General features: G+C 41.4%; 1 protein-coding gene and 3 long non-coding RNA genes across 17 annotated transcripts; 1 reads left to right on the top strand and 3 right to left on the bottom strand.

The window, feature by feature from the left end:
- Positions 1-75,333: 75,333 nt before the first annotated feature.
- Positions 75,334-78,803, bottom strand: LOC147357832 (uncharacterized). Its single transcript, XR_015142110.1, has 2 exons — positions 78,562-78,803; positions 75,334-76,239 (listed from the first exon to the last, which is right to left on the bottom strand). It is a non-coding gene; the product is annotated as an uncharacterized LOC147357832 (long non-coding RNA).
- A 115-nt stretch (positions 78,804-78,918) lies between these two features.
- Positions 78,919-287,672, top strand: SYT9 (synaptotagmin 9). 13 transcript variants are annotated; one of them, XM_086340297.1, is made up of 8 exons: positions 78,919-79,278; positions 144,534-144,885; positions 155,028-155,574; positions 231,817-231,937; positions 233,541-233,712; positions 235,784-235,913; positions 271,390-271,413; positions 272,549-276,891. In XM_086340297.1, the coding sequence occupies exons 1-7, from the start codon at positions 79,134-79,136 to the stop codon at positions 271,402-271,404; spliced, it is 1,482 nt and encodes a 493-aa protein (XP_086196423.1). In that variant the 5' UTR covers positions 78,919-79,133; the 3' UTR covers positions 271,405-271,413; positions 272,549-276,891. The 13 variants fall into 13 exon arrangements, 11 of the variants coding, with proteins under 11 accessions (XP_086196423.1, XP_086196425.1, XP_086196424.1 ...); XR_015142107.1 differs by lacking the exons at positions 271,390-271,413; positions 272,549-276,891 and adding an exon at positions 285,462-287,672 and having other exon boundaries at positions 235,789-235,913; XM_086340299.1 differs by lacking the exons at positions 271,390-271,413; positions 272,549-276,891 and adding an exon at positions 285,462-287,672.
- LOC147357831 (uncharacterized) lies at positions 255,127-270,410 on the bottom strand. Of its 2 annotated transcripts, none has more exons than XR_015142111.1 (2): positions 268,128-270,410; positions 255,127-265,777 (listed from the first exon to the last, which is right to left on the bottom strand). It is a non-coding gene; the product is annotated as an uncharacterized LOC147357831 (long non-coding RNA). The 2 variants fall into 2 exon arrangements; XR_015142112.1 differs by having other exon boundaries at positions 255,127-265,186.
- Positions 270,542-272,555, bottom strand: LOC147357830 (uncharacterized). Its single transcript, XR_015142109.1, has 2 exons — positions 271,680-272,555; positions 270,542-271,059 (listed from the first exon to the last, which is right to left on the bottom strand). It is a non-coding gene; the product is annotated as an uncharacterized LOC147357830 (long non-coding RNA).
- Positions 287,673-288,358: the final 686 nt, after the last annotated feature.

Below are 288,358 nucleotides of genomic sequence, written 5' to 3'. Positions count from 1 at the left end.
GTTTCTGCTCTGCAAAAGACAGTGTCAAGAGAATGTGAAGACAGACCACCGGTTGGGAGTAAGGATTTGCAAAAAACACGTGATAAAGGACTGTTACCCAAGTTACAAAGAACTCTTGAAATTCGATAAGAAAGCAAGCAATCTGATTAAAAATATGCCAAAGACTTTAATAGATGCCTCATCAAAAAAGAAATATGTTGGCAAATAGGCATGTGAAAAGATGCTCCACATCATGTCGTCAGGGAAGTACAATTTAAAACAATGCACTCTCACTACACGCCTATTAGAATAGCTGAAATCTGGAACACTGATAATACCAAAGAAGATGTGAGCAATAGGAACTTTTATTTGTTGCTGGTGAGAATGCAAAATGATGCACTCACTTTGGTGTGTGTGTGCGTGTGTGTGTATTTTGATTGCACTGTGTGGTTTGTGGGATCTATGTTCCCTGACCAGGGATCAAAACCAAGGCCCTGGCAGTGACAGAGTGCCAAGTCCTAACCACTGGACCACCAGGAAATTCCCACGCACTGACATTGGAGGACAGTTTGGTGATTTCTTATAAAACTTAAACATACTCTTATTAAATGAGTAAATGATATACAATTGCACTCCTTGGTATTTCCCCAAAGAAGTTGAAAGGTATGCCTGCACAAAAACCTACACAGCGGATGTTTGTAACAGTTTTATTTGCAACTGCCGAAACTTGGAAGCAACTTTTAATAAGATGTCCTTCAGGAGGTGAATGGATAAATGAACTATGACACATCTAGATGATAAAATATTATTCAGTGCTGAAAAGAAATGAGCTATCAAACCATAAGAGGCCGTGGAGGAACCTTAAATGTGTACTACTAATTGAAAGAAACCTGTCTAAAAAGGCTACATACTGTATGACTCCAACTATATAATGTTCGAGAGAAGCAAAACTATGAAGACAGTAAAAAAGATCAGTGGTTGGCAAGGGTTGAAGGGAATGAAAAGGTAGAGCATAGTGTATTTTTACAGGAGTGAAAATTACATACATACATTTGTATGACCCCGTAAAGACTGATCCATGTTATTATACATTTGGCCCAACCTGTAGGATATAAACAGCAAGAATGGATTATAAGGTAAAGTATGGACTTCGGATGATTATGATGTGTCAGTGTAGGTTCATCAGTTGTAACAGATGTACCACTTTGTTGGAAGATATTGATAATGGGTGGTAAGATGGGCTACGCATGTGTGGGGGCATTGGAGTAGATGAAATATCCACCCAGTCCCCAGTTTTCTCTGAACATTACATGGCCTTCTGGAGAACTAGAGTTTTGTTTTGTTTTACTGTTTAGCCCTTTTTCCTTAACTGTACTGATATCCACCTGTACCCAGCCTTTCTTGTAATTTCTCAATAATCTCAAAACCTTGTATGGCTCCATTTCTCATGCCCTGTAGTTAGCAAACTGTATTTTATACTGCACAGTTGTCTCTCGTTAGATCACCCATGTTTCCATGTTGGCCCTTGTTCTTTCAGTGTATGCCTCTGTGTAAAACCAGCTCGATAAATAGTATTCACCAGAGGCAGGGAATTTTCTGCTGTCGTGATTTGGGAATTGTTTTCTTTCTTCCTTAAAAGAGAAAAGCAACTTAACAAGATAATTGATCTTTGGTGAAAAAACATATCCCGTAAGTGTTCTCTAAGGTTTTTTACCCAGTCTCTTCAGTCCTCTAATCTTTCAGTTTCAGTTCAGTCGCTCAGTCATGTCCGACTCTTTGTGTCCCCATAGACTGCAGCATGCCAGGCTTCCCTGTCGATCACCAACTCCCGGAGTTTACTCAGACTCATGTCCATTGAGTCGGTGATGCCATCCAACCATCTCATCCTCTGTCGTCCACTTCTCCTCCTGCCCCCAATCCCTCCTAGCATCAGTCTTTTCCAATCAGTCAGTTTTTCACATCAGATGGCCAAAGTATTGGAGTTTCAGCTTCAGCATCAGTCCTTCCAGTGAATATTCAGGACTGATTTCCTTGAGGATAGACTGGTTGGATCTCCTTATAGTCCAAGGGACTCTCATGAGTCTTCTCCAACACCACAGTTCAAAAGCATCAATTCTTCAGTGCTCAGCTTTCTTTATAGCCCAACTCTCACATCCATACATGACCACTGGAAAAACCATAGCCTTGACTAGACAAACCTTTGCTGGCAAAGTAATGTCTCTGCTTTTTAATATGCTGTCTAGGCTAGTCATAACTTTTCTTCCAAGGAGGAAGCGTCTTTTAATTTCATGGCTGCAGTCATCATCTGCAGTGATTTTAGAGCCCCCCCAAAAATAAAGTCTGCCACTGTTTCTACTGTTTCCCCATCTATTTGCTATGAAGTGATGGGACCAGATGCCATGATCTTCATTTTCTGAATGTTGAGCTTTAAGGCAACTTTTTCACTCTCCTCTTTCACTTTCATCAAGAGGCTCTTTACTTCTTCACTTTCTGCCATAAGGGTGGTGTCATCTGCATATCTGAGGTTATTGATATTTCTCCCAGCAATCTGGATTCCAGCTTGTGCTTCCTCCAGCCCAGCGTTTCTCATGATGTACTCTGCATATAAGTTAAATAAGCAAGGTGACAATATACAGCCTTGACATACTCCTTTTCCTATTTGGAACAAGTCTGTTGTTCCATGTCCAGTTCTAACTGTTGCTTCCTGACCTGCATACAAATTTCTCAAGAGACCCAGAACCCGCTGGAGTGGGTTGCCATTTCCTTTTCCAGAGTATCTTCCTGACCTAGGAATTTAACCCAGATTTCCAGCACTGCAGGCAGGTTCTTTACCAACTGAGCTAGGCAGGAACACCCTCTAATCTTTAAGTTACGAAAGTAAAGATTTTCTCTTCTTCTCACCTTTGAATGTTAGGTCTCCTTTAATCCTGGGTGCATGTACTTCAAATTCTTTGAATCTGTAAGCTGAAAAATTAAGTACTGAATTGGTGACTCTCTACCTTTCTTTATGTTAACGATGAAAGAAATGTTAAATCTGTCAGACTCTAGGACACAAACTTTTTTATCAATTCAAGAAAATCATATTAGGTTAGTGTCTTACTTTCATAATTGTGATTTATTTAATTTTTCCTCACATCTTGTTTGGCACACAGTTGTACACAGATTAGATTAAATGTGTGATAGATCTCAGGTTTTATTTTTAGCTGGCTGTGTATGGTTAATGTCCATTCTAGTGGTGACATCCATTCTCATTGGTTAGTATCCATTCCATTACAGTTGTAAAATATTTTTAATGTCTCCCTAATGTGGTATCTTTATACTATTCAGTAGGCCATTGTAAGTCCCTGATGAAATTTGCATTTATCTCTGGCTAATTTAGAAATATTAGAACATTACAATTAGTTTCTAATAAAGATATGTGTTTTCAATTTATAAAACTATTCATAGCCTGTGGTGTGCCTAAGTTTTGGTTACAAAATGTTTTTTCATTTTTGAAAAAATGATAATGTTTGGGCTTTCTTAACATTCTTACTTGGCTTTCTAGAAAGATGACAACACTATATAGGTCCTCAAAATTTTAAAAAGGAGGGAAAAAACAGTTGATGAAATTCAAAAGTCTGGGAACACTAAACCTTTGCCATTGTTTTCTAAGTTAATATCTAGACCTGCTAGCTGTTCTTTATGCCATTTCTCTAGGATTGAGATTTGAGGTTTAAATTTATCTTTTGAGTTATTGACTTTTTTTTGCTTTCTTCTTTGCTATTTCCAGTAATTTTTATAATTCATTTTTTAGCTTTCATTGAAATGGTTCAGTTCTTATATACTTTCCTAGTTGATGTTGCCTACTTCATATTTCTCTGGTCACAAAGGCCAAGGGAGTATGTCAGCAGTAATGAACAGGATCTAAGAATAAATTAGATTTGGGGGCTCTGGTCTGTAACAACTACTACATATTTCCCACACTGTAAATTCTCCTTTTATTGTTTCTAGAAGTCTACATGTTGGAGAAGGAAATGTCAACCCACTCCAGTATTCTTGCCTGGAGAATCCCAGGGATGACGGAGCCTGGTGGGCTGCCATCTATGGGGTTGCACAGAGTCGGACACAACTGAAGCGACTTAGCAGCAGCACATGAGCATTTCACATATGTGCATTAAGTCTCTTAGGTCTGCTGATTGCATGTATCTGTGTAGCTTCCATTGTTAATGAAAGTGCTTTGTCATCATCAGTGGCACCAAAGCTCACTGTTGTGGATATGATGTCTGGCTAGTGATGTTACATTCTCTTACTCCATTAGATAAGGGCAGTAAATACTGGAAAGAATGAAGCAATGTTTTATTATTTTAGATAGTAACTGTGTATTTAGAACATTTTTAATAATTGGTAAAAACTTTAATTTTAATATGGAGAATATGCCAGTTTCAAGACAAAAGAATTCAGTAATATTTTAATATATTAATAATAATAATAAGTGGAGAGACTGAACAGGGTTGACTGCCAATTCTGCCATAGAATGTAAGAGATCATTGAAACAGAGTAGAACTCTAAAAACCATATAATCAATCAGTATCATGAAAACCTGAAAAAAGAGCCCTTATTAGATGACAGATTGATAGCTGGATTATAATTTAAGAAACCAGTAATTTAAATCCAACACAAACTAAATATATATCTCTCATGAAAATCAATTTTGGAAGAATAAGTGGGTAAACATTTAATAATGTCAGATCATAGAATAGCCAGATAAAAAGTATTTAGGTATTTGTATGTACAGATTCTTTTAAGGATATGTCATAAAAAAAACCAGTCTCAAGATATCACATTTTAGGGGAACCTTAACTTTGACTGACTTTTCTGTATCTGGCCCCACTTTTCCTCTTCCCTGTGATTCTTATATGTCTTCTCTCATATAGGATTCTCAGATTCCAGAGAATTGATATAAAACACACCAAACATATATAGCTAGAAACGTAAAATAAACATAACATTTAAAATCAGCTGCACTGACTCAATGGGCATGAGTTTGAGTAAACTCCAGGAGTTAGTGATGGACAGGGAGGCCTGATGTGCTTCAGTCCATGGGGTCTCAAAGAGTTGGACACGACTGAGCAACTGAAATGAACTGAACTGAACTGATACCATATTTTTATTTGTAAGAAAAAGATACACATATGTTTATGTGTGTAAATATGGTTTTGCTTTTCGTATGCTTAGGGAAAAAAGGGAGATACATAGATATCACAAACATATTTATCACTGGAAAGTAGGATTACTCTAGGATAGTGGTTTTTGTTTTTGTCTTAGAACTCCTTCAGACTCTTAAAAGTCACTGAGGACCCCAAGGAACTTTGTTTATGTGAGTTGTATCTTATCTGTTAAAGAGGAAAAATGATACTACTATGTAGCATCTTTGTAAAGAATATATGTAAGGTGCTTAGAATAAAAGTAAGCATACCTAAGGCAATTAGTAAATGATAGATATTAATTATAATAAGCACTTATTATCAGTTCAGTTCAGTCGCTCAGTCATGTCTGACTCTGCACCCCCATGAACTACAGCACTTCAGGCCTCCTTGTCCAAAAACAACTGCCGGAGCCTACCCAAACTCATGTCCATCAAGTCAGTGATGCCATCTCATTCACTTATAATGGTGATGGCTAAATTCAAAGCCAGGATAAAAAGTTCTGAATTTAAATCCAATGTTCTTTAAACTGAAGCTACAATATAGCTTAGAGGCTGTAGACAGGAATTCAAGGGCTTCATATCCCCTTTCGGAAAACTATTGAGTTTTGAGGCAGATGTAGCCGCATTTCTGGGTGGCAGAAATGCTCAAGCCAGTCTCAGATACTGATAGGTCTTAGGGCACTGATGCTTTCAAACAAAACAGAGGAGAAAGGTTGCCCAGACCTCTGAAGAAAAAGGAGGTCTGGAAAAGCATGAGTAGTGAAATGAGGCCCAGGCAATCAATTAATCAACTCAGGGCCCTGGTCTGTGGAGGTCACACAAGAGTTTACATGCAGGGTAGGATTGGGGATAGCCTAAAGAAGTTATTAGGGCTGGGAGCCTAAGAAGTGAAGGTTGATATGATGATGCTGAAAAGTGAAGTCAGAGTACAAACATGTACTGGGGCCATGACAGAGGCAGCAGTGCTCTCCCAAAATTTCACCTGTTCCCCTACATTTTCAACACTCTTGTGGTTAAGTGGGGTCAATAAGACTGGTTTGGACAGTGGACACAATAAAAAAGGATAAAGAATTTAATATATACATTGTGAAATGACAGTTAAGGGGCTGGAAGGATATTTATTTGATAAAAGTTCCAAAGAATCTAATGGAGGAAATGAAAGATAGATATCAGAGGAGATAAAAAATGTAAAACTTCAGAATCAAATAAATATAAGTCTTGAAACTGAAGTAAACTGAAGTACTGTGGCTCAGATCATGAACTCCTTATTGCCAAATTCAGACTTAAATTGAAGAAAGTAGGGAAAACCACTAGACCATTCAGGTATGACCTAAATCATGACCCTTATGATTATACGGACTTCCATGGTGGCTCAGACGGTAAAGCGTCTGTCTACAATGTGAGAATCCTGGTTTCAATCCCTGGTTTGGGAAGATTCCCTGGAGAAGGAAATGGCAACCCACTCCAGTACTCTTGCCTTGAAGATCCCATGGACGGAGGAGCTTGGTGCAGGCTACTATCCGTGGGGTCGCAAAGAGCCAGGCACGACTGAGTGATTTCACTTTCACTTTCACTATGATTATTCAGCGGAAGTGAGAAATAGATTTAAGGGACTAGATCTGATAGAACACCTGATGAACTATGGACGGAGGTTCGTGACATTGTACAGGAGACAGGGATCAACACCATCTCCATGGAAAATAAATCCAAAAAAGCAAAAGGCTGTCTGGGGAGGCCTTATGAACAGCTGTGAAGAGAAGCGAAAAGCAAAGGAGAAAAGGAAAGAGATAAGCATCTGAATGCAGAGTTCCAAAGAATAGCAAGAAGAGATAAGAAAGCCTTCCTCAGCGATCAATGCAAAGAAATAGAGGAAAACAACAGAATGGGAAAGACCAGAGATCTCTTCAAGAAAATTAGAGATACCAAGGGAACATTTCATGCAAAGATGGGCTCGATAAAGGACAGAAATGGTATGGACCTAACTTGAAGCAGAAGATATTAAGAAGAGGTGGCAAGAATACACAGAAGAACTGTACAAAAAAGATCTTCACGACCCAGATAATCACGATGGTGTGATCACTCACCTAGAGCCAGACATCCTGGAATGTGAAGTCAAGTGGGCCTTGGAAAGCATCACTACGAACAAAGCTAGTGGAGGTGATGGAATTCCAGTTGAACTATTTCAAATCCTGAAAGACGATGCTGTGAAAGTGCTGTACTCAATATGCCAGCACATTTGGAAAACTCAGCAGTGGCCACAGGACTGGAAAAGGTCAGTTTTCATTCCAATCCCAAAGAAAGGCAATGCCAAAGAATGCTCAATCTACCACACAATTGCACTCATCTCACACGCTAGTAAAGTAATGCTCAAAATTCTCGAAGCCAGGCTTCAGCAATATGTGAACCATGAACTTCCAGATGTTCGAGCTGGTTTTAGAAAAGGCAGAGGAACGTTGCCAATCAAATTGCCAACATCCGCTGGATCATGGAAAAAGCAAGAGAGTTCCAGAAAAACATCTATTTCTGCTTTATTGACTATGCCAAAGCCTTTGACTGTGTGGATCACAATAAACTGTGGGAAATTCTGAAAGAGATGGGAATACCAGACCACCTGACCTGCCTCTTGAGAAACGTATATGCAGGTCAGGAAGCAATAGTTAGAACTGGACATGGAACAACAGACTGGTTCCAAATAGGAAAAGGAGTACATCAAGGCTGTATATTGTCACCTTGCTTATTTAACTTATATGCAGAGTACATCATGAGAAACGCTGGGCTGGATGAAGCACAAGCTGGAATCAAGATTGCTGGGAGAAATATCAATAACCTCAGATATGCAGATGACACCACCCTTAAGGCAGAAAGTGAAGAAGTAAAGAGCCTCTTGATGAAAGTGAAAGAGGAGAGTGAAAAAGTTGCCTTAAAGCTCAACATTCAGAAAATGAAGATCATGGCATCTGGTCCTATTACTTCATGGGAAATAGATGGGGAAACAGTGGACACAGTGTCAGACTTTATTTTTGGGAGCTCCAAAATCACAGCAGATGGTGATTGCAGTCATGAAATTAAAAGACGCTTACTCCTTGGAAGGAAAGTTATGACCAACCTAGATAGCATATTCAAAAGCAGAAACATTACTTTGCCAACAAAGGTCCGTCTAGTCAAGGCTATGGTTTTTCCAGTGGTCACGTATGGATGTGAGAGTTGGACTGTGAAGAAAGCTGAGCACCGAAGAATTGATGCTTTTGAACTGTGGTGTTGGAGAAGACTTGAGAGTCCCTTGGACTGCAAGGAGATCCAACCAGTCCATTCTGAAGGAGATCAGCCCTGGGATTTCTTTGGAAGGAATGATGCTCAAGCTGAAACTCCAGTACTTTGGCCATCTCATGCGAAGAGTTGACTCATTGGAAAAGACTCTGATGCTGGGAGGGGTTGGGGGCAGGAGGAGAAGGGGACGACAGAGGATGAGATGGGTGGATGGTATCACCTACTCGATGGACTTGGGTTTGGGTGAACTCTGGGAGTTGGTGATGGACAGGGAGGCCTGGCGTGCTGTGATTTATGGGGTCACAAAGAGTTGTACACGACTGAGCCACTGAACTGAACTGACACTCCCAGAACCAAACAGGATTCAGATTATGTGCCACATATAGACATTTCACAGTGAATCTGCAGAAAATCAAAGATAAAAGAAAATCTTTAATAGTGTTAGAAAAAAATAGAGAGATTACACATAGCACAGCAATTATCTTGATATCAGGCAGCATAAGATTGTGTGGTACTGGCATAGGATAAATATATACATCAATAGAATAGAATTGAAAGTCCAGAAATAAAACCATACATATATAGTTAATTGATGATCAACTAGGGTAGCACGACTATTCAGTAGGGAAGAAAACAGTCTTTTCAAAACATAATGCTTGGACAACCAGATTGCCACACACAAAGGAATGAATTGGGACCCCTACCTATATCATGTACAAGAAAGTACAAGACCTGCATTTAAGAACCAAACTATAAAAACTCTTAGAATAGAATGTAACAATAATCTCTGACCTTGGATTAGGCAATGTTTTCTTAGATGTGACACCTAAAGCACAAGCAACCAAAGACAAAATAAATAGACTGGATTTCATCACAATAAAGAACTTATGTGTTTCCAGAGGCACAGTGAGAAAGTGAGAAGACAAACCAAAGAGTAGGAGAATATATTTGCAAATTGTGTCTAATAAAGGTCTGGTATCTCGGTCATATGCAGATGAATGAGAATAATACAGACAGTAGATTTCTCAGCATCACTGAATGCAAATAGCCATCATCTTAATTAAGAATATGTTAGAGGAATTCCCTTTGAAAACAGGAACAGAAGAAATTTTCTATGTTCTCATAAAGAAGAAAATTCGTTCCAAATTAATCTATTGATTCAGTGAACTTTCAATTGAAATTAATATAGAGCACTTTTATAGAACTTACAAGGCTAATTAAGGGTCAAAAATAAAAAAGCCATTTTGCAGACGAAGACGAGGGGAAAGATATAACGTATCATTGTGAAGTTACTTTATTCCAAATGATGTCTATGCAGAAAGAGGAATAAACACTATTATTTATAATTAGTTTATTTTCTAATTTATTAATCATATGAATCTAGAATTCATTTAATATTTATAACATCCCACTGAATATTTACACAGCATGTGTATAAACCGATAAATCAAACATAGGCATTAAACAGATTAAATTTCCCAAAACATTTAAATGTTGATTGCAAACTTAATCAAATACTTCTAAACCTTTAATTAGAATCTCTCTGAATATATGAGTCTCTCAGATGCTCTAAAATTTCAAAAAGCTCTCAAAATGTACATGCAGTAGAATTATTATGAAACTGATTAGATTATCACCAGAAAACCTGAGTATAAAGTGTTGAAACCAGGATTTTGAAATTATTTCTTCGTTATCTTCATTATTATACACATTTCTTACTATAGTTGCCTTCAAGTTGAAGTTCATTAATATTACTTTCATACCTTCCTAAATTTTCATTAATTTTTCATACCCCCAAAGAAAAGAGGTGCCCAATGAGAACAATCAGGATTATAGGATCTGGATACTTGCTCAAACACATTTGTCCTTTATAGTAAAGCTTTGCTTGTTATGTCAGGACATATTTCCATTCTCCATCATGTTGATACTAATTTTTGACACTTGGTATCTTTGTCAGAATGATGTATTCTTTAAGTTTCAGGTGACCAGCATTTGTCCATTGTCCCATTATCATGATATGTAATGTAGATCTGGTGTAAGATTTTCTATGATACTTACAATTAGAGGCATCTAAGGCATGATGGCATTTGATGTTGTCCAAGGGGTCAGAATAGAAAGTCCACAAATAGACCCAATACAGAAACTTAATTTTTTTCAGAGTGGCAATGATCATAGGGAAAGTGATGGGTGACTGAATATATGAAGCTGGGATACTTGGTTACCCATATTAAAAAATGAGAGGTTTTTTCCCTCACAATATCCATAAAATAAGTAAATTCTTGGTGCATTAATATGTAAATGTTAAAAACTTTAAAATTTGAGAAGAAAATACAGCAGAATATGACACTGGGATAGGAACGAATTTAACACATGACACAAATACACCTTTAATAAATATTGACATATTTTACTGTGTTCAAGTTAAAAATTCTCCACAGCATAGGCAAATTTAAATTTTATTGAATGAGCTGGACTTAATAGAAAAATAGAAATCAACCCTTTTATATCACCACTTGAAATCTGCATTTCAACTTGTTCTTTCACATCCCTTGATGAAATTTCAGTGAGTACCCCTAGTGTTTGGTCACTATCAGAAAATAAAATGAATCTCTACTTATTCTTGGTATTTAAAATGCCAGTTCTCTATACTATAAAACTCTGAACTCCAATTAAATGTGATTTTTTTTTCCCATTTCCAACTTGAGCTTTGCTTTAGACATAGTACCCTGATTAGCAGTAATCAGGAAAGGAAGGATTTCCTCTTTGCCCTCTCCTTTCTCCTTTCTTGATCCTTAGGTAATATTTATGACTTCTCCAGGGTGGAGTGAGAAATATAAAATTTATAAAATTATGAAGTGTTAGCAAAGACCATAAAAGGCTTATATTGCTTTACAATAGAAAGGCAGAATGTATGTAAAGGAAGAGGTCAGTATCTGACATACACATATTCAATGCAATTCCAGTAAAAATTCCAATAAAATCTTTTTCAGCATTACAAAACAATTACATACTAAAAAATTTCTGAAAAAGTAATGAGAGCAGCTTGCTTTAGCAGATATTAAAATGTGTTTTAAAGTTAAGGCAATTATCACTTCAGGCTATACTACAAAGCTACAGTCATCAAGACAGTATGGTACTGGCACAAAGACAGAAATATAGATCAATGGAACAAAATAGAAAGCCCAGAGATAAATCCATGCACCTATGGACACGGGAGGCAAGAATATACAATGGAAAAAAGACAATCTCTTTAACAAGTGGTGCTGGGAAAACTGGTCAACCACTTGTAAAAGAATGAAACGAACACTTTCTAACACCATACACAAAAATAAACTCAAGTGGCTTAAAGATCTAAACGTAAGACAAAAACTGTAAAACTCCTAGAGGAGAACATAGGCAAAACACTCTCTGACATAAATCTCAGCAAGATGCTGTATGACCCATCTCCCAGAGTAATGGAAATAAAAGCAAAAATAAACAAATGGGACCCAGTTAAACTTAAAAGCTTTTGCACAACGAAGGAAACTATAAGCAAAGTGAAAAGACAGCCTTCAGAATGGGAGAAAATAATAGCAAATGAAGCAACTGACAAAGAATCTCAAAAATATACAAGCAACTCCTGCAGCTCAATTCCAGAAAATAAACGACCCAATCAAAAAATGGGCCAAAGAACTAAACAGACATTTCTCCAAAGAAGACATACAGGTGGCTAACAAACACATAAAAACATGCTCAACATCACTCATAATCAGAGAAATGCAAATCAAAACCACAATGAGGTACCATCTCATGCTGGTCAGAATGGCTGCGATCCAAAAATCTACGAACAATGTGGAGAAAAGGGAACCCTCTTACCCTGTTGGTGGGAATGCAAACAAGTACAGCCACTATGGAGAACAGTGTGGAGATTCCTTAAAAAACTGGAAATAGAACTGCCTTATGATCCAGCAATCCCACTGCTGGGCATCCACACTGAGGAAACCAGAATTGAAAGAGACACGTGTATCCCAATATTCATTGCAGCACTGTTTACAATAGCCAGGACATGGAAGCAACCTAGATGTCCATTAGCAGACAAATGGATAAGAAAGCTGTGGTGCATATACACAATGGAATATTACTCAGCCATTAAAAAGAATACATTTGAATCAGTTCTAATGAGGTAGATGAAACTGGAGCCTATTATACAGAATGAAGTAAGCCAGAAAGAAAAACACCAATACAGTATACTAACGCATATATATGGAATTTAGAAAGATGGTAACGATAACTCTGTATGTGAGACAGCAAAAGAGACACAGATGTATAGAACAGTCTTTTGTATTCTGTAGGAGAAGCGAGGGTGGGATGATTTGGGAGAATGGCATTGAAACATGTATATTATCATATGTGAAATGAATTGCCAGTCCAGGTTTGATGCATGAGACAGGGTGCTCAGGGCTGGTGCACTGGGATGACCCAGAGGGATGGTATGGGGAGGGAGAGGGGAGGGGGGTTCAGGATGGGGAACACATGTAAGCCCATGGTTGATTCATGTAAATGTATGGCAAAAACCACTACAATATTGTAAAGTAATTAGCCTCCAATTAAATAAATTAAACAAACAAAATATATAAATAAGTCCTTGTATATGGTTTTAATGTTATGAATCATTGTATGCCAACTAATATAAAGCACTCGTATCTTCTTTACATTTTGTGAAAAAAAAAAAGGCAATTAAAAATACACACTACTGGTACAAAAACAGAGCAATGGAAAGAATGCAATTCTAATGTTAGAACTAAATGTATATGGGGAGTTTGTGTTTGATAAAGTAACTTTTTTAATTAGTAGGGAGAACAAAGATTAGTAAGTGAAATGACAAAAATTAGCTAGCTATTAAAAAATCTGTATTCTTCCCTCACTTACTACAACAAAATGAATTCTTGCTGAAACCATAAATACTAAACCATTGGTGAATACTTTTATAATCTTGGGTCAGGAAAGACCTTTCTAAGCTTGTCTCAGCATTGGAAAACAAAATAGGATTGGTAAACTTGACTACTTAAAAAAAGAGACTTCTGTGTAAAAATAAACACCATAAAAGGCTGAAAGATAGAAAGCAAATTGAAAATTATTTGCAAAATGTTAAGACAGAATCAATATCTTAGATAGAGAGCTCTTAAAAATCAATAACAAAAATATTTAATGTTTTAATGGAAAAATGGGCAAAATACTCTTTAAGTACCAGAAAAACACAAAAAATGTATGAAAAATGTTCAGCTTTTTAATGAATCAAGGAAATGTTCATAAAAGGTGAATAGTCTTCTCCCCTCATCAAACTGGCAAAGATTAAAATTATTGACAAATTCAGATTTGCAATTGTGAGGGGCACTAAGTCTTCTTCTGCATTATTGTGGAGAGTGTAAAATGGTCATATCATCTTAGGAAAGGAGTGCAGCAATGTATATTGAAATGTAAAGCAATTTTTCTGGTAACATACTTCTGGGAATTTATCCTAAGGAGGTTAATGCACATGAATACTTTATTGACAATATTAAACATATGAGACAATGTCCATTAGTAATGGACTGGTCAAGTAAATTATGACATAGGAATTTCATATATCTCCTAAAAGTGGACTCTATTGAGTGGAAAGATCTTTTAGAATGAAAAATGAAGGTCTCAATGAAACAAATAGGCCACCTTACTGAGTGGAATAAGATATTTGTAAACAACATACCTGATAAAAGGTTAATAACCAAAATATACAATTAACTCACAATTCAACATCAAAAAAACCTGACTCACTTAAAAATGAAGGTTTCCAGCGAATTTCCTGATGGTCCAGTGCTTAGTACTCAGCATTTTCACTGCTGTGGCCCAAGGTTCAATCCCTGGTTGGCAAACTAAGATCCCACAAGCCCAGCAGTGTGGGGCAAGAAAAAAAAGGTTCCCCCCCCAAAATGAAGGTTTCAGAACACATGCTATGTAAAATTATAATAGATTTGTGTGCTTACTTATTAATAGAGAAGCTTGAAAGAATGTTCACCTTCTTCCTAGAAAAAATAATTTAAGATGATGCATGTTTCATGTTTTAAAAAATCCAGTGCTACATACATGTAAAAAGTAAGAGGTGAAGGTGCTTTTCTTCTCTCACAAACTCCATAACACCCGTCCCCAGGATAAGCAGACTTAAATGTAGTCCTAACTTTAAAATCTTAAAATCTGTATCTATCCTTATGCTAGTAGGGATGGATATAGAGATATACTGGTATTTAGAAATATATATTTTCTACTTTTAAAAACATCTGATAGAAATATTGTTTGCATACACAATGTGCACATAATCACAATTGTATATCTCAATTTTCACAAACTGCATACACCTGGATAACCAGTTCCAAGATAAAACGATAGCAACAACAAAACCCCAGGATATTACCAGCATCCCAGAAGACCCCCGGGGGCCCCTTTTCCAGTCACTACTATGAATTGTACTGATTTCTAACAGAAATGATTAGTTGAATACTCTGTATTTTTAAAATTTTGATGTATAGTTTATTTTCAGTGTTGTGTTAATTTTTGCTCTACAGCAAAGTGATTCAGTTATATATATATTCATTTTCATATTATTTTCCATTATGGTTTTTCACAGGATATTGTATAGAGTTCCCTGTACAGTAGGACCTTTTTGTTTATCCATTCTGTACATAATAGTTTGCATCTACTAATACTAATCTCCAAATCCATCCCTAGCCCACACCCTCCCTTGGCAACCACAAGTCTGTTCTCTATGTCTGTGAGTCTGTTTCCGTTTCATAGATAAGTTCAATTGTGTCATATTTTAGATTCTGTTACTTGTCTTTTTCTGCCTTACTTCACTTAGTATGACCATCTGTGGGTCCATCCATGTTGCTGTAAATGACATTATTTCATTCTTTTTTATGACTGAGTAGTATTCCATTATATTTATGTACTGTGTCTTCTTTATTTATTTTTTAATTGAAGGATAATTGCTTTATAGAATTTTGTTGTTTTCTGTCAGACATCAACATGAATCAGCCATAGATGTACATATGTCCCCTCCCTCTTGAGCCTCCCTCCCATCTCCCTCCCCATCCCACCCCTCTAGGTTGATACAGAGCCCTTGTTTGAGTTCCCTGAGACATATAGCAAATTCCTATTGGCTATCTATTTTACATATGTAAGTTTCCATGTTACTCTCTCCATACATCTCAGCCTTTCCTCCCCTCTCCGCATGTCCATAAGTCAGTTCTCTATGTCTGTTTCTCCATTGCTGCCTTGCAAATAAATTCATTGGTATCATCTTTCTAGATTCCATATATATACATTAGTATGTATATGGAAAGATATTTATCTTTCTCTTTTTGACTTCACTCTGTATAATAGGCTCTAAGTTCATTTACCTTATTAGAACTGACTCAAATGTGTTCCTTTTATGGCTGAGTAATATTCCATTGTGTATATGTACCACAACTTCTTTATCCATTCATCTGTCAATGGACATCTAGGTTGTTTCCATGTTCTAGCTATTGTAAATAGCGCTGCAGTGAACATTGGGGTACATGTGTCTTTTTCAATTTTGGTTTCCTCAGGCTATATGCCTCAGAGTGGGATCGGTGGGTCATATGGTGGTTTTATTCTTAGTTTTTTAAGGAATCTCCATACCATCTTCCATAGTGGCTGTATCAGTTTACATTCCCACCAACAGTGCATGAGGTTTCCCTTTACTCCACACCCTCTCCAGCATTTATTGTTTGTAGACTTTTTGATGATAGCCATTCTGACTGGTGTGAGGTGATATCTCATAGTTTTGATTTGCATTTCTCTAAGGATGAGCAATGTTGAACATCTTCTCGTGTGTTTGTTAGCCATCTGTACGAATTCTTTGGAGAAATATCTTTTTAGGTCTTTTTCCCACTTTTTGATTGGGTTGCTTGTTTTTCTGATATTGAGTTGTATGAGCTGCTTGTATATTTTTGAAATTAATCATTTGTCTGTTGTTTCATTTGCTATTATTTTCTCCCATTCTGAGGGTTGATATGTACCTTATCTTCTTTATACATTGATTTGTCAGTGGACATTTTGTTTTTTTTTCCATGGCTTGGCTATTGTGAACAGTGTTGCAATGAATTTTTAGGTGCATGTATCTTTCCAAATTATAGTTTTCTCTGGATGTATGTCCAGGAGTGAGATTCAGAATCATATGGTAGCTCTATTTTTAGTTTTTTGAGGAACCTCCATAGTGTTTTCCATAGTGACTACCCCAGCTTTTATTCCTACCAACAGTGTTGAGGGCTTCCTTTTCTCCACACCCTCTCCAGCATTTGGTATTTGTAGACTTTTTAATGATGGCCATTCTGACCAGTGTGAAATGGTACTTCATTGTAGTTTTGATTTACATTTCTCTAGTAGTGAGCAATGTTGAGCATCTTTTTCATGTGTCTTTTGACTGTCTACATGTCTTTGGAGAAATGTCTACTTAGGTCTTCTGCCCATTTTTCAATTGGGTTGTTTGGGGTTTGTATGATCTGTTTGTATGTTTTGGAGTTTAAGCTCTGTTGGTTCAATCATTTGCAAATATTGTCTCCTAGTCCATAGGTTGCCTTTTCATTTTGTTTATGGTTTCCTTTGTTGCACAAAAATGTACAAGTTTGATTAGGTTCCACTTATTTATTTTTGCTTGTGTTTCTATTGCCTTAGGTGACTGACCTAAGAAAACATTGGTACAATTTATGTTAGAGAATGTTTTTGCCTGTGTTCTCTTCTAGGCATTTTATGGTATCGTGCTTTATATTTAAGTCTTTAAGCCATTTTTTAGTTTATTTCTGTATATGGAGTGAGGAGGAGAAGGCAATGGCACCCCACTCCAGTACTCTTGCCTGGAAAATCCCGTGGACGGAGGAGCCTGGTAGGCTGCAGTCCATGGGGTCGCTAAGAGTTGGACACGACTGAGCGACGTTACTTTCACTTTTCACTTTCATGCATTGGAGAAGGAAATGGCAGCCCACTCCAGTGCTCTTGCCTGGAGAATCCCAGGGATGGGGGAGCCTAGTGGGCTGCCGTCTATGGGGTTGCACAGAGTTGGACACAACTGAAGCAACTTAGCAGCAGCAGCATGGAGTGAGGATGTGTTCTAACTTCGTTACATGTGATGATACAACTTTCCCATCACCACTTGCTGAAGAGACTTTTTTCCACTGTATATTCTTACCTCTGTCAAAGATTAATTGACCATAGGTGTGTGGGTTTATTTCTGGGTTCTCTGTCTGTTCCATTGATCACTATCTCTGTTTTTGTGTCAATACCAGAGTATTTTGATTACTGTAGCTCTATGGTACTGTCTGAAGTATGTCTCCCACTTTGTTCTTTTTCCCCAAGATTGCTTTGGCAATTTGGTGGTTTCACATAAATTTTAGGATTATTTGTTCTAGTTCTGTGAAAAATGTCATGGATAATTAGATAGGGATTTCATTACATCTGTAGATTGCTTTGGATAGTATGGCTATTTTAACAATATTAATTCTTCCAATCCAAGAGCAAGAGATATCTTTCTATTTCTTTGAATCATCTTTAGTTTTCTTTATTAATATTCTACAGTTCTCAGCATATAAGGTCTTTGACCTTCTTGGTCAGGTTTATTCTTAAGTGTTTTTTTAATGTGATTTTAAAAGGTATTTTTTTGTATTCCCTTTCTGATATTTCGTTGTTAGTGTAAAGAAATGCAACTGATTACTGTACATAAATCTTGTATCCTGCTATCTTGCTGAATTCATCTATCAGTTCTAGAAGTTTTTGTGTGAAGTCTTTAGGTTTTTGTATAGATGGTGTCGTGCCATCTGCATATGACAATTTTACCTCTTCCCTTCCAATTTGGATAACTCTTATTTCTTTTTCTTCTTTGATTGCTGTGGCTAAGACTTCCAGTACTATGTTGAAGAGAAGTGTTGAGAGTTGGCATCCTTGTCTTGTTCCAGATTTTAGTTGAAGGGATTTCAGTTTTTTACCATTGAGTATTACATTGGCTGTGGATTTGTCATAAATAACATTTAGTATGTCGTAATTCATCCCTCTGTACCCACTTGGCAAGAATTTTTATCTTGATTGGATGTTGAATTTTATCAGGTTCTTTTTTTGCATCTATTATGATGGTCATGTAGTTTTTGTCTTTTATTTTGTTGATGTGTATTGTATTGATTGCTTTGTGTGTGTTGAACCATCCTTGTGACCCTGGAATGAATCCAACTTGATTGTGGTACATCATCTTTTTGATATGTTGTTGGATTTGATTTACTATTATTTTGTTGAAAATTTTTGCATATATATTCATCAAAGATATTGGCCTTTAATTTTCTTTTCTGGTAGTGTCTTTGTCTGGTTTTGGTATCAGGGGGATGGGGACTTCATAGGATGACTTTGGGAGTGTTCCCTCCCATTCAGTCTTTTGGAAGAGTTTGAGAAAGTAGTATAAGTTCTTGTGCGTTTGGTAGCATTTATGTGTGAAGCCATCTGGTCCTGAACTCTTGTTTGTAAGGAGCTTTTTTTATAATCCATTCTATTTCACTTCTAGGGATCCACCTCTTCAAATTACCTGTTTCTTCTTTTTCATTAAAAATGCATCTTTCTTTATTTTTGGCAGTGCTGGGGCTTAGTTGCAGCCAGTGTGGGCTGCTCTCTAGTTACGGTGTGCAGGCTTCTCTTGTGAGCACAGTCTCTAGAGCGCAGGGACTTCAGTGGTTGCAGCATATGGGTTTCAGTAGTTGCGATTCATGGGCTCTAGAGCACAGGTTCAATAGTTGTGGTGCACAGGCTTCATTGCTCAGTGGCATGTGAGATATTCCCAGACCAGGGATTGAACCTGTGTCTCCTGCATTGGCAGGCAGATTCTTGACCTCTGAGCCACCGGGGAAGCCCAGGTATTTCTTCTTGATTCAGTTTTGGTGGACTGTATGTTTCTGAACCCAGTAGTCATGTACAGATGTGAGAGCTGTAAAGAAGACTGAGTGCCAAAGAATTGATGCTTTTGAATTGTGGTGCTGGAGAATACCCAGGGATTGAACATGTATCTCCTGCATTGCGGGTGGATTCTTGACTGCTGAGCCACGAGGGAAGGCCCCAAATACATACCAGTATGTATTCCTGCTAGTAGCAAATAAGAATGCTTAATTCTCCACACCATTATTAAGTAAGATGTATTTTTAAGGCCTGTCTGGTTTTCATTTTTTATTTCGCTTGCATTTTTTTGGTAATTTGCTAGGTTGACTTTTTAAAATATGTATTAGTCATATATAGTCTTTTATGGTTTTTCTGTTTAATCCATTTTTTCCACTGAATTGGTTTTTATCTTTCTAAATGATACATAAGAGTTCTGTTGGCATTACAGATTGTACTGCATTGAAGATTTTATGATGCAAATATTTTTCCTTTTTTGTATTAAGGGAGCAGTGTAGTATACTTGTTAAGCAAATAGGTTTTGGAATCAGAATTTGTTTTAAATCAAAGATTTATTACTTAGTGACACTTGGATAATCTTAGTGAAATCATTTACTACCCTCCCAGCATCTCAGTTTTCACAGCTGGAAAGTATTGGAAATTATTTTCCTCATAATGGGATGATTATAAGAATTAAGTGTTGCATGTAAAAATGTAAACACCTAGCCATTATCTGTCATTCAAAAATGCTACTTATTGTTATTATCACTATTTGTCCTATAATTTTGTATGTGATTTCTTAAACAGTTGAGTTTTAGTTTTTAAGTGAAATCAGTTAACCTTCTTCGTGACTTCTAGGTTTTATGTCATCCTTTCTCTAAGATAACAAGATAACAGCTGTTTGGTTTCTTCCAGTATTTACATAATTGAATGTTCTTCTTTTAGATTATCAAGCCATGTGGAAATTATTTTTTGTATGTTATAGAGATTTACCTTCATCTACTCCCAAATGGAAAACCAAATATCCAAACACCAACTTTCTAATAATCAGTCATTTTTCTCATCTATTTTAGTATGAAAATATTTGTACTTGGATGTGTTTCTGGGCTTTCTTTTCTGTTCTGATTGACCTATTGTTTCATTTCTACACTGGTACCATATTGTTTAACATTATTAGTTTTATGGCAATTTTTATGCCTTCTGCTCAAACCAACTTTTATTTTTCTTCTTTAAGACAGATTCTCAATGGTTACTACAGATTTATGCTTTCAAATAAAATGTAGAATCAGCTAGCCAAAACAACCTCCTGTGGCATGACCCCACTCCTCTTCATTGGTTTTTTTGTTTTTAATCTTATTGATCATTTAATCTCTCCATTGATGTTTCAATTCAAAAAAAGATATCCTCATTAATTTGCCTAGGAATGTAGATGTTCAGATTTCAAGTTTTCCTTTTTGAAGTTTTTATCCATATGTCTCATGTTACTTCCTTTCTGCTAATTATCTGGAATGAGGGAACAGGGCTGACATCTCTAGCTGTATGGTTATGTACGCCACAACTCTAGAAGGCATCCTTCAAGTAGAGGCAGTGCAGATTGGTGACTGAAAAAGTAATGCACAGCCTAAAAGTTGAGAGTTATATTTTATTCAGGGACCTTACCAAGGACTGTATCCTGAGAAACATCTCGGATAGCTCCAGGGAATAGTTCCAAATTGGTAAGGGAGGAGTCAGGATATATAGGAGTTGTTGTTGGAGAAAACAAAACATTTAGTCAAACATCAAAGGATACTGATAATCACAAAAAACACAGACATCTCAAGTTAATGATTTTAGTACTTTTCAGTGTATGGGAAAATGTAAGAGTCTGGGGTCTTTGAAATTATCCCTTTGATATGATTGATGTCTTAAATGTCAGGCAACATTAGTTGTTTCCTGAAATTGCAGAGAATATTCTCTGTCCTCCAAAGCTCGCAGAACTGATACACAGCAGGCCTAGGGGTCAATTATATGGATTCTTCTATTTCCTCAAGGAAACATGCAGTCATTCTCCTTGAGTTTTCTCTTTGGTCACCTGGATACTTCTAATTATGCCACTATAGACTGAGCTAGAGACCATTTGTGTCACAGTTTGTAATCCCTGTCTGGTCCTTCAGTTTTGTCAGGGGTCAGAAAGCAAGGATTGGAACAACTAGTATACTGAGACAACCGTAATTGAGAAAGATTGTGTCACAGCACAGTGACAGACTTGACCTGCACACACACCTACTGTTTGCTGCCCAGCTTCCATTGCCATTAGATGTGAGCATGTGAGAAGTTCTCAGCAAAGGAAAGTGAACTGTAGTCACGGTTGTCTCTGTCAAGATGAAGTAGTAATACTACTACACTGTAGTATAATGAAATATTTATATAGCCTTTGTCCTGGATTCCTGGCACGGGTTCTTAAAACCCTTGAAATCTCTTGAGTGAGAAGAGTGTCTTTTGTATGCCAATGAGATGATTCCTTGCCAGAGGGGTTGAGTGAGCTAGATAGCTTCAGGATGGAGACTGGTGGCCTCTATTTTTCAGATGTCACAAAATACAGCACATTAATCCTAATACCTAAATGTAACACCAAATTCTGAACTGGATCCTTTTGCTGTTGAGACAGTTGGGAGAACTCAAATGGGATCTGAGTCTTTTGTTTCCTGATTTTGATGTTCATATTATGATTATTAAGACAATGTCCATGCTTGTAGGAAACATACTAAAGTATTCAGGGAGGAATGGGGTATCAAGTCAGCAGTTCACTCTCAAAGTATTCATCCTGTACCTTTTTATAAATTTGAGATTGTTTCAAGATAGAAGATATATACCCAGAAAGAATAAAATAGTTTGTGGGATTTTCTGTCACCTTAAAATCAACTACAAAGCTTCATTTTTAGTCCCAAATATGTTTTCCTGCAGTGTGTCACCTCCACAGCTGTGAGCAACGTCCTTTCTTAAATGGCTCACCAGGACAGTGGTCAACTCAGCACGCCCTCCTCCTCTTCACTACTGTTCACTGGACCGTTTCTCGACTTAGGATATGCTTATTTTTAGAACCTGTATTTTAACCATCTAAAGAGAGGTATGTAAAAATTAATGAAGAGAAACCTCCAAATAAAATTGAGGCCAGGAGAGGGAGCTCTCATGACCTGCAACCACAGCAGAGCCCAATAGGAAAAAGAAAGACTTGCACTTCTTGCCTGTCCACAGCTCAGCCAAGAGACTGTCATAACTCAGCCAATGGAAAGCCACTATACTTTGAACTCTCAATTCCTCCAGTGGCTCTGTTTACTTTAGGCCTCCCAGCTTCCTTTTCCCTCATAAAGAAGTTCTCCTCTTCTTGTTGAGTGGGGTTTGGTGCAGCTCACTGTGGTTACAGACCTCAAGTTACAATTCTTTCCTGATCCTGAGTAAACCCATTTTTGCTGGAGAAATAACTGACAGTCTGTTTGTTTAAGGTCAACAGATGTAAATGCCTCAGGCACATTTCAGCACATCCTGTGTTCTTGTGGATAGAAACCTGATGGCAGGTTGTCAGGCCCTTAGTAGATACGATATTATAATTTGTGTTTTTTATCCCATTGCAGTATATTGGTCCTCATGAAAATTACTATTTATTATGTAAATAAATGATGTTACATTATGCATTTTATCACAAATATTCAGCTTTAAAAATTTACATATATAAAAATATTATCTTATTTTGATAATGAAAACATTTGAAAATTGCTAATATCATTAAAGTTTATAAATATATTTAGCCTGAAGTGAAAAATAAATATTGCAGTGTATTGATATAAGCATAGTATACTCTGTGTAGGAAAACAAATTATCTGTCAAGGAAAACACAGTGTTTTTATTGCCATCTGCCTGGATAAAGTCAAGTAACTGAAGGAAAAATGAAATAGCCAAAGATATTCCCTCATATATATTTGGGGAAATAATATGATTGCTCAGCTATATGGATTCTTCCTTTGGAGTGGAGAGAGTTATTAGCTTAAGTATGCTCCTTATAACTCAGTTTGAACTGAATGTAATTATTATTAGCACCATATGGTTGTTTAATGTAGTATCTAAAAGTGATGTATACATCACTAGACCATAAAATAGGAAACTCGTTTGGCTACCTTTTTTGTCACCATGATGGTCTAGTGCGTGTCAGCATGCGGATACTGTGACATTTCAGTTGACACTAAAGTACTGCTGTATGTTTGCCTGCCTGTACCGTAATGGCCCCATATATGCCATATCAGCCAAAGCATGTCCATGTGTGTGCACGATTCCAGTCCATAACGCACTGTGACAGTCCCATATTATCAGTCTGCATGCACCATGACGACCAAGTATTTATATGACAGCACAGCATATGTTAGCTTGTATGTACATTAAGACCATTTTACGCTGTGAAGGACGTGTGTGCCTCCCAGCCTCACACCATGTGACACTCTTGTATTTGCTTTTACAGCCTAGAGTATGTCTGGATGTATGTATCATGACAGCCAACATAAACCATGATAGTTCAGGATATCAGCCAGCATGCACTGTGACACCCTTCTGCCTTGAAAGCTCAGTTTATACCATGACAGCCTTGCAAGAAACTGCAGCCATTTTACATGAGGAGGGGGCAGACATTTTATGTCAGTCTATATGTATCATGACTGCTCAGGTAATGTCATAACATCTTTAGCAGAGTGGTATGCAGCTTGACAGCCAGAAAATGTCAGCCTGCTTTTATTCTAAGAGTCCATATACACTGTGACTGTACATGGTTTATCAGCTTGAATGCTCCACTGCAGACACTGCATACTATAACAGCCCAGCACAAGACATTCTGCATGGACAATGACAGATACAGACTGTGACCATCAAGTGTATTGAAGTCTGTGGACCAGGACAGTCAGTACATACTGTGACAACTTATGATAATGTCAAGCCTTTCATTCTAGCAATGAAGTGTGGTGTGGTGTGGTGTCCACGTGAATGTACTTGTATGCGTGTGCTTGATTTACCTAAACTGGTTCTAGCTGAATTTCTTTCTAGTGCATTGGCTTATGTTTTAGATTACTTGCTTCCTGCTCCCATTTCCTTCAAGTGGTTATGTTTCATTTTTCTGTAACATCTCTCTTACAGAAAAGAGAATACAGCATCTGCCTTCCTCAGCCTATTGAACAGCTATCTATTAAATTCTTCTTTTGAACTACTGCTGCTAAGTCACTTCAGTCATATCTGACTCTGTGCAACCCCAGAGACGGCAGCCCACCAGGCCCCCCATCCCTGGGATTCTCCAGGCAAGAACACTGGAGTGGGTTGCCATTTCCTCCTCCAATGCATGAAAGTGAAAAGTGAAAGTGAAGTTGCTCAGTCGTGTCCGACTCTTAGCGACCCCATGGACTGCAGCCTACCAGGCTCCTCCGTCCACAGGATTTTCCAGGCAAGAGTAGTGGAGTGGGGTGCCATTGCCTTCTCCCTCTTTTGAACTAAGGCACAGTATTAACAAGTAAATAAGGCACAGTATAAATAAGTAAATAAATAAGGTCATTTTGGGGTCTGAAAAATTTTACCTGCTAACTTCTTTTCCTCTCCTTTGGTTTTGTACAACTCCAATCATCATCATCAACACACACATACACCCACACATGCAACTGCACATACATCACATCTTTAGAAACCCTCAAGGCTTCCTAGTGCTGAGGGAGTGATTTAGCATCACTGCCATAACCTCCTGTGTTCCTTCAACTCTTCTTTACATCCCACTTTGTATTACATTTTTCTTCATCCTGTGAACAACACTGCACTTTCCTACCTCTGACCTTAGTTTGACCTATGCTGTCTTGGTATAAAGTCATACATTTCCAAAAAATCTCTTTAAAAGTTTGAGATCCTTCACTCTTTCTGCCCAGTTTTCCCCTTTCATTGACTCAAATATCTGACTATCTGACAGTCAGAGGAATAGTATTTCACTAAAAGAATAGAGCTCATATTAAGCATTTGTTTCTAATTAAAAGGGAATTTAGAGCTATATTAGTCTACCACAATTACTTCTAATAGGTGGCACCCCCTCTCCATCTTCAGGTTCAAAAAGGAAGATTTCTCTATTGAATATACCTCTTAATCAGGCAGTATTCTGAGAGGTATGCATGATTTACTAAGATGATTTCATCAACTTGTAATAGAAAGAAAGCAAGTAGGTCATACCTATGCCAAGTCATTGAAATCAGTTTTTGGAACCTCCCTACCCTTTGGAAGAAATCATCATTATTCACAGGTATTGTGTATAACCATATTTTATTTAGGTAATATAATAAAAATCTACCTGTTGTAATCAAGGTTTATGATTTATTGAAGTTCAAACTCTAATAGTAATTTTTAATGTTCTATTCAGCATATTAATAAATTTGAATTTCAACTCTACCACTTAACAGCGCTTTGACTGTGGGCCAGATGGTATATCTAAACCTCACATTCTTCCTTTGTAACATAAAAAACATTGATAATACCTATCTCAGATTATTGTGAGAATTAAATAAGATTATTCACTCAGCAAATATTGAATACCTGCTACATGTCAGTAACTGCTCTTAGTGCTGGAGATATGTTGGTGAACAACAACAGCAAAAAAGCTCCCTGCCCTAAAGAAACTTGCATTTCTAGTGAACAGTAATGATTGCAGTACATTAGAAGTGCTGTGGAGACACAGAGAAGGTTGAGAGAGACTGTGAGTTGTAAGGTGGAGAAAGTAATGTTTCAGCAGAGTCTGGGAAATGCACTGGGCTAAACCAGACAAACACCTGCAGGGAGAATGAGCCAGGTATGGGAACCAGCCTTTACAATGCTCTTAAGGTCAAGGAACCCGAAGCATATTCCAGGAATGGCAAGGAAACTGGTGTGGCTGGAAAGGAGTGGATAGGAGGGAAGGTAGGAGATGAAATTAGAGAGCTAGCCAAGGCCTAGATCATGTGGGTGATGTTAGCCCTTGTAAGGCTCTTCACTTTAATTTGAATGAGATGAAAGACCATTGGAGATTTTTGTGTGGAGGGTGACATGATCTCATCTAAATTTTAATAGGTATACATTGGCTATTAAGTTGAGAATGAACAATGGGGGAACAAAGGTAGAAGCAGTGAGAACAGTTAGAAAACTCATCCATATGAGAGAGGATTATAAAAGTGAATGTGGAGAGAAGTGGTCAAAGTCCAGATACATCTTTAACACAGAGCTCAAAGGACTTCTTGGTGAAAGATGTGAAATATGAGAGGGAAAAGGAGGATAAATGATGACTGAGAAGTTTTTGGCTTAAGTAATGAGAAAGAGGCCATTAGCTGGAATGGCTAGAAAGAGTACAGTGAAGCAGAATGTGTCTGGGCAAAGGCAGAAGCTCAGTTTTAGACACAATAAATTTGAGGTGCTTATTCAACAGTCAAGTGTAGATGTTGAGAAAGCAATTGGATATATGAGTCTGGAGTTCAAGGGAGAGACATAAATTTAGGAGTTGTCCTTTTATAGATGATATTTAAAGCCATGAGACAAGTCACCAAGAGAGAGAGTGTAAATAGAGAAAAGCAGTCTGGTCTGAGCCCTGAACTACTCCAGCATTATGAAGTTAAGACTGGAGGAAGAATCAACATAGGATGTTAAGCAGTAGTCAGTAGTGCTGGAGAGAAACCAGGAGACCAAAGTAGCATTGGAAGCCAAGTGTCCAATACTGCTGAGGTCAGTCAAGTAACATGAGGATGTAGAGTTAAATTCGGATCAAATGGATTTAAAATATGGAATTAAACTTTGTATTACTGCATTTAGCAACAATGAAGTCATTATTGATCTTGGAAAGAGTTGTAGTGGAGTGGTAGAGGCAGAGTCTGAGTTTGAGGAAGAATAGAAAGAGAAGAACTGTATGTAGCATGTATAGGTGCTTTTTCTGTAAGGGGAGCAGATGGCCTTAGATAAGCATAGGAAATACTCATCTATGTGAGAGAAAGAAGAGAATGAATAAAGGTGCAGATTCTAGTAGATGGAGAGGTGTTTGTAACATGCTTGTCCCAGTGACTAGCACAGAGTGATTGTTACGTTTATCACTTCATTCAATCACGCCGCTTTGCTTCTAGCTTCAGCAGTGTTCCCCGGCTATACGGTACAGCACTATGTCTTTGAAAGGAGGAAAGTGAAGTATTCAGTCTCTGTGGATTAAAATGTTAAGCTAATTAATTCACTGATTTTTTTCATTCAGTAAACATCTGTTGATTATCTTTTAGGTGCTCCAAATTATGTCTTAGATTTAATTAAATAAATCCAATAAATATTTGATAAGAAATCACAATAGGCAAAATACTGTAGTGGGTACAGACCCAAGATGCTTCCTAGTAAAAAAAAAAAAGGAGTAAATTTATACATAAATTCTTAAACAAGTGTGTATTGTATGGTATAAACATATAAAAACAAAATAGTCAAATGCTTATAGCAGAAATAAGTCTGTTATATATTATTTTGTGAATTTAAGGCATAGGATAATCATCACTTATAAGTATGCATTTTACTTTCTAATAATTCACTGAGAATAATTCTACCCAATTTGGGAACAGAAACTGTTAAAGAAAACTAGGAGCCAGAAGAAAGTTTAACACCAGTTATTTTCTAGTCGTTATCTTATTGCACTTGTCTATAGCACATTTCCTGTTTTATTCAATTTTTGAAGCTCTCACACTTGGTTTCTGTAATTACACCATATTTTGGTTCTTCTGTATCACCGACCTCTATTTTGAAGGAAGAAGGGTCTTCTTTCTCTGCCCTCTCATATTATTTTTTGTATCCCAAGAATATGGCCTTTCTTGAACTGCTTTCTTTGCAAGATGTTCCTGGGCAGTCATACCTATGCAATTACAGTTTCAAGTTTTATGTATATTCAGGCAAATAACAGCTGTGTTTTTCACTTTGTAAATATCCTGTGCTCTATAGCTGTGCATCCCAACCAGCCACTTGAAATCCTCCTCAAGATATTTCTTAGGCATCTTAAACTCAATACATTCACCTCCTAGAAACCAAGGAATTACCTGAATTCCTCCTCTCTCTCTACCACATCTGCAGAGACATCAGTTCTTGTACTTCTCTCTTTAATATTCATTATCCCAGCTAATTCTTTAGTTCAGTAATTATTATTTTTACTTAGGTTATTGTTAATAGTTTCCTATTTTGTTTACCTATTTGCAATTCTTTTTTCATTTTATCAGAATTGTATTTCTAAGATACTGATATGAAAAGATTACATTTTTCTCAAAGTTCTGCAACTATATATTCTAAGGATATAGTATAATTTTAATACAAACATACATGGATTATGAAGAGCTTAATCATAGTATAATATTAGTGACAATGGAAATGACATAAATTTTCAACAGTAAGAGAATGGGTAAGTTGGCTATAATGTATCCATTAAACAGAATATCCAGCCACCAACAGTAATAACTTTCCAGGAAACTAGAGCAGACTGAATCTAAGGGTTGCATATTAGAGCTAGTGTAAACTATGTCCTCATTTTTTCTACAATTTTGACTTAATACTACAAGAAAATCACTTCATGCTCATGGAGGTCACCTGCAACTTCATTAGATCTCAGAAACTCTGAAAATATTATCCCAGGTATACTCTAGTCACTTTCATAAAGGCAGTCACCGAACTTTTGTACCTGTTGCTCTTGCCTTGTTCATCACCTAGTTTTATCTCCTGGACCCATACCCTATATTTAATATTCAACTTTGGTCTCATTGGATTTTAGCAGATTTAGGAGAGATCCTTCTGGCTCTCTTCACAGTTTATGTTCCCATGTGGACTTTATGAATGCCTTTGTAGTGCCTTCTGCCCCTATTTTTCTGAGTAAAGATTTCCTTGCTCCAACCCCTAGGTCTATGTAATAGAATACATCTTTAGAATTTATACATGAGATTTTGAATTCCCAGTCTTCCATCGCTCAAGGCAGTGGATGAAAGATGATCACTGTGCTACCCCTGCAAAGAAATACAGCATAATTATATGAAAAAGTGAAGTTAGACAGGAAACTACTATCTATCACTGAACAATTGACAGCTGTGGAGTTTAAATTAATGGTAAAGTATTCACAGGAACTGCAAGAAAAGGTGTCCCTAATCCTTCCTCAGTCTCCTTCCAAAGATAGATTTGAGGTGGATGAGGTGGAGGGAGAGGAAGGGATGTCCATAAGAAATGCATGAGAGACCTGTAGTATGTAGGGAGCCCTGAAAGAGAATATTTTCTTGCTGGCTGCTTATCTAAGCAGAATAAGAATAAGAATGAATAAGTGGGTGGGCTGCATCTCCAGTAAAAGGGATGCCTAGGATTCTGAAACTCAAAGTGTAATATGGTTGACATCTTATAACCTATATATCCTATTGAATCCTATATATACCAATTACCTTATATTCAGAACATACTAAATACTGATAAAAATAAACATTTCTTTCTGGCAAGGTAAAGCAGATGAAACCTTATATTGCTGCATTTATCTTTCTGATTTAGCATCTATAAAGAAACCTCTCTCTTGTGTATCTCATTGTGTGTGTGTTTGTGTATGTGTGTGTGTATATATATATCTCTCACATCTTCTTAATCCATTCATATGTTAATGGGCACTTGGGTTGCTTCTGTGTCTTGGCTATTATAAATAGTGCTGCTTTGAATGCTGGGGTACATGAATCTTTTTGAATTCGAGTTTTCATTTTATCCAGATATATTCAGAGGAGGAGAATTGCTGGATCAGGTGGCAGGTCTGTTTTTAGGGGGTTTTTTTTAGGACCTGCCATTGTTGTTGTTGTTGTTGTTCAGTTGCTCAGTCTCATCAGTCTCATCAGAGCGACTTTGCGACTCCATGGGCTGCAGCACAACAGGTTTCCCTGTCCTTCACCATCTCCTGGAGTTTGCTCAAACTCATGTCCCTTGAGTCATCATGCCATCCAACCTCTGTTGTCCCCTTCTCCTCCTGCCTTCAACCTTTCCAAGCATCAGGGTATTTTCCAGTGAGTCACCTCTTCGCGTCAGATGGCCATTGTTTTGGAGCTTCAGCTTCAGCATCAGTTCCTCCAATGAATATTCAGGACTGATTTCCTTTAGCATTGACTGGTTTGACCTCCCTGCTGTCCAAGGGACTCTCAAGAGTCTTCTCCAGCAACACAGTTCAAAAGCATCAATTCTTCGGCACTCAGCCTTCTTTATGGTCCAACTCTCACATCTATTCATGACAACTGGAAAAATCATAGGTTTGACTATATGGACCTTTGTCAGTAAAGTGATGTCTCTGCTTTTTAATATGCTGTCTAGGTTTGTCATAGCTTTTCTTCCAAGAGTAAGCATCTTTTAATTTCATGGCTGCAATCACCATCTGCATTGATTTTAGAGCCCAAGAAAATAAAGTCTCACTGTTTCCCCATCTATTTGCCATGAAAGTGATGGGACCAGATGTCATGGTCTTAATTTTTTGAATGTTGAATTTTAAGCCAGCTTTTTCACTCTTCTCTTTTACTTTCATCAAGATGCATTTTAGTTCCTCTTTGCTTTCTGCCATTAGTGTGGTGTCATCTGCATGTCTGAGATTATTGATATTTCTCCCAGCAGTCTTGATTCCACCTTGAGCTTCATCCAGTCCATCATTTTGCATGATGTATTCTGCATAGAAGTTAAATAAGCAGGGTGACAATATACAGCCTTGTCGTACTCCTTTCCAAGTCGTACTCCTTTCCAATTTTGAACCAGTCTGTTGTTCCATGTCCAGTTCTAATTGTTACTTCTTCACCTGCATACCGGTTTCACAGGAAGCAAGTAAGGTGGTCTGGTATTCCCATCTCTTTAAGAATTTTCAGCCATTTTTTGTGATCCACACAGTCAAAGGCTTTAGTGTAGTCAGTGAAGCAGATGTTTTTTTGGAATTCTTTTGCTTTTTCTGTGGTCTAGCAAATGTTGGTAATTTGATCTCTGGTTCCTCTGCCTTTTCTAAATCCAGAAATTTGTATATCTGATAGTTCTCAGTTCATATACTGTTGAAGCCTAGTTTGAAGGATTTTAAGCATCACCTTGCTAGCATGTAAAATGAGTGCAATTGTGCAGTACTTTGAACATTCTTTGGCATTGCTCTTCTTTGGGGTTGGAATGAAAACTGACCTTTTCCAGTCCTGTGGCCACTGCTGAGGTTTCCAAATTAGCTGGCATATTGAGTGCAACACTTACACAGCATCATCTTTTAGGGTTTGAAATAGCTCAACTGGAGTTCCATCCACTCCACTAGCTTTGTCAGTAGTGATGTTTCCAAGACCCACTTGACTTCACACTCCAGGATGTCTGGCTCTAGGTGAGTGATCACACCATTGTGGTTATCCAGATCATTAAGATCTTTTTTGTACAGTTCTTCTGTGTATTCTTGCCACCTTTTCTTAATATCTACTCCTTCTGTTAGGTCCATACCATTTCTGGCCTTTATTGTGCCCATCTTTGCATGAAACATTCCCTTGGTATCTCTAACTTTTCTTGAAGAAATCACTAGCCTTTCCTTTTTTGGTGTTTTCCTCTATTTCTTTGCTTTGTTCACTTAGGAAGGCTTTCTTATCTCTCCTTGCTATTCTTTGGAACTCTGCATTCAAATAGGTATATCTCTCCTTTTCTCTTTGCCTTTTGCTTCTCTTCTTTTCTCAGCTATTTGTAAGGCCTCCTCAGACAACCATCTTGCCTTTTTGCATTTATTTTTCTTGGGGGCGGTTTTGATCACTGCCTTCTGTCAGTCAGTTCAGTTCAGTCGCTCAGTCGTGTCCGACTCTTTGCAACCCCATGGATCGAAGCACACCAGGCCTCCCTGTCTATCACTAACTCCCAGAGTTCATTCAGACTCATGTCCATCGAGTCAGCGATGCCATCCAGCCATCTCATCCTCTGTTGTCTCTTTCTCCTCCTGCCCCAATCCCTCCCAGCATCAGAGTCTTTTCCAGTGAGTCAACTCTTCGCGTGAGGTGGCCAAAGTACTGGAGTTTCAGCTTCAGCATCATTCCTTCCAAAGAAATCCCAGGACTGATCTCCTTCAGAATGGACTGGTTGGATCTCCTTGCAGTCCAAGGGACTCTAAAGAGTCTTCTCCAACACCACAGTTCAAAAGCATCAATTCTTTGGTGTTCAGCTTTCTTCACAGTCCAACTCTCACATCCATACATGACCACTGGAAAAATCATAGCCTTTCTTTTGACTAGATGGACCTTTGTTGGCAAAGTAATGTCTCTGCTTTTCAATATGCTATCTGCTGCTACTGCTAAGTCACTTCAGTTGTGTCCGACTCTGCGCGACCCAATAGATGGCAGCCCACCAGGCTCCCCCATCCCTGGGATTATCCAGGCAAGAACACTGGAGTGAGTTGCCATTTCCTTCTCCAATGCATGAAAGTGAAAAGTGAAAGTGAAGTCGCTCAGTCATGTCCGACTCTTAGCGACCCCATGGACTGCAGCCTACCAGGCTTCTCCATCCATGGGATTTTCCAGGCAAGAGTACTGGAGTGGGGTGCCATTGCCTTCTCCGATATGCTATCTAGGTTGGTCATAACTTTTCTTCTAAGGAGGAAGTGTCTTTTAATTTCATGGCTGTAATCACCATCTTCAGTGATTTTGGAGCCCAAAAATATAAAGTCTGACACTGTTTCCACTGTTTCCCCATCTATTTGCCATGAAGTGATGGGACCAGATGCCATGGTCTTCGTTTTCTGAATGTTGAGCTTTAAGGCAACTTTTTGACTCTCCACTTTCAATTTCATCAAGAGGCTTTTGAGTTCCTCTTCACTTTCTGCCAAAAGGGTGGTATCATCTGCATATCTGAGGTTATTGGTATTTCTCCTGGCAATCTTGATTCCAGCTTGTGCTTCTTCCAGCCCAGCGTTTCTCATGATGTACTCTGCATATAAGTTAAATAAGAAGGGTAACAATATACAGCCTTGACGTACTCCTTTTCCTATTTGGAACCAGTCTGTTGTTCCATGTCCAGTTCTAACTGTTGCTTCCTGACCTGCATATGGCTTTCTCAAGAGGCAGGTCAGGTGGTCTGGTAGGTATTTCCATCTCTTTCAGAATTTTCCACAGTTTATTGTGATCCACACAGTCAAAGGCTTTGGCATAGTCAATAAAGCAGAAATAGATGTTTTTCTGGAACTCTCTTGCTTTTTCGATGATCCAGTGGATGTTGGCAATTTGATCTCTGGTTCCTCTGCCTTTTTAAAACCAGCTTGAGCATCTGGAAGTTCATGGTTCACGTATTGCTGAAGCCTGGCTTCGAGAATTTTGAGCATTACTTTACTAGTGTGTAAGATGAGTGCAATTGTGCAGTAGTTTGAGCATTCTTTGGCATTGCCTTTCTTTGGGATTGGAATGAAAACTGACCTTTTCCAGTCCTGTGGCCACTGCTGAAGTTTCCAAATTTGCTGGCATATTGAGTGCAGCACTTTCACAGCATCGTCTTTCAGGATTTGAAATAGCTCCACCGGAATTCCATCACCTCCACTAGTTTTGTTCGTAGTGATGCTTTCTAAGGCCCACTTGACTTCACATTCCAGGATGTCTGGCCCTAGGTGAGTGATCACACCATCGTGATTATCTGGGTTGTGAAGATCTTTTTTGTATAGTTCTTCCGTGTATTCCTGCCACCTCTTCTTAATATCTACTGCTTCTGTTAGGTCCATACTATTTCTGTCCTTTATCGAGCCCATCTTTGCATGAAATATTCCCTTGGTATCTCTGATTTTCTTGAAACAATCTCTAGTCTTTCCCATTCAGTTGTTTTCCTCTAATTCTTTGCGTTGATCGCTGAGGAAGGCTTTCTTATCTCTTCTTGCTGTTCTTTGGAACTCTGATTCAGATGCTTATGTCTTTCCTTTGCTCCTTTGCTTTTCGCTTCTCTTCTTTTTACAGCTATTTGTAAGGCCTCCCAAGACAGCCATTTTGCTTTTTTGCAGTTCTTTTCCACAGGGATGGTCTTGATCCCTGTCTCCTGTACAATGTCATGAACCTCCGTCCATAGTTCATCAGGCACTCTATCTATCAGATCTAGGCCCTTAAATCTATTTCTGACTTCCACTGTATAATCATAAAGGATTTGATTTAGGTCATACCTGAATGGTCTAGTGGTTTTCCCTACTTTCTTCAATTTAAGTATGAATTTGGCAATAAGGAGTTCATGATCTGAGCCACAGTCAGCTCCCGGTGTTGTTTTTGTTGACTGTGTAGAGCTTCTCCATCTTTGGCTGCAAAGAATATAATCAATCTGATTTTGGTGTTGACCATCTGGTGATGTCCATGTGTAGAGTCTTCTCTTGTGTTGTCAGAAGAGGATGTTTGCTATGACCAGTGCATTTTCTTGGCAAAAGGCTATTAGTCTTTGCCCTTCTTCATTCCGTATTCCATGGCCAAATTTGCCTGTTACTCCAGGCGTTTCTTGATTTCCTCATTTTGCATTCCAGTCCCCTATAATGAAAAGGACATATTTTTTGGGTGTTAGTTCTAAAAGGTCTTGTAGGTCTTCATAGAACCATTCCACTTCAGGTTCTTCAGCGTTACTGGTTGGGGCATAGACTTGGATTACTGTGATATTGAATGGTTTGCCTTGGAAACAAACAGAGATCATTCTGTTGTTTTTTGAGATTGCATCCAAGTACTGCATTTCGGATTCTTTTGTTGACCATGATGGCTACTCCATTTCTTCTAAGGGATTCCTGCCCGCAGTAGTAGATATAATGGTCATCTGAGTTAAATTCACCCATTCCAGTTCATTTTAGTTCACTGATTCCTAGAATGTCGACGTTCACTCTTGCCATCTCCTGTTTGACCACTTCCAATTTGCCTAGATTCATGGTCCTGACTTTCCAGGTTCCTATGCAATATTGCTCGTTACAGCATTGGACCTTGCTTCTATCACCAGTCACATCCACAACTGAGTATTGTTTTTGCTTTGGCTCTATCCCTTCATTGTTTCTGGAGTTATTTCTCCACTGATCTCCAGTAGCATATTGGGCACCTACTGACCTGGGGAGTTCCTCTTTCAGTATCCTATTATTTTGCCTTTTCATACTGTTCATGGGGTTCTCAAGGCAAGAATACTGAAGTGGTTTGCTGTTCCCTTCTCCAGTGGACCATTCCCTTCTCTACTGCCTTCTGTAGAATGTTGTAGAGTGTCTTCAGACACTCTATCAGATCTAATCCCTTGGATCTTTTTGTCACTTCCACTGTATAATCGTAAGGAATTTAGTTTAGGTCATATCCGAATGGCTTAGTGGTTTTTCCTACTTTCTTCAATTTAAGTCTGAATTTTGCAGTAAGGAGTTCAGGATCTGAGCCACAGTCAACTCCCGGTCTTGTTTTTGCTGACTGTATAGAGCTTCTCCATCTTTGGCTGCAAAGAATTAATTAATCTGATTTCCATGAGTAGAGTCTTCTCTTGTGTTGTTGGAAGAGGGTGTTTGCTATGACTAGTGCCAATTCTCTTGGCAAATCTCTCTTAGCCTTTGCCCTGTTTCAAACTTGCCTGTAACTCCAGGTATCTTTTGACCACCATACTATTCTCCATCATGACTGTACCAATTTACATTCCCACCAAGAGTGTACAGGGGTTCTTTTTCACCACTGTATCCCCAGAGACTAGCTTAACGTGTTTCTTGAATGAATGACTATCTCTTTGGACAGGGCTTGTGTCCTGTTCCTAGAATGTTATTACATGTGTGAAGGTTCTGTCTACACAGAGACAGGTACATTCTTCCCTGATGGTAGCTTTTCCCAGGTAATGTTATTAAGTGTAGCCATCTGATTCTCCATGCTGCCAGGGTAATTACCTTTTCTGTCACCTCTTCAGTCTTCTATGATAGAGCTTATTTTCACCAAGTTACTAGTGATCTCCTAGTGGCCAAATCAAACAATTTTATCCGATCTTTCTACCCGACATTACTCTGATCCTCCTTCTGGAAATTCTCTCATGCTTTAACTACATCTCTGAATTTCATATTCAAAAATATATGCCCCAATCCTGATCTCTCTCTCTCTTAAATTGAATTCCAAATGTCCAACTAACTGTCCAAGAAGGATGTCAAATGCAGTGTATCCAAAATTTGATATGTAGTCATACCCTCTGACAGCTCCTTATGCTGTATTTGTCATCTTGGTTAATTAGTTAGATTAAATAGTGTTTGTTCCCCTTTTCTCGATTGATTTCAAAGTTCCATAACCTATTTCAAGTTTTCGACTGGCTTCCTTAATTTAAATAAACGTTTTCAGTGTTTGTTTTTTCCTAGTGGTATTAATAATAAAATATTAATTATGTTTCTGCCTCTCAGTGATATAATAATAATAACCATGATGATGATGATAGTGATACTTATTAAGCACCTACTGTATGCTGAATACTCTTCTTAGCCATTTATGTGTACTAATTCATTTATTCCTCGCAATAGCCATATGATGCAGATGCTATTATCAATCCTATTATACTGAGGAAGAAATCAAGGCAAGAGATTAAATTATTTGTTCTTGATTATAATAGCTAAATAGCAATGTAAGTAGAGTTAAGCTTGAGAATCTGCACTCTTAAATTTATTCTTACACTGTTATTCATTTTTGCTTACATTATGTCCTTTCTATTTCAAGAATTCTTAACAATTCCCACATATTTCAGGATGATAGTACCAACTGTTATTTAGATTGAATTATCACTAGTCTCATTGCTACTGTTTCTCGTATGCTAAATTTTCACCATCTTGAGATCCTTATGCTAATGCAATTTTCATTTGGCTCGAGCACTTTTATGAGTATCTCTTTTTTAGAAAGGAAATATGGATACAATACTTTCTAAGTGCTTGCATGTCTAAAAATCCCTTGCCATCACAAATGAACAAAATTTGGTTTGATGTGGTCATACAGAATTACTATCTCTTCTCCTTAAAAATTCACAGTAATCCTCCATTAATACTGTATGCTGCTGCTAAGTCGCTTCAGTCGTGTCCGACTCTCTGCGAATCCATAGACAGCAGCCCACCAGGCTCTGCCGTCCCTGGGATTCTCCAGGCAAGAACACTGGAGTGGGTTGCCATTTCCTTCTCCATTGTGTCAAAGTGAAAAGTGAAAGTGAAGTTGCTCAGTGTCCGACTCTTAGCGACCCCATGGACTGTAGCCTACCAGGCTCCTCCGTCCATGGGATTTTCTAGGCAAGAGTACTGGAGTGGCTTGCCATTGCCTTCTCCGATTAATACTGTATATCCAGTATTATTTGAAGATATTGGTTCCAATCTGATTGCTTTTCTTTTCAGGTAATTACTCTTTCTGTATGGAAGCTTTTAGAACTTTATCACTCGATTCCAAAATGTCACCAGGGTATGTTAAAATATACATAGGTATTTTTTCAGTAATTTTGGCCAGTGTTTGGTTTTTCAGCTGGGAGAAATTTTCTTCCAGTTCAACTTTTATTGCCATTTCTTCTTCATCTGCCCTTTTCTCTCCTTTCAGTCCTCTCATTGTTCAGATTGGAGCACTGGGTTTCTCCTCCATGAGTGTACCCAAAATTTCTCTTTGTCTTTTTGCTTTGCATTATGTAAGGATTATTTCAGTAACTAAACTAATTTAATTTAGTGTCTGGTAGCATACACTCTTCTGTTCATTGCCTCTATTAAAATTTTCACTTTGGCAAATATGATTTTTTTTATTGAAAAACACTTTGTTATTGTCAAATTGCTCTTTACTGTGACAGCCAGCTGTGTTTTTTCAGTGCAGTATCCCATTAACAGAGTATAGAATTTAGAATTATTTAAAGTTTTCTCCTATTTTCTTACATGAACTCTTTTTAACAATTTTGACCTATTTTCCCTCATTATTCAGTTTAATACTCTATTTTGAGGTACTGATCTGTTTTATTTGCCCCATGATTTGCCTCCTAAAGAGTTACATTTTTTTTTTTCTTTCCACTGGGGTGATTTCCTTCAAATCCTATGTAATTCTGGCAAAAGAAGCAGCAGTTGGGTTTATTTCCTAAAAGATCATAGATGAGAGAGGTAGACAGGCCTTCCCATGGAAGGTAGATGGATATGTAGGTCTTCAGCTTAGGTGGGTAAAGAGGCAAATGACTAAGATCCCTCAGATCAGTGACTGGGAATCTCATCCAATGGGCGTATTAATTCCTGTCTTAAGAAAACAGAGTAAATTTTAAGAACTAATTAGCTTTGTTCATTAATTCATGAATTGAGCAGCATCCCACCAAGCAACTAGGATGGATCTCTTAAAGGTTAAACAAAATGGAAGGTTTTTATAGGAAGAAGAGGAAGAGCTATTAATAGCCTCCTCCCCCCTCAAAAAAAAAAAAAGGCTTCCCTGGTGGCTCAGCTGGTAAAGAATCCGGCTGCAATGGGGGAGACCTGGGTTCAATCCCTGGATTGGGAAGATCCCCTGGAGAAGGGAAAGGCTACCCACTCCAGTATTCTGGCTTGGAGAATTTCATAGACTGTATATAGTCCATGGTGTCACAAAGAGTCGGACACTACTGAGTAACTTTTGCTTTCACTTTCCCCCCAAAAAAGGATTATTTTTTAGTCCAGGACATCTTTTTTTTTTTTGGAGGAGTGTGGAGCAAGGGAATGGCAAAGGTTTTATCGTGCAGATTGCTGCTTCTCCCTCTAAGGGGATGGATGGGGTTTAGGGACAGATTACCTCATCGGTGCTGACCAGAAAATTACAGATTGGTTGATTAACATTGCATTTCTGGTGAAGGCTGAAACTGCAGTTAGGTTAGGTACTTAAATCTAGATTTGGTGTCTTGGGCTTTAGCACAAGGGACGCTGTTTGGGACTGTGATTTTTCTCTTTTAACACTTGTGTTAGTGAACGCAAATTTATGTGCCTGATACATAGTGAGGCCAAACAAACTAAAAAGTCAGAATTTGGAGCAGAGAAAGTTTTATTGCAGGGCCATTCAAGAAGACGCGTGGCTCAGGCCCTCTTAAAAACTTGAACTCCTGAAAGGTTTCAGCAAAGCATTTTTCCCATGCAGGGGTTTGTGATTAGCTCATGCACAGTTCTTTATTGGTTGACTCTGAGGTAACAGGTGGTTACTCTTACATTTTCAGTCCTTAAGCTCCAGAAAGTCCAGGGGCTAGTGCTCATGATTATCAAACATTTAATTTCTTACATTTGGTGGTGGTGGTGGTTGTTAGCATCTGAAAAATTCAGGAAATATGCATGATATACTATTATCTGGGTACTTCAGAGGGGGGTCTAGTGCAAGGATATGGGAGAGAGATCTGTCCCAGTAGGTCCCATAGGGTCCTGCTCCTTTACACTTGTTGTTGTTGTTCAGTCACTAAGTCACATCCGACTCTTCGCGGGTCCATGAACACAGTGTGCCGCACTTCCCTGTCCTTCAGTGTCTCCCAGAGTTTGCTCAAATTCATGTCTTTTGAGTCAATGATGCTGTCTAACCATCTCACCCTTTGCTGCCCCCTTCTCTTTTTGCCTTTAATCTTTCCCAGCATCATGGTCTTTTCCAGTGAGTCAGCTCTTCACACCAGGTGGCCAAAGGATTGGAGCTTGAGCTTGAGCTTCAGCATCAGTCCTTCCAATGAACATTCAGGGTTGATTTCCTTTAGGTTTGATTGGCTTGATCTCCTTGCTGTCCAAGGGACTCTCAAGAGTCTTTTCTAGCACCACAATTGGAGAGCATCAGTTCTTCAGCACTCAGCCTTCTTTATGGTCCAGCTCTCACTTTCGTATGTGACTACTGAAAAAACCACAGCTTTGACTATACAAATCTTTGTTAGCAAAGTCATTGCTACTTTTTAATATGCTGTTTAGGTTTCTCATAGCTTTCCTTCCAAGGAGCAAGCATCTTTTAATTTGGAAGGTTGTAAAAGAGGGAGGAACCAGAAATTTTACTTGTAAGCAGGACCCTTTGATCTAGGCAGGCAGTTATGGATGGGTTTGGCTCACAGGTTGCCCATTTCCAGGAAAGCAGGGTGGCTACACTCAGGCATCATGAGCTGGAGAAAACCAAGAAAGCTGCCACCTGGCTGGCTTCTATGTTCATAGTAGAGCTAATGGCATTCAGTGAGCATTTTGTTGCCTTTAATCCATCCTCCTTTGAACATCTTTTTATGAACCTAAAGTCGCAGATATGTTGGTTTGATCGCTTTCTCTTTTCCAATGGTAATAATTTGGCTGTGTTTTCCCTTTAACATTTGTTGCATTGTATTGGTAGCAAATTGAATTTAGATTCCTGTCTTCTCAGAATTGTAAATATCCTTTAAAATTTATTTTTTCTAGCTTTAATTTTGAAGCCATGGAGGTATATTTCTTTATCTCCAGGAATTGACCATAGTTTCTGTTCATCTTCATCCCTCCAATCATATGTACCACAAAATGCTCAGGTGTAACCTACCAACTGGCCCTTGCCCTTGTAGTTACTTTCCTTGTATAACGTGGTCAGATGAGAAATGCTATGAAAATATAACTCGCTTCTGAAAAAGTCTCCATATGTGAGAAAAGATGTTTCAAGTGCATCAGTAGAAGCAAGATATGGTGGAATAAGAAACATGATAGATTCTGGAATTACAAGGATGTGTACAGTGGAGTATGGAGCTAGAGAGCTGGGAAAAGGCCAGATCATGAGGTTTTTTAAAAGTCATGACAAAGAGTCTGACCATTTTCCAGAGGCTGTTGGAAGTTAAAAGCTTTTAAAGAAGGGAGCAGTAAGATTAGATGTGTGTTTTAAGCAACTCATTCTGGCAGCAGTGTGGAGGATGAATTGGATGAGGGGAGAATGGAGTGAAGAAACCCATTAAGAAGCTATTAAATAGGTTTAGGTGAGAATTTATGAGGCTTCTACTAGGGCCAGTAGCAATGTGGAGAATAGTGGAGAGTTTCAAAAGCTACTTAGCAAGTAGAATAGACAGACTTGGTGTTTGATTAGACGTGGAGTGAGAGGAGAAGCAGGAGCCTCGAATGGCTTTGTGATGGGCCTGTCTCCTGATACCATACTTGAAGCCAGGAATATAAGAGGAGAATTGGGTTTATCCAAAAGGAGGATATAGTGTTTGTAACTTGTCTAAGATATTTGAATGCAAATGTCCAAATATGTCCAGCATGTACACCCACATATCACACATACATAGCAAAACTGCTCACTAAGGATATATGAGCCAGATTTAAAGATATGGACAGATATCAACAGCATATGGTGGATGTGTAAAGAAAGAATAATACTGGCAAATATAATTTGGAGGTTATTACTCCAGTCTAGATACTGTTCTGGTGCTTTAGGGATAACAGAAGAGAGGAATCTAGAATCTCAGAGATAAGATTAGGTAAACAGAACATGAAGAGAATATGAGGTCAAAAATGTGGGGGAAGGAGAAAAGGGAATTTCGAAGTGTAATATAAAGGCATATGCTAGAGATGTCCAACAAACAGATGTCCAACATGTGGACAAAAATGTGTCTTGGACTTTGATAGTTAGAAGTTGCTTAACTTCTAATAAAAGGGAAGGACAGACACAGGGTATGAAAGCATTCTAGTCTCTTTCCTTAGAGTTTCATTTGACTTTGATTGCTGCTAAGCTGCTAAGTCGCTTCAGTCGTGTCCAACTCTGTGAGACCCCATAGACGGCAGCCCACCAGGCTTCCCCGTCCCTGGGATTCTCCAGGCAAGAACACTGCAGTGGGTTGCCATTTCCTTCTCCAGTGCATGAAAGTGAAAAAATAAAGTGAAGTCGCTCAGTCGTGTCCGACTCCTAGCGACCCCATGGACTGCAGCCCACCAGGCCCCTCCGTCCATGGGATTTTCCAGGCAAGAGTACCGGAGTCACCTTTTTAACAGGTTTTGGAGGAAAGTACCTAAGATTAGAAGGAGGTCTCTGAACAGAAAATGTGTAGTTGTGATTGCTTACTTTTGGAAGTGAAGAGAGCCAAATTCCTGGAGAGGAGGGAGGGGATGAAGCAAATCCTGCCCTCACAGAGCAGGTTGAGGCAGATGAACTAAGTTGCCTCAGTGTTGTGAGAAGTCCACCAGACCTGAGCATCAGAAGGGCTGGGCAGGGCTGGGGGACTTGAATAGGCTTGCGTATGGGGACTTAGAGGGAGGAAGGTGGATACACTAGGTGCTGAGACCTATCATCTAGATCCTTCTTCCAGCAGCGAGACACTTATTCTAGTCACCAGGAAGGTTGACTGCTAGTTGCTCATGGCTGAGTCCCTCTGCAGAAATTGTCCTTGTTGAAGGGTATGCTCCCTCCCCAGGGGCAGCCTGCATTCAGTGGCCAGTTGATGCAAAGATATCAGAACCCAGGCCCCTTGTCTCTATTTAGCACACCTCTGAAGGGCCAGCCCAACTTCAGAGCTCCAGTGAAGTTGGTTAGAACCTCAGGGCAACCACATACCACTTGAACTTTTTTCTTAGCAGAATCTAGTTTTTCCTATTTGCTTACAGGTATTGTTCATAAGAACAGTCTTTAATAAACCTGCCTGCATCAAATCTTGGTTGCAGAGTCTTATTTCTGGACAACTCAACCTAAGAGGGTGAGTAAATATGTTTTAATCAACTGTAGGTCTCCCAGATATGGATCTAACTAGCAGGAACAGAGTTTTGATTTCATCATTAGAGGACTGATCAAAACACTCAACAATGAGAAGTTAATACAATGTAATTCTACAGCATTTGTTCTCAACTAGGAGTAGAGGTGAGAAATAAGGAGGCCATACTCTATAGCTGTGCCCATCTGTGACCTTGATACCTTTCTTCTCCAGATTTCTGATACCCAATGCCTCCTTGAGAAACACAGTTTTGATACTATGGAACTGTCTGCACACTGGGATGTACTTATTCCTGGTGGGTCACTGAAGATGGAAAACCTATTGGTGAGACAAGGTTGTCATTAGAGGGGAGGGGAAGGGTAGAGGAGAGCTATTTCAGTTTTGCTTTGTTAAGGGAAGTATTTTAGTTTATTTCCATTCAGTTGAGAGAGAGAAGTTGTGAATACAAAGACCACTTTGTCTGAAAAGACCCTCTACCAACCAAGACATATAAAATTTTCTCCAGTAGTCTCATATCCACAATCATAACACTGAACTCTCTTTCTGCATCTTAAGAATTAGAGTTCCCATTTTCAACCCCCTAAGATTGGAGGTTGGTGGTATTTGACAGAGACTTCCAATGTTGTTCTTTTTCTAATAGCAAAGAGAAAATAGTCTTAAGTATTGCCATACTTCGGGCTTCCCAGGTGGCACTAGTGGTAAAGAACCCATCTGCCAATGCAGAGATGCGGGTTTGATTCCTGGGTTGGGAAGATCCTTTGGAGTAGGGCATGGAAACTCCAGTATTCTTGCCTGGAGAATCCCTGGACAGAGGAGCCTGGTGGAGTACGGTCCGTAGGGTCACAGAGTCGGACACGACTGAAGTGACTTAGCGTGTGTTGCCATATTTTATGGCTTTTTTAAATTGAAGCACAGCTAACATATATCACTATATTAGTTTTAGGTGCACATCATAATTACTCAGTATTTGTATACACTGCAAAATGATCACCACAATATCTAGTTAACATCTGTCACCATACATAGTTAAAAATTTTTTTTCTTATGTTGAGGACTTTTAAGATCTGTTCTCTTAGCAATTTTCAAATATGCAATACAGTATTATTAATTATGCTATAAAATACATCCTTCTGACTTATTTATTTTACCACTGGAAGTTCATACGTTTTGACCCCCTTCACCCATTTTATCTACCCAGTGTTTTTCTGACCCATTTCTAAATGACCTGGTCATCCTAGTCCTTAACTGCTGGGGTCATCATGAGCCTGGCAGTTTCATCCTCTTTGGGAGATCTGTTTATGACTCTGTACTTCTTGTTTACAGCTTTCCTGATGGTCCGAGTACTTTTGCAGTGGCAATCCTTTCCCTTGACTCAAAACCCAAAGGTTAATAACTCCCTTCATATCTAACAGCTGATTTATGCTGTAATTATGATGAAACAGAACTGGAAGTCCAGGTAAATGTTTTTTACCAAGGAAGGAAGCCTGTGTTCAGGAGTGGGCATGTGATAAGGCTTCACTGCAATTAGAAATCACTCCTGGATGTTGACACCTCCCTCTGAGTTTCAGTGGGAGAATAAACTGAATGAGAGTAAAGGGACAGGACATGTAAGAGAAGGAAAAAAAATTTTTTAAGATGTCTGACAATTCACAGGTGAAAGTTGAATTTTTTTTTAACTGCTTTGGGGGAATGAAAGCAAATTTCCCTGGTAAGAAATCATTTCCTTGCAGGATCGACTTGGGGGCTATTAGCCAGATATGACCTGAGTGCAGCATTCCCCATGGGTCATAAAGGTGACTATATGTAGGAACTGATCATTAGAAAAATGATTAAAGCTATTATTAACCCATTACTCAATTACTTATTAATTACTCTAAAATGTGGCTAGAAATGAGGCAATTAGGAGTTCACAGTTTTAATTGGTATTTGAAATCACAGAGGGTGAATTGATGAGCACCAGCTGCTGTGACATTTTGCCTGGTGATGAGCTACTGAAGAAGCGGCTATAAAGCAGTACTCTGTAATCTCTCTTTTCACAGTATGGCCGCACTCAGGGAGGGCAGATGTTTCCCCCTGGGAGAAAAAAGGGGCACTCACACTTCCATTTGACTAGAGAGCCATGAAGTCAGGATCATGCCAAAGCATGCAGCCCTGGGAAGAAAGTAGGAGGAAAGATATGTGGTGGTCTTTCCCATAGTAGATGCTGGATGGAAAGCTGCATCCAGGAAACTTGGGATGACTGTTCAAAATTAAACTTCTGGCAAAAGTGGGGTCTTAGCAAGCTAGTATCAATGCCAGTGATACAGCCTTCAGAGTCCTCTTGCTTGTTTAGAGTAGGTGGGCTAACCACTCAAGACATCCTCTGTTCCTCATTCAGGCTTTCAGAAGCATTTTGGTATTTTTTGATCATTTGTCAGCTCTGTGATAAGAAGTTAAAGTGCTTGAGGAATGGCTCCTTCCTATGAATTTCTCAGAGTTTTGTTTCTCCAGAGATATCTTTATGACATTAAATATGTCTTAATATTGTTATGCATATCTATGGGATATATGCCCTAAGGATCTTTTTCCTTAAAGATAATGCTTTTTTCTGAGAAATTTTAAAGATATGAAAAACACAAAGAAGTTATGACAAATACCAGTTCTCTACAACCCAGAATTATTGATGGTTAATTGACTATAGACATAGATTATCTCTATATAGTTCAAAAGTTTTATTTACTATAGAGTGTTTCATAGCATGAATATAAACGTAAGTTTTATTTGTCAGTTTCCTTTATAATAGACATTTATGTTGTGAGGTTTATAGTATCACAAGCAATGAACTAATCACTTTTATCATACATGTTTTGTGATTACATATATGACTGCTGGATCAGAAAGTTTGTTACTGTTGTTTAGTCACCAAGTCATGTCTGACTCTTTTGTGACCACCATGGACTGCAGACTGCAAGGCAACTTCTGTCTGTGGGATTTCCCAGGCAAGAATACTAGGGTGGGTTGCCATTTCCTTCTCCAAGGGATCTTCCTGACCCAGGGATCAAACCTGAGTCTCCTGCATTGGCAGGTGGATTTTTTACCACAGAGCCACACCAGGGAGTAGTTTTAATTTTGCTAATTGCTACCAGTTACTTTTCAAATTGTAATGCCAGTTTATATTCTTACCAGTGATGTATGAGAATTCTGTGGTCCCCAAATTTTTGCAAAAACTAATATTGTCAAAATTTTTTAGTGTTTGCATATTTGATAAGAGAAAATGGCATTGTGTTGTGCTTTATTTTGCATTTTCCTGAGTACAGATGAGGCTGAACATCTTTTTGCCTTTTCATTGCCCATTCTGATTTCTTCTTCTGTGTTATAACCTGTGATGATTTTTCTGTGTTTATCTTCTTGATTTGTGGGAGTTCTTTATATATTCTGCATAGGAATCCTTTGATGGTTGCAGAATATAGGGTTTGACTGAATCTGCCTCTGTTTGAATTCTGATTTATCACTAACCCAGTAAATTACTTATTTACTCTATGCTCCAGTTTTATTATCTGTAAGCTAGAGATGATGATAGTTTCTTATTCATGGTGTTATCATGAAGATTTGTTGAATTAATAGCTATAAAAGGGATTTAGAATAGTGCTTGATAATTTGTCAGAATGTGGAGGAGTAGAAACAATGAGAAAAATACAAAGAACTCACAGTCTTCCCAGTTTTTTTTTTGTTTTTTTTTTTTTACAGCTGCGGAAACAAGACAACCATTAGTGGCTCAATAAATTATCCTAGTGCACACTTTATGGCATTCTTACTGGGTTGCTTAACTTGTCAGGTACCCCTTCTTCGCCTGTGTTTATTTTGTATACCATTCAAGTTTCTAGACCACCTGACCTGCCTCCTGAGAAATCTGTATGCAGGTCAGGGAACAACAGTTAGAACTGGACATGAAACAACAGACTGGTTCCAAATAGGAAAAGGAGTACGTCAAGGCTGTATATTGTCACCCTACTTATTTAACTTATATGCAGAGTACATCATGAGAAATGCTGGGCTGGAAGAAGCACAAGCTGGAATCAAGATTGCCAGGAGAAATATCAATAACCTCAGATAGCAGATGACACCACCCTTATGGCAAAAAGTGAAGAAGAACTAAAGAGCCTCTTGATGAAAGTGAAAGAGGAGAGTGAGAAAGTTGGCTTAAAGCTCAACATTCAGAAAACAAAGATCATGGCATCTGGTCCCATCACTTCATGGGAAATAGATGGAGAAACAGTGGACACAGTGGCTGATTTTATTTTTCTGGGCTCCAAAATCACTGAAGATGGTGATTGCAGCCATGAAATTAAAAGATGCTTACTCCTTGGAAGGAAAGTTATGCCCAACCTAGATAGCATATTAAAAAGCAGAGACATTACTTCGTCAACAAAGGTCCGTCTAGCCAAGGCTGTGGTTTTTCCTGTGGTCATGTATGGATGTGAGATTTGGACTGTGAAGAAGGCTGAGTGCAGAAAAATTGATGCTTTTGAACTGTGGTGTTGGAGAAGACTCTTGAGAGTCCCTTGGACTGCGAGGAGATCCAGTCAGTCCATCCCAAAGGAGATCAGTTCTGGGCGTTCATTAGAAGGACTGATGTTGAAGCTGAAACTCCAGTACTTTGGCCACCTCATGCGAAGAGTTGATTCATCGGAAAAGACTTTGATGCTGGGCGGGATTGGGGGCAAGAGGAGAAGGGGACGAGAGAGGATGAGATGGCTGGATGGCATCACTGACTCGATGGACGTGAGTCTGGGTGGACTCCAGGAGTTGGTGATGGACAGGGAGGCCTGGCGTGCTGTGGTTCTTGGGGTCGCAAAGAGTCGGACATGACTGAACGACTGAACTGAACTGAACAAGTTTCTGTACATTTTTGCAAGTTTAGCATCAGTTCAGTTCAGTCGCTCAGTCATGTCCGACTCTTTGCGACCCCATGAATCGCAGCACGCCAGGCCTCCCTGTCCATCACCAACTCCTGGAGTCCACCCAGACTCACGTCCATCGAGTCAGTGATGCCATCCAGCCATCTCATCCTCTCTCGTCCCCTTCTCCTCTTGCCCCCAATCCTGCCCAGCATCAAAGTCTTTTCCGATGAATCAACTCTTCGCATGAGGTGGCCAAAGTACTGGAGTTTCAGCTTCAACATCAGTCCTTCTAATGAACGCCCAGAACTGATCTCCTTTGGGATGGACTGACTGGATCTCCTCGCAGTCCAAGGGACTCTCAAGAGTCTTCTCCAACACCACAGTTCAAAAGCATCAATTTTTCTGCACTCAGCCTTCTTCACAGTCCAAATCTCACATCCATACATGACCACAGGAAAAACCATAGCCTTGACTAGACGAACCTTAAGAAAATTTGTGAGATGATCTCTCCTTTGGTTCCCAGTGCTTCTTGAACAAACCATAAACATAACCCTTAGCTCAAAACATTGTTCTATTCTCTACACTCTACACTCTACACTCAACCCTGGTAGGGACATAAGGGTAAAGACTGCCTCGTTCCTCTCAATATCCCCAGTGGCTAGGATCGTTCTGCCACTTAGAAGGGATTCAGTAAATGTTGACTGATTTCCTGACAAAAGCTGTTTCCAACTGGAGGAAAAATATGCTTTAAAATTTTTCCCAGCTAATCACTAATTAAAAAGGCAGCAGCATTAGTGAAGGTTAATTTTGGAATCATTTATTAAAATATTTTCATAAATTTTAAAATTTCATTTGGGAAATATAGTGCACATAGATTATGTGTTGAGCACTTATGCACTAGTGCATTGTTGATACACACACACACACACACACACGCATGCACAATATTGTAGAAATAACAGCAAAATCTTGAGGGAAAATGGTTTACTGCAGCTCTTCCTAGAACTCATCTTAGAGCTTATTTAAAAAAAAAAACAATTCATTCCTTTAGGGACCTCAGCACAGATCTCTGCTAAACTGAGCTCCTGGGCTGATAACACATCAGAGAGAAAGGAAGGTGTCATTTGGCAATTTGGCTGCTGCTGATGACACAGTCATCTTTCAGAAAAAAAAAAAGTTAGCTCCAGGGGAGGGCTGCCTTTGAGAGCAAAAGGATAGGAAGTGAAGAGAACTGGTTACTAAGTTTTCTTTGCAGGAAAGCAAGCTATTTTTTTTTCTTCTGAGTATAAGAAAATGCTACCTATTTATTCTGACTGAGATAATACTAGAAAAGGAAAAGCTGAAAACCAGAAATAGAGATCTTGAGAGGCACCTGGACTGCAGGTCACTGGGGGAAGGAAGCATGCCTACTTTGTTCAGCCTTTGTTTTCTGAGGAATTGACACAGTGTCTGGTACTAGTAGACATTTGGTAAATATTTGCTCAGAAAGTATATGAATGGATGTGTCCTGGAGTTTAGAAGTATTCCCTTATCCTTCATCTCAAAATTAAATGATAAAAATATAGTATTGGATGAAGGCAGCCAAAAAATACAAACTTCCAGTTTTAAGATAAAGGAGTACTAGGGTCGTTAAGTATTTAATACACCATAATAAATATAATTAACACTTCTGTATGCTATATGTGGGAGCTTCCCAGGTGGCACTAGCGGTAAAAAACCCACCTGCCAATGCAGGAGGTGTAAGAGACATGGGTTTGATCCTTAGGTCAGGAAGGTCCCCTGAAGGAGGAAATGGCAACCCACTCCAGTATTCCTGCCTGGAGAATCTCATGGACAGAGGAGCCTGGTGACCTACGATCCATGGATTTGCAAAGAGAGACGACTGAAGCAACTTAGCACACGTGCATGCACACATGCTATATATGAATATTGTCAGGAGAGTAAATCCTAAGATTTCTCTAAACAAGAAAAAAAATTTGTTTTCCTTTTATTTTGTATCTATATGAGATAATAGCTATTCAGGTAAACTTGTAATAATCATTTTATGATGTGAGTGAAAGTTGCTCAGATGTGTCGGACTGTTTGTGACCCCATGAAATTCTCCAGGCCAGAGTACCGGAGTGGGTAGCCTTTCCCTTCTCCAGGGTATCTTCCCAACCCAGGGATCAAACCCAGGTCTCCTACATTGCAGGCGGATTCTTTACCAGCTGAGCCACAAGGAAAGCCAATCATTTTATGGTGTACATAAGTCAAATCATTATGCTGTATACAATAAACTCATACAGTGCTGTATCTCAATTATATCTCAATAAAAGGATATTATTGAGATATTTATTTATATAAATAAAATGGAAGGAAAATATATTTTCATAAAAATATAGTTTCAAAATTACCAAAAAAAGAGAACACGAGAAATATAGTAATATGAAAGTGTTGGTCGCTTAGTTGTGTCTAACTCTTTGTGACCCTATGGACTGTAGCCTGCCAGGCTCCCCTGTCCATGGAATTCTCCAGGCAAGAATACTACAGTGGGTAGCCATTTTCTTCTCCAGAGGATCTTCCTGACCCAGGGATGGAACTGGGTCTCCAGCATTGCAGGGAGATTCTGTACTGTTTGAGCCACCAGGGAAGCCCCAAATATAGTAATGTGCTATGCCATGCTGTGCTTAGTTTCTCAGTCGTGTCCTACTCTGCAGCCACATATACTGTAGCCTGCTGGGCTCCTCCATCCACGGGGATTCTCCAGGCAAGAATAGTGAAGTGGGTTGCCATGCCCACCTACAGGGGTTATTCCCAACCCAGGGATCAAACCCAGGTCTTCCGCATTCTAAGTGGATTCTTTACCAGCTGAACCACCAGGGAGGCCCCAATAAATAGTCATAATCCACCCATAAAGATAAAACTAAGTTTTGAATATTTTCCCATAGTCATTATTATGTATGTACATGTTAGTATTTGCATATGTGTGTGCATAGATACATACAAATTTATGATTATGCTTTGTAAGTGACTTTTCATTCTAATTTTTATTTCTACTGTGAATATTTTTCAATATTATAAAATAATTTCTCTGAGAATGGTTCAAACTGATTTCCTTTAGGATGGACTGGTTGGATCTCCTTGCAGTCTAAGGGACTCTGAAGAGTCTTCTCCAACACAACAGTTCAAAAGTATAATTCTTCGGCGCTCAGCTTGCTTTATAGTCCAACTATCACATCCATACATGACTACTGGAAAAACCATAGCTTTGACTAGATGGACCTTTGTAGGCAAAGTAATGTCTCTGCTTTTTAATATGCTGTCTAGGTTGGTCATAACTTTTCTTGTAAGGAGCAAGTGTTTTTTAAATTCATGGCTGCAGTCACCACCTGCAGTGATTTTGGAGCCCCCCCAAATAAAGTCTGTCTCTGTTTCCATTGTTTCCCCATCTATTTGCCATGAAGTGATGGGACCAGATGCCGTGATCTTAGTGTTCTAAATGTTGAGTTTTAAGCCAACTTTTTTGCTCTTCTCTTTCACTTTCATCAAGAGGCTCTTTAGTTCTTCTTCACTTTCTGCCATAACGTGATATCATCTGCATATCCAAGGTTATTGATATTTCTCCCGGCAGTCTTGTTTCCAGCTTGTGCTTCATCCAGTCTGGCATTTTTCATGATGTACTCTACATATAAGTTAAATAAGCAGGATGACAATATACAGCATTGACAAAAGCCTTTACCTTTTGGACCAGTCTGTTCTTCTACATCCAGTTCCAACTGTTGCTTCTTGAGCAGCATACAGATTTCTTAGGAGGTAGGTCAGTTCAGTTCAGTCACTCAGTCACATCCAACTCTTTCCGACCCCATGAACTGCAGCACGCCAGGCCTCCCTATCCATCACCAACTCCTGGAGCCCACCCAAACCCATGTCCATTGAGTCGGTGATGCCATCCAACCATCTCATCCTCTGTCGTCTCCTTCTCCTCCTGCCCACAATCTTTCCCAGCATCAGGGTCTTTTCCAATGAGTCAGCTCTTCGCATCAGGTGGCCAAAGTATTGGAGTTTCAGCTTCAACATCAGTCTTTCCGATGAACACCCAGGACTGATCTTTAGGATGGACTGGTTGGATCTCCTCGTAGTCCAGGGAACTCTCAAGAGTCTTCTCCAACACCACATTTCAAAAGCATCAATTCTTCTGCACTCAGCTTTCATGATAGTCCAACTCTCACATTCATACATGACCACTGGAAAAACCATAGTCTTGGCTAGACGGACCTTTGTTGACAAAGTAATGTCTCTGCTTTTTAATATGCTGTTGGTCATAACTTTCCTTCCAAGGAATAAGCATCGTTTAAATTTCATGGCTGGAATCACCATCTGCAGTGATTTTGGAGCCCAGAAAAATAAAGTCAGCCACTGTGTCCACTGTTTCCCCATCTATTTGCCATGAAGTGATGGGACTGGATGTCATGATCTTTGTTTTCTGAATATTGAGCTTTAAGCCAACTTTTTTCACTCTCCTCTTTCACTTTCATCAAGAGGCTCTTTGGTTCTTCTTTGCTTTCTGCCATAAGGGTGGTGTCATCTGCTATCTGAGGTTATTGATATTTCTCCTGGCAATCTTGATTCCAGCTTGTGCTTCTTCCAGCCCAGCGTTTCTCATGATGTACTCTGCGTAGAATTTAAATAAGTAGGGTAACAGTATACAGCCTTGACATACTCCTTTTAGGTCAGGTGGTGTGGTATTCCCATCTCTTGAAGAATTTTCCACAGTTTGTTGTGATCCACACAATCAAAGGCTTTGGCATAGTCAATAAAGCAGAAGTAGATGTTTTTCTTTACTTTTTTTTTTTTTTTTTTTGCATTTCTTTTCCATGGGGATGGTCTTGATCCATTTCATGTACAATGTCACGAACCTCCGTCCATAGTTCATCAGGCACTCTATCTATCGGATCTAGGCCCTTAAATCTATTTCTGACTTCCACTGTATAATCATAAGGAATTTGATTTAGGTCATACTTGAATGGTCTAGTGGTTTTCCCTACTTTCTTCAATTTAAGTCTGAATTTGGCAATAAGGAGTTCATGATCTGAGCCACAGTCAGCTCCCGGTCTTGTTTTTGCTGACTGTATAGAGCTTCTCCATCTTTGGCTGCAAAGAATATAATCAATCTGATTTCGGTGTTGACCATCTGGTGATGTCCATGTGTAGAGTCTTCTCTTGTGTTGTTGGAAGAGGGTGTTTGCTATGACCAGTGCATTTTCTTGGCAAAAGGCTATTAGTCTTTGCCCTGCTTCATTCCGTATTCCAAGGCCAAATTTACCTGTTACTCCAGGTGTTTCTTGACTTCCTCATTTTGCATTCCAGTCCGCTATAATGAAAAGGACATATTTTTTGGGTGTTAGTTCTAAAAGGTCTTGTAGGTCTTCATAGAACCATTCAACTTCAGCTACTTCAGCATTACTGGTTGGGGCATAGGCTTGGATTACTGTGATATTGAATGGTTTGCCTTGGAAATGAACAGAGATGATTCTGTCGTTTTTGGGATTGCATCCAAGTACGGCATTTCGGATTCTTTTGTTGACCATGATGGCTACTCAATTTCTTCTAAGGGATTCCTGCTGTTTCCACTGTTTCCCCATCTGTTTCCCATGAAGTGATGGGACCAGATGCCATGATCTTCGTTTTCTAAATGTTGAGCTTTAAGCCAACTTTTTCACTCTCTTCTTTCACTTTCATCAAGAGGCTTTTTAGTTCCTCTTCACTTTGTGCCATAAGGGTGGTGCACTCATCTCACACGCTAGTAAAGTAATGCTCAAAATTCTCTAAGCCAGGCTTCAGCAATACGTGAACCATGAACTCCCAGATGTTCAAGCTGGTTTTTTAAAAGGCAGAGGAACCAGAGATGAAATTGCCAACATCCGCTGAATCATCGAAAAACCAAGAGAGTTCCAGAAAAACATGTATTTCTGCTTTATTGAATATGCCAAAGCCTTTGACTGTGTGGATCACAATAAACTGTGGAAAATTCTGAAAGAGATGGGAATACCAGACCACCTGACCTGCCTCTTGAGAAACCTATATGCAGGTCAGGAAGCAACAGTTGGAACTGGACATGGAACAACAGACTGGTTCCAAATAGGAAAAGGAGTACGTCAAGGCTGCAAATTGTCACCCTGCTTATTTAACTTATATGCAGAGGCATGGTGAGAAATGCTGGGCTGGAAGAAGCACGAGCTGGAATCCAGATTGCTGGGAGAAATATCAATAACCTCAGATATGCAGATGACACCACCCTTATGGTGGAAAGGGAAGAGGAACTAAAAAGCCTCTTGATGAAACTGAAAGAGGAGAGTGAAAAAGTTGGCTTAAAGCTCAACATTCAGAAAACGAAGATCATGGCATTTGGTCCCATCACGTCATGGGAAATAGATGGGGAAACAGTGGAAACAGTGTCAGACTTTATTTTTGGGGGCTCCAAAACCACTGCAGATGGTGATTGCAGCCATGAGATAAAAATATGCTTACTCCTTGGAAGAAAAGTTATGGCCAACCTAGACAGCACTTTGCCAACAAAGGTCCATCTAGTCAAGGCTTTGGTTTTTCTAGTGGTCATGTATGGATGTGAGAGTTGCACTATAAAGAAAGCTGAGTGCTGAAGAATTGATGCTTTTGAGTTGTGGTTTTGGAGAAGACTCTTGAGTGTCCCTTGGACTGCATGGAGGTCCAACCAGTCCATCGTAAAGAAATCAGTCCTGAATGTTCATTGGAAGGACTAATGTTGAAGCTGAAACTCTAATACATTGGCCACCTGATGCAAAAAGCTGACTCATTAGAATAAACCCTGATGCTGGGAAAGATTGAAGGCGAGAGTAGAAGGGAATGACAGAGGATGAGATGGTTGGATGGCATCACCGACTCCATGAACGTAAGTTTGAGTAAACTCCGGGAGTTGTTGATGGACAGGGAGGCCTTGTGTGCTGCAGTCCATGGGGGGCGCAAAGAGTCAGACACGACTGAGCGACTGAACTGAACTGAACCATATTTTGGATTCCACAAATAGGTGAAAGCATGATATTTCCCTTTCTCTTTCTGACTTATTTCCCTTCGTGTGATAACTCTGGGTCTATCCATGCTGCAAATAGCATTATTTCATTCTTTTTAGTGGCTGAGTAATATATCATTGGGGGCTTCCCTGGTGGCTCAGATGGTAAAGAATCTGCCTACCGTGCAGAAGACCCGGGTTCAGTCCATGGGTTTGGAAGATCCCCTGGAGAAGGAAATGGCCACCCACTCTAGTATTCTTGCCTGGAGAATTCCATGGACAGAGGAACCTAGTGAAGTATATCCATGAGATTGCAAGGAGTCATACACGAGTGACCAACACACACACACAGAGAATATGTCATTGTGTATTTATACCATATCTTCTTTATCCATTCATTTGTCAAGAATACTAAATCTATCAATAATAATTACCCAGTTTGTCAAATTTCTTTTAATATTATTTTTTGGTAATTTACAAGAAACAAGTTTTAAAGTAATTAAATCCACTGTTTTTTGCTTTGTGATTTCTGTGTTTTTCATTCTTAGAAAAAGTTTCCTCTTCTGAGGGTTTACAGAATGCTCATTTACAGTTTTTTTCTAGTTTAGTTTACTTTATGTTGCTTTAGTTTTATTTTGTCTTAATTTTAAGCACATCACTAAGTCATTTCAATTTAGCTTTGCTGCTGCTGCGTCGCTTCAGTTGTGTCTGACTCTGTGCGACCCCATAGACAGCAGCCCACCAGGCTCTGCCATCCCTGGGATTCTCCAGGCAAGAACACTGGAGTGGCTTGCCATTTTCTTCTCCAGTGCATGAAAGTGAAAAGTGAAAGTGAAGTCACTCAGTCCTGTCTGACTCCTAGCGACCCCATGGACTGCAGCCTAGCAGGCTCCTCCGTCCATGGGATTTTCCAGGCAAGAGTACTGGAGTGGGTTGCCATTGCCTTCTCTGCAATTTAGCTTTATTTTACCCCAAATACCTAACCAATTGTTCCAGAGTCATTTATTGAATACTTTTCCCTTTACATTACTCATTTTTGGTGGAAATTTAGCTATATATTAAATTCTTACATATAAGAGTATTGGTTTCTGAAATGTTTATATTACTCCATTGATCAAACTGTCAATTCTTGCCCTAGATACATAGCATCTTGATAACTAAAGGTTTATTGTAGGCTTTATTATATTGTAAGACAAATTTCTCTTCATGACTCTTCTCATCTCATTTTATTTATCTTTCTGGAATTTTCATACTATTCAAGACTATATACTTTAAAAATGAGCTATATTTTTACTTTGTCCAGTGAAACTTAGAAGAACTCGAGAAAAATTGTATTGGAATCACATTAAGCCTTTAAATTATTTGAAAAGAATTAAATACCTTCATAATATTTAACATCTCACTCAGGAATATGGTATATCTATTTATATTCTCCTTTTATATCTCTCCATATATTTTCTAATTCTCTTCATATAGATAACACACAATTCTCTAATTTGTTTTTCACTGATTTCTTATTAAAGTTACTTATAAATTTGCCTAATTACTTTTGATGACACAGAATAAAATAATTTCACCATTATAATTTTTTCATCTTTATAATTTGACTAAATTACTGCTGGTGAAAAGAAGCAGCTATTCATATTTTGTGTTTATCTTTGCATCTGGACATTTTCCTAACTTCTCTAATTAGTTTGAATGATATTTGTTAAAGTTTCTTGAGTCTTCTAGGCTGCCAAATCAATAATTTATAAAATATTTTCTCTTTAATAACTGTAGCTTATTTTCCTTAGCTTTATTATTGTTTTGCAAAATTACTAAGTGTAATTAAATAATAATGAAGATATTAAAGGTGATATTTTGTTCCTGAATATAAACATATATATATGTGTGTATATATATATTTCTGAAAATATATATTTCAGAATGCTGCCTCTAGATTTTGTTATTCATTGAAATGTTAAGGAAATTTCCTCCCTTGCTTATTTTCTAAGAAGACTTTCCTAAGGAATAGATATTAAATTTTGTTGAATAATTTTATAGCATCTGCAGGAACAATTATGTTGCTTTTCTCCTCTGACCTATTACTAATGGACAATATTAATAAATTTACTATTAATAAGTGAATCTTATATTCTCAGATTAAAAACTACATACTATTTTGGGAATATTATGTTTCTAATAAAGTAGTGTATTGTTTTCATTGGTTTATTTAAGATTTTTTACATTTATCTCTGAAGTGTCATTGTGGTAATGGTGACAGGGACCCACGTTCCCTATATTCTAGGGTCCTCTTACCAGGAATCCTTTTTTTAATGGGATTGGCTAGCATATTATGATGTAAGTTCTATAAGAGCAGAGAGCCTTGTTTTGTTTTTTGTTTTGTTTTATTTTAATTGAAATGTAGTTGATCTACAATGTTGTGTTAATTCTGCTGTACAGGAAAATGATTCAGTTGTACATATATATGTAATCTTTTTTACTTTCTTTTTCATTATGGTTTATCACAGGATATTGAATATAGTTCCCTGTATATACAGTGGGAGCTTGCTGCTTATCCATTCTGTATTTACTAGTTTGCACCTGCAAACCCCAGATTCCCACTCCTTCCCTTTCCCACCCACCTCCCCTTGGCCCCCACAAGTCTGTTCTCTCTGTCTGTGAGTCTGTTTCTGTTTCATAGATGAGTTCATTTGTGTCATATTTTAGATTCCACATAGGAGTGATATCATATGGTATTTGCCTTTCTCTTTTTGACTTGCTTCACTTAATACGGTAATCTCTATTTATATCAATGTTGCTGCAAATGGTATTATTTCCTTCTTTTTTATGGCTGAACAGTATTCCATTGCTTATATGTGGCACATCTTCTTTATCCATTCATCCATTGATGGACTTTTAGGTTGTTTCCATGTCTTGGCTATTGTGAATGGTTTTGCTATGAACATGAGGGTGCATGTATCTCTTTGAATTATACTTTTGCCAGTTATATGCCCAGGAGTGGGATTGCTGCATCATATGGTAATCCTTTTTTAGCTTTTTTGAGGAACCTCCATACTGCTTTCCACAGTGGCTATACCAATTTCCATTCCCACTGACAGTGTGGAAGAGTTCCCTTCTTTCCTTCTTTCCACGCTTCACACTGTCTCAGCATTTGTTATTTATAGAGTTTTTAATAATGGCCATTTTGACCGGTGTGAGGTGTTACCTCATTGTAGCTGTGTTGAGCATCTTTTCATGTGCTTGTTGGCAATCTGTATGCCTTCTTTGGAAATTTACGTCTTCTTCCAATTTTTTTGATTGGGTTATTTGGTTTTATGTGACTGAGTTGTATGTGCTGTTCATATATTTTGGAAATTAAGCCCTTATTGGTCTTATTGCAAATATTTTCTACTAGTCTGTAGGTTGTCTTTTCATTTTGTTTATAATTTCCTTTGTTGTACAAAAGCTTATAAGTTTGATTAGGTTCCATTTGTTTATTGTTGCTTGTATTTCTATTGCCTTGGGAGGCTGACCTAAGAAAATATTGGTACTGTTTATGTCAGGGAATGTTTTGCCTATGTTCTCTTCTAAGAGTTTTATGGTATCATGTCTTATATTGAAGTCCTTAAGCCATTTTGAGTTTATTTTTGTGTATGGTGTAAGGGTATATTCTAATTTCATTGATTTACATGCAGCTGCCTGACTTTACCAATACCATTTGCAGAAGAGACTGTCTTTTCTCCATTGTATATACTTGCCTCCTTTGTCAGAGATTAATTGCCCATAGATATGTGGGTTTATTTCTGGGCTGTATTCTGTTCCCTTGATCTGTCTGTCTGTTTTGTGCCAATCCCAGGTTGTTTTGATCACTATGTGCATGCATGCTAAGTGGCTTCAGTCGTGTCCAACTCTTTGTGACCCCATGGGCTGTAGCCTGCCAGGCTCTTCTGTCTGTGGGATTCCTCAGGCAAGAATACTAGAGTGGGTTGCCATGCCCTCCTTCAGGGGATCTTCTAATTCCAGGAATTGAACCCGCATCTCTTATCTCTCCTGCATTGGCAGGCATGTTCTTTACCAGTAGTGCCACCTAGAAAGCCCATGATTACTGTAGCTTTGTAGTATTGTCTGAAGTCTGGGAGGTTTATGCCTCCTGTTATGTTCTTTTTCTTCAAGATTGCTTTGGCAATTCTGGGTTTTTTAATAGAGGTCTTTGTTTCATTTGCTGATGACTCATTTAAGACCTTAGAAGTATACCTGATACAGAATTGGTATTCAATTAAATACTTGTCGAATGGATTAATGAATTCTCTGTTGTACTGATATTTACCTTCTTCAGTCATTTTATACTTGACATACATTCTTTGTTTCTTTATTTTGAGTCTTTACCTAAGGAACTGAAATAAAACATAGAAATTCAGATATCATATGTACACATTTTCTTCCTGATGAGTATGAGCATGGTGTACTTGTTGAGCCTTTAAATGCTAGAAGATATCCTTCTGTTACCACAGGAATGGAAAAATAGCTGTTTGTGCAAACTTTTGCCATCAAAATTATATTATATGTTCCATTATTTTCTGGTACTTAGCATTGCTGGGGAATAGTGTGAAGCTGACATCTGTTTATTTGCCTATTCTTTTCTTTAAAGCCAGGATGCTTTATTACTAACTTTTAAATACAATGACAAAAATACTACATTTGTTTTTTAAAAACCTACATATATAGGCACTGTGTTAGTTGCTCAGTCATGTCCAACTTTTTGCGACCCGATGGATTGTAACCCACCAGCCTGCTCTGTCCATGGGGTTTTCCAGGCAAGAATACTAGAGTGGGTTGCTATTTCCTTCTCCAACGAATCTTCCAGACCCAGGGATTGAACCCGGGTCTCCCACATTGCAGGCAGTTTTTTACCATCTGAGCCACCAGGGAAGCCATATGTGCACTATATAAAGTAAAAATCCCTCTACTTAGTCCTTCTATTTCCCCAGCACAGAACTCATTCAAAATAACTTCACTCCTCAGATATAGCTTCTCTACCAGTTGTTTTTTCCTCTAGATTTGTTTTATATATATTATATGGATAGGTATTTTCTTCTTTCTGAAATGAGATTACACTCTTGTAACTGGTGCCTGAAAGAGAACTCCAAAAACATTTTGGAATAGAGACTGCCATTTTCTTCTCCATCTAGATGGCACAGAAATTAGCAACGAAACAAATTTTCTTGACTCACTGCTTGAAAAGCCCTTCCTGATTGTGTAAATATTAGAGGAGTAGGCACATGTCACCCTGAGGAAAAGGCATTGTAGGTATTTTTGTGTCTTTACCAAAACTGCCTTTTCTCATTGTCTCTAGGTATGTGGACATTATCTGGTCTTTGAGTGGAAAGTGGAAAATTTTACGTGGGGCCCATGAAGCCCCATTTAATTGAATGGATGGAAGCTTCAACCCCTTCTCATTCAAGAATCAACCTTACTAAAATCTCAGAGGTGGATTAAGATGGTCCCACCTAGCACAAGGATCCCAAAATAAACAAAGAAGAAAATTTGAGTTTCCAGAAGATTAGGAAGTAATATATGTATGACAAAGCTGGAGAGGGAAAAGAGCCCCAGCAATCTATCAGGAGGTTAAGATAGAATACCATAGTACACAGGTTCCCCACCATTGATAAGCACCTAAAGAGGGAGAATGGCCAATATATTTCTAGGAACAATGATACCTTCTATGAAATTTGAGCATGTTTTCAATAAGACTGTAATTACCTTCTATATTCTGCTTTATTGATTATGCCAAAGCCTTTGACTGTGTAGATCACAATAAACTGTGGAAAATTCTTCCAGAGATGGGAATACCAGACCACTTGACCTGCCTCTTGAGAAACCTATATGCAGGTCAGGAAGCAACAGTTAGAACTGGACATGGAACAACAGACTGGTTCCAAATAGGAAAAGGAGTACGTCAAGGCTGTATATTGTCACCCTGCTTATTTAACTTATATGCAGAGTACATCATGAGAAACACTGGGCTGGAGGAAGCACAAGCTGGAATCCAGATTGCTGGGAGAAATATCAATAACCTCAGATATGCAGATGACCCCACCCTTATGGCAGAAAGTGAAGAGGAACTAAAAAGCCTCTTGATGAAAGTGAAAGAGGAGAGTGAAAAAGTTGGTTTAAAGCTCAACATACAGAAAACTAAGATCATGGCATCTGGTCCCATCACCTCATGGCAAATAGATGGGGAAACAGTGGAAACAGTGTCAGACTATTTTTCTGGGTTCCAAAATTACTGGAGATGGTGATCGCAGCCATGAAATTAAAAGATGCTTACTCCTTGGAAGGAAAGTTATGACCAACCTAGATAGCATATTCAAAAGCAGAGACATTACTTTGCCAACAAAGGTCTGTCTAGTCAAGGCTATGGTTTTTCCAGTAGTCATGTATGGATGTGAGAGTTGGACTGTGAAATAAGCTGAGCGCCAAAGAATTGATGCTTTTGAACTGTGGTGTTGGAGAAGACTCTTGAGAGTCCCTTGGACTGCAAGGAGATCCAACCAGTCCATTCTAAAGGAGATCAGTCCTGGGTGTTCTTGGGAAGGAATGATGCTGAAGCTGAAACGCCAGTACTTTGGCCACCTCATGCAAAGAATTGGCTCGTTGGAAAAGTCTCTGATGCTGGGAGGGATTGGGGACAGGAGGAAAAGGGGATGGCAGAGGATGAGATGGCTGGATGGCATCACTGACTCAATGGACGTGAGTTTGAGTGGACTCCGGGAGTTGGTGATAGACAGAGAGGCCTGGCGTGCTGCAATTCATGGGGTCGCAAAGAGTCGGACACAACTGAGTGACTGACCTGAACTGAACTGAGCTCTAAAATTTAAATAGAAATCTGTTAAATAAAATAACCTAGTTTTTGGTACTTCAGGATATGAAAGAAGAGGAAAAGAATCCATTGCAAACCCCAAAGTGAAGAAAAGCTATCAGGGGCAGGCTATGATGAGGAACTGATGAATGGACTCATCTGAACGTAAGCCCTCCATGGAAATCTAAGAGATTATACTAGTGGCAGAGGTAGATGTAATTAATACTTCGTACAGTATTGAGATAGCTGCACGAACCGTCTTATTTTGATATTATGAAAAGTGTAGGTCTCAAAAGATGGGAGAGTTTGGAGAGCATCAGTTTACAAGTACTTGACTACAAATGATTCTCATCTGTCCTAATAGGTATAGTGAACAGCCTCTAGGAGGGCCCCAGTGACCCCACTTCCTTGTATCATCCCTCCCCTTGATTGTGGGCTTAACTTAGTGATTAACTTCTAGTGAATAAAATGCAGCTAGAAGGTGATGGCATGTCACATCCAAGATTAGGTTATGAAAGGACTGTGGATTTCATTTTAGGCATTCTCTGTTACTCATCCTGAGGCAGGCAAGCTGCAGTGTTGTAAACTGCCCAGTGGGGAGACCCACCTGGCAAGGAATTGAGGGAGGTCTCCAGCCAATAGTCAACAAGAAACTAAGGCTCTCAGTTCAACAGCTTACAAGGAACTGAAGTGTGCAAACAGCAACATGAGTGTGCTTGGAAGGAGATTCTTCCGTTAAGCTTTCAGATGAGAACGTAACCCTGATTTATGGCTTGACTACAACTTCATGAGAAGTCTTATGCCAGAACCTAACTAATACCTGGATTCCTGAACCATAGAGACTGTGAAAAACTAAATGTGTGTTGTAAGTTGGTGAGTTTGGAGGGTAATTTGTTATGCAACGACAGATAATTAATTCAGTTAGAAAAATAATCAAATGTGTGTCACAAATAGTTGATTGTTTGGGCAAATATTGATTTGGGATTCTGCATGGAATCAAATGTTTAATCAAGTCAGAGTTAGGAAATACAACGATATGTTCAAGGATGCGTCATCATACAGAGCAGTAAGCCATGGGATATTATAACAAACCATCCATTTCCATGATTCCACTGGCTTCTTAAGATATGTATATAAATATGTTTTAGAAGAGACAAAGGCTTTGGTGGAGCCTAGTGAGACAACCCTGACTTGTCTTTCCTCCCCTCCCAATGACATCCCATGAAAACACAAAGTTACATAGGAATATTGGTCAAAAATCCAGTAGATCCCAAGGAAAGCCACTAATCAGAGTACAGAGGGGGCCTTAAATGAGCATGCCTAGCAGTCCAGGGCTTTCACCTGCCAACAGCTGCAGAAGAGCCACTGTCCTTGCACTCCTCCCCCTTCCAACCCCATACAGTGGTCTCCTCATTAATAAGTCTCTTTCTGCATACTTTTAGGGAATTCAGTTTCCAGGATTCAACATAGCTGATGGCATATGTAGACAGATGGTGGAGCAATGTATCCAGAGATATCAAGTTGATAGCATAAAAGAATAGAGACAGAAAGCACTGAAGCCTCCCTGCTCTGATCAGTACTTTTTTTTATTATAGCCATAGGCTGTTACAAGGTACTCTCAATGTTTTCCATCCTTATATTTGTCATGTTATAATCCTAAAAATTAATCAATCTTCAAATACATAATTGCAGTGTTCTAGTCTATTTTTAATCTGTGATTTTATATAATATTCACATTACAAGTCTATTTCTAGAATCTGCCTGCAACAGGGCCTGGTCAGTCAGATGATGTGGTTTTGCAGTTTGCAAAGCAAACTCTAGGTTCTAGACTGCCTGGGTTTGAGTGCCATTTCTCCTGCTTACTGGCTGTGTCACTTTGGGCAAGTGACTTAATCTCTCCAGGCTTCAGCCTCCTTACTTTTAAGATAGAGATAATAATAGCACTTACCTGAGAGCATTATTCTGAGGATTCAGTGAGTTATTCTTTATAAATTGCTTAGACAGCAACATCTCCACAAATGGGTTTGCTCTGTTAGCCATTAGTTTCATCATAGAATAGCAAATGCTGGGGGAGAGCAGGGGTGTTGGTGGACAAGAAAAGAAACCTTCAACTTCCTCAGTACAGAGAAGTTCCTTTGCCTCAGGAGTCAGCCTGACCCAGAAACAGTGTTAGTGGTGTGACATACAGCTGTTTCACATTCCCTGAAAATCCCAGATTAATATGAATACTCATGAGGTGGTCTCTGGAGGCCCAGACTTGGACCTGCTTCCACCTTAGTCCTGTTGGGCCTTATTTCATACATATTCACTCAGACAAGTATGGCTTAAGCTGGGGGAAAAGTCAGCTTATTGGTCCTTTGTTTTTTATTTTATGGTTCTGTCTTTTCTTTTGGAAAACAAATAATTTATTCTCTTGCCCCTCAGGGAGCAGAGCAGGTCCTACACTGAAAACAACTGTCTATGGAAAAAAGGACAACAGTTTTTTTTCAGACAACAGTTCTTCTAAAAAAACATCATCTCTTCAGTAGAGAAAATCAAGCTTGCTTGCTATTTTCTCAATACTCTAAAAACAAACCAAAGACAGCTCATGAGACTGGTAGTTTTCTTGTGATTATCCTTATCTCAAGCTTCATAGTGAATGGAATCCTCCCTCCAGGAGTAGGGATGGAGGCCCAAGTACTGAGTAGCAAGAGGCATGGGACACTCCCCACCCCCCCAGCCCCCTTACCCCACCTCAGGCGTGTTCTCTGGGATAAACTCTGCTAACTTGAAGGAAGACCTCTGGTTTGAGGTTGGGCTGAGAATTCTGCAGAGCATTCCCTTCTTCTAAAGAACTCCCTTCTCACTGGACTAATCAATACACATAAGCCTATGCTTGTGTGCACGTACTATTCTGCATTTCACAGTTACTCCCTTACAGTTTGTGTATTTGTGTGTGCACACACACTCTGCTCTCCTATGAATGTATCTCTGAGACACATTCACACATACATGCACATGGTGGTCATGTCCAAGGTGTTAGTGTCAGAATCACGGAGGGGTGAGGGGCTTACATCAGTTCAGAAAAGGAAGCTTCGTAATAAATTATGATCAAAGTAAAACTGAGACACAGTCCTTCTCAACTCCTTTGGCAAGATTCATGAGGTACAGTGCTAGGCCAGGAATAGCTCCCTGCAGGGACTTAATGTTTATCTTTAAAGTCAGCTGTTTGAAGTCTTATCAATTTGAGGCAAGCAATATCTACCTGATTCTGAGATATAAGAATAGGAGCGAAAGATGAATTTCAGTCATCAGCCAGTCAACATGCAGTTAACTGATGCCTGCTGTGGCCCAGGCAGTACCCTGAACTCTAGGAGAGAAAGATGATTGAAACACAATTCCTACCCGTCATAGTAATATGGAAGATGAGACTAACACACAGAAAGCAGACTACTCCAAGATCAATGTTACACTGTCAGTGTCCAAAAGGACCTTATCTCATCAAACACATTAATTTTAGCAGTGGGTCGCTGATGTCCACAAGGTCACTTTCTTATGGCCATACAACCAGGTAATGAATGTTTCTTGATGAAATTACTCTCTCCATCCTTCTGCATTGTTCTGTAATTCTACAAAAAAACTTTACATAACCCTGTGTTTTAGCCAGGTACCACCTGTCTGTCCTTCCCTAATCCAGGATTGTGAGTTGCCACAAGATGGGAACCTGATCTTAGACACTTTCAAAGCTCACCGTGACTGACAGAGTCATCATTATCCATAAGGTGTGCAATTCGTCAGCCTAAAGTGATCTGAAATAGTCTGGGTGATATTGCCCTTGGCCCAGGGCTCCATTCATTACACAAAGAAGCAGCACAGACAGTAAAGAACTAAATCCTGGATACAAACTCAAGGTAAAATGCTTCACCTTGTCATAAAAATTACAGGTATATGTCCAGGCCCTTCTGTTTTCTTATCCATTTTGACCTCAGTTCTTGTATAATTTTACAGACAAAGGTAATGCATTCTCATTTCAGCCAGCAGGAAAAAGGTCAGGTTCCTCAAGTGCGTTTGACTCTTCATATTCAAAGACAGAACCATTGAAAGGTTTTGGTATATTTCTCCTAAGGGTTTTTAAAATTTATGCCAAGTCACCCAATCATCAAATATTGATTTCAACAAGAATTTAAAAAAATAACCTGCTCTTTGCCAAATACTAGGCAAATAGTTGGCTAGAAATTTGCTTAGCTGAATTATTGAACACTTTAGGCTCAGAAAAAAATAAAAAACAACAGTTATTTTCCTTGTGCTACTGTGACAAATTGCCACAACCTTCGTGGCTCAAAACAACAGAAAATTATTCTTTCACATTTATAGATGCTGGAAGTCCAAAAACAAGTTGTCAGCACAGCCACACTCTTTCTGGAAGTGCTAGGGAAGAATCCTTCCTTCCTTCTCCTAGTTTCTGGTACCTCCTGACAATTCCTTAGCATTCCTTGACTTATCAATGCAGTACTCCAGACTCTGCCTCTGTCATTTCTGTATCTGTCTGTGCATTCTCTCCTCTGCTTAGAAGGAGCCCACCCTAAATCCAGGATGGCTTCCTTTCTAGATCTTAACTAATTGCATCTGCAAAGACCTTGTTTCCAAATAAGGTCACATTTTTAGGCTCCAGGTGGGCATGAATCTTGGGGGGACACCATTCAACAGCTGTCATTGCACTTTGCTTGCTGGAGTCTGCATTGTGGACCGATAGTAAATGAGCTGACAGTGGAGGGAAGCTTACCTTTGTTTCCATGAATGAGTTCCTCCCGTCTGACTTCTGATTCTTCACAGTCTTACGCTCTGTCCTGTGTATCCAGACCCATACTGCTCACTAGGATTCTGAACTCCTGATTCACATGATTCTTTTTTTTTCCTGCCACTTTATTTGTATTTGTAATGGAAGGATATTGTTTTACAGATTTTTGTGGTTTTCTGTCACACATCAACAAGAATAAGCCATAGGTATACCCATGTCCCCTCTCCCCCATCTCCCTCCCCATCCCACCCTTCTAGATTGTCACAGAGCCCCTGTTTGAGTTCCCTGAGACATACAGCAAATCCATTGACTGTATATTTTGCATATGGTAATGTAAGTTTCCATGTTACGCTCTCCATACAGCTCACCCTCTCCCTCCTCCTCTCCGCCCCCATCCATAAGTCTGTTCTCTATGTCTGTTTCTTTATTGCTGCCCTGAAAATAAGTATCAGTATCATCTTTCTAGATTCCATATATATGCATCAGTATATGATATTTATATTTCTCTTTCTGACTTCACTCTGTATAGTAGGCTCTAGGTTCGTCCACCTCATTAGAACTGACTCAAATGTGTTCTTTTTTATGGTTGAGTAGTATTCCATGTATATATGTACCACTGCTTCTTTATCAGATGATTCTTTTACATATGACACTGGTTGTCATGTGTTTGCCAAGCTACTGACCTATGCTCTCATGAGTACCCTGGCCCATCTGGACCTGAGTATTGCCCTTATTTCATTCAAAAAATATTCACTGGACACTTCCAAGTGTCAGCCACTGTCTTGAATGCTGGATTCTCGGCAATAACAGACAAGGTCTGTACCCCCATGAGGAATAAGGGATGGAAATAAGCCCAAAAGCAAACAGATAGTGGGTGCCCTAAATAATATCTGACACATAATTGTTGTTCAGTGAGTATTTGTGGTTTGACAGAATGACTGGGAAAGTTTCTGGTAGTGACAGTGATATGAAGGAAATAGATTTAATGTGAAATAGAACATTTAAATAAGGTCAATATAGAAAGTTTCTCTAAGAATATGTGATTAAAGTGAAGTGTGAAGAAAAGGAAGGGGCTAGCTGGGGAGAAGGTATGTCTAAGGTAGAGGAAAGAACAAGTGAGTTCTGAGAGAATATCACTGAATTGAGAACAAACGGGGGGTGGGGGGGTAGAAATAGAACAATTTGACAGAGGTAAACTGAGCAAAAGTGAAAGTGTGAGTTGTTCAGTCATGTCCAACTCTTTGCAGCACCATGGATTGTAGCCTGCCCAGCTCCTCTGTCCATGGAATTCTCCAGACAAGAATACTGGAATGGGTTGCCATTCCTTTCTCCAGGGGATCTTCCCAACCCAGGGATCGAATCCAGGTCCCCTGCATTGCAAGAAGACTCTTTACCATCTGAGCCACTCTGGACCTCCAAACTGAGTAAGGGGAAGATAATTCACGATGGTGTCAAAAAGGAAGAGGGAAGCTTGGTTATACACTGGAGATCAGACAGAGAAGTTTGGGCTTACTTTCCAAGGCAACTGGAAGCCATTTGAGGTTTAAGCGATGAATCAATCTGATTTAACTCATGAATTGAAAGATTGCTGTAACTACTCTGAGGAGAAAATACTGTCAGAGGCAAGATTTGAGGAAGGAAGACAGTTTAGGAAGTGCATCAGTTAGAATGTTTTTGCACATAAACAGGTCATCGGTATAAATAATAGATATTGATCCCTTTAGTCCTTAGTGTAACCAGGAAAGGACAGGGCTGGCCAAAGCCACAAGGTTGGTCTATCTACAAATAGATCCATCCATTAACCTGAATAGATAGCATCATTTTCTGTGACACGATGTGAACAACACTGGAAAGTACTGCTCTAAAGAATATTTTTCATGTTTTCTGTCTATGCAGTTTCTTTTATACACTCTGTGTCTGGAGAATTTCTCACTGTGGCACCCAGTCTCTGAGATGTCTTTCAATGATCCCCAAATCCTGGTATTTACACTGCCGTGTAGTCCCCTCCCACACCGTACCAAGGTTTAGTTTCTGTAAGTAACAGAACATGACAGAAGTCACTTCTAAGATTAGGTAGTAAAAGAGTGCGGCTTATATCTTGCCCTCTATCTCTCTTGGGTCACTCACTGTGGGGTAGCCAGCTGCCATGTCTTGAGAATATCCAGGTATCCCTGTGGAGAGCCCACATGGCAGGGAACTAAGATTTCAGCCAGCCAATAGCCAACCAGCAAACCTTCTTGAAAGCAGCCCCAGTCAAGCCTTCAGGTGATATAGCCCTGGCTTGACTGCAACCTCGTGAAAGACCTTGAAACACAACCACTCAGCTAAGTTGCCCTCAGGTTCCTGAGCTCAGAAACTATGAAATACCAAATGTCAATTGTTTTAAGTTGCTAAGTTTTGGGCTGATTTGTTACATAGCAATAGATAACTAAGGCATCCCCACTCTGAGCCGTGCCACTCCAAGGTGGAAGCCAGAAACTCTTTTTACTTGCTTCTCTTACAGCTGGGGTGAAGGCAAGTGGCCTGAACTTTGCCAGTCTAACCCCTCTGACCCAGTTCAGGAAATGATGACATGAAGGAGAACTGATTCTGGGATAGGTGGTGGAGGGAGATTCAGCTTCGAGAGGAGCTAGTGCTAACTCTCAAGCCCAGCCTTAGTCTCTGTGGTCTGCTTTGTCTGCCCCAGGGGTCGCAGAAGTGGTAAGGTGTCCATTGAAGCTGTCCGCTGATGTCTCATGGATAGTGTCCTTGGATTCCAAATCTGATGCACTCCAACTCTAGGACATTCTTTCACACTTAAAAACTATTTAGTGGGCTGTGTTGTTGGCAACTAGGAACTCAGATGGACACAGAAGTCTTTGAAATCAAGAAGACACTGCCTCAGAGTGGCTTAGATAATGTGGAAATGAATTGCCTCCTATCACAAAAAGGCTGCAGAGGTATGCCATCAAGACTCTGGGTCCACTTATCTAGAATTTTAGAGGCTGCGCCCTTCTCTCAAAGTGCATTCCATCCTCCCTGGCTGGTCACAGTTTGGCTGTGGCATTTCTGGTCATCAGATTAGACACAACAATGTCCAGAGGTTGAAGGAGGCTATATTTTCCTGTATCCCTTTTGTAAGAGTGAAGAACCTTATTCAGGAGCCTTCCATAAACTTTCCTTCATGTCTTATTGGCCATAATGTGATCAGGTGCTCCATCCTTAAGCAGTCACTGCTTTAGGAGAATGGAATACCACTGTTGCCTTGGATTAATTAGGTTCTACCTCCAGGATCTGGGGATGGAGCCAGACTCCCTTAAAGCACCTGGCCAGAAGAAAGAAGGTGGCTACATGAAAAACAGTAGAGCTTTCCTAGAGATTCTAGATTCTGAGTAAACCAGTGACAGTCTATTATTGGAGGTTATTACAGTGTCCAGGCAGGAGATTGCAGTGGTTTACATTAGAATAATGGAGGCGGGAACAGAGAGAAGAAAACAGATTGGGATATGTTACATACTTAGAAGCAATAAACTTTGCTGGTGGGTTGAATCAGGAGGAGAAACATGGAGAAGAGATAAAGGGAATGATGCATTCATTACTTTATACCTGAGCATTTAAATATATAATTTAATTATAGGAGGCAGGTTGGGAAGAAACAGGTAAGGATGAAGTTGCACCTTTAAATGGTTTCCAAGTTAGACAGTTTCACATATGAGTTTAGAGATGAAAGGGAAATCGTCGATGGAGATAGGAACTTGAGAATCATATAGAGAGAACCCTATATAACTTTAAAACCCTACCACCAAATGAAATGCCTTGAGGAAAAGTATAATAAGACAGTAGAAGTCCAAGAACCCAGCTCAGGCCAGGGAGAACAGCTGGAGGCCAGGAAAAAGAGGAGATGTCAGTAGAGAAGAATAAAATTGAGTAGCCTGGGGGAAAGAAAACGGAGATAGACCTCAGAGTTCAGGGGATGGTTCCAGTCATTGTCCTGTAGCCTCTCCTGTCCTGATTCTTCCCTTCTACCCTACTCCATCCCCAGATGTCTGTGTTTGAAGATAACAACCATCTTCTGCATCTTAACGTGCATCTGCATTTGAAGTTTTATGTAATAGATTTAAGTGAGTTTCACTCCCAGTTGAGCCTAAAAAAATCACTGGAGATTGAAGGAAAATAGGAACATAATTGAGGAGAAAAAAACACTTTGGAAAACATGTCTCCTTTTTCTTTCTTGAATAATATATTCAAAACATTTTTCTCATAACCCACAAAACAAGCATTGAATATATCTTTTACTACCTGCAAATATTTTAAAATTTAAACAAATGAAGACTAACTCTTACTATTTTATTGAGGCAATATCTTTAAAGCAGTGATTATTTTGCAGTTATTGAAGAGGAGGAAAACTTATGTCCAGTTAGAGGAAACTTTCTGCAAAATCTCAACTCTGGTGAGTTGAGGTCTCTGCATTGGAGGAAGGCAATTCTAATTCCTGCACAAAAGGTCAAAGTGGATAAGAGAAGTAGCAAAAGAATGCAGACCAGGACATCAGTGGAGAGATCCAGACCACAGTGGGAGCTCTAGTTTATTACTCAGGTGGGACTGGGTTAGCAGAATAATAAGAGCATAGGGTGTTTTGCTTGTAGTTTATCATGTAATCACCTGGGCTTTAATCAGTTCTTTAGTAAGCTTATATAATTTTAGAGTGTGGATTTGGTTTTCCTGTAGTGACCCAGAGGGATCATAAGAGGCTCTAAGAATGTATTTTATGTAGTGTTAAGTCGAGTCTGGCTCTTTGCGACTCCATGGACTGTAACCTGCTAGGCTCCTCTGTCCGTGGGATTCTCCAGGTAAGAATACTGGAGTGGGTTGCCATTTTCTTCCCCAGTAGATCTTCCTGACCCAGGGATTGAATCCGTGTCTTCTGTATTGGCAGGCGGAGGATCCATTACCATTGAGCCATGTGGGAAGCCAATAAGAATGTATATAAAATTTAAAAATCCTGCCAGGCAACTCTGAAATGAAATTCATTGGGAGCATACTGTGTGATAGTCAAATTTCAGTCTTTGGAATCTCCCTAGCACAGATTTGAATCTTAATTCCATTACTTGCTAGCTGTGTGACCTTGAGCAGGTGACTTGTGCCTCAGAGTTTGTGTTCCCATCTAAAAGTCACGATGATAATAACAGTATCTATTTCAAGTGGTTAATTCAGTTAGACAATAAAGCATACCAGACACTGTGTACTGCAGAGCAACTACTCAATAAGTGTTGACTATAAATGGCCAGTCTGGAAAGACCACATGGGACGTAATGCAGATTGATCAGACCCTATGCATCCTCATACGCAGGAAACGAAATCCAGGGGTAGGTCTGACTGCATCCATCAGAGCTGGTGAAAGCACAGTGCCTGTGCTGCTCTTTTGGCCATTTGGGCCCTTCAGCCTTAGCACGTGGATCCTGTGCTCTCACTTGAACCCACTGTACCCACCTGCAGAGGAGGACTGGGCTCAGGAGTCACATTAGCCCATCACTACTACTGATCAGCTGTGTGACCTCAGGAAGGCTACTTAATTTTAGTGTTTATGGTACCTCAGCTGAAAAGTAAAGATAGTTAATAATAATGCCCTTCTTATAGGCTTGTTATGCAGATCATGTGAGCTAATCTCTTTAAAGAAGGGCTTTCCAGGTGGCACTAGTGGAAAAGAACCCGCTTGTCAGTTAAGGAGATGTAAGAGATGTGGGTTCGATCCCTGGGTTGGGAAGATTCCCCTGGAGGAGGGCATGGCAACCCACTCTAGTACTCTTGCCTGGAGAATCCCATGGACAGAGGAGCCTGGCTGGCCACGGTCCTTAGAGTCACAAATAAAAACAACTGAAATGGCTTAGCATGTAGCATTTAGAGTATTTCTAGAGTTTCTGGCACATAGCATGAGCTAAAAATCTATAGTAAAGATGATAGGAATATGATAATTGTAATAATAATTTTCAAATGGACCCCTAGAATGACAAAATCTACTTTGCTGCCTGAAAAAAAGCTTTGCAGAATAGATTTATGAAAAGAAAATGAGAAGAAGAAAATAAGGAGCAGATAGATTCAAGATGGGAAAGAGAAGTCAAGAAAGTATAAGCACTACTAAAAGGATGAAGTTTTGACTAATGAATGTAAGAATAAGAAAGCTTAAAAAAAAAAAAAGAAAGCTTAATATGGAAATTTAATATTCAACCCTGAAATTTTATCAAAAAACTCTTGCATTAAGTGATCCCCAATAGACATTTGAAAAAAAATAGGTATTTGATTAATTGATTGGTTAATTAAATGTGACTAAGTACTTATCTCTTTAGCTGATAATCTGAAAGCTGGTTCTTTGGACAAACTGTTGTTGTTCTGTGCTCAGTCATGTCCGACTCTGTGACCCCATAGCCACAGTCTCCTCTGTCCGTGGAACTCTGCAACCCCATGGACTATGGCCTGCCAGGCTCCTCTGTCCATGGAATTTTCCAGGCAAGAATACTAGAGCAGGCTGCTATTTCCTTCTCCAGGGTATCTTTCCAACCCAAGGATCGAACCTGTGTCTATTGAGTCTCCTGCATTGGCAGGTAGATTCTTTACCACTGCAGCACCTGGGAAGCCCCTGGGACACAGTGAGGGCTGAGAAAAACATGTGGTCTCCGTGATGCTCTTACCACATTTTGTACAAATCTCTACACGTGAATTAGGCTTAAGGCAATAAAATGGATGCTTCTCTGTGTGTGTGTGTGTGTGTGCGTGTGTGTGTGTGTGTGCGCGTGTGCGTGTGCGCGTGCGCGTGCGTGTGCGTGCATGCGTGCATGCGTGCGTGTGCGCGCGCGCGTGTGCGCGCGTGCATGTATGTATGTATGTATGTGTATACTCAGAGATTTTTGTCAAAACTATTTGTTGCTAAGCAAAGATCATGAAAGGGATGCTGAAATTCTTCTTTAAGTGCTTAATACCTTAATTAAGGTATAAATATCCACACTGACCTTAATAAGCAGGCACCGGAGTCCAGGTCAGCCTACTCTACACCCATTTTCGGCACTGAGGAGGGAAGGAAGCTTACTGTGGAAGATAATGAAAGGTGTGGGTTATATGGAATCTTTTCTTCTGGCCCTTCTTCAGGTAACTGGACATTCCATGACCACTGTGACACAATCTAGCCGATTTTGGACTCCATCATCTTCTCTCTTTCCTGCGTCCAGAGTCATTCTTAACAGTTTCCCAGACCTGTCCAGGGTGAACAACATCAGCCACTTTGAAAGGCAGCTCCAGGGGTGCAAAATGTATTTTTTTTTAAAGTTATTTGGTGACGGAGGGTCTTAAGGTCCAAGTTTCTCTCAGCGAGCACAAATCTGACCTCTGCTCTCTCTGACCTCATTCTGAAAAGCTGAACAAATGGAGAACCGTGAGCATCTAAGAGTGGGGGAGTGCCAAGTCCTCTGACCCAGAACATCGCCTTCTGCTCCTTTCAGTATATCCTTTTATGGTGTATCTGTTAAATATGTGCTCTTGTGCTCAGTTGCTCAATCGTGTCTGACTCTCTTCGACCACATGGACTATAGCCCGCCAGGCTCATCTGTCCATGCGATTTCCCAGGCAAACATACTGGAGTAGTTTGCCATTTCCTTGTCCAGGGACCTTCCCGACCCATGGATCGAACCCAAGTCTACTGCATTGGCATGTATGCATGTTCAGTTACTCAGTCACATCCAACTCTTTGTGACCCCATAGACTATAGCCTGCCAGGCTCCTTCATCCATGGGATTTTTCAATCAATACTGGAGTGGGTTGCCATTTCCTTCTCCAGGGAATCTTCCCAGCCCAGGGATTGAGTCTCCTGTGTCTCCTCCATTGGCAGGCAGATTTTTTACCACTGCGTCAGCTGGGAAGCTATTTTTTAAATAGTAAAGCTAATAAAGCTCTACTTTATTTAAAGTCAAAGAAATTTGAATGATAACTTTGTTATTAGCAACCATAAAACTGGGAAGGAACCCACACAGCCCAGGAAGGAAAAATCAAGATAAAGCAGAACAACCTGCTTCGTGATGCAGTGATAGCAGACACACGGACAAGGTGAAGTTACCCAACTCAAATTTGCTTTAATCTCTCGAGAAAAACTTACCACAGATGGGGAAGGACCCAGCTCACAAGATATTGAAACCCAAGATGAGAGAGTGGTTGTTATGGAATCTGAACTCAGTTCTAATTTCTTGGTCCAAGTGAATTATATTTCAGGCTCTAGAGCAGGTGTGAGGATGAATCCCTGTTTGGCATAATTAAGCAGGAGGTTTGTGAGTATTTCATGGGAGTGCTAATCGCTGGGAGAGAGAACATGGGCTCACTAAGAACTACATGCCAGCTGAATATTATTTTCTTTTGCTAAAGGCAAGAAACTGAATCAAACAGAATGCCAATCAATAGGAAATGCTGCCATTAGGAGTCCCAAACCACTTCCCAAGTACAGAATCTAGATCTTGGGAGTAGGAGTGAGTATATGGTCTAAGAGCAGCATGAACATCTTATGGGACTTCTTTTTAAAATTATTTTTTCCAGCTTTTTGGGGGAATAAAAACAAAAAAGTACATATTTGAAACCCAAGATACTGTGTTTCAATATCTTATGAGCTGGGTCCTTCCCCATCTGTGGTAAGATTTTCTTGAAAGATTAAATTTGAGTTGGGTAACTTCACCTTGCCCATGTGTCTGCTATCACTGCATCAAGAAGCAGGTTGTTCTGCTTTATCTTGATTTTTCCTTCCTGGGCTGTGTGGGTTTAAAGTGTACATGACGATTTGACATACATATACATCTGGAAATGATTACCAAGATGAAGTTAATTAACACATCCCATCACCTTGTAACTTTTTATTAAACTTTTGTGCTGAGAATGTTTAAGAGCTACTCTTGGTAAATTTCAAGTATACAATACTGTATTATTAACTACAGTCACCTATGTACATTGGATCTTTGTAACTGAGAATTTGTACCCTTTGACCTACATCTCCCCATTGTACCTTCCCCTAACCCCTGGCCACCATCATTGTGCTCTGATTCTATGAGGATCATTTTTTGAGGTACCACATATACACTACCCAGTATTTGTACTTCTCTGTCTGAATATTTCATTAAGTATAATGTCCTCCAGGTTTATCCATGTTGTTGCAAATAGTAGGATTTTCTTCTTTCTAAAGTTTAATTTTCCATTGTGTATCAGTGTGTGTATATATATACACACACACACACACATTATGTGTGTGTGTATGTGTCACACTTTCTCTATCCATTCATGGGTATCTAGATTGTTTCCTTGATTTGGGTATTGTGAATATGCTGCTATGGAGATGTGAATGCAGATATTCCTTCACGATAGTGATCTCATTTCCTTCAGATAAATAGCCAGAAGTGAGATAGCTGGATTACATGGTAGTTCTATCTCTGATTTTTTGAGGAACATCCATAGTTGCTGTATCAATTTACATTCCCACCAACAGGGCACCTGGGTTCTTTTTATCCACATCCATTTCAACCTCTGTTCTGATACTGGAATGTCACTTCCACACATTTTGTTGATTAAAAGTCACAGGTCAGCCTAGATTCAAGGGGAAGGGAAACAGTCTCCACTTCTTGGTGGAAGGAGTGGTAAAGTCACATTGCAAGGGGACGTATGGAATGGGAGCGAGGGTCTTGGCTGTCCTCTGGAAACAGTCTGCCAGCTTGTCCTTGGGAAAATTACTCAATCACTTGATTTTACTTTCTTTACCTGTAAAATAGGAAATAAAAACATCCATCACTTAGCAGTGTTGTAATAAATTCAGAAAGTGTGTTTAGCACAACACTTCCAACAACAAAATCATATACTAATTGAGTCTGTACTGTGTGTTGGCAACTATTCCAAGCATTTTATGTAATCTTTATTCAGTGATGCTCATATTAGTTTTATCTGATGAAAAATCTAGGTACAAAAATGTTAAGTAACTTGTGTTGAGTTGGTTGCACAGTAACTAGTCTCTCTAAATCATGACTGTCTTACAGACATAAAGGACAAATGTATGGATACCAAGGGAGGAGCAGGGCGGTGGAGGGGAGAGATGAATTGGGAGATTGGGATTAACATATATGCACTACTATATACAAAATAGATGACTAATGAAAACCTACTGTATAGCACAGGGAAACCTACTCAGTGTTCTGTGGTGACCAAAATGGGAAGAAAAATCCAAAAAAGAAGGAACGTATGTATACTTATAAATGATTTGCTTTGCTGTACAGCAGAAACTAACACAACATTGTAAAGCAACTATACTGCAATAATTAATTTAAAAAAATCATGACTCTCTTACTGCTTGCTGTATCTGAAAGACACATCTTAGTTTTTTTGCTTCAAATTCTGTTGATAGTTGATGCTGTTGATCGTGCCCTTTGTTTTGGCCCATGACTCCCCTCTGTCAGATTTTCCTCTTCTCTGATTGCTACTTTCAATCTCATCCTTGTCAAGCCACATTTTGAATGGTAAAGCTCTCTCCCATTTTTCAGTTCTTCTTAACTGGAAGAATCCATCCAAAGTGGCAGCTCAATTTCTACCTTTTTATGGTTGATGGCCATCCTTTTATATGGTCAAAGTCTCCCTCTCCTAAAACTCTGGGCTTATAATTCTAAATGTCACCAGATGCTCACAGTGTATGACCTAGGTCAGTTTTTGGAATGTCTATAGCTTTCATTCTTTCTCATTCCATTGGTTGCAATCTTGTTGATTCATACCTAAAATATTTTTCGAATTTGGATGTGCCTGGCAATCAGCCAATGCCTTTGGCCTGATCTAGGCCCTTGGATATCTTGCATGGCTTATCAAAGTAATTTCTTAACTGAATTTACTACTTTCAGATCCTCTCTGACACAGTCACATCAGTGTTATTTTTCCACATGTTTTAATGCATGCTCCTCCTCACCATTACTACACCAACTTTAGCATCCACATCCTCCCTCCTACGTCTGTCTCTAGGAGTTCCCTCTTTTTAAAGACCAGTTTCTGCTCTACCTCCTCCGAGGGCTGACTCTCTCAGTGAATTTACTTTCCCTATTAAATTTCCTAAGGCAGAGTCTACTTGTCTTTTCACAACTCTCTGAAGTTAGCTTTACCTTTACAACCCTGCATTTTCTTCATTCTAATGTAAGGTCCTTGAGGCCCCAAGCACCATGTGCAGTAGTATTCAAAAGCTTGTCTACTGGGTGAACACTGTGGCATCCTGAACTACCTTTCTGCACAGTTTGATTTGCTATGAGATACTCTAGCAACAGCACAGCCTTATGGCTGAGAGTATCAGTTGTACAGATTCTACTCTTCTTTAGAGTAGGACACTAGTGTTAAGTAAAGGCAAAGAAAAAGAAGGTCAAGATTACCCTGCCTCCCCATGTATGAACTTGGGCAGGTGCTAACTTCCTGAGTCTCAGGTTTGTCATTGGTAAAAAGCGTAATAGTTATGCAGACTTTGTTGGGCTATCAAGGGAGTTAAATGAGATTATGTAGCCAAAGACTTGTCACACACACAGGAGCTCAGTATTCAAGGGAGTTAGATTATATAGCTAAAAGACCTCTCTATCTCACAGACACACACACACAGACAGAGCTCAGTATCCCCTGGTTATTTCTAGGTTTATTGCCTGAAAGGTTGAAGAGGTTGGTGTATGAGAGGTGCCCTGTGTTCCCTCCCAAACATCCCAGATTCTCTGATACTCTTCCTCCGTGGGTGCTGGAGAATCATTGGCAATCCTCAGATATCAATTCAGTTGCTTAGAAAACCGACCAGGACCTTTGAAGCTGCAGCTAAGTCCCAGCGTCTTTCTCAGGAGCCATTTATTTCCCCTTATTTCTGCTTTGAGAGCCTTCACCTTTTTCGAATCACCAAGGTGGTCCGAAAAGGTCCTGCGCTTAAGAAATCTCTCCTTTGTTGGTGAATTTCGGCCCCAAACCCCGCATTTGGGCTTCTAGCATCCGTAGGCCCATGGTTTATGCCCAGACTGTGCTTTTCAAGTTCAAAGCCGGGACTCCATTCTGCAGATGGGGCAGGTGTGGTTCACACTTCACCTTTTCGCGCAAAGCATCCAGGAACGTGCTTTGGATTCCCGCGGCGAGGGGCGATGGGAGAAGGTGTGGGTTTGCCTCGGGACGGAGCGCGCACTCGCTTACAAGCTCCAAACCTGGGCGCGGTCGCTCTGAGCGCGAGGTCCCGAACCGAGTCCCGCGCTCCTCTAGGAGCCCGCGAGCGCCCCCGCCCCTCTCAGGCGCCCAGGCCGGGGCCGCCCGGATCCTACCCCGCGGCACGCACCCCTGACCCGCCCCGCCCCCCGGCGGCCGCGAGTGGCGGGCGGAGCGCTAGAAGAGAGGCGCGCTGGGCTGTGCGGCGCCGCCTCTCCTCGGTGCCGGGGGAGGGACGGAGGGGCCAGGCGGGAGAGAGAGAAAGCCCGACCGACCGGCTGGCCGAGAGCTGCATGCAACCGGTGGGAGGCCGGGCCGACTGGGGCTGGGGCTCGGGCGGTTTCTCCGCGGATCCCTGGCGGCGAGCGCGGACGGCCCGGAGGCGGCGGCTCTGAGCTGGCAGGCGGAGGGTTGTCTCCCGCGCCCGCCTGCCCTGCTCGGTCTGAGGATGCGGGGGGGCGATGCCCGGGGCCAGGGACGCGCTCTGTCACCAGGCGCTGCAGCTGCTGGCCGAGCTCTGTGCCCGCGGGGCCCTGGAGCACGACAGCTGCCAGGATTTCATCTACCACCTGCGGGACCGCACCAGACCCCGGCTCCGCGACCCAGGTGAGTGCCGCCGCCGCTGCCCGGCGCGACCCCAGGGCCCTGGACTGGGAGTTGGGGCCGCGCCAGGGCCTGAAGCAGGGGAGCGAGGCGGACTGGAAGGAGGAGGGCGGGTGACCACCCAGCTAGGGGAGGGGACCAGGAACCAGCGCACCGTGGCCTGATGCTGGACCCGGGCGGGAACCCCGGCGGAAGCTGCTGCGTGGAGGCCGAGTCCGGGTGGGTTGTTGCGAGGTTGGAGGGACCACGCCCGTCACCTGCGCTCGGGTCACCGGGGCTCCTGGGGGCGGCTCCCGAGCTCGGAACCCTGCGCGCCACTTCCCAGGCTCTGCGCTCCGGGCGAGGAGAGGCCGCGGCGGCCTCGCGAGTCTAGGGAAGGGGGACGAGGCCAGAGGAAACTCTGGGAAGTTGGGAGTTGGGGACGGCCCTGGGCTGTGGCTGAATCCCACCGGGCGCCTCTCACCCTCCCCCCGGAGCGTCTGTTTCCTTTTCTGTCTGGGGTAAGAAGGGCGGGGCGGGAGCCGACGCTGGGCCGGGGGCTGGGAGTTCCAGGTCCCGGGCAGCCGGGCCTGAACCCGTTCCCTCCAGGTCTGTCCTCGTGGAGGCGGCCTGGGCCTGGGCGCCCGGCTCGCCCAGCTCCCGCTGCCGGGCACACGGAAGTCGAGGGGCTCACGGGTCATGCCTTGTGCACCTACAGTTATTCTTAATGAAAGTTTCGAAGCTCCTAACTTTGGAAAGTTCATTTATTTTGGCCTTTGACCAATTAAGGTTGGAAGAGGAAGTTTTAGTGGAGCCGTTTGCTTTTCCCCAAGGGTCCTGGGTCTCTCGCATCTTCTCATCCACTGCCGGTTATTGGAAAACACATTCCTTACAAATATTTACTTGAGATTCTTCTCACCTTGAGGAATAATTTTCTCAAATAGTCTCTCGACCTCAGTACTAAAAAAAAAAAAAAAGAAAGTATAATGTAGTTGGGTTGTTAAAGATGGAGTAAGAAAATGGTGTTTCCCCTAGTATTCCTGTGTATAAAATACTTGAGCTATTGGTGTGCAAATTATCTAGTATGAATTTTCCTCATTGTAAGCCAATCCATTACATAAAAATCCATTTACCCAAGGGTAAGTTAGAGAATTATTTGCTTCATAAAGAGGTCTACTCTGAGCCTGACTTAAATAGCATTTCCTTGATAATATATCCAAGATAGGTCTGTGGAATGAAGAGAAGTTATCTATTAAAAGTTTATATCAGATTTTTTCTACTCAAAGGCTTTAAAAAAAAAAAAAAGATTATTGTTTCCCCTTGGCTGTGGTTATATTAATTAAGTGTATGGGATGGTCACTAATGTGTTACTTCAAAGTGGAGAATTAAGTCAAGAAATGCTGTTGATTGCATATCATTTCCCCAGGGGTTTAATGCCCAGCTTTTGTGTGGCTCCTTGCTGGACTGATGTGCTACCCAGACTGCAGACAGGAAATGACAGCACTTCATTCAGGAACAGGGGGCCTGGGATGATGTCCTCATTGGAGGAAAACTTCTTTCCTTAGCAGGAGAAACAAGGAAATTATCTTGCTTGCTTCATCCAAAGCTAGTGTTAAGTGTTGAAACGTGTCACTTCTTTGCCTGTGCCTGTGCCAGGAGTCCCCATCGTTAGCACGCATAAGCAGTCCTCTGTGGGTTCACCAGAGAAGATAGATGAGGCCTCTCGCTGAGTTGAATGTTTAACATGCCATATCTTTTTGTCTGATTTTTGTGCCTCTGCTCCTTTTAATCTACAAGCTAGATCCCATGTTCTTAGGTTTTTTCCTCAGCCCCTGCACTCAGAAGCCCTTACAAAAGTCATGTCTGATTCCTTGGCTGAGAAATAGCCAGTGATATAGAGTATGCCATACTATTCTTTGAGTTCCTGAAAGCACTGCTCTGTTATCTCAAACTAGGGTATAGCAGTTTTGAGGTAGCCCAGTGACCCTCTGGATCTTTGGTTTATGGTCAGGAAGTAGCCTGTTGATGAGGTAGGCGGGGGAGGGGGACTGTGAGTGCAAGATCAGAGGAACTGAGACTGAAGCCCCTATCCAAGGTACACCCTCTTCCAGGGCCCTTCAGCTCAGGCCAGAATCTCTCTTCACTCCCCACCTTTCTCTCTTTACCCACATTAATTCTTACATCAAATGCATTTATCTCCATCCCTTTAAAGCTGTTTGGTTGTCCAAGTCAAGAGTTCCTTTCATTTCTGAGCCTTAAACGCTGAGTGGTCGGAGTAGCTGCACTGCCCAAAGCTGTGAATGGTACCCATGCTGCTGCGTAGGGGAACCAGAGCAACTCCGTACAGCAGCAGTGCTGGTACGTGGGTCCCTAGAGCAGGTCATCTCTGTAGTGGGGGACTTCCTTTTCTGTAAAGGAGCCCACTTGAATGCCATGTTTCAGTTTTTTCTGCCCATTGTCTGTCCCTGACTACCCAGTGGTAATTAGGTTTTCTCAAGCTCAACTGAGGAACTTTGGCTTTGAAAGGAAAATGAGATATAATTCCCTGTGGATAGCTGAATGACATTGCGTGTAGTATGTTTGTTCATTTTTCCAGAGGTGGGATAAGCCTGGGTCACAGACCAGTGGGCCATCAGAAAGGTTATTCTTTGCCCAGGTGACTGCAGTGCTCTGATGTGGGAGTACAACTCTAGTCTTCCCTAACTTGGTATTAAGAGAGAATTTAGTGAAAATGTGATTTAAAAAAAAATGAGGCTAAGTCATAAATTGAAACTTGAGTGTCTCATCCAGTCCTTCATCTGTACCAACTATGGAAAGTAAAGTGTGGGTCTTTAAGCGGAGGGTGAGCATTTTTCCATAGAGAGCAATTAGAATCCCATTAGGTGTCATTATGTTGTTTCCATATATTGGCAATGCCAGGCATTAACTTGTGAATTTCAGCAAATAGCCTTCACAGCAGAGAGAAGAAGTGCAAAGGTCCTGAGATAGAAGTGTCTTTGATGTTATTCAAGGAATAGTTGAGTTCATGGGTGGCTGGCACAGAGCAAATAAGATAGAGAATGTCAAGAAATATGATTAATGGTTAATGGAGGGGGAAGATCATGTAGGGTCTTCTAAACCATTATAATGGCTTTGGTTTTTACTCTGAATAAAAAGGGATTGAACAGAGAAGTGGCAACCCTTTGACTGCTGTGTTGAGAAAATACTGTTGAAGATCAAGGGAAAAAGATAGGGAAACTTGTTAGCAGGCTATTCTAGTAATCCAGACAAAGGGGATAGTATGCACAGTTTGAAGATACAGTGGTCAGATTTGTTGATGGAATGGATGTGAGAAGTGAAAGAAGAGGAGTTAAGGATGACACCACGGCTTTTTTGACCTAAGCAGCTCCATTTACTTATAAGACTTTAGGAGGAGCAGAGTTGGAAGGAAAATAAGTTTTTATTTTATTAAAATTTTTTGTTCACTAAAGATTTTTTGTACTTATTATATATGCAGTATCTTTTAGTTAGTTCCACAGTGACCTGAGGCATGAACATCTTCTTTGATGTTATCAGCTGGTCAGTGCTCATACTTTGTAACTGGGGACTACACTCTATCTCCTCAAGAGGGCCTGTTGATTTTAGGAGAGTAGTTATTACTAAAAGGTCTTTTCTTGCATGTAATGAAAAGCTCTGTTTCACTTCCACTCATTGATCTTTATTATACTTATTTCAGTCAAAAAAGAATTCATCTCCTCTCCGTTTGGCTGTTATGGGGTAGTGATTGTAACTTTTCTCATCCTGTTGTTTCCACATCTGGAAAAGAAAAAGAGGATTGAATCAACTCATTCTAGGTTTTAACTATGTTTTATAATTTTCTTTGTAAGTCTGTTCTTCTGAAGGGTGCCAACCACATCTGTGCCAAGCACTTTATGTAGGTCATTTCATTTAATCCTCATAACGTCTTCTAAGACCTTGCTGCTCAAAGTGTTCAGCTGTGCACCAGCAGCATCAGCAGCATCTGGGAGCTTGTCAGAAATGCAGACTTTCAGGCCCCCCTCCAGACCTACTGATGTGAATCTGTGTCTCAACAGGATCCTCAGGTAATTCATAGGCACATTAAAGTTTGAGAATCATTTTTAAAAGAGATTGTATATATGAATAAATTGAAGTGCAGAGAGCTAAACTAGCCCAGGGCCATGGGTTTCTTTGTAAGAAAAAGAGAGTCAAGTCTAAGTCAGAGTAGTTTCTAGGTAAACACATCACATATTCTAAATATCTAGGAGTTACTGTCAATGAAAATTTCCTAGGTTATTTTTTTCATTTAAATGTCCTATCTCTATTCTGTTTTTCTATAATGGATTTAATCTCTAATTGTAGGTTAAATTCTATGCAGTTATAAAGATTTTCCTCAGTATTTTTACTTTTACTTTTTAAAATTAAAATGTAGTTGATTTAGAATGTTAAGTTAGTTTTAGGTGTGTAGCAAAGTGATTCAGTTTTATACACACACACATATCTTCTTTTCCAATTTTTTTCTATTTTAGTTATTATATTGATTATAGTTCCTTGGGCTATATAGTAGGTCCTTGTGTTTATTTATTTTTACATATAATAGTGTGTATCTGTTAATCCCAAACTCCTAATTTATTCCTCCCTCTTTAGTTACCATAAGTTCATTTTCTGTGTGAGTCTGTGAGTCAATTTCTGTTTTGTAAATAAGTTCATTTGTATCTTTTTACAGTTTCTAAAAGATTGCACATATAAGTGATATTTGTCTTATATGTGATATCATATCATATGATATTTGTCTTTCTCTTTCTGACTTACTTTACTTAGTGTAATATTCTCTAGGTCCATCCATGTTGTGGCAAATGGCATTATTTCATTCTTTTTCCTGGCTGAGTAGTATTTCATACTCTGTGTGTGTGTGTGTGTGTGTGTGTGTGTGTGTGTATACACACCACATCTTCTTTATCCTTTCATCTGTTGACGGACATCACTCAATATCTTGGTCATGAATTCTTTTATTCATGATACTAGTTTTCCATTGATATTCCAGCTCAATTCATATTTCTTTTTTGCAAAATTAGGAAAGATGGTATCAAGGCAGGCACTTTGACTGTTACCTTGTACAGTTACCACCCAAATCAACTAACTGATTCTTAAATTTCTTTTGACAATATTACCCCCAATTTTTATTTTGAGGACTCTTTAAAAATATCATGAGAATCCATTATATTCACTCAGTGTAGGAGAAAAAAAGAACAAATTGAGAAAATCATGTCCAAATTATTAAAAGGCCAGAAAGTGGAACTGTCATTAATTAATGTCACCTTACATTTATTTAGAGTGAAGTAACTTATTAAAAGATGTACGTGTAAAATAATAATTAAATATAGTTCGTAAGGAAAAATTTCCAAAATAATCACTGAGATTAAACATTAACCTTAATTCAGAGTTTCAAAGAAAGTCAACGGAAAAATCAGCCTTAAAACACTGAATTTTTATGAATAGACATTGGTGTGATTATGCACAATGGGATTAATTTTTAAAAATTAATGTTAATTGCAATCAGGAACTGGAGAGTCTTATAAGGAATGAGTGACATATTGGATGCACAATCTGTGAAGATTTAATTTGCATTTACTTCAGTGACATTTTAGGGCTTCTTCATAAATATTTTATTTAAACAAGTGTGTTTTCATCTCCGTGGGATTCCTCTACATGGATCAGTGAGTGCTTTAGTCATGAGGTAATTTTCAAGAGGGAAAAACAAAAGCAAATTCTGGTAAAAGCATCATAGGCAGCTTTGTGGCCAGCCACCTCTTTCAGAGTAAACAATGAAAAGCACACACTTTTTATGTAGGCTAAACTTTCAAGGAAAACTTAATCTGACACCTAAGGGAAATCACCCTAACATTCCCTGTTATGTATAGAATATGGGCATTGCTTTCACTGTAAAAGCATACTGGCTCTTTCGTGTTAGTGTGTGTATGTGGACTTTCTCATATGGTTGGCTTAAAAAAATATATATATCAGAATCCCTTCCTAAGTGACTTACTTGAGGAAACTAACAAGTTCCAGGGAAAGAGAAGAGCTTAATGAGAGGCACCAGTGGGAGGGCAGTCTCATTTTCCAAAAGACAACTCTGGAGTCTGTATTTCTGCTTTCTAAATGAAATCACATTTGAGCCATAAATGTTTACCACTTAAAGTGTTTCGTTGGGCTGGCTCAAAGTACGACTTTAAACCAAGGCAAACTCCAACAGCTAGATTCTGCAGGTCTTGAAATATTCCTCGTGCATGTATTTTATCACACAACAACTTTTATACCAACACTGGTAGAACTGCATTCGAAAGAAAAAAAATCTCCCCCAGGAAATCAAGATGACGAAGTGGAATAAGCAAGAACTTTGGAATCAGAATCTGGTCCTGCCCTTACTAGTTTTATGACCTTGAGCAAAATATTTAATTCTTCACATTGTTCGGGGCTTCCCTGGTGGTTCAGTTGGTAAGGAATCTGCCTGCAATGCAGGAGACCCAGATTCGATCCATGTATAAAATGGGAGTGGAGGGCTGTTACAGCACAGCACCCAGAGTAAATGCTCAAGTGAATGCTCAGTAAACGGATTTGGTGGTGGTAGTATCATCTGTCCATGATTCCCTCAGCTGCTGGATCATCGAAAAAGCAAGAGAGTTCCAGAAAAAGTCTACTTTTGCTTTATTGACTACGCCAAAGCCTTTGACTGTGTGGATCACAACAAACTGTGGGAAATTCTTAAAGAGATGGGAATACCAGACCACCTGACCTGCCTCCTGTATGCAAATCAAGAAGCAACAGCTAGAACTGGACATGGAACAACGGACTGGTTCTAAATCAGGAAAGGAGTACATCAAGGCTGTATATAGTCACCCTGCTTATTTACCATCTATACAGAGTACATCATGCGAAATGCCGGGCCGGAAGAAGCATAAGCTGGAATCAGGATTGCTGGGAGAAATATCAATAACCTCAGATATGCAGATGACACCACTCTTATGGCAGAAAGCAAAGAAGAACTAAAGAGCCTCTTGATGAAAGTGAAAGAGGATAGTGAAAAAGTTGGCTTAAAGCTCAACATTCAGAAAACAAAGATCATGGCATCTGTTCCCATCCCTTCATGGCAAATAGATGTGGAAACAATGGAAACAGGAAGAGACTTTATTTTTTTGGGTTCCAAAATCACTGCAAATAGTGACTGCAGCCATGAAATTAAAAGACACTTGCTCCTTGGAAGAAAAGCTCTGACCAACCTAGACAGCATATTAAAAAGCAGAGACATTACTTTGCTAACAAAGGTCCCTCTAGTCCAAGCTATGGTTTTTCCAGTAGTCATGTATGGATGTGAGAGTTGGACTCTAAAGAAAGCTGAGTGCGAAAGAATTGATGCTTTTGGACGGTGGTGTTGGAGAAGACTCTTGACAGTCCCTTGGACTGCAAGGAGATCCAACCAGTCCCTCCTAAAGGAAATCAGTCCTGAATATTCATTGGAAGGACTGATGCTGAAGCTCCAAAACTTTAGCCATCTGATGGGAAGAACTGACTCATTGGAAAAGACCCTGATGCTGGGAAAGATTGAAGGCGGGAGGAAAAGGAGACAACAGAGAATGAGATGGTTGGATGGCATCACTGACTCGATGGACATGAGTTTGAGTAGGCTCCGGGAGTTGGTGATGGACAGGGAAGCCTGGTGTGCTGGAGTCCATGGGGTCACAAAGAGTCGGACATGACTGAGCAACTGAACTGAGTGATGTTGTGGGTTTGATTCCAGATCAGTACAGTAAAATGAGTCACATGAATTTTTTGGTTTCTCAGTACCTATAAAAGTTATGTTTACACCATTCTGTGATTTCTTCAGTGTACAATAGCACTATGTCTTTAAAAAGTACATAATTTAAAAATATTTCATTGCTAAAAGATGCTAACCATCTTCTCAGCCTCCAGTGAGTCATATTTTTTGCAGTAGTAACCTCAAAGATCACCAAAACAAATATAGTAATGAAAAAGTATGAAATATTGGGAGAATTATCAAAACATGACAGAGAGACATGAAGTGAGCTAGTGTTGTTGGAAAAATGGCCTGATAGGCTTGCTTGATGTGAGGTTGACACAAACCTTCAATTTATTTTTTAAAAAATGCAGTATCTGTGAAGTGCAATAAAGAGAAGCACAACAAAATGAGATAAGCCTGTAATCATTCATAGGCAAAATTTACTATTTTACTTTTTTGTAAACTTAGCATTTTATCACCACTTATTAGCTCTATGACCCTGTAAAGTTATTCAGTCCCTGTGTCTTAGTCTTCTCATGAATAAAGTGGAGTGCTATTACCCAAACAAAATACAGGATGCCAAGGTATTCAAATTGTTCAAAATTATTCAAATTCAAATTTGAATTTCATATAAATAGCAAGTATCCATTGTTTATCTGAGATTCAAATCAAATTGGGCATCTTACATTTTTATTTGCTAAATATAGCAACCCTACCTTAGTATCTATCTCTTAACACATGTGAAATACTTATCATAGTACCAGGCACATAGTAAGTGCTCAGTAAATATTAGACATTGTTACTACTATTTTTATCATTTTTCAGTGATGAACAATCATTATCATATAATTATTGTCATGAATATATACATATATTCCAAAAGGTAGGTAAGTCTTTTTTTACTTAACCTTTCTTTGGGGTTATTTCTAGCATCTGATTTTTCCTTTCTATAAATAATATTTTATATCTATAGTATCGCACTCTCTTTTAAGAAAATTTCTTAATAATTAATCATCACCGATGGATTCCAATTGCTTTCCAGCATATCTAGGCCAGTTAGCACTGCTACCTGTCAACAGTCAGTATACTACCATTGGGAGGTACAATGCAACAAAAGGTGGCTAATGCCTACCTGGTTGTTGTTTCAACTTGAATTTTTTTTGTTGGTAGTGAATGTCTTTTTAAACCAGTTTATGTTTTCTGTATGTGGATTTTGTGTGCTTATTCTCTACCATGTATAAATATATGTTTTGAGACTCCTAATGTATTTCTTACCAATTTGCATTAGTTGGATGATAAATATTCTGTCAAATTAGCTTATAGAAGCAGTGTATAGTCAGTGTACTCAGGTTGTCTGTCTATACTCAATCCATTCCACTAGACTGCCTTTTAAAATGTTATAAGTCCATCAAGAAATGGAGATTCTTTGTAACATTCTTCCCATGCAAAGTGCCTTTATTTATGTGAGGTATGAAAAAAATTGTTATGTAACTTGAATCTCTTTTTCCTTCCCCATGTTCAATCTCCCCCAGGACTGTAGCCACATGATCTGATCATTGTCCTAATTAAGTTAAATTAAAAAAAAAAAACATCCATTGAGTGCCTCTTAAGTGCCAGGTGGACTTTCCTGGTGGCTCAGATGGCAAGGAGTCTTCCTGCAATGCAGAAGAGCTGGGTTCTGTCCCTAGGTCTGGAAGATCCCCTGGAGAAGGAAATGGCAACTCCTTCCAGTATTCTTGCCTGGAGAATCCCATGGACAGAGGAGCCTGACGGGGCTGTAGTCCATAGGGTTGCAAAGTGTTGGACATGACTGAGCAACTAACACGAAGTGCCAGGTACTAGGTTGGGTGTCACTGATTCGAAAATACATTAGACATAATTACTGCCCCTGAAAGTGAAGAGGAACTAAAAAGCCTCTTGATGAAAGTGAAAGAGGAGAGTGAAATAGTTGGCTTAAAGCTCAACATTCAGAAAACGAAGATCATGGCATCCGGTCCCACCACTTCATGGGAAATAGATGGGGAAACAGTGGAAACAGTGTCAGACTTTATTTTTCTGGGCTCCAAAATCACTACAGATGGTGACTGCAGCCATGAAATTAAAAGACGCTTACTCATTGGAAGGAAAGTTATGACCAACCTAGATAGCATATTCAAAAGCAGAGACATTACTTTGCCAACAAAGGTTCGTCTAGTCAAGGCTATGGTTTTTCCAGTGGTCATGTATGGATGTGAGAGTTGGACTATAAAGAAAGCTAAGTGCATAAAAATTGATGCTTTTGAACTGTGGTGTTGGAGAAGACTCTTGAGAGTCCCTTGGACTACGAAGAGATCCAACCAGTCCATCCCAAAGGAGATCAGTCCTGGGCGATCATTGGAAGGACTGATGTTGAAGCTGAAACTCCAGTACTTTGGCCACCTCATGCGAAGAGTTGACTCATTGGAAAAGACTCTGATGCTGGGAGGGATTGAGGGATTGGGGGCAAGAGGAGAAGGGGACAACAGAGGATGAGATGGCTGGATGGCATCACTGACTCGATGGACATGAGTCTGGGTGGACTCCGGGAGTTGGTGATGGACAGGGAGGCCTGGCGTGCTGTGATTCATAGGGTTGCAAAGAGTTGGACACGACTGAGCAACTGATCTGATCTGATCTGATGGAACTGAGAAGGCAATGGCAACCCACTACAGTACTCTTGCCTGGAGAATCCCAGGGACGGGGGAGCCTGGCGGGCTGCCGTCTGTGGGGTTGCACAGAGTCAGACAGGACTGAAGTGACTTAGCAGCATGGAACTGAGAAAGCAATAATTACAATTGATAAAGATCACAAGGGAGACATGTACTGGATACAGTGTGGGAAAAGAGAGAAGTAATTATTCAGTGGATCTATAGAGAACTCCTGGAGAAGTTGATTCTTGGGTGGAGCACTTTGCTTGGAATGTGTAGGGGAGAAAGACATTTTAGAAATTTACGAACATTATAGGATGAGAGAGAATGGGTCTTTGGTAATAGTAAGTGAAGCATGTGTTGGGAATGTTGAGAGTTGAGCCTGCTCTAGTAAACACTAGTTGTCAGATCATGGAAGTCCTTGTTTGCCATTGTCAAAGTCCCACAGAGGACTTGGGCTGGAGTACTCTGCTGCAGGTATCTTGAAGGAAGTACAGTTTAGAGTGATGAGCCCAAAGGATCCCTTCTCAGCAAAGTAGTTTGGAGATTTGAGGATGGGGCAAGTTCTGTGGGTGCACATCTCGAGTCTTCCTAGTTCTCATGGGAAAAAAGCTGGTGGTGATGTTCCTCCTTACTGAGTTAGGGTCCTAACAGATTAGAATCACTGCATGGATGATTACCTATTCAGATCCCCAAATGTGTCACCCTGAAACTCAAGTGTAATTACCTCATCTAGTTGTAAAAACTGCCTTTAGCAAGTGTAGTCATCTGGTTCAAACATCTGGATTTCAGATAAAATTTCAGACTGTGCCAACAGTAACATCTTGCTTCCTTGCCTGTTTATTTAATAATGAAAAAGCAGTGTGTTCAGTTGCATTGCAGTCATTCAGTTTGAGGATATGCACAGTCTGTTTTCTCTGATGTTATAGGGCCGTGAAGGGAGCAAGCATGGCAAGCCTAGTGCCTACCAAGCCATGCTGTGGAGATGGTGGTTTATTCTATACACAGGGGCTGCCAAGAGGCCAGTACAGTTCTTTAAATGAAATGAATGCCCTTAGGCAGGTCCTACACTTTTCCACTTTTCGTATCGCCCCACCTCCCCTGTGCCACACACACAAATTGAGTTTGCATTAGCTGCAGCACTGCACACCAACTGAAGAGTTTTAAGCTGAAAACTGAGGTGAGCAGATTTGTCCCCTGATGAGATGACTCTGGAGGCAGGATGAAGGTTGATTGCAGAGATTATGATTAGAAATGCCATTCATTTACTCATCAAACGTTTATTAAACCTCTCCCAAGTACAAAGCTCTATTCGAGGTATTGTACGCACCTAGGTACCTTGATACAGTATTGTACATACACTAGGGAATCAAACAGAATATAAAAAGCTTGCCTTATGAAATTTACAGGTTGACTAGAGGAAAATACTATGTAAATAAGCTAATTACAGAGTATGTTAGCTACTGATAGTGCTAAGGAGAAAAATAAAGCATGGAAAGAGCATAGGTGTGGGAACTAAAATAGCGTCACTGAGAAACTGATGTATGAGTAAAATCCAGAGATGTGGGAGCAAGATGTGCACATATCAGGAGGAAGAGCATTCCAGGCAGCAGAATAGCAGGTGGAAAGGTCCTGAGGCAGGTGCATGCTTGGTTTGTTTAGGTATTAGCTGGGGGCAGTGGGACTGTGGTAGAGTTGGCAAGGAAGAGGAAAGTTTTAGGTTAGGAAAATATTATGTGCAAATGTAATTGCAGTTTTGGACCATGAATTTTAAATCATTTTACCTAGGCTCAAACACATCTTTACTAATCAAAGTAGGAACCATTACAATCAGCATATTTTTGCCAATAATATGTAAGTTTGACCATTCCTGTAGAGTAAAAATCCATGCTTTGAGATTCAACAAACTCTTGGAAAGCATTTTCTGCTTCCTGCTGGTTGTAGGAGTGTTTTCCTGCAAAAAGTTGTTGAGTTGCTTAAAGAAGTGGTAGTCAGTTGGCAAGGGGTCAGGTGAACATAGCGGATGAGGCAAAACTTTGTAGACTAATTCATTCAACCCCTGAAGCATTGGTTGTGTGACATGCAGTTGGGCGTTGTCATGGAGAAGAATTGGGCCCTTCCTGTTGACCAGTGCTGGCTTCAGGCATTGTAGGTGCATCTCATTGATTTGCTGAGCATACATCTCAGATGTAATGATTTTGCTTTGATTCAGAAAGCAAAAAAAGTGGACCAGATGGGCAACAGGCCACCAAACAGTGACCATGAACTTTTTTTGGTGCAAGCTTGGCTTTGGAAAGTGCCTTGAAGCATCTTCTCAGTCCAGCCACTGAGCTGGTCAGTGCTGGTTGTCATATAAAATCCACTTTTCATTGCACGTCACAATTTGATTGAGAAATGGTTTGTTGTTGTTGTGTAGAATAAGAAAGACGATACTCAAAACGGATGGGTTTTTTTTATCTTTGTACAGCTCATGAGGCATCCATTTATCAAACTTTTTCACCTTTCCAATTTGCTTCAAATGCTGAATGAATTTTACAGTGGTTGACGTTGAGTTCTTGAGCAACTTCTCATGTAGTTGTAAGAGAATCAACTTTGATGGTCCTCTCAGTTGGTCATTGTCAACTTCTGATGGCCAGCCAGTGTTCCTCATCTTCAAGGGTCTCACCTCCTTTGCAAAACTTCTTGAACCACCACTGCATTATATGTTCATTAGCAGTTCCTAGGCCAAATTTGTTGTTGATGTTTCAAGTTATTTCTGCTGCTTTACGATCCATTTTGAACTCAAATAAGAAAATTGCGCAGATTTGGTTCTTGTCTCCCATCATTTCCCTAGTCTAAAATAAACATAAAATACACAGAAAGTAATAAATTATTAGTAAAAAAAAAAAAGTAAAGTAAGAAATGCACATTTAAAAATGTGTAATATAACCACATTTATTTAAGAATGTATTCCAATATCAAATGGCAAATTTCAACGGTACAAAAACTTCAATTACTTTTGCATCAGCCTAATAGTAGTTGAGATCAGAGAAGTGATGTCATGCTGATTGAGGCCCTAGAAGCTACTGCCATTTTTACTCAGAGAAAGATGGGAAGCCATCAGAAAGTTTGAAGCAGAGGAGTAATAATAACTGAGTTAGGAATGGAAAGGATCACTCTGATCAGCATATAGAAAACAGGCTGTTAGAAGGGTGGAATCAGGGAGAGCAGTGATGTGGATGGTGTGAGAGATGATGATAGCTTAGACCAGAGTGTTAGCATTCGAGATGGTAAGAAGTGGCCAGATTCGAGGTAGCTGGAAGGTAGAGAAATAAGTTTGAAGGGAAAATTGGGAGCTCAGTTTTGGATATGTTAGGTTGGAAATGCTTATTAGAGTGTCAAGTAGGGAACAGACTAGGAAGCCAGACTTAAAAGTGTGTGAGAAAGATGACTGTCCTGGAGACACAGATGTGAGAGTTGTAGATTTGGCGGTGATATTTAAAAGGAATCATCTGGGAAGGTGGTGGTGCCTAGAGGTGAGAAGAGGACTGAGTTCTGGAACTCTCCAATATTAAAAGGATGGAGAGAAAATGAGGAACCAGCAAAAGAAGTCTAAGAGACCAGAAGATCCAAGCAAGAATATTGACCTGAAAGCCAAGATGAAGAAGAAATTGTGTGAAAGAGGAAAAAGTAAACATCTGTATCATATGCTACCATTAGGTCAAGTAGAATGAGCGCTGATCACTACCACAGCAGTTAAGTGACGTAGGAGTCATTGGTCATGAAGTTGATTAGCCATTATCATTGAGAGGTGAGAACAAGCCAGACTGGAGTGGCCTTAAGAGAAATTGATGGGAGAGGAATTGGGGGCAATAAAAACAAAACAAACTACTCTTTAAAGTGTTTCTGTAGACAAGAGTAGAAAGAAATGAGTTTGTAATCACTGGTGAGGAAAGTGAGATTAAGGGTTTTTTTGTTTGTTTGTTTTTTCTTTTTAATTTTTTAATTGAAGGGTAGTTGCTTTACAGAATTTTGTGGTTTTCTGTCATACATCAACAAGAATCAGCCATAGCTACACCCATGTAACCTCCCTGCCATCCCTCTCCCCCTCCTATGCTTCAGCCTGTCATAGAGGCCCTGTTTGGGTTCCCTGAGTCATATAACAAATCCTCGTACCATATGTAAAATAGATAGCCAAAGGGCTTTTGTTTTTATTTAAAGTTAAAAGAGATAACAGCACTTAGGTGAAGGGAATGATCTGGTAGAGAACAAAAATTCATGGTATAAGATAATGAGGGGAGACTTACTGGAGGGATATCCTTGAGTGGGCATTGGGATATGCTCCTGGAGGTCAAGGAGCAAGTCTAGACACATACACACTATCAGCATAAAGATGACAGTTAAAGCTGAGAGATTAGATGAGTCTACCAAGGAGTAACTGAAGGTAAAAGAAGTCAAACAACTAGTTAGAGGTAAGGGAGGGAGAAGGAACCAACAAACGAGATTGAATAGCAAGTAGGGTGGGAGGAAAATCAGGAGTGTGGTGGCCTAGAAGTGCAGAAAGTATTCCTAGGAGGATGGCATGAGACCTTATGTGAAATGCAGCTGGTGGGTCAGGTATGTTGAAGACCAAGGACTGCTCATTGCATTTAGCAATGTGGTAGTTCACTGGTGACCTTGAACTGAGTGGTTTTGAAGTGGGGATAGGTGAATAGAGTGGGTGAAAGTCTGATTATAGTCTCTTTAAGAGATTATGAGAGGAGAGAAGTTGAAGAAAGAGAACATACCCTGCTTTTTTGTTTCACTGTGAAGGAAAAGGGAGGAGAAAATGATTCAAAAGATGGTTTGTAAAGAAAGAAGAAAATAATTGTTGGTATGCTGGAGAGATGTTAAAAATGATGCAGAGGGTTGAACTGCCTGAGTGATGTGTTTTGAGTTGGTGTGTTTTTCAACCAGTTCATTTGTTGTCAAGGAAACAGGGCAGAGTATGTGGTCCCAGGTGAGTAGGTTGGTATGGAATCTTATAGAATTGTCTTCTGTTTGCTCTTCTGTTATCAGTGAAGAAAGAGGCTTCAGGGTTACCATCTGAGAGTGAGAATGGGGTAGAAGATGCTGAAAGTTTGACAAGAGTGAAAGGTAGAAATAATAGTCCAGGAGGTAGGAGATTGAATGGATTAGGGAAGTAGAGGATGCCTGCCAGACAACATTAAGGACCCACTTGAAGGTGGTGCTTGTGAATTTAAAATGATATCCATCAGCGTGGATATAAGGTTTTCTCTCACCACGTGCAGCTGTGTCTGTACAGGCATGAGGTGACGGGAGCAGCCTTGTGCTTATGTATGACAATGAAAGTGTGGCAAAAGAATTGACAGTATATAGATAACCTACTGAGTGGGAAAAGATATTTGCAAATGATATGACCAGTAAGGGGTTAATATCCAATATATTGGATTGGCCAAAAAGTTCATTTGGGTTCTTCCAGAAGATGTAACAGAAAACCCCAAATGAACTTTTTAAGCCAGCTCAATATATAAACAGCTTATATAACTCAACGTCAAAAAAACCTGATTAAAAAATGGACCGAAGACCTCAGACATTTTTGCAAAGAGAACATGCATGTGCAGGGCCACCAGGCACATGAAAAGGTGCTCAACATCACTAGTCATCAGAGAAGTGCATATCAGAACCACAGTGAGGCATCACCTCATGCCTGTCAGAATGGATAGCATCAAAATGGGCATACATGACAAATGTTGATGAGGATGTGGGAAAAAGGAAACCCTCACAAACTGTTGGTGTTGGTGGGAATGTACAGTGGTGCAGCCACTGTGGAAAACAGAATGGAGGTTTCTCAAAAAGCTAAATAGAAGAACTACCATATGACTCAACAGTTCCACTTTTGGGTATATATCCAGAAAAGAAAACACTAGTGGGAAAAGATTGCTGTACCCCTGTGTTTATACCAGCATTATTTACAGTAGCTGCTTTCAGGTATGGAAGCAACCTAAGTGTCCATCAGCAGACACATGAATAAAGAATGTGCATATATATACACGGGAATACTACTCAGTCATAAAAAGGAATGAAATGTTACCATTTGCTACAACATGGATGGACCTAGAGGGTGTTATGCTCAGTGAAATTAGTTAATCAGATAAAGACGAATACTCTTTAAGTTATCACTTATGTGTAGTATCTAAAAAATACAGCAAACTAATAAATATAACAAAAAAGAAACAGATGCATAGATATAGAGAACAAACTAGTAGTTACCAGTGGGGAGAGGGTAGGAGAGAAGGGCAATATAGTGGTAGGGGATTTAGAGATACAAACTATTAGTTACAAACCAAGCCACGGGATATATGGTACAATACAGGGGACAAAGTCAATATTTTATAAGGCTATAAGTGGAGTATAGTCTTTAAGAACTGTGAATTACTGTATTGTATACCTGTAATTTATTTAATGTCCAGGTGTGCAAGGTGGATTTAGAAAAGGCAGAGGAACCAGAGATCAAATTGCCAGCATCCACTGGATCATAGAAAAAGCAAGGGAATTCCAAAAAATATTTACTTTTGCTTCATTGACAATGCTAAAGCCTTTGTGTGGATCACAACAGACTGTGGGAAATTCTTAAAGAGATGGGAATACCAGACCACCTTACCTGCCTCCTGAGAAGCCTGTGTGCAAGTCAAGAAGCATCAGTTACAACTGAACATGGAGCAATGAACTGGTTCAAAATTGGGAAAGGAGTACATCAAGGGTGTGTATTGTCACCCTGTTTATTTAGCTTATGTGCAGAGTACATCATGTGAAATGCCAGGCTAGATGAAGTACAAGCTGGAATCACAAGATGATACCACGCTAATGGCAGAAAGCAAAGAAGAGCTAAAGAGCCTCTTGCTAAAGTTGAAAGAGGAAAGTTAAAAAGCTGGCTTAAAACTCAACTTCAAAAAAATAAAGATTATGGCATCTGGTCCCATCACTTCATGGCAAATAGACGGGGGCGGGGGGGGCGGGATGGAAACAGAGACAGATTTTATTTTCTTGGGCTCCAAAGTCACTGTGGATTATGACTGCAGCATGAAATTAAAAGACACTTGCTCCTTGGAAGAAAAGCTATGACCAACCTAAACAGCATATTAAAAAGCAGAGACTATACAAAGGTCCATATAGTCAAAGCTATGGTTTTTCCAGTAGTCATGTAGGGATGTGAGAGTTGGGCCACAAAGAAGGCTAAGTGCCAAAAAACTGATGCTTTCAAACTGTGGTACTGGAGAATACCCTTAAGAGTCCCTTGGACAGCAGGGAAATCAAACCAGTCAATCCTAAAGGAAATCAACCCTGAATATTCATTGGAAAGACTGATGGCTGAAGCTGAAGCTCCAATACTTTGGCCATCTGATGGGAAGAGCTGACTCATTGAAAAAGATTGAGGGCAGGAAGAGAAGGGGGTGACAGGGGATGAGATAGTTGGATGGCATCACTGACTCAATGGACATGAGTTTGAGCAGACTCCCGGAGATGGTGAAGGACAGGGAAGCCTGGCGTGCTGTGGTCCTTGGGGTCTCAAAGAGTCAGACATGACTGAGAGACTGAACAACCATTTTTATAATGTTGTACACCAACTATGTTTAAAAAACACGAAAAGACTTGAGGGTATATAAAGTGGAGTCATTAGAATGATTGAATTTGAGGTTTCATCTAAGTAAGGAAAGTACAGTGGACACATGGTGAGTTGGGAATAGTGAAGAGGTGGTAGGGTTAGTGGACTGCAGGTGCTCTGGGGGAGGTGATTACTGGGAATGCAGTGAGGATGGAGCCAGACAGAGATTATAGAAGGTTACAGCTGCTCGATGACTGGGTCTAGGGTGTGATCATGGGAATGAGGCTGTAAGGCAGGGTGGGGGACAAGCGATTGGAGGAAGAAAGGGAAAGAACCAGAGTTTGGGAAGTATTGAACTAACCAAAAATTAAGACAGAAGTAGTGTTGGAGAGAGTGACAGCAGGCCAGGAAGTAACCTGCACGAGGAATGTCTGCGATGAGAATGTGTAGGATGATACAGTGGTGCAGTTGGGTACCTGCAGAATCAAAGCTGGGGGATTTTAAGGAAAACACCAGAAATAGTAGACTCTTAGTATTTATCCAGGCAGAAGTGTTGAAGGGATGTTTTAAGACAGTGGAGTTGGAAAACTGATGATAGATGTAAAAATGTTTTTAATTGGTTTTTTTAAGTTCATTTTTAACTGTATTAGGTCTTTGCTGCTTTGTGCCGGCTTTCTCCAGTTACGGTGAGTGGGAGCTACTCTTCGTTGTGGTTCATAGGCTTCTCGTGTGGTGGCTTCTCTTATAGTGGGGCATAGACTCTGCAGGCTTCAGTAGCTGCAGCCTGCAGGCTCTAGGGTGTGTGGCCTTCAGAATTTACCACACAGGGTCTCGGGAGTCGTGACCCACGGGGTTTAGTTGCCTGAGGCATGTGAAATCTTCTCAGACCAGCAATTAAACCCATGTCCCCTGCATTGGCAGGCAGATTCCTATCCACTGTACCACCAAGAAAGTCCAAAAAATATTTGCTTTATTAAACTTTATTTTGTATTGAAATGTGGCCAATTAACAGTGTTGTGATAGTTTTAGGTGAACAGCGAAGGGACTCAGCCATACATATGTATGTACCCATGTCTCCCCTAAACTCCCCTCCAATCCAGGCTGCTATTATAACATTTATATTACAAATATTAAGAGGTAAAATGGTTGGTACACTGATAAGAATTAGAGGAATCCTAATTTCCAAATTTCTGGCATAAGTACCTGGAAGATGGTCATGTGATTTATTAGGTTTACTGTTGGAGGTCCAGCAATTTTTGTGGGAAATAATACAATTATTTTTAAATCCTTGAAGTATAAGAATGTATTGAGATCTGATGCAGATGTCCAGGCAGATCTACCAGTCAACTGGTAGGTCATTGGGAAAAAGTTAGTGGAAATCAAAGAAGGTGAGGAAAGGTTGAATGCTAAGGCCCACTAGAAACTTATTTAAGAGTTTTGGAAAGTGATTCTTAATCCCAGCTGTGCATCAGAATCAATTGGGAAACTTTTGAAAACACAACTGCCCAGTCCCCAAACTGACTAAACCAGAATCTTCTGTAGTAACACCTAAAGTATCTCTACATGTGAGTCTGGTGTGCAGCCAGGGTTGCAAATGACATGCATTTATAGCTTTTATGGATTGAGATTACTTTTTACAGCCCCATTGTCAAAATAATTGCTCCAACCATCTGTATAAAACCATTATAAAATGTTAGGGAAGGAAATCTAAGCATGAAATGCCTTTACTAATATCATTTATCTTTTTTTTCCTTACCACAATAAGTTATCTCCCAATTATTAGTAAGTACAGCTGCTGTTGATGCAACTGATAATAAATTCTATAGAAAATTTAGTTGTAGGATGTGGCTGTAGCATTCTGGCGCTAACTAAAATCATGCTCTTCTTTATTGCTGCTGCTACTGCTAAGTCACCTCAGTCGTGTCCTACTCTCTGTGACTCCATAGACGGCAGCCCACCAGGCTGCCCCGTCCCTGGGATTCTCCAGGCAAGAACACTGGAGTGGATTGCCATTTCCTTCTCCAGTGCATGAAAGTGAAAAGCGAAAGTGAAGTCACTCAGTCGTGTCCAACTTCGCAGCCCCATGGACTGCAGCCTACCAGACTCCTCCGTCCATGGGATTTTCCAGGCAAGAGTACTGGAGTGGGGTGCCATTGCCTTCTCTGTCTTTATTGCTAGGCATGTAATATGATTATCACTTATTTTTAATTTAGGATAAGTATACTGTAAATATGGAGAAGGCAATGGCACCCCACTCCAGTACTCATTGCCTTCTCCGTCTTTATTGCTAGGCATGTAATATGATTATCACTTATTTTTAATTTAGGATAAGTATACTGTAAATACGGAGAAGGCAATGGCACCCCACTCCAGTACTCTTGCCTGGAAAATCCCATGGATGGAGAAGCCTGCTAGGCTGCAGTCCACGGGGTCGCTAAGAGTCGGACACAACTAAGTGACTTCACTTTAACTCTTCACTTTCATGCATTGGAGGAGGAAATGGCAACCCACTCCAGTGTTCTTGCCTGGAGAATCCCAGGGATGGGGGAGCCTGGTGGGCTGCCATCTCTGGGGTCGCACAGAGTCGGACACGACTGAAGCGACTTAGCAGCAGCAGCAGCATACTGTAAATAAGGTCTGTAAAAATTCTAATGAGGCTCTGAGCTTAGAGAATGTGTTTGCTTGATTCCTATAGGCTATCAGTCCTTCTTTCCGGTATGTTTACTTCCCATCAGAAAAACCTGGGTAACAAAGAAATAGGCATGAATGACAGTATACATTAGAACCACTTGTGACACTTTACTCAGAAAGTCTCAAGTTAAGCATATTTTCAGTTCTGATGTTTTCGAATAGTATGGATGTCAGTTGATGGCATAGCTGAGCTAGCTCTAAGGACTTCCCAGATTATTTCATAGGGAGTGAGAAAACTCTTGTTTGTTCTTCTCTAATCTGTTCCATTGTGACTGATACTTAGATTTAATGTCACCATAATATCCTGAATTTATAGGTCATCCTTCTTCTGGGGCTTTGGAAATGCTTTGTGTGGATTACTTTAATTTTGATGCAGCTAAAATTCATCATGTTATGGAACCTATTTCAGAGAGAGTCTACAAAGAGAACTAGAAAATCCCCCAAGCGTTTCTTTTTTACTTCCAAATGCCATTGGTAGAAGCATCCATTGATCCTAACTCCATGCTGCTGCTTTAGAGGCCATTTGTGTGTGGATTACTGGAGGCTTCTCTGGGAGGAATCTAATCCCCATAGGTTCGGTTTGAGAGGATCCACTCTGCAGCTGATAAAGATTAAAATTGCAGCTCTTTTCCATTACATTGGTTTTTTGATCTTTTAATTTTTGTATTATTTTACACTTCAGTGGCTCAATCACAGCTGTCTTTCCCAGTGTCTCAGTATGTGGGAACTGGGAAGTTAAATTGGACAGATTCACAAAACAAAGGTTTTATAGCATATGCTAGTACAGTAAAAGGTGATGTTTTAAGGTATGGGCAGTCATCAGATTTAATCCAGGGAAGCACATGGAGAGGAGTAGGTATTAAATAGTGCCCTTATAATAATGCGACTTAGAGCACAGTGGAATGTCAGAGAAGGGTCAGAATTGGCTGTTATACTGTTTGATTCTTTTAAAGAAAATTTAAAAAAATTATTGATGTATAGTTGATTAACAATACTGTCTTAGTTTCTGGTGTACAGCAAAGTGATTCAGTTATATATGTGTGTGTATGTGTATGTATGTACACGTATATATACACACCCACATGGGCTTCCCTGGTGGCTCAGTGGTAAAGAATCCACCTGTGATGCAGGAGACATAGGAGACCCCGGTTTAATCCCTGGGTGAGGAAGATCCCCTCTTGCCTGGAGAATGCCACGGACAGAGGAGCCTGGCCAGCTGCAGTCCATGGGGTTGCAAAGAGTCTGACAGAACTGAAGCAACTGAGCATGCATGCATATATATACACATATCCTTTTTCATATTCTTTTCTATTAAGATTTATTACAGGATATTGAATATAGTTCCCTGTGCTATACTGTAGGAACTTGTTTGTTTATTTTATATACACAGTAAGTCCCCTACATACATATGAGTTCTGTTCCAAGAGCATTCATAAGTCCAATTTGTTCCAACAAATTGTTAGCCAGTAAGTCCAACAAAGTTAGCCTAGGTATCCAACTAACACAATCAGAGATAGTACTGTACTGTAACAGGTTTATAATACTTTTCACACATATAATACATTAAAAAACACAAAAATATTTTTAATGTTATAGTGCCTTGAAAAGTATAGTGGTACAGTACAGTGCTGGCTATACAGGGGCTGGCATAGAGTGGACAAGCAGGAAGAACTGTAGACTGGAGGAAGGAGAGGATGTGAGAGCTGGTAGAGCTGGTAGAGCTGAAGGATCATCAGCAATAGGAGGTGGAGAGCAAGCCGCAGTTTCACTCACACCTGAGGGTGACGGCACAGGTTCTGCTTCCTTGCTGACACCAAATGCATGTTCCCATCTTTGAAAGTTTGCAACTTCAGGGTTCAGCTGTAGCAGTTTGTATCTGCTAATCCCAATTCATCCCCCTTTTCTTTGCTTTTCATGTCTGTGAGTCTGTTTCTGTTTTGTAAATAAGTTCATTTGTATCATATTTTAGATTCCACATGTAAGTTGCATCATATGATATTTGTCTTTCTAACTTGGGAGACCCTGGTAGCTAGCTGGTAAAGAATCCACCTGTAATGCAGGAGACCCTGGTTCGATTCTTGGGTCGGTAAGATCCACTGGAGAAGAAATAGGCTACCCCTTTCAGTATTCTTGGGCTTCCCTGCTGACTCAGCTGGTAAAGAATCTGCCTGCAATGCTGGAGACCTGGGTTCCATCCCGGGGATGGAAGATCCCCTGGAGAAGGGAACGGCTACTTACTCCAGTATTCTGGCTTGTCCATGGGGTCGAAAAGAGCTGGATACAACTGAGCGACTTTCACTTTGACTTACTTAGTGTGCTAATTTCTAGGTCCGTCTATGTTGCTGCAAATGATATTCTGTCTTCTTCTATGGCTGAGTCCCTAGTATTCCATTGTAAATGTAACACATCTTCTTTATCCATTCATCTGTTGACAGGCATTTAGGCTGCTTCCACGTCTTGACTATTGTAAATAGTGCTGCTATGAACATTGGGGTGCGTGTATCTTTTTGAATTAGTTTTCTCTGGATATATGCCCAGGAATGGGATTGCTGGATCATGTGGTTAACTCTATTTTTAGTTTTTTGAGGAACCTCCATACTGTTTTCCAAAGTGACTACTGACTTAGATTCTCACCAACAGTGTGGGAGGGTTCTCTTTTCTCCACACCCTCTCCAGTATTTATTATTTGTAAACTGTTTAATGATAATCGTTCTGACCAATGTAAGGTAGTTTCTCATCATAGTTCTGATTTGCATTTCTCTAACAGCGATTTTGAGCATGTTTTCAAGTGCCTGTTGGTGATCTGCCTGTCTTCTTTGGAAAAATGTCTGTTTAGGTTTTTTGTATGTTTTTTGATTTATGTTCTTTGAGTTTTTGATATTGAGTTGTATGAACTCTTAGTATATTTGGGGAATTAAGTCCTTGTTGATTACATCATTTACAAATATTTTCTCCCAGTTAATACATTGTCCTTGTTTTGTTGATGGTTTCCTTTGCTGTGTGAAAACTTGTAAATTTGATTAGATCCTATTTGTTTATTTTTGCTTTTTATTTCTGTTGTCTTGGGAGACTCACCTAAGAAAACATTGCTACAATTAATGTCAGAGAATGTTTTTCCTATGTTCTCATCTAGGAATTTTATGGTATCATGCCTTATAAGTCTTTAAGTCATTTTGAGTTTACTTTTGTGTATGGTGTGAGGGAGTGTTTTAGCTTCATTATTAAATGTTTGAGAAATTTTTTCATTTAACATTAAAATAACAAGTGCAAAGTATCTGTGGGTTTTATATTGTCTTTGTCGCCTCTTTTTCCAAGGCCTTAAGCTAATTAAACTAGCATTCCTACAGTAAATATACTGGAAATGATGTAGAAGTCATTAAATGTGACTTATTTTAGGCTAATAAATAGTACAATAAACAATGATGGCTTAGTAGGCATAAACTTTTACTTCTAATAAATGAAGAAGGATTTAAATATATAGAAACAAGTTTGTTAAAACTTCAGAGGTTAGAAAAATCAGAATTATAGTGGGAGACCATCATACTTCACTAATAATACGACACATCAAATAGACAAAAAATAGAGGATAGAAGTAATGTAGTTAAAGGTTCGATTTATATGAAATACTTCTGAAATTTTCTACTCACCAAGAGAAAAATAACGTTCATGGACCATTTCAAAAAAGTGCTCAATATATGATCAGACTGTACAAAAGGAGCATTAATTCCTAAAGATCAGAATATTATGGGCTATATTTACTGACCATAATGCAATAAAACCATCAAGGAATGAGTAACAGGTAGCAACAATTACTCCAAAACCTCAAATACCTGAAAACTGAACTCTTTCAGAAGTCTCTTGAATAAAAAAAAGTCAGAAATGGAAACTGAAATTATAGGCACAAGGAGACAATGGAAATGAAAGCATGTATATAAGAACTGTAGAGTCTAAAAAAGAAAAAAAAAAACCTGCAAAGTCCAGCCAAAGCTGTACATAGATGAAAATTCATAACTTTAACTTGTTATAGTATATAGAGTGATATAAAATAAACTAGGATTATATTTAAGAACCTACAAGTTGGAAAATGAAGTATACCAAAAAATGTAGGAGCAAAGCATTAGTAAAATCAAAAGAAAAAAAATAGTGCTTAGAAAGTGGAAAAAAAACAAAACCAGCTTGTCTAATTTTGTATCACAATTACACTTCAATTTAAAAAACAAAGAAAATGGTGTTAGTAAATAAAATGAAGATAAGTTTCTTTGAATTATAAATAAGTAAATACTTTGCTCTTTTGATCAGGAGAAAATTATGAGAAAATGTGACTATAAAGCAAGAGGAATGAGTAGGGGGTTTAATAAGAGATATAGAAGGGATTAAAAAACATAAGAAAATGTGTTTTTCTTATGCTGATGATGTGGAAATACAAATTGAGTGGAAGGTATAAACATCTCAGAGCAGGTATAAAAATATATAGAGGAAACTGAAAGGTAATCCAAGAACTATTCCGCACAAAACGTTTTAGGCCCAGCTATTTGTATGCGTTGCTGCCGCTGCCTTATGCATTAGGTCTATCAAAATATCTAACAATGCATCATCATCTCATTTGTTGGAACTGTAATATTCATTGCAAATTTGTGTCAAATTCTCATTGTAAATTTTTTTTTTTGATGAGCACAAGAATTCAGTAAAGGTCACCAATACGTATGCTACCTGGAAATAATCATTGTTACTATTTTCTTTTTTAACTAGAATTGCTTGATTCAGCCTTGGCACATTAAATATTTTCCAACAAAATCATCAAATTGTCCTCTGGAGAGGTTTTAACAGTTCATATACTTACAAAACTATTCTGTACCAGAGAAGAATACAGAAAGCATTCCAGTTCACTTTGTGAAGTTAGTATCATACTGTTATAAAATCTGGCAAAGACAACAGGAAAAAACTTTTCATACCAGTCTCATTTAAGCACATAAATGCACAAATTATATGTTAAATAGTAAAACTATTATTGCACTAGGAGATTTGTTTTTTCTTTGTTTTTTATAATTTTTTTAAAGTTTTTGACCATGTTTACACAAAATAAGTAACATAAGCTTCATAACTTTTCAATTTGTCTCCAATAATTCTCTCATTTAAAAAAATTATTGAGGTATATTTTAAATACACTATAATTCACCCACTTTAAGTGGTTATTATTTAGTAAATCTTTGAAACTATGTAAGCATCACTATAAATCAGTTTAAGAGCAATCCCATCACCCCAGTGAGATCCCTCATGTCCATTCACTGTTAACCCCAGTTCCAAGAGGCCACTAATCTACTTTCTGTCTCTATAGATTTGCCTTTCCTGGACATTTCATATAAATGGAATCATATAATATGCAATCTCCTTTGTAACTGGATCCTTTCAATTAGCATACTGTTTTTGCAGTCCAGCCAAATTGTTTTAAATTTGGGGTTATTATGAATAATGTTTTTAAGAACATTTGGGTGCAAGTTTTTGCATAATACATGTTTTTATTTCTCTTTATACCTACCCTGATAGCTCAGTTGGTAAAGATTCCTCCTGTAATGCAGGAGACCCAGGTTCAATTCCTGGGTCAGAAAGATCTGCTGGAGAAGGGATAGGCTACCCACTCCAGTATTCTTGGGCTTCTCTGGTGTCTCAGCTGATAAAGAATCTGCCTGCAATGCGGGAGACATGGGTTCCATCCCTGGGTTGAGAAGACCCCCTGGAGAAGGGAAAGGCTACCTATTCCAGTATTCTGGCCTGCAGAATTCCATGGACTATATAGTCCATGGGTTTGCAAAGAGTTGGACACTACAAAGCGACTTTCACTTTCACTTTATACCTACAAGTGGAATTACTGGGCCGTAGATGGTGACTGCAGCCATGAAGTTAAAAGACGCTTACTCCTTGGATGGAAAGTTATGACCAACCTAGACAGCACATTGAAAAACAGAGACATTACTTTGCCAACAAAGGTCTGTCTAGTCAAGGCTGTGGTTTTTCCAGTGGTCATGTATGGATGTGAGAGTTGGACTGTGAAGAAGGCTGAGCGCCGAAGAATTGATGCTTTTGAAGTGTGGTGTTGGAGAAGACTCTTGAGAGTCCCTTGGACTGCAAGGAGATCCAACCAGTCCATTCTGAAGGAGATCAGCCCTGGGATTTCTTTGGAAGGAATGATGCTAAAGCTGAAACTCCAGTACTTTGGCCACCTCATGTGAAGAGTTGACTCATTGGAAAAGACTCTGATGCTGGGAGGGATTGGGGGCAGGAGGAGAAGGGGACGACAGAGGATGAGATGGCTGGATGGCATCACTGACTGGATGGACGTGAGTCTGGGTGAACTCCAGGAGTTGGTGATGGACACGGAGGCCTGGCGTGCTGTGATTCATGGGGTCGCAAAGAGTCGGACATGACTGAGTGACTGAACTGAACTGATGGTAACTCTATGTTGAACATTTTGAGAAACTGCCAAACTGTTTTCCAACATGGTTGTACTATTTTACATTCCCACCAGTAGTGTATGAAGATTCCCTATGTGCTCACCAACATTTGTCATTATCTGTCCTTTTTATTACAGTCTTTCTGCAGCTGCTGTCGTTTCAGTCGTGTCCGACTCTGTGCGACCCCATAGACAGCAGCCCACTAGGCTCCTCTGTCCCTGGGATTCTCCAGGCAAGAACACTGGAATAGGTTGCCATTTCCTCCTCAAATGCATGAAAGTGAAAAGTGAAAGTGAAGTCGCTCAGTCGTGTCCGACTCTTAGCGACCCCATGGACTGCAGCCTACCAGGCTCTTCCGTCCATGGGATTTTCCAAGCAAGAGTACTGGAGTGGGGTGCCATTGCCTTCTCCTGTGAAATTGTGTCTCATTCACAATATGTTTTGGAGAAACAAACAGTCATCTCAAGTAATGCCAAAAAAGCATCTGATTCTTAATAATACCTTAGAAAACCAAAAAAGCCACTATCTTCATATGTTAAGGAATGATGATATGATCATATGATGATTATAATGATAGAAAATTACATTACAGCTAGTATTATTAATAATAATGATAAAACATAATAGAACTTAATATCATTTTATAACTCAATAACTCACTTTAACACAGCACCCTTAAGGTAGGTTCTAATATTATCTCCATTTTACAAAGGAGGAATCCAAAGCAGACATATGAAGTGACTGAATGACTCCACACATCTAATATGTCAAGGTGCTGGAATTTGAATCAGGCGTTCTGATTTCAGAGTCCACACTGTTAATCCTTATGCTATCATCTGAAGAGTTTTATCAGCTGGGCCCTCATTGCTGCTTGATGGTTTTTCCCTGGCATTTGACCTCTTCCTTGTCCTTCTCCCATTCATCTAAAGCTCTATTTCTACTCCCAGTTTTCTACAAAAAACTGTCCTTCTCACTTCTCAGAGGAAATAAAGACTATACCAAAAAAAAAAAAAAAAATTAAACAGAAACTGCATAGTATCTAGTGTATGTTATTTTCTCAGTCGTGTCTGGCTCTTTGTGATCCCGTGGACTGTAATCCCTTATGTTCCTCTGTCCATGTAATTTTCCAAGCAAGAATACTGGAGTGGGTTGCCATTCCCTTCTTCAGGAGATCTTCCCTACCCAGGAATGGAACCCAGGTCACCTGCATTGCAGGCAGATTCTTTACTGTCTGAGCCACTCAGTTCAATTCAGTCACTCAATTGTATCTGACTCTTTGTGACCCCATGGACTGCAGCATGCCAGGCTTCCCTTTCCATCATCATCTCCTGGAGCTTACTCAAGCTCATGTGCATTGAGTCAATGATGCCATCCAACCAGCTCATCCTCTGTCGTCGCCTTCTCCTCCAGCCTTCAGTCGTTCTCAGCATTAGGGTCTTCAAGAAATGAGTCAGTTCTTCGCATCAGGTGGCCAAAGTACTGGAGTTTCAGCTTCAGCATCAGTCCTTCCAATGCATATTCGGACTGATTTCCTCTAGGATGGACTGGTTGGATCTCCTTGCTGTCCAAGAGACTGTCAAGAGTCTTTTCCAGCACCACAGTTCAAAAGCATCAATTCTTCAGCATTCAGCTTTCTTTATAGTCCAACTTTCACATCCATACATGACTACTGGAAAAACCAAAACTTTGACTAGACGGACCTTTGTTGACAAAGTAATGTCTCTGCTTTTTAATATGCTGAGTTTTTAATATGTTCCTTATCTTCCAAGGAGCAGGTATCTTTTAACTTCATGGCTGCAGTCACCATCTGCAGTGATTTTGGAGCCCCCCAAAATAAAGTCTGTCACTATTTCCATTGTTTCCCCATCTATTTGCCATGAAGTGATGGGACCAGATGCCACTAGGGAGGCCCATAATATCTAGGTGGCATTTCACATCAGTAGAGGAGAAAACGGATTATTCAGTAAATGGTGTTGGAATAATTGGTTACTTCTTAGGGAAAAACACTATATTCTTATTCCATTTCCAGACATTTTCCTGTGGTTTAATTTTTACAAAAAATAAAACCATTAAAATTCTAGAGGAAATTTTGCGATAAGCTTTAAAATCAGGATATTCTATGTAGGACAGAAAAGCAGTAACAGTGGCTTAATTAAACATGGATGGTAAATTCTCTTTGGGGAGGAGATCTGTAGACAGGCCACACAGGTCTGGGTGGTTCCACATAGTCGTAAGGTTCTTTCCATCTTTCTGGGGAGGAGATCTGTAGACAGGCCACACAGGTCTGGGCGGTTCCACGTAGTCGTAAGGTTCTTTCCATCTTTCTGGGGAGGAGATCTGTAGACAGGCCACACAGGTCTGGGCGGTTCCACGTAGTCGTAAGGTTCTTTCCATCTTTCTGGGGAGGAGATCTGTAGACAGGCCACACAGGTCTGGGCGGCTCCATGTAGTCGTAAGGTTCTTTCCATCTTTCTGTTTTACCTCCTTTAGTGTACCTTCTAACTCAAAAGTCACTTCATAGTCTCAGATGGCTACTGAAATTGAAGCACTCACATTTGAGTTCTTGGAAATGACAAAAGACCTTACCTCCCACCTGAGTCTGCGATCTTTTTGGAAATGCCACTCAGCACTTGTGCTCTCATTGATCAGAATTTAGTCAATATGACCAAGATATAAGGAACGTTGAGAAATGTAGTCTTTGACTTGATATATCGTAATATCAATACAATTGAAGTTGTTTTTTTTTTTTTAGAAGAAGGAAAAAAATAGATATTGGATGGCAGCTACCAGTTTCTGTCATATTTTAGGTAAACTAAGCCTTCCTTAGCATGACCCCAAGGTCAACAACTGCAAAAGGACAAGGTCGATGGATTTTGACAAACACAACAGCAGCTGTTGTTTTTTCCCCTTGTGCAAAAGGTGTTATTAACAAAATGAAAACAAACTACAAAGTAGGACAAAATAATTGCAATAAATGACATATAATTCATATTCTTAATGTGTAAACAAATACACTATTGGTAAGAAACTTGATTGCCTGTGCCTTTTGGAGAGAAAATAATCAATTCTGTGATTCTTTCTTAAATGTACAGTAATGCATTATGTTGTTGTTCAGTCACTCAGTCGTGTTCAATTCTTTGTGGCCCCATGGACTGCAGCATGCCAGGCTTCCCTGTCCTTCCCCATCTCCCAGAGCTTGCTCAAACTCATATCCGTTATAGATAGTGTTTAATCTTACATGCGTGCTCAGTCTCTAAGTTGTGTCCGACTCTTTGCAACTTCACAGACTGTAGCCCACCAGGCTTCTCTGGCCATGGGATTTTTCAGGCAAGAATAGTGGAGAGGGTTGCCAGTTCCTACTCCAGGAGATTCTTGAACCCAAGTCTCCTGTGTCTCCTGCACTGGCAGGCAGATTCTTAACTGGTGAGACACCCGGGAAGCCCTATGTTTCATCTTACGTATATTTAAAAATTTAAAAATCCACATTGACCTTTTAGCAAGAGGGAGCATTTTCTGTTTTGTGTGTCTTCATTTTAATTCTTTGCTCCTTAAAGGCACATTCTAGGCTCATTTGTTAGATGCTGCCCTGCATTAATACATGTACAGTGATGAGATACTTGATTTAGGACAGATTCAGCTAGATTACCTGAATGCTCAGTTATCGGCCTTGGTGAAAATCATCTGCTTTCAGATTGATAAGAAGATAAAATCAGTGGCCATTCTCAGTTCAGTGCTTCATCAGAAACTGAATTAAAGTGAAATCATTAGCGGTCATTTTTTAAAATACTAATCACAGAATTTCAAATTCTGGGGAAAACTTTGTATGTTTTTAGTGGTTATTATAGACTGGAATGTTTTTAACTGAGTTCAGGACTTGGAAACATTGGGAGGGGACGTTGTTTCTGGCCAGATTACTTAGACAACCATAATTCTTCACAGCTTTCTGTTAATATCTCTTGATTAACAAGCAAGTTGGAGCCAAGTGATTTGGCTGTTTGGTATCCTTGGTAACTACCATTAGATGATAACTTGAATCAGTTAAAATTAATTTCTTGTAAAAATCTGCTTCCATGAGAAAGTATTGACTTTGATATTTAGATGCACAAGAAATATATTTATATTAGGGTCATCAGATATGGAGAATTTTTGTAGATAAAAATCTACAAAGCCTAGTAAAGTCAAAAGGTGGAGAAGATAAGGAAGGCTGCCAGGACTGTGCCCTTAAGGACTACCTGGAGAGGGAGTACTTCCATAAATGAAGGAACCTGAGGCAAAATAGCCATTGTGTGAGCTTTTGTTCAGTAGAGCTATTATTAATAGCCTTCTTTCCCTTCCATTTGGGAATGCTGTCATGACAATGCTATTTTATTGTTATAGAAGTTTGGGAAAAGGTAGGAAACACTTTTTTTCCTAATATAAAATAACAATACATATTTTAGCTCCAAGCCTATTTTTAGTGTCAGTTTAGGAAACATCTCCCTTTGGTCATGATAGGTATCTTCAACTGACGCTTGTAACTGCTACAAACCTCTCGTTTCCGGACGTTAACATTTTAGGGGTGTTACAAGAAGGTGGAAAAGCCAGTGCTGAACTGTGTAACATGGGCCGGGACTGCTGCTTGGTAGAATAATAGCATTTCCATCCCCCCATTTGTAGCCTGTATTAAAGGGTGGGCCAGACCATTGTGCAGAATATATCCTGACTCCCTGCAGGCTGTGCTTTTGCCCAGGGTACTGGAGAGTCCTGATTTCAGTTCCACATAGGATTTTGTCTGCTACTGACTTCATGTATTCTGTTTGCTCTCAGAGGAGCTAAGGATAGAAATTTAAAGGAAAAAAAGCAGAAGTTGAGCTATAACAAGGTAAATCACAGCTTCCTTTATATGATTAGGTGCTTAGAGCCTTTTAGAAATAATCAGATCTACCTGTTCTACAGTTAAGTGGCTCCTGAATGAATGTTTCCAGGAAAAAACATGGACTCTGGGCAGTCCATGTAAGCTGAGTTCAAAGACTGCTTCACCACCTACTAGCTGTATCGTGTAGGGATAGACATATGACTTCTTGGTGTCTCAGTTTTCTTATTTGCAAAATGAGGTAATGATGTTTATAGGGAAACTTTATGGTATATATGAGATCATGGATTTGGGATAGGGCCTGGCACTTGGAGCTCAGTCAGTGCTGGTTCCCTTATTATTCCTCTCAGAAGAGACTTTACTGAGTTTCACAAAAAACCTGCTCATCCTTTATTTTTGCTTACTTTTACTTCTCCCACTAATCTCTCTTCTTGTATTCCACCCATCTTCTGGCACCCTACTTCATTATTATTTTCTGTCCTCTTTCTTCATCCTTTTGATTCATTTTATCCTCCAAACTTGTTATTGGCTGTTTGCTGCTGCTGCTGCTTATAGTGAGAATGTAATGTAATCTAGCTGTTACGTTGTGAAACAGTAATGTACCAAATGCTATGTTTGGTGCTGAAGTTATACTGAAGGAGTATATATGGTCCTTGTAACCAAGGAGATTACCTTCTAGTGGAAGATGTAGACAAGTCCAGTGGGCCCTTGGTATCTTTGGGTTCTGCATCTGCATATTCAACCAACTGAGGATTGAAAATGTTTTTTAAAAAATTCCAGAACTTTCCAAAAAGCAAAGCTTGAATTTGTTATGTGCCAGTAACGATTTACATAGCATTTACATTGTATTATTAATTACAAATAAACTAGAGGTGATTTAAAGTATATGGGAGAATGTGCAGAGGTTAAATGCAAATACTGCATTATTTTATATAAGGGACTTGGGCATCCATGGATTTTGATATTCATAGATGGTCCTAGAGAGCCAATCCCTTATGGATACCCAGGGACTACTGTAAACAGGGAATTACAGTTCAGGGAAATCGTGGTGGATTATGGAAGCACATAGGAGGGACACCTAACTCAAACTTGGTAGGAGTGGTGTCAAAAACAGCTTCCCTGGAGAAAAACAAGCTCTGACACGTGATGGAAGTGAGAGTTTAAGCAAAACATTCAAAGGAAGAGTTTTTAATAGAGGAAGCATATGCAAAGGCTCAAATACTTGAAGTGGTATGTGACCTTAGGGAGCCTAAATGAGTTCAGGGTTGGTGGAGTTGAATTTGGGAATTAGATTGGGGGATGTTTATATGATGAGAGATAAAATCAGAAAGGTAAATAGGGGTCTTATTATGAATTTGAATTTTATTCTACTGGTAATAGTCATCTATTTTATGATAGAATCCATAGGATGTGGATTACAATAGGAGAGAGGTATAAAGGAAGTCTGAGGCTTCTGATTTAGGCAGCTTGGTCATACAGAATGCAGAAGGAGCAGGTTGAAGGAATGGGACTGAGTTGGGTTTTAGAGATGCAGGTCTGTGATATGTTGTAGTTGTAAATATGGGTCTGAAATGAAAAAGCAATTTCAGATCTTATTTTGAAATTGTAATGGATTGCCTTTGTTACTCCCAACTGTTTTCTTGTGTTTTTTTACATGATTCTGGTCCTTCTGCCTGTCCTTACATTTTGGTGCATATTGTTGGGTAATTATGACTCAATTGGCAATGGCACCCCACTCCAATACTCTTGCCTGGAAAATCCCATGGACGGAGGAGCCTGGTAGGCTGCAGTCCGTGGGGTCGCTAGGAGTCAGACACGACTGAGCGGCTTCACGTTCACTTTTCACTTTCATGCATTGGAGAAGGAAATGGCAACCCACTCCAGTATTCTTACCTGGAGAATCCCAGGGACGGGGGAGCCTGGTGGGCTGCCGTCTATGGGGTCGCACAGAGTCGGACACGACTGAAGCGACTTAGCAGCAGCAGCAAGAAGGATCAAAGTGTAAGAAGAACATAGTTGAGGTAGATGAGAGAACCCAGTATGCATTTCCTGTGAAGGCAATTAGAATAAAACAGAGAGTGTTCAGTCTCTAGTATCATAGAAATTGTTTACAGGAACTTGGAGGTTGGCTGATTTCCAAGAAGCAGAAGTGCCATTCTGAGAGAGTTCCATGGCTAGAAACCTGTGCTGATTGATGGTGGTCCCAAGGGAAGTGTATGAAGGAGGGCTTGGGGGTGGATGATAAATAAAATCTTATCCTGCCTAAACTCAGTCTCCAAGATGAGAGATGTCTCTAAATCAGCTATTTTCATTTAAGAGACAGTTGTGGGTTTGTTATTTCCAAATTTATCAAAAATGTTTGGAGTCTGTTTTTATTTCTGACTTGTATGTCCTCTGAAATAAAGTTCTATGAGAAGTTTACTACCTGCTGGGCTATGTAGAGCTGCATTTGATTAGCAAAGCCTGACTTCTCTTGTTTCCAGCAGCACTGTCTCATTCTGATATTGCAGGATTTGTTGACCAAGTCTATGTTTCTGTAGTTTACACCTGTCATGATTGTATAATCTTTTATCATATCTCTCTTAACTTCATATTTTCATGATTTTGTTTGGTTGGTTGGTTTCTCCCCACAGAGCTGGGCTCTTGTCTTCATCACTTACTTTGATTTTCACTTTCTTTACCTCTCACATCTCCCCTGATACACAGAACTGGACCTGACTTTGAATTTCTGGGGCTGACGTTCTGTGATGCAAATAGGAGAATGGGGAGTTTTCCCTTAGATGGTGCAGCAGCCACACGTCAGGCCACATAAGTAGTCACACATAAGGCCACCTTCTCAGGAAGCCTAGCAGAAGCTTCCTGACCCCTTCTTCATGGCCAGCCCCCTCAACTGACAGACATCATTTGTTTGCTTATCACTTGTCTCCTGTTACACCTGGTCCTTCATAAAGATCTGAGAGAACTTCTGTAGGTTCTTGCAGTCCATTGGAGTGAGGAATGCTGGGTGATCTAATAGCTCCATCTTGGCCCTGGGAAGTCCAGGTCACAGGCTGGAATTAGTTCCAGGCAAGGCCTCACAAAGCCAGCTGGCAGAGGTGCTAGGCCTATGCTCCAGTTCAGGGTGCGTCCCTTGCCTGGCCAGCTCTGCTCCTGCTGACTTCTTCTGACTTGCTGGGTTCTGGACTTTTCTGGTGTAGATATTCTCTCTGCTACCCGTCACAATCTGTCTTCACAGCCACACTTCTCATAGGAGGTCTTATCCTTGCTGGGTTTCCCCCCCATCTTCAAACCACTGTTATCTAATTCCCACATCTGCCACTCCTCTGAGGTTGCTTTAACTACAGTCATCAATGACCTGCTAATTGTACATCCCAGAGGGCCACATTTCAGCTACTGGAATGCTGCTGCTTTTGAAATGGTGATCATTGCTTTCTCCTCTCTTGAGTTTTGCAACATTGAATCTCATTGTTCTTTTTCTTCTTCATAGGTTTCTATTCTTCCTGTTCAGTTACTAAGTCAGGTCCAACTCTTTGTGACCCCATGGGCTGCAGCACCCCAGACCTCCCTGTCCTTCAGTGTCTCCTGGAGTGCTCAAACTCATGTCCATTAAGTCGGTGATGCCATCCAACCATCTCATCCTCTGTCGCCCCCTTCTGCTCCTGCGTTCAGTCTTTTCCAGCATCAGTGTCTTTTCCAGTGAGTTGACTCTTTTCTACTTGCCCCTTAAATGTTGATGTACCTTAACTCGCTTGACTGCTGTTTTTCTTACTTTTTGCCCTTCTCCCCAGTTACTCTCTCTACTCTCAAGATTTGCCAGCCTCCAGTATGCTGATGGTTCCAGACCTATATTCCAGCCCAGATTCTGCTGAGCTTCAGATCTGCATATGTAACTGCCTCCTGAATATCTCCATCTGAATAGACAAAAGTCGCTTCACATTCAACATGTCTAAAACTGGAATCATTCCTCTGGCCTTTTCTCTTGATGTTCATTTGCCTGAAATATTCTATACAGTGTCTCAGAAGGCTCACTATCTCTTCAGCAATGAGTTTCTCTGCTCAATCAGCATTTTCTCAGGAAGTCCCCATATGTACCAGTTTTCCCTGGCTTTGTTTTTCTTTGGGGGCTTCCCAGGTGCTGCTAGTGGTAAAGAATCTTCCTATCAATGCAGGAGACGTAAGAGACATGGGTTCGATCCCTGGGTTGGGATGATTCCTTGGAGAAGGAAATGGCAAGCTACTCCAATATCTTGCCTGGAGAATTCCATGGACAGAGGAGCCTGGTGGGCTACAGTTCATAGGTTTGCAAAGAGTCAGACATGACTGAGCAGCTAACACTTTGACTTTGACTTTTATTTTTCTTTGAAGGACATATATCTGAATTTACATGATAGATTAGTGTTCACCTTCCTCCATTAGAATGTAAGCTGTATTTATCTGTCTAGTTCCCTATTATGTTTATAGTACCTGGACCATTTCTGGAACATGGTAGGTGCCCAAATATTGAGTGAATGAATAAATCTTCCTTCAACCCCAGACTGATTTCTATACCTTTTATCTTGATGAGTGCCACCACCCCTATCCTCAGTCCCTTACCTCAGAAACTTGGGTGTAATTCCAGAAACATCTGTCACTATCACCACATCTCTGCCTCCCTTTGTCCAACAGCCACCAATTCCAGCCAGTTTTTTCTCATAACTGTTTCTCATATCTGCCTCCCAACTCCATATCTGTGATTACCACCTTGTTTCAGGCCCTCAAACCTGTCTCTGGGAAAAAGAATTCATTGTACTTTGTTGATGGGAATGTAAAGTAGTACAGCCACCATGGAGAACAGAACGGAGGTTCCTCAAAAAACTAAAAATAGAATTACCATATGATTCAGCTATTCCACTACTGGGCATATATCTGAAGAAAAGAAAAACACTAATTCGAAAAGAGACATGCACCCCTATATTCATAGAAGCATTATTTACAAAAGCCAAGATATGGAAGCAACCCAACTCTTAACAGATGAATGGATAAAGAAGATAGAGTGTATAATGGAATACTACTCAGCTGTATAAAAGAATGAAATTTTGCCATTTGCAACAACATGGATGGACCTGGAGGTTTTTATGCTTAGTGAAGTTAGTCAGATACAGACAAATGCTCTGTGCTGTCACTTATGTGTGAAATCTAAAGAGCAAACAAATGTGCTCACTTTGGCAGCACATATTCTAAAACAAACCCCAAACAAGTGAATATATGTAGCAAAACAGAAGCAAACTCACAGATACAGAAAACTAGTTAGTGGTTATCAGTGGAGGGGGAGAGGGAAAACAGAGGTAGGTGATTGAGAGGTTCAAACTACTATGTATAAAATAGAGAAGCAACAAAGATACAAAGCATAGCACCAGAGATTATAGCCATATTTTGTAATATACCAAATACGTTTACAAAATATTACATTTTGCAATAACTTTAAATGGCATATAATCTATAAAAATGTAGAATAATTATATTGTTTACCTGAAACTAATATAATATTGTATATTAACTATATTTGAATTTAAAAAACCCTCTTTCTAGTGTTATTAGAGCTTCTAATGTGCTTCCTGCCTTTGTTGTTAACCACCCAAACTGAGTCTCCACAGAAGCCAAAATGGTCTTTCTAGAGGTCTTTCAAATCTAGAAAGCAGATTTGACCCTGCTGCTTTCCTTTGTGAAACTCTTAGCATCCCAAGCAGCCAAAGGGTCCTATCCAAGCTCCTTAGTGACCTACGAGAGATGAATGCGGTCACACGGTGTGCCATCCCTTGCTTTACACTCAACAGTTGGTGTGCCGTACAGTTGCTTGCCTCCAGCTTAAACTGTCCTCCAGCCTAGCATGGCTCTTCTCCTGACCCCTCTCTTCCAGTGGATTTAGCTTATCATTCTTATAACACTTGCCTTGGGGTCTCTTTCACCTGGATTCTCTGTACTCTTCTATCACTGTCCCTGTAACTAAAATGTTACCTGTCCTTGCCTCTGCCTTCTTCATTTGGTGGTGAATGCTCTGCAGGAAGGGCTGTGTTTTATCCACCCTTCTATTTCCCTCTTCTAACCAGTGATTGAAGCATAAAAAGCACTTGATAAATGTTTGAGTAGAGGGAAGAATGATTGAATAACTGTCTAGATGGATGTTTCTGGCTGATTTCTGGTCATTGTCATCAAGTTACAGCACAGAATTGCATTTCCAAAACCTAGAGATATTAGTGTAATCTGCAAGATGGGAGTTCCTTGTGTTCTCTGTGCTACAGAACATCCTTCTTACATTTGTCAGAAAGTGGCCCTATCTAGTCTCCTCTCTTGTCCTTTTAAAACCAAAAATCAACTTAATAACAACTGAAAAGAGAGAAGAAAATAAAAAATGACCATTGGAAGAGGTACATCCATTTGTTTCTGGGTCTTAAGAATCTGAAAGGTTTTCTTGAAGAATGGAGGGACATTTTTTTGCAATAGTAAAGTAATTGTATAGTTATTATAATATGTGTTTTGTCAGTCACATGGACAGTATGGTTTAGCAGGTGATTTCTGAAGGATTTAGAGTATGCTTAGTTGAAAGTTATTACTCCTTCCCTCAATACATGCTAGATTTGGGTTTTCAATGTGAAAACAAATATTTCTGTCGTAGAACATTATTATCAACTTGTTGGAATTCACACCCAGAATATTTTGAGTTGAACAGTTCTGACTCAGTAACATATAAATATTCTCTAGGACAGACACTGTGCCAGTGATGCTGTAAACTTGTTAAAAGCTGGGAATGCTGCACATTAATTAAATGGCAGAGAAAAGCCAGTCCCAAACGGAAGTAAGTTTTTGTATCTGCACAATGGTTTAACCCTCTTTTGCTTAGTTCTGAGACTCTGCATCCTCCTGGCTACACACGGACCTAAGGGTTGAAACTGAAGCTGCACCTTACTCCCCCAGTGGAACCGGAGCAACAACACTGGTATCTGGTTTATAGAGGGTGGTTCTTTACCATAAGATTGTATTTGACTTGAATTGGCTGAATGTGGCTGGACTTGTATCCTATAATGCAGGGAAAATTTTAAATATAATTCATGCAGTCAGATTCCAGATAGTTCAAGAGGAATGAAAAAACATAAAGGATCTTTTAGATTCTCACATTCAAACTCTTAAAAGTGGAAAAGAGAAGGAAGACCACACCGCCCCCCCCCATCAGCTTAGAAACTAGTGCTAATGAGCACAAATTTAAAGGGTTATGGGCACACACGTGAGTGGACCAGGCAGATACACATCTGGGAACTTCCGTGGGGCATATGCAATGAAAATATTTTCAGGAATGCTGATGGCAAAAATTAGTTCTTTGGAAACATCCAAAGAATGATCGATAGAAATGTATTACTTCAATTTATGTTCAAACCAAGAAGGAAAACATCTCCCTGCCTGGGGAGAGGGAGTGATAACAGATGCCAGGAGACATCCCGTAGAGGCAGGAGCTATGCCAGAAGATAGAGTTGGGCAGGTAGCCCAGTCCTCACAGTGGAGGATAAGTGGAATCTAGAAATTCAAGGCTTTTGATCTTGGTGTCCATTCCTGGTGAAGTCCTAAGCTAATTTAGCAGATGGTTGGTGAGCACCTAGAAAAGGTGCCCCATAATTGGCTTATTAAAACCAAGTCATGGGAAACTTCCTGTGCTTCTATTATTGGTAGGATCACTCTTGATTTAGCAAGACTTTTCATGAGATTGCTTATAATAACCAGCAAAGTCCTTTTTTTCCCACTGGAAACAAAGAAATCTAGTTGGTGAAAGGGTCAGTGGGGGTGAGGTTCATGTCAACTGAAGAGAGAAGTCAAGGAGGCAGGAAGATACCTCCAAGCTCGATGGAGTAGGTTAGAGTCAGCTTAAAAGAAAGGAGTGGGGAGCTTAGATGTTCACTTTTGAAGCATCTGGTAATACTGCATTTTTCAAACTAAACCGTGATCAATCTGCCTTTAGAGGTAGGTGGTTGTTTGTTGGTGGTGGTGTTATTTAGTTGCTAACTTGTGGGTGTTCCTATCTATCAGGGCTAACTCTCAGGGCTTCCCTGATAGCTCAGTTGGTAAAGAATCCACCTGCAATACAGGAGACCGAGGTTGGATTCCTGGATTGGGAAGATCCACTGGACAAGGGATAGGTATCAACTCCAATATTCTTGGGCGTCCCTTGTGGCTCAGCTGGTAAAGAATCCGCCTGCAATGCAGGAGACCTGGATTTGATCCCTGGGTTGGGAAGATCCCCTGGAGAAGGGAAAGTAATACTACCCACTCGAGTATTTTGGCCTGGAGAATTCCATAGACTGTTTAGTCCTTGGGGTCCCAAAGAGATGGACATGACTGAGCAACTTTCATTCATTTGTGAGTGTTTATTTAGAATGTAGATACCTGAGCCCCACCCAGAATCAGTATCTCGGGAGGCACCCTAGAAATCTATACCTTTAACAAGCTTCCCTAACAATTATCAGCACATGTATATTTCAGAACTGTTGCTTTAAAGATAAGATTATCTGCTGTAAAGAGTGTTACCTAGTTAGAGAAGTATAGAAATTCTCTAGTTTTATAAACAGTTCAATGTTTTTTATATGATTGTGGCCCAGAAATTTCTGATCTTCCTGTATCTGCCCAGGGTCAAGCCCAACTCTGTTGCCATCTGCTGACAGCCACTTATGCTGTAAAAGCAGAACTTAAAAGGCAGATCTTTTGAGCTTAAAATGATAATTTTGCATCAGGTCAATACCTTATGTAAAGAACAGTGAGGCATATTGCAAGAAGCTTAATTCTGTACAGTTTCTTAAGAAAGTTAGTCTCCATGCTGCCTGGATTGAGGACAGCAGCTTACTGCTACCTGTGTGATAACAGTTCTCCAGAGTTAAAAATGTGTGAATAAATATAAATGCACGAGCTTATTATAAATTTTACTGTTACAAAGGATGTGTATTATGTAATTCATAACAAAATATATACTACAGCTTAGTGATTATATTAATATTACAATTGATTCTTATAAAGTGTTTGTCTTGATCTTTGTCAAATTTCTGTATCTATCAAACTTTGGTTGCAATTGACAAATGAGCATAGGTACAACATGCATGGTGGTTGATAGTTTCATTTATGTGAGCAAGTAAGGCAAAAGTGAAGCAACAGTGGCACATGTCATAACTTTACCCATTCGTCAGTAATGTGAGCAGCTTCCTTGTTGAGTTAGATGATAGCTTTTAGAATAGTAGGATTTATCTTCAGTCTTTTGTGCTATTCACGATATAATGGCTACAGACATGACACACTTTTAATCTGTTATTGACAATGTCTCCATCACTTTCTTAAAATGAATTCAACAAAATAATAAATCAAGCCCTGATTTGTGGTGTTTGAAATATCTGTGATGTAAATGCTCCCACCATAGCCCTTTTCAGTCTAGCAAGATGGCATCACTGAATGCAGAGTTGGGAAGAGACATGCAGAACCACATCTGGAAATATTAGTTATTTCACCAATACAGATGTGAGATACATTCACATTGAGAGCACAGATAATTGTAAAGTGTAGTCAAATGAGTAGGAAATGGTGGCTTTTGAGTGTTTCTTACCTTTGTTTTCAATATCATTTATAAATTATAAATTTATATAATTTAGTTTTTAAGTAATGGCTGTGTTTAATACCTAGGTCTCATAATACCAAGATTAAAAATTTCTGACTATTTAACAGTTGGCTCTTTCAAGCTGCTATTAGCTGGCTCTTGCCCTCTACTGAATGGGGCCAGGTTTTCTGAGCCAGCAGATGTGATTGGATGCATCCCTGCTTTTACATGGGAGCACAGATAGAATATTCAGACACATTTTCATATTTGCATAAAATGCAGCTCTTCTAAATTAGAGCATAGCAGAAACATGCTTGACAAACGTGTCACACTCCTGGGCGTAATAGTGAAGAGCATTTCCTTAACAGATGCGGTGAGATCCAATAGAAGAGGTTTCCCCTGGCATGTCTGGGAAACTATTTATGACTCATGTTCTTGCCAACTCTGTGATTTGCATCAGTACATGTAAAGGTACATGTAAAGGTACCTCTCTTGTGTTGCATCCTGCTGATTTCAGCAAAACTGTTTTTTGTTACTTTGACACTCTCCATTCAAGAAGCCCTTTCAAATACAATTATGGTATTATTTCTTACTTTCTCCTTTTTGTCTACATCAGCTTGTAATTAAAATCGGATAGCAGGCTGGCTGTGGCCGCTAGAATAGTTTTTTTTTTTTTTTTTTTTATTCATTTGCTCAAAGCCAGGTACAGAATTTATTTGCAGTTTGTAAGTTCTTGGAGCTGGAAGTTTGAGACTATCTGCCACGTTTGACTATACTAGGATTTGAGTCACACTTTTCCGTAAATTCTTGTTAAAGCCAACCATGCTGTGGAGCGTTGTATTTTTGACAAAATTTTTGGATTTTCAGGCTGTAAATAATATGCCTTTAATGCACAATCATATTCTTTCTTCCTATTTTCTTGCTGTTATGCTTACAAGCAAATTGTGCATTTCATTCTGTGCTCCAAGAGCATTTCCTGAGGTGTATTTGGATTTCCCACTGTAGGGACCTGGGCTCTATCAATATTTTCTGTACTGACCCTTGTAATTATGGCACAGGGACCTACTTAAACAGAAGTTTGCTTACCTAACGAATATAAAAGCAAGATTACTTCAAGTTGCTGATTGTTCTTTCCTGCTGTGGGTATTGGTTATGTAATCTCACAACTCAATTGTTATTTCAGCCATCAGAGGTCGTCTACAGGCTCTCAAATATTTCAAGTTAAAAATTTTATGGTGCCCATTGACTCTTAGTTGGAATAAGAAAGCTTCCTTCCTAGTACTGTAATAAACCTATACATTTATAAAATGAAAAAGCAACTTTTTGCATAATATAAAAAGAGTAAAGTGAAACCAATCTCTTGGCTTGCAGGCAGAACCTATACCCATTTCACAGTACTGATGCTATCTCTCTATTTTTCTTTCAAGACAAATCTATGTGTATGGAAGCTCTCTTAGTGTATGTGCAGCTGATTCCGTAGTTCAGGTTAAGGACAAAGAATGGAAAAACCATGATGGAGGTTCTTCTATAAAATGCCCTTTGGCCAGGTAGGTATTAGAGTGAGTTCACAGAGGGAAGCAGATAGGCAGATGGCAGCTAGGCACCCTGGGCTTCACGTGCCGATGGCAAGCAGTGCCTAATTACACTTGCTCCAGGGCGCGCCTCCCAGGGTACTCTGCGCAGGCGCAGACTCAGGCACTCCGTGCTGCCATCTGGGTCCTCCACCCCGGGGTAGCTCCTAGGCAACACTGTGGGGAACAGAAACCCTCCCAGTGCTTTTGGTGTTTTTTGGCGTCTGTTTCAGTTGATATAGAGCCCTTTCGGCCCTTAACTTTTTAGTCAGAGTTGGGGATGTTTCAGCTTACTAATTTAAAGTATATTTTCTTTATATTTCATTCATCCACATTTTATTTATAATTATAATTGTCCAAGTAATACACACACACACACAGTGTTTAAAAAAGTGAGTGTTGAAAAGAGAAAGAAAAGTTTGCTTACTTGTGGATCTACTCTCAGAGGCAACCATTTATATTCAGTCTTTTTTAGTTTTAGGTTTCTGAAGGTAGATAATTACCTTCATACTCTAATACACTTGTACTTTAGGGGTTTTTTTATTTGCCAACTTCAGAATATTTGTAAATGAGTTTTCCTATCTCCAGTCTGTGCATTATGTTATTTTGAGTTCTTCTATTGGTTACATTTTATACTCTAAAAATATTTTTTAAATATCCATTTCCTATTGTATCAACATTAGACATTATCTCTGGATCTTCTACTTTATAAAATAAGGATATTGGTTACCTCTTAAGCTTTTATTATACTGATACTAAAATTTTTACATACTATATTATAAATCATTCTTGTTTTGCCTATATGTTAATTTTGAACAATACATATCAACAAACTATGTTTTATGGTACAGTTGAAGCTTTCTTAGCCAATTTCCAGTTACCTAACTGGCCGTTATATCAGAACTTAAAATTTCTTCTAGAAAACATCAATAAATGCTGAATGCTAATGGAGAGTAGGCTATTCACTTCTATTCCTGTTTATTCCTGCTCCCATAAATTAAGCTGAGTATTGACTAAGAAGTAGTTATTTTTGTCCCCAAACTTGTTTATTCTGATTGTACTTACATTGAGATTATATAATTTAATTAAATATTATGGGCTTTCCTGGTGCTCAATGGTAAAGAATCTGCTTGCCAGTGCAGGAGACACAGATTCAATCCCTGGGTCGGGAAGATCCCCTGGAGAAGAAAATGGCAACCCGCTCCAGTATTCTTTCCTGGGAAATCCCATGGTCAGAGGAGACTGGTGGGAGTCTCCAAAGAGCCAGACACAACTTAGTGACTAAACAACAGAAGCGTGCTGATGAAATATGAATACTAAGAGAAACTTGTTTCTTTGAAAACGAAATTGAATGCTTCAAAGACTCAGTAAAGGCAACTTATTTTTGTTAATGGTGCTGAGTTAGGAGTAGAGGAGCATTTGTGGAAGATTAAAAACTGATAAAAATCTAAAAGGATTCTCCTCTCAGATTGCTTTCCAAATATCTTTAACTTTTTATTCTACTTTAAACAGACTCGAGTTGAAGGCAAACTGCATTATGAGTGTTTTCAATGTAAAAAAGAAAACACAAAACTATAATCAAAGGACTCATTCAGAGAAAATAATTTTGCCCTGTACCAAAGGATTGGTAAGTTAATATTTTAGGTTAAGATAAAATTTTTATATTAAGATATTTAAGGTATAAGAGGGTGACTTTTCACTTTTCAGTGACTTTCAATTAACTGGTGCCAACCACATTAGCTAAGAGTGTTATTAGCTTCTACTGTTAAGAGTATGGTGATTAAAAGTAACCTTCAACAACTTGCTTTACCTTTCTGTATGTAGATTTCCTCATCTGTTTAATTGTGATAATCATAGGGTTTTACGAATTAGCATATAAGTGATGCTTATCACAGCATTTGCACGTGCTAGACACTCAAAGGTGAAGCTATTGTTATTGCTATCACAATATTGTGATTTTGTTAAAATTAGTAACAGCTGAGCCATGAAGTATGATTGGACCCTTGGGAAAGGAAGCATAGTTTTATATTGTTAATATTTTGCCACTTGAAGTATTCAGTTCCTATATCCAGAGTCTTCAGTTGTATGCTCTCAGTTATTCAAAATCTGATCACATTTTAATAGGTTTGATATTTGACTGTTACTCTCTTTGATGGCATTTTGTTTTTCTTAGACTCTAATATTTTCTATCATAAAATTACTTGGGATATTTTGTAAACAAAGAACAGCATTTTTTGTTGTTGTTGTTTGGTCACTAAGTCGTGTCTGACTTTTTGTGACCCCGTGGACTGTAGCCCACCAGGCTCCTCTGTCCATGGGGTTTCCCAGGCAAGGATATATGTTTCTATATTATTGAATATACCCAGTCTCTCAATCATACATTTGATATTGGGAACCTACTTTCTTCTTGTTGGTATTCTTCCTAGGAATTCTGCTTCCATCTAGAAATATTCTCTAAGCTACACAGAGCTGATGTCCTGGGACCCCATATTACTGGCACTGAAAGTATGGGTACACTTTTATTCATTTCCTTACTTTCTCTTTCTTTGATTCCCTTTTTTTTTTTTTTTTTTTTTCCCATTTAGCCAGAGTAGTACATAGTCAAGTAAACTTTTCAGAAGATGGACATAGGATGTAAATAACCAGTCCTTGCATTGCTAAAAGTGCTTTTATTTTGCCCTCATTTTTATGGATGATTTGGCTGAGCATACATTCTGTAATGAAAATCATTTTCTGTTGGAATTTTAAAGATACTGTTTCATGGTTTTGCATCATAGAATTGCTTAAAAGGAGTCCGAAGGCAGCCTGCATCTAGGTCTCTATATGGTGTCTCTCTAGCCTTCAGATTTTGAAATTTCACAGCAGTGTGCCTGGGTATATGCCCTTTTTCATTCATCATGCCCAGCATTTCCTGAGATATTTAATCAAAAACCTTATGTCGTTTTACTCTGGGAAATGTTATTTTATCTTTATGAGGATTTCCTCCCCTCTGTTTCCTCCATTTTATATTTTGGGGGAACCTTCTAGATTAATCCTCTGTTTTTCCTAACTTCTCTACTGCTTTTTGTCTCTCCTCTGCATCCAGTTTTGTCTTAGAAGAGAGATGTTTACCACGGAATATTGTAGTATGGATGAATCTTTTGTTCCCTCTTCCCATTTCTCATGCTTTTTCCTCTTTACCAGCATTTTCCACACCCTCCCCCTCATGTCACCGTGGCGTTTGAACCTCAAGCAACAAGAAGACAACACAGTATGGTTCTGCCCAGGCCACCCTCTCAGACCATTTTGTTACTCTTCCTCAAGGGACCTAGTCGTGTTAGTCCAACTGGGCTGCTATAAACCACTTATCATAGACCAGGAAGCTTGCAAACAACAGAAATTTATTTCTCATGGTTCTGGAGACTTGGAGTTCAAGATCCAGGAGCAGGCAGATTCAGTGTGTAGGGATGGCCCACTTCCTCATAGAAGGTGTCTTCTCACTGTGTTCTCATGTGAGTGAAGGGAGGAGGGAACACTCCTCGGTCTCTAATAAGGAAACTAGTCCCTTTCATTAGGGCTTCACCTCCTAATACTATCACATTGGGTGGTCTTTGGATTTAACCTATGAATTTTGGTGGGGACACAGTCAGTCTATAGCACCAGCTATCCTTGGACCCTATTTGAGGGGAATTTTGAGGTAAAAGACCAGGTGGGTTTCTCTTTCAATGCCCATATTAATTTAATGTTTCTTTTTATAAATTCATAAGTGGAAGCTTCAGAACTCTGTGACCAACACTGCTCAGAAGAGGTTTCAGCAGAGTCCACTTAGTCCTCAAGATAACACCAAGTAATACTTGGATGTAATTATCCACATCGACTTCTCAGTTCACTGAAGTTGTGGTCTCAGTCCTTAATTGTTCAAAGATCTGAGAAAAAATTGAGTGACTCCCTGTTTTAGAATAGTGTCAGACTCCTCACTCATAACTTTTTTCACCTTGAGGTAATCTATACCCTGATTTTATAACTAACTTGATTAATAGTTGATGACACCTAGTTGTAACTTTTTCTTTCTCATTTTGGGGCAGTGAGAAAGGGGCTCTCTTCTAGTTTCTAACAAATTATGAGAAATTCCTAAGGTGGTATGCAAGTTATAAAGACAAACAGACACCTTACGCCTTCACCCCATTTCCTTGCACAGTTTTTATAAGTTGTTTTTGGAAGTCAAGTTGTTTAAGCTCTGATGTACCATGCCTTCCAGGTGACATATAGCAGTCCCTATGTTTACAGTAGAAGGAAGCATCATAATAGATAGCGTGACTAGACTTAATTCCGCAGGGTTGGCCAAGCATCTTTTGACACAGACTCCCAGAGTCACAGCCGAGGGAATCAGGATGTGACTCTTAGGGCCTTGAGAAACCCTGGAAGGAGCCCCAGGCCCTGTGGGGGTGGTACTCCATTTGAAGTACTTGGCAGAAGTACTTGGATTGAAAGGGACCATGCACCCTGCCTAGTTTTGATGTTTAGTGAAGCTTACAGAGTTATATGCATTTGTTAAAAACCTAACTCTTTGTCAGTCTTATCCTGGCTTAGTAATTCTCTTGTATTTTTTATGATGATGATGTCTCATCCTCTCTAATATTTTCAAAACTTATTTCTATTTCGTTTATTATTAACCCAAATATCTCCCTGAATATCACCAACTCCTGCATCAACTTTAGCATTTTTAAATGTAGGCTTGCTGTATCAGCAGCCTTTAACTGTCAAGCAGTAGGAAGGGTCCCTGTCAGTTTACTTCTTGTGTTTCCCTGTGGGTCTCCCATGGAGGATGTGGAGGAGAGTACTATCCCACATAAAATGAGCCTCTTCCTTTGGCTTTGCTGTCTTTCAGCCGTGCCTCCTGCTTTTGTCATCCTTCTCAGCCATACTTGCTGTTCTTGCCATTTCTCTCCTCCATCACAGTCCCTGTTACCCTTGCCTTGGCTTCCTGCTAATCTATGCTCTGTAGAGCCTAATCTCTGTAGGCTCCTGTCTGATCTACCAGTAGTGATTCACCCTCGATTTATTCCACCCCTTTAAGTGTGAGTACCTTGCCCTCTCGACTTCTGCTGTTTGGAGTCTTCTTTACTCCTGAATCCAGTGCTCACATTTTTGGTCTTCAGGGAAACACTTTTCCTCTCTCCAGCCCTGCTTGTGTAGAGTATGTCTCATGGCAGTGTTGCTTGGGCCCTTGGTGATAAAACTATGCTGATGAATTTATAAAAAAGTGGGACTAGTTCCATGCATCCTCAGAAGAGTGCATTTTCGTCCAAGATCAGAGGACTGACGGATTGTTAGTGGAACATCTGTTTGTAGCCCCTTTCCCTGCTTCAGTCTCCAAAGCATCATGTGGGATGTGTCCCAGACTCTCCTCTCCTCTGTGTTCATGGAGGAGCCTGCCTGTGCTATCTGGTTGTGATCATCTCCTGTTCTTCTCTATGTACTTTTGGGAGGTGAAGGGTCTGTCTTGTGACCCAACTTTCATTAAAATGAGGCAAACTACTCAGTCTGTTATGGAGAGAGAAAGCAGATGACTGGTTACCAGGAGCTGGGGGTGGGGAAAGAAAGGAATGGTAGGTTTTGATTTAATAGGTGGAGAACTTCAGTATGGGATGATGACAGAGTTCTATAGATGGGTAGTAATAGTGACTGCATAACAATGTGATTGTACTTTTGGCATTGAACTGTACACTTGAAAATGGTGAAAATGTATACAGAATCTAGAAGAAATGGTACTGAAGAATTTATTTACAGGGCAACAGTGGAGAAACAGACATAGAGAATAGACTTATGGACATGGGGAGAGGGGAGGAGAGGGTGAGATGTATGGAAAGAGTAACATGGAAACTCACATTACCATATGTAAAATAGATAGCCAACGGGACTTTCCTGTATGGCTCAGGAAACTCAAACAGGGGCTCGGTATCAACCTAGAGGGGTGGGATGGGGAGGGAGAAGGGAGGGAGGTTCAAAGGGGAGGGGATATATGTAATCCTATGGCTGATTCATGTTGAGGTTTGACAGAAAACAGCAAAATTCTGTAAAGCAATTATCCTTCATAACAAATAAATTAAAAAAAGTAAATAGAGGGTATATACATTTGAAAAAAATGGTGGCAATGATCAATATTATGTAGATTTTACCACAGTAAAAAAAAGTGAAAAAAATAAGCCTACCTGGCTTCTAGAGAAGTGAGGATTGCAGAAATGGGAAAAACCATCAGTGTCTGCTTATAGCTGTGTCTCTGTCCACGGCCACTAGGCAGAATTTCTGTGAGTCATAGAGAGGGCTGTCATAAAGAGAATGCTTCTGAGAAGAATTGGTATTCCTTGTATCTTCCTGTTAGAGTTAAGAATAATTTGTATTGAAGTCTAAGGGTTCTTTCTTTATTTGTCAATACTGTTTAGAACAATTACTACATTTCTTGGTCATATGCCAGTATTATTCATCATTCTGATGATGAATAAATGGCAGTTTCTATGCATGACTACTGATGAAAATCAGTGATTTAAAAGAAACCATCTTCATTTCAGCCGCATGAAATATTCGCTAAAAGGAAATTGACTTAAAAAAATAATTTTTAGAAAATTGACAGTTAAATGCAGAGACACGAGAGCCCAGGCTTTTTATCAATTGTCAATAGTCTAAGCTTGATCATGGTTTTAGCACAGGCAGATCAATGACCATGGGGGTACATTAGGATTTTGAGTATAAAAGTCCAAGCTAGTAAGAGGTTATATGTTGGAAAAGAGTCTGTGTCTTTAACCATGGGCTAAGGTTCAAGCCAGACAGAAGAGAAAGAAATAAAAATAGGGAACAGTATGCTCCAAGAATCCACTTTCTGCTCTGACTTCAAGTAGCCATGTGACTTGGAACTGTTTCTTAGGAGAGATATTTCTAGGGTTAATGTTGGCCATAGAAAAGCAAGACTATATGGAGACATCATCTGGCTGAAAGAGTCTCCTGAAAATTTAGTTTCTTTGGCACACTCTGAATAGATCACTCTACTCCCAATTACATAAAATCTTCATAAAGGCAGCTCAGTATTATGTGTTGTAAAGTTAACTTAATAAATGATGGCTGTCTCCAGAGCCCATGCTCTTCCAAGTACACAGCACTACCTCTGTGGAGTCTTCAATGTTCAGAGAAGCATAAAATATATTATTATCAGTCATGATGAGAAGGTAATCTTAATGCTCATTCTGTATACTTAAACACATGGTTTATTTGGCATTTTCTTTTCCTGAAGTACATTTTTAGTGGATATAAAAAGGGAAGTGATACATAGCTTAGAATTTTATCAAACACTGAATGCCTTCTGTATGTTAGATATCATGCTAGGTTGTAGAAGATACTTTGGATATAAAAGCTCTCTAATAACTTTAAGAATATGAGATCTGGAAGAGTTTTTACATTTCATCACCTCTCATTTTATGTATTAGGAAACTTAGGCCCAGATACAAGGTCAGGTTCCCAGAGATTATGCAGGAAGGTTACACAGGTTAAGACAAGAGGCAGCACTTGGAACAGAAAACAAGTCATTAATACAGAGAATCAGTCTGAGTCCCAGTGGAAACATGCAGCATGGTCAAGTTAAGAAATTTGAGAAAAGCTTAATACAGAGACTTTTTACAGAGGTGTAGTCAGGATTCAGGGAAACAGTGAGGGATAGTACATTACTTCAGGCTAATAATAGTAGGGAGCCATTGCTACCCATAGGCCTCAGAGAACCCAGAAAAGGAGCTGTGGATTTCAGTAGAGGGACACGTCAACATGGTAACCCAGCAGGAAGAAAGCTGGGGAGGGAAATACTGTGACTACTCTCCCTCCACTCTCTAATTTCCCACGAGGGCCTCCTATTGGCTGAATTCAGCAGACCCCCCTTGACGAACTCCCTCTAGGTCAGCCTCCATGGCCCAGAGCAGGGTGGAAAGGGAAGGAGAGTGGGTTTGGAGTGGTGAATGGAAGGTGCACGACACAGAGTTCCTGTTAGAAGATAGTATGTGTCAGGTGTCCACATGTTAGGACATAAGTTAACCAGACGTTGGAAAAAAGTCTTTGACTCTCTTTTAAAGGGCATCACATATAAGCACTACATTATTTGAGTATAGGATTTTTAAACTTTTTTATTTGAAAGGGAAAAGATTGTTTTAGAGTCATAGAATTATAATAACAGAAATGCCTAGAACTCAACTGCCTAAAGATACAGAAAATGCATTGACCCCGTTTCCTCTAACAGTTCACCAGGACTCACTAGGACCTCTTGTCCTTCTTCTAGGAATTACTGGGAGACTCTTGGGGAATGTCTCACATGTGTTTAAAAACAAGTCTACACCCAGACTCCAGGTGATTTCCTCATATATCCTGTCTCTTGCTAAACTATTGTGCTATAAAAAGAATAACACCCATGTAACTCCCTTCATGCTAATGGAAGCCTGGCAGTTCTGTTTCCTTACCTGTATAGACATAGCATGCGCCCAGGGCTGCTATCAGCCAGGACATATGTGTAAAGATCAAGGCCCTGTCCTACAGGTGTCTAGCTGTGCCTGAGGAAGAACCAGGAGAGAGAGTCTGTCTTATTCTGGGGTCCAGCTGCAGTAACAGACTTCCCAGTAAAGGTACTGTAAATGCACCATGCCCCATGCAGGCAGACAGGTACCACATAGAAGGGAGACGTAGGGCTGCCTCACGCTAGTTAAGTAACCCACTTCCCCTCTGAGTGGAGCAGGAAGAGGCAGGAGAAGTGACCAGGAGCATTTGGGGAAAAGTCACTCCTCAGGAGAGCCAGGAAAGGGAAGAAGCATTCACACCACATACTGCTTTATGAGATTTTTTTCTAAAATGCTGGTTCACAAAGGTGGTTGTCAGCAACCTTTTGATCTTGTTCCATAGGGTAGACAATAGATTTAAAAACTAATTGGATCAAAGCAAGACCAGATCTAGCTTGAGAAATGACTCTGAATAACAGAGTTTGGAAAGAGGTCCTGTGGGGGGTGTAATTCTTAGGCCAGTGCAGCAGTGCTAGGCTAGAAAAGAATTTTAAGTAACACTACTTGAAAGCACTGTGACAAGCTCTTAATACATATAGAAGTGTATGTACCTAATTTTCAAAAGAGCCAGGCAGGGAGGAATTTCCACCCCACCTTCCCCCCACCCCACCCCCCCATTTTAGAAGTGAGAAATGGCTTCTAAAGAGAAGTTGCAGGCAGCCCAGAGTCTCATAGAAAGTTATAGAGCTAGACACCAGACCTCCGAGGTGCCCACTCTCATCCTATCCAGTGCTAACTGGACCTAGACTCCAGTTTCCCACAGGCACACCGGGGAAGGTTACTAACCTCTTGGGCCTCTACTTGATCGCCACATGTTCTTAAGATTTGTTTCGTGATGTTCTTTTCAGGCAAAAAGTCCCCATTATATAAAACCCTACACATCAGATTTTTTGTTATTTCTTAAGAATCTTAGCACATCTGAATGTTTTATTTACTCTGCACAGACCAGAATCCCATGATACAGAAAATTGTAGATTTTGGAAGCACTTCAATTGAAGCTACAGTGGGTGGTAAAATATTTTCTTACATGGACTTTTTTTTTCAATTAAATAATACCTATAGAAAATGAAGAGAGAATGGAAACCCAGCAGCAAACCTGAGGATAGTTCCCAAGCCTTCCTGTTACACAGACAACAGAGGCCCAGGCTCAACAGGGGTGGGAGCTCAGGGATTTTGGACGCAAGAGCCAAAACGCAGCTCTTAGTGTTTGCAGCTCCAATCACCATGTAGCCTGAGCAGCCTCTGCCCCATCTGGCCAAGGCAGAGGGGTGATGGCAGTGTGAGGAGGTGCCGGCCACACTGATGAGGCTGCACTTTGTAAATAGAAGGTGCAACAGAACGTGTTCTCTCAATGCTAATTTTAGGCTGACTGCTTCCTTAACACTGGCAGAATCACCTGGACAGCCTTCTGAGGAAAGGGTGGAGGGTTTGTATATTCAGACCACTCTAGGTGGTAGTCCTCTCATATATTACCTGCTGGACCAGTGCCGGCTTCATCTGCACCCTAGTCACAGAACTGACCTTCCTACATACTTGCCGCAGTCCCAGCTGATGATTGTTCCAATAGCTAATCAAAGGGGCGTGAAGGGGCATGCCCCTCAGCTGGTTTCCCCGGTAACTGATAAGCTGACCTGATGTAATTTCCTCCTGTAACTGGTAACCTAGTCCCCAGAGCAAAGTCTGCCACCGTCCTGCTATGTCTGCTGCACATGGTAATGAATTGCTCCAGGATCTTGCTTCAGACATGTAAGCTCTCCCTACCTGTTAAACCATCAATGTTTCTGTTGCTGACTCTAGATTTTCCCTTTGGTCCTAAAGCTGGGCAAGTAATGGTCTTGTAGGCCTATTGGGTAGAGAGGCCTTTTAGGCCTGCAGGGTGAAGGCCTTGTAGGCCTGTGGGGTGCAGCCCAACAGGGCCAGAGACCCAGTCCTTTTAAATATGCTCCTCTCTTTATGTCAGTTACAGTAGAATCCAGTTATGCCACTTGGCAGTTACCATGCCCTAATTCGATGGACTTCTTAGAGTTAAGGCCTTGGAGTGATCTGTTTACCTGGCTCAGTACCTTAATAATGGTATGGTACCTGCAGACCCAAGTTAATACCCCTTAATAATCCTTGCAGTTTGCACTGAATACATGATAAGTCACTTCAGTTGTGTCTGACTTTTTATGACCCTATGGACTGTAGCCCTCCAGGCTCCTCTGTCCGTGGGATTCTCCTGGCAAGAGTATTAGAGTGAGTTGCCATGCCCTACTCCTGGGGATATTCCCGACCCAGGGCAGTTTGCATTAGGAGGCAATGTTTTTCCATGAGCTAAGACAACCTCATGTCAGCTCCAAGAATGAAAACCAGGAATGGCCCTAAAACATAGCTTCCAGGTAGAGAGCAACAATTGACTTCTGGTCACTAATAGGAATTATTACAATGGCTTTAGCTCTAGAGAAACATTGCTGTGAGCTCAAGGTCATTTGGCAAGTCCACAAGAACCACAGGATATAAGGACTTTGCCCAGCAGACCCTTTATGACAGATGAAGAAGACCATACAGGAGCAATGACTTACCCAGGGTCACAAAATATAAATGGTGGCAAAGATGGCCTGAGAGGCCTTGGAACATGCCAGTCTTTCCCAGGGCCTCCATGTACAGTTGGGCAAGTTATGCCCTATGCAGCTTGGAGGCCATATGCAGAAGCCCTGGCTTTCCCTTCCTCCTGGTGAAGTCTTGACCACATGCCAAGTGACCTGGGTTCTGCCTTTGTGTAAGAGAAGAGGTTATAAGTAGGACTTGGCTCACTCCCGTTTTATGGGAAGCCTTCTTTGAACTCTAGATTGGGTTATATATCCCTCACTTCTGGTTTTCAGTAGCACTCTGAGTTGTAAACAGCATTACTGCAAGGACTAGTGATTCCTTGAGGGCAAGGTCTAGTCTTATTTACTTTGTGTCCATGGTATGGGTCCTTAGCAAATATCAGGTGCTCAATAGAAGCTCTTTCTCTTGTTCTCCATAATTCAGCTCAGTAAGCACCATCTGGGGCTTAATATTTGCTTATTGCTGGCCCATTTCATAAAGCTGTGGGAAGCCTTGCTATTCATTAACCATGGTGACCACTTCTTGGCAGTAAGAATAAGTCTAGATGTGGAGTGGGTGAATCCTGAAACGCCTCATGAAAAAAATAGTAACTTACATTTATTGACTGCCAGTACCTTTCTAAACAACTCTAAGGGATAAATAGTATTATTGTCCTAACGCTGCTGTGAGAAAACAGAATACCAAGAGATTTATGTTGCACAACTGATGTTGGGCTGCAGACCTTGGCTGTGTGTTTCTAGAACTTGTGTTTCTACTAGTGTGCTTTGGTGCCTTATAGTGTATTAAAGAGCAAGGTTCTGCGAGATTATATATTTCCAAGACAACTTAGGTTCAAGTATTTAAACACTAAAGCATTTAATTGTAGCTTAACATCTATTATGTACTTTTTATCCAAGATAAAGATGACCACTCAGAATCCTCTGGGCTGTTGACGTATTGGGGGGACTAAGTTCCCCTTCACTGAGTAACATCAGACTTCTGTGATTTTTGAATGTAATAATTTTATTTTTATTATTATTATTATTACCTTTAAAATTGCACAGTAATACATGTTCATTGCATTAAGTTTAAAAAAAATACAGAAAATAATGTATTCAAATAAAGTCCTTATGGTCACATGGAAGGGATTGTTGATGAGGGAATTCTGATACTGTTCTGGACGACTTCTAAGGTTTATTCTAGTACAGTGTTTCCACATTGATGTGGTTTCCTGAAACACCTAACATCTCATCATCAGAGCTGTCTGGTCTTGGCTGTTTCCTCCATCTGATTACATTATCACTTTCCCTACAAGCTACCATGTGATAGCTTCAAGTTCTCCATGGCCCAATTTTCTAACTGAATTTCCCAGTTTTGTCTTTATTAGGCCCCCAAGACACAGCTGTTTTAGGCAAGCATCTTGTGTTCTGAACCATATATACAGGGTTTACTTGGTCTTGTTTACTCAGTGTTATCTCGAGACCGCTGGCATCAGGTTAATCTGAGATTTGAGATGCTTGTTAAAAATGGAGATTAAAGGAATCTCACCCAAGACCTGCTAAATAAGAATGTCTAAGACTGAAGTCAGAAATCAACATTTTCTCCAACCAAAAGGTGTTTTGTTTTTTGTTTTGTGTTAGGAATTTGTCAATGGAGAAGGCAATGGCACCCCACTCCAGTACTCTTGCCTGGAAAATCCCATGGACGGAGGAGCCTGCTAGGCTGCAGTCCGTGGGGTCACGAAGAGTTGGACACGACTGAGTGACTTCACTTTCACTTTTCACTTTCATGCATTGGAGAAGGAAATGGCAACCCACTCCAGTGTTCTTGCCTGGAGAATCCCAGGAACAGGGGAGCCTGGTGGGCTGCTGTCTCTGGGGTTGCACAGAGTTGGACATGACTGAAGCGACTTAGCAGCAGGAGTTTGTCAAACATATTCAAAAGTAGAGAGAATAATATAATAAGCCACATGTACTCATTACTTAGTTTCAAGAATTATTAACGTGTGGCCAATCTTGATTTATCTGTAATTTTAAGTAAATTCCAGACATGATGTCATTTGAATGTTTACATATCTGTCTATACAACATAACCACAATACAATTATCATATCTAAAAGTAATTAATAATAACCTCTAATGTCATTACATTTCTAGTGCAGATTTTCATTGTCTCAAGTATTTCTTAATTGTATAGTTTTCTAGATGCTGAATCATATCATTGGTTATATTTCTTCTTTTCTGTGATACATGGGATGTTGGGAGCCAATTCTGTAGCCACCTCTGGCAACTTTACAAAACCTCATGTATGCATTCTGGCTGTTTACTTCCCCCTGACTTCATCTTCATTTTACTTTTATTTTTCTTTGGCCCTGATTTCCTTGGAAAGTTTCTCCTACCATGCTGCATTATATTTTTTAAGCTGTCTCAAATCCTTTTGCAGAAAGGTAAATCATATGTTAGTGACTGTATCAGTGATCTTGAGCTACCTGCTTTACTTCATTTTGCACTATTCTTTTAAACCAGTTCCTGTCATCCCAGATTCTGACCATGAGTTTCCTCTCCCTTTTTATGTCCCATCCACCTCAGTCTCCATGCTCAGCACCTTTTTTTCCAGCTCTGATCTTTTTTATTTCCCTCCTCAATTGTGGTTCGAGGTTTCCTCTGCCTGCCCTGGAAACACCTTGACTCACTCGGAGCATCTTCACTGGCTCTTCTGTGCTGTCACCCTAAGTGACTAGACACAGACATCAAGTCTTCAGTTTCCAATATAATCCCTTTGAAAATTCCAGTCTTCTGGGACAACGCAAGGTTGAGAGAGCAGTTAAAGTTGGGAGCTCAGGACAAGAAGACTGGGTGGATATCAAAAATGTCATCTATTTTCCTGTTTTGCCCTGAGCTACACTGTTGTCGTAAGAAGTAGATACGGGGCCGGACTGACATTCAAGGGACTAGGGCAGTAGTTCCCATAATCTCCAGTGCCTTATTTATGCAGGACAGAGTTCTCAAAGCTCTGAGAAGACACAAACAGATGGAACAATATACCATGTTCGTGGATTGGAAGAATCAGTATTGTCAAAATAACTATACTACCCAAGGCAATCTACAGATTCATTGCAATCCTTATCAAGTTACCAATGGCATTTTTCACAGAATTAGAACAAAAAGATCTTAGAATTTGTATGGAGACACAAAAGACTCTGAATAGCCAAAGCAATCCTGAGATATAAAAAGGGAGCTTGAGGAATCAGGCTCCCTGACTTTGAATTATTGTACAAAGCTGCTGCTGCTGCTACTGCTACTGCTAAGTGGCTTCAGTTGTGTCCGACTCTGTGCGACCCCGCAGACGGCAGCCCACTAGGCTCCTCTGTCCCTGGGATTCTCCAGGCAAGAACACTGGAGTGGGTTGCCATTTCCTTCTCCAATGCATGAAAGTGAAAAGTGAAAGTGAAAAGTGAAAGTGAAGTTGCTCAGTCGTGTCCGACTCCTAGAGACCCCATGGACTGCAGCCTACCAGGCACCTCTGTCCGTGGGATTTTCCAGGCAAGAGTACTGGAGTGGGGTGCCATTGCCTTCTCCATACTACAAAGCTACAGACATCAAAACAGTATGATACTGGTACAAAAATAGAAATATAGATCAATGGAATAGGATAGAAAGCCCAGAAATAAGCTCATGCACTTATGGTCAATTAATCTATGATTAAGGAGGCAAAACTACACAGTGTTGGAAAGACAGTCTCTTCAACAAATGATGCTGGGACAGTTGAACGGCTACATATAAAAAAATGAAACTAGATCATTCTTTAGCATCATACACAAAAATAAGCTCAAAAAGGATTAAAGACCTAAATGTGGGACCAGTCACTATAAAACTCAGAGAAAAACAGAACACCCTCTGACATAAATGACAGTAATATCTTTTTTGATCTGTCTTCCATAATAATGGAAATAAAAACAAAAGTAAACAAATTGGACCTACCTAAACTCAAATTCTTTAGCACAGCAAAGGAAATAATAAAAACGTAAAGACAACCCACAGATTGGGAGAAAATATTTGCAAATAATGTGACCAACAAGGGATTAGTCTCGAGAATTTACAAACAGCTCATGATGCAAACATCAAAACAACCCAATCAACAAATACGCAGAAGACCTAAACAGACATTTTTTCCAAAGAAGACATAGATGGCCAAGAGACAGATGAGAAGGTGTTTGCAAATAAAACTACAGTGAGGTATCACCTCACATCAGCCAGATAGCTATCATCAAAAAATCCACAAACAACAAATGCTGGAGACGGTATGGAGAGAAGGGAACCCTGCCCCTACACTGTTTGTGGGAATGTAAATTGGTACCACTGCTGTGGAGAACAGTACCAAGGTTCCTTAAAGGACTGAAAATAGAGCTACCATATGACCCTGCAACCCCACTCCTGGGCATATATCCAGAGAAAAACATGATCCGAAAGAATACATGCACCCCAGTGCTCATTGCAGCCCTGTTTACAATAGCCAAGACATGGAAGCACCCTAAATGTCCATTGACAGAGGAGTGGATAAAGAAGATTGAGGACATATATACAATGGAATACTACTCAGTCATTAAAAAGAATGAAATAATGCCATTTGCAGCAACATGGGTGGACCTAGAGATTATCATACTGAGTAAAGTACGTCAGAGAAGGAGAAATATTGTATGACATCCCTTGTATGTGTGACCTAAAATTATATAAATGAATGTACTTACAAAACGAACAGAGACTCTCCAACTTAGAGAACGAACTTTTGGTTACCAGAGGGACGGATGAGGGGAAGGGATAGTTAGAGAGTTTGATGTGGACTTGTACACACTGCTTTGTTTAAAATGGAAACCAGCAAGGACCTCCTGTGTAGCGCATAGAACTCTGCTCAGTGTTATGTAGCAGCCTGGGCAGGAGGGGAGTTTGAGGCAGAATGGATGCATGTACACCTGTGGCTGAGTCCCTGTGCTGTTGACCTGAAACTTACAACATTGTTCATCAGCTATACCCCAATACAAAATACAAAGTTCAAAGCTCTCACAACTCTGAAGCAATTAACAAAATAAGGACAGTGTAATAACTTTATTCATAAAGCTCAATATAGTATTTTAAGGGAATGTCATTTGTTTCTGGGGTTAAAACATCCCTTCTTGTATGAAATGAGCATGAGAGTAAAGAGTTGTAAGTTTAAAATAGGTATTAGCAAGGTGAAAAGTTGATAGCCTGTGTCAGTCTTCTGATATTTCGTTCATGAATCTAAAAGCCTGAACAAAGATGAGCAGACAAGAGTAAAAATGGCTTTTACGGGTTTGACTTGGAGGGGAAAATGTGCTGGGGAGCTGAGATGATCATTTTTGTAATGATTTTCATGATATTCACTGCTTTGTTCTTCATAAACTAAGGAGCAGGGTTACATAAATACTGTCTTTCAGAAATGTTTGGAGATTACAAACCCAAGTTCACCTGAATGTGCTGCCACATGTACTTCATGTACTACAACAGCTTAAAAAATGTTTTTCATTTTTTTCTCAGTAATATTTACTCTTTATAAAAAGTTAACATGGGAGTGAAAGTCTCCTCTAATTTCATCCCAACAGAAATGGTTTGCTCTATCTCCATGTGGTTTTTAATGTAGAAATAATTTTAGCATAATTTTGCCTAAGTTTTATGAACCTTTGGTTACCCTCTTTTGAATTTTTTATTTGTTTTAGCAATGGTGTAATTTTTTTCCTAAGAAGATTGTCTTATTTTCTTCTCCATTTCATTTTAGTAGTCTGCCCTCGCTTTATAGAGGAAATACATCACGGAATTTTAAGTGAATGTAGTTACCATTCCTTTGCTCTTTTAAGTGGATTTTTTTCCTTTACAGTTCTGTTAAACTTTTTTTGCCTCAAAACCAGCAATTAGTTTTAATACACTTCTTACTGTTTTCTTTGATTATCACTAATTCTTATGATATCTAGTATCTAAGTATATGTCTTATCTAGAAAGCTCTTCTCTTCTTGGGTTATCTATTCTAACGTAAAATTTTGTTTGTTTGGAGAATTCCATAGATTTTATGCAGGAAGGGGTGCATGAATCACATATTTTCTGAGTCACTCATGGCTGAAAATGCCTTTCCTCTTGTGATAATGTGGCTGGCTATGGAGTTCTAGGGCTACAATCTCATAGTTAGACCAGGTGAGATCTTAGGGGAGTCTGATTCTGGTTACTGCTGCAGCCATACTTCTCTCTCTTGGCCATAGTTTTAAACATCTCACTGAATATACGAGTTCATTTGTCTCTCACATTGATTTCTTTTATGTCAGGTGTCATTTATTCTGGTGGCTCAGCTGGGTTAGCCTCTTTCAAGTTACTGATTTTGTCCTGTGACTCTGTTGCTGTCATCAGTTTACATGTTCTTCCCGTCCTTTCACAGTTCAGCAGGGCAACTACTGTTCCTTTCCATATGATGAGTAGGTGCTCAAGCCATGTGTTCTTTGGGCAATAATATTTGTCATTCTAGAACAAGTCTTCAGGCTAGCAGGGATCCCTTTGAATCACAGATGTCCAGCTGGGATGTCTGCTGGGTCTAGGGGTGTCCTGGTTCCTTGTGTCCAGGGTCCAGGGATGTTGCTGCACTACTTCGTGTCCTATAGCGAGGGCTAGTGGCCTGCAGAAGAGGGTTCTGATGGTCAGGCCTGATGGCAGGACACGCCGCTCTGCCTCTTCCCTGAAGGGGTGTTTTTCAGCAGCTCTGGGTACAGACTGATGCACAGTCACCCCAGCCAGCAGCACCTCTGAGGATCTGGATCCCAGCTGCGTTACCTGCCATGTGTCTCATTTCATCCTGGATCACCAGCTGGTTATTCTCTTGACTCTTGGACAGAAGGGCCAATTACACTTTTCTATTTTTAAGAAAAATTAATAACTTTTTGATGGTACTATTTACTTTTTTCAATTTTTATTATAGAATATACGTCAGTGCCAAAGAATATATATGTGTGTGTGTATGTGTGTATAATACATGTAGTTTAAAAATCAATAATAAAACAAATGGCCATGTACCTACCACCTTACTTAACCAATAACTCCTTTGAAAAAGCTATTTTGTGGTTCTAAATGAATTCTCCCTCTTTCTTTCCTCAGGCTGGGGCTCAGAGGTGGATGGTATGTGTGGCCTTAGTGAGGCTGAAGCAGCTTTCTAGTACTTCTTTCTGAAAAAAGAGAGAAAAGTACAAGTAGAGTGTGTAAAGAGTACCCTGAGCTGTTTGCTATCAAGAAGTCCTGATGACTGCACTTAGTGGTTGGTGTGGCTGTGTAAGTCACTGTTGGTTTCTCCTGGTGCTCTCTGACCCCTTGCTCACCTATAGGGCACCTTTGTGCAAGTGAGGAAAAGCCCCTCTTGCTGTTTGCCAGTTATTTTCTGTAGTACCTGGGATGCACAGACGTCTGTCAACAACTGTGAATGTGACTAGTGGCTCCTGGAGCTTATGGGCCACACAGCCTTAACTCACGGGAGACCTGGAGGTGACCACAGGGCTCTCTGGTGGGCTGCCTCAAATGTACAGTGAATGTGTGCCCTTTAAATGCCTGGGATTCAGTCCTAAGAGGGACAGACAAAACCCCTGCTTTCATGGATCTCCCATTACTGGACTTGGGAGAAAGGTGGTTTGGGGGTACATGAGCTGAGAGTCAGCTAACAAGTTGAAACAGTTCTTGAGCTGGGTCAGGCCCTATGGTGACTAGCAGAAATAGATCTAGGATTTACTCTATTTAGCATGTTGTCAATGCCATGTAAACCCTGAGAGGCCATATTGTACCAAGCGGATGAGTTCAGAGCTCAAGTAGGATTCTGAGTGGAGGGTGACCATAGGCCTAAGACAATCCTGGGTAAAGTGTCTTGTCAATGTGATTATTGATTTCACCTCTTTTCCCTCTTAAAAATATCTTAGTTTTGGACAGTATATGATCACATTTATTAGTCAACTTTTTGCTGTAGGGACAGACACATTCAAAATCTTGGTGACTTGAATAAAACATGAACTGTTTAAGTTTTGCTCATGGATCTATGGATCGTTTTGCTGTCCTGCCCAGTCTGTGCATCAGGTTTAAATTTGCTCTTCATTCCGGACGCTGGGCCTGCACCACAAGTCTTCCATTGTGGCACCTAGGCTGAAATAGCAGCCGCCTTCTCACAGAAGATGGCAGCCCAATAGTCCTTTGCTCCAAGGTGGCGTGGGCCATATCTACACATACTTTATTGACCAGAGTAAGGCATGTGGTCAAGACCAACGTCAAGGGTTTGAGATTTATGATCCATCGTTGGAGGGGGCGCTGTGGTGTGGAAAGGTGGATATTTGGTAAATGATAATATATAATCATCATATCACACTTGTAACCTTTCTGCCTTCCAGTGTATCCAGCCTCTGCCATCCTCCTAGTGGTGTATGTGTCAGGCTGGTGCTGAAGCGATTAACATGATGCAGAGAAGGGGTTTTGCCTCTGTTTGGATTACAGAATGTATTAAGGGGTTTCACTGTGTTGTACAGATTGTTTTATTTTTAAATTTCGTTGGAGGGGGTAGAGGTTGATCTTTGCTGTGGCAGCCTGATTCACTGGGAAGGGTTTCCTCCTTCCCGGCACTCCCAGCACTACCACCTATCATAGAAGTTTTCACCACCAAATTTTCCATCCTGCTGTGTGAGCTGTTAGAACCAAGTAGACCTTGTAGCCAAACCATGTTCTCTCCCTCCTCATGTCGGGGCGCCATGATTTGTGATTTCTAGTGCCCTTTACTTTGCCCCCCTCAACTCTCTTCCCTGTCCCCCATCCCTGCCTTTTTTGCTCTGCACCTGAGATTTTTAATTTCTATTTTTCCCTCAGCATTTCTTCATTGTTGTTTTTTTTGTTGTTCATTCACTCAGTTGTATCTGACTCTTTGCAACCCTGTGACTTCAGCATGCCAAGCTTCCCTGTCCTTCACTGACTTGTGTTAAATGTTCAGCCCTGATTGGTTTTTCATTTAAAACAACCCCAGAAATGCCTCTGTGTTAGACAGAAAGTACCTGTCCTTGTTTTCCATAGTTATATAGTTTGCTTATCCTGTTTCAGTGATATTTGAAGAGAAATGGGATAAGCAAAGATTTTGAGCTCAATTACCAATGTTGAAACTGGAGCCCCTGTGTTTCCAAACAGAGATATGATGTTGTTTCGCCACAAGGGCAAAGATTGATTGGGAGGCATAGAGGAGATACATCAGATCCATCACTAGCCCTGGCAGCTGGCTTTCTGTCAAGGGCAATTTTTCATGAAGAAATTGTCTTATCGTTTCATAAGAATGATCGAGTACCTTAAGAATCATGTTGAAAAGCGCACAGACAGCAGGTGGTCAGCGTGATTCCTTAGGGAAGTGACTTGCAGGATGGGTTCACATGCATGCCTCAGCTGTCTCATGTCATGGATTGTTGGCGTGCTGTGGATCATTGACATTGTGACTGTTAGGTAACTGATTCCCAATTTTCCCCTTCACTAGAATAGGAGTCTGTGAAGGTTGGAGTGTGTCTGGCATGTTCTCCATTGTGTCTCCAAAGCCTGCCACAATCCCTGGCATGCAATGGACATCCAGAAAGCTTTGGCTGAAGCAATGCAAATATTAATGATGGACAGTAAAGGCAGAACCTGGGACGAATCCTTGGGGCCTCAGACTGTAATGGAGCCCAGTAAGGGGAGGTAGGGGTGTCCTTTAGGAAGGAGTTTATAGTACCGCGGTGCCAGGAATGAGTTCAGGCTGATGCGTCAGCCTCTCCCTGGCTCCACTGTAGGATGGGGTGGAAGCCTGGATGGGCTTTGTTCCGAGAGTTGGGTGCACACACACTAGACATGCACTGCCACGGACCCTGGCTGAGGCCGTGGGGCCATGCTCCGTGCAGCAGATGTTGTTGTTGCCCCACACAACCCCTCTCCCTTGGCACTTGAGCATCTGCCTACTGACCTCCTAGGCCAGCCCTGCATTATTTGAAATGTGGAAATTTTCTGGCCACAGAAACTTACTTTGCCACCCACATAGCAAATGCCCCTTGAGAGCTGCCCTCAAATCAATTACTGAAGGGGATTGATGCTATAAGCAGCCCAGGCCCCTGGGGTGTGGACCCTCTGCAGCAGTTTAATCTCTGTTCCTCCACTGTGGTAGCTGGCTTGACAAAGTCCCCTCCCGCTACTGGCTGCTTTCTTACCCCCCTGAATTACTTCCCTCTTCTAACTGGGTCACTTCCCTGTTCCCCTACCTATGTTTTCTTCACCTTCTAAATAAACCTCTTGCCCTTGACCACTTGTCTCAGCTCTGCTACTGGGGAAACCCAAACTGTGACTGTTGTCCACTCGTCCTGGGCACCTGACCACCAGGTGGTGGATATTCTTGAGGCTTGAGAGGCCTTGAGCTGCAAAATGCTTAGACCCTTAAAAGCTCGTATCAAAAAGAGGGAAAAACACTCTAATTTTCTCTTGTTTTAAAAAAGATGTTACTTAACTCCCAAATTACACTGCTCTCTGAGATGACAGAGGAATTTTTAATGATAGTTGAAACCACTCTATTCCCAGAATATCAATGATTTTTATTGCTGAGGGGACAGGGTCTCAGTTGCCTTGGGGCATTCCTGGTCCCCTGAGTACACCCTGCCTCTTGCTATCTCAGGCTGTTGTTTCTAAATATGCCTGCATGTTACACCCTCTGTGCTTGTGTCTGAGTCCTCGTTGTCCCTGCCTCCGAATCAGCAGGGACGTTCAGCGTGCATCCCAGATGATTCAGCAGCATCCCAGGCCTGGCCTTCCACCGTCACTCCTGAGGGGTGCGTGAATGAGAGGGTCATTCTGCCCACACCGTGCAGTAGGAGGGCACGGGAGGAGCAATCCCACTGACCTTTGATCTTTGCTTCTTTGCAGATATCTCAGTGAGCCTGCTGACCCTTGTAGTCACTGCCTGTGGCCTCGCTCTCTTTGGTGTGTCTCTCTTCGTGTCTTGGAAACTCTGCTGGGTTCCATGGCGAGAACGAGGCCTGTTCTCTAGTAGCAAAGACAACAACCAGGAGCCTCTTAACTACACGGACACAGAGACCAATGAGCAGGAGAACAGTGAGGGCTTCCTAGACCCTCCCACCCCTTGTCCAGACTCCTCCATGAAGATCAGTCACACCTCCCCAGACATTCCCCTCTCAACCCAGACGGGGGACCAAGACAACTGTGCCCATGGCATCCGCGTGCAACGCCAAGTCACAGAGCCAACCTCATCAGCTCGGTCAGTACTGCCCCCTTCCTTTCTGGATGCAAGGCAAGCACTGTCCTGCTTCCTTCTCATGGCAGCAGTGGCATTGATTTAGCCAAGGAGCCTGTAACCTTTCACATGTCCCTTTGGTATCAGAGACACGAACGTGGAAAAACTTGTTGCTTCCTATACTCCAGTGCTCAGGTTCCTGAGCACTGCTTAATCTCTCCTTAGTTCATAATAACAGTATTTAACATTGCTAAGACTTTCCATATCAAAGACTGTCCAAGAACTTTATGTGTATTATTTTATCATTGCTCACAACTTTGTGTGAAACAGATCCTATTATCATTTTCATCTCACAGAAGAAGAAACTTAAGGAAATTAAGAAACAAAGTCATAAATTGGTAAGCACCCAGGTCAGGGTTTGAACCCTTGTTCAAACACCACCAGAGCCCAAGTTTTTACCCTCTCTTCCATGCTACTCTTGTGGTGCTATGAAATTGATTCCCTGTGCCTCTAGCCTAGCCCAGCTGTCACACACAGGGTCTCCATAGAGTCCTACATGGTGGCTGGAGATCTTTGCCCATCGCCAGGCTTTTCAAGGACTACAGAGTGCCTAGGCCTAGTGTCACTGTCTTTCCATGGGCCAAATCTTTGTGCTTTTGCACTGTAGAGAAGTAATACAGTGCAGTGACAAAAAGCAAGGGCTCTTCGGTCCAGTGAACTAGCTTTACCTGCACGTGTGCTATTGGACAGATTAACCTTCATCTGTTTCTGTTTCCTCTTGTGTGAGAGGAACGGTGATAGGTGGTTTTGAGAATGAGACGATGACGTGCGCATCACAGGCCTGGCACAGGCCTGCACCTAGTGGCTGCTCCACACCGTGAGCTGCGGTTTTGTTTTTGGTGATGCTGTCATTATCATCATCATCACCGAGACCTGCCTCTACCAGGACTCTGATGCATAAAGGTAGCTTTGAGGCTAAGCAGCCAATTCTGAATCACTGTATATAAAAATTCACTCTCAATAAGGCTTCAGGAAAAGAGACTAAGAAAGCAACTTTCTTTAAAATGAAAATATTTGCTTGAGTGATAGCTGGAGGAATAGTATGTGCTGTTATTTGAAAAGTACAAGCCCAGTTTGCAGTTATTTTTTTTTTTAATCTTTTTTATTTGTCCTCTAGAAGCAGAAATAAGATTTTACCCTTTTTATGTTAATCAAGTTTATCCTAGAGGCTCTGCTCATTCACATTAAGTGGGATGGAATATGACAGTCTGTAATTTAATTTTTTCCAAAACCTATTTTAGCATCATTTCCAATTCTGAATCAAAGAACTTTATCTAAAATATTCCTCTGTGAGGAAATGGATGGTTGTTTGCCATTTGGTTTAGAAGAAATCTTCAGATTTTATCATTAGGGCTTCTCTTCAGATTTAAGACTTAAACATAACTAGAGCTCTGTCTGATGCTGCTGTGGAGTTTGTGCATTGGTGCAGAGTCATAATAAAATCCTCTCAGTGCTTCAGTAAGTAGGCCCTTCAGATGGAGTCTCCACTGAAATTGTCTCCTGTTTGGTTTTACTCTGCATGTTAATTTTTCTGATCTGGGTTCCATCAATATGGTGTAACAGTACTGTGTTTATATTAGATGAAAGGTCCGAGGACTCTGCCATAATTCTAGAGAATTGATAGCAATCATATCACTATAATTGTTAGTGTTTATTCTAGAAAATATGTATGTAACCTGCATCTCAAAAAATAGATTTTATTTAAAACTAAAAACTGTAGATATCTTTACCACTGACCTATAGAAACTGGGTAGAAGGAAAACAAAAATAAAGAGAAAGGGAAAGAATTATCCATGCATTTACCTTTTGATGTATTTTAGTTTTGAAGTCATGCAATTAATTCTGTCTTCTGATGTCTAAAGTTGTTTAGTAACATTTGAGTCCCATATGACAACTAAACTCTTTCCAGCTGTATTTGACCTAATACTGATAATTTGCATCATTTCGCATTTCAGACATTCTTATCTAAATTACTGCTGACCTGATTCTATGGGTTATGTCTGGAAATACGTATCTTTGACTCATGGTCTTACATAATGAGAAGGATATGGTCTTATAATTCTTCAGAGTTGTGCTATAAACACACACACACACAAAGCCTTTTTACTGACAAAGTGGGGGAAATGAATGAAATTTCCTTGATACTCCAGAACATTGTTAACATCCTTTTTTAAGTAGCATTTTTCATACCATATTTGCGGCAGGTGGGAAAGTTACTCTTGCTGAGATGGCTCTAAACAATCTGTGTTGCTAGTTATTATTTCTACTCCCTTCTTTCTCATTATGATCTTTACTTTCTCACTGCTGTCTCTTTCTTACTGCTTCCCTCCTGCTGCTGTTACCGTTTTCCCAACGTTCCCTGGGCACACGCTCAGCCTGGACTCCCAGTTAAGGCCTCCCCACTTGTCACAGAGACTGGCACAGCTTCTGCCATGGCATTTGCTTTGGAAATCCTGCTGTCACCTGGCCCCTTCAGCTTAGATATGTATGGCTCCCACCACTGCCTTTGGGAACGTCCTAACAATGAGTTTTGCTGCATCTTCTAAGAATATTTCTGGTAAGGATGACTTTCTTTTGTTCTTCCAAGATCAGGCATGTTTGCCTTCTGTTTCTGATTAGCTCAGTTACTGTTAGACCCTCCAAAACTCCTGCTAATTCCTTTCAATTTAGATGAAATCCCTTTTGTATAATGACCTAATATCCTGGGAATGTGGATTATTTCTTTTTTTTAGAACTTTTCAGTACCAGAACATTTTAAAGATCTCTACTCCAAATATATGAAAGTCCCTGAGTCCTCAAAATAGAAGGATCCTTGAAAAACCATCTAACCCATTTCCTGATTCATGACCCAACATGAAAGGCCAATCTGTTTTAAGTCTTCTCAAATTTATTTTATAACACTTGGTTTTATAAAAATTTCAATTTCCACACCACAAACTTCTTATCAGGTCTGTTAAGGCCCTGTGTCATACTGTCATAGTCTCTTGCTACCAGCTATAGGCCTCACCTCCAGCCAGGGCCACCATGTGGCACAACTCCAGAGGAGGCCACTAGCCTGGACTCAGAGACCCTACCCGAAAAAGCTCATCACATTCCATCTCCATCTACACCAGCTTCGCTCTTGCTTTCTTCAGTATACCTGCCATTTCCTGCCCTGGGACCTTCATAAATGCTATTCCATCAGCCTGGAGTGCTTCTCTCCATGTCAGGCTCCTTTGCAGCCTTAATGTTCCATCTTAGATGTCATCTCCTCAGAAAAGTTTACTTGAATGAATGAAAGTTGCTCAGTTATGTCCAACTCTTTACAACTCCATGGTCCGTCCATGAAATTCGCCAGGCAAGAATACTGGAGTGGGTTGTCATTCCCTTCTCCAGGGGATCTTCCTGACCCAGAGATCAAACCCAAGTCTTCTGCATTGCAGGCAGATTCTTTACCATCTGAGCTACAGGGAGTTCCCTGACCACCTATCTGAAGTATGTAGTCTTTCCTCCACTCCTTCCCATTCTTTATTCTTCTACAAGTTGCCTTACTTTCACTTCCTCACAGGATTAAAATCTATTTCTAACTATACAATTGTTTGTTTATTATCTATATCCCACTCTAGACTATGAATTCTGTGCGTTCAAAGACCAGATCTACTTTGCATCTCCCTATGTAGGTCAGGAAGCAACAATTAGAACTGGACATGGAACAACAGACTGGTTCCAAATCAGGAAAGAAGTACATCAAGGCTGTACATTGTCACCCTGCTTATTTAACTTATATTCAGAGTACATCATGAGTAACGCTGGGCTGAATGAAGCACAAGCTGGAATCAAGATTGCCAGGAGAAATATCAATAACCTTGGATATGCAGATGACACCACCCTTATGGCAGAAAATAAAGAAGAACTAAAGAGCCTCTTGATGAAAGAGGAGAGTGAAAAAGTTGGTTTAAAACTCAACATTCAGAAAACTAAGATCATGGCATCTGGTCCCATCACTTCATGGCAAATAGATGGGAAACAATGGAAACAATGACAGACTTTATTTTTCTGGGCTCCAAAATCACTGCATATGGTGATTGCAGCCATGAAATTAAAAGATATTTGCTCCTTGGAAGGAAAGTTATGACCAACCTAGATAGCATATTAAAAAGCAGACATTACTTCATCAACTAAAGTCTGTCTAGTCAAAGCTGTGGTTTTTCTAGTAGTCACGTATGGATGTGAGTTGGACTACAAAGAAGGCTGAGCGCTGAAGAAATCATGCTTTTGAACTGTGGTGTTGGAGAAGACTCTTAGTCCCTTGGACAGCAGGGAGATCCAACCAGTCCATCCTCAAGGAGATCAGTCCTGGGTGTTCATTGGAAGGACTGATGTTGAAGCTGAAACTCCAATACTTTGGCCACCTGATGCGAAGAACTGACTCATTTGAAGAGACCCTGATGCTGGGAAATACTGAAGTCGGGAGGAGAAGGGGATGACAGAGGGATGAGATCGTTGGTAGGATGGCATCACCGACTCAATGGACATGAGTTTGAGTAAACTTGGGGAGTTGGTGACGGACAGGGAGGCCTGGCGTGCTGCAGTCCATGTCACAAAGAGTCGGACGCGACTGAGCGACTTAAGTGATGTATCTAACACCTAGTGCAGCCTCTCACACATAGTGGAATTTTTCATGAATGACTGACAAAATGCATTCATCAGTATCAGGCCATTTTTCTTGTGTTCTGATGACAAAAGTGACAAAGCACTAAAAGTATAAACTGAGTGGAGCCTGTAATGATACGAAACCAATGGAAGGTTACTTGTCCCAGGTCTCACGTTCATTCAGAGCCTTACTTTCGAATTAAGTAAATTCAAAAAGTAAGTTCAGAGACTTTTGAACTTGCCTCTCTGATCTAAGTAATCTGTAGAGTCACAGAAATACTCTGGCAGAATTGAAAGAAGACGACAATTTGAGTCCTCTAAATGTCATTATTGGCCACAACTCCAGTAAGCGGTACGTTAGGATTAAATGTTCTAATTACTCCAGGAGTAGCACAGGTTTATTAAGCTATATATATATTTTTTATATGTTGAGAACATTGATTAGATGTAAACATTTCAAACGTAATGTTTTGAATTAGTCTTTTAGTTATGTCTTCAGATTTTAATAAACTGCCATCTTCAAAAATATAAAAGTTGCATAGACCTCTCTCAACTTCCATGAGACCCTGAAACGAGATATAAATGTGTGTTTTCTCTACTGGAATAATTATCAGGAACTGTTATGTCCATGGCACTTATATATTTAGACACGTGAACACTTCAGAGAAACTGTTGGTGGACATAGGCTCATTTTAGAAACAGAATAAAATATTTGAAGGTGACACCAAGGTTTCGTGCCTTTTTATCTTGGCTGAGGGTGGGGGGAGCAAGACAGGCTTCATGTATGCAGCAGCATTTGAGCCCACTCCTCCACCCACCGAGGCCCGATACCTGCATCTCCATCATCTCACTCACTCTATAAGCTTCTGAATCCCGTTTGCTCCTGCCTTTGTAGTCAGTTAACTGTGTCTGTCTGTCTACTACTCCCCCTTCTTCTGTGTCCATTTGTGATTCAGAACAACCCAACCCTAACCTCTCCTTCACAAGGGAAGATTCCAGGAAGGCCAGTTTCCTGTTTCCAAAGTATCTTGATTTGAACTTTGTAAAGAAACCCATGATGGTTCTGAAGTCACTATTTGCTTCTTTCTTTCCTGTCTTTGGACCCCAAAGCCTTAAAACACTAGTGTCCCAAACCAGGGAAGGGATAAGCCAAGTTTCCTCTCTGAGATGTGGTCCCTGAGATAAGGGAGGGTGAGAGAGTATACTCTTGTCTGTGGTTGCATGGGAAACCCAGCGATGGAAGGGGAATTCTGAACTCTGGTTCTTAACACAGAACCTGGAATGGAAGATGTGGGCATGTGTGAGGGGAAAGCTGCTGGGGCAGAAGAGGTGAAGGTCCCATCATGCTGAAGAGCTGGGCCCCAAGAGGAAAACTTAATTTCCCCATTGAGGTCTAGAGCATCAGCTGGGAGGCTGAGAAGTGGGAGGCCAGGTCAAGTAGGCAGGCTCAGCTCAAGTACAGTCTCCAAGTACCGTGACAGCTTCCCAAGTCAGAGGCCTTTCTTTATCCCTCTCCCTAATATCCAGTCAGTTCTTATCCCCTCTGCCCTGTTATGTTAGTGTACAACTCTCTCTCCAGCCCCTGGCCAGGCATTTCCTGAAAGGCAGTAACAAGGCTTTGCCTCTCTCTCCCTTCCTCCCTACCTGACCTCTTACTTCGCACATTCAAATTTGTTGAATTGTAGTAATGTCCTCTTTCTTAAGATCCAGTGGAGGTGGCTGGTTTTTTGGGTGACTGAGACTTCATCTGGAGACTCAGAGTGGGATGCTGGAACTGGTTAATTCAAATTTGATGGAAGGAGAGGGGGAATCCTTTTGTGTGTAGGCATCTACCTACCTCTCCTTACCCTTGGCTCAACTCAGCACGGGCTCACATTCCTTCAGGCCTGAAAGTGTGTTTTTGAACTTGTTGTGGGAAATCAGCTTTGCAGATTTCGTTGATCATCTTGGAAACTGGGCATTCTCCAGGGTCAGACACCAGTCCTCCGGCTCAGGTCTGGGACAGCCAAGTCCAATGGTGACGTCCTCTACCTTGCCTGTTTCACAACAGGAAAATAGCTTCTGCCCACCCTGAGTGGGGCAAGAGGTGGAGGAAGCTGAGAGCTCCAGCCCTGGGGCCAGCTCCTCTCAGTCAGCACTAGGGTGACTTCCTTACCGAGAACACCATTTCTCAGCTTTCCTTCTTGGCCACCTTCATTGGGGCCCATCATTCCTTCCATTCATTGTGCATATTAAGTGCTGAAAACATCAAAATACAGGACTCCCCAGACCTACTTAGAGGACTGTCTGCTTCAGACACACATCCCTCCTTGCTACACTCATTCTGCATCCGTAGGCGGAATTCCAGATCCTTACCCTGGGGAGGGGGCTCTACTTTACACTGCAGGCCCACCTCCACTGACTGTTTCGGACTCTTCATCTTGAGGGGAGCTCAGGTCATGACATTCTGCTCTTTATCTTTCCTCTTTTCTGCTTTTGATTTGCTTTTTCCTCCTGCCTCCTTTTAAGTAGCTCATGGAAACTGTGGAATATTGATTTTCCAGTTCCTCCACCTCATCTTCTCCTTTGTGTCCCTGGGGGAAGCCTCCCTGCTCTCCTTTCTAGCGGCTGACTTTAGGCAGCAGGATGATGGGTTACCCTGGTTCTCTGCTGCTCTGAGCTTTGCTGGTCCATGCCCCCAACTCCAGTCACCACTCACTCTTTCCTGAGGGAAATTGGAAGCGACCAAAAGAAAGCCCCAGGGAGTGAGCACTGTCATGGCCTGTTACAGTCTTTGCCATCTGCTTTAAGCCACTTCCTTACAGTTGAATTCAACTGGTTTCCCAATAATATGTGTGATCTTGAATAGGAGGAAAAAGGTTGAGAACTGAAACTAGTTGCGTAAAACATTTGGGTAGACAGTAGTATTCGTACCTGTGCTTGATTTTTAAAAAGAATCTTCAGCTCTCTTGGAATTTGGAATGGAGTCCTCCTGTGCAGTTGGATTCTGAGGTAATGGGCTCTTACTGTGGTCTTTGAAGTACAAATGTCTGCATAATGCCCTCCCTAGCCCATCCCCTCCACCCCCTGGCAATCCATTCTGGTGAGAAAAGCAGAACACGTAGGATTTATTTCTCTCCAGATTTCATGTCTAAGAAAATGTGAGAGTAAAACAGAATATGTTGCATTGCCAAGCAGCCAAGTTCATATATTTTAAATTAAAATGTACATGGCAGATTTAGTCTTGCAGATGAGAGATAAGACAAAATGCTGCTGTGAGGAGTCCAAAGCCCTGACTCAAAAACCTCGCAGTTAAGCCGTTAGGCACAGAGAGTCTGCTCAGGCAACCACCTCAGGAGAAAAGTGGCGGCAGAGTGGCAGGAGCTGTGCCGGAGGAGACACAGGGCCCGTGTCCATCATGACGTTGGTGCCAAGATGGCACATCTAGTAGGTCTTGAAGATGCACTTTTAGTGTTTAAACTGCACCCCTGACTAACTGGATGGCGCCCAGAATCACCCATCATAGGTGGGAACTGACTCCAGACTCAAGCAGGGCCCTTGTTTGAACCCAGCTTGGAGAGAAAAATCACCAGCAGAGGAAACCAAAGCTGATTCCAGCCACTTATGACCCCTGCATGGAGATTGAGGCTTGCTGCCCCCTGGGGGCCTTTCTGCCCAGAAATCCCAGTAGAGCAGGATTAAAACTCTAGTCTAGCACTGCAAAGGTTCAGCATCTAGACAGGGACTGACCTGGGTGCTAGCACAGAGAGCTTTATCATTGTCCCCCCGACTCTTCCCTTCCTTCCTGGAAAAATCAAAAGATAGAGAAAACTTAAGATGGTGAGTGGATTTCTTTGTAAGAAATTAAAGTTCCACAAGAGAAGTGTTCAGGCCACACAGTTTTTGCACATGTGGGGATGTGTGTGGCTTAGTGTAGATGTGTTGGCTGTGACAGGTGCAAGTGACGGCTCTGTGATTGTGCTTTTGTACCGTGTGAGTGATTAGTAATCAGGAGGGTATTTTAGGATGAAGAGAAATGTTTAGCAGCATAGCATCTGTATGACAAGGGAGAATAATTTCAAATATGTTTCAGGGCCTATTAATCCCATATTTGCACCTTCATTTCATAAAGTAGTCTTAAGAAAGGAAAAGAAGGCAAACTCCAATGTTTACTGTGTCTCTTCAACTATTTACTAACGCCTCAGAGACAGTTTGACTGTTGCCTTTTACCTTCTGGTGGAGAGGAGCTATTTTAATTAAGGTGATTGAGAGACAAAATACAATATAATAGCTATGAACTAAAACGAACAAAATAATCTTAAAGACAACTTTCTGTGTAATGACTACTTCTCTCAGTTTGTGAGGACCCATACATATGGCAGAGATTTTCAGGAAAACGTTTAACCTAAACCTGCAAGCTTATAGGGTGAAATATCGATTCTGATAGCAAATATTTAATTTGTAATACCAGTGTCCAACCTTCTCTAACTGAATCCATATATAGATTTATAATAGCTTACCTTTAATTTTTATGTCTCCGTGTTTATTATAGAAATAAAGCCCTCCCTCCTTATCACTTGTCGCCCACGTGGTACAATGGAAGCACAGTCACGGAGCTGGCACTTGTATCTTTCAGAGTCAACAGAATCCCCTGCAAACAGATGCATCCTGTCACATACATTTCCAGAAGAGCAAAGGCTATGTTTTTGTGATGAAATGATCTGATTTATCCCATGAGACTGTGAATCCTTAGTAGGCTAAAAACCAGTGCCAGGAAATTCTATATCATTTAGAAAAATATCCATTCTTTTTAAGATACCACATAGCTAACTATTTCAGTTTCAAGACCATACTATATATTAAAGAGAATAATTTTATTTTCTAAACCAGTTTGTATAAATCTTTACCTCCCACCAGCTGAATAAGCTTCTCTAATGTCATATTAGACAGTTTAGAAAGTGCATTAAACCCTCCAAGCTGCAAGGTCACATGTTAGTAAGAGCACTTCCAGATGCCCAAGCCTCAGTTTTGAGCTTCAAGCCTTGGGGAACAGCTTAACTCACATTGATAGGCATTTTGAATTTAGATTAAAAAAATGCCTACAAGTCTAAACTTTTAATAGTATGTGGCAGTCTACAATGGCACCCCACTCCAGTACTCTTGCCTGGAAAATCCCATGGATGGAGGAGCCTGGTAGGCTGCAGTCCATAGGGTCGCTAAGAGTCAGGCACGACTGAGCAACTTCACTTTCACTTTTCACTTTCATGCATAGGAGAAGTAAACGGCAACCCACTCCAGTATTCCCGCCTGGAGAATCCCAGGGACGGGGGAGCCTGTTGGGCTGCCGTCTATGGGGTTGCACAGAGTCGGACACAACTGAAGCAACTTAGCAGCAGTAGCAGCAGCAGCAGTCTACCTACATCCCAGGCACAGGTTTGTGAAAGACCCAGAGCTAATGAGGTTATAACTTTGTTCTCTCTTGCTCTTCATTCAAGGCACAACTCAATCCGAAGACAACTCAACCTGTCAAACCCAGACTTCAATATCCAACAACTTCAAAAACAGGAACAGTTGACTGGCATTGGTCGAATTAAACCAGAGTTATATAAGCAGAGGTCATTGGATAACGATGATGGGAGAAGGAGTAACAGTAAATCCTGTGGGAAACTGAACTTCATTTTAAAATATGACTGTGACTTAGAGCAGCTCATAGTGAAGATCCACAAAGCTGTCAACTTGCCCGCCAAGGACTTTTCTGGGACTTCAGATCCTTACGTCAAGATCTATTTGCTTCCTGATCGGAAGACAAAACACCAGACTAAAGTTCACAGAAAGACCCTGAACCCGGTGTTTGATGAAGTGTTTTTATTTCCAGTTCCCTACAATGACCTTGCAGCCAGGAAGCTTCACTTCTCTGTCTATGACTTTGACAGGTTCTCTCGCCATGACTTAATTGGCCAAGTGGTGGTGGATCATTTCTTAGACTTGGCTGATTTTCCCAGGGAGTGCATCCTGTGGAAGGATATCGAATATGTCACCAACGTGAGTCTAACATTTCTTCATTTGGGATGAGGGTGGGGAGGGGGGAGCTTCTTGGTCAGCATGCAAACAGATTACTTATACCTTATTTTATTTGAAGGGTAGAGTACAAAATTTATCTCACTGTACTTAAAACTATTGCTTCAAATCTCCTTCAGTTAAGTTTAGTCACTCAGTCGTGTCCAGTTCTTTGCGACCCCGTTGACTGCAGCATGCCAGACTTCCCTGTCCTTCACCAGCTCCTGGAGCTCAAAATCATGTCCATTGAGTCGGTGATGCCATCTCACCATCCCATCCTCTGTTGTCCCCTTCTTCCTCCTGCCTTCAATCTTTCCCAGCATCAGAGCCTTTTCTAATGAGTCAGTTCTCATCAGGTGGCCAAAGTATTGGAGTTTCAGCTTCAGCATCAGTCCTTCCGATGAGTATTCAGGACTGATTTCCTTTATGATTGACTGGATTGATCTCCTTGCAGTCCAAGGGACTCTTAGGAGTCTTCTCCAACACCACAGTTCAAAAGCATCAATTCTTTTGTGCTCAGCTTTCTTTATGATCCAACTCTCACATCCATACACAACTACTGGAAACACCATAGCTTTGACTAGATGGACCTTTGTTGACGAAGTAATGTCTCTGCTTTATAAATATGCTGTCTAGGTTGGTCATAACTTTTCTTCCAAGGAGTGTCTTTTAATTTCACACCTGCAGTCACCATCTACAGTGATTTTGGAGCCCAAGAAAATAAAGTCTGTCACTCTTTCCATTGTTTCCCCATCTATTTGCCATGAAGGGATGGGACCAGATGCCATGATCTTAGTTTTTTGAATATTGAGCTTTAAGCCAACTTTTTCACTCTCCTCTTTCACTTTCATCAAGAGGCTCTTTAGTTCTTCTTTGCTTTCTGCCATAAGGGTGGTGTCATTTGCATATCTGAGGTTATTGATATTTCTCCCAGCAGTCTTGATTCTAGCTTGTGCTTTATCCAGCCCAGCGTTTCTCATGATGTCCTCTGCATATAAGTTAAATAAGCAGGGTGACAATACACAGCCTTGACATACTCCTTTTCCAATTTTGAACCAGTCCGTTGTTCATGTCCAGTTCTAACTGCTGCTTCCTGACCTTCATGCAGGTTTCTCAGGAGACAGGTAAGATGGTGTGGTATTCCCATCTCTTTAAGAATTTTCCACAGTTTGTTGTGATCTACACAGTCCAAGGTTTTAGCCTAGTCAATGAAGCAGAAGGAGATGTTTTTATGGAAACCTCCTTGTACCTTTCCAGAAACAAGCCTTTCACAATACTCATTTTGTGGTTTCTAAGAATTACCCATGAAAGCAATATTGAAAAGTAACATTCTCTCTTTTCTACTTCCTAGTTCTAAGCAATTCCCTAATAGACATTAGATATTATCTGCCCTCCTTACCTCATTTTCTTTAGAACTTTCTTCGGTTTGTTTGTGTTAAATGGATCTTGGCATCCTATTAGCTGTTATCTGTAGTTGAGGGCACGTTGCCTGACTCTCTGAGAGCATTAAGCCCTTGCCATGGTCTCAGGTCGGCTCAAGAGCATTTCTCATGATCATCACATCTTCAGCTTTAATCCCAGAAGTGAGAATGATGGAGAAGAGTTGGCACCACATTTTTAAATACAGAATCAAAGTTGCAAGGAGGTCTGTCTGAAAAGATCTACAGATATTGGCAAAACTAATCTATACAAGGTCAAATCCTTTTTAGAGCCCAGGAGAGAGGGCAGAAGTACTGTGTATTGTTGCCTTATATCCATGTTTACATCTAGACATGAGATCGCAATGGTGGCATTTTCACTCCGTTTGTATCTGTTTCACTGTCCTGCAGAGGGGGACTGACACTCCTGAAATAGAAAGGAAAATTGTGCCTTCTTAGGGGACTCTGATATTTTAAGACCACTCATGTCTTTTCCCTATGCAGATTCGCTCAGGTAACTTTGTTAGCTCATCTTCTGAAGGGAATATCATTCTCTTTCTCTGCCTTGGCATCCAAGACACCAAGCACCATAGCCCTTATGCTGTTGGATAAGGATCTAGCTAGAGTTTGGAGCCCATTTAGTGAAAAACTCTCACTCCACTCAAGAAGAGAACACACAAAATCTCTGCCTAGTGACCCAATACCCACTCTGATACTCTGTTATCTCAGCCACTGTTGTCAACTGGGGACTCGTGTTCCAAGGGACACCTTCGCTTCACGTGCTGTGTGATAGCAGGCCAACTTTGTCCTGCTACTCAGATAAGCAAAGTGAAGCATGGAGTTTTACTGGCCCTTATTGTAATGATGAGGAAAGAAAAGAAGAAACTGGAGAAGAAGCAGAGAACATCAGATGATGAAATTAAGGTGACTAGGGAGATTGGGGAAGGAACACACCTCTTAAAACTTGAAAGGTTGTGATATTTGTAAACCCAAAAATGGTTGCTGTCAGTGGCAAGGGTTGTATCCTAAATCCCAATTGGCAAAATCAGAAGGCAGTGCTAGAAACTTAAAAAAAAAAAAAGAAGGCAGTGGGGGCAGGCTGCTGATATTAAGCAACGAATGGCTCAAGAATGAACCGTCTCACTGGAGTTCTTATCAAATCATCTGTGTGTAAGCTAAGAGACTTCTGGCCAAAAATGATGAGCCTTGGTACAGAGACATTGGTCACGTCATCTAGTGTGACATCTTTTTTTAATTTTTTGACTAATGGATTCTAGGATTCCGTAAAATAACTGGAATGGTTATTAGAAATCCCATCAGGGGTCTTGCTGTGAGTTGCCTTCTAGAGATTTTGTGGGGAGCGTAACACTGAGTGCACAGTGGCTGATGAAAATCTGCATAGACTGATCCCTGGTGGACAGGACTCCTCAAGCAGTCTCCCATGGGGTGAAAATATAGAAGGAGGCCTGCAGAGGCCTTTGGGCCCTGAGATCACTGCCATTGTCACACTTTGCCATGACTGTGGTGGGAGACTCCACTGATGGAGAATCCTGGGCTTCCACAGAGTTGAGGAGAATGTGAAATTATTTATCAAGGAGGCAAACCATTAAGGCTAAAGGCCTTGAAACTCTGAGTTGTTTCCTCAGCCAACAATAAATATTCTGAGCGTTGATGGCGTTTGGATGGCCAGCTGGAGAGAAGATGTCTTAAGAAAGGAATTACGGGTTGCTTCATAATCTACCATTTAAAAAATTTTTGTTTGAAACATTACAATTTGGGGCTGTTTTAACTGTGCTTGTTTTAAATGTGACTTTGTACAAAGACTGAGGAGGAAAGTCTGAGATTTACCAAGGTTTCGTTTTTATAATACACATGTATGCCACACAGTGCACACACTGTACATGTACGGAGTAATGAGGGAGCAACGGGAAGAACAGGCGCGACCCAGCCCTCAGCTGAAGTACTGAGGATGTAGTACTTGATCACCACCAAGTACTGATGATGACCCCTGGGCTGTGCTCCCCCATCACATTCTTTTAGCCCATTCCTGCCAAGAGGAAACCACTATCCTGAATTTTATTTGTAAGATAATATATTCTTCAGTTTTGTCTGTTTCTGCTTTGCATAGCTCTTCTTTGCCCTTTTTTTTCAGTCCACATTGATCGTGACATTTAGCAACAGAGATGAATGGAGCTGTGGTTCATTTATTTTCATTACTGTGTAAATTTTCAGTGTGGTATATACATTAATTAGCTCTCTTGTATTGATGATATTTAGGTTGTGATTCGATTTTTTATGGTTCTGAATAATCCTACAGAGAACATGTTTTGTGCACGTCTCCTGGTTCACACATGCATTAATTTCTCTAGGAAGTAGCCCTGATAGAGGAAATGTACACATGGGTCTAAATTTTCTAGGCAGTGCCAAGTTCGTTTTTCCATCGTGGCTGTACAAGTGGATCCTCCCACTGAGGTATGACAGTTCCTAATGGTCCACATTCTCACTGACTCTTGGAATTGTCACACTGTTTAATATGCAAACATGCATGTAAATATGATTTGTGTGTACATGCATGTAAATATGATTTGTATATTCTTGGTTGCTAAGGTTAATGGTCCTTTGATAAGTTCATTGGTCATTCACATTTCCTTCCTTGCTAAATGTTTGTTCAGTACTTTTTATTGTTTATTTTTAATATATATATATAGAGAGAGATGTAATCCTTTGTTGGTTGTATGTATTACAAACATCATCTCTCCATTTATGGCTGCCTTTATACTCACTCGATGGTGTATTTTGATCAATAGAGGTTCTTAAATTTAATGCCGTAAAATATATCAATATTCTCCATTGTAAGTTAGCACTTTTCTGTCTTATTTAAAGAAATCCTTTCTTACCCTATTCATATTTTTCCAATGTTTTTATTAGAAATTGTAATGTTTCACTTTTCTTAATTATGATTTTAGTCCACCTTGCCTCTTCTTAGAAGGACAATAATCTCACCATGAGGGCTTCACCTTCCTGATGTCATTTAAGCATAATAACCTCCCAGAGAACCCAAATACCACCATATTGGGGGTTCAGTCAGTTCAGTTCAGTCTCTCAGTTGTGTCTGACTCTGTGACCCCATGAATTGCAGCACGCCAGGCTTCCCTATCCATCACCAACTCCCAGAGCTTGCTCAATCTCATTTCCATTGAGTCAGTGATGCCATCCAATCATCTCATCCTCTGTCGTCCCCTTCTGCCTTCAATCTTGCCCAGCATCAGGGTCTTTTCCAATGTGTCAGTTCTTTGCATCAGGTGGCCAAAGTATTGGAGTTTCAGCTTCAGCATCTGTCCTTCCAATGAGTATTCAATACTGATTTCCTTTTGGGTGGACTTGTTGGATCTCCTTGCAGTCCAAGGGACTCTCAAGAGTCTTCTCCAACACCACAATTCAAAAGCATCGATTCTTCGGCACTCAGCTTTCTTTGTGGTCCAGCTTTCACATCCATACATGACTACTGGAAAAGCCATAGCTTTGACTAGACTGACCTTTGTTGGCAAAGTAATGTCTGCTTTTTAATATGCTGTCTAGGTTGGTCATAGCTTTTCTTCCAAGGAGCAAGTGTCTTTTAATTTCATGGCTGCAGTCACTGGGGGTTAGGACTTCAGTATATGAATTTGGGGGACACAAACATTCAGTCCGTAAAACATCCATACTTCTTTTTCTATATGAATAAGCAATTTTCTGGCATATTTTCCCAATATATGCCAATAATCTGCTGTATAAGCTCTATCCTCACTATGTCTCTATATATGAAGAGTCTGTTTCAGAATTCTGTCTTTTATCCGTATTTCTGTTTGAGTGTCTCTCCCAATAGCACTGTTTGTAAATTACTACCATTCTATGATAAGCTTTAATGTCTAGAAGAGAAAATCATCCAGCCTACTTTTTCTTCAGTTCAATCTTGGCTGACACTTGGCTTTTCTCATAAATGTTAGAATCATATTGTCAAATTAAAATTTCTTTCTGGTGTTTGTTTGAACTTTTTACGACGTCTATAGGTAAATTCATGGAATATTTACATCTTTTGTGATACTGAGTCTTCCTATTCATGATCATGGTACATCTCTCCATTTATTTGCTGCTGCTGCTAAGTCGCTTCAGTCGTGTCCGACTCTGTGCGACCCCAGAGATGGCAGCCCACCAGGCTCCCCCGTCCCTGGGATTCTCCAGGCAAGAACGCCGGAGTGGATTGCCATTTCCTTCTCCAATGCATGAAAGTGAAAAGTGAAAGTGAAGTTGCTCAGTCGTGTCTGACTCTTAGCGACCCCATGAACTGCAGCCTGTCAGGCTCCTCCGTCCATGGGATTTTCCAGGCAAGAGTACTGGAGTAGGATGCCATTGCCTTCTCCGCTCCATTTATTTAGTTCTCCTTTAAAGTCTTTCATTCAAAGCTTATACTTTTCTAGATGATGATGTCTTTCATATGTTGAATATTTTGTTAGTTTGATTACCAGGTATCTTACCTTTTGTTATTTTAAGTAATATCTTTTCTAAAATTGCATTTTCTAACTCTTGTTGCTGTATAGTAATGCAGTTTAAATTTTGTATGTTTATCTTCTATTTAGCCATTTTGTAAAGCTCTTCTTACTCTTATAATTTATAGACTCTTCTGAATTTTCTTTGTAGATAATCAGTCATGTGGATTATGATAGTTTTTTTTTCCAATCTGTGTACTTATTTTTAATGTAGTGCACAGGCTGGAATTTCCCATACAATGCTAAATAATAATTGTGGTACTAGTCATTCTTGACTTGTTCCTTCTTTTAAATGGAATGTCTTTAACATTCCCATTGAGTATGGTTTTGATACAGATGTATCATATCTGTATCATCTACATCTCGGCTGTCTGTCATGTTAAGAATGTATCCCTCAAGCACTTCCCTGGAGGTCCAGTGGCTAAGACTGTGGTCTCCCAATGCAGGGGACCAGGTTTCAGTCACTAGTCAGCAAACAAGAACCCACGTGCTGCAACTAAGAGTTTCCATGCCACAACTAAAGACCCACGTTCCACAATGAAGGTCAAAGATCCCAGGTACCACAGTTAAGACGTGGCACGGCTAAATAAATGTTTTTTAAAAATGTACGCCTCTCTTCCTAGTTGACTGAACCTCTAATTAAACTGAAGTATAGTTGATTATATTGTGTTAGTTTCAGGTTTACAGCATAATGATTCAGTTATTCTTGTGATTATATTCCATTATAGGTTATTATAAGATACTATTTTATTCAGTAAATCCTTGTTACTTTTTTATGTATAGTATTTGTGTTCGTTAGCTCCATATTCCTAATTTTCCCTCCCTCCTTTGGTAACCATAAGTTTGTTTTCTCTTGCCTGTGAGTCTGTTTCTATTTTGTACATAGATTCATCTGTATTATTTTTTAGATTCCATATGTAAGTGATACCATTATCCTATTTGTCTTTCTCTGTATGACTTCACTACGTATAATTTTCCTAGGTTCATCTATGTTACTTCAAATGGCAGTATCTTGTTATTTTTATGGCTGAGTAATATTCCATTGGATATATACCACAGCTGCATCCAGTTGTTTGTTGATGAGCGCTTGTGTTGTTTCCGTCTCCTGGGTGTTGTAAATAGTGCTGCGGTAATCCTCATGGTACACGTGTCTTTTCTACTGAAGGTTTTCATCTTTTCTGGATGTATGTCCAGGAGTGGCATTGCTGGGTCATATAGCAGCTCTATTTTTAGTTTTTAAGGAAACTTCTACTGTTTTCGGTGGTGGCAGCACCAGTTTACATTCCCACCAGTAGTGTGCAAGGCCTCCCTTTGCCCAAGCCTTTTTATCACAAACATTCATTTTATCAAATGCTGTGATCTTAGGGGTTTCTTTTTTTTTTTCATTCTAATCTACTATTTTGGTCAGTTACATTGATCAGTTTCTAATTTTAAGTCAATCTTGTATTCTTAATATGATCCAGACTTGCCTTGATATATTGCATTTTACACATTGCTGAGTTCAGTTTGCTATTTTGTTTAGCATTTTTTGCATCTGTGCTCATGAGCAATATGTGTAATTTACTTTCTTGAATAGCCTGAAATCAAAGTAATTCTTGATTTATAAAACTATCTGGGGGACTTCTCTGGCTGTCCAGTGATTATTACTCTGCACTTCCACTGTAGGGGGCGAGGGTTTAGTGGGGGGAACTAAGATCCTACATGCTGTGCAGCTTGGCCAAAAAAAAAAAACTAATCTATTTGAGAGAATGATATTGAATGCTCCCATTTGTTCCTATTCAGTGCCCCTAGACACTTTGGGATTTTTGTTTATTTTTCTTCAAACTGAAAAGGCTGCCTTAGTCTCTGGCTTCTGATTTGTTGTTATTGTTCAGTCGCTAAGTCATGTCCAACTCTTTGTGACCACATTAAGTTCAGAAAATAAGGAAGAGAGGAGAGTGAGTTCAGGATATTTACTCCCCTGGATGCCTTCCTTGGAGTATCCATAGGCTGGCAGTAACCTTAAACTGAAAGCCATAATCCCAAATATCCTGAATATATCTTTATTTTGCTGTCATTCTTAGATCATTTCTCTGGATGTAAAAATTGGGGGTTGGGGAATAAAAGTCTCAATTTACTCTGATTTTGGCATTGTATAGCTATCATTCTGTAGTTTTCCAAGCATCAGTTCCTTCAGAAGTCAACATTTAGTCTAAGATTTATTCCTTCGTATGTAATTTTTCTTTTCTTTCTTACTGGTTTCAAGATCTTGCTTTCTTGTTTAGTGTTCTGTAGTTTAACTGTAACACTGCTAAGTGAACCTTTATTTTCTTTATCCTGATTGGGATTTGCTGGGTTTCCTGAATCTGAGATTGTTTCCTATTACCAGTTCTGGAAAAGTCTTGGCCATTTACTTTTTTCCATTTGTAGAAGTATTATTTGCTGCATTTTCACATTTGCCTAATACACATTTGAGAGCCTCTCTCTTTTTTAACATGCTTTCAATTTTTTTTATAATTTCATATATAAGTATCTTGTACTCTGCTGCTCATAATTCCAGTAGCTGTAATCTTTGCAGCTCTGCTTTTGTTTGGCATTTCCATCAGCTCTTATCATCGTGCCTTGTTGACTCTTAGATTTAGTTATTTGTGATTGTGAGCTCATCTAGCTTAGAACTTTATCAGTAGACACTTGCAAGCTTTTAATATAAAGTTCATTCCTTAAGATATTATTTGTGATTGCTTCTACCAAGTGCCTAGGAGAACTACCAACACGGAATAATTTTAAATTATTGAGCTTGGGTCCTTTTTTTTTTTTTTTTTTTTTTTTTACAACAAGGTAGGCTGGATATAGACTCCAACAGTGTAAGTGCAGGGTTACATTAATAGTTATAAACTGAAAGTTTTGTGTGTTTTTTTGCTTCACTTCAATTCAGTCGCTCAGTCGTGTCCAACTCTTTGCAACCCCATGGGCTACAGCACGCCAGGCTTCCCTGTCCATTACCACTCCCAGAGCTCACTCAAACTCATGTCCATCGAGTCAGTGATGCCATCCAACCATCTCATCCTCTGTCGTCCCCTTCTCCTCCTGCCTTCAATCTTGCCCAACATCAAGGTCTTTTCAAATGAGTCACTTCTTCTCATCAGGTGGCCAAAGTATTGGACTTTCAGCTTTAGCATCAGTCCTTCCAGTAAGTATTCAGGACTGATTTCCTTTAGGATGGACTGGTTGGATCTCCCTGCAGTTCAAGGGACTTTCAAGAGTCTTCTCCAGCACCACAGTTCAAAAGCATCAATTCTTTGGCGCTCAGCTTTCTTTATGGTCCAACTCTCACACCCATACATGGCTACTGGAAAAACCATAGCTTTGACTAGACAGACCTTTGTTGGGAAAATAATGTCTCTGCTTTTTAATATGCTGTCTAGGTTGGTCATATTGGAGAAGGAAATGGCACCCCACTCCAGTACTCTTCCCTGGAAAATCCCATGGATGGAGGAGCCTAGTGGGCTGCAGTCCATGGAGTCGCTAAGAGTCAGACACGACTGAGCGACTTCACTTTCACTTTTCACTTTCATGCATTGGAGAAGGAAATGGCAACCCACTCCAGTGTTCTTGCCTGGAGAATCCCAGGGACAGGGGAGCCTGGTAGGCTGCCATCTCTGGGGTCGCACAGAGTCGGACACGAGTGAAGCGACTTAGCAGCAGGTTGGTCATAACTTTTTTCCCAAGGAGCAAGCATCTTTTAATTTCATGGCTGCAGTCACTATCAGCAGTGATTTTGGAGCCCCCCAAAATAAAGTCTGTCACTGTTTCCATTGTTTCCCCATCTATTGCCATGAAATGATGGGACCGGATGTCATGATCTTAGTTTTCTTAATGTTGAGCTTTAAGCCAACGTTTTCACTCTCATTTCACTTTCATCAAGAGGCTCTTTAGTTTTTTGCTTTCTACCATGAGGGTGGTGTCATGTGCATATCTGAGGTTATTGATATTTCTCCCGGCAATCTTGATTCCTGCTGTGCTTCATCTGGCCCAGCATTATTCATGATATAAGAGAACTTATCCGCATATAGGTTAAATAAGCAGGATGACAATATACAGCCTTGACGTACTCCTTTTCCTATTTGGAACCAGTCTGTTTTTCCACGTCTAGTTCTAACTGTTCCTTCCTGACCTGCATATAGGTTTCTCAAGAGGCAGGTCAGGTGGTCTGGTATTCCCATCTCTTTCAGAATTTTCCACAGCTTTTTGTGATCCACACAGTCAAAGGCTTTGGCGTAGTCAATAAAGCAGAATTAGATGTTTTTCTGGAACTCTCTTGCTTTTTCGATGATCCAGCAGATGTTGGCAATTTGATCTCTGGTTCCTCTGCCTTTTCTAAAACCAGCTTGAACATCTGTAAGTTCACGGTTCACATACTGTTGAAGCCTGGCTTGGAAAATTTTGAGCATTACTAGCATGTGAGATCAATGGTACCCCACTCCAGTACTCTTGCCTGGAAAATCCCATGGATGGAGGACCCTAGTAGGCTGCAGTCTGTGGGGTCACTAAGAGTCGGACACAACTGAGCGACTTCACTTTAACTTTTCACTTTCATGCATTGGAGAAGGAAATGGAAACCCACTCCAGTGTTCTTGCCTGGAGAATCCCAGGGACAGGGGAGCCTGGTGGGCTGCCGTCTATGGGGTCGAACAGAGTCGGACACGACTGAAGCGACTTAGCAGTAGCAGCAGCAGTGTGTGAGATAAGTGCAATCATGTGGTAGTTTGAGCATTCTTTGCCATTGCCTTTCTTTGAGATTGGAATGAAAACTGACCTTTTCCAGTCCTGTGGCCACTGCTGAGTTTTCCAATTTTGCTGGCATATTGACTGCAGCACATTCGCAGCATCATCTTTCAGGGTTTGAAATAGCTCAACTGGAATTCCATCACCTCCACTAGCTTTGTTCGTAGTAATGTTTTCTAAGGCCCACTTGACTTCACATTCCAGGATGTCTGGGTCTAGGTGAGTGATTGCACCATCGTGATTATCTGGGTTGTGAAGATTTTTTTTGTACAGTTCTTCCATGCATTCTTTGCCACCTCTTCTTAATATCTTCTGCTTCTGTTAGGTCCATACCATTCTGTTCTTTATTGAGCCCATCTTTGCATGAAATGTTCCCTTGGTATCTCTGAGTTTCTTGAAGAGATCTCTAGTCTTCCCCATTCTGTTGTTTTCCTCTGTTTCTTTGCATTGATCGCTGAGGAAGGCTTTCTTATCTCTCCTTGCTATTCTTTGGAACTCTGCATTCAGGTGCTTATATCTTTCCTTTTCTTCTTTGCTTTTCACTTCTCTTCTTTTCACAGCTATTTGTAAGGGCTCCCCAGACAGCCATTTTGCTTGTTTGCATTTCTGTTCCATGGGGATGGTCTTGATGCCTGTCTCCTGTACAGTGTCATGAACCTCCGTCCATAGTTCATCAAGCACTCTGTCAGATCTAGTCCCTTAAATCTATTTCTCACTTCCACTGTGTAATCATAAGGAATTTGATTTAAGTCATACCTGAATGGTCAAGTGGTTTACCCTACTTTCTTCAATTTAAGTCTGAATTTAGCAATAAGAAATTCATGATCTGAGCCACAGTCAGCTCCCGGTCTTGTTTTTGCTGACTGTATAGAGCTTCTCCATCTTTGGCTGCAAAGAATATAATCAATCTGATATTGGTTGTTCAAGGCCTCTTCAAAAGAGCAGTTTTTACTTGTACTAACTAAATAATAATCTGTGTATATGTGTATCTATTATTTATTAACATAACTGCCTCACAGTTAAGTGCCTCACAGTCCAATACAGAAAGATCCTTAAGAGATCCTATAATCCAAAATCTTCATTTAGCACATTAAACTGAAGTGGAAGGCCATTGAGTCAGCCAGGGTCATGTAGCTCAATCATGACCAAATAGGGCTTCAGATTGTTTTTCAATAGCCATTTTAGTCTGTTCAAGAAAAGGTGTCTTAAAATTGCCATGTATGCTGTTTTACTTTTCTTTCCCCTCTTTTCCTGGTTAATTTCATACTAAGCTTTTAGATTCCAACTTAAATGCCACTTCCTTGAACAACTCTTATATGAGCCCTGGACTGGGATAGGTTTTTGTGGTGAATGCTCCCATGATATTCTATATTTTTATTATTACATCATCATGTCTTTTTTGTCCATATATAAAGACTTTAAAATGCATGTTTATTTACTCATATTATTATTGTTATATGAGTAATGTATGTGTTTTTTTTTAAAGATTTAATTGTGTAAATGACAAATAACATTAGTTTCAGGTGTACAACATAATCATGTGTGTTCGTATATATTGCAAAATGATAAGCATAGTAAGTCTAGTTAACATGTCACCATACATAGTTACAGATTTTGTTCTTATGTCATTATACTTTATGTATTTGTTCAATTTTCTTTCTTCCCTGTTACACCTGTAAGTGCAAAGACCTTACCAACTTGTTCACTACTCTGTACTTAGCCTCTGGAATTAAATCTGGAAATGATAATAATTAATAAGCACTAACTGACTAAAATGAAGTTTCTCATGAGGGGCTAATCTGGTGAGGCTCTAGGGACTAGTTTGGGGGAATGTTATGCAAAGCTGAATCTATTAACTAATTTTTAAATTTTTTTCTTTATTTCTCTAAAGAGATTATGAGTTTTATAAATGGTAGCAGTCAAAAATTAATCCTCACACCTTCCTGTGAAGGAACAAAAGGCAATTATTGAGTGTAAAAATGGTAGTTTAATTAAACTCTCAACTGCTGAAACCAGATCAATCAATAATAGTATATAATGCAGTTTTGTAGCATGTGTATCAGTCAGCGAGAGGATATGGTATCTGGGGAAGCCAAAGTTATGAGGGCATGAGTTCAGTGGTCTGGTGAGTGTTGACTGCTGTGTCTGTATGCTCTTTGCAGTTTTAGTACACCCCACTCATCTCTGGCTCCCTGGGAAATAGGCAGTGAGCACTTCAGGAACTTCTCTCCGTGACTCACATAGAAACTGGTTGAGAGACTTTCTCTAGGACCTACGGTTATCTCAGCTAGACTGTAATTTGGAGGAGGTGCTAGAGCTCTCACATGGCACCAGTAGAAGTCACAAGATTCCCTCTTTGCCAGTATCGATCCCAGTTCATAAGAGGATAGGGTGCACTTTACAGCAGCATAGACCTTCTTTTGGTGGCTCCCCTGGTGGCTCAGTGGTAAAGAATCTGCCTGCAATGCAGGTGACACAGAAGAAGTGGATTTGACCCCTGGATCAGGAAGATCCCCTGGAGGAGGAAATGGCAACCCATTCCAGTATTCTTGCCTGGAAAGTCCCATTGACAGAGAAGCCTGGTAGGAAGCAGGCTTCGAAACCATGGGGTTTCAAAGAGTTGGACACGACTGAGTGAGCATACAGACCTTCTTTTAATGTTATAAATTTTAAAACCTTGCATTTCCACAAAAATTGGACTTTGTGAGTGGTTGCAAAGTCTAATATTTACAGTAATTGATTTAGGAGTCTCCCTGTTCCATCTGCCAGGGCCCTGGGGCCATTTCTATACCTGATAAATGTGGATACTTGGAAACACTCAGGGAAGATGAAAGTAATCAGGGAAGCCCAGGATGCTTGCTTCTCACAGTTGAATGCATATGGGGCAGGCAATCTCCTGACTGAAGAAGTTTGTTAATTTAATTCTGTTGCATTCCATTATAGTGTGAGTCCTAAGTTGTTATCATATGATTCTACAACTTTGTCACATTCAGTGGTGTCGTAGATGTATTAACAACTGGCTGGAGTTGGGCAATTAGAAGGGGACCTGATGTGCAGCATTTGCTCATTTCCGTGGTGTAAATTCTCCCAGAAGGGCTGATTTCAAGCTACCAGTGTGACATCACTGAAGGTGGAGTTGGCAAAAGATGTTCGTATTGGTTCTGGCAAGCTGGTGCCAGCTGATAGAAGCCTGCTCAGTACCATGGCATGTAGTGCTGAAAACACTAAGGCTAACTGATTCTAAGAAACCAACTGTGTGAAAAGCTCCACAGAAAACCCTGGTTTCCAGCTGGCAACAGAGAAGCCAGATTCCTTCTATAATGTGAATATGGGTGAATTTCAACCATCACTGGGGTCTAATGAGCTGTATCTTCTTAAGAGCCCACTGAAGTCCACCCTACCGTTTTTCCCATTCATAATCCTTCACACATACTATCCCCTGGATATTTAGATTATTAAGAGACAGTGAAAAGGGGCAGAACTGCAGAAAAGAACATCTGAAGGAAGGAATCAATAAAACTATAGGTCTCTGACAAATTGACTTTGATAGCTTTTATCATAGTTTAAGTGCCAGGACAATGCATTTGCTTTTTTAAATGAAATACGTTACATATACAATAGTATGTATAATGTATATGTGTTACTGAACCAATTGGGTCCAGTTGCCCTGTGTGCAGTAAAGCCAGTCTGCTGACACCAGTTTGTGGTGAGGGAAAATACAGCGTTTATTACAAGGCACCCAGTGTAAGGTCAAGCAAGAATAACTGGCAGCTCATGCTCAAAAGGCCAGAACTCCCCAGTGGGTTTTAGGGAAGTGCATTTCAAAGAAACATTGGGGTGGGGCCTGCAGAGCTCCTCATCAGCTCATGGACATCTTTCTGATCACTTGGTGGTGGGGTAACAGGGTGGTATTTCGAAAGTTAGCATCATCAGTCTTCTGGTTCCAAACTGTCTGGAGTCATTGAGCTTGTGGTCATCATGCAGATAACTTCTTCCTGGTGAGGGTCTTAGTGTCTGCAAAACAACTCAAGGATATGGCTCAAAATATTATTAAAACCTTTAAAGAAGAAATAAAAAGTCCTTGACTTTGTTTTGTGGCTTAACTAGTACTGTTTTCACTTACTTGACTGTTTTCCTTTGTTCCTGCATCTTTTTCACTTCTCTGATTAAATTTGCTCTTTGGAACTCAGGGAAAAGGCCAGGAGGCCTAAGCTTTTCTACAGACAAGAAATGGAGGACATTGGGGAGAGGGAGGGATCTGTCCCTGGGGAGACCCCACAGGGTCCTGCTTGGTTTCATATGTATGATTTAAAAATAATTTTAAAAATGTATATCTGTCAGTCTAGAGTTTAGCTGACAAAAGAGAACATTATCAGTCTCTCTGAAGCTCCCTATATGTTCCTCCTCTGTCCCCAAGCTTTGCCTCCCGGGTAATCAGCATATTGAACTTCTTATCTGTAATTCCCTTGTTTTTAAATCATTTTACCACATAAGAATAGGTTGTTCTGTTTTGCCTATTTTTGAAATTTATGTGAAAAAATCATATTTTATTTATTCTGCAAACTGTTACATTCAGCATTATGTGTATTGAGTCTCTTACATTCACCTGCGCACTGCCAGACTGCCAGTTCTTTCCCCTCCGCCCGCCCCCCGAAGGGTGTTTTAGCATTTCATTGTGTGATGTACCATATTTTACTTATCTGTTCTCTAGTCAATGGCTATCTGAATTAATTTTTTTTTTCTGTTTTAGAAAATGCTGCTATATGTGTAATGTTTTATAGATGTCTCCTGGTGAATATATGCAAGAATTTCTCTAAGATGTATACCTAGGAATAGTGTCGCTAAATTAAAACACTACCTCTTTCGTTAATATAATTTTTAAAGATTACACTCCATTTACAGTTATTGTGAAACATTGGCCGTGTCCCCATGTTGCGCAGTGTGTCCCAGCAGCAGTGCATAAGCCCATCTTAGTCTGTGTTCTCTCCACCCCTTGGTATTGCTGCATACTTTAAGTCTGGGCTTAAAGAATCTGCCTGCAATGTGGCAGACCTGGGTTCAGTCCCTGGGTTGGGAAGATCCCCTAGAGAAGGGAACAGCTACCCACTCCAGTATTTTGGCCTGGAGAATTCCATGGATCCTGTAGACCATGGAGTCACAAAGAGTCAGACATGACCGACTGACTTTCACTTTAAGACTGTGACCACAGAGTTGTTTGAGTTTTGTACATTGACAGTTATACCGTGCATCAATAAATAGGTGCTTTTTGCTACTTTCCTTTTTGGTTCTTTTGACTTTTCTCTACAGCTCCCCCTTTACTTGTTTTATTACATTTATCTGGACTGCCAATACAAAGACCAGTCTAATAATCCTTGGCTTGCTCCTAATCTCAAAAGGAATGCTCTGAATTTCCACCACTAAGTAGGACATTAGCTATAGACTTTGAACACCTGAATGGATACTGAATTTTATCAGATGATTTTTCTGAGTTTGTGGAGGTAATCATATGTTTTGCTTCTCTTATCTTTTAATGTGATGAATTACATTGCTTTATTTTCTGATTTTGGTGAGAATTTGTATTCCTGGGATAAATCGGGCTTGTACCTGATGTATTTTTTTCATCTACATGGATACATGTGAATGTGTGTGTTCACCTGCTTAGTTTATTAATATTTTGTTAAAGATTTTTGCAACTAAATTAATGAGTAAGACAGCCCTCTGATTTTGTTTTATTGTTCTCTGTTTGGTTTCATCATCACAATAAATGATGGAGCATTCTCTCTCTTTTTGGTTTTTCAAAGATCTTGTGTACAATTGTACAATAATCTCTTCCTTCAGTGTTTAGTAGAACTGACCCACACAACTTTCTGGGTCAGGTGTTTACTTTGGGGTATAATGATTCCATTCTTTTGGATATAGCAGTATACTGTACAAGTTTTCTATTTCTTTATGAAATGATTTTGCTGATATAGATATTTTTAGAAGATTGCTTGTTTCATTTATGGTTTAAATATATTGACTTGAAATTCTTCATAATCTTATCATTTTACTTTCTGCCTCATCTGTTCAGTTCAGTTCAGTCGCTCAGTTGTGTCTGACTCTTTGTGACCCTATGGACAGCAGCAGGCTTCCCTGTCTGTCAGCAGCTCCCGGAACCTGTTCAAACTCATGTCCAATGAGTCGACAGTGCCATCCACCCGTGTCATCCTCTGTTGTCCCCTTCTCCTCCTGCCTTCAGTTTTGCCCAGCATCAGGGTCTTTTCAAATTAGTCAGTTTTTTGCTTCAGGTGGCCAAAGGATTGGAGTTTCAGCTTCAGCATCAGTCCTTCCAATGAATATTCAGAACTGATTTCCTTTATGATAGACTGGTTAGCTCTCCTTGCAGTCCAGGGGACTCTCAAGAGTCTTCTCCAATACCACAGTTCAAAAGCATCAATTCTTCAGCACTCAGTTTTCTTTATAGTCCAACTCTCACACCTATACATGGCTACTGGAAAAATCATAGCCTTGGCTAGATGGACCTTTGTTGGCAAAGTAATGTCTGCTTTTTAATATGCTGTCTAGGTTGGTGATGACTTTTCTTCCAAGGGACAAACGTCTTTTAATTTCATGGCTGCAGTCACCATCTGCAGTGACTTTGGAGCCCAAAAAAATAAAGTCTGTCACTGTTTCCATTGTATCCCCATCTCTTTGCCATGTAGTGGTGGGACCAGACGCCATGATCTTAGTTTTCTGAATGTTGAGTTTTAAACCAACTTTTTCACTGTCCTCTTTCACTTTCATCAAGAGGCTCTTTCATTTGTCTTCTCTTTCTGCCATAAGGGTGGTGTCATCTGCCTATCTGAAGTTATTGATATTTCTCCCATAAATCTTGATTCCAGCTTATGCTTCATCCAGCCTGGCATTTCTCATGATGTACTCTGCATATAAGTTAAATAAGCAAGGTGACAATATACAGCCTTGACGTACTCCATTCCCAATTTGGAGCCAGTTTGTTGTTCCATGTCCAGTTCTATCTGTTGCTTCTTGACCTGCATACAGATTTCTCAGGAGGCAGGTCAGGTGGTCTGGTATTCCTATCTCAAACAATTTCCCACAGTTTGTTGTGATCCACACAGTCAAAGGCTTTGGCGTAGTCAATAAAGCAGAAGTAGATGTTTTCCTGGAATTTTCTTGCTTTCTTAATGATCCAGTGGATGTTGGCAATTTGATTTCTGGTTCCTCTGCCTTTTCTAAATCCAGCTTGAACATCTGGAAGTTCACAGTTCACATACTGTTGAAGCCTGGCTTGGAGAATTTTGAGCATTACTTTGCTAGTCTGTGAGATGAGTGCAATTGTGCAGTTGAACTAACAGTCAAAAAAGATGTCCTTTTAATCATAGGGGACTGGGATGCAAAAGTAGGAAGTCAAGAGACACCTTGAGTAACAGGCAGATTTGGCCTTGGAGTACAAAATGAAGCAGGGCAAAGGCTAAAAATTTTGCGAAGAGAATGCACTGGTCATAGCAAACACCTTCTTCAAACAACATAAGAGACGACTCTACACATGGACATCACCAGATGGTCAATACCAAAATCAGATTGATTATATTCTTTGCAGCCAAAGATGGAGAAACTCTATCCAGTCAGCAAAAGCAAAACTGGGAGCTGACTGTGGCTCAGATCATGAACTCCTTATTGCCAAATTCAGACTTAAATAAAACAAAGTAGGGAAAACCACTAGACCACCTGTATGCCTTCTTTGGGGAAATGTCTGTTTAGGTATTCTGCCCATTTTTTAATTGGGTTGTTTGTTTTTCTGATATTGAGCTGTATGAGCTGCTTGTGTGTTTTAGAGATTAACCCTTTGTAAGTTATTTCATTTGCAATTATTTTCTCCCATCCTGAGGGTTGTCTTTTCATCTTGTTTACAGTTTCCTTTGCTGTGCAAAAGCTTTAAAGTTTTATTAGGTCCCATTTGTTTATTTTTGTTTTTATTTCCTTTTAGAGGTGAGTCAGAGAGAATCTTGCTGAAATTTATGTCAAAGAGTGTATTGCCTATGTTTTACTCTAACAGCTTTAGGTTTCCAGCCTTACATTTAAGTCTTTAATGCAATTTGAGTTTATTTTTGTGAATAGTTTTAGGAAGTGTTCTGATTTCATTCTTTTACACTCAGCTGTCCCATTTTCCCAGCACCACTTAATGAAGAGGCTTTTTTCTCCATTGTATGTTCTCGCCTCCTTTGTCATAGATTAGTTGACCACAGGTGTGTGGGTTTTTCTCTGGACTTTCTATCTTGTTGCATTGATCTATATTTCTATTTTTGTGCTGATGCCATACTGTTTTGATTACTCTGGCTTAATAGTATAGTATGAAGTCAGGGAGCCTGTTTTTTCTAGCTCCATTTTTCTTTCTGAAGATTGCTTTGGCTACTCAGGGGTCTTTGTGTTTCCATACAAACTGAAAATTTTGGGGTCTCATTCTGTGAAAAATGCCATTGATAATTTGATAGGGATTGCATTGTATCTGTAGATTGCTTTGGCTAGTATAGTCATTTGTATAATATTGATTCTTCCAATCCAAGGACATAGTATATCTCTCTAGCTGTTTATATCATCCTTGAGTACTTTCATCAGTATCTTATGGTTTTCTGAGAACAGGTCTTTTGCCTCCATAGGTAGAGTTATACCTAGGTATTTTATTATTTCTGATGTGATGGTAAATGGGATTGTTTTCTCCATTTCTCTTTCTGATCTTTCATTGTTAGTGTATAGGAATGCAAGAAATTTCAGTGTGTTCATTTCATACCCTGAAACTTTACCAAGTTCATTAATGAACTCTAGTAGTCTTCTGGTAGCATCTTTAGGATTTCTGTCTATAGTATCATGTCCTCTTCAAAAAACTGACATTTTAACTTCTTTTTTTCTAATTTGGAGTCTTTTCATTTCTTTTTCTTTGATTGCTATGGCTAGGACATTCAAAATCATGTTGAATAAAAGTGGTGAGAGGTGACATCCTTGTCTTGTTCCTGATTGTAGAGGAAATGCTTTTAGTTTTTCACTGTTGAGAATGATGTTTGCTGAGAGTTTGTCATATATGGCCCTTATTATGTTGAGGTATGTTCCCTCTGTGCCCACTTTCTGGAGAGTTTTTATCATAAATGGGTGTTAAGTTCAGTTGCTCAGTCGTGTTTGACTCTTTGAGACCCTATGAACTGCAGCACACCAGGCTTCCCTGTCCATGAGTTTGGAGTCCACCCAAACTCATGTCCATTGAGTCAGTGATGCCATCCAACCATCTCATCCTCTGTTGTCCCCTTCTCCTCCTGCCCTCAATCTTTCCCAACATCAGGGTCTTTTCCAATGAGTCAGCTCTTCGCATCAGGTGGCCAAAGTGTTGGAGTTTCAGCTTCAACATAAGTCCTTCCAATGAACGCCCAGAACGGATCTCCTTTGGGATGGACTGGTTGGATCTCCTTGCAATCCAAGGGACTCTCAAGAATCTTCTCCAACACCACGGTTCAAAAGCATCAATTCTTCAGCACTCAGCTTTCTTTATAGTCCAACTCTCATGTCCATACATGACCACTGGAAAAACCATAGCCTTGACTAGACGGATCTTTGTTGGCAAAGTAATGTCTCTGGTTTTTAACATGCTGTCTAGTTTGGTCATAACTTTCCTTCTAAGGAGTAAGCATCTTTTAATTTCATGGCTGCAGTCACCATATGCAGTGAATTTGGAGCCCAGAAAAATAAAGTCAGCCACTGTTTCCACTGTTTCCCCATCTATTTGCCATGAAGTAATGGGACTGGATGCCATGATCTTAGTTTTATGAATGTTGAGCTTTAAGCCAACTTTTTCACTGTCCTCTTTCACTTTCATCAAGAGGCTCTTTAGTTCTTCTTTGCTTTCTACCGTAAGAGTGGTGTCATCTGCATATCTGAGATTATTGATATTTCTCCCAGAAATCTTGATTCCAGCTTGTGCTGCTTCTAGCCAAGCGTTTCTCATGATGTACTCTGCATAGAAGTTAAATAAGCAGGTGTTAAAGTTTGACTGCAGCCATGAAATTAAAAGACACTTACTCCTTGGAAGGAAAATTATGACCAACCTAGATAGCATATTGATAAGCAGAGACATTACTTTGCCAACAAAGGTCCATCTAGTCAAGGCTATGGTTTTTCCAGTAGCCATGTATGGGTGTGAGAGTTGGACCGTAAAGAAAGGTGAGCACCAAAGAACTGATGCTTTTGAACTGTGGTGTTGGAGAAGATTCTTGAGAGTCCCTTGGACTGCGAGGAGATCCAACCAGTCCATTCTAAAGGTGATCAGCCCTGGGTGTTCTTTGGAAGGAATGATGCTAATGCTGAAACTCCAGTACTTTGGCCACCTCATGCAAAGAGTTGACTCATTGGAAAAGACTCTGATGCTCGGAGGGATTGGGGGCAGGAGGAGAAGGGGACGACAGAGGATGAGATGGCTGGATGGCATCACTGACTGGATGGACGTGAGTCTGAGTGAACTCCGGGAGTTGGTGATGGACAGGGAGGCCTGGCGTGCTGCGATTGCAAGGTGTGCTCCCTTGCAAATGGGGTCACAAGGAGTCGGACATGACTGAGCAACTGAACTGAACTGAAACTTTGTCAAAAGGCTTTTCTGCATCTATTGAGATGGGTCATAGAGTTTTTATCCTTCAGTTTGTTAGTGTGGTGTATACCACTGCTTGATTTATGGATATTGAAAAATCCTTGTGTCCCTTTCCAACTAGGTGTTATTCATTTGAGAAGTTCTCCTACAGTTACTCACCTCACTAAAAAATCCCTCCTTAGGTCTACCCAGAACAGATTAGGTATCCTTCATGTGCTTTTAAAGTTTCCTTTTTGTTCCTATTCACAGCAGTTATCACATTTGATTGAGTGTCTGTTTATCCTTGGCCATTCCGCTAAACAAGATACTCCTCAGGCCAGGCTGTGACTATACCCTCAGTACTTAACCTAAGAGTTGGATGTTAAATGCATTTTGAGGGAATGAATGAAGATAGATCCAATATAGTATGTGTGTCTTTAGTGTGATTCTCTAGAAACAGAGGCTGAGAGGATTCTTGTTCAGTGATTTATTGAGGGACTGCTATTCTGTAAGGAGGTAAGGGGAACAGAATAGGAAAAGAGAGGGGTTCCACTAAAGCCTGTCCCGAGCCTGATCCCACAGGGAGCTATGGAATATGAAAGGCACCACCACAGAGGTATCCCACCCTGAGACAAGGGAGCTGCGTTTTAACCCTATACTCCTTTGTCATTGGCTGCAGGGCAAGGGAGTAACTTGCCAGTCATTTGTAAGGTGGCTCCCATCAGCTGAGGAGGATTCCTTTAAGAAAGATGCAGCTGTGAGCTGTGGACAGCAGATACTCCCAGTAGCTAAGGATTGGGTGCACCGGCCTGGTAATGGGGGTCTAGGCAAGATTCAGTGGCATCTACTGCAGTGTGATAGAATAACAGGAAAAGGGGTTACAGAGACACAGGAGAAACATTGACTCATGTGACCTCTGAGGTGGAGGGAAATGATGACAGAGAGAAAGGACGCTCTCCCTCCCTCACTACCCCTACCTTCTGTACTCCTTTCCCAGACAAGATTCTGCTTGCTGCCTTGGTGTGGGTACCAAAGGCAGGTGTCTGTGTAGCCGACTGGATGCTCCTGAGAGGGAGGCTGGCTTTGCGGGGAGCTGGAGTGTGCTCCACTTGGTCCCCTTACACAGTCAGATATCTCCCTGACTGAATACATGAGGACAACACAGTTCAATGAAAAAGATCTGCACACCTGAAGGAGAACTTAATAGAGTTGTCAAGGACAGCAATTTCATTTTCGAAAAAAGGTGAGACCAGTCAGGTAGAATGTCCCTAGACCACTGTTACTCTACCTATGGAAGCATTATTGTCCAAAATAGCAAGCCAGTTCCCTGACAGAAAGCTTTGTCCCATGGATTGGCATTTGCTTGCTTGGAAAATGAGTTTTGAGCCTTTGGAGAATCGAAGTCATCTGTGGTATTTACAATACAGCCTTACTGTCCAGCAGCTAAGTGTAGTCTAATTCTGACAGATGGCTCTCAAGGGAAATTTTCTTTCAGATTGGATTATGCTTCCATGCTGAAATGCTCTAATTAAGGGGAGTCTATAAACATAGTGGGGAGGGGAAGAGAGGGTAAGGTAGGCTGTTTCTTAGGAAGCTGTTTTGGAAAATGGCCATGTTTGCAATCTTTATCCTCCCAGCCCCACACGCACATCTACACTGAGAATCTAGGCCACTGCTCTGCTAAAAGCATGGTAGCACTGGATCAATGGTCAGCTTTCACCAAGGAGCCCTGACTTCACTTCCTTCAAGGTCCTGCCCCTCTAGCCTCATCTCCATCTGGTTTTGGCTTTTAACAGTCATGTTAACTATCTTGAGGTGTAATTTCCAGGATAATTGTTTCATCAACATGATCAGGACTGACTTTTTAAAACCCCAATTGATCTATCAGGTCAGTTGTCTTAAACATTGCTAACCATTCTTTTATAAGTCTAATACTTTGATTTTAAGGTTCCACTCTGTTACCTTTCTCTTTCTTTTTCTCTTGTCCTTTTTTTTCTGTTTCCTTTCTTAATCCTTACCAATTCAATACTGAAGTAGCTGTAGGAAAAGGCTACTTGACTGTCAGATAAAAAAGGATGAATATTGCATGAGCGAGTTTGGGAAAATCTAATCTGGAAGTTATGGAGTGGGTTCAGTTAAGAAGAGTTCCAGTTCTGTCTCTATCATTTATTCAACAAGTGTTTTTGGATACCTACTGTGTGCCAGGTTACATGCTAGGCATTGAGTGCATGTGGTCCCTGCTCTCTTAGAGCTTAAAGTCCTGAGAGATAGGGTTCAGATAGGAAACAAAAATTTTCACAGATAATTATTTACATATGTGATTGGTACTATGAAGAAGACATAGGTGAGTATTACTTTCAAGACCTGACCTAGCCTGGTGCATCAAAGAAGGATGCTTGGAGGAGACAATATTGAAGCTGAGGCCAAAGGAAAGTTAGGTGTTGACCTGGAGGAGGGCTGCTGCTGCTGAGTCGCTTCAGTCATGTCCGACTCTGTGCGACCCCATAGACGGCAGTCCACCAGGCTCCCCCATCCCTGGGAGGAGGGCAGAGTTCCAGAAAAAAGGAATTGGCATGTGTAGAGGTCCTGAGACAGAAACAGTTTTGGGAAGTTCCAGGAGCACAAAGCACAGACTGGTTAAAAGGAGGAAACAAGATGGAAAATGGACCAGAACTCAGAAAAGAGCAAGATTAAATAGAGTCTTATGGCAAAATAAATCTTTGGGTCCTGATTTTCTGAGTAATTTTTGAAGGATTTTGAGCAGTGACACATATAGATTTATGATCTTAAAAGATCGCTCAGGCTGCAGTGCAGAGAATGGACAAGAGGGAACAGTGAGGAAAGGGTCAGGCTATTGTAGAAAGCCAGAGGATTTTTCTCACCAGGATGGTGGTAATAGGAGAAAAGTAGCAAATTACAAATTTTTTTTTATTGAATAATTGGTAGACAATAAATTTTATGTTTAGGGTACACAGTTTGTACAGTTTGACATATGTATTGACATACATATACATTTATGAAAACATCATCATAATCAAAATATTGAATATTTTTATCACCCCTAAAACTCATCTTAGGCCGTTTTGTGTCTCCTCCTTACCTCCCCTCCCCACCAGCCATTCTCCAGTCTCCAGGGAACTATTGATCTGGAGTCTGTCAGTATAGATTAGTTGGGATTTTTCTAGAATTTTGTATACATAAGAACTATACAGTATGTTCTTTGTTTTGTTTAGATTTTTTTTTCCAATCAGAATAATTACTTTGAGATTCATCCATGTTGTTGTATTAATAGTTCAGTCCTTTGTTACAAATTACTACTTCAGTGCATGTGTGTGTGTAATAACACACACCACTATTTGTTTATCCATTGGTCATTTGGATTCTTATTATTGAAGTATTTGGATTGTTTTCAGTTTGGGACTATTACAGGTAAAACTCCTATCAGCATTTATGCGCTTTGTATGGGCATATACTTTCATTTTTCCTGCATTATTTTCTAGGAGTAGAATGGCTAGGCCCTGTGGTAGGTGTATCTTTACCTTTTAAAGAAACTGCCAAACTGTTTATTTTACCAAATTGGTTGTACCATTTTACACCCACACCAATGATGATCAAAGTTCTTGTTGCCCTACATTCTCACCAACACTTGGCAAGGTCAGTCTTTAACTTTAGACATTCTAAGGAGTATAAAATGGAATCTCATTGTGGTTTAATTTGCATTTCCCTGATGACTTATGATGCTGAGCATCTTTTCATGTGCTTATCTACCATCTGTTTATGTTCTTTGTTGAAGTATCTATTCATATCTTTTGTCAAATTTTAAACTTGGTTGTTTGCTTTCTTTTTATTGAGTTGTAAGTGTTCTTTCTATATTTCAGATGCCAATTACTTATCCTAATACACGATGTGTAAATATTTTCTCCCAAACTGTGATTTGTATTTCTGTTCTCTTAACATTGTCTCTTTGAAAGGAAGAATTTCTTAATTTTGCTCAAGTCCATTTTGTCAGTTTAACCTTTTACAGAGTGTGCCTTTAGTGACATATCGAAGAAATCTTTATCTCATTCCAATTCATACTGTATGGTTTATATGGTTTTCTTTTAGAAGTTTTATACTTTTAACTCTTATGGACTATGAACCATTTTTATTTATTTTAATATGTAGTGTGAGATATGGATTGGAGGGTTAGATTTTTTTGCATACAATATCCAATTATTCCAGCACCACTGTTGTAAAAATTATACTTTTTCTGTGTAACTGTCTTTTGCATTTTTGAAGAAAATCGATTGATCATATATACAGGTCTATTTCTCGACTCTCTTCTTTTCCAGTGCTCTATTTGTCTATCTTTACTCCCATACCACAGTGTCTTGATTATTGTAGATTTATTTTAAGTCCTAAAATCAGGTAATGTGGGTGTTCCAACTTTGTCCTACTTTTTTCAAAGTAATTTTGGTTTTTCTAGGTCCTTCACATTTCCATATGAATTTATGATCAGCTTATCTGTTTGTACACATAGGCACAACACACAGTTGGAAGCTTGATTAGGGTTGCACAAGATCGATTTGGAAAGAATACACATCTTAAAAATATATTTTGAGTCTTCCCAGTCGCGGTATACATCTCTCCATTTAATATGTCTCCTTAAATTTATTTCAGCAACACTGTGTAGTACAGATATCTGCAGCTCTCTCAGTGTTCCTCTTTCTCCTTCCTGGTACTGTGCCCTATAAACTGTAGCTGCAGTGGACTTTCCAGACCCCCAAGTCCATTTTCTCAACTAAGGCTACCACTGGGCTCTTCCTGGGTCTCCACCTCTGTGTTATATCTTTCCAGGGGGTGAGCTGGGGCAATCAAAGACCCCTTGTTTGTTTCTTGTTTTTTAAGTATCACTTACCTTCATTGTCTGGTGTCCAGTGTCTTGTAACCCATTGTTTCATGTACTCTGTCCAGATTTTTGCTTGTTTAAAATGTGAGGGTAAATTCATTTACTGTTTTCCCATCATTGTCAGAAGCGATTAATTTTCTGTGAGATTTAAAGAAATTATGTTGTCGTCCAGTCACCAAGTCATGTCTCACCCTTCACGACCCCGAAGGCTGCAGCACACCAGACTTCCCTGTCCCTCACCATCTCCCGGAGTTTGCCCAAGTTCGTGTTGATTGAATCGGTGATGCCATCCAACCATCTCATTCTTTGTTGCCCTCTTCTCCTTCTGACTTCAGTCTTTCCCAGCAAGAGGGTCTTTTCCAGTGAGTCAGCTATTCGAATCAGGTGGCCAAAGTATTGGAGCTTCAGCTTCAGCATCATTCCTTCCAAAGAATATTCAGGGTTGATTTCCTTTAGGATTGACTGATTTGATTTCCTTGCTGTCCAAGGGACCCTCAAGAGTCTTCTCCAACACCACAGTTTGAAAGCATCAATTCTTTGGCACTCTGCCTTTTTTACTGTTTAGCTCTCACATCCATACATGACAGCTGGAAAGACCATAGCTTTGACTATAAGGACCTTTCTCAGCAAAGTGATGTCTTTGCTTTTTAACATACTATCTAAATTTGTCATAGACTTAAAAAATGGAAATAGTCAAAATGATTTTTTGGTTCCCAGCATGAGCAGCCTCAAGGAAGGTATTTACTGAAATAGGAAGCAATAGATGGAGAATAGGTTGGGTATTTTTTTTTTATGTTGATAAGACCATTTTTAACATACTGAGTTTGCACTTCTGGTGAAATATTCAAGAAAAAAAATTTAAAAAGCAGTTGTATATACAGATATACAAGGCTGGAGCTCAGAAGTGGAGGACGAGTTGGAAATACGAATTTATAAATTGTCTACATATATTGTTAATGGTATTTGAATCATAGAGGTTGATGAAGTTACTTAATAGAGAATCTATAGTGAAGAATGCAAAGAACGTGGGACAAGTTCCTGAGACCTTAAAGTAACTTGAAGTGGGACAGCCAAAGAGGTAAAAGGAAAACTGATACTGTATTGTGGGAGCCCCTGGAAGCATGTTTCAAGGAGCTGTGAGTGGCCAGGTGGGTCAGCAGCTGCACTGATGCCAATTAACAAAGGCCTGAACAAATCCATTGGATTGTGCAACATGAAAGTCTTTGGTGACTCTACTTACTGGAACCAGCAGCAAGGACAGAAGCCAGAGTGGAGTAGACTGAATAGCTAGTCAAGTAGGGGAACTTAAAGATGCAGGAAAAAGCCCATGAGCAGTAGAGGGCACCCCGTGCCCGGGAGCCCATGGGAAGGTAAGAATGAAAGCGATCCAGAACAGAATTGGTGGGTCAGCTTCCAATAGGACACTTCCTCCCCCGTCACAAGTGGGAAGGAGAGGCCTCACACAAGCAGGAAGCTTCATGTAACCCCATCTGCTGACACATCTTGTGAGTATGAAAGGGCCCCTTCCTCTAGGAAGCTGGTGATCCTTTGGGATGTACTGCTCTGATTGCTTTTACAGCAACTACAGAATATAAACTTGTTGACTCAGCCTTAGTTCAGTTCAGTCGCTCAGTTGTGTTCAACTCTTTATGACCCCATGGACTGCAGCACACCAGGCTTCCCTGTCTATCACTAACTCCCAGAGCTTGCTCAAACTCATGTCCATCGAGTTGGTGATGCCATCCAACCATCTCATCCTCTGTCATCCCCTTCTCCTGCCTTCAGTCTTTCCCAGAGTCAGGGTCTTTTCAAATGAATCAGTTCTTCTCATCAGGTGGCCAAAGTATTGGAGTTTCAGCTTCAGGATCAGTCCTTCCAATGAACATCCAGGACTGATCTCCTTTAGGATGGACTGGTTGGATCTCCTTGCAGTCCAAGGGACTCTCAAGAGCCTTCTCCAGCACCACAGTTCAAAAGCATCAATGCTTCAGTGCTCAGTTTGTTTATAGTACAACTCTCACATCCATACATGACTACTGGAAAAGCTATAGCTTTGACTAGACAGACCTTTGTTGGTAAAGTAATGTCTGCTTTTTAATATGCTGTCTAAGTTGGTCATAGCTTTTCTTCCAAGGAGCAAGTATCTTTTAATTTCATGGCTGCAGTCACCATCTGCAGTGATTTTGGAGCCCAAGAAAATAGTCGGTCACTGTTTCCATTGTTTCCCCATCTATTTGCCATGAAGTGATGGTACCAGATGCCATGATATTAGTTTTCTGAATGTTGAGTTTTAAGCCAACTTTTTCACTCTCCTCTTTCACTTTCATCAAGAGGCTCTTTAGTTCCTCTTCACTTTCTGCCATAAGGGTGGTGTCATCTGCATATCTGAGGTTATTGATAATTTTATCAATAAAAAATATTTTTTAAAAAAAGTATTTTACTTTTCAGAAATCATTTGTTGACTGTTTCCTTTATCATAAAGAAAACTTGAGTAAAAACATAAGGTTGGATAATCCTGAGTACAAAGTCACTTGTGATTCCTCTGCCCATAGACAGGCACTGTAAATGTTTGGACATGGCTCTTCTGTTATTGCCTCGGTCCATGGCTCTTCAGTGCAACTTTTATATGTTTCTGACATGATTTGGCCCACTTCTTTGCTTTTCTTTGTGTAAGAGAAGAAGCAAAGCAGAATGTACAGCTGTGTCTCTCAGAGGACCCTCCCTGCGGGTAGTGGGGCCCCTGCCCCTCGATAGCTGGTCAGGGTTTCTCTGGCAGCCAGGCAGCCCTGGGCAAACACTCATTCCACGTGCAACCTCCAGAGGAAGCTTGTCTGGCTACTTCTGTTTTGGAAGCCGAGAGGTCCCCGTCATTGCATCCGAAGGAGAAGCTGGCACTGATCAGTTAGCCAATCCTATTTTCAGATAGTCTTATGAAAACATTCAGCTCAAAGCAGGGTAACACTTGGAGGACCATTGCTGGGGCGAGTCTCATATGCAGCTTTGGGGATCTTAGGGCCAGTGTCTCTTCAGCAAAGGATGCTGCTGCCCTGGGGAATAAGGACATTTGCAGATATGCGATGCTTCCACTTAAGCCTGGAGGGAAGTGTCTCACTAGTTATTCACAACAGGATATGGACAGCAGCTTGTTGAAGGGATGGGAAGCTGAACAGAAGAAATGTTGGAGTTTTGCCATATTGAGACAGAGATCAGCAGCTCAGTGAAAGAGGGCATGCAGGGATGGTCAAGTCCCAGTGGAGCACTGATCTTTCAACAGACATTGCAGGTCAGGCTCAATGCTAGGCACTGGGATGCTCATAGAAATGGAAGGAAGAAACCACACCCTGGCAGAGGCTTGTGTCTGTGGCATCAGAGTAGGCAGCCAGTTCTAAGAAGAAGCAACTCGTCTCTAGCCCTGTTTATTCCCTTCTCACGCTAGAAGAGTGAGGTGTGAGGAGAGAGAGAAAATTCACTGATAAGGGACTTTCCTTAATACCTGGGTTTCGTATTCTAGATTCTTTCAGAATGAAACGGCACACTTTCAGCATAGAAGGAGTCCCCCAGTCAGGTCATGCACTGCATAAGAACTATAGTTTGAACACACTCTTACAGAAAAAATAGGCGATTTTCCCTTCAGAGACAGGCACGGGCTCCAGGAGTCCACCTGAGAGTCTTGTGTTGGCCTCTTCATCAACCTCATCACCCTCCCCAGTCCCTATTAATCTGTTCCCAAAAAGAAATGTCACCAGATGGCCCTGCAAATGTTACCTGGCCGTCAGCATGGCTTCACCCAAAACAGGGAGGCTTTAGAGAATTTAATCCATACTTCATTTCTTCCATTTCAAGTCAGTTTTGGACCCTTTATGGGCATTTATTACTTTCTTAACACACTGGGCTGGACAGTAAGGTCCATAATCCAACTGTTGTTAAAGAATCTTGCTTTTACATTTAGTGGGGGAGGGTCCAGTGACTCACAGATCCAAGTCTCTTGTAAGAACTCCTCTCTTGTTAGCATGTAATACCAGATTTTACTGCCCTCTGCTTCATGAGCTGCACACTCCCTCAGCATCCTCAATACCTTGAGCTATTTTTAGCATTTAATCCTTTCCAGATAGAAGAACCATCAAACCTGCTCTTCTTTTTTTCCCCCTTTTTTGTGAAGAAGAGTATCCTTCTATATTTTCAGATTGTGGATGGGTGGTTTTTAGGAATTGAGCTGGTCTTTTTGAACAATGGCCTTTTCTCTTGCTGTCTCTTAGATTTCACACCCAGGTGTGGGCACCAGGTCTGGTCCTGGCTCTAGTCTGTGTTTTTCTCAATGGCAGCAGTTACAGAAAAGTAGCAGAGGTCAGTTCGGCTGGTCCTGGAGGAAAAGATAGAAGCGGAACTCCACCAGCTGAGATGACGACGTGGCCATGGCCAGGCAAAGGGACCACACTCTGGCGTGGTCTGAGCTCCCCACATCTTTGAAGTGTCAAGTCACAAAATTCAGAAGTGAATTTGGAATAGGATATTTCAAGTGGGTCCCTGCCTGCTGTTACCACCAGTTACTCTCTTCACAATGGGGTTAAAAACTTCTCAGGGTTGCTAGGGGCTGGGAAAGGGGGACACGGGGGATCATTGGTAAATGAATAGTGGCTAGGATAATGCAGAAGTTCTGGGAATGCATAGTGGTGACGGCCACACATCACTGTGAATGTACTTAGTGCTACTGAATTGTACACTCAGATAGGTAAAGTAGCAAGTTTTATGTAACATATATTTTACCACAGCTTGAAAAATATTCAGAAAAATAAACTCTCTGCTGGGATATGTAAAAGACTTAGAGGCAGCAGAGGAGAGCCCAGACCTGAGCACCGAGAGCTGTCTCCTGCTGTGCACAGGAACAGCATCTCAAAGGATGGCTCCTCTTTGTTTCAGAGGAGGCCCAGGCAGTGAGGTCTGGAGACCCCACCAACACCTGTACTAACATAATTCACCCCTTTTATTTCACTCTCTTCCCCTATTTCTCACTTCTGTCACTATCTCTATGCAAGGTTCTCTCCTGGACACTGAGTACATCCACTGGAAATGCAAAACCAGACAAGAATCTTAATTTAAAAAGAATTTTCTTTTTTGCAAATCATCAGTGAAGTCAAGGAACAGCTGCAAGGTGGTTGAACCCTTTAGACTCTGGGTGCCCACGTGGGACTGGCATCCCAGCAAGTTTCCGCGGGAGGAAGAAGGGACTCAAGAGTAATGCACATCTCCTAGATGTCAGACCCTGGGTTCGGTGCTTTTATATGTTTCCCAATTAATTTTTGCAAAAGTGGTGTAGGTATTATGCCCATTTTACAGAAGAGGAAACTGAAGTATAGAGGGGTTCATTAATTGCCTAAGGTCACACAAGTGATACAAAGTGGAACAAGGTTTATATGTAAGCCTATTTAGAGCCCACATTGTGAAACTTACGATTATTTCATTTTACCACACTTCAGAATATCTGTCCTAGTATAAAAATATGCTTTGAACAATGCCTTCATCAACTCCAGAGTAAAAATTTGTTTGTATCATAATATGTGTCCAGCACACTTAATGAGAGCCGCTAGTGTTTCTGGTGTTTTCATCTTAGACCCCTTCCCCCGCATGAGTCTCATGCCTCTGGAACCCAGCCACCATGCTCTGTCCCTCCAGTGTAATTTTTAATGACTAGCTGATACATCACAGCCTGCATAAGGGACAGGCTGGCCAGACAGTTGTCCAGAGAACTAATCAATAAACGATGCCAAAGCACTGAGGTGGGAGAAAACTGTTAATCAGTATTTCTCTCCAAGAGAATATTGCATATAGTTGGAAATAATACTTTAATAAGTCTCTGAGGGAGAGCAGTGACATTCCCAAATAACCCAGGTTTCAGGGAACGCTCCCTAAGCTGTCTCCTGAAGATGTCGGTCCTGTTACCTGCAGACTTCAGACTTGACTGTTCAGATGATAGAGGAAGACCCGCACTACCTCCAACAACCTTCTTTCTCTCCCCATCAGAACAGTCAGCGTCTCTTCCAGTTAACACTGAGCAGGTATTTAAGCAATACCAGTTGGAAGGACAGCCAGCGTTGACTCCTGCCTAAGCTGCCCACATACGTTGGTCTGGCCTGCAGACACACCCCCCCAGATGTAGTTCCATGGCTTGTCCAACTGACTCCCGTTCATCTTCCTTATTCTCAAGGCCACTCCCCAAACACTCCTTTCATGACTGGCTCTGCTGTTGCTGCCATTACCAGCTTTCAACCTAAGAGCATGATTTTTCCAGAAAATATGAGGGTGGGGCAAGAGGGAGAAAAGCAGTGCTACATGCATTTTGACACTAACCCAAAAACAGACAAACTCCAGCTTTAATAGACTTTTTAAAACAATGTATAAAATCATTGTTTTAGCAGATTCCTGACTCTGACCCCATTGCTAACCTTCATCCTCTTTGTGAGTGGCAGTCACTATCGAGTTAGGGTCAGAGGGATGGGGTAAGCATCAACTTGGTAATGAAAGCAGTAATGTGTATGATGCTATATGCTCCTGTCTTACACCCAGATCAAAGAGGCCACCTTAAAGAAGTTCTGTTTCCATAGAGCTACAATTTAAAAAATGATTTTGAATTATGTTTTTTGCACCTTGCAACACCATGGTATATATTGCCTGTTTCTTATCAGTTGACTCTGGTGAGCTTTGGTGGGGAAAGGAACTAATAGCTCAGTAGTTCCTAAGATCTTCAGTACCAATAAGTGTTAACCATGTGTCATCTGGGGCAGTGGTTACATTTTCTAAAGCCTGCCATCTGTGCTAATTGGCCAGCAATGTGGCTAGCCCGGGTCAAGATCCCGCAGTCATTGCAAGAGGGCCCTGAGGCTTTGGGCAGGCTGGGTGATGGCAGTCCCCAGATGCACGATGCAGTGATGCTGGCCTAGTTTTGGGAGCAGCTCCTGCGGTATCGGCCCCCCGTGTGGGAGCTGCGTGTGGACTGGAGTTCCAGACTGCTTGTTCCCTGCCTGGAGTCTTAGCCTGTCATCATTGATTTTATGGGGAAAGAAAGCATTTCCTTTTGTAAACACCACACCAGTGCCTTCAATAAGATGATGTAATGGGATTAATGATGCACTTTCCAGAATCCTCATCGATTCTAAAGATGGAAGTAGAAACTTGAGATGAGGCTAAGCTATGTTTTGTCAACATTTGGCTGCTCTATTAAGCAAAGTATCCTCAGACAAACAGCGGGCTTACTTGAAAGCTATGCTGGTATTTGAATACTCGGGGCTGGGAAGATTCTGCCTGTGAAACAGACATCACCAAGAATGTAACTGTCAGGCCTGAGAGTGAGGAGAAAAGAATGAAAAAATAAAGAATGACCAACCACTCTATGTCAGAGCCTGCTGATGGGTGAGCAGGTGGTGATTCGCTTGTGAATGTGTTGTCCAGGAAATAAACCTTGAGGTGTAAGAATAAAACATTAGAACTTCTGATAATATTATCTCATCTCTGTCATTCTCTTTGACCTATGTTTATTGTATATAATCAGAATATTCTAGTTGTATGTAAGTTTTAAGTGAGTAAATATATATATGTTGGGGCTGTATGCCCCAATCTGTTTTATACCAAATGTGCCAATTATATTTCATCTGAGGTCCAAATGTCATATTCATTACCTGCTCTGGAAAAATAAGCATTGCTGCTGCTAAGTCGCTTCAGTCATGTCCGACTCTATGGGGTCGTCTATGCGACTCCATAGACGGTAGCCCACCAGGCTCCCCCATCCCTGGGATTTTCCAGGCAAGAACACTGGAGTGGGTTGCCCTTTCCTTCTCCAGTGCATGAAAGTGAAAAGTAAAAGTGAAGTCGCTCAGTCGTGTCCGACTCTTTGTGACCCCATAGACTGCAGCTTACCAGGCTCCTCCGTCCATGGGATTTTCCAGGCAAGAGTACCGGAGTGGATTGCCATTGCCTTCTCGGAAAATAAGCATTGGGACCTCTTAAACAGGTTTCCTTTCCATGCGGCACCATGTTAAGATGTCAGTAGAGGGCGCTAGAGGGACAATGCGGGAAGAAGGGCCTTTTCTTCTTTGATCTGGAATCCTGTCGTCAGGCTCCTACAGAGAACCAGCTTCTCCAGCACCCAGTTCCTGCAACACCTGCAGCTTACCTCGAGCCCTGCCCTTGCAGTGGGGGCAGCTGCTCCACACCACAGGTGGCCTCTTCAGGACCTGGCTTCTGCAGCGCACAGCAATCTGCAGCCCTCACTAGCAGCTTCCCTCAGGTGGTTTCGTAGCAGAGTGCCTCTGCTGAGACATGTTCCCCTGAAGAGCTCTTTCTGGCATTTAGATGGCAGATTTCTGGCAAGCTCCAGAGGGTGGATTTCCAGTAAGTTCTGCTAGTGCAGTACCATGACGACTTCTCTCATTCAGTGAGTGACAGCTGTGTCCTCTCCAACAGGGTCTGGGACCTAGCCTCAGAAGCAGGGAGGATCCTGTCCTTGGGTGCTCTATCTCAGCCCAAGGGGAAATGGTTGCTCTTTGTATCTGCTATTCCTCCATTCCTTAGATATCTGGTCATTTCTTGCTAGCCAGTACCTCATTACTCAAGCCTCTGTTACAGTTAGTGATTCTTCATGTTAAACTCTCAATTACTGGTTTCTATTTTTTGTTTGGACCTAAATAGATACAATGTACTTCTGTTAGTAAAAAGAAAAAAATTGTGTATGCATTTCCAGCATATTTACATTTTATTATTTTGCAAGTATATTTATGTACTGTTTTATTAATTTTAATATATTGAAGCATACATGAAAAATTTAATTAGACAAAGATGAAACATTATATATATTTGATGATGTGGACCATTTTTTAAGTCTTTATTGAATTTTTTACAATATTGCTTCTGTTTTGTTTTGGTCTTTTGACCATGAGGCGTGTAGGATCTTAGCTCCCTGATGAGAGATCGAACCCACACACCCCCTGCATTGGGAGGCGAAGTCTTAACCAACAGACTGCTAGGAAAGTCCCTGAAATATTTTAACTGTCTTGTTATAATGGCATTATACTGCATTAGCAAATATTTCAAATAACAATATTTGACTAAGTATGGTTAATCACTAATAATAGTAAATATCTAAATTTCATACGTTTTTGATCAAGACTGAGTGAGGTGGCCTGTGTCCATCTTTATATTAAGAATGAACAGATTTTATTTTTAAAATAATGAATGAAGAGAAGCTGTTTTATTTCCTTACCCTACTTGAAGATAGGGTACCATATTGCACATCTCTGGGATACAGGAGCTCTCTTTAGGTACTCTTGATCTAAGGGGTGCTGATTTTTCCCTCAGCTTTCTGGGATGCCAGGTGGGCCCCTTTCAAGGGCCTCCAGTCTTACCTCCTCACCTAACTGGTTCACCCCAGTGTGCACTGCAGATAGGACTTTGTACATTTGCCATGATATAAAATGTTGGGGAAGCGCTATGTTAGCATTGCCTTTTACGCTTCCTCTCCTATCCCTTCTGTCAGTCTTTCTGGCCTCAACTCAGATCCCACCTTTCCCTGAAATTTTCCCCTGCCTTCCGTTAGCCAGAGGAATAGAAACATCCAGTCAACATAGATTACCCCAGTTTCTTCCACAGACTTGTGCAGATTTTTCTGATCCATCTATTAGACAATTGACCAGATATTTAGCCACTGCTTGGGATACCTCTTATATTGGTGTTAATGAGTTAAAGAACAGGAAGAAACCAGTTGGTGGGATTGACCTTAGAGATCATTAGGTCAAATGATACATAGAGGAGAGGGGCCCTATCAAGCTTAAGTGGAACTTCTCCAGTATCACTTGGAGCTTGAATTGGAGTTCCAGATTCTCATAACTAGTCCACAGCTGTGTTTCTCATACTGTGTTTTCTCTCACCAGTTATTTCAGGATTCCTTGGGAAGCCATTCCTTTCCTTACTGACTTGTATTTGCCATGGTGAGCTTGGCCCAGGGCCCTGTACAAATAGGAGCCCATGAATCAGTCCTTATTTGAATTTATTTGCTCACAAGCAAGCCTCTTCCTTGGATTTCATTTGGGGATCAAACCTCCATGATTCCAATGGCTGATAGTTTCTCTTAAGCTCATTAACTGTCTCAGGTCTAGGCTGAGATAACTGATGATGTGCTTGAGCCTGTCTAGGAACTGAGATTTGTCACTGAGTTTCAAGTCAACAAATGGTAATGAGCCCGTCAATGGATGGAAGAAGCAATTCTGAGGCTAATTGTCTGGGACCTACTTGCAATTTTAGCACAGAGAGAAAAACTGAGTGTTTAATGTGTCTACCATCTGCATCTTCAAACTTGAGTCGTCTCTCCAGTTCTTGAAATTTAATCTTAATGCTTTCTTTGAAATTCTGACACTCAGTATCCAGATCTTCCCTTGCGAGAAATGGCTCCTTTTGTATTTCAGTGTTGTAAATCTGAGCAGTTAGCATCCAGGCTGTGCCTAGGACACCTGAGCCTGGTGTGGGGGCTTTGCCTCTCTGCTCTTTCCTCTCAGTCCCAGCCTGACTTGACTCTGTGTAATGCAGCCCCCAGGGAGGGCAGAAGTAGCAGAGGCTGCCCTTTATCCCTCTGTACTCCACTAATGATCCTTTCCCCCTGTGATTCAATCACTTAAACCTCTGTCTTGAGAGCTTTTGAGATAACAAGAAAAACCACTTATGGAACCTTATCATATGAGTCCTTTACAGACAATTGTTACCTCTTTAACGGCAGATCCAATTAAACAGTAATTGTGATCACTAATAATTGACGGTCCACATGCAGATTCTGTTACTTTGAGAACAGTTATTTTTACTTCACTTTTTCTCTAGTTTTAATGTTAAAAACATGCGCATTTGTGCGTTCTACTGGTCCATGTTGAGTAATTACTACATGCAGGTCCTGTGCTGCTATGTCCTAGGGTTTCTGCCTTCGTGGTGTTTCAACTAGGCGAGGAGGTGCATATTCAACAAATAATTACACCAATTACTATTTAATTAAAACTGTGAGAATTGGCACAGGAAAAAATACGAGGTACCCCAATAACCTGTAACAATGGAGCAGAACTTGGTCTGAGGGGTCAGGGAAAGTTTCCCCAAAGAAGCAGTGTTTATGCTGAAGCTGAAATGTGGCAAAAAGGTCATAGAAGTTCTGGAAGAGCACTTCACTATGGGAAAACAAGCCATGTGAAGCATTTGGGATTTTCTTCCCTGAACAACAGTGGCAACCTACTGAAGGAATCTTAGGAAGAGAGTGACTTGAATCTATCTTCTTTTAAAAGTAACCCTCAGGCTATTATGTGGAGGAGATTGTATGGTGTCTAGGGGAAATTGTCAAGGACTATATTGATATTGTCTTAGATTTGGAGATTAGGAAAAGGGAGCCAGTATCTGGTTGTTTGGAAATACAGCATACATAAGACAATAGATAGGGAAACAGTGTCAGACTTTATTTTTTGGGGGCTCCAGAATCACTGCAGATGGTGACTGCAGCCATGAAATTAAAAGACGCTTACTCCTTGGAAGGAAAGTTATGACCAACCTAGATAGCATATTCAAAAGCCGAGATATTACTTTGCCAACAAAGGTCCGTCTTGTCAGGGTTATGGTTTTTCCAGTGGTCATGTATGGATGTGAGAGTTGGACTGTGAAGACAGCTGAGCGCCGAAGAATTGATGCTTTTGAATTGCGGTGTTGGAGAAGACTCTTGAGAGTCCCTTGGACTGTAAGGAGATCCAACCAGTCCATTCTGAAGGAGATTAGCCCTGGGAATTCTTTGGAAGGAATGATGCTAAAGCTGAAACTCCAGTACTTTGGCCACCTCATGCGAAGAGTTGACTCATTGGAAAAGACTCTGATGCTGGAAGGAATTGGGGGCAGGAGGAGAAGGGGACAACAGAGGATGAGATGGCTGGATGGCATCACTGACTGGATGGACGTGAGTCTGGGTGAACTCCGGGAGTTGGTTATGGACAGGGAGGCCTGGTGTGCTGCGATTCATAGGGTCGCAAAGAGTTGGACACGACTGAGCGACTGAACTGAACTGAAGACAAATACAGCACACAGGATACAATACAGAATACAGGATACAAATACAACATATGACAAAAATAACACTAAGTGTACACTGGTCTTCAAGACTTGATAATAAAAATGCTTTACATTTTTAAAAAGTTTAAAATTATTGGCATTACTAAACTTTGTCTCCCTAAACAAGGTAATGCATGTGAAGCAGTCATAATTAGACCCCAGCTTCTCTGAGAGGCTCCTGGAGATAGCAAGGCAAATGAGAAGTAAACCCTTGATATAATAATTTTGAAATAAGTGGATAACCAGAGACCCCAAACCTACTCCTCTTACTTTTCCTAATAGTCACTTTGGTAGGAACCTCACCCAGTTGGGCATAATCCAGGAGGAGCCATGGTTTAATCTCTCACCAGCCATATCCATCTAAGAAAAAAATGCATGATTTTATTAAAGCTATCCTGCCCTGGAAGTGGATATTGAGAAGAGGAAGGAGAGATAGTTGACCAGGACCATTAATTCCTTCCACTTTCTTTTTTATCCATCTTTTATTCTCAACATTTTAACATACAGAAAAATGCAGAAAATGTAACAGATGCTCATATAACATTTTGTCGTATTTCATACTAAATGTTTTTATAGTACAGACAAAGTCCTCCCAGTCCCCTGAGATAACCACTGAAGTTGGTCTCCTTTCCACGAAAATTTTTATTTTCATACATGTGATTGTATCCATAAACAAAATGTAATATTGCTTCTGGTGTGTATTGGAATTTTTGACAAGTAGCATCACAATTTAATGTCCTTTTGTAACTTGCTTTTTTTTCTTTTAATATTATTTTCTCAAGGTTTATCCACACTGATACTTGTACATATAGATTGTTTACTTTATTTGTTAGTTAGATTCCATTCTGTGAAAAAATTAGCTTGCTTAACCATTCCTTATGACTGATGGATAGTTTTGTACTTTATGCTAAAAAATACAAAAAAAAATCTGAGATGAGCATCTTATATGCATGTCCCTTTAGGGCATTAGTAGGAATAAAATTGCCCAGACTTAGAGTATACACATAATTCAATTTTATTAGGTGTTTTTAAATTGCAAATATTTATGCCAGTTTATACTCCCACCAGAAATATATGGGCCTAAGTGTCTGTACCTGTTTCCCTAAACTTAATTGGTTAATTTTGACAATCTGACTGGTACTAAATTGTATCTTACTAATTTATATATATACTATTAGGACTTCTTATGGTTTTCCTGATCATATACTTTGGTCATTTTTCTCTTGGGGTAACTTTTTTTTCATTAATTGTTGATATGTTTTTACTTTCTGATTATAAGTCATTTTTCAATTATACAGGTTACTTCTGTCAAAGCTTAACTTTTAACTTTCTTATATTTTTTGTCATTCAGAAGCTTTTAATTTTAACACATTCAGATTTTTCTCATCATTCCTTATGGTCTGCAGTTTTAGGCTCTGCTTTAAGAAGTCTTTTCTTACCCCATCATTGTAAAAAGAGCGTCCTAAATTATCTTCTAAAACTTCTTGCATTTTACAATTAATTGTTCTATCTAAATTTTGTTTTTATGTGTGCAGTGTGTGAGTTAGAGACCTAAGTCTGCCTTTTTCCATAGGGATGTCTATACCCATTGTCTATTGCCACAGTAATGTTGCATAACCACAAAACCTCAGTGTCATATTTATTTTGCACACAAGCTTAGCTGTTCTGCTGATCTGAGTTGGGCTTAATGGGCCTCACTCATGGGTCTCTTGTCTGCTGACCTTGGCTATGCATTTCACATATAGTGGAGAATAAAAGCAGACTTCTGTTGAGACAGCTGTACTTAGGTATACTCCACACACTTCTCCAGACTTGTTTTTGTGGCAGAGGCTCAGGAGTAGGAAAGAAAACAGAAACCTGGGACATTTTGAAGCCTGGATTTGGAACTGACACACAGTCACTCCGGCATCATTTTGTTGGCCAAATCAGTTTGCTAGGTGCCCAGATTTAAGGTATGGGGAAAGAAATCACTTTTTTGTGGGAGGTGTTACAACCTCACGTGCGTGCTCAGTGGATTCAGTCATGTCCAAACTCTGCGACCCTATGGACTGTAGCCCATCAGGCTCCTCTCTCCCTGGGATTCTCCAGGCAAGAATACTGGAGTAGGTTGCCATTTCATCCTCTAGGGGATCTTCCTGACCCAGGGGTAGAACCTGCATCTCCTGAGTCTCCTGAACTGCAGGTGGATTCTTTACCCACTGAGCCACCTGGGAGCCCGAGGCATATATGAAGAAGGGTAGGGAATTGGAGCTGTTTTTTGAAATCAATTTACCAGAATTGTCCCAGCACCATTTATGAATAATCAGTTCTTTCTTTGACATGACAAATTCTCATATGTACTTTGATTTTTCTCTTGATACTCTTTTATGTTCCATCATTTATATTTTGTTATTTTCTATGTTATTTTAGTAATTATTGAATCCAGCAGTGTAAGTCTCCTCCCACTCAACTCTGTTCTCAACTGTCCTCTTTCTTACATGAATTGGCTACTTTTAGTCCTTCATTATTCCCTAAGAATTTAAGGGCCAGTTTACCCAGTTTCATGAAAAACAATGTAGACATTTTTATTTAAATTGCCTTGACTTTGTATATCAATTTGACTAAAATTAACATACTTATAATATTGATCCCTTTTTAACTATAGACCATTTATTTCTCCATTGATTTTCAGTGCAGTTCAGTCGTGTCCGACTCTTTGTGACCCCATGAACCACAGCACGCCAGGCCTCCCTGTCCATCACCAACTCTCAGAGTCAACCCAAACCCATGTCCATTGGTCAGTGATGCCATCCAACCATCTCATCCTCTGTCATCCCCTTGTCCTTCTGCCTTCAATCTTTCCCAGCATCAGGGTCTTTTACAATGAGTCAGCTCTTCGCATCAGGTGGCCAGAGTATTGGAGTTTCAGCTTCAACATCACTCCTTCCAATGAATATTCAGGACTGATCTCCTTTAGGATGGACTGGTTGGATCTCCTTGCAGTCCAAGGGACTCTCAAGAGTCTTCTCTAACACCACACTTTAAAAGCATCAATTCTTCGGCGCTCAGCTTTCTTGATTTAGATGTTTATTAATTCATTGAAAAAGTATTTGTTGAGCCATACTCTGTGCTAAGCACTGTTCTAGAAGCTGTTATACGGCAGAGAATAAAAGTAGAAAAAGTGACAGCTTTGAGGGCTAAAAATGCAAATATTAGGAGGTGCTAAGTACTGAAGAAGGAAATGGCAATCCACTCCAGTACTATTGCCTGGAAAATCCCATGGACACAGGAGCCTGGTAGGCTACAGTCCATGGGGTTGCAAAGAGTCAGACGACTAAGCAAAGGCAATCAATCAATCAAGTACTATGTAAAAGAAGATGATGTGCAAAGAGTTAAAAAATGATAATTAGGTTAGCATTAAAGTTTTATAAATGATGCTCTGTTTTCTGTCATTCAATAATAATATTCTCCTTAAAAATTTTTATAACGTTTTTACATTTATGTTAATGCAATATAGTTTTTGAGGCCATTCTGAAAAGTTGCCATCTTTTAAAATTACAGACTTTTTGGCTGGTGAATAAAAATGCTGTTGATTTTTAAATAGTGATCTTATACCCAGCAAACTTATATTTGCTTATTGTTAAAATGGTTTGCAGAATCTCTCTATAATTGTTTTTAACAGTATACAATTTTGATTCTCTTTATTTCTCCTACCTGTTGCTGTTTTTCTTAATGAGAACAATGTCAGGCCATTCCAGTACAACACTGTATAGAAACAATGAGAGCAGAGAGGTTGTCTTCTTAAAGGGAAGGTTTCTAACATATTACCATTAAGTGTGACATTCTCAGTGAGTGTTTGGAGACACCTTTTTATCAGATTAAAGGTTCATAGTTTGCTAAGCAAGATGAATTTTCATGAATGAGTGTTAAATTTTAGTAACTTTTTTTTTCTGAGTCTTCCACCATGCTTTGTGGTGGATTACAGTTTATATTGTCTAGACAGGAAAAGGTCAGTTTTCATTCCAGTCCCAAAGAAAGGCAATACCAAAGAATGCTCAAACTACCGCACAATTGCACTCATCTCACACACTAGTAAAGTAATGCTCAAAATTCTCCAAGCCAGGCTTCAGCAATACGTGAACCGTGAATTTCCAGATGTTCAAGCTGGTTTTAGAAAAGGCAGAGGAACCAGAGATCCAATTGCCAACATCTGCTGGATCATCAAAAAAGCAAGAGAGTTCCAGAAAAACATCTGTTTCTGCTTTATTGACTATGCCAAAGCCTTTGACTGTGTGGATCACAATAAACTGTGGAAAATTCTGAAAGAGATGGGAATACCAGACCACCTGACCTGCCTCTTGAGAAACGTATATGCAGGTCAGGAAGCAATAGTTAGAACTGGACATGGAACAACAGACTGGTTCCAAATAGGAAAAGGAGAACGTCAAGGCTGTATATTGTCACCCTGCTTATTTAACTTATATGCAGAGTACATCATGAGAAATGCTGGGCTGGAAGAAGCACAAGCTGGAATCAAGATTGCTGGGAGAAATCTCAATAACCTCAGATATGCAGATGACACCACCCTTATGGCAGAAAGAAGAGGAACTAAAAAGCCTCTTGATGAAGGTGAGAGAGGAGAGTGAAAAAGTTGGCTTAAAGCTCAACATTCAGAAAACTAAGATCATAGCATCTGGTCCCATCACTTCATGGGAAGTAGATGGGGAAACAGTGTCAGACTTTATTTTTTTGGGCTCCAAAATCACTGCAGATGGTGATTGCAGCCATGAAATTAAAAGACGCTTACTCCTTGGAAGGAAAGTTATGACCAACCTAGATAGCATATTGAAAAGCCGAGATATTACTTTGCCAACAAAGATCTGTCTTGTCAGGGCTATGGTTTTTCCAGTGGTCATGTATGGATGTGAAAGTTGGACTGTGAAGACAGCTGGGCGCCAGATTGATGCTTTTGAATTGCGGTGTTGGAGAAGACTCTTGAGAGTCCCTTGGACTGCAGGGAGATCCAACCAGTCCATCCTAAAGGAGATCAGTCCTGGGTGTTCATTGGAAGGACTGATGCTAAAGCTGAAACTCCAATACTTTGGCCACCTCATGAGAAGAATTGACTCATTGGAAAAGACCCTGATGCTGGGTGGGATTGAGGGCAGGAAGAGAAGGGGATGACAGAGGATGAGATGGCTGGATGGCATCACTGACGCAATGGACATGAGTTTGAGTGAACTCCGGGAGTTGGTGATCAACAGGGAGGCCTGGCGTGCTGCGATTCTTGGGGTCACAAAGAGTCGGACATGACTGAGCAACTGAACTGAACTGAAAATTAAGTTATCCTTAAATGCTGATGATAATCATCCCTACTTTGTTACAGTGTATTTTTTATGGTATGTTGCTTTATTTTGCTTTCTTATAATTTCTTTAGCATTTTTGCAACTGTGTTCCTAAAGCAGTTGGCTTATAATTTTCCTGACTTGTACTCTCCATGTCTAGTTATCATATCAAGGTTATACTAGCTTCATAAAGCAAATTGGAGAAAGTTGCTTTTAAAAACCAACCTACTCTCTAAAAAAATTTGTATAAAATAGAAAATATTAGTTCCTTGAGGATTTGCTAGAATTTACCCAACAGATTATCTGTTTTAGGGGGCTTTTTAAGGTGGGTTTTAAGTAATTGATTTGATTGACCTAATGGTTATCTATTCTTGATGTGAACATTCTTAATTTTATTATCCTAGATAATTTTCTGTTTTACTAAGTTTTTAAATTTCTTGGTATTGGTAACTGGTATTCTCTAACATTTCTAAAAGTTTTAAACATAGGCGTGGTTATATGGCTTCTTTGTCATTGATGACATTGTTTGTTCTTTACCTCCTTTTTCTTGATCAACTTTGTCAAGAATTAATTTGTCAGAATCAGTCAAAGACTCAGTTTTTGTATTGTTAATCCTTTTGTCTTTATTGCTGATACTTTCCATTTTCTTCTTTTTGTGTTTTGTTTTGCGTTCGTTTTTGGTGTGATTAGCCTGTTATGCTTTTTCTAACTTTCTGGTGTTTTTTGTTGCATCCTGTGAGTCATTCAACTGTAAGTAGCTTCTAGTCCCCATTATAATCCCTGTTTTGGCTGGTGAATTATTTAGAAGTATGCTTTTTAATTTCCAAATTTATGAGCTTGTTTGGCTTTTTATCATTGATTTATAATCTTATTGCATTTTGCTCAGAGAACATGATTTGAAGAATATCATTGTTTTGGATTTACTGAGACTTCCTTTGCAGCTTTAAATGTGACCAGATTTTATAACTGCCCCATGGTTCTTTAATAAGAATATGTTTTCGACTTCTGGTTTCTGGTTCTTCATGTGAGGAGCTTGGAGCCTGCCACTCCATCCTAACAACAAGTAAAAAGCTGAGCAGACTGAAAAATCAGCGATTGTTTTAGAATCTGAAAGACATGTGAGGACAGCCTGAAAGACACAGGACATCAAGAGTGGAGAGACCTACAGGTGAATACAGAGAGTAACTGTTCCCTGGAGTAGAGACTCTAAGTTGAAACCATCCCTAAAACCAGTGTCAAGATAGGAAAACCTGATAAATTGCTGGAGGCTCAGTGTGGACAACTCTGAGAATTAAAAGCTCCAGAGAAACCCAGTCATAGTGGAGCTGCAAAATTTTATGAGGTTCACCTCAGGAGCTCAGTCAGATTTCCACAGTAGATGTCAGAGAGAAATCCTTTCCTCCTTTTGGCAGGCAGAGAAGAAAAAGATCCATTTTGAAATGCACCAGAGTACTTTGTTCTTCTTAACAAGGACTGCCGATGGAAGGAGCTGTTTCAGTTCAGTTCAGTCTCTCAGTTGTGTCTGACTCTTTGCAACCCCATGGACTGCAGCATGCCAGGCTTCCCTGTCCATCACCAACTCCCTGAGCCTGCTCAAACTCATGTCCATTGTGTTGGTGATGCCATCCAACCATCTCATTTTCTGTCATTCCCTTCTCCCACCTTCGATCTTTCCCAACGTCAGGGTCTTTTCCAATAGTCAGTTCTTGATAGCAGGTGGCCAAAGTATTGGAGTTTCAGCTTCAGCATCAATCGTTCCAATGATTATTCAGGATTGATTTCCTTTTGGATGGATTGGTTGGGTCTCCTTACAGTCCAAGGGACTCTCAAGAGTCTTCTCCAACACCACAGTTCAAAACCATCAGTTCTTCGGCTCTCAGCTTTCTTTATGGTCCAACTCTCACATCCATACATGACTCCTAGAAAAGCCATAGCTTTGACTAGATGGACCTTTGTTGGCAAAGTAACATCTCTGCTTTTTAATATGCTGTCTAGGTTACTCATAGCTTTTCTTCTGAGGAGCAAGGGTCTTTTAATTTCGTGACTGCAGTCACCATCTGCAGTGATTTTGGAGCCCCCAAAAATAAAGTCTCTCACTGTTCATTGTTTCCCCATTTATTTGCCATGAAGTGATAGGACCAGATGCCATGATCTTAGTTTTCTGAATGTTGAGTTTTAAGCCAACTTTTTCACTCTCCTCTTTCACTTTCATCAAGAGGCTCTTTAGTTCTTCTTTGCTTGCTGTTTAACCAAAGCGTAACCTGCTGGAGCAGTATCAGAGCCTAACTGAAGCAACTTCAGTTAGCTTTAGCTGTCTTCTGCCACCTAAAGAGGGGAGGAAAAAAACTTTAAACACTTGTGAAGTTCACAGTCCAGAGGCACAGGCTCCCTAAAAGTCTATGAGACCTAATCACAGGACTCTAGTACACTTCCGCTTCCCCCACAACTCAGCACCACATTATCAAAGATTCTGTTCACAGCAGTTCTTTTTACCCAGTACATCATGTCCAGCTTCTCTGGCGGCTCAGACAGTAAAGAATCTGTCCGCAACGTGGGAGACCCGGGTTTGATGCTTGGGTCTGAAGAATCCCCTGGAGGAGGAAATGGCAACCTACTCCCATATCCTTGCCTGGAAAATCCCATGGACAGAGGAGCATGGCGTCACAAAGAGTCAGACATGACTGAGCGACTAACACTTTCACTTTCATGTACAGCTATCAAGAAAAATGGCACACCAAAAAGCAAAAAAGCACAATTTGAGGAGACACAGCAAGCATCAGACCCAGATATGACAGGGATATTGGAATTATCAGATTAGAAATTTAAAACAACTGTGATTAATATGCTAAAGCCTCTAATGGATAAAATAGTATGCAACAACAGATGGGCAGTGTAAGCAGAAACATGGAAATCCTAAGAAAGAACCAAAAGAAATTCTAGAGATTAAAAAAAAAACAACACCACTTAACAGCGGGGCTAGCCTGAGCATGTTGAAGGCATGGGAAAGGATCACCTTAGATGACCTAGAGTGAAAAGGAAGCAATGCCTAGTAAAGATCCGGTGGACTAGAAGCTGAAAGGAGACTGAAAAGGTTGAATCAAAAAGAAAAGCAACAGAATCTAACGTTGTGGAATCCAGGGGAAGTGAGTGATTTCACAGGGAGGGAGTGGTCGTTTATGACAAACACCTCTGAGAGGTCAAGATGGAGAAATGTCCACTGTCTTCAGTTATGTGGAGGGTACCTCCTGAGAGCAGTTTGGGTGGAGCTCTGGTGCATAAGCCAGGTAGAAGCAGCTTGAAGAGTTAGTGGGAGATAAGGAATTGGAGCCATGTTGCCTAAACAACCCTTCAGGGAAGTTTGGCCAGACAAGAAAGTATCGCTGGGAGAAGATCATGTTTACAAGAGAGAGATTTATTTAAAAATCAATAGAAAATATTTAAACAGTGATAAGTGGGACCCATTGGAGAGGATAACCTGAGTTTCTGAGAGGCCCTAACGGGGTGGGGTATCCATGCCACTTGCTGATGAGGAGCACATCTTTCAGTGCAGGGACGAGAACGGATATATAGGCGTCTTTGTAAGGATGACCAGCCTGTCATTGTGGGAGTTCTTATCTTCTCCATGAAGCAAAGTTATTTGCTGATATTCAATGAGATGAAGATAAAGGTCAGAGGTTTGAGGAAAGCCTAGAAAGCCTGAGTGGTTGGTGTATAATAGCTACGTTTTGTTGACTTTCTAGTGTCAGGGACATATATTATTTCTAATAATCACAAAAACCTAGTAAATCCTGTTGTCCTCAGTCTACAGAGTAGAAACAACTGTTAAAGAATTTTATCCAGACTTATCCAACTAGTGGATGGCCAAGTTGGGATTGAATGAGGTCGAAACCCAAACAGATGTGTTTGGGTTTAAACTGACACTTTAATTTGAAACAGTAGATGAGTCTGGCACAGACAAAAATTATCTCCTCCCACTTTTCACTGGCTTTCCTACAGCTCATCAGATAGTTAAGATCCTTTGTGACCCAGTTTGAAAAGTCTAACCTGCGCGAGCAGTAAGTCGTCTTCAGTGCTTACATTTATTTATGTTAAATATAAGGCATCAGTAAGACGAAAATAGAATTTGGGGTCAGATTCCTTCATGGCTGGGGAACTCTGCCACTGTGACAGATGGATGAGGGAGCAAGTGCTAGAGGGGGAAAGGAAAGAAAAAAGAATCTGTCCTAAACTGAACCTTCTGTGCAGAGAAGACTTCCCTCCCAGAGCAGGTTTTCCAGATTGCTGGGGGTCTCTTGTTCTGTGTCCTGGGGTATCTGAGTGATGCTTTTCAGGTTTCCAGGGTTCCTTCTCCCAGCACTCTTGCACCCTTATCTCCAATAGCCAGTTTCTAAGGAAATGGAAAGCTATGAAAATGGTGTGTGTTTTTGTCTTCATAATTGTGAAGAGGAAAAAAACCTAAAGAAATTAGAAACCCTCAAGATGAGATGGGAGAATGAGAACAGACGACTCATCAGGAAAATAGGCACTCCAGCCTGAAAAGTACATCTTTCATTCTCCTCCCAATTTATTCAGAAAATCACGTTTCATATGTTTTTCTCAGCCAAGAATGAAAAAAATTTTTTTTTACTTTTCTTTTTCTATCTTTGCAAGCCTAAAAATATGTTTAAGACTTTCTAGTATGCTGTGTTCTGGTAATGTTTGCATGATGTTTAACTGTAGGTTGTATTTTATTTGCACTTCTGTGGCCTGGAACTCCACAGTCAGGGGCTCTCACTCACCTCTGCTTATCCCCATGCCTGCGGTCTTGTGGGTAACAACTTTTTTAAAAAAAGGAATGAATGAGCTCATTAAACTTTCCTTGCAGAGTATTCTCACCAGTATTCATTGCCTTCTGATTCTCATTGCTTTCTCTTTACTGACATTGTCAGGGAACCTCTTACCTGTTTTAATTTTTGCTTTTTCTAGTTATTGTAGTTACTGTTTTAGTAAGTGTAGATATCACAGTTTTCTGTTATTTTGATTTTATCATTCTCTAATAGGCAATGTATGGCATGATTTGACTTATGATACTAGTGAAGATAAACATCTTTTTGCACATGTATTGACCATTTGTTTTGCTTCTTTTGTGATTTGTCTGTTTCTTTCTTTTACTGAGTTTTATATTGGAGTTTACTTTTGTTTTTTCTTAGTAATATTTAATATCTCTTTGAGATTAAATAGATCAGCCTTTGTTTGCTTTTTGACTCATTAAATGTCTGTGTCTTCACGTATGTAACATTCTTCCATCAGAAGTTCTGCCTTTGTTAGCTTGAAAAGTCCCTCCCACCTCTGCCCTCATTCCTGAGATTACAAAAATCACCTATATTAACAATAGCAACTTCAAGGACTAACATTTACTGGTACTTAACCATTTGTCAGACCCTGTTCCAAGAACTTTGTATGCTCTGGCTTCATTCATCACAAAAACCCTGTGAGGCACTTGATCTTATAATTCATTTACAAGTGAAGAATCTAAGACTCAAGTAAATGAAGTGACTTGCTCAAAGTCACGTGGTGAGTAGCAGAGAATGGAATCCAACCTAGATAATCTAACCCTAGAGGCCACAGTCTAAACTGTAATCTCTGCTTTAAACCTGGAATCCATTTGGAATGAATTGGTATGTATATGTATGACAGTGATCTTGACTCATTTTTCCCAAATACTCACTTATCTCAACCCCATCTGAATAAACCAGTACTTCCTAAATTACCAATATTATCATATAATAAATACTCATATTTTTAACTTTTGTGCAGTCTGCACATTTGAACCTTATACACTGACATCGTTAAACCAGCTTTTACAACCCAAGTCTGACATTGATGCATTAGTTGATAAAGCCCTTGGAAACTATTTTATGGTCATTGCTCAAACAACTCAGTTTCAGCAGTATTTTCCTGAAGTCGCACAGTCATGTCTGACTGTTTGTGACCTCATGGACCTACCAGGCTCCTCTGTCCGTGGGATTTTCCAGGCAAGAATACTGGAGTGGGTTGCCATTTCCTTCTCCAGGAGATCTTCCTGACCTAAGGATTGAACATGGGTCTCCTGCATTATAGGCAGACGCTTTACCGTCTGAGCCACCAGGGAAATCCAAAAATCATATTTCATCTCACCCTTATTTTGAAGCCAGACACAATAAAGCACATATTGTATGATTTCATAAATGCAGAATGTCCAGAAAAGGTAAAGCAGATGAGTGCTTCTTTAAGACTGGAGGTGTCAGTGGCCAGTGATTGTAAAAAGGCTTGAGGTATCTCTTTAGGGTGATAGCAATGCTAAATTAAATTGTGGCTGAAGGTGGTAAAATCCTGTGTGCATGCTAAGTCCCTTCTGTTGTGTCTGACTCTGCAACCCTATGGACCGTAGCCTGTCAGGCTCCTCTGTCCGTGGGATTCTCCAGGCAGGAATATTGGAGTGGGTTGCCATTCCTTCCTCCAGGGTATTTTCCGAATCCAGGGATGGAGTGTCTCTTAGTGTATCCTGCATTGGCAGGCAGGATCTTTACCACTAGCACCACCAGGGACTCCTGTAAAATCCTACAAATGTATTAAAATCCATTGAATTTTACACTTAAAATAGGTGAATTTTATGGGATGTGAATTATATCTCAATTAAACAACTTTTTAAAAAAGCAAAAACCTATACCCTGCACTCTCTCTCTCACACACACATACACACGCATGATGGGAAATCCAAAAGTTCTTATATTAATCAAAGTATAAACCTCAAAAATATAATAAAGTTGAGATAAACATGGAAATAATTAGAACTTGAAAGCAGTTAACTGTTTTTCTCAAACAGATGCTCCCTTAAACTTAGCCTGTTGATACTGGATCTACCATGAATGGAAGAAAATGTTGGGAACATATTGTTTAAAATTGTGCTACTAAAGTAATGTGTGATTAGAGTTTTAATAGAATTTTTAGTTCTTTGAAATTAGAAACCCTGTATAATATCTAAGTATGTTTTTCAGTTTTGTGCATTTGTATTCTATTTATTTCTGTGAGATAATTATGTACCAAAGTTGGGAGCTGTGTATTTTTATGCTTTTTTTAATTCATTTATCTTCTTCACTTTTCTAGTAGCAACATTCTGATATTATAATTACAGCCTCTTAATACGTTTTTGCTACCTAGTAAGGTAAATCTCCCATCTCATTCTTACAAGTGATAAAAAATGTGTGGTTTGTCCATTTAATCTTTTCTTTAAAGTTTTTTGGGGGACGTGGGCTGTGCTGGATCTTTGTTGTGGCCTGAGGGCTCAGCAGTTGCAGCTTGGGGCCTTAATTGCCCTGGGGAAGACCAGGGGTCAAACTGCATCCTCTGTGTTGGAAGGCGAATTCTCTACCACTGGACCACCAAGGAAGTTCCGCATCCATTTACTCTTGCAAGCAAATCTTAATGTCGTTTAGGAATAATATTTAAAAAAGAATTGTGATATTGGTCTAGGATTTACTCGTATTTATATACAACTTTGGTATGAATCAACACCTTTATGATATTAAATATTCCCATCTGGAAACACAGAATATCTCCATTTATTCCAGTTTTTTTAAAAGAGTGATTTAATAAAATTTTGTAAAATTTATCTGTATTCACTGTATTTCTTTTTAAGATTTTTTTTCCTGCGTGCTTTGTATTTTGGCTGCCATTGAGAATGGGACTTTATTTTTAAAATCTGTTTTGTTCACTGGTATATATAGAAAAGACTTTTAAAATTGAGATATAATTTACATTGGATAAAAAGCATCTATCTTAAGTGTTCCGTTTTGATGAGTTTTGATGTTTGTGTTCACTCATGTAATCACCACCCAAAACAAGGTATAGAACATTTCCACCACTCCAGAAAGGTTCATCATGCCCTATTCCAGTCAATCCCTCCACTCTCCTAGCAGTAGCCAGTTGCTGACTTCTGTCACCATGGTTTCCTGCTGGCTACTTCATACTTTTGTGTGTGATGGGTTGGAAGGAGGGGAGATTCTTTTGCTCAGCATAATGTTTTTAGTATTTAACGATGCTGTAGAGTGTATCAGTAGTTCATTTTTTTTTTTTTTTACTGAGTATTATTAAACTGTATGAGTATACTAGATTTTATTTTTCTGCTTTTGGACTTTTGGGTTGTTTCTAATACTTTTTGGCACGAGGTCCTGCGTTTGCTTTTGGTTTTTGGCAAATATGAACACAGCTGTGACGAACCTTCTTTTTCAAGTCTATGTGTGGATATATGTTTTTATTTCTCTTGGGTAAATATCTAGGAGTAAAATTCCTTGGTCATAGGGTAGGAATATGTTTATGAGAAATGCAAATTATTTTTCAAATCAGTTGTATTATTTTACGTTCTCACTAGCACTTCAGAGTTCCAGTTGCTTCATATCCCTGCCAGTGTTTAGTCTTGTAATCTTTTAATTTTAGCTATTCTAGGGATGGGATTTCACTGTAGTTTTCCTTTTTTGACTCATGATGCCAAGGACCTTTTCTTGCTTTTCATCTATCTTCTTCTATAAAATTTATGTTTTAGCCTTTTGCTCATTTTTTATTGGGTTATCTCCTGCTTTGTGATTTTTAAGAGTTTATTTGTAAATTCTCATTCGATACCTGTTTCATTAGTTTTAATAGTTACTCACTTGGTTATCTTAGATTTCCAATTAAGCAGTTATATGTTCTGTGAAGAATCATATTTTTGCCCTTTTTGTAATAACTTTACCTTTATATATTTCTTTATTTTATAGCATTGGCTAGAACTTCCTAAACTGTTGAATAATAGGAATGATAGCAGGAGTTTTTGTCCTGGTCTTGAATTTAATGATAACGTTTAAAGTGTTATATTATTCTATTATTGGGAATGGATGTTTAATTTTATCTAATATCTTTTCTGTTGAGATGTTGGTGTGATTTTTCTTCTTTAATCCACTGATGTGATTTATTACTTTTGAAACATCCATGCATCTTAGAATAAACCCATCTTGGTCCAAAGTGTTTTATTAATGCTGATAGATTTTATTTGTTGATACACAGGAATTTTCCAACTGTACTCTTGTAGGAACTGGCCTGTAATTTTGCTTATTTGTTGTTGTTTTGGTGGAGGTGTTTACTTCTGTGCATCTTTGCCAGATACTGTTTTTAGGGTTATACTAAACTAAATATTTGGAACATATTTTTAAATAAATCGATTGTGTTTGACACCTTTCCATTCCCATCCACCTATCCACTTTATCCTCGAGTGACTTCCTTCATCTCACTCCTCCCTTCCCCTTGTTTCCCAGCACTGAGCCCCAGAGAACCCTAAGCCCTCTGCTTAACTGCACTCAGTCTCACTGCTGCAGGTGAAGGCATCTTTGGCTCCCTTGAGTTTTGAGATTTGCATTTTCTTTTGGAATGAGTTCTCATGTACTAAATTGGAGGGCATTTAATGATAGCACCTAGGGAAGCAGCAATCCCGGCCCACGTGCTGGGCCTTAAAATAGACTGAAGTATGTGAAATCACTGGGAGTCCTCTTTTGACTAACCAAGGCGGGGCAGTTTCACATAGTTCAGCATATACCTGGACTCTCTCCCAGATATCTGGAAGCAACTGGAGGCTAGGGAAGCCTTCACTTTTTGTCTTTTGGAGTCCCTGGAGGGAGATACTTACATTAGTTGTGATGGGGGCCCTTGGCCTTAGGGAACAGCTACCTAAGGAACATTTTTAACGTTGTATTTAGATTTTTCTAGATTGTCTTAGAGCCTTTTGGTTTGATTCCCCTGAACTCCTCAGGAGAATATTCAGTAAGGCCCCTGTCATGAATCTTCCTAAACAGAAGGAACATCCCGCCCACATTACAGGATCTGACTAGAAGCAATGGCTAATGCAATAAGCAATTGAAATTCTTCTTAATGAGTAAGGAGACCTTATAAAATCTAAGACAGTCTTAAGAAATTAACTAAAAACAACGGAACCTTGAACAGCATAGGTTGCAAGTTTTTGCAATGGCTTCCTTCTTCGTTATCCTGATCCTACTTTGCCTACCGCCTCAGTTAAGTTCTCTACACAAAAACTAGGCTAATCTCTTTGACTTCTAGACTGATTCTTACTATTCTTGCCCCCAGTCCTCTAGTAACTCCCCATTTCATCACAATAGAAGCCAAGGTCCTCCAGGATTTGGGCCCCTTCCCCCATTATCTCCGACCTCCTCTCCCACTACTGTAGCAAGCATTTTCCCTGCTCACCTGCACTGGAGCCTCCTTTCTGATGTTCAGACCCACAGTTCCGCCTCAGCACCGTTTTCTCTGCTGGAATCACTTCCCCTAGCTGTCTGTATGCCTTGCTTCCTCACTTCCTTTAGGTCTTCTTCTTTTTGGGGGGATGGGGGGGCTGCACCATGCAGCATGTGAGATCTTAGTTCCCCAACCAGGGATCAAATCCATTCCCCAAGCAGTGGAAGTGCAGAGACTTAACCATCAGACCCCTGGGGAAGTCTCCCTTAGGTCTTTTTTTAACCCTCCTAATCTCTGAGATCTTCCCTGACCATCCTATTTAAAAATGCACTTCTTTTCACAGCCTCCTATCTCCCTATAATTTTTGACAGCTTTTTTTTTACCATTTAATATCCGATATCATTTATTTGTTTAATTTGTTTATTGTCTAAGTTCTAGAATGTTACCTACAATGGCAACTCCATTACAGCAAGGATTCATATCCTTTTTTCCTCCTTTATATTCCCAGCACCTAGTATAGTGCCTGTTACATGGCATGTGTTCAACAGATACTTATTGAATAGATTAATAAATATATTTAAAGAGACTTTTTAAAAACATGCCCAGGTTCTCCCCTGCCTCCCACATAGCTGCCTTTGTTCTCATCTTAGGTGGGTGAGAACTGTGCCTTCTGAGAGAAGAGAGAGTTCCTGATACATTCTAAAATGCACCAGCTTTGAATGAAGACTTAGGGCCGGAGAAAGCACACAGGTGGGAAGACGCATTCTTGACACTGGTGAACTTCATGACTGCAGACAAGGTGTTTAACCTCTCTGCTGGTGTCTGAGCACCTCCTGTAGCAAGGAGGGCCATACCATTTCAAAAGAATATCTTATTGCCTTATTTCCTGTGTAATTCTTTCCATAGCCTAGGACATTCTTTTTATTGAATTTAATTTTGTACCTTGGACCATAGTTGATTTACAATATTGTATTAGTTTCAGGTGTACAGCAAAGTGATTCAGTTATACATATATCCATTCTTTTTCAGATTCTTTTCCCATATGGGTTCTTACAGTGTATTGAGTAGAGCTTCCTGTGCTGTACAGTAGGTCCTTGCTGTTTATCTATTTTATGTATAGTAATATGTATCTGTTAATCCCCAACTCCAAGTTATCCCTCCCTCACTCCCCTTCCCCCTTGGAAACCAAAAGTCTGTTCTCTATGTCTGTGAGTCTATTTCTGTTTCATAGATATATTAATTTGTGTTCATATTTTAGATTCCACATATAAGTGATATCGTATGATATTTGTCTTTCTCTCTGACTTACTTCACTTAGTGTGATAATCTCTCTAGGTCCATCCATGTTGCTGCAAATGGCATTATTTCTTTCTTTTTATGGCTGAGTAATATTCCATTGTATATATGTAGGAAATTCTTGTAGCATCTATGTGTCTCCTGTATTCATGTAGTTTGTACATCAGGATGTAAGAGTGTCTTCAAATGTAGGTCACCCTGATAGAGAGGAGTCTTTGCTCTATGTTCTCCCTGATGAGTCTCTCTCTCCTTTCCTGTAGAGACTACTGCTTATTCATTCATTGATGCATTGCATTTAATATTTATGGACCTACCCTGTACCAGGCACTGCTCTAAGAAGTATGGGAGCAACACAGATAATGAATTCACACATGTATTTCAGATACTGTGCTAAATGCTTTCCATGTATTTTATTTATCTTTGCTCTTTGAAGTATAGTTGATTTGGGGCTTCCCTGGATGCCCAGTGGTGAAGACTCTGTCTACCAATGCAGGAGATGCAGATTCATTCCCTGAGTTGGAAAGATTCCTTTCCAACATTCCTTGGAGATGGAAATGGCAACACATTCCAGTATTCTTGTTTGGGAAATCCCATGGACAGAGGAGCCTGGAGAGCTACAGTCCATGGGGTCACAAAAGAGTCAGACATGAATTAGCGACTAAACATCAAATAGTTGATTTATAATGTTGTACTAATTTCTGCTGTACAGCAAGGTGACTTAGTTATACACACATATACATTCTTTTTCATATTCTCTTACATTATGGTTTATACCAGGAGATGGGATATATTTTCTGTGCTGTACAGCAAGACCTTGTTGTTTATCCACTCTGAATGTGATAGTTTGCGTCTACCAACCCCAGACTCCTAGTTCATCCCTCTCCCTCCCCACCCCTTGGCAACTACAAGTTTGTTCTTTATCTTTACATGTATTTTTAGTTTGTTATTTTTTAGAGAAGGAGACTATTACTGGTGTTTTTATTGGAAGTACATTTGAGATGCCCCCTAATTACACCTACAGTACCCTTTATTGTAACAAAATCTCTTATTTCCCTAAGGAGTATTAGAAAATGTTAGTGGAAATGGAGGGAAACTGTCTAATGCTTGTGTGTGAAAGAAAGGCAGATCCTCTTTTGCTAAAGCCCCATTTGCCCTAGTTCTTAAATAGAATTCAGTCAAGGTAGCTTTCTTCTCTCTCTTTTTTTCTTTTTTCTTCTCTAGCTGCAAAGGCAAAAGCAAGTTCCTGCTGATGAAAGGTATGAGAAGGTCAGCCCTGAGGTTGGAAACTTGTGGCTAAGAGAAGGATCTGGAGGCTTGTAGCTCCCAGCTCAGCACCTCCAAGCTTCTCAAGTCTCCAGGAGAATTTAGCCACCTTCCCCTTCCCCAGTCCCCCAGTCCCCAGTTCTCTTGTACTCTGCAAGAATCCCCCACTTAGGAGCGCCATAGGCTCTGCAGTCAAGCTGCTTGCTTGGGGTGTGGCTCTAGCACTAACCAGCTGTGTGACCTAGGGAAGATTGCTTAACTTCTCCGACCCAAGGTTCTCTCCTGTAAAATAACCAGGGCCCCAGATAAAAGTACCAAAAGAAAGAAAATATAGCTCCAGCCTTCAGCTTTTCACAGCCTAAAACAAGTATCTCTAATTGCACATGGTAATAGAAATGTGGACAGAGGGCTGCCAGAGCAGAGAGCACAGGGTTGGAGAGACAGGATGCCTGCACAGAAGGGGAAACTTGTAAGCCACGTCTTCAACGCAAAAAAAAAAAAAAAAAAAAAATTTTTACCAGCAGAGAAATGAGTAGAGTTGTTCAGAAATGAAAGGGTAAGGTTTGTGTAGGGAATAAGAATAGTTCAGACTGACTGAAGGACTGGACGTGTTAGGCAGGAGAAATAATAGGAGTTATCCTCGGAGTCATCTCGAAGGATATGCTAAGAGGTTCACATTTGAACCTAAGAGCATCTGGGATCTGTCAAAGGATTTAAGCAAGCAAGCGAAATGGTCAAGTCTGTTTATGTGAAGGACGGATTGGAAAAGGTAGAATTATCCCCAAGTAATCTTGCAGAGACTGAGGCAGAGGGAATAGATAGGAAGAGTTGTAATCAAGACACATTTTGGAGAACAAATGAAATGGCTTAGTGACCCATGTACTAAGCCCTAAGAGTGGCAGTAAGGATGGAGCAAAAGTTCATGGGGCCAGATGAGGATCGTAGTGCTTATCTCCAAATAAGGTTAAAAGCACCCAGTGTCCCGGGATTATCTGTGGAGCAGATCTCCATCCAGAGTAGAGTAAAAATAATGTTTTTTTTTCTTTATGATTGTTCATTCCACTGAGCATGTTGGTTTAATTCACTAAGGGTCATGTTTCCCTTTAGAGGGCATCTTTACTAGAGAATCTCATCCTCCCATCTCCCCTAAACTGTGTGAATTCTTAGTTTTGATGGAATGTTTGGGATGACAAAGATGCTTACAATGCTGGGTGAATTCTTAATTATTTCCAATGCATCTTAATGTTTTTTTTTTTTTTTTTTCCTTCAAAAGCCAGCGAAATGCCTTGTAACAGTCAGAGTCATCACACAATGCCCAAGCTTCTAAAGACACTCTCCTGTTCCCGAGTGAGACTTTTTCTTTAAAGAAGAACAAATTTTCATCTTGTTCCTTTTTTTCTATTAAGAATTGATGGATCTCTAAAATGTCTTAGAAGAATAGATTGTTTTACCTTCAACTTAAATACAAAAGTCTTTTCTGTAGCCCTTTAACTTTTGAAATTCTCCTTGTGTTCACCAAGGACAGTCCTTGACTAGACATGCTCCCTGGGAAAATAGGACTTATTAAAAAAAACTCATGTGTAAGTCTTAAAGAATTTATTAGGGCAGCAAGCTGAGAAAGAATAAGAAGTCTCATCAAGACTTCAGTACCCAAAATTCTTGTGCTTGGTGCACCAAGGCTGGAATTCACCTCCTCTTTTCTGTGTCTCCTTTTAAAGTTCTTGTGTTCCTAAGATGCTGAATTAGGCAGCTTTAGTCAGGAACCCTCACCGTTTCTGACCTCCTCAGTTCAGTTCAGTTCAGTCGCTCAGTCATATATGACTCTTTGCAACCCTGTGAATCACAGCACGCCAGGCCTCTCTGTCCATCACCAACTCCCGGAGTTCACTCAAACTCATGTCCATGGAGTCAGTGATGCCATCCAGCCATCTCATCCTCTGTCGTCCCCTTCTCCTCCTGCCCCCGATCCCTCCCAGCATCAGAGTCTTTTCCAATGAATCAACTCTTTGCATGAGGTCCCTCTAGATCTTCCCCTCAGAGACAGTCGCACACTCCACCAAGTCCTATCTCCTTAATCACAATTTTGATAACATGGTTGCCTTGTTCCAAAACTTGATTATCTCCTCTTGCCTACCAGTTGATGTCTGAGATCAGGGAGCTGCAGGACATCAGGGCTAGGAAAGACTACATTGTTAACCACTCCATTCCTCTCTAAAGCAGAGAAATCTGCTGAACAGATAGTAAATTCTCCCCCTTCAGAGACAAACAGACCATGATTTTGGATTGTGATAGAGGAGAATATTCTAAATCTTCCTATGTCTTCCCCTTGTTGGCCCTGGTTCTAAACCTTGGAACCGTGAAGAGTGAGTTTAGTCCCTCTTTTGTATGCTGCTGCTGCTGCTAAGTCGCTTCAGTCATGTCCGACTCTGTGCGACCCCATAGACGGCAGCCCACCAGGCTCCGCCGTCCCTGGGATTCTCCAGGCAAGAACACTGGAGTGGGTTGCCATTTCCTTCTCCAGTGCGTGAAAGTGAAAAATGAAAGTGAAGTCTCTCAGTCGTGTCCAACTCTTCATGACCCCATGGACTGCAGCCTACCAGCTCCTCCATCCATGGGATTTTCCAGGCATGAGTACTGGAATGGGGTGCTCTTTTGTTTGACTCCACTTCAAATCTGTGCTGACAAGAGTCTTGTCTTTCTCAAACCTTTTCCTGAAAATGTAATACCTCCTCATTGTTCTTCATGTAATACTGATCCCGTCCGTCTCATGGTAGTTGCTCTTCTCACCATCTTTCAGGTGATCATACATCTCTAAACTGCAGGTGTCCAGAACAGAATTCAGGTTTCAGGTGTGTTGTGGCTGATGTATAACCTCCCTCCCTAGACTGTACCTCTACTGATGTAGGCTAAAGCAAAATTGGGCTTCCCAGGTGGTGGTAGTGGTAAAGAACCTGCCTGCCAATGCAGGAGACTAAAGAGACGTGGGTTCAGTACCAGGGTTGGGAAGATCCTCTGGAAGAGGGTAGGGCAATCCACTCCAGTATTCTGGAAAATCCCATGGACAGAGAAGCTTGGCAGGCTACAGTCCTTGGGGTTGCAAGAGTTGGACGTGACTTAGTGACTAAATCACCTTGATGGGAACTTGCTGGACTTCCCTAGTGACTCAGCAGTAAAGAATCCACCGGCAATGCAGGAGACACAGCAGATGTGGGTTCGATCCCTGGATGGGAAAATCCTCTGGAGGAGGGCATGGCAATCACTCCAGTATTCTTGCCTGGAGAATCCCATGGAAGAAAAGCCTGACAAGTTACAGTCCAGAGGGTCATAAAGAGTCAGACACGACCGAAGCAACTCAGCACGCATGTACACATGCAAACTTGTCAGCCAACCCCTAGATTATACTCTTAGAAGCCTCTAAGGGGAAACCCCAGTCATGTGGGGCGGTCAGGAACCACACCATCCCTTCGCCAGTGGAACCAATCCTCTGAGTCCTCACCAGTGCACCAGTCCAGACGGGAATCCCAGACTCAGTCACATTGCAGGGTAAGCATGAGGATATGTAAGCAAGCAACGGAGGCTTCCTTCCAGCTTGAGCAACTGTGAGCCATATAGCATCATGTGATATGAACATATCATAGCAGCCATCCTGACTCATGGACTAACTTCTCCTTTTGCCTTCATGATTCGAAGGGAGTTACATGAGAAGGTGATGGTATTTTGGTATAGGATAACAACATAGAGAAGGATAAAATTGGACAGACTAGATATTTTTGGAGGGAGAAATAACATGACTTGCAGATGTGGGAGGGTGAGAGGAGAGGAGGAATACAAAATCTAATGACTACCAGATTTGGTGAGCTGCTCGGAGGATGTGTTTACCAAACTGAAATGGAAAAGATGGGTGGGATGGCTGGGAGCAGGAGAGGGAGATCAGTTCCAGTTTTGAAATATCAAGATTGAGATGCCTATTAGATGATTAACTAGACACCTAAAGAAGGCACTTGGATGTATGAGTTTATAATGCAGGAAGAGGTGGGGATGGAGACATAAATGTTGGAGTCATCCATGTACACATGTGGCATTTTAAACCAGGGAAGCAGACAAAATCAGAAAAGATAGTGATTTCAATGTTTTTGATCAGCTGTAAAGTGATCTAATGTATATGTGATGTTATTATCCTATGTATTCCTAACTGAGCATATCATTTAGTCAGAGTAATACTTTCTAATGTAGGGCCAGTCCTGTGGAATTAGATCTAGAATTGTTTGAGGGAATGATTCAAAAAAGGAAAAGGACTGGGCTGATGGCAGTCCTCTCCCAGGGCCCTGTGAGGGCTGCTGGCTTCTCTCGTCCCCCAGCACCAGCTCAGAGAGCGTCATCCTCCAGGAACACTTCCAGTGCAATTAATCATGTTAATATCTATAAATAAAGTGCAATCAACAGTTACTTTAACAGTGCATGCTAATTATTGGTAGGATCTGTCACTGAAAAAGGATGTTTTTGCCAATTTTGTCACGTCTGGGTCAAGTATCAGGAATACGGAGGGAGTTTCTGAGAAAACTGAATGACCAAATCATTGCAAGCTTTCATTTACAGGTGGGCCAGGTTTGGGCCATCAGTGTGATTGTTACAGTGAAAATTAATGACCCTTGAGAGAAATGTTGCAACTGGAATTTCCTCTCTACCTGATAAATAATTATTTCACCCTGCTTTATCTCACAAGTGGTTTTTGTTTTTGTGAGAGACTCTGTAAGAACAGGATTTCTCAGTGAGTCAGTAGTGCTAGGAGATACAGGGTGGGTGGTAACCAGATGTCCCATAGCTTAGTGGCTTCCTGGAAATTTGACCCAAGGTCTTGAGGAAGCTAGGCTACGGGGACTGCAGCAGATATCCAAGAACTCTTGCACCTCTTCATGTGTGCATTGGTTCAAGAAATACTAAGCTACTCGTAAGTGTCTGCCACTAGGAAAGATGGAGAAGTCAGACTCCCTCTAGAAGAGAGCAGAGACCAGTGAGAATAAGAAGCATACATCAAATGTAGTAATATTAGTCATCTCTTATTTACTGCAGATGCAGACTGTAAATGCTGGGGAGGGTGTGGAGAAAAGGGAACACTCTTACACTGTTGGTGGGAATGCAAACTAGTACAGCCACTATGGAGAACAGTGTGAAGATTCCTTAAAAAACTGGAAATAGAACTGCCTTATGACCCAGAAATCCCACTGCTGGGCATACACACCAAGGAAACCAGAATTTAAAGAGACACGTGTACCCCAGTGTTCATCGCAGCACTGTTTATAATAGCCAGGACATGGAAGCAACCTAGATGTCCATCAGCAGATGAATGGATAAGAAAGCAGTGGTACATATACACAATGGAGTATTACTCAGCCATTAAAAAGAATACACTTGAATCAGTTCTAATGAGGTAGATGAAACTGGAGCCTATTATACAGAGTGAAGTAAGCCAGAAAGAAAAGCACCAATACAGTATACTAACGCATATATATGGAATTTAGAAAGATGGTAACCATAACCCTGTATGCGAGACAGCAAAAGAGACACACATGTATAGAAGAGTCTTTTGGACTCTGTGGGAGAGGGATAGGGTGGGACAATTTGGGGGAATGGCACTGAAACATGTATAATATCATATAAATAACAAATCGCCAGTCCAGGTTCGATACAGGATGCTTGGGGCTGGTGCACTGGGATGACTCAGAGGGATGGTATGGGGAGGGAGGTGGGACAGGGGTTCAGGATGGGGAACATGTGTATACCCGTGGCGGATTCATGTTGATGTGTGGCAGAACCAATACAATATTGTAAAGTAAAAAAAAAAAACTTAAAAAAAAAAAAACACTAGACCTTAGATTGGAGAAGGAAATGGCAACCCACTCCAGTATTCTTTCTTGCCTGGACAATCCCCTAGACAGAGGAGCCTGGCAGGTTACAGTCTACTGGGTCACAAGAGTCGGACACGACTGAGCGACTAAGCACATACACAGGGCTTAGATGGTAAAGAATCTGCCTGCAATGTGGGAGACCTGGGTTCCATCCCTGGGTTGGGAAGATTGCCTGGGGAAGGGCGTGGCAACCCACTCCAGTATTCTTGCCTGGAGAATCCCCATGGACAGAGAAGCCTGGCCGGCTACAGTCCATGGACTCACAAAGTCGGACATGACTGAGCAACCAGGCACAGCACAGCACTAGTTTCCAAATGAAGAAACTAAGAGCAGAGAACTGATAAACTGAGAAATTATGTAGTTTATCTGAGGTTGCATAATAAAGAATCACTAAGACTTCACCCTGTTGTTCCACACGTCCAGACTTCAGGACTTTTAAATAAGAAGTCCTCTTTATGTTTATTTGTTTCAAAGTATGCCTCCATATTTTTTAATGCTCTATTTTATTTTTTAATTTTAGATTTCTATCAAATTTTGTTATGAAAGTTGAAGATTTAGCTCATAAGTTCACTACACAAACACAGCTCCTCCAACTTCTCAAAATAGTAATATTATAAATTTGTTGAGATAGTTATTGCTATCTGTATCATTATCATGTAAACTTAATTTATAGCTGAACCATATACTGTGATTATGTTCTTTGTTCCACCCAGGAGTTGGTCATTTGTATTTCTAGACTGGCTCTTACCCCTGATCTTCATACTCGTATTTAATTGGCTCCCTGACCTTCCCATTTGGATCGCACATTTAATGCATACAGAACTGAGTTCTTGGTCTTTACCATAGCCTTCCCTGGTGGTTCAGAGGGTCAAGAATCTTCCTGCAATGCAAGAGACCCGGGTTCCATCCCTGAGTTTGGAAGTTCCCCTGGAGAAGGGAATGAACATCCATTCCAGTATTCGTGCCTGGAGAATTCCATGGACAGAGGAGCCTGGTGGGATACAATCAATGGGGTCACGAAGAGTCAGGCACAACTAAGTGACTAACACTTTCACTTTCCCATAGCCCAGTGCCTTCTCCCTCTCCATTTAGAAATGCAAGTTATATCAATTCCACCTTCTCATTAACTCAGATCAAAAGTACTGGAATCATCCTTGACTACTCTCTATCATTTATTCTATTAGAAAACTCTGTTGTTTCATCTTCAAAATTTGATGATCTCTCTCCACTGTTTTCTGTAGACCAATCCACATCACCTCTCACCAGGTTTGTTACAGTCATCTCCTAACTACTGGCCCTGCTGCTGCCCTTGTCCCCTCAGACTCATCTCAACACGGAAGCCTGAGTGATCACATTAAAATAAAATCACATTATGCTGTTCCTCGGCTTTAATCTTTTAATGACTTCCATTCCCACTTAGAGCAAAGTTCTTATGACAAGCTGCATGATTCGGTCCCTCACAACCTCTGTGACCACACCATTTTTTCCTCCCTTCTCTTCTTACTATCTCCTTTCTCTTCTGCACACACAGCAGGTACACTCCCACCTCATAGCATCTGTACTTGCTCCTTGATCCGTGTGCGGTTCCCCCCAGTTAGCTGCATTACAGCTTTCCAACCTCATTTCTAAAGGTTTTCATTCAAAAAGGAACTCTATTATGAAGCCTTCCCTACTTAACATTTTATTTAACTCTCTTCAATACTATTTAAGCCTTCTTCTGGACTTTTTTCTTCTCTGCATTGTATTATACGTGTGTGTATTATATGTATATTTATATGTGTGTGTGTATATATACATGTACATGTATGTCTGTATATAGTTGGTTTTGCTCATTGTCAGGCTTTACACATAAGAAATATAAGACTCATGATGGCAAATGGCTTTTGCCTATTTGGTTCCCTGATGGATTCCTAGTAGCCTGAAGAGTGGTGGTGGTGGTGGTGGTTTAGTCACTAAGTCGTGTCTGACTCTCTGTAGCCCTGCCAGGCTTCTCTGTCTATGGGATTTCTCAGGCAAGAATACTAAAATGGGTTGCTATTTCCTTCTCCGGGGGATCTTCCCAACCCAGGAATTGAATCTGCGTCTCCTGGATTGCAGGTGAATTCTTTACCACTGAGCCATCAGAGAAGTGAAGTTGCTCAGTCGTGTCCGACTCATTGCGACCACATGGGCTGTATCCTACCAGGCTCTTCTGTCCATGGGATTTTCCAGGCAATAGTACTGGGATTGCCATTTCCTTCTCCAGGGGATCTTCCCAAACCAGGGATCGAACGTGGGTCTCCCACATTGTAGACAGACACTTTACCATCTGAGCCACCAGGGAAGTCCTGAACCATCAAAGAAGCCTACCCTGAAGAGTACCTGACAAATAATTGTATCCCATAAATGTTTTTTGAATGAAGAACAAGCAAATGAATTATCTTGATTTTATTTGCTGTGTGGGCTGTGTGTGTTCACATGCCTGTCACTAGCTTGTTCCAAACTCTGTCAGATGTTTAAGTTTCTTAATAAGTACATTAAGTTTTATTTCTTTCTGAGGAGGACAGCGTTTGAGGGCAAAGAGCAAGGAGTAAGTGGAGAGGCAAATGAAGAGAACTGGCACATAAGACAAATGTCCATACAGGCATGAGTCAGTTTCTGAGCTCTCTATATAGCTCCATGGGTTTATTTGCCCCGCACAAATGCTCCACTAGCCCAGTAGCATTCTAGGTAAGTTTTCCTATCAGGTAGACTGCTGCTGCTGCTGCTGCTGCTAAGTCGCTTCAGTCATGTCCGACTCTGTGCGACCCCATAGATGGCAGCCCACCAGGCTCCACCATCCCTGGGATTCTCCAGGCAAGAACACTGGAGTGGGTTGCCATTTCCTCCTCCAATGCATGAAAGTGAAAAGTGAAAGTGAAGTCGCTCAGTCGTGTCCGACTCTTAGCGACCCCATGGATTGCAGCCTAACAGGCTCCTCTGTCCATGGGATTTTCCAAGCAAGAGTACTGGAGTGGGGTGCCATTGCCTTCTCCGATCAGGTAGACTAGGATCTCCCAATTTGTTCTTCTTCAAGAGAATCTTGACTGCTTAGCACTTTGCTTGTCCAGGTTAAATTTAGAATCAGTCTGTCAAATTGTAATTTGATTGGAATTACATTTAGCCTGTAGATCAGTTTGGAGAATATGTAATATTGAGTTCTTCCAATCTCTGGACATAGTATATCTCTTCATTTATTTAAACCTTCCTTAACTTTACTCAATAATGCTTTACCTTTTTTCTATAAAGAAATAGTGTACAGTTTTAGGTAAATTTATTCCAGGGTTTTGATTTTTCTGATGCTGTTTTAAGTAAAGGTGGTTTTTTTTTTTTTTCTTCTATTTTTTAACCTTTTTTTCAGGTACATAAAAATTAAATCCATTTTTATTTACTTATAGCCGTCAATCCACCAGTCATCAATAAGCATGCTTATTAATTGTAATAATCTATGTATAGCTTTAAATTTTTTTTTTTTTTTTTTTTGCCATGCCACATGGCTTGTGGGATCTCAGTTCCTTGGCTAGGGATCAAATCCAGGCCCTTGGCAGCAAAAGCACACTAGACCGCCAGGGCATTCCCCCAGGATTTATTTCTTTATACAGGAGAAATAAATGACAGAATGAATTCTTCATGTCAAAACTTTATACCATTTATTTCTTTTCCATACCTTATTTCCCTAGCTAAGGCCTGAAGTACAGTATAGAATATAAGCAGTAAAGTGTCTTATTTCTTATGTTAATTGGGTAGCTTTTCACATTTCACCAGTAAGTACATCAGTGCTGTAGCCTTGCTTTTAGAGGCCCACCATCAGACAAACACATTCCTCTTCTATATCTGGTTTGTTAAAAACTTTTACCATAAATAGATGCTTGACTTTTATCATATTTTTCTACATTCACTTAGATAATTATGTGATTTTCCTCTTTATTACTTTACTATGAACAATCGTATTTTTAAAACGCCGTGTGTAAATTAACCTTATAAACGAGGTAAAACACAAGGAAGTGAAGTGCTGTCGTTTCATGTTTTTCTTCATTCAGTTTTCTCGTATTTTGTTTAATTTTTTAAAAATCTCACTTCAAAAAATTTGTACATTGTGTCTAATTTTTATCATTTATAAAAGTGTAAAGGTGGATATAAAGGTGTTTACAAAATAATTTTATTATCTGTTTCGTGTGTTTAGTAAAGATCCATAGTGGTGTTGCATTTCAGCCATGACATGATTATTTTTGCCTTTCTCCCCTACCCTCTTTTTTACCTATTTTAACAAAGGTTAACAGTTTTTATTTAGCCTTTTCAAAGCTAACTTTTGGCTTCGTTGATTTTCTTTAAATATACTGTTTTTATGTCATTAATTTCTGCTTTTAAATTTATTATTTCCTTTCTTCTACTTAGTTTGGGTTTAATTTGTTGTTCTTTTTCCAAGTTCTTTAGATAGATACTTTGATTATTTTGTTCCATACTACAGTTTTTAAATCTAAAAATTTTCCATTAATTTGATACTTAAACATTTGTGTGGGGAAAATCCTCCAGTTCTCTTCCTGTGTGTTTCTTTTACTCTCATACGACTACCACACTCACACCTCTGACACCAAACATGTTGGGGTTTTTCTTATATATTTCACAGGCAATTCTGAACCAGCTGGGTGTCTTACAATCTAACTCAATTTGACACTGTCTACCTGATTAAGGACTCAGTCCCATGAGACTTACCTGGCTTCAAATGCCAGTCACAAGTAGCAAGTGCCCAGAATATCCACAACTTCTGTCCCACTTGGCTACAGTCAGACAGTCCCATGACCTCGTCCTTGGATTCCATTATTTGCTAGAACAGCTCACAGAACTCAGGGAAACATTTACTTGCTTTACCAGTCTATTAAAAGATGTGATAAAGAATACAGTTGAAGAGAGATACATTGGGTGAGGTCTGGGAAGGTCCTGAGCACAGCAGCTTCTGACTGCATGGATCTGGGGGATGTGTCACCTTCCTGATATATGGATGTCTTCATCAACCTGGAAGATCTTTGAAACCAATACTTTAAATAATTTATGGGGGCTTTCTAATGTAGGCATGGTCAATTATCAGCTTCATTTCCAGCCCTCTCCCGTATCTGGAGAATGGGTGGGGGGTGGTACTGAAAATTTTGAGTTTCTAATCATGGCTTAGTCTTTTTGGTGACCAGTTCCCATCCAGAAGCCATCAGGGAACCTACCCACAGTTGCCTCACTCAAACAGAAGATGCCCCTAGTGTTCTTAGTGCTCTTATCACTTGGGGATTTACAAGAGTTTTAGGAAGCCTGTGTCACGAGCAGGGATGAGGACCGTAAGTGCAATATATTTCTAATTTTCATTGTGGTTTTTACTTGGAACCATGGTTATTTGGAAGTGTATTTCTTAGTTTCTAAACATATAGAAACACTCTATCTTTTTATTATAGAGTTCTAGCTTAATTCCATTATGATCAGCCCTTATCCTATCTAATATCTCTGCCAGTCCCTGCTGTTAACCTAACTTCCTTCCAGAATGTCTTCTGTGTCATCAACTGTTGATCTCTGGATGAGAATGTGTGATGATTAGGTACACAAGCGATGGACCACAACCACTTCTCCCCTTTTCAGTACAGGAAGATATGTGTGAAAAGGCAAGCTGAAAGGAGGGTACTGTGTATGTATAGTAAAGGATTGGCTCAACAAGCTTGGGGTACCTAAACCCTGCACATTCTACAGAAGGGACTAGACCTTGACTGAAAGAGTGGGTTGTCATGCCCTCCTCCAGGGATTCCCACCCCAGGGATTGAACCCAGGTCTCCTACATTGCAGACAGATTTTTTAACCATCCGAGCCACCAGGGAAGCCCATAATTTATGATGGTTACTTGTTTTTGTTCATTTAAGGGCTCTAGGCCACACTGATCCCCCTCTGATGAAGGGAGTAAAGACTGAGCAGCTAAGATTAGTCATGTGGGTACTCCTTACCTCCCGCAGTAAGAACATTGGGCATCATGGTTTAGGTGAGCTTTCCTCATTGGTGATACTTAGTATGTTTTGTCACACATCACTGTGGGGAGTACCAAGTGCTGTATGTGTGACTCCATTGGAAAAGAGTAACTGGAAACTAATGCCTGATTTCTCTCGGACTCCACCCCATGTAATATTTTTTTTTCTTTGCTGATTTAAATCTGTGTCCTTTTATTGTAAGAAACCATATGAACATGACTTAGCAACTAAACTACTACCACCACCATGAGTATAATAGCCTTTCTGGGTCTTTCTAATGAATCATCAGACGTGAGGGTGGTCTTGCGGACCCCCTGTACGTGTGTGTGTGTGCAGAGTCACTACAGTGGTGTCCAGCTCTTTGTGACCCTATGGACTGTAGCCCACCAGGGTCTTCTGTCCGTGGGATTCTCCAGTCAGGAATACTGGAATGGGTTGCCATGCCCTCCTCCGGAGAGGAATTTCCTGACTCAGGGATCAAACCTGTCTTTTCTGTCTTCTGCACTGGCTTGCTTGCTAAATCACTCCAGTCATGTCCGACTCTTTGTGACCCCATGAGCTGTAGCCTGGCAGTCTCCTCTGTTCAAGGGGTTCTCCAGGCAAGAATGAGGTGGGTTCTTCACCACTGGCACCACCTGGGAAACCCAGTACAGTGGTGCTTAAAAATGATTGAGACTGGGATATCAAAACTCTGTTGATAATGATTCCATGCCTAACTTTATAACCTACTATACAACCAAAGTTCATTAATTTTGGCAATGTTAATATCATACAAGTAGCATTAAAGAATAATTATTCAAAATATCCAGTTATATATATATCAGATGAAAATATGAGGTTGCCCCCACTTCTTCATGAGGATCTTCACAAAATGACAAGCAGTAAAAGATTTTTGCTTTGACCCTTCAGTTATAAATACAGACAATTAAGGATGTCCTAGAATCTGAGGAAAACCAACATCATGAAAGAGAAGGTCCAAGGTAAACAAATAGATAACTGGTCACTGGAGAAAAAGAGATTAAAGCAAGAGAAAAAAATTCCAATTAACATCAATCACTGAGGACCAAGCAAAATCAGTGAAAACAAGATATCTCAATACCTTTTGGGGAAATTACAGAAGATACAAGTACAAAGTAAAAGTACAAAGAAACAATCTTAAAACCTCCTTGGGGAAGGGCAGGGGAATCTACAAAAGAATCGCATCAAACACCCTAGCTAGAACATGAAGTACTAGAAGGTATTGTGACAAAGTAGAAGATTCTAAGATAAAATAATTTTAACCTAAATTCTGTGCCCAACTAACTTTCTTTTAAGAATTAGAGCACAGTAAAGATTACTCTAACTACCTGTGAACCCTCACTGGAAAAAAAGTACTCAAGGACGCACACAAGCAAAATGTACCTTAAAATGGGAGGTGATAATGGGTTTTATGAAACTGCAGTGAGCATTGAAAGAAATATGTTAACCATAGTTTAAATGTTTGCTAATACTCTGACTGTGAAACAATGGAATGGGAATAAACCATATTTTGAAAGACAATGTCATAATAAATTCCAAGGGGAAGAAGATTTAGATACAAAATTAACAAGCTTGACTTAATAAAAATATAGAAATAAGTCCCTTGTGAATAGAGGATAGGCATTATTTTTAGATACATTTGAGCACAAATGCATGGGATAGGATAGGATAATTTTTAAGTGGTTGAAACCATCAAGGCATTCTCTGAACTCAAGACAATAAAACTAGAAGACAAAAATATAGTCCTCTGTAAAATCTGTCTTTTCAGAATTTTAAAATTTCCATTAATTTATGTACAGCAAAATTAATCAATTTTAAGTGTGCAAGTTTGTCACATATATATAGTCACATAACCACTACCATTCGTTCAAAATAATTTTTAATGTCTCTTATGACTTTTTTCTTTGACCTGTAGATAATTTAGAAAAGTATTGTTTAATTTTCAAAAATTTAGAGATTTTTTAGATATCTATGGTTGAATTCTACTTTAATTTTATTATTGTTAAAGAATATACTTTGTGTGATTTCATTCATTTTGAATTTAATGAGAATTTTTTAATGACCCAGAATCTGATTCATCTTGCTGAATGTTTATATTTGAAAAGAATGGGCATTTTGATCATTTGATGGAGTATTAATAGGTAAAGTAAGTATCAATTACGTCAGGTTAGTCAATAATATTGTTCAAGTCTTTTATATCCTTAACTTCTTTTTTGCTTGTTTGTTCAATGAATTACTGATAGAATAGTCTTGGACTCTCTAATTCTACTTGTGTGTTTACCTATGTCTCCTCTTAATTCTATCTCATTTGTTTAATATATTTTGAAGTTCTGTTATTAGAAGCATATGTTTTTAAGATTACGTCTTCTTGATGATTTTAGCCTTTGTCAGTGAAATATCACCTTCCTCCCTGGTAATATTCCTTGGTCTGGAATCTTGATATTAATATAACCACTCTAGCTTTCTTTCGGAGAAGGCAATGGCACCCCACTCCAGTACTCTTGCTTGGAAAATCCCATGGATGGAGGAGCCTGGTAGGCTGCAGTCCATGGGGTCACTAAGAGTCGGACACGACTGAGCAACTTCACTTTCACCTTTCACTTTCATGCATTGGAGAAGGAAATGGCAGCCCACTCCAGTGTTCTTGCCTGGAGAATCCCAGGGACGGCGGAGCCTGGCAGGCTGCCGTCTCTGGGGTCACACAGAGTCGGACACGACTGAAGCGACTTAGCAGCAGCAGCAGCTTTCTTTAGATTATTGTTTACATGGCCTAATTTTTTTCATCCTTTAAACCTGTCTTTGTCTTGATATTTTAAGTGGGTTTCCTGTAGACCCACTTAGTGGGTATATAGTTGGGTCTTAGTGTAGTGTATATAGCTGGGTCTTGCTTTACCGTCCGATCAGAAAATTTATATCTTTTTAATTGAAGTTATCAGGTATATACATTTAATGTAATTATCAATATGGTAGTGTTTAAGTCTGTCTTTTCTGTTTGTTCCACCTGTACTTTCATTCCTTTTTTCTGTGCCTTTTTTTGAATTGAGCATTTAGAAGTGTGTTATTTAGTTTCCAAATATTTAGAGATTTCCCAGATATCTTTTTGTTACTGATTTCTAATTCATTTCCATTGCAGCCAGAGAATATACTTTGAATCTTCTCAAGTTTAGTTGAGACTTGTTTTATGGGCTATAATATGATCTTTCTTGTTCAGTGTTCTGGGTTCACCTGAAAAGATGTGTATTCTGTTGCTGTTTGGTGTTTCTTTAATGCCACTCATTAGGCCAAGTGAGTTGATAGTGCTGTTCAGGCGTTCAAATCTCTGACTGTAATTTGTTTATCCTCCCAGTTCTACAAGTTTTTGCTTCAGATAATGAAATGACCCTCTTTTTCCTGATAATATTCATTGCTCTTACATATACTTTGTCTGATATTAACTTAACCACTCCAGATTTATTTTTATTAGTTTAAGTGTGGCATATTGTTTTTATTCTTTTACTTTTAATGTACATATACCTGTATATTTAAATTATATTTCTTGTAGAGAGCATAATATGGGTCTTGCTGTTTACTAAATTAGATAATCTTTGCCTTTTATTTGGATGCTTAGATCTTTACATTTACGTGATTATTGAAAGTATTTTGTTTAAATTTACCATCTTACTATTTGTTTTCCATTTCTATCATTTATATCTCTACCAGTCTTATTCCCTTTTCCTTTTTTTCTGCTGTCTTTTGGATTAACTTAATATTTTTAAAGCATGTATCTTATCCCTTTTGTTGGCTTATTAACTGCTGCTGCTGCTGCTAAGTCGCTTCAGTCATGTCCAACTCTGTGCGACCCCGTAGACGGCAGCCCACCAGGCTCCCCCGTCCCTGGGATTCTCCAGGCAAGAACAGTGGAGTGGGTTGCCATTTCCTTCTCCAATGCATGAAAGTGAGAAGTGAAAGTGAAGTCGCTCAGTCGTGTCCAACTCCTAGCGATCCCATGGCCTGCAGCCCACCAGGCTCCTCCATCATGGGATTTTCCAGGCAAGAGTACTAGAGTGGAGTGCCATTGCCTTCTCCAGCTTATTAACTAATTTATAGGTAATAAATTATGTGATTTTAGTCATTTCTTTTGGGTTTATGGTATATGTTTTTAATATACAGTGCCTAACCTAAAGTGATAGTACACTACTTATCTTCAGTACAAGAACCTTACAGCAATGCTAGTTTCATATCTTTCCAGTGAATAACCCCAAGAAAATTAAAATTTCTCTTTCTCAATATTAATTTTTTTAGTCCCAGAGAAGACTCTGAATCTCCCTGTGTGGGTACATACTCATCCCTGAACAGAGGACAGTAGACAGGGGCATGAATACTTTGGACTGAATTCCTGCAGCAGCCCTTGTAGAACTTTATGAAACTGGGAAGGATTTCACAGAAGAACCCAAGGATAGGAATACAAAAGTGTGCTAGCTAGACAAAAACTAGAACTGTCCCAGACCACTACAGGTAAACACCACAGAAAGAGTTTACAGGTTTGGCAGGTATAGAATTCACACACATTTGCTATCAGTTCCCTATATATCTTGCAACAACACTGACCTTGGCCACACAAAGCAGAAGCAAATGAAGCATTTCTTTGCATGACATTTTCCTTCCCCTTGTACCCCTCCAGGGCATTTAGCCACCAGTGACACCTCTGCATATCTGATTTCTGTCAAGCTGGAAAAGAAGCCAAACACTCCATACTCTTTTGTATTTGACTTTTATCAGCATTCTGGAAAAATTTTTACTAACAATATAAGTACTTGTGTGTAAGGCAGTGTTCCTCAACCTCGGCACTACTGACGTTTTGGACCAAATAATTCATTGTAGTGAGGGGCTCCCCTGTGCATTGTGGGATGTTTAGCAGCATCCCTGGACTCTACCTACTAGATGTCAGTAACGCCTGCCTCCCCAGTTGTAACAGTTACAAATTTATCCAGATAACACCAAATGTGCCCGGAGGGAGCAAAATTGCTTCTGGTTGAGAACCACTGATTTAAAGGGAATGTTTATACACATCAGGAGCCATAGATTCTTAACCCCAAGTTAGTATGGGCTGATGGGGAAAAAGCAGAGTTAGCATTAGGTTCCATAGCCCGCAAACTGGTCACTTCTCAAGGGACCACATCTGTTGTCACCATGGCAAAAACAGCTTCCGGCACCTGGAAGAGAGCAATGCCCAACAACCACAACAGATGTTAAAAGAGAAGCAGATGGATGGATGAATGGATGAAGGACAAAAAGAAAAATGTGCGTGATTATTCAGTGTTGCTCTGGGGAAGGGAGTGACTTAGGTGGTATGTATGTAAGAAAAGGAGATATTTTACTATTATACTTAAAAACATTTGTACTTGAATTTTATCACTCTTACTTTCATAGTTTTGATAATTTTAAATGATGTATTTTTAAAGCACTTGGAAGTCAAATCAAGCCTTTTCTCCCTAATAAATCTTTAATTTGCCTAGGTTTTTCTTTTAAGTACAGAAGTGGACTTTAGCCCTGGTTCACATTCTGAATATACAACCAAATCTGAAGCATATTTTTTTTCTTTTAACTCATGAGCAAACAGCAATATAATGTAAATATTTGTGAATGAAAGAGGTTTATGTTGGAGGAAAATGTACTTAACACAAAAGTAACAACACAGTACATTCAATTGTGTGCCTTGGCCTTGAGGGTGGAGACTGGAGTAGATACATCGTCACATCTCCAGCCCTACAGAGCTTGTGCAGTGAGGGCCCTCAGAAATCGTATGCTGAAAAAAATGATGCTAGAGCTTCATACACGTGGCTTTGGTTGCTCCTGTTTTACTTTGTTCAGACCAAGATTATTAGGGCAGGATGAGAGGAGAGCAGGCTTGAGCCCTCTGAGAAGAGTCCTCTGAGAAGAACAGATGTCTGGGCCTTTCTGCTTAAGGCAGACAGAAGAGGTCCAAGGGCAAGGGAATAGGCCAGGGAGTGTAAAGAGAAAAAGGTAATTTATGGGGACAGTTGTTGCTCCTCTTTTTCCTCTGCTACTAGCCAGAAACTGGATCAAACCCTTCAGTGACAGCAGACCTTCCTTCTGCAGTCGAAACCCCCAGCAACACAAAACTGTCTAGCCCCAGCCCATGTGACTCCCCAGTCCTGTAGAACTGTCATCTCTTCCCTCACCTCCACCCCAGAGGTGAGGCCCAACTACCTAGGTCTCTTGATATCAGGGCTTTAGGAGCCAGAAGAGCCTGGCATGCTTTCGAGGGGAGGTCATTTATTTACACAAAGCAGGCAGAGCTCAGGGATACAGAGCAATCCATCTGCCTTAGCGACCAGACAGGCTCCCTTCACCTCATCCTCCTGCAGAAGCAGTCAAGGAAGGAGGATGGGTGAGGTGACCTTCCAGAGCTGAATCTGTGCTTCTAAAAATAGAAGCATCCTTGGAGAATCAAGGAGGGGAGGAGAGGCTATGGATGTTGAGGGCAAAAACCGGAGACCCCAGAGCATTATCATTATGAAGCTATATTAATTAGACCCAGACACCCAGCTTGATAACCTCAGGTATCGCAAAAGTTGAAACGAACTGGCTTTTTTCTTTTTTCCCCCATTTCTGGTTGTATTTTCCCTGGGCTAAAAAGGAGAAAGAGAATGGTGTCTTCTGACCTATTTGATTGGCTGCACATTGCCCGAGATGTTTTCCCCAGCAGAGGAAAGTGGGGCTTCTTAGAGACACACCAAGGGAAAGCAAAAGCTTAAGCAAAGTGGGAGCCAAGCAGCCAGCAACTGGGGGCTGTGGGACCTGGATCCCCTCCTATGTCTGCCTGTCTGGAGATTGCATAGGGCTGGGCAGGTGTCCAAGTGTGTCCAGGGCTGGGGATGTGTGGGCTCAGGGCTGCTGCTCTGCAGGGTCCTTGTCTAGAGAACTGTAGGTACTAGTGTTTGCAGGCCTCAGTGAAGTCACATCCTGGGTCTGCACAGGTTGTGAGTGACCAGGTTGTGTGCAGGGTTCTTGTGGGTAGAGGGGGGTGTGTGTGTGTGTGTGTGTGCACACACTCGCATGTACGTGTGCATGCACTCATGTGTCGGGATGGAGAGTGTTAGCAGGAGTGTATGGAAGTATTGCAGCAAACTTGGTGGGGCCCATGTAGGGAAGAGTGAGGGATTGTCGGGGAGGGATGCATATGGATGGTGACTATCTGTGTGCCTGTATGAGGTTTGCGGGAAAAACTGCGGGCAAAGCTATGTAGGAAACCAGGGATGAGGAGTCTCCAAGGGGCTGTATGGAGACCCATTTGAGAGCATGCACGAGGCTGCGGAGGGTATATAAGAGCATGTCTGGGATGCCTGTGAGGCAGACAGCACTGCTGGGTACTCTGTGTAGCTTTGTCCCAGGGGCTGTGTGGACTATGGTGGGGATATGAGTGAAATCTCATGGGGGTCTCCATGGGGATAGTTAGGCTGTGGGGGCTTCTGTTCTCTGTGCAGGGCTGCAGGTAATGAGACAGAAGGGACAGAACCCAGACGGTCTGCAGTTCTGCCATCTAAAGATGAGTGTGTTTCCTTAGGGAGGGGGCTCCGGAGGTAGGAACATTTCTTCTTCTTGTGATTGACTATGTGAAGGGAAAAGACATGAGGGATTTGGGAGATGAGCAGAAGGACCAGTGCAGCCCCTTGCAATGCTGCCCTGCCCCTGCTTCTGTGTGCACCAGGCTAAAGACACTTTCTTTATTATTATTATTATTTTATGTTTAAGATTTATTTGTTTTTTAATTGAAGGATAATTGCTTTACAGAATTTTGTTGGTTTCTGCCAAATGAAGATATTTCTAGTGCTTCAGTTTGTGCTTTCTCAACAGGACAACGTGGATCTTGGAGAACTGATGTTTTCCCTCTGCTATCTTCCCACGGCTGGCAGGCTGACCATTACCATTATAAAAGCAAGGAATTTAAAGGCAATGGACATAACAGGAGCATCAGGTGGGACTATCTCAAATTCACATTTCCTCCTACAGTTCTTATATAGCACCTCATGAAGCTTCCAGTAGAGTGATAAAGGTACATGGACTTTGGAACCAAACTGCCTAGGTTAAAACCTAGTCCTAGACCTAATAGCTGTGTGACTCTGGCAAGTCAGTCTGTCTGGGTTTTAGATTCCCCATCTGTAAAAATGAGGATAATAATAGTGTCTGGCTGTTTGTGTTGTTCAGGATTATGATGCCTAAGAATGATGCCTGGCGCACACTGAATGCTCCTCGGTGTTAGCTCTCATTATTACTACCAGTATTCCCTCTTAGGTCTTCTCCTGCACGTGACTGTGGACTGGACCCACAGTTTGCACATGCTGATATATCTAATTGGGTCTTTCCTCAGATACAAGCAGTTGTCACCTCAGGCTTTTAGAAGATTGATATCCTATATCCTTCTATCAAAGGTCCATCAGTGAACTATGCAGTTTGGTTTTTCCAGTGAATCAAGCATGCACCTTTAAATTTTAAACCCTCACAGGGGGACTTCCCTGGCAGTCCAGTGGTTAAGATTCCATACTTCCAATGCAGGGGACATTAGTTAGATTCCTGGTGGAGGAACTAAGATCCCATACTGCTTGGCATGGCCAAAAAATAAAAAAAATTAAAAAAAATTAAATCCTAACAGAAAGTATCCTGAAATGGAATTCCTTTGTATAAGTTCACAAGCCACCTTGCAGGGGTTCCCAAAATGTGGTCACAAAATGCCCAGTCTATTGGCTTTTGGTCACTGAGATCAAAAGATGCAATATATTGCCTCCTGGATACCAGTGTTTTATTCAACCGGAAAAAAAAAAAAAAAGATGTGACCCCTTCTGGCCCTCTAAGTCCTCCTGGACAGTGTATGAGTGTCAGGGCCACCCATGGTTATGCAGGTGAAGCAAGAACTCCCCACTGAGCAGGAAAATAGTGAGGTGAAACCAGGGATGTCCCAGCAGGCGCAGAGACCAGCCTTGTCGCCTGTCACCCAGTCGCAGCATGGCCCTACAAGCAAGCCTGCGTCCTTTCTCTCCCTGACCTGCTGAACTGCTTCCCCCTTCACAGCTCGACCGCAGGCAGCTCAAGAGCTTGAAGCCCCTGCACTGAAGGACGTCCACCCGAAACATAGCTTCTTGCTATGTCCACGTGTTTAGCTTCTCCCTTTCCTAAAGGCCTGGGTTTTAGGAAAAGACTCCGTGGGGTGGCTCCGAGTCAGAGCGTGCCACCTCTTCCCCCGTGCCTTGAAAATGGCTTTCGTTTCCCTTCCTGTGGCAGCCTTGCAAGTCTGTGATCCTAGCTGGAACATTTCTAATTTGATGGCAGGTATTTTCACACTATTTTTAAATTCCACACATTTTGAGACGAGTGTGTCCTGTGCTTTTCCCTGAATGAATGACTTACTTACCCCAACTCCAGTCGTTGCCCAGACATTGTATAAATTAAAATCTTCAGACTCCATCCACAGGCAGGTAAAGGGCTTCTGCACCCTGTGGTCCTTGAAACCCCACCATGATGAAACTGCCGGCCTAAATCTGTATGTCTCCTCACAGTACTTCTGCTTCTCATGGTCTGTGCAGATCCCTACGTGAAAGTCTCACTGATGTGTGATGGCAGACGACTAAAAAAGAGGAAAACATCCACCAAGAGGAACACTCTGAATCCTGTTTACAATGAAGCCATAGTCTTTGACGTCCCTCCCGAGAACATTGACCAAATCCACCTGTCCATAGCAGTCATGGACTACGACCGGTGAGATGCCTGGAGCTGTTTCTCACTGCAAACCCACTGTGCCCAGGTCTGGGGGAAGCGGTGGCAGCCGCGGGTTCTTAGCTGCTGTCCCAGTGCAGCCACTAAGCAGCACCCTGAGAGCTGATTGACAAGGAATCACCATTTTGCAAGCCTCTGAGCTCTCCTATTTCTCATTTCTCTCCCCTCCTCCGTCCTTCTGTCTGCTCCTCGCTTCCCCTCTCCATCCCTGTACACGCCCTAGAATCTTAGCTTGGAGAACTGTGGGCCCCACAGATCTTAATCTTCCCTCAGGCAGTCCTACCTGGCCTTTATCAGAAAAATTCCACTCAAAACAGCAAAATGATTACATGAGCCAGACCATCAACATTTCTAAATACACAGCTTCATTCTTTTTTTTTTTCTTTCTCTTCTCCCAATATGTTTAATAAAGATCATTTTTATCCACTTAAGTCTGAAAGCAAACACAGAAATGTTCTCTTGAAATTGCTAGAATCAGTATGGATGACGGGGTACATTAAAATGTATAAGATGCTCGACTTTCTAATTAATACCGCACAGAAGAGATATTTATAGCCTGCATTGTAGCCAATTGTGTATTTAAAGGACTGATTTGAAAAACAGTCATTTTAATATGCAAAGGAAGTACCAACAGGGAATTATACATGTTAAACCAGTCATTAGACAAAAATGCAAAGTCTTTTTTTAATTGGAAACCTCCCACGTGGTCTGGGCACAATTATATAAAAAAAACAGTATTCTGACTTCTAATGTCTTACAGTATCATTTGCAGCTAAAAATTTTCCCACAGACCCTGAAATGTCAGCCCAGCAGCCTCAGTGCCCTGAACACTCTTTCCAGCAGATTTCTGGGTGAAACATAATCGTCTTGCAACCTAGGGAGCACGTCCGTTGGCTTGGCTGCACATGGGTGTGACAGCACATGCTGGGCTGTAGACCTCATCCTGTCCCTCTGGATGACACACAACACCAACAGTGTCAGGCCACAGGAGGGAACATGGCCCACCAGCCGTGGAAGGCTGGGCCAGTATTTTTCAAGCTATTGCCAAGTTTCCCACATCGACAAATCTGATTATGTGAGCTCTGCTTCAATTTAATTCTCAATAAACTCATGAATCTGGTCTGGAAAAATCCATGGCAGAATTCATGGGGCTTCTGCATGCAACTGATTTTAATGAGCATAGAATCCAATATCCTTCACACTACTTCTCCACCCTTGCCTCCCCCTTGCACTGTCCATAGGAGAAAAATCCCTCGTCTTTGCAGGAAGGAAAAAGAAAGAGCCTGTGAATTTGGATCCCAGAGAATTAAAGGATGAGCCATGTAATTCTGGATGCATGCAAAGGACTTATAATCAAAAACTGGAAGGAAGAAAAAAAAAAAAAAAAGAGCCAAGGCAGAGACCTATCCAAGGATGTTTCAGAAATACTAGCTAGGTATTAAAGGATCTCAGTGTTTTTCTACAGTAGGAAACTGAAGTTGGGTCAGAGAAGCAAAGCTGGGCTTGGAAGGAAGGAGGGAAGAGCATGAAAACATGTTTTCTAAAGAGAGGTCTTGCAAGAGGCAGGAGCCACCTCCATTCTGCCCTTGTCAGCTCAAGGCTACAGCTGACAGACTCAGAGCTCTTCCATGACCCATTCTTGATTCCCGCCTGTTGAAGTGAAATAGCTATCAGTGCAAGAAACTCCTTTCAGTGCCCCCATTTTTCATTACATAGATCTGAAGGCCTGAAGTCAGCCTTGTTCCAGAACCAGAGGTGGCATCCTTTGTCTGCATCAGAGTTTTTCCAACTCAGGGTTCTTGGGAACAAGCTGAGTTCTGCCAGTGTTAAGACAGCCCAGGTGTGTGAGGGCCAGACTCTGGGCTTCCTCTCTGTGCCCACAAGTGCCATCTTGGTCCCCAGGTTGTAGTGGCTGTTAAGGTTAACCTGTGCTTTTACATTCAAGAGTGAAAAAACCAACCCTTTCCTAATTCCTGTATGTTTAATTGAGTAGTTGCTGTTCTTACATACCAAAATTTTAGGAAAAAAATAACTATTGTGGACCATTTCACAGTGTAGGTCACAATGAGATCATCGGCGTATGTCAAGTAGGCAACGAAGCTGAGCGGCTGGGCAGAGACCACTGGAGTGAAATGTTGTCATATCCGCGCAAGCCCATTGCACACTGGCATTCCCTGGCGGAGGTAAGACCCCTCCCATGTGCACCCCCTTGCAGAAGGACAAATGCTTTACAGTTGAAATGCAGGAGCCACCAGAAATGTGAGTGTACCAGGTCTGTGGTCTTCGATGGGTTTCCCTGGTTGTACTTCCTGGTACTGCTCCTTGGGAATTGCATTCAGTCTGCTCCCTGCCAGTCTGCTAGGTTTTGAACGTTGACCAGGGATCATCCTTCACTTTGAATGCTTTCAAAAAAAGATCTAGATTCTCTTATTTTATGTCATGGCTTTGGATTGACATTTGGAGGGCATCTGCAAGATCTGGGTGAGTGTGGCGTGTCAGGCCATCATAGAGTGACTTACAGCTGGCGTCAGAAAGAACTGGAGACCGGGAGAGATGAAGCGTGGGTTTAGGACCAACTCCACCATAAACCTGTGAGTCTGGATTAGTATCAATTGTATATAATGAAAAAAAAAAAAAAGCCAAAATAACAAGTGAAATGGAAATTTATTTCTCTCTGGCATAGAAAAGGTTCAGAGGAAGGCTATCTAGGCTGTTACAGTGGCTCTGTGATTAACAGAAATCAAGACTTCTATCTTTCTGCCTCCTGGTCTCAATGTGGAGTTTTTTGGTTTTGTTTTTTTTGTTGTTGTTATTTTTGGTTTTGTTTGAGGTTACCCCATTGAACATGGCAGCTAAGCTCCAGCCATCACATATCTTCTGGTCATAGAAAGATGAAGACACAAGCCAAAAGCACATACATTCCTTTTTAAAGGATTTTCCTTGATGTCTTATGCAACACTGCTACTTCTATTTAATTTAGTCACAGAACTTAGTCATAAGGTTATGTCTGGTTTCAGTGGAGGGTAGGAAGTGTATTATTTTTGTTGGTGGCAGTGTGTACAACTGAAAAAGCAGGGCTCTGATTCAGTTGCAAGGTAGAAGAAGAGCGGATACTTGGAGGCAGTGGACCGTGGTTCTGCCTCCGACACTCATTCATTCACTCACGCCCCTGTCCTTTCCTTCTCATCCTCCCCCATTCATCCTTAACTCAGTGACACACCCTCTTTTTTTATTTACTAACTCGTTCTCTCAGAAATAATTTGCATTCACTGAGTGACATTTCTGTGGGTCAAATGCCATATTAGATAGAAAAAATATATAGATGTAAGAAACCTTATAGATGTAAGAAACCTTTCCTTTCCTCGAAGAGCTTGTATACTCTAAGAGAGAGGATGGCGTGTAAACTAACCGCTGAAGTGCACGACTGTAAACATTATTGTCCCCATCAGGTACTAAGAGGCACAAAGGAAGGAGGTGTTTGTCATGCTTGGGTGAGCTTGTCTGAGAAGTCTTAGTCCCTCCTGCTCTTGGGAAGTGAACTGAGCCCCTGGGAACAAGAATATGAGGGAGTGTGGGTTCCAGGCAGAGAACTCCCTCTTATTCTCCCAGGGCAGGCAGCTGTGTTCCCTGCAAAACATCTTGAGAGGCCGAGATGAGAGCCTTGCTCGCTCAGTGTGGGTTTCACTGCCCTGGACAGTCAGGAGAGCCTCAGTAAACATGCAGCGCCGCTGGGGAGAGGCAGGAAGGCCCCAGGGGATGAAGGGACAGTCTTTGTTGGAGATGGTACCAGAGGGGAAGAGCAGGACATGGTCGGAGGGCTGATTCTAAGCTTCAGGGCCTCCAGGTGGTATAGTCCAGGAGGGCCTGGGGCCCCCTAGTTTTCAGGTCCCTGAGGACACTTCTGTCCTTGGGCCACAGAAGTGAAGACTCTTTCTTGGATTCAAAATTAATCCCTGCGGGAGACCATGGAAACTGTGAACCACTTGAGAAGTAGCTGGGGGACTGGTGCTGACTACGACGCACCTTACTTCTTCAGGTCCTGGTGGAATTCTCAAAGGAGTCCCATCTGTGGGCTTATAAAGTTGCCGGAGCCTGTCACTAGCAGCGGCGCAGCATTTGTAATAGACTTTTTGCACCCTTACAGAGTCACTGCCGACTTTCATTCTTATTTGTAATCTGGAGCGTTAAAAAATGTCAGAGCTTCTGAACACAAGGAATGGGAAAGGAGTAAGGATCAGGGTGTGGCCTGGAGCTGAGACAGGAACCTGATTCTGTGCACAAGCACTCCCCTGTCCGTGGCCTTGCCAGGGAGTGACTGGGGGTGGCACGTTGTACACGAGCCCCCAGGCATGGCGTGTGCACCTTACATGAAGGCACATGTAGAAAGCGGGCCTGGGAGGCTCCGCTTGCTGCCCAGGAGAAAGTGCTGTGTGACTGGCCGCTCAGGAGACGAGCCTTAAACCCTGAGCACTTGGCTTATTGTAAATCTGTGTTTGACAGTTATGTGAGAAATAAGTGTTTTTAAGGTTAAACCACTGAAACTCGGGAGTTGTTTGTTAACAGCAGCTAAAATTACTTCAGTGATTACAGTGGTCTTTTCTCAACCATTGCTGAACCAAGGAAATGAAATGTCCCTTATATGAAAGGCAAATGGAGGGAGGCTTTCCCTGCCCTGTTGCTTCCTGTGTCTTTGAAGTACATGCCCGAGACTTTGAATCCATCCTAAGCAGGGAAGCAGTATTTTCTCTTTTTAGAACAAATGTGTAATGAGCAGAAGTGCGGCAGAGGGACTGGATGAGGTGAAAGCAGTGTCAGAGGGGTGACCACGCTTTGCTGACAGCTGTCAGGATGGAGGAAGCTATGGGCAGAGTGGTGGGAAGTGCTCAGTTTGGGCTTGGATGGACCTAGACTCAAATCCCTGTGCTCCCACTCAGTTGCGTGTGTCCGTCCCTTTCTGAATCGATTTTCTCCTCTGTCCAGTGGCTGTAATAGTGCCTGTGCCACAAGGGTGGTTGTGAGGATTAAATGATCTAGCGTATGTGAAGTGCCGTGGCTGGCACCCAGTACATGTTCAGTAAACTTCCCAGTTACCACCGTTAGTAGGTAGGTCCTGTGCTGCTGTGTGTTCTCATGGGACTGGTGCACAAAGAAACGTCGTAATGTTTGTCATGGAGGGAAAAAAGCTTGGACCTCCTCCACCCCCACATGCTGGTGAGCGGTCGCCTCAGGCTGGAGGAGGGGTCGCCTGTGACTTGGCTGGATGTAGGTGCAGGTTATTTCAGTTCTGTTCTCTCTCCTTTCTTCCTTGGCCTTAAAGACATGTTACTGTTATACTAAGAACTGTTACATTTTCTACTTTAAAACAAAAATAGCAATCAAGTTGCTGTTCTCTGTGTGTGTACATAAGCATAAGTGTAAAAACGAAAGAGAGAGAAAAAAGAGAAGATACAGGGTAGTTAGGATTTAGTATGAAGGGAGGCTGGCCTGGCAGAAGCTCTTTGCTGCTGGGGGCTGAGGGGCCAGGTTAGGACTGAACCCTGGGACCTGTAGAGATCTGGCAGCCTGCCTGGGGCTGCATCCGGCACACCCTGACTTGGCCAGAGCAGGTGGCAGATGGAGTCTTCAAAGCCAGTGAGTTCAAAAATCCGTTTCTCTCTCAGGAATTCTGGATGGCTTCACTGCACACTCAAAGGTCAGCCAGTGCCTCTTCACTCTCTTAACTCCCCACAATCTCAGTGGCTCAGAAAGCTGTGTCAGTTCCCTCCGAGCAGCTGCCTGGGCCCTGGGGACAGGAGCATTCCCTCCACAGGCCCTCAGGAGATGACAGAGCTCTCAGGGCTCCCCGCACAGTCCCCTCCTCCGTATAGCCAAGACAAGATGGTGCTGAGCACCTTTCCCACCCCCACATGTGGAGCTGATCCCACCACGCGCTCCGGGGAGAGTGATAGAAATAGCTCCAGGTTTCCGTCGCTTCCTTGTGAAATGTTGTTTGACCTCTGGATTAAAAAGTAGTGAATTTCACTGATGGAAAGACCAGACCACAGACACCACTGGGTTAAAGCAGTTTTTACTTTTCTCAAAGGGATAGAATCTGATCAGAATGCACAATGAAGGTCAGCAATATTCGCCCTGATTGACAGAGACGCAACATTCTAAATCCCAAAGCCCTGCGCAGGGGGTACTCGACTGTAAGTCTTCCTCTCTCCAAGCTCAATCTGTTCCCTGTGTACCTGGTTAGACTTGACTATCTGCAGGACCACCTAGAGAGCTGAAAGCCCCTGCAGCTCTAGGTTGGGCAGTTCCTAGCATAAGTGGTGAATGTGGCACTGTACGCCCTGGGGTGAGCAGAGTCCTCATCTGCCAGCCACTGCCCCCTTGAGGGTGTAAACTTCGACCTGTGTGACTAAAGCAAATGTCATCACCCAGACTGGGCTGGGAGTTACCGTTGCAGGCCCTTTAAATCAACTCTAGATATTATCCATCAAAGTGCCCAGCAGGCCTACCCAAAGTCTTCGAGGGCCACATATTCCCAAGATTGACCAAGCTGGATTAAGTGTCCGCTCTTGGTCCACTTTGCTAGAGGTCAAGGTCATGGAAATGCAACCTGGTCCCATTCCAGCAGGAGTGTTGAAAAGTAGACTTCCTGAGAAAGGTCCGCCCCTTCTCAGGGAAATGGACACAAGTGACCTCACCTGATTCTCAGAAGATTTTGAAGTGAGGAAGTCAGAGGCTTTAGCACTCTGGGCCAGCTGTTGCTCATAATAGATTTAGGAAAGAGGAGAGATTCCCCAGAAAGAGGAGGGGTTGAGTGGAAGAAACCAAGCAGGAGATCAAGTTTCCATCATGGAGTCTGAGCTTGTGTAGGGCTTAGGTCACGGTAAGGATTAGACCCGCAGAGAAGGAAACGGAGACCAGAAAAAAAAAAAAAAACCCCACAATGCTAGGCACAGAATGGGAAGGCCCAGGGAAAGTTGCCGCTCTCTCTTTCCTCCTCCCAAGCTGGCGCCTGGTGAGGAAAGCATAAAGGCCCTGGTGATGGGGGAGAGCAGTGTGCTTGCATCTGACTGGGCTTGTTGTCCTGCTTGTCTTTGGCCAGCAGATGCTGTTGTCACTGCCTGTGCTGATGGAACCCCCTCAAAGCTGATGAGGCCCCACTGCACCTCCCGACTGCCCTGAGGTCTCTGAGGCCTGTCAGCACCTCATTTGATGCCAGGCTCAAGAGGTCTTCCGTGCAGCCCTGGTACAGGGTCGCTTTCCGCACTTGCTGGATGCCCGCCCCCCAACAGAAATCTTGTTGGCCAATTTGTCATCTCCTTTTCACATCCTGGGAGCATTCAGGGACGTGCAGGAACTGCAGGAGACTCAGGAGTTATGTGGCCATTTCTACTTTCTTCCTCTAGCTTCATGTTGGCTCAGGGGCCATAGGTGCCTTCAGCTCCCTCAACCCACCTGAAACTTGAGGCTTCAAGCTTGAGGGGTGAATCTGTACCTCACATCAAGTACCCTCCATCTCTCCTAACAAAGGCTCTCTGCTTCCTCTTTCTGACTAGTAGAAACTTCTTTTATATCAGAGCGTTGTTTCCTTTAACCTATAACATGTTCAGGTCTCCAAGGTTTCCTCTCAACATTGGGATTCCAATGTGTCTCTTTTCTCTTGACAAGGCCTAGCTTTAGAGACTCCATTTTGGAGGGGTTGTCTGATCAGTGACCTCATGCTGTTTGTCTTCAGTTTGCAGGACATGTAGCATTGATTCCTTTGAATGTAACAACATAGTTTACAGAGAACCGAAACACTGTCCCTGTTACATAGGCATTGAATTAGTATCTGTGGAATGAATGAATGAATGAGACATAATGAAAGCACTTGTGTTCCTTTAGTTCTAAAGTTCAACAGTTTCTCAGTCCAAAGTAGAAGTCAGTTCAGAGTAAAATATAAAAGGTATTAAGACTGAATTTACAGTGAGCTCTTCAAATGGAGATGGTCCTTATTAAGCTTCAAGCTCTGATTACCTTTTCTTTATTTAGGAGAAGAATGTGAGAAGAGCTCATTTCTGCACCCCCAACCCTGTCACTTGGTTCCCATGAACTGCCCTCTGATGGTAGTGACTGTATTTCGAGTGCACTTGGGAAATGTTCATAACAATAATTTAGGCACCTTAGTAAATTATGAAGGTCCCCCCTCATGCTGATATGGGTGGTCAGGTTCTGAAGAACTTTGTATCTTCTTTCATAAGAGACAGAGGAGCAGAGACCACAGATGTCCCTGCAAGCCCCAAATAAGAATTGATCAGGAAGGGTGACAAGGACATCAGTCTGCAAGTTGACTTTTCTCACCAGGGAAACATTTTAGCAGCAATTTTACATCAGGCAATGATTAGCTCAGCCTACCTGTGAAAATTTTTTAAAAAGAGGAAAGTAGTGGGAAGGTACTTTTTGGACAAAATAAAGGCCTTATGATTGAGATTTTTTTTTTTCCCCAAAAACTAAATTTTTTATTGGGGGATTTAGTATGCCAATATCCATAAACACCTGCAAAGCCCCTGAAGCAACACTGATTGCAAAGAACATAGAAATGTACTTCATGTTGGGATCTGAAAAACATGTAACAAACTTGTTAGAATCTGTGCCAGTTGATGTAAGTGGCCAGAATGCAGTTTGGACCAGGAGGCATGGTTAGTGTTAATGGGGCCTTGTGTTTCCAGCTGTGGAGGGAATGGTCAACAAACAAAGCAAAGAGCATTCAGTGTTTCCAAGCAAGTCCTCTTTCCTATGTAGAATTATGTGATTTGGGGGGGGGAATGGATGCTAAGCATTTTCTCATCTTTAACTAGTATACAAAATCTTATGACTCTTCCAATGGTCTGTAGAGATAGGAATCATATAAACCATGGAAGCATTAAGGTAAAAACTAGAGGTATGAATACCTTGGGAAATACCAAATGCAAAAGTAGAAGTCAGGAGATACCTAGAGTAACAGGCAAGTTTGGCCTTGGAGTACAAAATGAAGCAGGGCAAAGGCTAACAGAGTTTTGCCATGAGAACGCACGGTCATAGCAAACACCCTCTTCCAACAACATAAGAGACGACTACACATGGACATCACCAGGTGGAAATACTGCCCCTGTTATATAGGCATTGAATTAGTATCTGAGGAATGAATGAAAAAATGAATGAATGAGACATAATGAAAGGTCCGTCTAGTCAAAGCTATGGTTTTTCCAGTAGTCATGTGTGGATGTGAGAGTTGAACCATAAGGAAGGTTGAGTGGTGAACAACTGATGCTTTTGAATTGTGGTGCTGGAGAAGAGTCTTGAGAGTCCCTTGGACTGCAAGGAGATCAAACCAGTCAATCCTAAAGGAAATCAACCCTGAATAATCATTGGAAGGACTGATGCTGAATCTGAAGCTTCAGTACTTTGGCCACCTGACACAAAGAGCCAACTCATTAGAAAAGACCCTGATGCTGGGAAAGATTGAAGGCAGGAGGAGAAGATGATGAGATGGTTGGATCACATCACCGACTTGATGGACATGAGTTTGAGTAAGCTCCAGGAGATGGTGAAGGACAGGGATGCCTGGCATGCTGCAGTCCATGGGGTTGCAGAGAGTTGGACATGACTGAGTGACTGAACAGCAACAGAGGTATGAAAGATATTAGCACTGCATTGGAAAATACCACTGCTGCCCGCGTAGACAGTCAACTGCATCCTGACTCTGCTCTCTTAGGAATGACCTTGCCTCAGCAGTCACTGCCCTGGAGTGTTCCTGAAGCACACGTGAATAGTAATTAAATAAGTGAGTGGTTAACAATGGGCTTGGGCCTGCAGCAGTCTCAGCTCCAGGAATGGCATTAGAGGTGACTGCTAATACTGTGGGCTGATAGCCAGTTCTTCCCCCATAGTTGAAATGAACTAGCATGATTTATGCCAGCCTCTGAAAGAAACACACTCCCTCATGATTGATTATCTGTGGAGAGAAGAGGACTTCCTCGGCTGGGTCCAAGGCAAAGGTGGGGCATCCTGTGTTGAGTGAAAAAAAATAAAAATAAAAACACACAACTTAAAAGTTGAGAGTTATGTTTTACCCTGCAGACAAAACTGAGGACTTAAGCCCAGGATGTAGCCTTTCTGATAGCTGTAAGGAACAGCTCTAAAGAGTCAAGGGAGGATCCAAGATATACAAGAATAAGCAAAGTCAGAACATCAAAAGATTACTATGAATCAAAGAAAACCAGACATTTCAAGTTAAGGAATTTAGCTCTTTTCTGTATATTGGAAGGTTCAAGCATCTGAGCTCACTGAAATCATTCCTTTGGTATGTACCTCAGCTATCTAGGGCCAGTTGTCCTCTGCTTTCTCATCCTGAGTCTCCTCTGGGTGCATCGTTGGGGTGGCTGCAGTGTCTGATCATTTGATGGTGGACATCCTCTATTGGGGAGAATATGATGGCTTGTGATTCGAAGTCCTATGATGGCTTGATGGCTACAACATTATTTGTTTATTTTTAAGGCAGACAACACTTTTTTCATTGATAACTGCAAAGGCCAGAATATCTGGAATTCCAGTGCTCCTGGAAATGAGCCTTTCAGGAGATGCGCCAATTGAATGCTGTGTTCCAAATGTCAGCAGAACAAACTTTTGAAAGGCAGAGCTGAGTTTATTGCTTACCTGGTAATGGAAGGGGAAGGGCAGGGACCAGTTGATTGATATTTTGAAGTTTAGTTTAAGGTGGGTCTTTCAGTGCGGCAAGTGGGGAGGGAATTGAAGGGATGAAGAAGGTTGGTTAGAGTTGGGTCAAGATTGTGATATAATAGTGAATACAGCAAGGTGAAGATTTTGAGGCCAGGATTCAAAGAGCTTGGGGATATAAACTGTCTGTTGATGCTTTCTAAGGAAGAGTTGATGGTTTGGGGGTAAAGTCCCTTTGATGAGCAATGATGTTATGTGCAACTTTTATCTCTCTGGGCCAGAGTCTCTTGGAATAGTAAAATTGTGTTAATGAAGCCAGTAAAAGAGTAAAGTCAAGCTAATGTGGAGTGCATTCTATAGACAGCTAGCTATGTTGGCTAGATGGCTTTAGTTCTCATATCCCAAGAACAAAAAGCTGAAGAAGAGACGACGAGGGGCCTCCCTAGTTCTGCAGGTACCCACGTAGACAGCAGGATGTCTTTCTGATGGCCTTGATTTCTGCTTGGGGATTCTAGGGAGCCTGACTCCATCCTTGGCTCCATTAATGGAACTAAGACCTAGTCCCAGGCTAAACCAGCCAAACCAACCATGGGTATAGGCTTAACTTCGATGCAGAGTACATCATGAGAAGCGCTAGACTGAAGAAGCACAAGCTGGAATTAAGATTGCCAGGAGAAATATCAGTAACCTCAGATATGCAGATGACACCACCCTTATGGCAGAAAGTGAAGAGGAACTAAAAAGCCTCTTGATGAAAGTGAAAGTGGAGAGTGAAAAGTTGGCTTAAAGCTTAACATTCAGAAAACGAAGATCATGGCATGTGGTCCCATCACTTCATGGGAAATAGATGGGGAAACAGTGGAAACAGTGTCAGACTTTATTTTTGGGGGCTCCAAAATCACTGCAGATGGTGACTGCAGCCATGAAATTAAAAGACGCTTACTCCTTGGAAGGAAAGTTACGACCAACCTAGATAGCATATTCAAAAGCAGAGACATTACTTTGCCAACAAAGGTCCGTCTAGTCAAGGCTATGGTTTTTCCTGTGGTCATGTATGGATTGAGAGTTGGACTGTGAAGAAGGCTGAGCGCCGAAGAACTGATGCTTTTGAACTGTGGTGTTGGAGAAGACTCTTGAGGGTCCCTTAGACTGCAAGGAGATGCAACCAGTCCATTCTGAAGGAGATCAGCCCTGGGATTTCTTTGGAAGGACTGATGCTAAAGCTGAAACTCCAGTACTTTGGCCTTCTCATGCAAAGAGTTGACTCATTGGAAAAGACTCTGATGCTGGGAGGGATTGGGGGCAGGAGGAGAAGGGGACGACAGAGGATGAGATGGCTGGATGGCATCACTGACTCGATGGACGTGAGTCTCAGTGAACTCCGGGAGTTGGTGATGGACAGGGAGGCCTGGCGTGCTGCGATTCATGGGGTCACAAAGAGTCGGACACGACTGAGCAACTGAACTGAACTGAACTGAAGCTTATTCAGTCAGTGAGTATTACACAGCATTTGTTGTGAACGCTTGAACAAAGATACGCTGTCTTTCTTGTTGGATATACACAAAGAAGCAAACTTTGGAGCAAACTTAGTTTTGAAGTTTGCTCCAAAACTTTGGAGCAAAATTCCTACGCAAACTTAGGAGCAGCTGTAGCCCTTTTGGACCTTTGGAGGAGCCAGGGTTAGAGTGAGGCCAACCCATGTGTGGCAGACTAGAGAGAGAAAAAAAATCCAGACCCCATATGGTTGAGTTGCTGAATCAAGTTTCTTCTGAACATGATGCTACCTCTGGCCTTTCTGAATACATAAGCATGTAAGTTTCCTTTGTTTTGTAAGCACTGCAAGATAGGATTTCTGTTACTTGAGATGGAAAATATCTGAGATACAAGTGAACACCCACCCGGCTGGTGTTCCCTTGCAGTGAAGAGCACTATTCCCAAAGCTGTCATGGTATCAGCTCATCCGTCTTGCTCACTGTGAAATGTCCAGTGCCTACCAGAATAAGTGGCACATGATGACTCATTCAACAGAGTTTTCCTAATGAAACAGATTGTCAGTGTTTGATTGATGTTGTGTGTTGGAACAGTTGTGGCCAAAAGAAAGACTCTCTGCTCTTAGTGACGCACAAATGCTGTATGAGGTGAGGGGGAAAGCTGCTTTCCTGTTGTACTTAGGTCTTATTTTTCCAAAGGGAAAATCAAATCGTGGGTGGACTTGAAGTACCTATGGGCAGCTCTCTGTCTCATGATGTCTCCCTTGGGTTGAAAAAGGCCCAGTTCCTCAGGACTGAAGATCAGTCACACGACTGTCTCCTACTGATTTCAGGTGGCCTCGACCTGCAGTGACTTGAAGCAGGATTTTGGTTACTTGGTCAGAGGTTGAAGTTAGGCCATGTCAGTGAGAGTACCTAATCCTAGCCACTTCACCAGTGGTCAGCAACAAGGCCCTGGCCCACACAACTTTGCAGAAAATTAACTTCCACAAAGAAACTGAAAGTAGTGGAACAAGTAAAGTCTTTCTTAGGAGGAAAAAGAGTACGTATGGGTAGACATAAAGGCAGGCTCAGAGAGGGAGTCGTGCCCTCATGGAGGTTCAGATGACTAATATGGGGCATTTTTTTCTGGGTTTCCTTCGGCCAATCATTTTGCTTTGCCTGGTTCTGAGTCTGTGTTTGGTTTGTCACAGGGTCCTCCCAAGTGTGCGTGTACATTTCTTAGCCAAGATGGAATCTAGTGAAGAGGCCTGTGGGTAGGCTGACATCACTCCCTTTTTTGCCTGCAAAGAGCCTTTCTGCTCAAGTATAGTCGGCAAGATCTCCTTGACCTCAAGAGTGAGAAATATGTGATCTCTTATCTAGGCAGGGCTCAGCTCCTCCTCCTCTTTATCTTGGAATATCTCCAGGCGCTCAACCTGGGACCCATAGATCTCCTGCCTCACTACCATGTACTGCAGTTCATTTGTTTAGAATGAAAATGAAAATCTATAGTCTTTTAATGATAATATTCTAGCAGCTCTATCATTATCTTTAATTCTATGCCTATTTATTTTATTTTTATTTACAAGTTAAAGCATAAAAGTTCATAATCCATGGTAGTTTTGTCACTGAATCCTGTCCAGCTCTTTGCAGCCCTATTGACTGTAGCCCACCAGGCTCCTCTGTCCATGGGATTTCCCAGGCAAGATTACTGGAGTGGGTTGCCATTTCCTTCACATCTTCCCCTACGCCCATTTTAAATAAAGATCAGAATGAAATGTGATGCCATTGATCATTGAAATGCTGAAAAATAAGGGAAGGGGATTTTCTTTTAAAAAGCAAGGGAACTTTGCAAATCATTGAACAATCCACTGACTGTCATGAGTTGTGCTCATATTGTCAAAAAGAGAAGCAGTCGTGAATGAGAAGCAGGAAAACATAGGTGTGTTTTTTCCCCCTCTGTAGCTGAGGATCTGAGTGGAGCTACTTAAATAGTGTGCATACTGACAGTAAGTGTCCAGGTTGAAAAAGTTTCCTAGAGAAAGGTCATAAAATCAATCAAGACAGCAAATGCCATCCGAAGGGATTAAGATTGATGAAAATTAAACAATGTAAACATCCCAGGTCTTCCTTCCTGTGCAGAATGCTTAATGAAGTCTCGAAGGGGACGGGAGGTGCGGATCTAAACAGAATGCTCTTTGCTGGGCTCCTCTGCGTCTCCCTCCTTGCTGACTGAGTCAGGCGTCTGGGGAGCAGCACTGAACTGGAACAGGCGGCACCTCCTCGTGCAAGGGGCATGGGCAGGGAGGGGTTGGCCTGACTGCAGAGGGGTCTCCAGCGTTCATCATCAAGATATGAGGCTGAGCGTCTGGTGCGCCCATCCTATTTCTGGAAGCTTCCATCCAAGGATAATGAATGAGGCCCCCCCAGTGGCAATGACTATGGCCATAGATCCAGCCTCTAACTAAAAAACCAAGAGCCAAGCAGAGATCAGAGTGGGCTTCTGAGTTATAGAGCATGATGGCAGGGCTCTTCCTGGCAAGCTTTCAGGACTGGGGTAAGATCTAAACAGGAGTTCAGTCTAGTGGTAAAAGTGAGGGTGTGGGAGTTGCCCTCAATTCAGCACAGAAAGTCCAGGAATGAGTTGACAACCCAGGTCCCTTGGCAGGAGAAGATTATAATCACAGGACCTGAAGCCTGGCAGGGGAGCAACAGTTCTGCCTCTCTAGCCTGCAGGGTCAAGTCAACATTGTCTTCATAGATGAGTAGCTGGGGTGAAACAGTCTGATCTCTCACTTGCATTAAAAAGTGTATGTTCCTTAAAGATGTGAAATGTCCATTCCCACTATGAGCACTAATGGCTTTTATCCTACTGCTTAAAAATAATCTGACCCTTCCATTGCTCTTCAAATATGGAACCAGAGTACCAAGTAAGCGTGGGCTCACCTAGAATTAAGTCCTATATCAGAAGTGAGGATGCAGCGGTCCTTGATGAAAAAGAACTAGTAACTCAGAGGGGAACTCTACACTCTCAGGATAGTAAGAGGAAGTCAGGGATACCACCTCAGCCACACTGATGTGTCTGGTCCTCATACCACGCACCCGTCCTCTCCACCTCTTGTCCTGCTTCTCTCGCACATCAGCAGGCACCAAAGAGTTAATAACAGAGAGGCCTTGAGAAATCTGCACTTTGTTAGAAGGAATAGCTCTTAGCTCCAGCTGCTGCTGCTGCCAGAGGAGATGCTTGAAAGCAAGAAAGGGAATAATAGGAAAGAAAAAGACTTTTGAATCACATGGGAGTCCTCAAGGACTACTCAGCCCAGAAGATGTATCTCTTATCATTTCAAGACAAAAATTTTCTGAAGCCCCCCAGCCCTGATGTAGCTTCCTTCACTGTCTTTATAGGTTGTGTTTGAGTTCATTGGAGCCCAGAGGACCCCTCTGCTGGGTTTAGACTTCCTCCTTAGCAGGAACTAGGGACAGAATTAATAATAGCAGTGTCACTGAACTCTGCATTGTCGTTGAGGTGGGTGGCTCTGAACTTTAGGAGGGTCCTTGAGCAATTGCACACAGGGACACCTGCAGCTCTTTGATTAGTGGATCAGATGTTGAGTCTAGAAGAGGACTCCATGAGTCAGGGAATGATGGGGAACCAGGGCTATAAGAGAAGGAAAACAGATCTGGACCAGACTCAGAGCTTCGCCCATTCACATCCAGAGAAGAGCTTTAAATTTAAGCATGGGCCCTCCCACCATCACCACTCCTCCGTGTTCAGAGACCATCAGGTGGCCTGTGTTTCTGAAAGGCTGTTTTGCTGAGTGAGATGTGCTTGCTGAGTGGGGTGGAGTTGGGAGGTTTTATAAGGGGTCCTCCGTGTGGTTGGAGAAGCTGGAGAAAAGTAGGTTTGGAGCGAGGAGAGGTAGTGGAGGGCAGCCAAGCACAGGGGAAGGAGTTGGATGTTGGGGGAGAAGAGGAGGGAGGGCAGCAGGGAAACAGAAGACATTTAAATAAGATTTAGACTGCTTTGCTGGCAGGAAACAAGTTCACCTTCACAGCTCCAGGGAATCTTCAGTAGGATTGACATGGATTTGCATTTGGATTGTAATACGAGAACTTGCTGAATCTGACTCTAAGACTGGAGGGTCCATAGGAGGGTTCAAGATTATTTGTAATCTGCTGTTCACATGCATCTATAGATACATAAATTTAAGGTAGTTCTTAGCAAATTGAAGCATATGCCTAAAGGTTTCAATTACTAGCTCGCCACAGTGCTGTGCAGTTTTGGGAGTTTGGCACTTTTTCCCCTGAATTCTTTGCTGAAGTCAAATCTAATTTGGAAATTGAATATATAAAACAGATAAATGCAAGAGCTACTATGTTCAAAGCAGACAGAAATTGAGGAGCACAAATTCATTTAATCAAAGAGGGAGATGTGACCCAGTTAAACGGCCTAGCGGACCAGTCCAGTTGGGCTGCATTAGTGTCTAAAGGGAGGGGGCTGACAGCTGACCCTGGGCCAACAGCTGACTCTTAGAGCTGCTGTTGGTGGTGGTGGTCAGTGCCTTAGTTGTGTCTGAGTCTGAGACCCCATGAACGGCAAGCATGCCAGACTTCCCTGTCCTTCACTGTCTCCCAGAGCTTGCTCAAACTCATGTCCATGGAGTCAGTGATGCCATCCAACCATCTCATCCTCTGTCATCCCCTTCTCCTCCTGCCTTCAATCCTTCCCAGCATCAGGGTCTTTTCCAGTGAGTTGGCTCTTTGCATCAGGTGGCCAAGATTTTGGAGCTTCAGCTTCAGCATTAGTCCTTCCAATGAATTTTCAGGGTTGATTTCCTTCAGGATTGACTGGTTTGATCTCCTTCCTATCCAAGGGACTCTCAGGATTCCCTTGGAATAGAGCGGTGTGCCCCCTAGTGCTTTTGGATATGATTTACAGTAAGAAGGAAATTTTGCATCACAACACACAGATTAAAAAAAAAAAAAGTTTCGTGAAATAGTATATATGCATGTGATGCATTTAGGGAAAAAATTATTCCATTAAGATAAAAGAATACTGGTCACAACCATTAAATTGATTTCACAAACCCAATGATGGGTCATGATCTACACTCTGGAAAACTGAAATAAAGGATATATACTTTTAGAGAGGCCAGTGGAACTTTGATGCCGTGTGGGAGTATTAAGAGGGAAGTGTGGAATCATAACCCCAGCTGCATGCATGTTTAGGGCCATCCAGAATGCATTTTCTCCAAACAACTGGAATTGTAGACTTTTCATCACATCTGTTTGTCAGGAAACAACACCGTCCCTTGGTTTGAGCTTTTCTGTATCAGTTGCTGCATGCCTGAGTTTCTGTTGCCACAGTTGCATAAGTGCACAAATAGATTATTTTTATCACAAATATAACCTTCTGGTTTGGAGCTGTGCTTCCCCTACAATGATTAAACAGCACAGAGACATCCAACTGTGTGTTTATAATTGAAGAAGAAGGTTGAGTAAAGCCACAGAAGGAAGGAATGGCGACTCTTATTCGACATGTGTGTTCCTTGCTATGAGAGAGTTCCCTGAGGTAGCTAGCTCCAAGTTGACTCCCTGACTCCTCCCGGGTGCCAGCTGCTGTCAGAAGTCTGAGAATGCACGGCCCACCTCCATGGAGTTGATGGAGTCTGACAGCAAGTTGTGTAATCAGTGTTGTCAAATTTTTATGGGAGCACAGATAAGAGAGTTCCCAACCACCTGTTGGAGAAGGGTCATGACCAGAGAGACATGGTGACCCACTAGGGCAGGGTCTAGAAGATATATAGGAATCTTCCCTTTCAGCAAAGAGGAAAAGAAAAGGAATCTCAAGGAGGAAGGTAGGAGGCACATTCAAAGGCCTGAAGATATGAAAGAGAAGGGCTGGTGCCTGGGACACCACGGAGTTCAGGATGACTGACATCCAGGGAACAGAAATGAGGCCAGAAAGGGAAGGATGTGATAAGGAATTTGAACTTTCTACTGAGGCAGTAAAGGAGCTTTGGGGTGATTTTAAGAAGAGCTGAGCATGCTCAAATGTGTGTTTTAAAAGGATCACACCACCTATCTGGAAAAGCACGATCAGGAATGGTTAAGAAGAGTTGTGTCGGGCCTGGAGAGGGCACAACCAGAGGGGATGGGTGGGAATGGAAGCCTTTGCAAAGGGTTATGAGAGGTCAGGAGAGGCAGGAGCTCAGGACAATGACCAGACCTCTCAGTTGGCCAGATGGATGGTCCTAGCATCCACTGATCTGCAGAACTGCAGAGAAAGGACAGGGTAAGTTTGGGGCAAGGGTCAGGGAAGCGGGAGCTGACAGGAAAGAGGGGAGATTAAAGAGGTTCAGTATGTGTTAAGAGCAATAGAATTTGACAAATTATTACCTCCCAAGATGTTCTTCCGAAAGATATATTGCAATTCTAATCACCCACCTCTCTCACACGTCCGTGCATACACGCATACACACGTGTGTGTGTGCACCTGCCTCCTACCCTTCTCTGAGCTGACAGACAGCCAGTCCAATTCTGTTCTGGGCCACAGCTACACAAAGTAGGCAGATTGGTTCACCTAGTCTTTAAATGAAAACACCAGTGCCTGTAATCCGCTGACAAAAGGTTAATTAGCCTGAATTTTAAGCCCCGCATCCCTCAGGGAAGAGCATGTCAGAAAGCACCGAGCTTTCAGAACAAAGCTTTCCCTCAATTAAGGGAGGGTGCAGATTTTGTCACGTGGCTCTTGTCTCTGACTCTGCTGTGACCCCACTGTGAGGAGAGGGGACCCGGATTCTGACAAGCAGGCACTTCCTATTAACAGCCCTCTCCCTGCTGAGGCCAAGAGTGAGAATTGAAAAAAGAAAATTCTGGAACAGCAGTCATGAAGGGCACTCAGACAGATGGATGTCCTATGAATGAGGAGTCGGGGAGCAAGGACTGAAGAGAGGCACAGGAGACAGGGTCCCACTAAGAGAGGTCACAGGGCAGCCAGGACAAAATCTGTTCATACCAACTACAGATTAAATTCTGCGATACTTTGAAACCATTCCTCAACACTGTGCCCCATTCCTCTGTTCCCCTTCAGATTCCTTAATTGTTTAGAGGAAGAGAGCACATTCCGGTGGTCCACTGTGCCCAGGAGGGCTGGGCAGGCTCCCCCAAGGGTATGTGTCCGCAGTCTCCCATCCCCAGAGCAGGGCAGCATCAGCAGAGCCATGGTGTCTGGGGGCGTCCAGGCAGAAGACAGACACAGCCTGAGGAATTAATGAATGCGGACAGCTCTTGGCTGAAAGGGGAAGGCAAGTCAGGCCAGTCGCTAGAAAAGGGTGAAGAATTTTGAGGGCAGGATTTTGTTTCTCAGAAGCAAGAAATGTGAGCATTTTTATAAGCTGAGGTAGAGGCCAATAGGGAGGGAAAAATGGAAGAGACAGGAGAGAGGGCATGACCAACATGTGGGCTTTACCTGGGGAACACGTGGCCCTGGTCTCTGCCCAGCTCCTCTCACTGAGCACCAGGGTGTTCCTTCCCTGTGTTGGGCGCAATATGGCTCTGTCTCACCTCTGTGGTCTAGGGAAGCAGATTGACTCCGCAGGTAGGGTTAGCAGTAGCCTGGGGCTGCTCTGGATAGGAGGTGTGGACCCAGCATCTATGCTGTGCTCCTTCCCACTGCCGCCAGATGGAGGCCCAGATGACCTCCTGCCTCCTCTTCCTGCGTGTCCAGGTCCCCAGGTTTCCTCCATGTACTGACCACACACTCTGGTGTCCTGGAAGCAGCTCAGCACTTTTCCAACCCAGCTCAACCTTGAAAGGGCCTCTCTCTCCACCCGGATCCTGCTGGGCTTTTGGCAGCATGCAGAGGCTGCTCTTACTCTGTTACCAACTTTGATCAGGTTGTCTGGAACAAGCCCACCTCTTCCCACTGCTGCAGTTTGCCAGCACACCCCTCAGATCAGAGACCCACTCCCTGTCATCTGGCACGCCTCCCTTATCTCAGCTCTGACACCTGAATGGGCGTGCCACACCTCTGCTTCGACCTCACCGCTGATTTCAGCGTCAGCTCTTGATGTGATGGCTTCTTCCTGTTAAGTGCTCTCCTCCCCTCTCTAATTCACAGTCCCCACCTCCATTCACCTCCAGCCAGTCCAGCTGTGGGCAGTCTTTGAGCATTTATCCTAAAATCCTAAAGGGTCCAGCGTTGATGCGAAAGGCAAGCCCTCACCACTCAGAATGCAAACACTCGCTATGCCCTTATGGCTTCCATCAAACAAACCCCAAGACGTTCAGAAGGATGAAGCTGCTGAAAAACAGTTTAATAGAAAGGACAAAGGTCTGGGGGAGAATGGAAGAAATTATACAGGCCATTGGAAAACCGCACATGCACACAATACAGAAGAAGGCACGCTGTGATTGTGGTTGTTTCATGAGCACTGGAGACCTTCACCTGTAACCTGAATCTAAACCACGTGAGAAGGTCTCTCTGTTCTAGGAAAAGGGAGGTGAGGGGAGTCTGTATTGGAGCCGAGGGCTAATAGAAAGAGAGCCTCGGGAGTGCTGGGTTCTACCTGCCAAGGCTGCTGTGGACGTGTTAGACCCCACTCACAGCACTGCCCCATCTCAGCCCCCTCACATGCACACGCAGCTCCACTCCCTTAATGTGTCGAAGAGATGGTCCCGACCACTGGGGTTTGTACAGGGTAACTCTGGCCCCAGGTGATGGGATCCCTGGGGGCGTATGCTCTCAGCAGTCAGTCTGTGGGCTGCCCAGTGACAAATGACACAGTCTGAGACCCCAAAGATTGGCTGAGTCAGTTAAATACTACTTCTGAACCTGGTAGATATCAAGAAAATGAGGCATCAGCAGAACCATGAAATTAAGGGAGGCTTTAGAGGTCTTGATAGGATATGAAAAAAAATCACATTATAAGTACACTGAAAGTGTAGTGAGTGGAAATACTTGCTCAGTAGAGGATTAAGAAGCCAGTGGTGAAGAGAGAACAGAGAAGTCTCATTAACTGCAGACCAGAAAGGACCTACTATATAAAACAGAGAACTCTTGTCAGTCCTCTGTAATAACCTATGTGCTAAAAGAACCAAAAAGAGTGTATACATGTGTATGTATAACTGATTGACTTTGCTGTACAGCAGAAACTAAGGCAACATTGTAAATCAACTATACTCCAATACAAAATTTAAAAAAATAGCAGGCCAGAGACAAGATCCAGAAGCCTGGTGCTGATGTTCCAGGGGTTGCCTTGGGCCCAGAACGAACCTCACGCCTGGTTCTTCTCAGGGCCCTCTGACCATGGTTCCTGCTCGGGAACCTCTGAGAACCCATTTCCATTGTTGCCCGTGAGTGCTTTTACAATAAGTCACCACCACCACCCAGCTAACCTTTTATCGAGCTGTCTTGAGTGAGTCTCTGCCTTGCAGCCCACAGCCTGAGCAGGACACATATGGACTGCCCAGGAGCGCATTTGACGGATGGTGGGTTTGGGCTGCTCTGTTTGTTTTCACAACGTTTGCTGCAGTTTAGCTTAAGATGAAACCTTAAAATGGTGAGAATGTCTCTGAATAAAAAAAAAAAGAATGAGCCTAACAACACAAGTAGAAATGAGTTCTACCCCATTGAGAGGAGTCCAGAATCTCTGGAAGAGAAACATAGATGAAGAAGAAGCCCTAAGAACGTGGGAGTGAAGAAGGCTGCTTAGAGGGAAGCTTAAAAAGACCCTGCTTGGGACCCAAAGTTCTGAGAGCAAGATGCCTTCCTGATGCAACTAAGGTATAACGGAGAGTCAGCTGAAACTGGGCAAATTCATTGCTTCTCTTGGTTAGAGACAACCCACTAGGAGCAAACACAGATGTGTCTTCAGACACAGTGATTTCGAGGTGGAAGATGAAGGACTTGAGAGCACGGGCACTCCATCACTTCTCTCCCTGCCCTTAGGAACTCTGGAAGACTGAGGAACAACTCAGAGGTCATCAACAGTTGCCAAAAAGATCAGGGTGATGTTTAGCTGAGGCTCAGAATCCTGGCTTAATGTACCAGAATAAATCATTCTTAGCCAAGAGTGCAAATCTTATGAAGACATGGAGGACTGGTGATTGATGAGTTATTCTTATCAAGACAATTTAACAGTGAATATCAGAAGGTTGGAGAATGGAGAAGGAAATGGCAATCTACTCCGTTACTATTGCCTGGAAAATCCAATGGACAGAGGAGCCTGGTAGGCTACAGTCCATGGAGTCGCAAAGAGTCGGACATGACTGAGCGACTTCACTTCACTAGAAGGTAAAGAACAAAACAGATAACCCATGAAACCAATTGCTACAAATGATAATAAGTGGAAGGTAGAAAAAAGAGTTTCAGGACAGGCAGTGCCCCGGAGGGAGGGCCAGAAGCCCAGCTGTAAGTGGCCTTAGGTATCCCAGTGTACCGCTCACAGCAAACAGACACTAACCCAGAGCATTGTCTGCAGACACCCGAGGAGGTCAACAGACCGCTTAGAAACACGCAGACTAATGTGCTGTGCCTGTCTGGAAAGCTGTGCATGGAAGGCTGAAGACTCATTGCAAAGCAAGTGCGTGAGGCTTAGCAGAAATGGCCGCGCTATGGAAGTATCACAGAGGGAGGCGATGCTCTCCTGAAACAAATCCAAGCATGAGCGCAAAGATAAAATCTCACTGTGAGGAGCAGCCCACTGAGGAGGTCTTCCTGGAAGTCTTCACTGGTTGAAAACGGAAGATCTGACACATGCTTGAGTTGCTTTTCTGGCAGGATAAATCAGAATACCTTTGATGTAACAAACAGAGGAAAGTGGGGGCAAATTAAGGATATGGGATTCAGAGATACGAACTGCTGTGCATAAAATAGATAAGCAACAAGGATATATTGTATAGCACAGGGAATTAGAGCCATTGTCTTATAATAAGCTTTAATGGAATATAATCTGTAAAAATGCTGAATCATTTGCTGTATACCTGAAACTCATATTGTAAATCAGCTATACTTCAATTAAAAAAAAAAAAAAAAAAGAAATCCTGACACAAACTGGACTAAACCATGAGAAAATGTATCACCTGGCTAAGGAGTTAGAGGTGGGTAGGGATCAGGGTTGGAAGATTCAGGAGCTAATGATGGGGCAAGAACATGGGATCTTTCCAGGCTGCTGTCTTCAGGTTAGCAGAAAGGTGGATGCACTTCCAGGCATTGTGTCCAGGTGTGAAAACAAAGGTGAAAATGCACTTCCTGAAACTAAGGAGCAAGGAATAAATTCTCAAGTCCCCAACAGACTTTCCTTTTGTATGTCATGGTCAAAAGTATGCCAAGTTTTGAATCAGTCACTGGCCGAAGGAATGGGAATACATGGGCAAAGCATGCCCAGCCCTGGAGTGTATACCTTTTCCATGATATGCCTTGGTTCGTGGGGAGAGGTAGCAACCTTGAAAAATTCAGGGTTCACTTAGGAAGAAGGAAATAGGGGGGATGGGTGCTGGATGGGTCATTAACAGTGACTTCACCAGGCATCTTCTGATAAATGTAGACAGTAAGAAAAAGTATATATTAAAATATGAAGGAGGAAAAAGAAAATATGTAGAAAAACAAGAACTGTTTGGCAAAGTAGAAGTAATGAGACCTTAGGAGAATTGCTCTGTCATCAGAGAGACGAGACCAAGGCAGTGAAGGGGTGTTTGGATATGGTCAGAGTCTCCCATCAGCTTTAGAATAAAGATTTTCAAAACTTCAGAAGAAAAAATAAAGGCTTCTGTTGTTGGGAACCTAGATGGAGAGACTTGAAATATTTGAAAAGCTCTTCAGAATGCTATTCTGACTGTGCAATCAGAAATGACAGTAAGGGAGGTACTCACAGAAACACTCAATTACTGATACTTTACATGGACATGTACAAAAGATGAAAAGAGACAGGGAGGAAAATGCACTCTTGCCTTTTTCTTTCTGCCGGGTCCCTCTCAGCACCGCTTCTGCCCCTCTGCAGCACTTCTGCTGTCTAGAATTATGAAGTTTGCCTATTTATCCACTTCCCTAAGCGACGCACTGAACCTAGAAATCTGTTCTTCTGTCTTCTGGGAAGCTGAGCGTCTTCAAAGAACCAGGTACTTGATACAAGGCCACAGGTTTTTCATTGCTGGGACACTGTGAGCTTCATGCAGCAAATTTCTTTGGTTTAAATACCAAACAGGATGTGTCTTCTCATATTCTCCTGGGCTAAGGACTCCCAAGACCACTGATACTCAGAGCACCCCACAGGGACATATGCCCTACCGTCTGGGTTAGCTGACCACATCACATCCACCAAGCCCCAAAGACCTTCGCCTGGTTTCGAGAACATTGTTTTCCACCCGGGTCAGAATCTAGTCGTCAGACAGACAAAAACACCGTCCTCTTGTCCCTCAGCGATGTCCATCTAGCCTTCTAGCTGTGACCCCCACCATTCCCCCCATGTCTGCAAATCTGGGCTCTGTCATCTGCCCTCCTGATTTTCTAGCCAGTTCCAGAAGGCTCAAGCCAACATAGCCAGGACAGAAGATCAAGTTTGGACCAAAGCTCACCTGCTGGTCTAAGACCAGCAGACCTGGCAATCTGTGTTCCAGGGGAAATCCACTGAGAGGGCCCTTCTTCCAAGGCCCCAGGTCTTCTAAGGCCCACACCTGGGGGTGGGATGAGCCTTGAGAGCATCCTTGACAAAACTAGCTGGGTCTGGTCTTAGCCTTCCTTCCCACTGTTCTTGAGCCCAAACTAGAGTAGAAGATGGTATCAGACCCAACTTTCAGGACATTTGTCACCTTAAGGATGAGACTGGGGGTAGGTTTGAGGCTCCCAGGGACGCTCAGCACAGGGCTTGTGCTGCCAGCACTGCGGCTCTAGACCACATACTTCACCTGTGATGCTGGCCTCAGCACATCTCCACACAAACCCCAGCACTGGCCACCAGCCTCTGTAGCTCCCTGCTCAAACTGACCCATCTCTTTACTATCCTGGGATTCACTGGACTTCTGTCAGAAGTTTTCTCCAGTCGTTATGCTCTCCCCTGATATTCACATGGGCAATAGAACCTATGGGTAATAATAAAGTAATAGGACTTACGGGTAATAGGGGAAACGATGTAAACAGTGACAGACTTAATTTTCTTGGGCTCCAAAATCACTGCAGATGGTGACTGCAGCCATGAAATTAAAAGGCACTTGCTCCTTGGAAGAAAAGCTATGGCAAACCTAGACAGCATATTAAACAGCAGAGACATTATTTTGCTGACAAAGGTCTATCTAGTCAAAGCTCTGGTTTTTCCAGTAGTCATGTTTGAATGTGAGTGAAGCTAAGTTGCTCAGTCGTGTGTGACTCTTTACAACCCCATGGACTGTAACCTACCAGGCTTCTCCGTCCATGGAATTTTCTAGGCAAGAGTACTGGAGTGGGTTGCCATTTCCTTCTCCAGAGCATCTTCCTGACCCAGGGATCGAACCTGGGTCTCCTGCATTGTAGGCAGATGCTTTACCGTCTGAGCCACCAGGGAAGTCCCCATGGATGTGAGAGTTGGAACTCTGAGCACCAAAGAATTGATGCTTTTGAACTGTGGTGTTAGAGACGACTCTTGAGAGTTCCTTGGACTACAAGTAGGTCAAACCAGTCAATCCTAAAGGAAATCAGTCCTGAATATTCATTGGAAGGACTGATGCTGAAGCTGAAACTTCAATACTTTGGCCACCTGATTTGAAAAGACCCTGATGCTGGGAAAGATTGAAGGCAGGAGAAGGGGACGACAGAGGATGAGATGGTTGGATGGCATTACTGACTTGATGGATGTTAGTTTGAGCAAACTCCGGGAGTTGGTAATGGACAGGGAAGCCTGGTGTGCAGCAGACCATGGGGTCGCAAAGAGTTGGACACGACTGAGCAACTGAACTGAACTCAATAGGATCTTAGTGATTTAAGAGAAGATAGCCCTTTCCTTGGGCCTCTGCCATCAGCTCTGCTACCCTCTGCTGCCCTCCCCTGGCCATTAATGTCACTGCAGGTGACTTCAGTACTCTGATAGCTTCATTGATAGGCTGATTTTTAAACACTTACTGAGCGCCAAAGAATTGATGCTTTTGAACTGTAGTGTTGGAGAAGACTCTTGAGAGTCCCTTGGACTGCAAAGAGATCCAGCCAGTCCATCCTAAAGGAGATCAGTCCTGAGTGTTCATTGGAAGGACTAATATTGAAGCTGAAACTCCAATACTTTGGCCACCTGATGTGAAGAGCTGACTCATTTGAAAAGACCCTGACGCTGGGAAAGATTGAAGGCAGGAGGAGAAGGAGACGACAGAGGATAAGATGGTTAGATGGCATCACCGACTCAATGGAGATGAGTTTGAGTAAACTCTGGGAGTTGGTGATGGACAGGGAGGCCTGGTGTGCTGTGGTCCATGGGGTTGCGAAGAGTCGGACACAACTGAGCGACTGAACTGAACTGAAACACTTGGTCTTCCCAGGTGGCTTGGTGGTAACGAATCTGCCTGCCAATGCAAGAGACAGGGTTTGATCCCTGGGTCAGGACAGTCCCCTGGAGAAGGAAATGGCAATACACTCTAGTATTCTTGCCTGAGAAATCCCATGGACAGAGAAGCCTGGCAGGCTGTAGTCCATGAGGTTGCACAAGAGTCAGACACGACTTAGTGACTGAACAACAGTAACAAACACTTATGTAGGGCCCCTCTATAGATGTGATGTGTGGACAAAGGATTCGGTGATACAAGTAGGTGAAGCTTGCCTTGCGTAAGCACATGGTCTACTGAGGGAAGGTGAACAGACAGAGGGGAAATGAACGAATATAAATGAATGGGAGTGGAGTGAATGAATTCTGGAGTACCCCTGTGAAGCCTGGATTTGCTTATCATTCCACAGACTCCTCTGCCTTGCACTTTCACCTGACAAAATCCTTCCCCTTGAAGTGGAATTGGGGACCTTTGACCATCCCCCCAACTAGTGGAACGTGTTGGTCACATCCGCCTTCTTTCTCCCTAGCATTTGAAGGTTTGTTTTCATTCATAAACCAAATATTTCTGAGCAGGTGGTGAACATTCTGCCAGGCACTGAGGATACAATGGGAAAATGCTGATGCCATCCCCCATGGAATTTGCAGTCCAGCTCAGGATGTCTACATAGGTAGATCATTAGATTGATAGAAGCTTTGGATCAGTGTTCCCTGGTGCCATATTCTGTCTTGTTCACACCTAGTAAGAGCCCTACAAGAACAGGGCATGGAGTCCATAGAGTAGAAGAGATGAACCGCAGAGGCGCACTGCCCGTGCACACAGTAGGCATCTCAGGAAGTGCTGAATGATGAAAGTGGCTGCAGAGACCCAAGCCCATTGTTACCCATGCTGCTGTTGCTGCTAAGTCGCTTCAGTCGTGTCCTACTCTGTGTGACCCCCATAGACGGCAGCCCATCAGGCTCCCCTGTCCCTGGGATTCTCCAGGCAAGAATACTGGAGTGGGTTGCCATTTCCTTCTCCCTGTTTCCCATGATCTCTGCTGAAATCAGCAGCTCCAGTGTTCACCCCTCACCTGCAGCACACCCACCGCAGCCTCTTCTGCCCACCTACTTCCTGTCCAGATACAGATCCACATGTATGAAACTGCAGACCGGGACCTTCACCAGATTCCTCGTCGAGTCGAGAACAATTCAAGAGCCACAGTCCAGTATTGCAGGGGCTACGTCTGCTCTGTTCACCAGGATATCCCAATCTTCCACACAGCACCTAGCATATACAGGATGTACTGAGTAATTCTGTGGTGGTTGTTGAATTAATACATGAATTCTGCATCAAGAGCTTAAATTTCTGCAAGGAGTTTAATCGTGATTGGGCTCATTTTATCAATAGAGACAGCTGTCCTGGTTCTCTGTAGCCAGAAGTGGATTTATAACTTAAGTTGGTGTATGGCCACCAACAGGGTGTAGACCTGAGTTGTAGTGACCCCATGGGTTAACCTCCAGCACAAGGAGAGCTCCGCCATCCTCCCTGAGCTGAGATTTAAGGGCTCCCCATTGTTCAGCCTGCTTTCAGGAGTAGATCAGTGTGAGCTGGCTGATCTGAGGAATCTTCCTGATAAAGAAGGGGCAGGAGGAAGAATCACCAGCAGCAAAGAAGAGAGAGCAGCATGCAGTGAGGCCCGGGATGCAGAGCAACCACCGGGAGGACATGCTCCTGAGGTTTGGAAGAGGAGCCTCTGCCAGGGCTGGACTTCAGTGAGTGGGCCTAGTGGGCCCTGGGCTGGGAGTGACCAACTTTTACTCAAAGATCCAGCAGGGACTGCAGCACATTTTGCTTAAAACAACAGCTGGTTTGTAATTTTGGCCTCAGACAGTAATTATAGCTGCTGGGGCTCCTTGGAGAGATAATTACAGAAAGGATTCAGCACATTCATTTTATCTACACGCTTAACCATCAATTAAATCATTACCATCTAATCCTATTCCAGAGTCTAGAAATGATCTGTGAATGTATAATTTTGAAGGCTCTGAAGTTTGTTTGCAGATGGTTTTAAGTGAAAAATTGCCCCATTTCCAGAGCCAGCAGAGGTCCACGTGTGTGCTTTCCCATGGAGGCAGAACCCAGGGAAGTTCCATGTCGGCTGTCCTGTCTCCCCCGGTCCTGCCGCAGGAGGGCAGGAGGCGCTGTGGGCCATGCCTTTCATCTCCCTGTGATTGTGCAGAGCAGGATTTCACTGGGACCTCGAGGAACCTGGGGGCAGAAGGCTCGGTGTTTTGTTTGCCAAGAGGCTTCCAGGAGCATCCCCTGCTGGGATTTTGCAAGGATCCTGGGCCACCACCCCCTAGCTCAGTGGCAGGGATGAGGGCTTTTCACTGTGGGAACCAGAAGCTTGTGATATTTAGAAGTGGGGGCTCTGGAGTCAGACCCCTGGGCTCACGTTTCTGTTCTCCCACTTTCCAGCTGTGTGTCTTTAAGCCAGTCTTTGAACCTCTCCATGCCTCAGAGTATTCAGCTTTTTGATGATACAATAATGGGCCCTGCCTAGTGGAGCTGTTGAGAGACTTAAGCATGAGAAAATAATGTAACATGTTCAACACACATTGTCTGACATTTAATGGGTGCTAGGGAAATTGGAATCATTAGGCTCCGTAGCATACAGTGGGTACTGGGGAAGGAGAAAAGCAGAGGGAGAACCAGAATGTCCAAAAATGTGCTGCCGCGGGGTCCAGTGGCCTCTGAGAGCGTGTGGCTCCAGCTTTGGACTTCACAGCTGCTGCTTCTCCAACCCTGACCTCCATGGTGACCCACCCCGGAGTCCCTTGCTCTCAGAACCCGTCCTTTCTGATCCTGCCCTCCCTCAGCTGCTGCCCCTGTGCTTCTCCAGAAATCTGACCTCACTGCCCTGCTGATTCCCTGAACAAGCCTGCATCCCTCCCAAACCTCTGACGGCCTTTTCTGTCACTCTCGGATGTTTTTGTGGGCTCACAGTTGCACACAATTATGCCTCAAGTTTCTGTCTTAAGCTACTTTCTGTTCTTCATTGACATGCAGAGCAGCTTTGCAGGGCTAAGATCCACAGGATTGAAATTGCTTCCCTGCCTCTTGATGCCTGAAAGACAGCTTCTCTTGGGCCATACCAGCTCTTCACACCTGTGCCTAAAGCTGGGATCCCAGAGACACTGGCTATACTCTAGGGCACTGGGCAGGTCCCCTCTTTGGGTGCCGACTCTTCCAGACTACTGCAGCAGCCCCCTGGCCAGTGTCAGACTCCGCCCATCCTGCCCTCCTGCTCATACCATGGGCTCTTTCCCCTGAGGGTGCTAAAAAAAGCCCCACTCTGGCTGGTATGAAATTGGCCTCAGGGCTGGCTTTTGCCCCAGCAAGAGCAGTAACTGTGTGGCAGCCCCAAGCTGGGAACCAGCTCCCAGCACAGCATCATCCAGGTGCCAGACTGACCTGGAGGGCACCCATCTCATCTTACAGCCATGCCCAGCCCCGAGCCAGGGCTGCAGAGGAAATGAAAGGCTCCCAACAGTGCTGTGACAAAGCCAGATATCCCATCTTCAGATTCATTGTTATTGTTGGAAAAATTGTAAAGAGCTTATTTTCAACTACTTTCTAAAGTTGTAAGAATTAAGTTAGTAAATATAAAGCATTTACAAGAGAGCATAGTACTAGTGTAAACTTAAAAGATATCATTAGATTGGTGCAAAAATAATTATGGTTTCAGATCCTGAATTTTAAATTATTACAGCTAGACTCAAACACGTCTTTATTAACCAAAATAGGAACCATTACAATCAACACATTTTGCCAATGAGAAATGCTTATTTATTCCTGTAGCATCCATGCTTCAGGATTTGATGAATTCTTGGAAAGCATTTTCTGTGTCCTGCTGGTTGTGGAAGCGTTTTTTCCTACAGAAAGTTGTCATGATGCTTGAAGAAGTGGTAGTAGGTGAGAGGTCAGGTGAATATGGCAGATGAGGCAAAACTTTGTTCCTCGGTTGTTCAGCTTTTCAAATGTTGGTTGTGTGACATGTGGCCGGGTGTTGTCGTGGAGAGGAATTGGGCCCTTCCGTTGACCAACACTGGCTGCAGGCGTTGCAGTTCTCCGTACATCTCATCGATTTGCCGAGCACACTTCTCAGATGTGATGGTTTCGCCAGAATTCAGAAAACTAGTGGATTTCAGAGCAGAAGCAGACCAACAAACAGTGACTGTGACCCTTCTTCTGGTGCAAGTTTGGTTTGGGCAAGTGCTTTGGAGCTTCTTCTTGGTCCAGCCAGTGAGCTGGTTATCACCAGTTGTCTTATAAAATCCACTTTTCATTGCATATCACAATCCAATCAAGAAATGTTTTGTTGTTGTTGCATAGAATAAGATAGGATGACACTTCAGAACAATGGTTTTGTTTGTTTTTGGTCAGGTCTCGAGGCACCCACTTAGCTGAACTTTTTCAGCTTCCAATTTGCGTCAAATGCCAACCAACCACAGAATGGTGGACGTTGAGTTCTTGGGCAACTTCTTGTGTAGTTGTAAGATGATCAGCTTTGATGATCCTCTCAGTAGGTCGTCAGCTTTGGATGACCAGCCACTGCACTCCTCATCATTAAGGCTCTAGTCTCCTTTGCGAAACTTCTTGAACCACCGCTGCACTGTATGTCCTGCTAGCAGTTCCTGGGCCAAATGCCGTGTTGATGTTGCAAGCTGTTTGTGCTGCGTTATGACCCATTTGAACTCGAATAAGAAAATCACTCAAATTTGCTTTCAGTCTAACATTATTTCCATAGTCTAAAATACATCTAAACAGCAAGTAATAATTCATTAGCAAACAAGCAAGAAATGACATTAAAATGATGTATAATATAACCAATTTTATTTACAAATGTATTTCAGTATCAAATAGTAAAGTCAACAATGCAAAACAGAAATTACTTTTGCACCAACCTAATAGCTGTGGTTATTGCAGGCTTCCCTGGTGGCTCAGCAGCAGAGTATCTGCCTGCAATGCAGGAGACTCGGATTTGATCCCTGGGTCAGGAAGATCCCCTGGAGGAGGAAATGGCTACCCACTCCAGTATTCATGCCTGAGAAATCTAACAGACAGAGGAGCCTGGCAGGCTGCAGTCCATGGGCTTGTAAGAGTCAGACACGACTTAGTGACTTACCACCGCGTTGTTATTGTCCTTACCCTCTTCTCTGTGTGAATACCCACATGATCGCTCCCGAAGGCTACACTGTCTTTGTGTTTGTTTTCCTGATTAGACACGAGTTCCCTGATTAGACGTGAGTTCCCTGGGAGCAGAGATGGAATCTCCTGTGTCTCTGAATCCCTCAAGCCTTGTGTAGATCCCCAGCTCTTGAGGAGGTGCTCAGTATTGGCTGAAGGAGAGAAAGAGAGATGGAGGGAATACAGGAGGCAGGGAAATGGGGCCCAGGTTCCCACATGCTCAGCCTCAGGTGCCCCTTTCCTGACTCCTAGGTGGGGGTCGTTCACTGACACTCATTGCGTGCTTCTGGAAGTTTTCATGTTTTAACTTCTACTGGATGAAAAGGTAGATGGAAAACCGCACTGACAACATCTAATGCTTTGACCAACAGCATGGGATCTCCAGCTCTGGAAAGGCTTCTAGGAAAAGTCTCGGCAGTTCAGAAAAGGAAAAACAGCTGGGTTTTCAGGGTCCCGTAAATTTTGGGAGATTCCACATTTCAAGATGATTTTGTAACTTTGCTTGTCAACCTGAGGAAGTGCGAGAAGGAGAGGCAGCAGGGAGGGAGGACGGGAGGGAGAGGAGGCTGTGGCCTCTGGAAGGGCTTCAGAACCACCAGCCTCTGTCTCAAACCTCTTCTGCAAACAGCCTTTGCCATGCAAGGAAGCTGTGCTCAGGTGCGGGGACCTAGCCCAAGGCTTGCAGGAAGCATTACTGCCTTTGAAGTTTCTTGTGAAAGGAGCGGTGTGTGCACCACTGCGTGCCCCGGGGGGGGTCTTATCGTCTCCACTCAGAGCTCTAGTCTCGGCCACACTGGCCACATGGCAGAGACCAGGGTAGCAGCACACACCTCCTGTTCCACAGGAGAAAACATCCCCTTCATGTGCTTGTGCCAGCTCCCTCGAGACTGCTGTGCTTTATTTATTGCAGTTTCATGCTGCGATTATCCCACTTCAATCTATGCTGAAAATACCAACTGTACCCACTGTCTCCAACGATGTGCAGCACATGGATTTTGTTTTCTGGACTTCACTAAAATCATTTGATAAAGTTGCACAATCCCCTCTGCTGCAGAGCACAAAGAACTGTCTCCAAATAGCTCACCTTTCATATAAATAGCTCACCTCCTAGATAGTTCTGCAGTGGGCATACTGAGTCAGAGGCTGCCTCTCCACAGCTTTTCCAGAGATCTGAGTCACTCTCCTCACCCCCACCATTGCCATATGCCCGGCTCTGTTGTCACAGTGGGACGAGTTGGCACCCAGGTGGGACAGCTCCCTGGCCTGGTTCCTAGTGTGGGACAGGGGTGGAAGGGAAAACCAGAGCAGAGCAGATGCAGGGGGCGGCTAGGGGTGTTCCCTGTGAGAGCACAAGAGGCCCCTGGTAGATGAGCGGTATTACAAGAAGGTGTTAGGAGCAAAGGAGATGAAGGGGAGTTTGAGAGGTCAAAGCAGAGGGCACAGACCTCAGGAGAAACAAGGATTGACTTAGGGGGCACAGCGGGATGGAAGCTTTGATAAAGATCAAGGATGGAAAGGACAGCAGCTAGGAGCCCCAGAGGAGGGTTAGAGATGGTTCAAAGGGAGTAGGGTTCATCTGGGGCAGGCTGTGCGGGCAGCAGAGAGAGGAGAGGCTGCTGCACAGTGAGGGTGGAGGGCGGGGCCTGGCAGTGAGGGTGGAGGGCAGGGCCTGGCAGTGAGGATGGAGGGCGGGGCCGTGAGGCCTGGCAGTGAGGGTGGAGGGCGGGGCCATGAGGCCTGGCAGTGAGGGTGGAGGGCGGGGCCGTGAGGCCCGGCAGGCTTGGTCTGAGGGTCAGAGTCTGCCTTCTCTAGGGTGACCAGGCTGCCCTGGGGGTGGGAAGATAAAACCACAAGCTCCCTCAGCCCAGCTGCTCTCCCAGAGTTGTTGCGAGGCTGTCTGAGCCACCTCTCACCCGCACATCCATGTGTTCATCACCCTGTGTTCACACGCTTTGGGTCTCCTGTGCCCCTGGCCTCCCCACCACCACCTTCAACTCTTAGGCACCTGCCTGCCCACCACCTCCTCTTCTGCTGCCCTGGTCTGTGCCCACGTAACCTGCCAGTCCTGTGTCCTACCTTCTCTCCAGTGCTGATCACTGGGCTCCTGACAAGCGGGCATGCCTTGCTTATAATCCGATACCGTGGATCAATAATAAGACGAGGGACTTCCCTGGGGGTCCGGTGGCTAAGACTCTGTGCTTCTAATGCAGGGGGCCCAGGTTTGATCCCTGGTCGGGGAACTAGATCCCACATGCCACAACTAAGACCTGGTGCAGTCAAATAAATAAATAAATATAAAAAGTAATAATAATAAGATGACGTTAGCTGTCCCACATGGAACATCTGCTCCATCCGGGGCTCTGTGTTAAGTGCTGTACTTAAGTCATCTAATTTAACCCATGCCCTGTGAGGCAAACGGTATTGTCTCCCCAGATGAAAAAAGTTGAGACCAAACTAGCTTGTCAAGCATCAAGAGGCAAGTAAGTGGTAGAGCAGACCTACCGGAACAGATGGCGTATCCATCCGTTGCCATGCGCCATGTCCACATTCCCCGAGGGCCTTATATCCAATGCCTTGGACTTGGCCATGGGACTTCATTGTCCAGTAGACTATGGGCAGGGTGACAGTTCCAGGTGAGGGCTTTAAGAAGTATCACATATTTGTGTTTGACTCCTTGAGCTTTTGGCCTGCGCCATGGGAATTCCCTGGGTCCTAGAACAATAAGACCCAGAAACAGACCTCTAACTGTGTGGAGCCAGGTCCAGCTGAGCCCAGCAGAGCTGTAGCCAACCCACACACTTACTGTTGAAAGCAGCTAAGATTTGGGGGTTGCTTGTTATTGCAGCAAAACCTGCTGCATACAGATTTAAATAGATCTTTCTGATTCCATACAGAGCTTTTAAAACCAGAGTATTCGTCCATGTCACTGCTTCTTGGGCATAGAAACCAAGGCGATTTGGACTGGATCCAGAGGGGGGACCTCTCTGCACACCTTAGGGAAGGCTGTCTCTTCACCACTTCGCATCAAGTTGAAGTGGGTAACCTATATCCATTTCAGTTGCTCTCTTCTTTTTATTCTCCTACCTTCTTCCTATAAAAATTTTTTTTGCACAAACCTTCATATCCCAGCAGATCTGTAGCTTGGAAGAAGATACAGCTCTACCAGTCCAGTACAGCCAAGTTCTCACATGCTTGGTCAGCTCTGCTGGTTCTAAAAGATTTTTTCCCTTCTGTGCAGTTGTTATTCAGCTCAGTGAAGATGGTAAAAACAAAACAACGCCTAAGAACTCTCCAGAAATTTCTTTTGTTTTCATCCCACTGGCACTGATCACTGTTCCTTAACCTCACATTCCCAGATGATTTATCATGTAGGTTCTTTGCTAATTTACTTTCAGTTGTTTTGCTTCTGCTGTTTGTCTCCACCCCTGTGCTGTGCTGTGCTTAGTCACTCAGTCGTGTCTGACTCTTTGTGACCCCATGGACTGTAGCCCACCAGGCTCCTCTGTGCATGGGATTCTCCAGATAAAAATACTGGAGTGGGTCGCCATGTCCTCCTCCAGGGGTTCTTCCCATCCACACCCCTGTCCCCTGCCTAAATCATCTGCTTCAGTGTTACCATAATTTTCAAAACCGGTCTCGTGTGCAGTGAACAGTATGTAGTAAAACCGATTAACTGAAAGCCCCCTTTAAAAGAAACCCAAAAGCTAATAGAATACTCTTTTTCATTTTAGAAGTCATGTTATATTCTGTGGGGTTTTCCCACAAATGTGTTTTTCAGTGTTATATTCTAATAAGGCTAAACTTTGTAGCTACAAAGATTCAATTCCTTCAGATTGGAACATGATGTTCCCTATTTATGTTAGTAGGAAGAGCTCTGAAGTGAAAACTTAGGGTCTTTCTTACAGTGTTTCTTCTCTCTTCTGGCAGAACCCCGTTTCTCTTGAGGACCTACCCACTTCCCTCTGTCCTTGTGGTTTGGGTAGACCTGGCCTCACCCTCCGCTCCATGTGTGCCTGGTCTGTGTCCACCCAACAAATCAGGAGCTGGTTCAGGGCAGCCCCGTGACCCAGTTAAGGGCCGGGAGTTTGGCTGGAACTGTCAGGAGGAGTCACGTCTTTCCACTGGACCCAGCTGTGAGGTTGCCAGTGTGGAGCAGTCAGCGGCAGTCTTGCCATCACAGTAGCTGAACCTAGCCCAGAGTGGAACCAATCAAAGGAAAGCAGAGTTGAGTGGTGGGGAAAGTGCTCGTGAGTCCTGAGGAGGCTGGGAGACAGACTGAGGGACAGGGAAGCGGCACTGCTCACATCACCTCGCATCTCCTCACCCAGCACGCCCCAGCTTGGGAGTTGGGGGTCGAGGGGACCGAAGCCACACGAGGAGGGGAGGAGAGAAGTGAGAGTGGGAACAGGGAAGAAAGGCTCAGAGAGCGGTGCACGATGGGTAGCTGACGGGATGCTGGTGCGGGACTTGTGCCAGGGACAGGTTGCCAGGCTGGCAGGGGCAGGCAGGGTGGTGGGACCTCCAGAGTCAGGCACGTGGAAGTCCTAGCACAGGACTGGAACCGTGAAGTGAGAACAGTTAGGACAGGGGGCACTGGGACCTGCAGGTGACGAGCACTGCCCAGCTGCAGACTGCAGGAGTAACTCTCAGCCCCACCTCGTGCAGGGCATGGCTTCACCCCCTGACACGGCAGCTTCTGGCTCAGGCTGTGGAGAGCCTCGTGGGCTTCGGGCAGGTTGGGATATGGCAGGACATGCATACCTAGAACCTCCTCCTCTAGTTGAAGTTCTGTTTAGATAATAGAAAACAAATGGAACTAGCTTGGGACTTTTTGTAAGAGTTGAGGGAAGTTTCTTGGAATTCGAGGGTGGGGAGGTATCTATGTTCCAGGAAGGACTGGGGCCGAAACTGGAAACTTTAGGAAAACCAGATGTTTGTTTATTTTTTGCTTTGACTCTGCTCTCTCCTTTCATCATCTACTACATTCGTCTCTCCCCACCCCCGCCCCACACATTCACATCCCTCTGTCTTTTCTCTTCCGTACTCTTTTACATTTTCCCGTTGAAGGCTCTCTCATTGCCCATCTTGACTTGGGTGCCCAGTCTTGGTCCAGATAGCTGACAGTGGGGTTGGGTGGAAGGGGATGAAGAGAGAGCTGTCTTACTTTCAGCATCTCAGCGCTGTGGTGGAGAGGTGATGGAGGGGGTGGTGGCCGGGTGAGCTGGGAACACACTCCAGGCTATGTTCCTCTAACTGCCGGGGGCTGGCCTTTGGTGTACGTCAGTCCCCACCGTAGTCTTCAGCTGTGCTGATGATGTCTGCTCTCAGCATTTATTCAGTCCGTGTTCACTGAGCACCTGCTGCCTGCTCTTCCACTCTCGGGAACCAGTGTTCAAGCAACAGGCAAAATGCCTGGCACCATGGAGCTTTCGTTCTGGCGAAGGAGACAGATATTCCGTAAAAATAAACAGAAAATGAGTCTCGATGAGATGGAGGATGGAAACACAACAAACGTGATAGGAGCGGGTGGGAGCCGGCTTTATGTGGGGAGGTGGGGAGATGACACTGGACAGAGACCCAGAATGAGAAGTGGACAGCAGAGCAAAGACTTGGGAAGAGCTGTGGGTGGGATGCAGAGTCCCAGGGAGTCAGGGGCTGCCCCTGCAGTCTCGTGTCCCACCCTCACCCTCGTCAGGAGCCCCAGGGAGAGGAGCTGAGTTCAGCCTCCTCATCCAGTCCCCTCTGCTTGCTCCTCGTCTGACAGGCCAGGTGCTCCTAACAAAGCCAGGTGAGTGCAGCATCCCCACAGGTAACACCAATCCCCACTTCATGCAGCACCAGCCACTGTTGCCCTGGCCTTGCTACACTCTCAGTCACTTTTCTCCCTTATCACTGTATTTCCATCCCCTTGATGAAAGACCAGGGTCCTCAGATCCTGTCTGATCTGAGCCTCTGCCCTTTCTGCTGCCCTAAGTTGACTTCGTGTCCTCTCTTGGCTCAACCAACCCCTAAACAATGCTTGTCTGCGTGTCTCATGCGTCTCACTGTGCTCACCCTTTCTCCTTCCAGCTGCGCCTGGGTTTCTCTGCTGCCCGTCTTTGGAGGTCTTGGAAATGCTGTTTCCAGCCCCCAGCTTCTCTCTGCCCTGCTTTCCCCAAGTGTGGACATAGCGCTGCCTCAGTTCTCCCAAAACACAGCTGGAGCCAGGCTCTAGTGTTGAATGAAGCTTTCCTAAGGGTTGGGGCGTGACTGCAGAGACAAAACAGCTCATGGGAAACTGAAAGTTCTATAACCTGAGAAAGAAGCATCCACCTAATACTGTCCCTGCCAATAGGAAGCTGAGTGGAAGGAGCGCACTTCGCGTCATTGTGCAGAATAATCCTGCCTCTCCTGACCCCAGCTTCTCAGGCTAACAACATAGGATCTGGGCTCTACCTTTAATAACTAAGTCCCCACAGGAGCTTCTTCCCCAGGGCTGTGCAGACTGCCCTGTAGGCAGTACCTTCACCAGGGAGCGGGGCTGAGGAGAGCTAGGAAGGTGAAGGTCACCTCTCTCCTGTCCACTGACAAGTGGTGGGTGTGCCTGGCAGGATTCCTGTGTCTTAATTCACACAAAGCCTCAAGCACAAATCTGACATGTTGCTCTCATACTTAAAATCCTTCAGTTACTCCGCTTTGTCCTGAACAAGATCAAGTTCTTTATCTTGACATTCAAGGTCCTCTGTGACTCCTCCCCCACCTCCTCCTGTTATGTTGAGGCTGGGCCCAATTATCAGTGGTCCACATCATGCTTTTTTATTCACTCCGTGGCCCCTGCTCCTGCTTTCCCTTCTTTTTGTGTGTGTGCTGTCCTGTCCACCCCTTTTTGCCTGGCTGGATCCAGCTTATCTTTTAAGCATCTTATCACTTGTCATTTTCTTCAGGAAGATCCGCCCACTATGAGTTAAATGTCTCTGGTCTGAGTTCTCCTGGTCCCCTGTGTTCACCCCGTACTTAGCATTTGATGACACTTGATGTTATCTGTGTATGAGTCACCTGCAGCACATCCAATTGCTCCCTGAGGATAGAGACTGTTATTCATCATTATGTAACCAGTACCTGGCAAAACGCCTGGCACAAAGTCAGTGTCGAATAATTTCTTGTTGGATAGAATTCCAGTTTCTTCTATCTTACAACTTGGAAAATGATTGCTGATTTGTTAGAAAGACTCTGGATGCCATATTTTCAAACATACAGGCATATGGTTGTATTAATGTATACAAGTAACCCAGTGCTAGCTCTGAAAGCTGAAGAAGCTCCCTTTTTTTGAGGACTAAATGAGCTCTGCCTTCCTTCCAGCACCCAGTTCTCCAAGTGAAAGATGGCAGCCATAGAGCTATTTAGTGCAGGCAAGTTCTCAGTCATTGTCTCAGGTGATACTTGTGGCAAAACAAAAGAACAGACAGTTCTCACAAAGATCTCTGCAAAAGAATCACCTGAGTTTAAAAGCACAATGGAAGATGCGTGACTGTTTCCTCCAGGAAGCTCAGAATTCCTTCACCCTTGTGCTCACCATGCTGGCTGCTTGTCTCAACAACCTTTCAAGATTCTCCTTGCATTCCTGCATCATTTGTTACATTGTGGCATTCTGTCCAAGTAATGATCAGTCCAGCTGCCTTTAAAACAATCACTTTGAGAGGGAAGTGGGGGACTCAGTCATTTACTTATTCATCAGTGAATATTAATTGAGTGCCATACTACTCTGAGTATCCATCTGCGAGAAAGAAATAGACAAAAACTTTTGTCCTCATAAAGCTTATATTTATGATGCTGGGAGGGATCGGGGGCAGGAGGAGAAGGGGACGACAGAGGATGAGATGGCTAGATGGCATTACTGACCCAATGGACGTGAGTCTGAGTGAACTCCCAGAGCTGGTGATGGACAGGGAGGCCTGGCGTGCTGCAATTCATGGGATCACAAAGAGTCCAACACAACTGAGCGACTGAACTGAACTGAACTGAAAGCTTATATTTTAGTAAGAGGAACAAAAAAGAAACATTGTAAGTGAACATTGTGTTGGAGGTAATAAGTACTGTGAAAAATATAAGAAAACGAGGAGAATCAGAAACGTGGTAGTGATTTTTCTTTTAGTTTTTTTTTTTTAATTAAAATTTTTTTTTTAATTTTTAAAAAGTTAAAAAAAAATTTTTTTTTTTAATTTGGCTGCACGGGGTCTTAATTGCTGCACACAGTATCTAGTTCCCCGACCAGGAATTGAACCTGAGCCCCCTACATTGAGAGCTCAGAGTCCTAACCACTGGATCACCAGGGAAGTCCCAGTTGTTGTTGGTTGGTTAGTTGGTTGTGTGTTTTAAAAGAAGGTTTATTTTAATATAGGTAATGGTAGGCCTTGAGGAGCATTGAAACATTTGAGCAAACACTTGAAAGAGATTAGGGAGCAAGCCATGTAGAAATACAGGCTGAGGAACAGCCAACACTGAGGCCTGTAGGAAGCCTGTACAAGGAGTGAGGTAAGCAGTGTGGGAGAATAATGGGGCTGAGAGGGAGCATAATAGAAATGAGATCAGAAAGGTACACGGGGTGGGTGGGGCCCAGTTGCACAGAACCTAGTGATCTTCATAAGAACTTTGATTCCCACTCTGAGGTAAACGGAAAAGCCATTGCAGCATTTTGAAGAGAGATGTGACGTGATGGCTTACAACCATTCCCCCTGGTTCTGTGTGTTTGGAATAGACTATATCGGGGCAAGAGTGAAAGTGGGGAGAACCTTTAGGAGTCTGCCACTACGATCTAGATGGAAGCAGTAGAGGCTTGGGCCGGTGTAGAAGCAAGGGTAGAGTTGAGAAGTGGTTACATTCTGGATAGATTTTGGAAGGAGACCTAACAGGACTTGCTGATGTAGGGTGTGACAGAAGTGAAGGGATGGAGGTAACAGAAGTGAAGGGGTAGAGTTCCCACAAGTGAGCTGAGGAAGGCCACAGGGGGAGTGCCTATGTAGGGCACTCTGGAGTTGGACTTAACTACATTTGACTTAACTACTTAACTACATCCACTGGATGCATCTACAGGGAGATATCACGTGGCAGTTAGAGACAGAAATCTAGAATTCCAGAAGTAGGTCCAGATGTAAATGGAGAAGAGAAGAAGCCCAAGGACTAAAAATTGGGACATTCCAACACTTAAAGGTAGGGGAAAGAAGAGAAATCAAGGAAACTAGTATCAGTTCAGTTCAGTTCAGTCGCTCAGTCATGTCCGACTCTTTGCGACCCCATGAATCGCAGCACGCCAGGCCTCCCTGTCCATCACCAACTCCCGGAGTTCACTCAGACTCACGTCCATCGAGTCGGTGATGCCATCCAGCCATCTCATCCTCTGTCGTCGCCTTCTCCTCCTGCCCCCAATCCCTCCCAGCATCAGAGCCTTTTCCAATGAGTCAACTCTTCGTATGAGGTGGCCAAAGTACTGGAGTTTCAGCATTAGCATCATTCCTTCCAAAGAAATCCCAGGGCTGATCTCCTTCAGAATGGACTGGTTGGATCTCCTTGCAGTCCAAGGGACTCTCAAGAGTCTTCTCCAACACCACAGTTCAAAAGCATCAATTCTTCGGCACTCAGCCTTCTTCACAGTCCAACTCTCACATCCATACATGACCACTGGAAAAACCATAGCCTTGACTAGCCGGACCTTTGTTGGCAAAGTAATGTCTCTGCTTTTGAATATTCTATCTAGGTTGGACATAACTTTCCTTCCAAGGAGTAAGCGTCTTTTAATTTCATGGCTGCAGTCACCATCTGCAGTGATTTTGGAGCCCAAAAAAATAAAGTCTGACACCATTTCCACTGTTTCCCTATCTATTTCCCATGAAGTGATGGGACCAGATGCCATGATCTTCATTTTCTGAATGGTGAGCTTTAAGCCAACTTTTTCACTCTCCTCTTTCACTTTCATCAAGAGGCTTTTTAACTCAGACTGCCATAACAAAATACCACAGACTGGGAGGCTAAAACAACAGAAGCTTATTTTCTCAGGGATCTGGAGGCTAGAAGTTAGAGATCAGCATGATTGCATTCTGGTGAAAGCTCTTTTTCTAGATCGAAGATGTGTCCTCACTGTGTCCTCACATGGTGGGTGGACAGAAGCAGGGAGAGAGCAGGAGAGAGGCTCTCTGGTGACTCATCTTATAAGGGCACTAATCCCATCATGAGGGCCCCACCCTCATGACCTCATCTGACCCTGATTACCTGCTCTGACCACATCTGCGGCTCAATAGACATGAGTTTGAGCAAGGTCCATGAGTTGGTGAATGACAGGGAAGCCTGGCATGCTGCAGTCCATGGGGCCACAAGAGTCAGACACACAGAGCAGCTGAACTGAACTGAAGCAGTTTAGTTGGAAGCACTTGGTAAGGCACTTATTCGACATCTATGTACCTCAGTTTCCTCATCTATAAAATGAGAATAATAACAGGACCCACCTCAGAGAACTGGTGAGGAGTTAAATGGATTAATACATGTAATATGCTTAGAACAGTACATACTAAATCCTGCATAGTGTTAACTATTATAATGGTTATAAATCTAATCATTTAGTTGTGAAACTAAAATGCTCAGTTTTACTTGTTCTTTGCTTAATTCTCAATTAGCTCATTAATTTGACAGATTAAATTTCCCTAGAGTTCTAAAGCCAATTTCACACTTAATCAAATTCTCTTAAATATTTCAAATTAAAGGGAAAAAAACTTTATAAATCTAGCAAAAAAAAAAAAACTACTCTTTTAATATTTAAGTACTGTTTAAACAATGATTGACTATTTTCCCTTAAACATTTCAAACTAAGGTCACAAGTTGTTATGTCAAACATTTCAAATATCTAACACAGTAGGTGTTAAACCAAATTGTTCTCAAGGAATATTAACTCTTATAATGCTAATAAATAAAATCTTATACATTTAGCTTAAATTACTTTGAGCATTTCAGCATCTTAAAAATCAAACTCAGGACTTCCCTGGCAGCTCAGTGGTAAAACATCCACCTGCCAATACAGGAGACATGAGTTCAGTCCGTGATCCAGGAACATCCCAAATGCCACTTAGCAACTAAGCCCATGCACCTCAACTATTGAGCCACTGCCCTAGAGCCTGGAAGCTGCAACTGCTGAGTCTACCCCATCTAGAAAGGAGCTCCCACCTCGGGCAACTAGAGAAGAGCCTGTGCAGCAACAGAGAAGCAGCAAAGTCAATATTAAATAAATAAAATCTTTGAAAAATCAAATTCATAAATTTAGTATATTGGATTTTCCTAAACATTGGAATATTATTGACTATAAATTTAGCAAGTTAAGTTCTCCTAAATATGTGCACTAAAATCATAAATCTGGTAAATTTCTACTATACCATTTCATTAACCATTGACCTTAAAAGCATAAACAAAGCAAAATTGTGCTATTATACTCAAATAAATATAACTTACACAAAAGCATCAATTCATCATTTGTAATTCTTGTTTGTTACATCTTTCTGGCATTACAAAGTTACTATTCCTAATGACAGGAATAGAATTATCTCTTCAAGTCCTCTACAGTGACTGAGATTACCCAAGATCTGAGTTCCAAATTACAAAGACAGGATACCTGTGCCAGGACCTGGGACGGGCATGGTTGCCTCCCAGGGAGGTTTCACCACAGCTGTTCATTAACAAGGGCAGTATGTTCTCCTGATTGGTTTCTCCTAGCTGCATTGCCAGCAAGAGACTTCTTAGGCTTTCTTTATTTATTGCTGTGCTGGGTCTTTCTTAGCGTGCACAGGCTTCTCATTGTGGTCGCGTCTCGTTGCAGAGCACAGGCTCTAGGCTCTCAGGCTTCAGTAGTTACAGCAGTAGTTGCAACACATGGGCATGGGATTCTCTAGGCAACAATACTAGAATGGGTTTCCAGTCCCTTCTCCAGGGGATCTTCCCAACCCAGGAATCGAACCTGGATCTCTGGCATCGCAGGCAGACTCTTTACTGTTGGAGCCACAGGGAAGCCTGCCTTGAAAAGTGGATTCTTAACCACTGGACCATCAGGGAAATCCTCATCCTCAGACTTTTGAAGTGGAATTTTATTGCTCAATCTAGTGTGTCACATATATCCTAAGACCCTTTCAACATTAACCCTCACCCAATTTTTTTATCATAACTTTTTTCTTCCTTCTCTGATTTGAGTAGATGGAGCTACCACTGCACACGCATGCACACACACATACACAGGCGTGTAGCACTTAGCAGTTACAAATGAGCTTCTTGATGAGACTTCATTTACTTTCCCTTTTCTTTCTCATCAGCCTTAGTTCTCAAGTCATCTACTGACAACTGTGAGCTCTTCAAGAGAAGGGTGTGTATTGGTCATCTTTGTGTTTCTAGTGCCTGGTGCTCAGTAAATGCTTGTGGGACAAATTAAGAATAAATGTACTGAATGTAAACTTGGAGTAACCAACCCCAAAAGTCCTCTTCATCAACTGGAATAAGTTTTTCCTTGCAGCAGTTCCCTAACTTGCCCCTTCATCTGAAAAGCCATGACAATGGTCTTCTTATCTTTTGAACAACGCCACACTTATAGCCCTTGCTTCTTTTTTCTGATGAATCCCTCTTAGTAACAGCCTGTATGTCACACATGTCACCATTCACCGCCTTCCCTTCAAGGTTGACTTGACAGTGGATCTTAACACTTTCTACGAACTCTGGACTGTTCAGAATTCCTTTCTGAACAGAGATTCCTTTTTAGAAGGGCACCATAATGGAGTTGGCATTCAAGGTGTCATAATTTGCTGTCCCGGGCACAGGACCTAAGAGCACACATTTGGATCCATACACATATGATGGCAGATCCTGGCTCTGCCATTTACAACCTTTGTTGTTGTTTGGCTTTTCTCAGACTCAGTTACCTTTGTAAGAAAAAAAAAAAAGCAATTTAACATCTATCACAGAGGGTCAAGGCAAGGACTGAACGAGATAAGGTTTGCAAATCTCTTAGGGCAAAGCAGGGTGCTTGAGTGCTCAATAAATAGTAATTAATACCCAAATGGATGCTTCCGTTTTCTGTCTTTGGCCCCAGTCACCTGGCTGGGTTTGATCCCTGGGTTGGGAAGATCCCCTGAAGAAGGAAATAGCAACCCACTCCAATATTCTTGCCTGGAGATTCCATGGACAGAGGAGCCTGGCAGGCTCCAGTTGCAAAGTGTTGGACACGACTGAGCAACTAACACGCATATACACACACCTGGCTGGAAATGCAGTTACCTTCACACTTTCTTTAACATGCTGATTCTTCAAGAGGCAAAGGAAAGTGAAGACAGCCCTCCTTGGGGAAATTGAAAAGGGAAGACTCAGATTTTAAGCGGGCAGGGGATGGTGTTTCTTCATATATTTGCAGATCTGTGTTAAGTAATAAATAAGAAGCAAAATCCCAAGATTTTTATGCTTTTTAAATAAAATTTTAAAGTACAAGTTTAACAGTTTTAAGTACAATAAGATTGAATCATGTAATGAGTCACTTCAATTTTCAACAGGCTTCCTATTTCAAAGCCCTTAGATACTTCCTGTAATCAAAACCGATTTTCCAATTCACAGGCAGATATTATCTAATGATCCACTCAGTCTTTTCATGTTCTTAATTTGGGGTCAGTCTCAATGGCCTGACTCACATCAGCTGTCATTTTTGTGATCGAAATGTCACTTCACATTACAGTTTTCATCGGGACAGTTCTCATCTTTGGTTTCAATTCAATTTCATTCAAATCAAATCCATATGTCTCAGGACAATTGAATTTGCTTAAAATCCCCTCTGTTCAGATAAGACTGTAACCACCACTTCCTGTTGATGCTACTGAAGTTCCTAATATCTTCTAAACACCTGGTACTGCCTGATAACAAGGACGCTGCTTTTCTTCTGCCCCCTGGTCCTGACACCGGCACTGAAACCAGCCACACAGCCTCATGGCTACCAGAGCTCGAACCATCACTGCTGTCTTTGGTCTGGATGCCACAGTCTCCACCACCCCATCCCACCACCACCCCTGCTGGGTCAGTGCTCTTCTAAACTGTAGAAAAATCTTTCCTCATACCTCATTTATTAGAAATCTTGGCTAAGTAACCACTTATTAGGTTATAAGTGTTTAGAAAAGTATTATTTGCTTTTTGGGTTTTTTTTGTTTGTTTGTTTGTTTGACATTGGTTGAGTTTTTCAAGTCTTCCACAGCACAGACAAAAGGAACTGAGCCACAGCACAATCCACCCATGGCATACTCAAAATTTTATATTTAATCAGTCAGTTTCTGAGCAGATTGTGTTAAAAATATTCAGCTGTAATGATTATTTCATGTATTTGTCTATTTTTCATTTGTTCTCTTTTTGAAGAAAAAATGCTAAGATTCCTGGTAGAAGTGACCATACCCCTCCACCAAATGTGTTGAAACTTCTTTATCCCTTCGTCTTGTGGGCTGGCAGACTTCATCTTGTGGGCTGGCACTCTGGGGACTTAGTGGCACTGTTCAGAGTAGGGAAACAAGGATGCTGAGATCAGGCAGGATTAGGACCCAGAAAATTCACCCAGCTGAAGAAGGGGTAGACCAGTAGGGCCCTCCGCAGTATTCCCAGGGGCTGAGCTTGAGTCACATAACAAAATTCACCAAGTGACCAAAGCCCAGCTAAAGAGGTCATCTTGGAGCTGTGCTGTGATTTGGCCATTGGCAGCATGGCCTCTGCTGGTAGTATTCCTGGGTATGGGGACTGGTAAAAAAAAATGGGCTGAGGTCATAGCCCAGCCCTCTATACATGCCTTAGGCAACAAACCAGATGCAAAAGTAGTCCAAGAGGCTGAATGTTTAGGAAGAGCTCTACCCAAAGCAGTCTGAAGGGACTCTGCAGATGAAGAAATGAAACTAAGGTCATAATGGGGAAGGATGGGATCGAGAACTGAAGGGACAAGTGAGATACATATGCAGGCCACTGGCCAGGGCAATCCAGAGAAATGGAATAAGAAGGTGGGAAGCTGTAAGTGAAATACAGCACCTGCTGCATGCTACTATCTTGGACTAGGGTTTCTTAAAGTTGCCCCATCTGGCTAGGTTCAGAGTGTCTAGAAAACCAAGACGGAAGCTCAGATGTATAGACTGAACTTGTACAGTGCACTTAGAAATTATGCAATTGCTAAAGCTTCCAGTTTTTATTTAATTTCATTTTAAAAGATTTTTAATTTGTGTAGTTGATTTACAATGTTGTGTTTTTTTGGTGTATAGTAAAGTGATTCAGTTTATATATATTCTTCATATTCTTTTCCCTTATGGTTTATTGTTGGATATTGAACATAGTTCCCTGTGCTATATAGTAGGACCTTATTCTTCTCTATTTTATGTACAGTAGTTTGTATCTGCGAATCCCAAACTCCTAATTTATCCCTCTCTAACCCCCTTTCCTTTGTTTCTATGTCTGTGAGTCTGTTTCTGTTTTGTAGATCAATTCATTTGTGTCATATTTTAGATTCTACATATAAGTGATATCTTGTATTTATCTTTGTGAACATGCACTTAGTATGATAATCTCTGAGTCCTCTATGTTGCTGAAAATGGCATTATTTCAATCTTTTTTTTTTGGTCAAGTTGTATTCCTGTGTGTGTATCACATCTTCTTTATCCATTCATCTGTTGATGGACATTTATGTTCCTTCTATGTCTTGGGTATTGTAAATACTGTGAAGCTTAAACTAGTTAGAAGTCTTGGGATCAAATTCCAGCTCTGATAACATGACTTTGGGAAAATTAATCTCTCTACATCCCTGTATCCTTCAGTAAAGAGCTTCAGACGGTTCTTTTAAGGGTTTGTAAAGTTCATATCACTATAGTTAATCAAAAACTGAAGGCATGTGGCCGCCCTGGCTAATATCAGCACACTAATTCCAGACCACATGGCATTCATTGGTGGGCCTGAGCCTGTTGATGGCTTGCCTTCCTGATAAGAAAAGATTCAGGAACTGGCAAGCTGCCCTGCAGGTATGAGTCTCACAGCTGACAAAAGGGCTTTTGGGAACCAGCACCTAATGTGGATGGTGGGTTGGGAAGTAGAGCCAATTGGAGGGTGCTCCAGAGTATCTGGGAACTTTTGTTGTATTTGAATCACAATATAGGGGAAGTATCCATTCACATTTTCCTCCTTATCCAGAGAATAATATCCTTTCCCAGGGGTATGGGTATGCCCACACCATGCACACACTTCAGAGCCAAAGGCCAGAGACAGACTCGTTTTCCTTCTTCCGGGTACCCTCTGGCTTGTGTTACCTTCTCTGATGACCTCACACATGAACATTTGATCTTTGAAATGCACTCCAGACATTCCAGTTTGAGAATGTTTGCAGCTCTCCTATGGTTTACATGTTTGATTTTTGTTATTGCTGTGTCCATGGAAGTAACTGCAGTTTTCTTTCTCTCTGTAACTGCAGCATTAATACTCTTAGTCTGTATTGGAAGATGCCCTGAGTTTAAATTAAGTTGAATGCTGGGCTGAGTGTGACTCACAAGAGTTCCTCCTACTCTTAAGTCTGGGGCTCCAGTCAAAGAGCCCATCCTCACAGCTTGAGAACAGGGAAGGTATGTCACCCCACGCAGACCCTCTGCTCCCCAGTCTTCTTAATTTCTCCTACTCCACTCCTCACACCACATTCTGATAGTTCCTTCAATGCCATTTCCTGCCTTTGCACAGGCTCTTTCCTCTGCCCACAGTGGCCTTCCCTCTTTCACTCCTGATGACCTCCTCTTCAGCCAAAATGGCCCAGCTCAAGACATCCTTATGGTCCTCTCTATAGACCTCAGTCCCCTCAAAGTTAGCTCTTCTCTCCTCTTTGCTCCTACACATTTTACACATATCTCTGTTGTTCAGCTTCTCATGTTGTAATATCTCCCACTGTGAGCTCTTTGAAAGCAGGATATGTGTCTTCCTCATGGTATCTCTATCAACAGAATCTGTCACAGAGCCTGGCACTTGTCTGATACACATTAAAAACATATGGATGACAGACATAGAAGACAAACATGGTTACCAAAGGGAAAGGGGAGAGGGATAAACTGGGAATTTGGAATGAACAGATACACGCTAGCATATATAAACAAGGAACTACTATTAGCACAGGGAACTATATTCAATTATAATAACCTATAATGGAAAAAAATCTGAAAAAGAACATATATAAATATGCATAACTGAATCATTTTGCTATATATTTGAAACATTATAAATAAACTATACTTCAATTTAAAAAATAAAGGAAATATTTTGTGTATGGTGAGAGGGTGTATTCTAACTTCATTGATTTACGTGCTTTCAATTTTCCAAACATCACTTGCTAAAAAGTGTTTTTTTCACTTTGTATATTCTTGCCTCCTTTGTCAAAGATTAACTGAGCATAGGTGTGTGACTGCCCTGGTGGCTCAGATGGTAAAGCGCCTTGCTTACAATGCGGGAGACCTGGGTTCAATCCCTGGGTCGGGAAGATCCTCTGGAGAAGGAAATGACAACCCACTCCAGTATTCTTGCCTGGAAAATCCCATAGACAGAGGACCATGGTGGGCTACAGTTGTATATTCACCTTGTATATTCTTGCTTCCTTTGTCAAAGATTAACTGAGCATAGGTGTGTGGGTTTATTAATATTTCTGGGCTCTCTATTCTGTTCCATTTACTCATATGTCTGTTTTTGTGTAAATACCATGCTGTTTTGATTACGGTGGCTTTGCAGTATTGTCTGGATTCAAAATGGCTTAAAGACATAAATATAAGACCTGACACCATAAAATACCTAGAAGAGATCATACACAAAACATTCTCTGACAAAAATCATAAAAGTTTTCTTAGGTCAGTCAACCAAGGCAGTAGAAATAAAAACACAAATAAACAGATGTGACCTAATCAAAATTATAAGCTTTTGCACAGCAAAGGAAACCACAGACAAAAAAAAAAAAGGAAAGACAGTGTATAGAATGGAGAGAATATCAGCAAACAATGTGACCAACAAAGTCTTAATTTCCAAATATACAGCTTATGTAACTCAACAACAAAAAACCAAACAATCCAATCAAAAAGTGGACAGAAGAACTAAATAGACATTTCTCCAAAGGCCAATAGGCACATGAAAAGATGCTTAACATTGTTAATTATTAAAAAATGCAAATCAAAATTACAATGAGGTAGCACAATGGCAACCCACTCCAGTACTGTTGCCTGGAAAATCCCATGGACGGAGGAGCCTGGTAGGCTGCACTCCATGGGGTCGCCAAGAGTCGGATACGACTGAGCGACTTCACTTTCACTTTTCACTTTCATGCATTGGAGAAGGAAATGGCAACCCAGTCCAGTGTTCTTGCCTGGAGAATCCCAAGGATGGCAGAACCTGGTGGGCTGCTGTCTATGGGGTCGCACAGAGTCGGACATGACTGAAGTGACTTAGCAGCAGCAGCAACCACCTCCTAACAGTCAGAAGGGCCATCATTAAAAAGTCTACAAATAACAGATGCTGGAGAGGATGTGGAGAGAAAGTAATCGTCTTTCACTGTTGGTGGGAGTGTAAGTTGATGTAGCCATTGTAAAAAAACCATATGGAGTCTCCTCAAGAAAACTAAAAAAAGAACTAACATATGGTCCAGCAATCCCACTTCTGGGCATTTATCCAGACAGATCTCTAATTCAAATATATACATGCACTCCTGTGTTCATAGTAGCACCATTCACAATAGCAAAGACATGGAAGCAGCCTAAACGTCCATCAACAGATGAATGGGTAAAGAAGATGTGGTACATATATACAATGGAATATTACTTGACCATAAAAAAGAATAAAATAATGCTGGACCTAGAGATTGTCATACTGAGTGAAGTAAGTCAGGCAAAGAAGAACATATATCATATGACTTCCCTTATGTATGGTAAAAAAAAAAAAAAATTGATACAAATGAACTTGGTTACAAAACATAAAGAGACTCACAGACTTAGAAAACAAACTTAAGGTTGCTGGGGGGCAGAAGAGGGATAGTTAGGGGGTGGGGGATGGGTAGGTACACACTATTTAAAATGGATAACCAACCAGGAACTACTGCACAGCACATAGAGCTCTTGTTATGTGGCAGCCTGGATGGGAGGAGAGTTTGGGGAAGCACTGGATACATACATATATATGGATAAGTCCCTTTGCTATTCATCTGAAATCTAAAACATTGTTAACTGGCTATACCCAAAAACAAACAAAAAATAAAGTAAAAAAAGAACAAGACATGGCACATATATGCAGTGGAATACTACTCAGCTTTAAAAAAAGAATGCAGTAATGCCATTGGCAGCAACATGGAGAACGACTCCATGTTCTCATATTATCATATTAAGTAAGGTAAGTCAGAAAGACAAATATGTGATGCCACTTATATGTGGAATCTAAAATATGACACAAATGAATCAATCTGTGAAATAGAATCATGGACATAGAGAACAGACTGATGGTTGCCAAGACAAGGAGGACAGGCTGGTGGGGTTGGGAGAGGGGTGGAGTGGGAGGTTGAGGTTAGCAGATGTAAACTTTTCTATATAGGGTGGATAAACAACAGACTCCTACTGTATAGCACAGAGAACTATATTCAGTGTCCTATGATAAACCATAATGGAAAAGAACACTTTAAAAAGAATGTGTAACAGAACAGCTTTGCTGTTCAGCAAAAATGAAGACAACATTCTAAATCAACTGTACTTCAATTAAAAAGAGAAAACAAATAAAATATATTTATATGAATGAAAACCAAAGCATTCTTTTTGTTTCTTTTTCCTACAGAAACGATGACTGTGGGTAAGAGGACCACTTATGTCAAGAACCCAATAAGACCACCATCTTACAGAGATCTTCAGTAACTTTTCCCATCCAACAACATCCAGATGACTCTAGTGACCAAATGCTCAGCTGTAAACACAGCAATAACTGGCCCTCTTTCCAGGTTGGGTTTGCTGAACGTGGATGGTCCAGCCATCTTCAGGTGGCCTAAGGTGGTGTGCTGTAGGGGAAGCACATCTCTTCTGGCCAAGAATCAAGACTGGACTGAGGAAGAACCGCCTGACACAGTGAGAGTACTAAAGCACCTAGTGCCAGGACTCGCAATGATTAACACGGGGCCCTTGGTGAGGGGTTCACAGCAGCTGCCCCGGCAGTGTCACTCTGACATGGTGTTTTGCTTGAAGGCCCTGGAACGACAGAGTATCTTAAAATCTATCCAGGTGCTAAGTAGGCAGCAGATCTAATTCACACTGGACTACTACTGAGCTAATAACTATCTCCAGAAAATAATTTCACCCAAGAAGTACTCCAGCTTTGCAAAGAATAGCCCCAGGAGAGTAATAGGATAAGCAGGCCATTACCCTGGAAAAAATCGAGTGCAAAGCGGTCTAGTTCACAGCAAATTCACTGCCTACTCCCTTGTCTGTGGCAGTGAGTACCAGTTAATTGTGGCCCTCTCTTCTGCTAAACCCAGAGTCAGAATCCCCAGCACTGTTTTCAGAATACCCAGCAGCCACTTCCTTTCAACTGGTATTGGCAAGTAGAATGAAAGTTCATTGTCATCCCTGTTAGAGAGGCATGCATCTCAATGGCATAGGCATCTGAAATACCCTTTCCCAGGTACATTTGTCTTCTGAGGGAAGAGCCTCAGAAACAGATGTACCATTGAGTGAGCTGAGTTCGTGAAGAAATGACACAGCTGGTCCCTGATTGAAGGCACAGCTTTGGGGGCCTTCTTGGCCTGAGTGCCTTCTGGGTATTTCCATATGCAACAGCCCAGAGGCATAGCCTTGGGCAACCACAGACAGGTTTCCTTTCCTTTCCAGATACATATATCACATTCATAGCACTTGGGGAATGGAAGTACCTACTAGAGTGAAGGTCAAGGGCTCTCCCCGGGTATCACATCCATTACTCAGCTTTCTTTGTGACCACCAACCCACTGCCAGCTGTGTTCCACATCCTCCTTGCTTCTGCTTCTATACAAATGAAACCAAAGGTCTCAGCATGCCCTGAGGCTGGGGGTGTTACCTAGTAATCCTCTGTTCCCCAACATTGGTGTGAGGTATCCCGCCCATACATTTGCACCATTTCTCCAAGGTAGCATTTCTCTTTCATACAGTCTCTCTGCAAAAGAATCCATAGTTGGGCTGTAGTTTACCTTCCTGGGAAACTCGTTATCTTCATTTGAATTAACACTTCCATACAGGATTAACTGGGTAGAAGCACGGACTAGGCAGGTCTTCAGAAAATTCTTGTTGCCAAGGCTGCCTGGTACAAGAAACTACCTTGATGTCAAATCTTAAAAGAATGGAGATCTTTGGTTGTATGAGGCAGTGTTACTACGTTCCAGCTTCACATGTTCCCCAGCCTGTGTATTCCATTTCCATCTCTGATTTGCTTTCAGCCTCGAAAATTGACAGGGAACCCAGGGTTCTGCCTATGTCTGCTGACATGAGAAGAATTCAGTTTCTTTGCCCAAGGTTCCCCTCTGCCTATTCCTCCACATTCAGACATCTTCCATCATACCAGTGTTTAGAACCAAAGCATGAAGGACTAGTGCCAGCAAGATAGTCAGCAGAAATATTATCTCTAGATCCTGGCAGATGAGCCCAGAAAGGTGGTCCCAGAGAAACCAGACTGGCCCCAGTAGATATCAGGCAGCCATCCCAATAAGCTTTGACTTGTCCTTGGAATGGGGAGCCTTGGTAGGAGATCCTGGGGTAGCTGAGCCTATTGTTCCCCTGCTCTCAAGATCTTCCTGCCTCGAGGGCTGAGTATGCCACTGGCTTGCTGGTATGAAATAGAAGGTGACTTTAATAGGGGCCAGCAGGCAAGTGGCTTGTATCTGGAAAGCTTTGCCTAGCAGTCCAGCTGTGGCCAGAGGCTGGTTATAAATTTGAACTCCCTGAGCCCATCTGCAACTCTGCCTCTGTTCTCTTGTATTCTGTTTGGTTTCCCTTTAGTTTCCTAGTAAATGTTCCTTTTGAAAAATTCCAACCTTGTTTCATTGAACTCGGGGGGAAGGGGAGTCTCCATTGTCTTTTCCAGAATAGAGAAGGAAATTAAAGTATCATCTTGAAAAAAAAAATATGGTAATGTCAGTGGAAAGGGATACACCCTGGTTGGATCTTTGGAACAGACCTTCAGAAAAGCTGGTTCCAAGAGATGAGGAGAAACCCAGTGTCTCCCTCTGCCACCCGGCCCTGATTCTGAGCCCATTCCTCTCACTGGCTTTGTCTTCAAGGAAACCTGCCTTGGATGCCTGTTGCTGCAAAAGCATCGTTGCAGCCAGTGAACTGGGCACATTTCACAGACAATGTGATATCTAGGAAGTACACTGGTGCGTGACGAGGGGAGAAATAATGGAGGGGAGGGAAAGGACTATTTCTACAGTGTGGATATTTTCAAAATGCTCCCAATAGTCATGACTCTAAATGGAATGATTTAGCCCTCATGGCCATTGGTGGAACTACATTTCATATGAAGAGAAGAAAGGCATACTCTCATACTTACGTCAACGAGACTGACAAAAGATAGATATGGAAAATGCCTGGTTATCTTCATGGCCATCCTGTCCTACGATGGTGGGTGTTCCAAGTATCTATTGCTGCACAGCAAAGCACTTCAAAGCTTAGTGGTTTAAATAGCAAGTCATTATCTTTCATGATTCTGTGGGT

The sequence above is a fragment of the Bos grunniens genome, chromosome 15, assembly GCF_055505025.1.
Source record: "Bos grunniens cultivar Pamir isolate PY7600 chromosome 15, Bosgru_T2T1.0, whole genome shotgun sequence".
In the NCBI taxonomy this organism is placed as follows: Eukaryota; Metazoa; Chordata; class Mammalia; order Artiodactyla; family Bovidae; genus Bos; species Bos grunniens.
The sequence above is the reverse complement of the archived record's forward strand: the minus strand, read 5'-3'. Positions and strand labels throughout refer to the sequence as shown.

Excerpts from the sequence above, each read along its gene's own strand:
- SYT9 (XM_086340294.1), top strand. The coding sequence starts at position 79,134 with ATGCCCGGGGCCAGGGACGCGCTCTGTCACCAGGCGCTGCAGCTGCTG. Across the intron at positions 233,713-235,783 it reads GCAGTCATGGACTACGACCG|TGTAGGTCACAATGAGATCA; the intron begins GTGAGATGCCTG and ends ACCATTTCACAG. Across the intron at positions 235,914-265,364 it reads ACTGGCATTCCCTGGCGGAG|GCTTCCCTGGTGGCTCAGCA; the intron begins GTAAGACCCCTC and ends TGGTTATTGCAG.